This window comes from Glycine soja, chromosome 15, assembly GCF_004193775.1.
Source record: "Glycine soja cultivar W05 chromosome 15, ASM419377v2, whole genome shotgun sequence".
In the NCBI taxonomy this organism is placed as follows: Eukaryota; Viridiplantae; Streptophyta; class Magnoliopsida; order Fabales; family Fabaceae; genus Glycine; species Glycine soja.
The window spans coordinates 1,993,575-2,210,764 of NC_041016.1; the positions used below are offsets into that span (position 1 = coordinate 1,993,575).

Genomic DNA, 217,190 nt, shown 5'->3' on the forward strand with positions numbered 1-217,190 from the left:
ATAATTATCACAATGTGTGAAATGAAGTTCTAGAACCAGTTGATAACAGTTGGCCTGGCCTTATAAACCATTTCAGTTCTATTATTTGTTACCTTTCTAGGTAGGTTTTTTTACATATATTCTATATAGCAGGCTGTACATAAGGTTTTATAGGTTTGATAAAAGGTAACATATATGTTAATTTTTTACTTAAAAGTAACTTTGGACAAATATGCACGTAAGGTGTGGAGTACTTATTTATCGTTCCCATCCATATATAATTGTGAAGTCCATTGATTGAACTCGACACAAATAATTGATTATTTATAGAAGAGAGTGACAAATTATGCAAAGTTGTTTTTGTATTTCTGTGTTAATTGTAAATACTTCAAACAAAATGAATCTTTGGCAAACAATAAATAGATGGAAACATATGCATTGTATATTTCTGTGTTAATTTGACTGGTCAACTATGCAAACGGAAAATTCCGTTGAAAAATTCCAACGGACAGTCAAAAAATCTCTTGGTTAAAGTTTCTTATGACCATTTTTCCAACAAATTTTGGTCAATCAGAAATTTTGAATGATGGATTTTTGAGGTTTTCGAAGGATTTTTGTTGTCAGAAATATGTTTTTTTATGTAGTGAAATGATTAATTTAATTCTCATTTCTATAAATGTACCAATAATTTAATTCTATAGTTAAATTTTTTTTTGGTGATGTGGCACATGAAAGATGATATGACAAATCCTTGTGGTGAAAGTGAAAGTCAAACATTAGGTCAAGTATGTGTGGACCAACTTGTTAGTTGTAGTATGTTCATTTATCCTCTTCGTGCCTTTGTATCGCTAATGGTTGTGACAAGATGACGGTGGACGATGACGTTTTACTTGTGGTTGTTGTCATTTTCATTCGATTTCCCCCTATGCATTGGAGATTGACCTACTAAATGTTTGGATTGTCCATGACCTGTATAAGACTTGCAATTGATAAAGTCAATTTTGAAAGATGTTTTATTTGGTACTAGAAAGAGAGTTTGAGGATGATTTAACTCTATTTGATAATGATGAGAATGTGTTAGTTATGTGTATTGAACAAATATTACAATTTAATGGTACATGCAAGTTTTTATATTAAGAGTATTATCATTAATCATTTTATTGTTAAGTTATACTTGTTGAAGGTCATTTTGTCGTCGTTTCAGAAGAAAATATTATCATGAAATTAGGAAGAAAAGTCTTCTCAAAATAGTTGTTAACTTTTGCAAATTTTAAAATCAAAATTAAAAAAAAAAATCAGTAACATTTTAAACCAAAACATGATTGACTGAATTCTTTGTATACCTAAATTTGTTATGTCATCAAAGACATGTTACGGTGACCCTTAATGTTAAGATGAAATTGAATTTATAATATAAGACGAAATTGTTATGAATATGTATAAGATGAAATTAATCATTTTCATAAGACGAAATTGTCAAATATAAAATACAAGAACGAAATTCATCATTTATCCAATATTTTTTTAAGTAAAAAGGTGATGATTCACAGTTTTGGCATGAAAACGTGAAAAGTGAAAAGGTTGTTAACTTGCTATTGGGTTCACCGTGCAGTGATTAACGATCGAAGATATGTTTTAGTGTTTGTACTTTGTACTTTGTAACTTGTAAGTTGGATTCCGAAACACGTGCTTGCTCCTTCTGCCTTGCTTGTCATGCAGTCTAATTGAAAATCCTAGGATTAACTTTCTATCTTAGTTTCTTTATCCTATCTGACAATTTTATGGAATATTCATTTTTTTATCAGCAAAAAAATGTATTACAGGCACAAAGAGCACAGTCACAAGCCCACCATCTACTTTGGTGTAATAGCTACAGACCGTGTCCCTTGCCACCAAGTAATTCCTTGCACCAATTGTTTGGAACCCCTCCCTTATATAACAGTTTTGAATCCCAGGCACATGTAAAATAATATCTAAGTTTCTTCATAAAGCCAACATACTCTATGACATTGTATTACCCGACAAGAGCAAAAACAGCGGCCCCAACCAAAATGCCTCGATAATCCACTCCTACATTACAGACAATTTATGCAGTATAAGGGTTGGAATACATAGATCACGCTTTTTACTGTTCATTTTAATTAGTCAAGTACCTAGATCACATGAATGTCTTAAAGAATCACAATATGCAGCTTGACATTGAGCTATTATATTACCCATTTTAATTAACTCAACAAATAAAAGTGCAAAAATCTGTGGCTCTATATAGTTGGTGCATTGAGTGATATGATGGGGCACCAGAGTAAAAACATACATTGTCGACCTATTGGCCATTCAAATTTAATTTGAGGGGCCGAAATGATACAGTGAAACCAAAATTATTCAATGGAAGTAAATGAATGACTTGTCTCATGACTTACGGTTGCTATTTTGTAATCCAAAAAATTGATCAACTTTCCCTAATAATCAATTTTTCAACGTTTATGTAATTCCATAAAACTACAAATTAATGATGTTGGTTCCATAAACATTTGGCACGATAAACGACGTTAACAGGATAGCACTGTTATTGGACACTCATTGTAGTATAAAGGCAGTACAAAAAGAAGTTGCCGTAAATGTACGTTAAAAACAGTGCAGTCTTTAAAATATTGATTGAAAATATGTACACATATTCAATGAAAAAAAGTATTTATATCCCTCCCATTTCCTTCACTCTTAGATTAACAAATTATAATTCTGAAAAATAACTTTGTATTTATGCATGCATATCCTTCACACTTAATCTAACAAATATACACATATACCCATTGTTCCATTCACTCTTATTTTAATAAATTACAATTACGAAATATATGTTTGTATTAATTTATGCATATTATTTATTTATTTTTCATCCAAACAAAAATATTTAATTAACTAAGTAAGTAATAGTGTATGGTGCATCCAAGTCCTTCAATCATGCATTCACCGCTTGCCTATATTTCAATTTTCAAATCTCGATTCTCAATTAAGATTTCCTATAGCTTCAATACAAACCCTTTTCCCCTTGTATGCAGACAATAGATTTAAGTATACAATAGATTTAAGTATGGTCCACTCCACTCTATCGTGGTCACATAGTAGTCTTTTTAATATGTATATTTTTTTGCTTTTCTTTCTAATTATTCCAAAATAATTGCAGTTAAATATTTATACCATATATTGGCAATAATTAGGTTGGGCAAGGTCTAGCACCAACCAATAATAATATAATAATTACAGTCATGCCAAAAAGATGAAGTGGGAAAAGTCACGATTGATATATCGCCAAAATAAATAAATTAACGGAACAGTTAATCATGGAGATTAATGCTGACTATTACTTGACGTGGCATATGCTCATATATCCTAATTGTTTCCTTTCCTTGGATGTAGTATGCATAGTGCGTGGATACTCTGCAAGTATGCTAGCGCTAGCTGTTCCTGTAGCAGTGATTTTGACCATTAGATTTAAATCTAATGACTATTAAAAATAGAAATATAAATATAAATGTGTATGTTTAATCATGAAAGGTTAATATATTGATAGATGTAGGAGCTTTACGTGTATTCGTAATCTTACATATTGATATTCCATTGTTAAATTATTCTTTATTATTTTCAGACTTTTTTAAAATAAAATTTTTGTTGTGCATTTTTGCATACAAGAAATTCATATTAGATTATTAGCTATGAAATAATTTCTCAAATACGTGGCATCAACCTTAACACTCACGATGACGATTCACGAGTGACATTGTAATCATGTAACAACATATTGTGAGAGCAGAAGATTGAGAGGATGCAGATCAAAACCACAATCATGAGTGATTGAAGTGGGATCCACCCAATTGTGAAAGAGAAAGACGATTCATACGATGATGACCACGTGTACGGATCCGATCGATGTGGTTGTTTCATACACTCATTCCATTCTATTGCATTATTATTATTCCAGCCTTTCACACGTTGGCTCCCACGTGGCAAAAGGTGATTCATCACGACAACATCACAATGCAGTAGAAGAATTTATTTTAAGGACAAAATCTTGTATATTTTGGTAAAAAAGAAAAAAAGTAATGGAAGGAAGACATACTCCAATATTATTAATGATATGGTACGGTACGATTATCAGCAAGACTTGTCTAAATGATTGTTATTATTTTTTGCTAGAACGTTTGCATGGCTTTTTATACAAAAGACTTTACTATCTCTTCTATCAACAAAATCTTTAGGACAAAGTTTCCTGGTGAATTGGACCTGCAAGATCCATCTATGCTGATCAGTCAGTCTCAGCCACACTCCTTCATGGAGGCAGTTATTTTATACATATTATTGTGCAACTAAAAGAGATAAATACTAGGAAGAATTTTTTCACTAATAAATTTATGAAGAATCCTATAAGTAAATTTAATATTATATTTTAATTTAAAATCTTAAGACTTAGATTTATAAATATTTTTCTCACTTATTAGATATTCAACCTATTTAATGTGGAATTTTACTATACACTTAAATTTTAACATTATATAACCTGGTCAAGTTCAAAACTTAGCCAGCCTAGCCCAAAAAAAGAAATCTTAGGGAATGGGTTATAGGTCACGGGAAAAATCCAAGGTTGCTGCTTGCTACACCAGTTTTAGTTTCTGGATTGGTAAGATTACATTCCGGATTTATGACACCTTTGTAAAAGTTTTGGCTTCCGAATTAGAAGTTAAAAAAACATTTCAAAAGGTTGTAAGAAGCAGTTTTCAATTTTCGGGATGCAGAAAGCAATTAAGATTGGCAATTACGTAGAGACCATAAGAGCTTGGCTAGGCAACTTTTACAGAAGACTTGGTTAATTGGACTTTAGGAGAAGGCCCATTTGGTGTTGACACATCGAAGTAATTTGTGTCCTTCCCATTATAAAAGCAGAGAAGGAGGTCAATAATTTTAATCCTATAAGTTTTATAAGATTCGGGTAAACCCAGTAAACTGGCCCATCAAAATCCTCGATCGAGGGAGGTGAACTGCTTCAGTTGAGTAGTCAGTTATCCCAGTAAGTCTTGTTGTGCATGCATTAAGCACTTTTTTTTTTTATCTGTAGTTCATTAGGCACGTTTACCCACGTACACATTCACGTCTAATATTTTAAAAAACGTAAAAAGTAAATATTACTTATTCTTGCTTCAAGGAAAAACAAATTTGAACTTCTGCAGGCACGAGTTTTAACTTCACACGTTGTTTGAAAGAAAAAATAGAAAGAAAAAAGTGAATTTTATGTAGTTTTTAATTTAATTGAAGGTCAAGAGAAAGAAAAGTAGTAAACCTTCATTTTTGGTAGATAAAAAAGGGAAGAAAAAAATGATATTTGTGAATATAACTACTATCTTTTAATTTATTTATAGGGTAGGTGGATAAAAATAATGAAAGAAAGAAAATGAAGAGTATTTTTAGATATTTTAATATAAACATATTTCTTAAGAGTATAATTTCTTATGAGAATATGTTTTTTTAACAAGATAAGATAATTATTTTATTGTAATTCGTTCTTTATTATGCTTAATATAAAGATAACAAATTTATAATATAAATTCATTTTCATTATTTAATTTCATTTAATAAATATATTTTGAAATAAAAAATAATATACTAAATTAATGTCTACAATTACAAACATCAATCAATTTAAACTGTAAATATTATATAGAGAAGCAAATTTAGTATGCGAGTTAAATTGAGCTTAAATATCTTAAAGTAAAGTAAGGTCTTAAATTTAAATATTATGAATAAAATATATTATTAAAAGGAGAACCTTTACTGATTAAGGTAATGACCAAATTCTTTTATCAAAATGATTAGTTGTTAATAAAACTTGTAAATATTACATTAATAACACGATAAACAAATTATCCATTATATTTTCTATTTGAGCTTTTGAATTTATGAACTATTGAATTAAAGTATTTCATTTAGTAATTAATTGAATTTAAATATAAACAAATATAAAATAGATATGCATGTATAAAAAAATAGTCCTTAAATTTCCCAAGTATCATATCTAGTCCTTAAATCTAGCACCATCAATCTAGTTGGTCCCTATTCCATAACATTACAAAATTAATTATTTAACCAAAACTTCTGACTATTATTATCGATTTGATCCCTAAAATTGACAATCATAACTCAATTTAATTGGTCCTTCGTATAGAAACTAAGTTAATTAATTGATGTGCAGTAAAATTATGAATTAAATTTATTGATGCACGCGCCAAAGTCAAGGCCTAAAATAATTGATAGGTGACAAAATTAGAGATCAAATTGTCTAATTTCAACGTTTAAGACTAAATCATTGATAGTTACTAATTTCAAAATTGATTTTTTATTATAATTTCAGAAACCAAAATATATTATTATTATTTAAGGAGAACTTAAAGGTTTACCGTAATTTTTTAAAATAAATTGAAATATGAAATGTAATAATTATTTAAACACACAAACATATAATTATTAAATTTTAAGTTATTTCATATTCACCAATTAATTAAACTATTGGTTTTATCAAAAACTTTAACTTAACTAAAAAGGAAAATAAAAGTGAACCAAGTTTGTACATTTGTAGCTGTTTAAATTTTTTTTTTTGTACCAAATAGTATTTGTAGTGTGAAAAAAATATATACGAAAGACATCCAAGTATAAGAGAGATTTTTTTTTTTCGTAATAGGAAATTTTGAGTTTTAGAATGTAAAAACTTAGCTGCTTCTTGACCAAGTTTTAGTGAATTATGAATCCTTTTTATTGAAAAATAGGAGATGAAAATGTGGAAAACGCTGTAAAAGAAAATTTGTAATTTTGTCCTGAAAATTTACATAATAAGGGAATTGATAAAAATAGTTATGTTGAGTTTCACAATAACATAATGCTTAATAACATAATGCTTATATAACTGGATAGGTGACTTACTTTTTTTTTTAAAAGACTTTTCGGAGGATGCATTGAGTGCACTTTAACAAATGAGAGCGAGGTTATAATTGTAGTAAAAGGTGGTTTACATTGAAAAAGTTATAAATCATTGGCCCACCAGAGAAGTAAACAAGGAAAATTAACTCGCGTGGAGAACACTTCATTCACGTGGTTTGTGAAAATCAAACTAACCATTCTTAATTTCCAAATGAAAGAAATTAAAATTGCATAAAACATGTTTATGAAACATTTTTCGTAGCACAAACTTTTTTTTCTCCTTCAAATGAATACAGGCATACACGCGACCCTTCTTCGGGCTACCGGTCTGTCAGATAAACAATTCAGAACATTATTGTCTTTCATGCTTTAATATTATTATTAGAAAAATGTTACACAAATCGCTCAACACTATGCTACCTCCATCAGTCACCCGTGATTCCGTGAGCTTGATTATAAAAACATTATTTTATTATATAATAATTTTATTTTCTTTTTTATTAAATATTAAAATATTATATAAAACATCACATCAACAGATGTCACAAGGGTGTGTTACTGTTGCTGGACTGTGTATCACTGCTCTTATTATTAAGTGAGTATGAAACGGGTAAGATGAGGGCAGAAAAGGAGAAATTCTCTAACTCAAACCTGTCCCTAAATTCATTTCTATATTTTTTTTAGAGTGAATAACAAATTTAATATTTAAAGTTGTAATTTTTTGTTAAATTAGTTTCTAAAATTAATAAAATGATCTTTGAAATTGTATATTATTAATCAATTTAGTTATTCAAATGATAATAATAGCCAAATTAATTGTTGAAATAAATAAAATGAAATGATCAATGAAATTAAAATTATGAATCGACTTAGTATTTGAAATTGTAATGGTCTGTCAAATTTATCATTACAATTAAAAATACTTAATTATATTTTCTCTCTCTTAATTTTCAAAATTTTGCAAATTATCTCCTTAAAAAAATTTCTCATGCATTTTGACTATATTTTTCATACTTAATTATAATATATTCCTTTCTTAGTTTACTACCTATTTTTTTATTTTATTTTACTATCTAATCTTTTTTAATTTTTATTGTTGATACTCGTTTAAATCAATGAAGTGTGTTAGCTTATCGTATTATTACTTAATCGGTGATGCGATACTCTATTGACTTATCGCGTTATTATTGGACGGATCAATACTAAAAATATTTAAATTTTTAACAAATCTTGTCCTAATTGACATTGTCGTTTCGTGATGACATATATTAAAGAAAAAAAAACTTAATTGTACTGTTACACCTTGGGATATTATGTTATAGTCACAATGTCCAAGGCTAATATGAAAATCCATTAAAAATGAATTTGTCAATTCTTTTTTTTAATTTCTTAATTTAGTTTTAGGTATTTATTTTAGGTATTTATAAAAAATTGAATTTTATTTATTTTCTATAAATTTTCTATATCTTTTCTATATATAGAATATAGAATTCCTATATATAGAATATAGAATTCTTTTATTCTTTAACCTTTTTTAGTTAATAAGGTTAAAGAAACCACTTCACTAGCTCGCTGTATGTAACCTTGAATAAAGTTCACGGAAGGTTTTACTTTTGAATAAATTTGCATGCACTCACGAGAAAATTTCAACCCTTTTTTATCCCCTTTAAATGGATAAACATCGATTGAACTGATGGTAGAAGAAAAACTTATGGTCCAAACAAAAAGTAGGCACACCAAATCAGCATATCTATGAGGAATATATATGTTGTAGATAAGCACAGGATATATTCTGAGTTAGACATGGCGAATTCACCAGCAGAGCTGTAGGAAATTTCTAAAAGTGATTAAGCACGAGCAGTTGTTGAAAAATATTGAAGTCCTTTCATTTTAATGCAACCCAGTTGCATGTGTTCATATCCTTTTAATCCTGTATATGTTAACCATGTTTTCTGGATAAGTTCAATTCGGTGGTTTCCTTTGTTTCTTGGTCAGCAATCGCACACGATATCAATCACACTAGTTGCTAGCTAGGTTAGAATTAAATATCACAAAAATAAAAGGTTAAAAATATATATATTACAAAACTTTCCTTTTAGGTTTTTCGTTTGTCAATCACATTTTTGTTTCATTCAAATTTGGACCAATCAGTTACCATCACACCACACTTATTTTGGTCAAATAGCTCATAAGTTAGCAAATTTAAAAGTTTCCAAAAGTCTTACCAATTATTTATTGTGTTTACATTTTTATGTCATGATGCATTATAAATTTATAATATATGTACGTAGTTTTAATGTTTGATTTAACTGCTCTTACAAGGCAGAAGAAAAAAAACTCCTTGTTGGAATGTATGATTTAAGATATTTTCTTATACATCGATGGCAATAAAATTCGAACTTGTAATTTCGTGAAAAGTGCTCAAGTTTTTCACCACAAATTTTAGTGACTTTGATTTGTGATCAATGATTATTTAACTTTCATATATATATATATATATATATATATATATATATATATATATATATATATATATAAAGTGATCTTTTAATTAAAATACTCAAATGTGGTGAGCAAGTTGCAAACCAACACGGAAGTCACGACACGAGTAAGAAAAATAATAATATATTTGTATTTTATTGACTGATCTCTGAATCTAAGGACACAGAAATCATACTCTTCAATGGAAATGGATAAGCTGCAGTTATATTTTCAAAACTGCACCTCCTTATAGTTGACTTTACATTATTTATACTTGTAAGAAAACTAAGTATAATTATTTTCTTAGATATGCTTCTCTGACATATCTTTGAAATTTCTTTCTAATTTGTTAATCAATTGGACTAAACTAATCATTTCTTACTTTGATATCTGTCATATCCCATTTGCGAATTTCAACAATAGCCAGCAGTATTTTCCACGCAAATAGGAACTAGGATAGTTTACGCTTCAAAAATTTGCATGACACATGTTTACAATTTTTTTAGTTGAGTTTATACATTATTTTGTACAACTTTCAAGATTTTGTTTGAAAACAAGACATGTTTAAATGTCAACATTGCACACACTGTTTACCAATTTGTTGAAATCCGAATCTATAAATAGCCATCAGAGCACAAGTTCCCCACACCTCACCTCATTCCATTAAAAGCCACCATGGCCGTATCTCCAATTTTGTTGTTGTTGGCTATCTTCTCTCTCATTTATGGCAATGGTATTCTTCCCATTGAAGCTACCCACCATGTTTACAGAAATCTTCAGACTCTATCTTCTGATTCCTCTGATCAACCTTATAGAACCGCTTACCATTTCCAACCTCCCAAAAATTGGATAAATGGTATATTCCTGCAAAATAGTCTTAATTAAATTTTCTTTCTCATGTCCTCCTTTCCTTACTTTAATTTTCTTTGGGAAATATTTTATATCTCTAACTATTTTTTACTTTGTTTCTTTTTTTTCATTTGATGTTATGCTGTGGACATCGTGCAGACCCTAATGGTTAGTTCTATATTCTCTGTCACACTTTTGCTCTATACTTCTCAAAATGAATGAAATACTGAAATCCAAAATCCCAATTCTTTGTAGTAGGAACAAAATGAGTATTTGATTAAGAAATTCATTTTTTTTCTATAGTTAAATTTAACTGTTGAAAAGTTCCTGCTCCATGGTCCCCCATTATATATTTAAAACATGCATAATTAGAGACAAATAGATTAAGGTCTATGTACATGTTTTGGCTGAAGATACGCATGCTTGTATGTGCAGGACCAATGAGGTACAAAGGACTTTATCATCTCTTCTACCAATACAATCCAAAAGGTGCTGTTTGGGGTAATATTGTGTGGGCCCACTCAGTATCAAAGGATCTTGTGAATTGGACCCCTCTAGATCATGCCATCTACCCTTCTCAACCGTCTGATATCAACGGTTGTTGGTCAGGCTCAGCCACAATACTTCCTGGGGGCAAACCAGCCATTTTATACACAGGAATTGACCCTAATAATCACCAAGTTCAAAACTTAGCCCTACCCAAAAACATGTCTGACCCATTACTTAGGGAATGGGTTAAGTCACCCAAAAATCCACTAATGGCACCAACTAGTGCTAACATGATCAATTCAAGCTCATTTAGGGATCCTACCACTGCTTGGCTAGGCAAAGATGGGTACTGGAGGGTGCTGATTGGAAGCAAAATACACACTAGGGGTATGGCAATTTTGTACAAGAGCAAAAACTTTGTTAATTGGGTTCAAGCCAAACAACCCCTACATTCAGCTGAAGGCACTGGAATGTGGGAGTGCCCTGATTTCTATCCAGTGCTGAATAATAAACCATCATCAACTATTGGTCTTGACACATCTGTGAATGGTGATAATGTTAGGCATGTGCTTAAGGTTAGTTTGGATGATAAAAAACATGATCATTATTTGATTGGGACTTATGACATTGCCAAGGATATCTTCACTCCGGATAATGGATTTGAGGATAGTCAAACTGTCCTAAGATATGACTATGGAAAATATTATGCCTCAAAAACCATTTTTGAGGATGGAAAGAACAGAAGGGTCTTATTGGGTTGGGTTAATGAATCCTCAAGTGTTTCGGATGATATCAAGAAAGGATGGGCTGGAATCCATGTAAGTTTGACTCATCAATTTCTTAATTTGTTATTTTATTCATTTTTTGTGAATGCAATATACAACTCTTGATTGAACATATATAGAGGCCTTGAACTTATTCTAATTTTATTATTATTATTATTATAGTTTATTGAGCATGGTTTATGATACGTGGTTTAATATTACACGAGCCTGCTCATGGCATGCAATGAAATTATTGAGACTGTACGAGCTAGACTAAACACAAATTTATGTTGACCTATGCATTCTTTTTAATAAATTCAATGGACTAACCTTTTATTCAATAATATAATGTAAATATATTTGCAGACTATTCCAAGGGCCATCTGGCTTCATAAATCTGGAAAACAGTTGGTGCAATGGCCGGTGGTGGAACTTGAAAGCTTACGTGTGAATCCTGTCCACTGGCCCACCAAAGTGGTCAAAGGTGGTGAAATGCTTCAAGTTACTGGTGTTACTGCGGCACAGGTATTATTCACTTTGTTACATTTAATTTGCATATATTACTCTTAAAAAGATTGTAACAAAGTGAATGTATATGTTTACTATATCTGCAATATTTGAAATTAATATTGCATTTATGTTGGTTCACAACCATATGGCAGGTTGCTTGAACTAATATATGAATACAACTGCACAAGAGTAATATGTTAATGGCATTATATATGTATATAAGCTCAATAATGAGTTACTGTATATAACATATAAGTTGTAATTATCCTAAATAAAATGAAATATGACTAACAGAATAAAGGGAAATTAATTAATAATATAGATGAATAGTTAACAATATCCTTATATGAAAATGGGCATATTAATTATTTGTTATTTTATTTGTTGGCAGGCTGACGTTGAAATTTCATTTGACGTGAATGAGTTTGGAAAGGGCGAAGTATTGGACCAATGGGTGGATCCCCAAATTCTGTGTAGTAGAAAGGGTGCAGCCGTAAAGGGTGGTTTGGGACCCTTTGGCTTGCTAGTTTTTGCTTCTCGTGGCTTGCAAGAGTACACGGCAGTATTCTTTAGAATATTCAGATACCAAAATAAAAATTTGGTTCTCATGTGTAGCGACCAAAGCAGGTTTGTCCTTGTCTTCTGTACCTTTCGCTATACTTTTTTTTTAATCAAATTAAACTTTGGTTACTTGTCAAACTTGAGATATATATATCCAAGCCTTTTTCTCACTTGCTGATATATGCAAATTAAATGTAATACTTTGACAGATCCTCTTTGAATAAAGATAACGATATGACCACCTATGGGACTTTTGTGGACATGGACCCTCTTCATGAGAAGCTGTCACTAAGAACTTTGGTAAGTTGATGATGTAATTCATGTGAAACCATACAAACAAATGTTTAACAGATGAAAAGTACTTTTGTGGATTGTAGTAACCATAAATTGCTTAATATAATTTTTTTTTCATCCTTTAAAATTAAAAATAATATTATGAAATTTATAATAAGTGACGCATCTGACTCAATCAATTAAGTTAAATTTCTTAATTGCTTAATATAATTTATATAAAAAATTCAATTTAATATAAGAAAAAGAATCGGGTAATACTTATTAAAATTTAAAACCATAAGCTAATTCATAGTTTATTTTTCTCATTCACAGATTGATCACTCAGTAGTGGAGAGTTTTGGAGGAGAGGGAAGGGCTTGCATCACAGCCAGAGTATATCCCACAATAGCAATTAATGAAAAGGCACAACTATATGCTTTCAATAATGGAACTGCCGCCGTCAAGATTACAAGATTGAGTGCTTGGAGCATGGAGAAGGCAAAAATAAACTGATACCAACAATTAAAGAGGAACCCAATATAGGATTAATGATAACCAATATTTGTGTTCTTTTATTAGTGCCAACAAATTTTATTATTACTGTACTACTATAACCATAGTGCTTGTTATTCAGGTTAAAAGCAATAATTTGATAAGAAAATAAGAACAAAAATATGTTTTGTAAACATGTTATAGTCTTCTAGGTTACCTGTCAATTTATTTTATCATTTTGTATTAACTTTTATTTACATGATGACACGTACATGTAATTGGCAGGAACAATTTTAACTCAGTATCTTTGATTCATAAGCATATCTATTCTACAAATAAGGGTTTCCCCTGATAAATAATTAAAATATATTTATTGATAAATCGTTCTTTCCTTCAAATGGCAATTACGATCCCTTCTTCATTTATTATATGATGCAGTTACGTACAGTCATGTACTGCTTACCAATCAAATTAAGCAAGCGACATCGTTAACACTTAACAGAAGCAGACCATACAAACGTAATTGGAATAATATGAAGCTCCGAACATTTTCTTGCCATCTATTTCATTTCGATAATAGAAAGTAAGTTCAATCCCAACAGAACTTAAGCAACATATACTTATTCTAATCCTTCATTAAATGCAAAACATAAATATTCTTCATATGATTCTAAAAATCCACTTATGACGCCAACAATTGCTAACAAGATATAAAGCGTAGTCTACCCCACCACTCCGTAGCTAAGCAAGGATGGGAGTGTTCATGGGGCTCAAGAAAGATTAGGTGTTAGATTAATTATCTAACTATTTTATTATCTGGATTTATGTTAATTAACTTATTATTAAAAATTACTCTTTATTATTAATATATTAACAATTATCAATAGTTATTATTGCAAAGCTTAATTAAATCATGAACGTATTAGGCAAGTGTTCTGAATAATTTGAGTTGAGTTGAGTTATTCAAATTGAGGCCTAATCGATTGAAATTGAAAGGAAATAATTAATCTATTTTTCTGCCTCTTTGTTAATAAATCCGTAGTATCATGAAAAATAGTAGGATGTGTAAAATGACAATAATCTATAGATATGATTTGATTAAATATTGATAATCTGACATCCTTCTTTCTTTTTTATCAAACCATTGAAACCAAATAATTTATGTCTTACTTTTTATTACTTGCTAAAAGGTTACAAAAAGAGAGGTCTTTGTCTTCATACAATTAGTTACTGATAATTGTTATGCATACGTTATTTGTATACTAAAATCACATAGTAATTATCTCATTTTTTTCTCTTTTATTGCTTATTTTGTGTTAAAACAATAAAAATTTAGTTTCTCCTAAATTTTTATCCAGAAAATGCTAAAGTTAATGATTTTTTGAGTAATTCTTGTTATATTTTGTGTAAAGTTGTGGCAAAGGCCAAGAAGAAGATTCATGAATTGAAGTGTCACACTCAACACGATCTCCTCGCTGAACGAGTCAAAATCGTTCTGCCCAAGCAAGTCGCTTAGTGCAAGAAGTCACATTAAAAGACAACTGTCACGAGCAAGCGCGCTAAACACGCATCCTGCGCTTAGAGCGCGACCATTTGATCCAATTGTACAAGCGCGCTCAACGCAAGTGTCACATTAAGCACACAAGAGAATTCTAATTGGTCAATCAGTTGGTGAAACATATAAAAAGGAAAGGAAACATTTGTTTCCTTAACCACAAAGAAACTTAGAAGCAGAGGAAAGCAAAGAAGTCAGTGCAAGGAAAATCCGTTTCTGGAGCTCTAGCCGATCCGTTTCAATCCATTTCATCCCATTTTTATATTTGTAAGTCTCTCGTGACAATGAAATGCTAAAACCACATGTTGTTGGGAGCTCTGCAAACTAAACTCTCTTTGATGTAATGATTCTAAACTATCTTTTAATATAATGTTGTTATTATTATTCATCCTTGTGCTTATTTACATACTTATGGTTTGATTATTCATTTTACGTACTATTTTAGGATATAAATAATGAGAAACGTTTGTATGCTAAGAACTTGAAAAGAATATATGAAGTGAGTCATATCTAGGGATAAAGTGATCTTCTTTAACTTGTTCATGCATATATGTTCTTAATGCAAATCATTTAGTAATCAATCACCAAGGGATCGAAAACGATATTAAGTGATTTAGGTTCTTTCACTCAAGAGATCTTGATTAGAATAGACTAGTAGATGCGGATAATAATTATATTAACGTTAAAAGAGAAAAAAAATCTATTAAAATTACGTCAAGAGTAATTTTGACAAGCGAAACCCCCAACACTTTCCATAACTCATCACAACACCATCTCACAACTTTGAGTGTTTATTTTCTTAACTTTCATCTTCCTTGCTTTGTAGTTAATTCATTTTGGTTTATACTTGTAATTAATCAATGAACAAAATTCGATTCAAGTCACTAATTGCTTAATCGTTTATATATATATATATATATAACTTTAAGTACAAACATAATCCCTGTGAAATTTAATACTCAATTTTACTGTTTTATACTATTTGTGTAACTTGATATTCTTGTCAAGGAAACAAACAATTACTTAATTGTTGTTCCATTAAATAGTTAATAAATAGTTTTTGGCAAAGTCAATTTTACGCTTGAGGGGTACTTTATTCTCATTTTAGTCATTAACCAAGTCATTCATTCATATCTAGTGAAGAACATAATGACTAAATGCTTGGAACCAAGTACATAACCCTTATTTAGTCAAAAAATTATTAAAAAAGTAACTATTAGTTGAAAGTTGTATAGTTAACTTATTAAAAAAATAAGTTATCATAAAATTATCTATTAAAATCATTTAATAAAGTAAAATCATATAAATTAATGTTTATATGATATTTTTATATAAATTTTAATTATTTTATGAGTAACAAATGCTTTTGAGTAATTGTAATTTTTTACTTTTAATTAATTTGGAATTCTTAACATTTTTATAAAAATTAATTATTTTAATTAGATTTTATTAGTTTCAATTATTTTTTATAACGTGCATTATACTATTATTCTTATATCTTAAAATGTTTCCACCTAAGTTTAAATTAAAATAAAAAATAACATAAGCAAACATGAAAGCTCTATATAAAAAATTACACAAATCTCTCCTAAAATTTGAGGAAATTACACAAGAATTTCCTCTATTTCTTAACATTACTTTTATTCCTCTTTTACAAACAGAGTCAAGTCTCGATTAAAGATATATTCTAAAAAAATGAAATACTTTCTTTTAAGGTAAATCCATCTTATCCTTTTTCTTGTTCATTTTCTGTTACATATCTAAATGAGAACAAGATCACTTCCAACTGCTCTTGCCGCCACCCTCCTCATCAATCTTCTGTCGTCCTCCATGTCAACAAATCATCAACACAAGAATAAAGTGAGAATAATATATTATTCTTTTACATTAAAAATGTTGAAAAATAATATATTTAAATTAATTGAATTCAAAAAAATGCCCAGCTTATTTTACCATTTGCTCTCAACTTTTAGGATTCGTTCGTTTGTAGAAAAGATAACAAAAAAGAAATGGAATAAACAAGTTAAATTAAATAAAATTCACATTTTTACATTCTATTTTAATTCAAAATTTGTATTGCATTTTTTCTCATGGATCCTTTGCTACAGTTTTGAGGATGATCATGACTTTGTCATGATGAATTATTCAACCCGGATTATCTTTGATCCATATGCATTTCTAGCAGACCTTCCCATGAAAAATATAGAACGTGCATACCAATTATGTTCCAACACAAATTTCAACGACTGACACGTGTCTTCATTTAGTCAATCAAATTATACTACAATCAAATTAGTTAAATCTGTACAGCGCTTTCTTATACATGAAAATTGATGTGCAATTGTTTTAAAAAAATAATGTTTCAGCATATTTTTATTGGTTTTAATTTTTTTACAATATTGTTCAGAATGTATCAACACCTCACTTGAAATTTGACCTTGTCAGCTATTTAAATTATCTAACTCCTTAATGTATCAACGCATCTTCAAATGAGGATGTTGAAAACCAAAGCAATCCAATTAAAAATGAAAATCTATATATATATATATATATAAACGAGTTGCTCGCTCATATCGTTTCTAGCAAAGCAGCTCTAATCAATTTTCAGTCTCTTAACACCATCATTCATTTTTTTTTTTCTTACCCGAGAAGACTTAACACAATTTTTGAATATTTTCGTAGAACAAGCAGCAGAAAAGTATAAGTTGCACAGTTTCATATAATTCACAATAAATATGGACAACGACACACATACTTGTAACTTTTCTTTCTTTTAGAAATTGTAGGCTCTCTGTACAGTTTCATATACTAATACACAGAATAAAACGAGATAGAAATAAAATCCATATCACACTGGCACAGGACACAGGTCAACTAACCCAATCAGAAGCAGCAAATCTGTACAGTTTCATATAACGGTATAATACACAATAAATATGGACAACGTCATGAATATACTTATCACTTTACTTTTTTCTTTTTCAGAAAAAAACTAAAAGCAGAGAGAAATAAAATCCATATCACAGGCCAACTCAAAAAATTACCACCACCAACCCCCAGCCCAATAAAAAAGAGCAGACAATAATAATAATCATAATAATAATAATAATTAAATTGCAAATTATGACTGAAATAACCCAGACTCTACAGTGATTACTTCTCTGAAACTAAATATACCCAGGTCTGTTTGTACACAGCCAAACACTACTGCTGCTTGCATTCAGGAGGACGCTCCATCGGCTGATCTTTACCAGGTATGGCCCTGCCACCACTCTGCAGTTTAGACTGACAAAACATTGTATGTAGTAAGAATACCAGTACCAAACAATTAAGCAGATGGTTAACAAAAAAATACATAAATCAATAAATGTAATCTGATCCAAGAATAAAAAAGAATGTGCCAAATTACGGACTCTATCCATACCTTACTCTTGCTCTTCCCTTTCTTTTCCTCCTCATCCTCACCATCCTCATCCTCATCCTCATCATCATCATCATCACCTTCTTCATCTTCATAATCATCTTCATCTATATCCTCAAAATCACTCTGTGCAGCCTCCCCCGTGAACCATGACACGGCATGAGGAATAATTTTGTCCCGGATTGTAGAACTGCAGTTGCACGTCAATAAAAAATACATCTAAAAAATAGTAGTGAACAGCACCATAAACAGTCATTTGGTGTCATCCATAAATGTCAACATTTTCTTCCAAAGGTTAATATCTGTTCATTCTGATCTTTTTCTGGTACAAGAATGGCACAAAAGTAATTACAGTTTTAAGGACATGAATTCATAATGTTGGGCGTGTACCATAAACAACTTTATACTCAACATGCCAAACTACATTTCAAGTTCAACAAATATTTTTCAGTGGAAACTAACTAAATAAAGATGTAAAACCAGAGAACAAATAATTAAAAAAAAAAGCCTTTTCCAACTAGGGACCATCAGATAATAAATACACTAAGCTTTAATATCAATGAAAAGTATTATTGATAGACCAAAAGTCTTCATCACTCAGATAAAAAGGAATAAGAAATATCGCTCAAGTATTCACTACTGACTTACCCAATGTCATAATCATGTTCCATCAAATTCTCGAGCTCTTCAACCTATCCTTGCAAGCATCAAAGACAATCAGCGGTCAGCAGCAATCATTTGACAAGTTTCCAATAGATATTGGATACTAGATAGATATAAATCAGAGACGTACAGCATCGTCATCAATATCATCATCATCCTCAGGGACCTGGGGAGGATTGAAAAAGTTGAAGAAACTTTCACATTTTTCTGTTTTTGTGATGGGTTTAGCATTCTTTGATCCTTTACTTGGCTTCTTCTTAAGAATCTTTTGTGTCAAACACTTTCCTGGATGCCACTCAATCTCCGTCCTAGAATTTTTAAATATTAAAAATTAAAAATAATATGTGCAGAAAATGAAAACACAAATATAAAGACTTGAAAATTAACAGATATTACTTACCCTATTGCTTTCTCTAATATAGGGTCATCATCTTCAATCATGTGATATGTTTTTGTTAGCACGGAATTCTTGAAATAAGGATTAGAATCAAAATAAAACTCCAGCTTGAAGCCCTTAGGATCGTCAATTCTACACCATTTGATATCTTTAAGATATTTTAGGGACCCCTCATCACGTTCAGTAATCTAATAAAGGGGAAAAGAAAAGTAGATAATTATCCTACAATCATTTCAACAGATGGAAACTAAACACACACAAATTCCACTACCTCTTCAGCCAGTGCTTCATTAGTCTTCATTGCAGTTAGCCAGAACTCAGGTACTCCTTTGTCTGAATTAAAAGGCCAGTTCAGATAGTATCAAAAGATAATGTACAAGGCTACAACGCAAAACAAGAGTAAAGTAACTTACCTTCTGCAGCTTTGTTGGCTTCTTCTGGTACTGCAACATTTGTAACTCCTTCAACCTCTACCACACCATTAACAATCTCATACCTCTATAACCACCAAAAACAATTCAAAGACAAAAGATATTTTGTTACCATTGTGAGGCAAAAAGTAATTCAGTCTAAAGTTCTATATAAGATCAAATCCCATGAAAGAAATCTCATAAATCAAACAAGATATCTGACAAATAAAAAGGTTCATTGCTCATTATCAATGAACAACATGCACACTTTTGTGTAAAGCGGTTCATAGAGCTTCTGGTATTTAGCCTCCAGCTTTGATCGCTCCTCTAAAAATTTAGCCTCCACCTCATCATGTTGACTCTGCAAATTCAAAACCAAATCAGAGTCTCATTTTTCGTCCCTCTTTAATATAAAGATGATCATTATAATGAGAAGTTAGAGAGAAGAGAGTAGAATTTCTGTTACAAATAGTAATTAACCACAGGTGTCACTGAGTATAGAACACAAGGAAACAAGTATATTATCTTGAATGAGCAGCACAGTTCTATGACATATTTTAGACAGTTGAGAATATTATTCAAACAAATACTCTCCCTACACCTCAGCACTCTCCCCTGCTTCTTCATGATAAGTGATAACAGCACAAAACATAGACCAAGCAAGTGCCTCCCATTTCTTGTGGGGTTCAAGTAGATAGGGGTTCAAGTAGATAGACAATTCCACCATTTTAATATTTGACACGAGAATCAAAATAAAAAATATGAAGGGAAGGAGAGCAATTTAAGCTAAACATTTAGTGGATTAAATTCCAAGATTTATTATAATTAAATAACCTGAGTATCCCTATCACTGTGAATAAATAATTACAATTAGCACAGAGTCCGACACACAAAAATACATGACAACAATAAGAACCCAAGAGATGGAAGTAGCATCAAACCTGCAGATCTCTGAGAATTTCCACGCGTTGCCTGACTTTGGGTGGCAGTGTCTCCAGGATGTCCACATGTTGCCCAGCGAGGAGCTGGAGCTTGTCCTGCATACACAGTACAACACAAAATAAATATGGCAAACCCATGAAATTAACACATCTGAGATATAGTAAGACTATGGTTTTGTAATCATTGTATTCATTGAGAAATGATGGATTCCTTTTGGCATTTGAAAACAGGTTCACAGCCCCATATGAAGAAAAAGATATAAAAAAACCATTGTAATCGAATAATTTTTGCACCAAAAAGGCAATTACACAGAGTAATCTCTTTGGAGGCATAAATACCACCAAATTGAGTTTTGAATCTCTCAAGTCAACAAAGCCTTTCTCATAATCAAATCAGATCAACATGCTTAACAAATTTAGCTATCTAATACAGAAGGAGAAAAGGCCATTAAACGTAATTCAGCGTAAAGTTTTTATGACAATTAGGCAAAGAAAAAACACGATAAGCGTTATAAACTAACCTTGAGTGCATTCACGAGACCAGCACGATCCTCAGCACTAAGAGCTGCACACAAAACCAAACACACTCGAATTTAGACCTAGTTTTTTCAATCAAGCAATAACAATTCTGAAGTATATCTATTCACTAGTCCACAAAGTCACTAATTCCGAAAAAAGAGTAGAATAATCAGACGACTATAAGTACGAGAGAGAGGAGTGGCAACAGTTTGAAGAGTGAAAAACGATAAAAAAAAATTCCTGGATAATTTGAAAAGCGTGATTTAGGAATTGCGATTTAAATTACCGGCGGCGGCAGCAGGAAGATCGGAGCCGAGATCGGACATGGCGAAGGAATGGAGAGAATGGAGAACGAAAACTGCTAACGAGGAGGGAAAAGAAAAGAAAACGAATGAATAGATACAGAACAGAAGCTCCGAAATATAACTGTATATATCTTTTGTTTGTTTACACGCGCGGGAGACGCGAGTATGGAGCACGCGCTTTTTGGCGGATCATAGGACGTGTTGGTGTCATGTCAGTTGGACTCGGACCAGGTAATGCTACTATATCCTGTAGGATGTTCATACGTGCAAGACGCATGCAGCATTAAAAAGAAATTTTGAAAATACTTTTAAATATTTTTTTTAAGTAAATTTGTTTATATAACTTATATTAATACGGATTAATTAATTCGTAAGAGTTATATGAATTTTTAATTTTTTTAATTAAAAGAAATATTAAATTTTTATTTTTTTAAAATTATAAATATGTTAATATAATTGTTAAAAAAAGAAACAATAATTATTTAAAAATAAAAAAAAATTAATATATTTACAATTAAAAAAATAATAATTATTTAAAAATATGATTCTAAATAATCTTTTTTTATTTAAAAATTAAATAATAACTATTTACAAACAAAAAATAAAATAATATATTTATGTTTGATAAAAAATAAAAATTTAAAAACAAAAATCAAAATAATATTTTTATAAATAAAAATTATTTACTATTAAAAAATTAATTTATTAATAAATTTTTTTAAAAAAACATTCAGATTAGTTAATCCGTATGAGTTATATGGATTAATTAATCCATATGAGTGATACGAATTACGTAATTCGTATTTGTTACAAGGTATCAAATGTGATCCTAAATCACAAAAAAAAAGACGATAGTGTAGATGACCTGAATGAAGCCAGTGGAGGCTGACAACAGTGACAAAGGAGATGAGAGGGAGAGGATTTTTAAAATTTAAGTGAAAAACATTTTTGTCACTTTACTTAAATTGCTTGGTGCACCTAGCAACAACCTATTCTGTCAGGATATTTTCTAATGATTTGAATATTTCAGAAAAAGGCTGCACTCCATAAACATTTCTATTAATTTTACATTTTGGATTATTCTTTTTTAGAAAGTGAAACTGTTAGTTGCTATTCATAAGTTAGTTTGGTATTGAAAATTTGCAAGGAAATAACAATGTGTCTCCAATTTATGGTTCTTTTTGTAGAAATTATATATATTTCTTTTATTGTGTGATTTTATAGAGTAAAAACTTTATTTTTGTGAACTAATGTGGAATCCAACTTAGTTTCAGATCAAAGAAGAAAAGGTAAAAGTTGTTGGTGACTCGCTTAACGAGGCAGATTGGCTAAGCGAGACTCATCCACTTAGGGAGGCATCCAACTCGCTTAGCGGATGAGAAACCCTAGAAGAGGATAAGCTAGAGATTTGCACACCCAGCGCGCAATCAGCCCGCCCAGCGAGGATGTTGTCTCTTCTCACGCTTAGCGCGTCCAAGCTCGCTTAGTAGATTTTCACTTACTCTCGCTCAGCGAGACATGCTTGTTGAGCGAGCCTTCAGAAGCTGAGAAATCCAAGAGCTTTTAAAACATTGAAGTTGGAGGAAATGAAGAGTGCGATCTAGAGCAACAAAGAGAGCCTAGCTTCGTGAAAAATAGAGAAATTTAGGGTTGAGAAGCTGGAGAAGACATTCTCCATCATTTTTCTTCCATTTTTCTTTCACCAAAAATAGTTTCCTTCTTGTATTTTTTGAAGTTTTGCTTGTAATGGAAGGCTAGAGTCTCTTTATTGGGGAGTTACTACTGAAACTCTTGGATATAATACTCTTACTATCTATTTAATGTTATTTTTTCGTGTTCTTTGCTTCTATTTATGCTTATTTTACATGTTTGTGGCTTGATAACCCATTTATGTGTGTTGTTAGGCTTATTAGTAAGTGAGAAATCTGTATGTCTAAGAATAGAGTGCAGTGATCTAGTATATTTTACACTATAGGCTTAGTGCAACTCTTTTAGAACGAGTTTGTTGAGGAATCAAGAACGAAGACTAAGTGAGTTAGACTCCTTCATGTGAAGAATTATGGTCTGAGTATTTTATCGGTGTAAGAACACTAGGATAACGTTAAATAGAGAAAAATATTTTATACGTTAAGAGAAAATTCAGTAGGACACTCCTCAATGCTTTTAACTTGACAGTTGTCACATTTTAATAACTTTGAATGTTCTGCTTTTGTTCAAATAGTTTAATAGTGCAAAACTCAACATTTGTTTTATTTCAAGTTTTATAAGTGTTTACATACTGAATATACATAGTCTAGGTGAAACAAATTTTCTATGAATACCATATTCGGTCTTACCGTTTTATATACTACCTGTGCGAATTGGTACATTTGTCGACCACCGAACAGAAACACCCTTGAGCAAAAACCAATTTAGTTTAAAAAAATTGTAACATTAATTGTTGAAACTAAAAAAAACTTCAAATAAGTTTTTGAACTATATTAAGCTTCATTCAAGCCCCTAAAATTGATTTTTTTTCATTTTAATCTCTAAACATATGTTATTATTATTACTTAAGTTTTTTTTTAAAAAAAAATGATTAATTTTAGAGACTTAAATGAAACACTAAAAAGTCCAAGACTTATTTGAGTTTTCTTTAATTTCAGGATTATTGTGATAGGAAAATACGATTTATAAGAATAAATTGATCCTTTTACTGGGAAAATTCGAGGGGAGTAAATACTGGATAGATTTTGAAACTAAAAAAAACTTCAAATAAGTTTTTGAACTGTATTAAGCTTCATTCAGGCCCCTAAAATTGATTTTTTTTTTCATTCTAATCTCTAAACATATGTTATTATTATCACTTAGACTTATTTGAGTTTTCTTTAATTTCAGGATTATTGTGACAGGGAAATACGATTTATAAGAATAAATTCATCATTTTGTTAGGAAAATTCAAAATTTAAAAAAAAAACTTCAAATAATTTTTTGAACTGTACTAAATATATGTTATTATTATCACTTGGGTTTTTTTAAAAATGATTAAATATAAAGACTTAAATGAAACGCTAAAAAGTCTAAGACTTATTCCGGCCACCACATAAAAAATTAACACATTTAACTCAAAACCTTAAAATTTAAGTTTATAAGTTTTTTTCTCACTTATATGATATTCAACTTTTTCACTTTTACCCAATGTGAGACTTCACCTTACACCTGTAACCCAACTTATTTGTCCATTTATTTACTCATTTATACTCAGTAATAGAACTTATTTGATTAAAATATATTTGTATTTATGTCTTTTTAAAAAGTCCAAATTTGTTTAAAAGATTCGTTGTTATTTTATCGTTTAAACGTGTTGCAGATTTATTATGATGGGTCCTATTTTTCTATTCTATTCTATCTCTGTATAGAACTATAGATACGTAGATAAACATTAATTCCCCAATTTTTTACTCTGGATCATACTTCTCTAAAAAAAAACAACTCTGGATCATACAGTAGATAACAACACGTGCAAGTATAGTTGTTGTTTTTTTGTTTTGACCAAGCATAAATAGTTGTTAGAACACCATAACTATAGCATATTTTATAGTAGTTCATATAAACCAAGTCTCAAATCTCTTAATTAGCAACCAACGTACGCCCTTGTCAAATTTGGATCATATTCAATTTGAAAATGAAGTACATCATTCAACACTTGTTGGTCACAGGAACAGTATATCTTTCAACCCTTGTGTTGCATTCTTCCAAGTTCCAATTTGATGGGGTGGAAAGATCAGTTTCTTAGATTCCTGTTTTGGAGATAGTGTTGCTTCCTTACTTGACATTTTAGTTGCCATGGATTGCAATGTGATTTCCAACTCCAATTCCATCTGTTTAAAGAAATTGTCACATTCTGTGTCATATATTGGACACACTCCGCACCCTTTAATTATAATATCGCTCCGCTTTTCCCAAATACTTCCAGTTTTAGCAAAGAATTCAAATGAAATCTTTGGATTATAACTTGCCATAAGTTCTTCCATGCTTTCACTTTCACATTCTTGGTTTTTCAGACAGCATTTTTCATCATACCACAGACACACATGGTCGGAGAAAAATTCACAGGCATGTATGCTAGACCAATTATCCATGTGCCCACGTGTGACCCTTTCACCAACACCGGTTTCCATGTAACAGTCACATCCAATATAGTTCTTGTCGTTTGAAGTGAACTGATCAACAATAACACAAAAGATGAAACCCATGATCTTGGAACATGGAACAGAAGAAGAGAGATCAACAGTTACTGAAGCCTGTGTAGTCCTATACACGAACCACTCTGGAACCTCACTTCCAGGGTAGATAAAATCAACTGGACCACCAAGAAACTTGATTGAGTTGGTTCCAATTGTTGAAAATTGATCATATGCCACTTTCTTTATGTTCACATAAGCATTTACTCCAATAGCACTGAGTGAATGTTGATCCAATTTTACACAATTTTGGAATGTCGTGTGTAACTTGTATGCATGTAGCATTTCAACAGCACTCAAAGTGAACATTACAGTCTCCAAGGATGAACAGTTAATGGCATATAGCTCTTTTATGGACTGTGGAAGCTCTGGCAGAGAATAAAGCCTTCTGCAATCACTCAAGTCAAGCTTTTCCAGCTTTGAAAGATGCTTGATGCTTGCAGAAACACTCTCAATATCTGTTCCTTTTAGTAACAACTCACGCAATGATGATAGGAGGTTGATGTTGTCTGGAATTTCAAACAAGTTACGGCATTCTTCCAACTTCAATGTTTCCAAAGACTTTAAACCATTAACTAGGATATGAAGATTTGATGCATCAAGTTGTGTGCAGCCATAAATATGAAGACGTCGAAGTGATCTTAGGTTGGCAACCTTGTTTGGAAGATTGCTTAGGCTTTTGCAGTGATCAAGGGTCAGTGTTTCTAGTTTTCTTAGACTCCCAATCGATGAGGGCAACTCGTTGATAGCAGTTGAAGTTAAAATTAAGTCTTTCATATTCTCTGAAGTCACTGAAAACTCCTTGAGTCTTGAGCAACCACCCAGGAAGAGGTCACGTAGAGATCTTAAATGGGAATCACTTCTAAGACTGGTAAGCGCTTTGCAGTAGAAGAGATTCAACCGTACAAGCTTTTTGAGAGATAAAATAGATGGATGAACATTACGCAAGTTTTTGCAACTATAGAGTTCCACCTCTTCAAGATTTGAGGCCTTTGAAAAATCTGGGAGCTCTAGCAGATTTTTGGAATAACTCAGGTCAATTTTCTTTAAATGTTCAAGATTCTGTGACAAATAAAAGAGTGTCATTAATAACATATGCTAAAATACTACAAATACTTGATCTAAGTCTCTCTTAAGTTACAAGTCTAGAATTTTAATCAAAAACAAATAAAAGAGTTACATTAATCAACATATGCTAAAATACTACAAATACTTTATCTAAGTCTTTCATAAATCTAGAATTTTAATAAAAACAAAAAAAAACTATATATGTGATGTATTTCCATACCTGGATTCCATCCCAAAGTTTTTCCACTCGGCTCCAAGGCAATTTGAGCTCAACGAGATTTTCAGCACAAAATGATAGAGGCAAGGATTTCAAAGGATAACTAACCCAATGAAAAAGTCTTAGGTCATTAGGCAAAGATTCAAGGCCTTTGGGAAGATACAGGATTTGCTCATCGCCATAATGTTGGGTAAAATTAAGAAATTTTAACTGTTGCATCCTTTCAAAGATTTGAGGACTTAAGCACACCTCATCAAATTTTGAGACGTTAAAAGTTATGCTTTTGATGGCTTTAGTTCCCTGGCAAGAAAAAAGTAAAGTACAATGTTAAATAATATTCAAAACCAGAGTTTGTAGGAGAGAAACTCAAATAGTTAATAATTGTAACAGATATTTCATACAATCATGACTCTTACCGTGTTATTTTTCAACACTAGATGAATGTCATTAGGATCCCATAACCTAGTTCGTTTTCCAGGGTCTTCGATGCATTCTTCTCGAACAATCTCCCAGCCCATTTCTTGTATCAAGTCATGCATTGATACAATTGAGATTCCAGAGCCCTTGGCTTCAATTATGAGGGCCTTGTCTTTAAGGACTCTTAACCCAATAATTGTAGAGAAACCACAAGCATCAAGCAGATATATTATTCGGCGTACTTCATATCCTTTAAAAAAACATGCAATATATAGAAATATGTTCTTCTCTTCTCGATCAAGTCTATCATAAGTCAATCTCAATACATTCTGAATTTTTACATGAGGCATTTTCTTAAGTTTCTGTAATTGGCTTTCCCATTCTATTTGGCTCTTGCCATAAAGAAAAGAACCCAACACTTTTAAGGCCAATGGGTTTCCATTAGCATACTGAATCACCCTTCTCGAAAGCTCAATCCACTCCATCTCAAGACAACTTTGTTTGAAGGCATTCAACATGAAAAGTTTAATAGCTTCATCAGAGTTTAATGCCTTAGCCTCATATACAATATCAGCCTTTTTCCCAAGCACACCCTTATCTCTAGTTGTTACAATGATTCTACTACCAGATCCAAACCAATCAAGTGCTCCAACTAAATTTTCTAGTTGTTCTGAATCATTGATATCATCAAGAACAACGAGAACCTTTTTACGAATCAACCTTCTCTTAACATATGGGGGAACTCCATTAGGTGTGCCAATCTGTAGATCATTTTCCTTTAGTAGTATAGAGATAATTTTGTTCTTCACATAAATCATTCCATGCTTCTCTGATTCTTCTGTTATGTTTGCCATAAAGCAACACCCTTCATATTCAAAATAAAGGCGGTTATATACTGCAGCTGCAATAGTTGTCTTTCCAATACCACCCATGCCCCAAATCCCAATGACACGAACACCTACTATTGTCGATCCTAGGCACAATAGTGACTCCAAATCTGCAATCCGTTCTTCAATTCCAACAAGCTCTGTTAACTCACTTTGGTACATAAGATTCAACTTGGATGACAAACATTTGGCAATTTCTTCTATAAGCTCAACTTCATCCCTATTCACCAAGAAAAAGAAATCGATGGTGTATCAAGTTTAGTGCCATTACTATTAACAGATGTTGGATGTATAACAAAAAGCAAACTTTTGCCACACATAAAAAGACAAGTTTTAATTAGAAACCAAAATTATGACCATCATATTTTATATATTTTTCTTGGCATCACACTGGATTGCTAGTGATGATAATCAATAATCTATCTAGCTTAAAAATAATAATTTAAGTCCCTGCAAGTTGCATAACCTGCCAAAGTATGCATAATATAAAATCAACAAATAAATAAACAATAGAAAAATATTAAACATGCATGGAGAAAACCAAAAGAACTTACACAAATTTTGATGAATGAAATCCAGAAAGATTGGCAGCTATATTTAGAGCACATCTCCAATTTGGCACCTTTGCAAGGTTTCTTTTATTTTTTTCGTGCTTAGCAAATGCATCTCCATAAGTCCCTTTTTGGTGCCGTACGTCTGATGGATCTACGTTGTAGAAAACAGGAATCACAATCTGTTTATTACTGTGCATGCACTCAATTATTTTCACAACCTCTTCCAAGCACCACTTTGAAGAAGCATAGTCTTTGGAGAATATGACCAAAGAAATAAGTGATCCTTCAATGGCTTTGTCAAGTGAGTGTGATATCTCATCCCCTCCTTCAAGCCTGTCATCAACAAAGGCATCAACTTGCTTCTGGCGCAGTTCCTTCTTCAAATGGCTAAGAAAACCACACCGTACGTCTGTGCCTCTAAAGCTGATGAAGACATCATATTTGATTCGAGGATCTTGGGAACTAGAAGAAGTTTCCATTTGATATATAAAAGCACAACACAAGTGTCTCTCTTTAGATCTACTTCTTCAACAAAAGTATATATCACCACCAAACATGATGATATGTTAAATTGCTGCAATCTACATAAAACAAAGAGATATGCCACTCAGAGAAAAGAAAATTAAAGGGGAAATGAATAATAATAGCTTCAACTAAACTATGACAATATAAATGAAAAAATAACTGAAAAAGTGAAGAAATGTTATCTGTTGTTGTAGTAAACAAAACAGATTTCCCTCACACAATTATCAAATTCGTAGAAGGATGGAGATCATATCTCAAGGCCTTCCGGTTGGGGAAGAAATACTTAACAAAATGGAAAAGTATTAAAATACATGATAATTTGGTGTGACACTTTGATACAACTTTTAGTTTATGACCAACAAAAATGAGTTGAGTTATAGAAAATGAATGTAAAACCGAACAGGTGTTCGTTTCTGAGAAGTGAGAATTGAAATGCAAATATGCAATCAACGCAACTTCTGGGAAGTTTAGATCAGTAAAGAAAGAAAGATTCGTCTTGGAATGAACAGAAGCAACCCCACCAGCGTGGACTTTGCAGTTGCACTGTTGAGTTTGTGAGACTAGTCTTCTCTGCTGTCTATTCGACCGACGTAAGGTTTTACTCAGGCTCAACTATTATAAAAATATAGTTAGGTGCATTTTTTTTGGTGAATTATAGTTGAGTGCATTTAATTACTACACCAAAAAAAATGTCTACTTGATTATTATATCATAGTTAATGAATGACATTAATTGAAGAATGGTACTAAAAGCATAGTACTATTAAATAGTAGGTGTTTAATTTTTATCTGTATAAAAATATTTAGGCACAATTGCGTATTACGAAATATATGCATTTATTATATATTTGGATCCTCTCCTTTTTACTTTCAACAGGAGATGTCCTGTTAAATAATCCCAGCCATTCATCGCCTAATAAATTTAAATCAACGACTAAAAAAAGAATCCATTGAAGATGTGTGTTTCCTTTTCTTCAAATATTGTCCTTTCTTCTTCACTTACATTCGTACTCTGATGTCGCACTGCACTGCCTCCACCACCACGTTATGTAGCGCAGGCTACTGAAGCGAAACCACTGCTTGCTGAGGCACCATAGATGGTATATTTCAAAATTTATTTTCTAAAATTCAAGAGCTTTAAAAATATTTGAGTAAGAACTAGAATCTTATTTTTTGGAGTGAAAAACAAACTAATTTATTATTATATCTAAGAATTCATTTAAATATCTGATGTAAAATATAATATTAATATAAATTTTATATAAAAATAATTTAAACTTTAAATTTTACTTTTTAAAAAATTTATTATATTTTTATAGTCTTATATAACATCTTTTAAAATATAATATATAAGATTAAATTTTATTTTTTATAAATTAAAATATATATACTTATATAAGTTTTATTTTTATTTTATATATTATATTTTTATCATATTATTTAAAACTTATTTTATACTGTCACAAACATTATTTTAAAAAATAAATATAATATATAAAATAAAAATAAATTTATATAACTATAGATATTTTAATTTATATGAAAATAAAATTTAATTTTTATATGATATTTTAAAAAATAATATATTAGATTATAAAAATAATAAATTAAAAAATTGAATATGAAATTATTTTCATATAAAATTTATATTAATACTAAAAAGTTATAGAACTCATATAATAATTTTTAAAATATATAAAAACTCAGATAATAAATTAAAAAATAAAAAAATAATTTGATAAAATAGATAAAATAAGAGAATAGATTTTACAATTAAACTTATTAAATATTTCATCAACTAACTTAAAGGTTTTTTTTATTACATAGCATAATTTTGTTTTGTCACAACAACATCAAGGCGGGCCGAAGCGTTGTTTCGAAGGACCAGGACATTGAATTCATGACCAAAAGAGACCCAAAAATAATATAAAAAAAACTTAGAGTAAATTATTATGTTTTTAGTCTTTAAATTTTATGATTTTTATTCATTAATTTTTTAAAAAAATTGATCCTTATTTTTATAATTTTTACGGCATTTGATCCTTTTCGTCTAAATCCTTGACTACCCACGTGACATTGTTTATATTATTATTTTATATGATTAAAAATTATCATAAGTTACTAACAAACCACATCAAAACACACGTATACAAATCAAATAAAAAAATCACCTTAACCGTTGAATAACAAGTTAACTTCAAAAGTTCCAAAATCTAACAAGGAGATACACTTCTAATTTTGGCAAATTGATCTAATCCGGTTGTTTTATAAAATATTTTCTAAAACGGGTCTCTTTTGGAACTAATTACACAATGGTCTTTTTTTCAAGCATTCCGTCACTACGAATGATGACATATGTGAACAGTAGCTAATGTGGCACGGGTTTTGTCATTTGACATTGGCAAAACACGTGCAGAGGTACAGCTAGCTAGGTGCAGGTGTAACAGTGCAGGATAGGCAGTGTGCATTGCAGTTCCGTCATTTTGAGTGACAAAACATGTGCAAACCGGGCCTTTAAATAGCAAGCTTCTTTCATGCTTTGATGTGTCTTAAAATTTCTACTTAACTTTTTTGTAAGTTGAAATAAATTAAAATAAATACATACAAAGACAAATTTAAATTAAATACATGCACTTTTTTTCAAAAGGGGTCAGCAGCATGCACTTTTTGTTGTGCCTTAAAATTTTCACAAATAAATTAAAATATATGTAAAAGACAAATTTAAATAAATAACAGAATATATATATTTAAATAATAAAATATATTATACAAATAACAAAAATTAAATTAAATATATTCTACAAATAAATAAAAATACAAGACAAATTTAAATAAATTCAAATAAATTCTGTTATTTGTAGAATATATGTATTTAATGAAAATAAACATTAACTATTTTTTCTTTAAATCATTTAATGAAAATAATTTCTCGGACATAAGTTTTACAGTAAATATGAATAGCATTATTTAATATATGATTAAGACTTATTTTTTAAACCAAGATTTTTTTTAGGAACACCAAGATTTTTTTAAAAAATTTATTTAAACACAATTTGATTCCAAGATAGTAAGATAGACTACTAATGCTTTTCTTAGATGTTTTTGGGTCATATTTAGATGATTTAAATATTTTATACCTTGATTTTTTTGACAAAGAAAGGAAACTCTTTTAAAATATTAAAAATATTACTTAAAAAAATGAGATTTTATCAGTAATATATTTGTTGAAATTTCTACTTCAAATTTTATATGATAAGATATCTCTTGCGTATTTGTAGGTGCCTAAGCCTCTTCCAAACTTGTGCAGTATATAAGAGGCCGGGAAGTGCCATTTCAAAGACTAAACTCTGTTGTATACATGAAACTATAAAGAATTGTATGCTTTTTCATTTAACGGTTCTTCTTCCTGATTGCAAGTTTTATGTATATGTACCTCAAACAAGTTGATGCATTAAATGTGCCACTGCTAATAATTAATAAGAATGCTGGAAAATGTGAAGGACAATGTTCCTGATTTTTGCACAGGAATGGGAATGCTTGCGATAAGCAAGGAAGAGTTTCCTTTCTTGAATGATTTCTACAAGAACAACATAAACTTGAATGATTTCTACAAGCCTGAACAATCTACTAGCTTGAAGAGAAGGAAGGTGGGAAATCTGAAGCTCCAAACCACATTCTCATTCAAACATCTAACATGTGTGAATGGAGAAACTTAAAATTTTGAGAAATTTTAAATTTTAAGAATTTTAAATATTTTAATTGAAATTCTTTTATTTTTAAAATTTTATGTTTAGATAAAAAAATTAAAATTACGAGGATGAAAAAAGTAAATGAAAAAAAAAGATATAGTTGATGTGCTAGTTTAGAATGTGTTTCTTGAAAAATCATATAAGAAGAGAATTTCAATTTTTCACCTTTTTAAAAAGAAATTGAAATTTCAAATTTTTAATTGTTTAAAATTTTGTTTTAAAATTTCAAAATTTTAAATTTTTCATAAAAAACATCCAAACAATGAATTCTAAATTACATAAATTTAAATTCTCTGATAAATTAACCAGTTAAAATTTTCAATCCAAACGCACTCATTATAATTAATTAAAAAAAACTGTCACAAAATTGTCTATACTAATTTAAAGAAAAAATTGTCACAAAACGTGCAAAGAAAAATTGTGAAGTTTTATAAATTGGAAGACAAAATTTGCACAAAAAAAATTTGGCAATATTGTAAAATGTTAAAGACAAAAGGTACATTTAAGCTTTTTATTTATTTAGTTTTTCTTTTAATTTTGATTTTATTCGGTCTTTCTTTTATCTTCTCCCACGTTCCTTACACCCCTAAATGAAATATATGTTATCCATTTTTCTTAATTATTAGTGAGAAAGAAAAGCATGACTATCATGTCATGTGATTTTGTTTCCAAAAGTTATTTTCTATTTTTTAAAAGAATTTTTTTTAATAAAAATAATAATTAAAAAATATTTTCCAAATATATATTTCTTTCTTTAGTTTTTAAAATCATAAAACATCTTTAGATTGGTTTTATTTATATTTTTCTTACACGTTTGTATATTATTTTTATTTCTGTTCTCTAAAATATAATATTTTAACTCATGCATAACAGAAGATAAATATTATTTAGTATAAAAATATATTATAATTAAATTCAAAATAAATAATATATTTTGAATATATCAATTATATTGTAAATTCTTAATAAAAAATTTAAAAATAAACATTTTCTTATGCATTCCATGATTTAAAATATTACTGCAATAAAAATAATAAATAATCAAATTTTTGTATAAAAATATAAAAAAAACTGATTTAAAAATAAAAAATTTAAATTTAATTTTCAAACGTGCAAACAGTATAAATAACTTGATGATAAATTAATCTTTAAATTTTATAATTTAATATTAAGTTTAAATTATTTTTTAAATATTATAACTTAAAGAAAAAACAATCTTATAAATTTAACAATAAATTTTGTATATTTTTTATACATTTAAAAAGTTAAATTTATCTTCGGATGACTGGATGAACTTATCTATTTAGCCATAAAGTATTTAACTAGCGGAATATTAAGGAATGAGGGGTAAAAATGGAATTTTGAATAATGGAGGCTGCTAGATGTTGGGTGTTTAGATTTTTCCACCAATTTAGAAGCTTTTCTGGGTTGCGGAAAATCAAAGCATGGAGGTGGAAGTTCATGGTGAAGATGGTTCCAAATTCGCACTGGGAAGGGATCAGAAAACAGTGTTTGGACGAGGCTGCGGATTCAGCACCCACGACCGCACAGTGTCTCGTCGCCACGTGTCCTTCGAACTCGACCATTCACACTCAGAGGATGCTAATGCTAGGGTTTCTTTCCAAGTCATGGGGAAGAACCCCTTTTGGGTGTACGACGGAGAAGCGCTTCGGCTCTTCAGAAAGTTCGACAAGGGTCACCTGCAACTCGGACACCGTTTCTGCTTCTCTCCCAACACACCCCTCTGGTTCACTCTTACTAATATTCAGCCTCTGCCTCAACTTAACCTTGATGAAATTCACGTTTCGGAAATCGATCCCGTTAAAGGTATTATTGCCTCTCTCTTTCCTCTTTTAATTTGTTGCTTTCGGGGCTTCATTTCCCTTGTGAATTTGGTTGCTTGCTTGTGCTGTAAGTGACGGTACAACACTATGTAATGTACTATATGATTTGAAATTAATATTGTGTTTTTGCTATTTTGTGAATATTATATGTAGTTGTGAGTGCTTGTGTTACCTTCCAATGGTAGTGTAATTTAAATATGGTTTGAAATTAAAGAGTTTTTTACAATGCCATCTAATTACAAATTTACGTTATAGTAAGTGTGTTGACTTTTACTATTTTACAATTATTACCTTGAAAACTCATGCTTGTTGGGATTTTTGATTGGTTGATTAGGTTAAAAAAAAAGTAGGCTAATAGTGCATAGAAATTAAATTCTTATGATGCTGTGATTTGAAAATGCAGAGTTTGGTTTTCTTGTGATGGGGCATGAGTTTGACCACTATCCCAAGGGGATGATCCGGAATGCAAAGAATTGGGACTGGTTCCTTGAGGAACGTAGGAAGGATAGTGAGGATGAGGAAGATGTTGAGAAGCAGAGGAGGAAAATGAGGGGAAAGCGAAAAATGGGCAAGGTTAATGAAGATGATGAGTGGACCGGTGAAAGTGAAGATGATAAGGGCCTTGTTGCCAATATGCGGAAAGGTAAGCTGCCCAGGTACTCCACAAGGTCAAAAGACAGTAAAGGAGGTATCAAAGATACCAAAGCTAGTAAAAATTCTAAACAAAAGAAAGCGACTAGTGGTGATGAAACTGGTGAAGAAGAAGATGATGATGATGATGATGAGACACTGGGAGGCTTCATTGTTGCTGATGAAGGTGATGATAAGGAAGAGGAAAATGATGATGAAGAAGAGGAAGAGTTTGAAGATGATGATGATGAATTGGATGATTAATGCCAAGGTTAGCAACATAAATGTTGATCAAGTTGGTTTACTTATCTAAATAAGCATGTTCAAATTGCAGTAAAAAAAATGCAAACTTGGAGTTAGGATTACATATTTAAATAAGTTCCTCTGATTTTATAGGATTGATGCTAATAATTTACAAATAACTCACACTCACTTTTTTTATATTTTAAATAAGTGACTATAAAAACTTCTTTATAAAAACAGAATAATTCCAACTTGTTAAACAAGTATCTGTGTAAGAAAAAACAATTTATGAATTTGGTCTTAAAATGTTTAATTGGATTTTGTTATTATTGTATTTATGTGTTTATGTCAGTCTCAATGGAGCAAATCCACACCGTAACATGTAACCCTTCTCTGTCTCTGACATCATCAAACCAGGAGCTATGACAGTAAAACATCCCTGAAGGACGACAATTTGAGCTTCCAAGAAGCCATTCGATTGTGGCCAAATCCACAACAACACCAAAGCTGCCCTGAAGAGAGTTTACTTCAGTAAGTGTATTCGTGCAGTCATGCAGGTGCATCTTCACAAGCATTTCTTGGCATGTTAGGTTCAGCCAAGCTTGAGATTTTGATAGCACAAGTGGAAGAGGGTATCAAAAGCAAGAGGAACGTGACTGCGTTCATGTACCTCCAAATGTACAAACAAATCCAAACACTGTAAGAAGGAGAAGAACATAGGGTTTTCTATTTTTCTATTTTAATATATTGAAATTGCAGGGGTATGGGTCAATATGTAATGACAGGTAAAAAAAAAAGCTGCACCCTTTTGAGTTTAGTGCATTGTAGAATTGTTGCTTGTTCAGGTAAAAAATAAATTCACTTAAGAACTTAAAATGAGTTTCACATATTAAACAGAAATTAAAATAACATTAGAAATAAATCATCTAAACATATATTTATATTAAAAATAAATAATAATATGTTTATAATAAAAATAATTAGAATAATTTACTTTATACAAGATATGGTGCGTGATTGGCGTTAGCTCTTTAGATTACCTTAAATTGAGATAATAATATCTTTCTTTAAAATTGTCATAAGTTTTTTTTTTAGATTACCTTAAATTGAGATAATAATATCTTTCTTTAAAATTGTCATAATTTTTTTTTATTGTCATCATTATTTGTGATTTATTAAAATTCATTCATATGAAGTCACAATATGTAAAATATGTTCATAACTTTTTTTATGGATAATATGTGGGATAACTGCTACTATAATTATTCAAAAGTACTTTTTTATATCTACTTTTTTATTAACAATGTAATGACTAACGAGACATAAAAAAAATTGCTTCTAAGCTGGAGCCATTTTTTTTAACAGAAGTATTTTTATTAATCTTTCTTAAACAAAAATAGTTTCACTTTTAATGAGATACACGTCTTGTCTTAATCTCATATGTTAAATATTTAATTTATTTTTTAATTATTTTAATTTCATTCCTTCAATTATAATTTTAAATTTAATTCGATTGACATTTGTTCCGAAAAAAAAATCTCAATTGTTTCAAACCACTATTTTTTTTTTATCTTTGATTTGTTTAATCTTTTGTCTATTTCAATCTATTTTTCTTCTTCTTTTTTTTAAATAAATTTGAATATTTTTTTTATAAATTTTTTTATCAATAATTAAAATATAATTTATATATTAAAAAATATTTATCTACTATGAATTTTATTTAAAACATAATTTATATATTTAAAAATATTTATTTATTATAAATTTTAATTATAAAATAATAATTTCTTATGCATTTGGAAGACTAAAATAATTATTTAAATATGCTGCAGTGCAAATTGACCCAAAATTTTCGTGGCGAAGAGATTTTGCTGCTGATTGTTTTATGGTGAATAATTTTTTTACTACTTTCAATTAGCCCTACTTGGTTGAAGCTGAATATGGCCCTGGCCTCTTATTTATCTTGGTTGTCAAATATATCTTGAAGTTTATTATCTGGTGCAAAAAATGTTATTAAGCATAAATGCAAATCAAGGACAGTTTCTTTGATATCTGTTATTATGTTAATTCATTAATTTTCTGTTGTTTACTTGTGTGTGTCCTAACCAAAGTGAAAGATACAATTCGAATATAGTGGAAGATGAAACCCATGTTGTTGCTTTTTCTATATAATTTTCTCATCCTATAATTTTTTTTGTCAAGAGTCATTTTTTAATTACTTCAGCAAATATGGAGAAGTAACAGATTCTGTGATAATGACAAATAAACTTTATGGAAGGCCACGGGGGTTTGGCTGACTAATGCACCTTATGGCAATGTTATTGAGTGCCAAATCATGCTAGATCACAATACTGGGCGATCTAGAGGCTTTGGATTTGTCACTTTTGACGATGAAGATTCAGTTGAAAAGGTTTTTTCAGGGGGAAAAGTTCATGAAATTGGAGGCAAGCAGGTTAGTGAAACTGTTGAAACTAAAATAAAATATTCTTATTGTGCACAGAAGCTGATGTTATTTACTTGCTTATTGCTTATTATTTTGGATACCCGTGTCTGACTATAAATAATTTATGTTGAGATTAAAAGAGCTGAGCCCAACAAGATCTGGGGTTGATTACTGCAACACCTCAAGAAAAGTCATATGATGGTTTTGGCAATGGAATGGATGGATATGGTGGGAATAGTTCCAGAAATCGTAATCATGGAAAAAGAGGTGGACAGTATACAGATTCTGAAATGAGCGGAGCATTTGGTCATTTTGATGGGAACTTTGAGGGAAGTGCTGCCACTGTTTATGGTGGCTATGGATTTGGATATGGTGGGCCAATGTATTGCTTTGGTGGTTATGGACTCAATTCTTATGGTAATCCTGGGGGTTATGGTGGCGGCATTTCTTCCTATGAAGATAGTGGTGGCTATGACAGCGGCAAAGTGGCTAAGAAGGATGATGGTCCTACGTACAACCATCCTTACTGGAAGTGATTTGCTATTGAAAGTCAGCAGAAAAGATATGGCTGCAAAGCAGTCTTCTGTACCACCCCTCAGGTTTGCTATATCATCATTCATTCAGATCAGAAGTAGGGGAACAAAAAGTATATATGTTGTATCTAATGGGTTTTGCAAAACTTTCTTGGAACTTCTTTGATAAGGACTGGCTAATTTCTAGAAGCGTCATATATTGAAAGATCCCTGGACACTGGTAAATTAGCTACCAAAAGTCCAAAATCACACAAATTTATATATATGTGTCCTGTAACTGTTGATGATTGATTACAGTCGTTTGAATTGTTTCTAATAGCGAAACTTCAACTTTTTATTTCTCCACTCATCTCGATGTCTCTTCTAAATCAGTTCATTTTGGTAGTTGCTACGTCTCAAGTTAACTTCTGTTTGAAACTTCAATTTTCATCGTTGAATGAATACAATGAAAGAGTGATAGTTGTCAAAAGCTAGTGATATTAATTAGGAAAAATTGACTAGAGCTTAATTAGATAGACTCATATTGAACACTGTTTTTAATTAAGCGGCTCACTAATTGAACAAGTTTTATACACGCCAAAGCTGCATCACGAATTATGAAGATATTCAACGGTCATCTAATCACAAATTAATAACTTGGTTGATCTTTTTACAATCGATTGATGAGAGTTACGTCCATGCGGTGCCAGTGCCACCAAGCATGGCAAAAGAAGAAGAGGAAAATGACCCGTGTTAGTAAGCTTGTGAATCGCGTTTTGGACAAGTACGAGAAACTTCCGGCGAGTCTTAAAGACCACATAAATTTAGAGGAAATGTTGGGAATGAAAATGAAGAGAAGTGTTGAAACACAAAACACCACTTCCCGTGGTCCTCAGCATCCTATTAATGAGAAGCTTGAGCGCTTCAAGGTTCGACCTGTTTTTCCCTATGAAGAGGACAACAAGAACTGAGACTTTGTTCAACTTATTTCATTACTTTTGGAATGTAATTTTTTTTTCAATTCAATTATGTTTACCGTGTAAGACACCAATTGTCTAATTTACTCTCAAATAAAAATAGGATTAAACAATTTCAACTAAATTATTAGTGCAATCAATCCCTTTAAACCACATGAGAATTGCAGGCATTGGTATGATCCAAATGTAAGTAAAGTGACCTCCAACCCCGAGACAGGAACAACTTAGTGATGCAAATACAAATCGGAGCTGATAAAAATTCAAGTCATATTAAAGTTTTTTTTTAAAAAAAAAAAGTTAAAGGAAAATATTATAATGATGATTATCAAATTTATACTAATTTACAATAATCACCTTCACACAACGCAGGGGAAATTAAAGACAGACATGTTAGATAATTCTCGTGTATAGCAATATTTATTTAGTTTACGTGGTAAAGGGAATAGTTTTCTTTAAGATCTTGAGTTAGTTTTTTAATTGAAAAATAGATAGTAAGAAAATTTTATTCTATTAACTCAGATTAGTTAAAATCTAAATAATTATCAGATATCAGGGGTCTTAAACCAAAAAGATATTCCACGCATTTGATGATAATAAACTATATAACATAAGAGGAACTGATGTTTGATTCAACTGTTAAAGTTAACCGTACAATGTAAAGTTGAAGTTCAATTTTTGTTGGTTATTTTTATAAGTAATTCATTTTAAATCTTATATAAATTTTCTTTGAGAGTTATTATACAATATTTAGATCTAAATGTAATTAGTAGCCTCATTGAGTCATTGTCCTTAAATTTTTTGTGTAAAAAAATCTAGCAAGCACTAGTATTATATATATATTGCTTGGATATTTGTTCTGCTACATTGAAACCACCCTTGGTCATGAAATGGGCAGTGAAGACTAGGCAAGTGGAATCCGTATGAAATGGATGGAAAACAATTGTTTGAGTTAATAAGACAACACTAGTTATTGTGGAGTCTATGTAGAGGTGCCAGAGTTGAGAAAGATTTATATATATATGTTGCTTAAATGCATTCTACCTGGATTAATTATTGCGTTGGCACTCTCCGCACTAGATAAGACCTGAGGAAGATTTAGGTGAAATTAGTGCACCTAGATTATTCCGTTGGCACTCTCCACTAGTTCTTGTGGTGGTAGGTACCGAGCAAATCTTTGTTGAGAGATGACTGAGAGATTTTATTATTTTTGACGGTGACAATTATAATGATGTGAATTTTGAAAACATCATATATTGGGCACGTACTGGCATTAAAAATATATCCAGGATATAATTATTTGGGAGCAATGAAACTCAGTAGAAAAAATAATGACGCCAATTTTTTTTATGACCAATTATAAAGTGTTACTTGCCATTTGTCAAGTTAACGGGTTATATAAAAATTTATCAATGCCCAAAAAATATTAACCTCTAATGATATTTCATTAAGTGTCATCATATACTCATAACATTTTTTTTATAAGGGGAAAAAGAGACATCAAGGTAGAGAGGAGCATCTCAAGCATGTTGACACCCTCTTCTTTACCAATCTCTCACTCCTGAAATTTATTGATAAAAAAGGAACTACAAAACCATTATGAGAGGATTAGGCCAAGGCAGCCCACAAACATCAAGGACAAAAAACTCATTACAAAAAGGGACATGTAGTGTCCCACTAAAAGGATTGATTATTACCCACAACAAAATTTGCAATCCTATTTGTACAGTGATTGTCTTCTCTAAATATGTGAGAAACTCTAAAATTGAAATGAGAAACGCTATGCATGCTAGTGGTTCACCTGTTTCTACTGCAAGCAGAATTGTCAATTTACGGCTTGAACAACTAAAGTAGAATCACACTCCAATAAAAAAAAAAATTTGTCAATTTCTACTGCAAGCAGCTTCGATGGCAGTGATAGCTGCTCCAATCAATTTGGCTTCAAAAGCTGCATAACATACATTAAAAACAATATAGTATGCATGACGATTTAATGAATTTATTAAACTTTAAAAGACCTATGCTAGTCAAATAAATTGCAGCATATCCAATATGTGTAATCAAGAGTTTTTTGTTGGTAGAGAAGAAAAAATAATAAGTGATATGAGATCATTATATATTCAATTAATCTTTGTGTAACATGTAATAAGATGTTATTAATTTTTTTATAAGTTAAAAAACTGAATGTTACATAGATTACCCCCGGGACCCTAAGCGATCTGAGATTATTATAAATCCAATTAATCTTTGTGTAACATAGAAAAAGTAAGAAGTGATATGAAATCATTTTATAAATATAAGATGTCATTACTTTTTTTTTTGGAAGTTAAAAAACTGAATGTTACATAAATTACCCCTGAGACCCTAAATAATAAGTGAACCGAGATCATTATAAATTCAATTAATCTATGTGTAACATGCAATAAGATGTTATTAATTTTTTTTGTAAGTTAAAAAACTAAATGTTGCATAGATTATCTTTGAAATTACTTAATACAGTAATTTCTAAGCAGAGAAAAAGGTTAGCTTGATTGACTGAATTCATAAACACACACTAGTTTGAAACTACTTAAGAATTTCTCCACCGAAAACAGGACAGCTAACCATGTTGAACCCTTCTTCTTGGCCTCACCAATGAATGTTGAAGCAAAGTGTTGGAGACAAGTCACGCAACCAATGTGCGAATGTTCCAACTTACAAAGTCCTAACCGAGTTTTAACCTAAATTAAGACCAAGTCGAACTAAATTAAGTTCTAACCAAGTTTTGACCTAAATTAAGACCAATGTGCGAATGTTCCAACTTACGTCTAGAGCATATTTTTGATTGTCAAATATACGTTATATATAGCTTGGCATCCTTCAGGCCAAAACATGCATCATAATCATACTCTCCAATCTATTCTCCAACATTGAATATTATATTTCCATCTGCATCATTTTTATTTAATTGCAAGGGAATCAATCACTAGTCACGACCGAATTTTGGTGCAAAACTAACTACTTGTTTCGAATTTTCAATCTGAGAACATGCAAAACAATGACAGAGCCTCTGAATCACATGCGGCACACACTGGTGAATATGCAGCATCAACTTCAACTAATTGGTACAATTTCAGCTCCAATATTCCCTACTTGCTTATACAGAGCAAGGGCAACCAATATAATTCTTCTCATAATTGCACGCCATATCCAACCACAAAGAAGCGTTTAATTCTAAGCAAAAGGGTTTATTCAACTAGAACTCGTGGTCGTTCTGGTCCCCTACAGTCACTGGCTCTAAAACTTGGTCGATTCAAGGTCCGAGCAGTAATTGTAGACGACATTGCAAGCGAGGAAAGCAATCGAAAAAGATGATTTTTTATTTATTTTTTATCCATCCATGAATATGTAACCTGATGTTACATATATCAGAAATCAACTTTTCCACATATCAAAAGTAATAGTTTGCTATAAGCAAGATATGATTGTACTACTACTAAAGATCTAATAATCACATTCTCAAATTAATGACGTGATTGTATATATAAATCATTAGGATAAACTATGAACAAACAATTCTTATATTACAAATTTGACTTTTCATTTTCCAGAGTGAGATAGTTTAATTCTATTTATAATCGTATAGTCATGTGTCTTTTTTCTTTATACTTGTGCTGAGAGTTTGGCAGAGAAACAGAATAATTGATGTTTTAGGTGAAAGAAACAAAACACCATTGCAAGGTCTTTTGCAGCAGCTGAATATCAAGGATACCAACCTTCACAACTAAGTTGCGTTGGTTAAAACAATAATTAAGTGCCTATGAAGTTTCTCCCAACTCAAATATGCTGTTTTGTGATAGAAAATCAGCTATTCAAATGGCCAATAGCCCCAATTGCTGCTTTATCCGCAACCATGTTTATTGTGGATTTATTTTTTGATTTAGATCACATATTTTTTCATGTAGAAACCTGATATCTCTAATTGAGTTTGAACAATCTCACACGCACTTGATGGTCTCTATTTTTCATTTATAAACATTATTCACAATCTATCCAAATATCTAGCAAACTTCCTTCCGAAAGCTCTGCTAAAGGTCTCATTCTAGTCTTTAATATCCAAGTTAAGCCTCCATCACATATTCCATCCTAAATTAAAAGAGTAGTAATTAAAGTAGTCGAACTAATTAAATTTTTATTTTATTATGTTCAATTTGACTGTAGATTGCAGATGTAAATAGTTGTAAACATTTTGAGATCCTTCTGAATCCACTTTTTAGTTTTCAATGAGAATTTGATTTTATGAATTCTGGATCTCAATATGTCCGGAATAAGCAGAGCCTTCATGTACGATAAAGCCATGCCTTTATATATATATATGCCGAAAAAAGTAATTACAGAAAACATATAATTGCTTTCCATTATATTACTTAAGTCAACTTTACGTCACATTTTTTTATCTCAAAAAGAAAAGGAGAAAGTAAATTGGCGTGATGATAATTAACAGAAGAAAAAGGAATTAAAAAAAAAAACGATGTTGCAGTTAGTGATACCGTTGCATTTATATTTTTTATCTTATTCTTAATCACAAGTAAAACTTTACAAGGTACATGCGAGTAAAGAATTTTTAAAAAGCTTTCATTTGTTTTTAATTAATATTTTGTTTTAAAAGTGAACTGATTCAAGTGTTAATTAGTGCCTTTTTTCTTGTCAAATGGCATAAAGTTTTATTTAATTTTAATGTGTCTAGTTAAAGGGGTTGCAATTTTCTGATATGAGGGTTAAGGATTTATTTCATTATCAAACAAAAGGGATCTAGTTTTTCTTTTCTTTTCTTTTTTTTCTTATCCAGGGACAGATTAGCTAAACATAATCAAGCATTTATCACGGTCTTTATAAATGGGCATACGTGGCTTAACTCTTTGAAGGCCATAAGCATACATTTTCTTTTAACCATGCTTATTACCTAATGATCACACCTCTTGATTGCGACCATAAGCATACATTTTCTTTTCGACGCGCACCGTAAAAATTTTCTGATAACATCATCCCTTAACATAATTTTAACTACCAACAAATTAAGATTAGTCTATTTGACAAGAATTGAACTTATATTCCACATAAATATATATTTGAATTTCACTGTAAAAAAAATTATTAATAGATAATATATAAGTATTTTTTAAATGTTTTTTAGCCTTCAGGTTAATGAATTCTTAAGATCCCAATCACCTAAACTTTTAGGTCTTACCAACTAAAAAAACCTTGATTTTAGTAAAGTATTTTATTAAAAACCAAAAACATATATTTCATCAAAAAAGATATACTAAATTATTTTTTATAAAATATTTTTACTTATACTCATCTAAATTGATTATTAAAATCAATATTAATAATATCTTAAAATAGCATAATTAATTAATTCATAAAAAATAATTAATTACTCTATCTTTTTATTTGTTTGTTTAAAAAATATTTTTATTTATTTATTCGTTTAAAAATTAAAAAAAATATTATATCTTTATAAAACCTAGTATTTCCCAAATTATTAATGAATTAGGACAGATCTAGAAACTAAAGAAGGCAGCTGTATAAAATGAAATAAACTTTAAAATACATTACCTAGTTCTTTTTGTAAACTGTATAGGAAACTATAAAATTTAGATAGAATTCAAAAATATAAACTAAGAGAAAAAATAGTATATCTTCATTATCAAAACCTTAAGAATGATATATAATACGAAATGTTTTCACTGTCAACAATGAATATTTTATTTCATTATGTAAGAATAAATTAAAGAGATAAAAAAAAACTGAAGAGTATATTTAAAAATAAATAAATTATTAATAAAAATGATATATCAAAATTGTAATTTATAAAAAAAAATCATAGATATTAAAAATTTTGGTTTTAACAATTAGAAAAATTAGAATTATAAAAAAAATATTAACTAAAATAATAAAAAATGATAAAATTTAAAATGCTTAATATACTTTTTTGACAGCTAAAATACTTAATATTATGGACGGCAAAATGGACTATTCAGTCCGATTAAGGTTGCAAACTGTAGCTGGTTGGGTAAAAAAAAAAAACCCAAATTTAATTGAAAATTTTAAAATGAGGCCAAGCCTTGTAAAATCTTTTTTTTTTTAGGTTTTACTAGTTTTTGCAAGTTAAGATTTGGTTGAAATATAATTGGATCTAATTATAATTAAACAAACTTTGAGTTAATTCATATCCAAAATTTAAAGCTCAAATCTTATATTTTATTGAACAATTTTTGGTTTATCTCTAGTTGACCTATCCATTTTATCAATTTTAACTTTTTCATAGGAATTCAACTTAAGAATAAGAGATTTATAATTACTCACTAGCATTATTCAATCAACTAAGTTGAATTCCTTGTATTCATTTTTGTCAACTTTAGCTAATTAATTATTTAATATTTTAATCTATGTGAAAACACTTTTTACATTAATATCAACATAATCACCCGATTTAAAATCTTTTACTTTCTACGTCAGTTTCATTTACATCAATTTACAATCGATAAAGTATGCCCAAAATAATTGATATAGAATCCCTCCTCCCATTAGTGTAATATGTTGGAAGTTATTTCATATTGAAGATAAGACCTATTTTAGGTTAAGAGACATTAATTTGTTTGAGAATTAATCTTCCTTTCAAAATCCAACTAGATGGATGATAAAAGTGTTGTGATAAACCTGCGGTCTGTCGAGATTTAAGCTAAAAATGAGAGTGGGGTTTATGAGCACATACATGAGACAAGGGTGCTAGAGAAGGCAAGTGAGGGAGGTATCAAAATAGAGGTTGTTACTTAAGATGATATAGTGCAATACGATGCTAGAAGACCTACATTAAATGATGAGCTAGGAATCACTGGGTCAAGCTTTTTAAATTTCCTTAATTCGGGGCGCTTGAAAGACATGCACAAACATATAGTCAAACATTTTTAATATGTACGTATGGCATTACACGCATGCATGACTTGAGAGACCCGTAGCCATCAAGGGAAGGTAAAAGTGTCACTGTCACTAAAATATGCTCAATGTATATGTTTTTGACGTTGATCAATACAACGATTTATATTATTTTTATAAATAATTTTTTGTAATATTTATTTAATAGTAACATTTTTTACATTATCATTCTTTATTTTACACCTTTTTTTTATATCTTAATCATAATTTTTATATGTATATATATAATAAAAATAAAATGGCTCCTTTTAAAAACTCCTATTTTCTTGAGAATGATACGTCAACAAAGGGTAATTAAGGTGGACCACATGCTTGAGTTCGAAACAACCTCCAATAAGCTAGAGTTTGCCTACAATATTATTCTTGAAATCTCAATAGAATAGTAAGTTGAAACATGATTAGGATACAGCACCCATTAATTCTATGAAGTAATAATCAATTCTGAATTATTAAGCATTCCCACCACTTGCCCCCTTTTCTTTACCAAACTAGGATAGTTTTCTCATTTCCTGATCATTCTTATTCTAATTAATCAAATTAAAGTCCCAAGGAGAGAGAATGAAGGTAACGAAACATTAAAGCCGAACCATTAATAGAAACTCGAGTTTCTTTTCTCTTTCAACCTGAGCTGAGTGATTCTAAATTGGTGCACAGAATGTCTTCAAACTAGTTTCTGACAAGTTAGATAGGAATCTTTAGCTATATGAAAATTATAAAATCAAGGGAGGGATGTGTGAACCAAATTACCGTAGAATTAGGTTTTAAGAGTTGATTAATTAGAATTCTATTTCAATTAAGTGAAAGAGTTGACATTCAATTATGGTTTTTGCAAAGAAACCTAAAATAAAATGGCCGGTGCCATGTGATCATTGTCTCCAAGTTAAGCAGCATTTGTTTAATTTACAAGAAAGAACACCTGCAAATCTATTAGCTGAGAATTAAGATAACATATATATAAACAACCAAAAAAAGATTATTTAAAATTAACAACTTAAATAGACATTACATACATATTTGAGGTGCAACATACAGCAGCAAACCTCACTATAGCTAGAAGGTAGTACTGTACACAAGGTGAAAAAAAACCAAATGAAAAGAAAGATGCACTTTCCACACACACACTATACCTTTCCTGGTGTCTAAGCAAAGTCTGGATGTAAGAGTTCTCCCATAATTTATTATTACAACTTACTTACCTTTCCTTATTAAGATTTTTGCATTAGTAATATAAAAAGTTTTTTTTTTATCATCCCATGGGTAGTAACTAGTAATTAGGAAACCCCCAGAGGTTAGGATCTTCATCCATGTATTCATAGTCGGTAGCAGCAAAATTATCAAAACGAGGAGGACTCAGTAGCATTCCTTCAGCCATATTGACCAGAATATTCGGCATGTCAAAGATCAAGTCCTCATCCACAAAGTGGTTCAAATTTCCCCCTGAAAACTCTTCCGTCAATGAAACCGAAGCATTCCCTCCTCGGCTTCCTTCAAGTGCATCATTCGCAGCTCCGACAGCGGCTGCGGCGCTAGCCGCAGCCATCTGAATGTCGCGAGCAGCGGATGATGCGGGGACGGGGAGGGAGGAAGCCGAGTTAGGGAAGTTGAGTTCAGCATCCTTACCCTTAAGAGCAAGCGCTGCCACGTCATAGGCAATAGCAGCCATTTCAGGGGTGGCAAATGTCCCTAACCAAATCCTGTTAGGTTTTTTGGGTTCTCGGATTTCAGAAACCCATTTGCCACTACTCCTACGCCTCACTCCACGGTACACAGGGTGGCGCCCTGTGTTAGCATTGGAGGCTCTGCTGCTTGATGCACCGTTGCTGGAACGCATGGTTATGATGTGAAGAACGATAGGTTTCAGTATCAGTATCTCGAGGGATTAGTCTCTTACTCTCGGTCAAGTGAACCCGAAAGAAGATAGATATTTGCAGTTGGCAGTTGAAGGTGAAGGTGAGGAACTTCGGTGATGGCAATTGGAAGTTGAAGGGAGCCATTTATTAGGGTAAGAATTGTGATGACTGGAGAAGGAGTTCTGAGAAGGAAGTGCAAACCAGTTGTTGCTGAACTACGGTGTGTGAAGGATTAGGGTGTAAGACAGCTTGGTGGTGTGTGTTGGATATATAACTGGGTTGGAATTGGAGAGCGTTTTGCTGTATAATAACAAAATTTATAAAATTTTAAAAAAATATTGAAAAGGGAATTATATTTGCTGCTTTCTGCTCCCCTTTAAACGACGTCAAAATTATCAACAGTGATAATGCACTTTGTCTATCAATCGATATGCACATCACTAACCACCATTCTTGGTTTTTTTTTTTTCAACAGGGATTTTGATATCTTGGAGATTAACATGATTTTCATCTTATTATTATTGTGGCACACAATATAAGACTTCCGACGCGGAAATTTTCCAATGGTTGAATTTTATCAGACGAGGTTTTTATAATTTCTTTTGTTATTAACCTTCAGTTCGTCCCACCAATTAGGTAGGGTTTGAGCTGCTAGCTGCTGCTGTTGCTGCAATATTTATATGACTATATGAGAAATGAGAAGGTCGAACGTAGTTTTTCTTTGTCAGGACATGTTTGCTAACAAATCTTACCTTTTTACTATGTGCTATATATATGCTGCAAGTCCTTTTGTTGTATAAAGCCTTCAAACATATCAATGCATGAGACTAGACTATACATCTACTATTATCTTAATTCTAAAATTAGAGTGGAAGAAGCGCGCTAGCTTTGGGTTTTAACTAGTTCCAATAGCCAAAGGGACCGTTAATTAAGTATAAATCACCCCACCCTTGATCAGGCTTAATTTAAGGGGTGTAAATAGGTATGAATAATAAGTTTGTACTTTGAACTAAGTAGGTTGAAGGGGGCTTTTGTGGTGTCTGGAGTTTATAGACACATAAAATAAGTACGTACTAGTAGACAAAGTCAGACTGATTAAAGCGCTAAGAATTGAAGGAGTGTTGATGCTCTCCGATTTTTTTAGAAATACACACAAAAGATTAAATCATAAAAGAAATTAATACATTTATCAATTATTTTTTGTATGCATCTTTTTCCTATTAGAAATTTTCAATACTAAACAAAATACACTCAAGAAGAAAGGATGCTCAGATAAGAAATAAAAATAAGCTACATTATATAAAGAGTTTAATCTATCTTTATGTATTGAATGTGTAAAATAATTTTATATGATTATTCAATTATAAATTATTATTTGAATTACTTTAAGATAATTATTTTAAAAATTAACAAAACTGTTATATATGGTGAATTGTAATTAGATGATTGTATAAAAAAATTTACTCTATAAGTGTATTTTTTTTCTCTTATATAAATCCACATTTTTATCACCAATTAATTTTTTAAAGTTAAAACCTTGGTTAAAGCGCAGAAACGTACAATATTGAGCAAAATATTATATAAAATGAGAAATTCATAATAACTATCTTAAAACTTAAATAAAATCTCATTTAATGATTGAAGTACTGTAAAAATATTTACATAGGAGATGCTGGTTAATTAAATCCATAGTTTCATCAATAAATATTCTTTAAACTTTGGCGTGTATAAAACTTGTTCAATTAGTGAGCCGCTTAATTAAAAACAGTGTTCAATATGAGTCTATCTAATTAAGCTCTAGTCAATTTTTCCTAATTAATATCACTAACTATCACTCTTTCATTGTATTCATTCAACGATGAAAATTGAAGTTTCAAACAGAAGTTAACTTGAGACGTAGCAACTACCAAAATGAACTGATTGAGAAGAGACATCGAGATGAGTGGAGAAATAAAAAGTTGAAGTTTCGCTATTAGAAACAATTCAAACGACTGTAATCAATCATCAACAGTTACAGGACACATATATATAAAAGGCTGCAACTATGTTAAGTGTCAGGTTTATTTAAAATCCTTTCTGGTGTACATTGGTATACTAGAGCCAAGACGAGCTGAACATCACTCGTTCTAACTACTAGGCTTAATGGGAATTTGTTTGATATAATCTAATTCAGGAATAAACTTATATTTCTGTATATATTATAATACTTTTTCTAATTGTGTTTTTATACTATTCTGGTTGAAATATTGGTATATTTTTACATTACTTTACTCATAGGTCGTTAATTTGAATATTATTTATGATATATTGACACCACAATAAAGTGCTGATAATTAAAAATGTTTAATATTATATAATTATATAATATATTAAATTAAACTAACACGATAAGAAATGAATTCATTTGATAAGAGCTAAACAATAATAAGTAAATTTTATACATTGGAGTTTAGTTTGTATAAAATAAACATTTATACAAACATTTGATAAGATTCACAAATTGAGTTATAAGGAATTTTAATTCTAATGCAATTTGAGGTGGATCAGATTTGCTTGGCTGACATAATGGATAATCCGTCAGGAGTTGTAAATACGTATTAAGTATATATATTTGAGTGAAATCATGTGGTTCGCTGTTCATCATCATGCTCGGGGTTACAATCATTGCACCACACTTCTATACACACTCTACTATCTATATCTATGACTCTGATATGTTTCAATTCATTCAAGTTTGGTCCTTCAAAGTTTCCTTCAAAGTTTACTGGGTCGGTCCCATCTAAGGCGCTTACTGGGATAATTCTATGGGTCCCCGAATGAAATATGACTCCCTATATTGGTCACTACAAGTTGTAAAAGTTATTACACATCAAAAGATCAAAAGGTTGGAAGATTATCTTAGATTTAAAGACATTGGTAAATTGAAGATGTTTATTGTTGAAGGCTCTATATGTTTTTTTTTCTATCTAGATGATGATTCTTTTGTTTAATATATGATATTGATTATGTTTATGCAAATATAACCTTAAACATAGGCTTAAATATTTTTTCATGTAATTTAGTATTTTTTTTTACTTTTATCCTTATAATTTTTTTTATTTTAATTCTTATAAGATATGTTTGTTTTATTTTTTTCATCCTTAATTAAAACCTTTAGATAGTGGTTTGAACAACAAAAAATTATTGTAACAGCTAAAAAATATTATCCAAAACACTTTAAGGAAAAAAATAAAACAAACACTATTTTTTTAGGAATACAAAGAAAAAAAATGATAAATTACAATTTAAAAAAATATTTAAGCCTTCTCATTCAAATAATGGCTAGTCATTACATAGTGACTTTATGAAAAGTTATAGTAACCTTTTTTTTTCCTTTTTTAAGCGGGTGAATGTGGAATAGATTCAAAAATTATTTTCAACATTACAATTGGAGACTATTACAGGAGGTTGTCACAAAATTTTGATGTTGAGATGGAAGATAGACCATGCATTCTATAATTTTATAATCATGCAATTTATGGTTGTAATATTTTTTCAATAATAAATTTTAAATATGTTCATTATTTACAAATAAATTATAGAATAAATAATTATAATTTTGGTGTTCGTTCTAATATATAATTTTCATTAATAAAAAGTTTATATTCTTATTATTTTAAATTAAATGCACAAAATGTTTTATGAATTTCATTTTGAAAATTGATTGAACCAAAAGCATTTTTAATGTTTTCATTTTCAGAAAAAAGAAGTCAAAACTAGCATTTTTAAAATTTTGAAAATGTGAAAATGAAAATTGTTTTCAACAAATGAAAACAAGGAAACAATTTTTCAAACTAAACGTCCTCCTATGTTCTCACTTTTATTTTCAGCATGCACAGTCATCGTTCAAGATATTCATATTCTCAAAGGGTCATTGTAAGGGTTCAATCAAGTGTTTAATATTTACCAACAAGCTAATCATTGTGGTGAGTTATTGGCCAAAATGGGTGTCAATGAGCAATGCATTGTGAGATTTTGGAGAGACCCTTCTTCAGACTTCCCACCAACTCGACTTTCCAATGCTTTGGCCTTTGGGCACTTTTGTAATATGTCAGTTTGCTGTGTGTTTCGTTATTAACTTTTTCACTCTTGTTTAAGGCAAAATATAAAATGTATATGTTTACCAACTTTTTAACTTTTCATCTTTTGGCTCAATTATATTTTAGTTTCTCGCATAATTTTGGTTTTTAATCCTCGACTTTTTTTAAAAATAAAAAATAAAAAATTGCTACAATCAAATTCTTCTGGTGTGTGGCTAGGGCCCGACGTCGTGTAACCCCTATCTCCGAGTTAGATTGTATAACTGTTTGATTTAATCTTTTCAACTTAGGAAACATAAATTTATTGTAATTGTTAATTATAAAATACATAATATGATTGTGAATAATTTATCTGTTTGAGTATTTTTTTTTGGGGGGGGGGTTGAAATTTGAGTGTCCTATTTAATGAGGGGAATATAAGCAAATTGCGAACAGGATTAAATGGAAAGAAGTAAAATTAAACAAGGGTCTCTCCAAAATATTTAGGATAAAATATTAGACAATAGTGAAAGAGACAAAACAGAAAGAGTGTTGCATTAAATGAATAAAAAATCAGCGTTGAATATGATATGAAATTCATATCGCGGTATCTCACCAGTCACAACAAATGAGAAGATAAAACATTAAAACAACTGTCTAGATAATAAAAAAACTCTAGAATATAACGAAGCTCCTGTGCACGCAGACACCATTTAGAAGGGTTCTTGTCAAATGTTCCCTAGCTGTAGCCCAGGCTTGAGTCAGTGTCTGCAATATTATTTAGAAATTTAGTATCAGATTGATGATCATAGCAATATGTTGATCTTATCAAAAAATTAGTCCATAAAGTATCAAAATTGATTTTTTGACAATAAAAGTAACCTAACGAAAATGTGTTACATAGCAGTAACTGTTTAGGGCCCTCAAAAGTAAGTTTAGTATGAGGAACAAATGTAGAAACCTCAGGTCAACGCTATGTGTTTCTGTAATGTAAACTGAAACACTAAGCATACGTTAGTGAAAGAGACAAAACAGAAAGAGTGTTGCATTTCCTGCTCAGACAGGGGGGAGTCAGCATCCATGCTATGGGAAGTCGCTTTTTCAGCAATAAGTGGTCCATTTGTTTCAAGTATCATCCTTCAAGGGAGGAAATATTTAGAAAATAGATTAAAACTTTTATGCAATGCAAATAACAAACTCTGATGCTTACCCTCCAACAATCTCATCAAGGCATAAAAGAATGAGGTCCAAGTTTTCCAGTGCCTCTCTTTTGTCAACATTGTTCCTGTAAAAGGCACAAAAAGATAATATACGTGGCAGAAGAAGCATGGTGAGGAAAAGTGCATCTAAATTTCAAATCCAGATAGCAAAATTCGACCTAAAATACCTCAAGAGAAGCGTGACTGCATCAAAAAACCCTCAAGAACTGAAAAGCTAAAATGATTTCATTTGCATCATCGCCGCCAGTGACAAAGAAATGGAGATCTTGCACAAATTTGTAAACAATGATATTGTTGTCCAGTAATGTGATCTCAGCTGTAGATAATGCGAAACAATACACCAGTTACGAAAGAAACAGGATAAAGAGGACTATCTATATGATATTGTTGGATGCATGTTGATATATTGACCAAAAAGGAAAAAGGGGAAAAATGTGTTAGAACTGTTTCCATCATATTAGAACTCAATTGCAGACAAATGATACCTTCTGACTTCTGTAAATAATATATACCAAAGGGTTCAAGCAAAAGATTATATTTGATGACTGAAATATGCATCATAGGACCCCAATAAAATTATGACTTGATACTATGGTAAGTGGCTGTCAAACTGTGAGGCTTACCTTCTGTTCGAGCATTTGTCTTAACAGTCTTACTTACTGAACACAAACTTTTCAAAAGCTATCTTTGAGCTGTTGGTTGGCCAGTCGTCTGAAAAATCCTTGACTGGCACACGCTTTCCCTCTTGAGTCCAAAAGAAGAATATTCTTTATCGATGGACATGCGCCCTACAGATGAAATGCACCACAATTCATTAAAGAAGTGTACCACTACCACATGATACACGCAGCAGCCTATACCTTACACAAATATCATTAAAAGTTCAATTTATTATACAGAATTCCAATAAAATTTAATCATTTTACCCCATTTTCTCATTCATTAAGGAAGGTGCAACACATTTTTTTTTTCAGTCTGATATTTGTTCTCCTTTATGGCCACATAACAATAAATTTTATAATACATGTTAGCACATGGTTATGGCATTGGACATTGCACAAACCGTGCGAAATCATCCCAAGCTGAATCGAAGAACTTCACTGCAGGGTAACATAGTGTATAAACAGAGTTTTCTCTTAATAAACAAGAAAAAAATGAATCAATTTCTCTTGTTGTCAATTATCTAAGCACGGAATCAATTATAGCAATGCTTTCACAAACGCAGACATAGAATAACCAATTGATGTTGGTAATGTATATGAGCAAATACTGAGAACTTTATTTCCCCCTTATATTAGTAGTTTTATTAGTACGATAAGTAGTTGAATTGCTTCGTTTTTTGGTGAACAAAACAAACCCTCTTAGTTTTTTGGTGAATAACATAGCATATCGTAAATCGTTGGAGGGGTGTCAATTCCACCAGCTGAACCATGTTGGCCCACTTTGTTGTGGGTTTTATTAAGTACAAACTAAATCATAATGGGTTTACAGTTTTCTTTTTGGTAAAAGAAAGGGGCCGAAAGAGCAACATTAAGCAAGAATTCTTAGAACATCGCACAAAATCTTATTTTATTTTTAAAAATTGATAGTTTAAATTTATTTTATTGAAATGAATTTAAAAAAATAATAATAATGATGATTAATTACAATATTTGTAAACTTCCAAAGTTGACCCTCTCTATGTAGTTAGTCTTAAAGATCAGGATAAATTGAATCGAGTTATAATTACAACGCAGTAATTTCATTGGTGGGTGGAGTCCGGAGAGAGTGAAGAAGATAGGAACTGAAATGCAAAGGCTGGGTGGCTCCACCCCCAAGAAACAAAGATAAACCAGTAGATGATATGGACTAGACTAGACCTTGTACATGCATGACATGTAACTTCGATTTTTGCACCAAATATGCTTGCTCGTGCCTGATGGTATGTACTTTTTCCGTCTTATGCACTTTTCAAAAAATCTGATGGCAGAAATAATTTAAAATTTTAGAAAGAATTATAATTGGTCAAAAATCAAAAATCAAGAGAAAAAAAAAAGTAATTGAATTTGTTTGAATTTAATATAGTGCATCACTTAACCAAGGGGCATGATTACTTCGTATTTTGTTTTATTTTAGTGAAGCATGATGTTTATAAATAAGTTGGCATTCGAATTGTAGTCACAAGTATGACATAATAGAATAAAATCCTTTGAATTGAGGTTTGTACGAGGGAACCATAAATATGAAGGTGAGACACATAGGAGATCATTGATTATATATAAACTAATATTAAATGGGGTATATATGAACAAGTCAAGAACAACATAGTAGTGCTAATTCACGGGCTGTAGAGGGAAGGACCACACTTGCATTTCCAACTTTCGGGCTCATAATTTGTGTACTGCAATCCCAAATGACTGCGCCTGCTGCTGGTGCTCGGCACTTGAATCGCTTCACATGGAGTGCAACCATAACACTTGTGCTCACAACTTGGTGGACTTGACCCTATTTTGCTTACTCCTCTATAGTAGTATGCTTCTTCCATTAAACCCTTTAAAAAAGGGAATTAAGAAAATAAACACGTTAATTAGGCTAACTCTCTGCATGGAGAGAAATTACTAGGTAGTAAATTAAAAAACTTGAATACGAATCACACACAAGACCATAGACACGTGTTAACTAGAATATGCTCCACTAGAAGGAAGACACACCTTTTCTGGCTCTACAGTATTAGATGGTGAAGACACTGGCCCTGGTCCTGGTGCCGCTTTGGGGCCTGATGGAGCATAGACAACAAAGGGCAAAAGGAATAAAATAGTTAGTTGTCAAAGAGCAATGTTCACTTGAGTTGAAAGGCAAAAAGGGGAAGACATGCTCAAACAATTTTATTTTTATGTATGTTTGAAGGGGTTTTCTAACTTACGTCAAATAAAAAAAATGAAGTTAAAATAATTTCATCTTAAATGATTAGTGCAATTAAGGAAAAATGTACTTCATGAATCATCTTAAAATACATTAAAAAAATTACACCAATCATTTAAGATGGGATTGTTTAACTCCATAGTATTTAGTTTGTATAAGTTAGACAATCCCATGTTTTGAAAATATATTTAAGGAAATGGACTGACAGAAACTTTGAAGCTGAGGAGGTATGAATGTATACTATATATATATGATGAACACATAATTGCAAGGAAAAGTAATGTTAAGAAGTCAATCATCAAAATTAGTGGGGTGCAGTTTATAACTAACCTGGATGGGACATTCCATCAGTTGGAGGAAAGGGCCTCCTTGCTACTACTACTACTACGGATTCCCAACTAACTATTAGTAGAGCTAGCATAAAACAACAGAATGTTGCTTTCATTTTTTTTTTTTTGTTTTTCAAAACCTAAAATGATGAATGTGATGATGATGAGAATCTTCTTTCTCCCTTCACAACAAGAGGCAATTAGGCATGATGATTGATTGTTGAATTGTGGAATATATATAAGAAGGGCGAGAAAGGCTAGCTACTAACTAAACCAGCTTAGCTTGCAATTCCCAAAAACAAGGTCAGAGCCTACAAACTTAACTTGCAAGAGATTTTGTGAGCTTCTTCACAAGCAAGTGATTTTGCTTCACTTAGAGCAAGTTTCACCTTCACTAGGGAGTTCCTAAGACTAGTCTGTTATTCCACTCTCTTTCGGCCTCTAACCTTCAATTGCTTACCTTTCAATACAAGCCAAAGAGCCTTTCTCTCTCTCAAATCAATCTAAGGGTAAGACACTATATACGGTGATCCACAAGTGCAGAATAACAGCACCCATTTTGGGCCTCAAACACCTGCAAGACCCACCCTCATAATTTTTCTGATATTTGATATTAAAATAATGATATTGATATCTAGACTGCAGAGCCTTGCCTTTGTCTTTTAGTGATGCTTTGATTTCGTTGCCATATACGGAAGAAAGAAATCAATGGCAGGGTGGCAGTTACATCTATAAAGTGGGAGAAGAAAAAAAAATCATCAGTATCTGCAGCAACAAATATAATATTTATTGATTTTGTGCGAAAGGACATGAATTTAATTTTCGTAAAATATACTCAAATCGACTAAAACTTGCAAGATACCTGGGAATCATTGTGAAAAACTTAAGGCTATAGTTAAGTGGTACTAAAAAAATCATAAATAGATTAACGTGTGGATACTAGGGTCAACTTTTCTTTGTTGGTTGTTGGGAAACAGACAAAATCTCTTCACCTATATCCAAAATCTGGACCATCCGTTTACATGGCATTAAATTTGAGCGTCGTCCCTCATCTTCTGCTGCTTATTTTACCACATACTAACAGATTCTAGTTACTCAAGACTCAAATATTTACTATATGGTCCAAGCTATACATGTTTATGAGCTCGATTTAATTTAACTTGAGATTAATATTCTGATATTTTGGCTAGCTAATTTCATAGACTTGAACTTGGTTGGAATGTCTTGAATAATGATATGGTTGAATTAAGATTTTGACAAAATACATAGAAATTTAAAATATTTCAACTTAAGTTATAATTTAAAAAAATTAAAATTAAATTATATTTTGCATTATGGATTTTAAAACAGATAGATTAATTTAAGTTTAAAATACTATTACTTATCATTAATTATTTGATCATTATATTCTGAAATATTGCTTGGCATTAATTAGTCAAAGTTTAAACAATTCAAAATGTACCTTATTGTATCCAAAGATAAACCATATGTTATTTTCTAAATCCCAAACTTATCCCAATAAAATAATAATATATTATAATATAAGCGTGGGATTTTAATTTTGAAAACCAAATTAATACTATTACTTATTATTAAGGTTTTTAAAATTAAAATTTTAAATTACTTGTTATTTTATATTTTTAATTACTAATAAAATAATATTCCCTTCTCCTTTTAAATCTTTTACATATATGATAGTTGTAATTAATTCCAAGTCTGGCCAAATTATGAAGACGCCTTCAACACCCTAATACGAGGGTCACTAACACCATTGAGGAAGCCCGAGGGAGGAAAGAACTGGCACTTGGTGGAGGTTAATAACCGTAGAGGGTTCAGTTTACTAATTTTTATCACAATTCCTAATAAATTATTACAAGTACACTTTATCCCATAAAGTGCACTTTTCCCCTCTTAGGAGAGCCATACCTAAGAATTTATAATGTTTATAGAATTTTTTTCTCTCTCGTACACTCAAAACAAAATGTAATTTAAAATTAAAAATCATGTTCTAATACCAATGAATGGAATTTAATTTGATTTGAGATGTACAACCTATAGTTATCTAAGCCTACTCTAAACATATTCGCACAAGGATTATGTGATTTTTTATTTTGACAAATAAACTATGATCACTTCCCTAGTTTTGGGAATGTTCATTTCTCCGAGTCCAAAGTAGCTTTGGCGACTTTGAGTGCATAACCTCACCGATAGGAACGCTAACACATGATCGGTGGAGCACTAATCGTATTATAAGTGGCGTTTAATTTAAAAAATACTCAAGAAAATATTAGAACCAATTCATATTTTACTAAATTGACCAAAGATATCTATCAGGTTACCTTCATTAAATTATATTTGATTTTTTTTCACTGATCTTTTCATTTATTTGATTTTAAGTGGAAATTAACTAGTCATGAGCAGCCTAAAACTATTTTAGAAATCGATCAATTTAAAATTAAAATAAAATAAAATTGAAAACAATAATATGCTCTAGATTTCCTTTTCCATCAATCTGTTATATACTTATATTCAGCAATTGGTCTAAAACTCCCGCAAATCAGTGGCTCCCACTTGGCAATGCAAGAATGAAAACAATGTTTTCATACAATATATTTTTGATAATAAGTTTTACAACATGATCCTTTTCATAACTCTCCATCATGCATGGTTATTCCATATTTTATTAAAAATAAATATAAAAATGTGCATTACCCCAATTTATAGCAGAGCTGAAGGCAATGCACGCTAGCCATATAATCCATATATATTTTTAAACTAGTGACATCAATTGGCAGGGGTTAACCTCCACCTATCATTTGTGCATTGCGTGTTGCAGTTAATCACAAATATTCCAACACACCTCACCTATTGGCTATTATTGATGTCAGCTCTGGCTGTGGCCACTTTTAATAGCCATTTTTGGTTTCATCTGGTGGAATATTTTAGTATAACAAATTAACTAATATTATTCCATCTACCATGCATGCGTCACTATGATGACCAGTTGTAAAATGAAGAGCCATTTCGGTCAACTTGTTGTCGCGTTTAATTAAACTCAATCAAACAAAATGAAAAAGATGGACTAATTAAGTAACCCTAATTAAAATTAAAACTTGTCATGCAAGATAAACACATCTACTGTGTCTTTGTGTGCTATAAATCTAAGTATCTAAGATACTCTCAGCCACGGCCAGAGTGCTTCATTTGGTGACATTCATAGAATCAGTTACCAGTGTATCCTCTGTGCTGTCATTCGTTACAGCTAGCTGCTTCTACTTTCTCTTAGGTCTGCTAGGAATTGCATTAGCTATAGTATAGTTATTAAACATTTTATTCAAATAATTGATTAGCATTCAAATAAACAATTATGTGAACAATTAATAATCAAAGTTTAAATGGACAAAACAGTTTTAATGTCTTATTTCACATGTCATTCATGACTTCCAGATTTTTCTTTGGATGAATTGCCTCACTTTCGGCCTCATTCTTCTGTTTACCCAGTCACTGTCACCCGCTCATTGCCCGCTTGAAGGCTATTAAGGTAAATCCAAACTCTCACTTTTTGTCTCTTTTTTTTTTGTCAGGTCTTCTCCTTCTAGATGCAATCGGACACTAAACTCACTTTTTGTCTTTGGTTTCATGGAAGAGGTACTTTTTTTTTATTGTGTGTCCTAATTATTTTTAAATTGTCTAATTATCTTAAATTTAATTGGCACATTTTTAATTAAATAATTACTTTTCTTTTAAGAAACACGCATAAGCTGTCTTTTAGTTTTCAAGAAAAATTATAAGAATCTTAAAAAAAAATATTGAGTTTCGTTTTTATAATGTTTTCACGAGAGTCGCATTTCATAATCAATTTTGTTATAGCCAAATTCATCTCTTAGTCATTTTCATTAGAATTGATATTTTATAGCATGATCAATTTTAACAATATCAAGAAAACAACTATAATGACCGTGAAAAATTATTTTAAAAAATTGTTAACAATTTAATAAGTGTACCAAATGTTCAAATAGTAAAACTCAAAAGTCTAAGTGTCGAATTTCACATGAATTTTGTGTTGTACTTTTTATTGTATACTTTTTAATTTATAAGAGAAGAAATAATTACAGAGAGGGGTAGAGCAAAAGAGTTAACTAGGGAATTCAATGGAATACGAATGTTAGGACCTAACATGTCTTGTTTGTCTAAGATATATGATTTTTGGGATTTTCCTTTATCAATTCAAGTGAATTTATTCTGCCCACTATTCATTTACTTGACCTTTGAAAAAATTCAACAAATAAAATGCATGAAGCTTCACTTCTAGATGTGTGCTTAAATGCATGGGCATAAAATTATTATCCTATGTCTAGCAATGATTTCCTTATGATATTTTTTCTTTTGTTCTATTAGAAGTTATCCTCTATCGAGAGTTTAACCCCTAAAATTAATGTATACATATATTCTTTGTATTTTTATTAGAAGTTATCCTCTGTGGAACACCTAACCCCTAAAAGAATGTAAAGATGAATAATGCATAGGAGATAAATAGAAAAGACAATAGGATAGGAAACACTTGCTGCATTGATAAATAGTGAGAAGTACATCATACATGACTTTGACTTTTTAGGCCTGTCAGGTCCTAACTAGGGGTTTAACCTCTTATGACCATTGAGGGCCTTACAATAGAATGGGGTTATAAGAACTGATGGAAGAAAATGGGTGAAAGAGAAAGAAATGGAGAAAATGGTGAAAAGTGGACTGGGCCTTCTCGCTCAGTGTGTGTGCTCTGATCTCGCGCTTAATGTGTGTTGTGCGCTTAACGCTGGTAACTGTTTGTGCGCTTAGCGCGTGTTGCTCGCTGAGCGCACTGTTGGACTGAGCTTGGATGTTGTAATCTTCAATTTTTTTTTCTTAATTTGTTGTACTTTTTGCTCTTAGTCCCTTCAATTGTTATATTTGTAACCAACATTTAGAAAAACATCAATTCTTAACAATTTAGACCAAATAGCTGCTAAATAATTATTTTTTAAAGATAATTTTACTTTATTTTTCGTTATTAACAATACAATTATTTAGCAGTTATCAAAGATTAAGATAGCACTTGATATGATTTGAGTATTTATTTTCTATTTTTATTTTCTAAAATCATTTTCAATTTTAGAAAACACTCAAATTAGTCACCTAAAATTCCGAAACAAACATGTAACTAATCTTATGAAAGGTCATATCTCTGCAGTTTGTTTCATTGATGAAAATCTAATTTTAAGAAATTTCAAATGGACTTGCTACTGGGATTTGAGACAGTGTTTGATTCGATCTTGAGGCCTGGAAAATTATACAGGGGGGCCTTCCTACGCCTTCTCCGCATTTCAGGAGCCCAAAAAGGATATGGACCGGTAACCAGGGTTACTATGCTAAATCTTTTGTTTTAAATTTGAAGACAGTTTTACTATTATTAGTTCCCTTAAACATTTTTATTCAAAAGTATAATGTTTTCTTTTGTCACCATACACGTTTAAAGCATCCACCAATTTTTTCGATAATTAATTCCGGCATGGAAAAGTATAATGTTTAATATTATCAATAAAATCATTTTTAATGTTTAATATTCCGGCATGGAAAATTATATTTACTAATTCTTTAACTAATCTCCTTAACAAAATCATTTTTAATATAAGGGTTTCTATTTTGTACAAGAACAATCTTGTGGAAAGAAGGAAAAGAACTTTCCGAAGGAAGATTCCATATTTAGGGAGCAAATATTAATGTAGTACTTTTTGGGAGAAAAAATGTACCCAAAAAAACAAAAGCAGAACAAAGTCCACGTAACTCGTAATGGAATGAAAGTTAGCTTGGTCCCTCTCCCTTAATTCCCTCATTTCTCTTTTCATGTCTAAATCTAAAATTATCAAAAGCGTGCACACATTTTTCTATATCTAAATCAACAGCTTAATTTTGCTCAAAAAAATCAACATCTTCATTTCTTCCATCATGACCGATTCTTGTTTTTGAAATATAATGCCTAAACTTTGTAGCTTTGGACTGATTCTCTTTCTTTCCCAATTTCCGCGTGTAGCCAAACCATTTCTCAATTCACATCATTCTCTTTCTGCTTCCAAAAATGTTACAAAAACATGTACTATATGTGGTATATACACATTCAAGGTAACGCATACGTATAATGTGTGAACATTCAAACCCGTCGTGGGCTCAGCAAGTCGCAACATCGTTTTTATTTGTTTATTTTTACTATTCAAAACAACTCAATTTTATGGAACTAGAAAGTCACACAACGTTTCCTCTTAATTAATTTTCAATTCAAACCGAACCAATTTGATGGCAACCAAATTCCAAAGGTCTCCATTTTTCTATAGTAGACGTCTCTTGCGTATTTGTAGGTGCCTAAGCCTCTTCCAAACTTGTGCAGTATATAAGAGGCCGGGAAGTGCCATTTCAAAGACTAAACTCTGTTGTATACATGAAACTATAAAGAACCTGACATTTTTACTACCAGGTGACCCCTTTCTCACCCTTTTAATTAAAACTCTCTAGCTATTAGTTACTTTGTGTATATGTTTTGGCTATGTATATTTATAGCTATCCCATGCACTCTCAATATCCAGTTTCGAAATGCTTGATATGATTCTTCTTTATTTCCTTCGTATGAGGTCATATGTATCTTCTAGAGAATTTTGCTCGAGTTGGGTATGACGAATACAGTCAAATTGTGAATTGCTATCAATTTGAATATTGGTTGAATGTTATTTTAGTCTTTGATCTTTACTATTACATATCTCGAGGTAATGAAAGATATATGTGTGTCTGCTTTTTTTGTTAGAATTGTATGCTTTTCATTTAACGGTTCTTCTTCCTGATTGCAAGTTTTATGTATATGTACCTCAAACAAGTTGATGCATTAAATGTGCCACTGCTAATAATTAATAAGAATGCTGGAAAATGTGAAGGACAATGTTCCTGATTTTTGCACAGGAATGGGAATGCTTGCGATTAGCAAGGAAGGAGAGGTCACAGTGAGCTTCAAGAACAACATAAACTTGAATGATTTCTACAAGCCTGAACAATCTACTAGCTTGAAGAGAAGGAAGGTGGGAAATCTGAAGCTCCAAACCACATTCTCATTCAAACATCTACTTTCAGCGAACTGTGGTTCACAAGAGGAAGTTGAGGACTTGTTCAACAAACGAAGCCCCATGGTTTTGTCAAAAAAACCAAAACAAATGTTTTCTCCAACTTCCTCTGACCAGCTTGATTTAGCTGCATTAATGATTCAGAAAGTTTACAAGAGTTATAGGATTAGAAGAAATCTGGCTGATTGTGCAGTTGTTTGCGAGGAGCTATGGTTTGCTCAATATCTAACTCTACTGCTGTCTTTTCCTTTCTTTTCCTTTTTTTAAATTAAATGTGCATTTGGTACTTGAAAATACTACTTTTTTAAATTAATTCCGAGTTAAATTTTATATATCTGTGGTTCTTAAAATTATGTAATTTAAAGCCTTTATAAAAGATTAGAAGCACATTTTTGTTAAATATATAGAGATGAAAATGAATAAAACTTAAATAGTGATTTAAAAAAGGTATAATTATAGGAATAAAGATAATATATTTAAGCATTTTTTTTAAGTTTATGAGCTATCCATATTCAATTATAAGTGCTTAGTGCACTTTCAAAAAACAAGTGTCTTATGTTTTTTTCTCTGGTCCAGGTGGAAAGATTCAATGATTACTGCTTTTAACAGGTGCTCCATATCTAGTTTTGACTCTGATAAATCAGAAAAAGCTATTTCAAAATGGACACTAGCTAGGAAGATGGCTGCTAAGGTATTCTTTAATATTAGAAGCCAAAAACTTTAATCGACTTTGACTAAGAATATCTTTTTATGTACTTTGCTTCAGGGTCCATATTAGTCTTCTTTGAACCATTTTCATTGCCGGAAAGATAATCTACTTAACATAGTTTGATTAGGACCACAGAGACGTATTCAATGTTTACAATGGTTTTTCTCAAAAAAAAAAAAGTATACGATGTCTTTCTCAAAAAAAAAAAAATATATTTTGGGATCTTGTTGAATGCCAACCCCTGCACTTTTTGTTTTCTCTGTTGTTAGGTGGGGAAAGATTTGTCCAAAGATGATAAGGCACAAAAATTGGCACTAAGGCACTGGCTTGAAGCTGTAAGCTCATACGTCTACACCTAGACTATTAATTTCATTTTTCTATAGATAATAATTTTTCTTGAGTTTTGTCATATGTTATCTTAGAATCCAAGGAAGTCAATTAAATGGAGGCTATGGTTTCCTTATATATTGCAGATTGATCCTCGTCATCGTTATGGCCACAACCTTCATTTCTATTACTTGGTTTGGTTTCATAGCCAGAGTTGTCAGCCTTTTTTCTACTGGTAAATTTTTAATGGGGCAAGGGCTAGTATGGATTCCTGTAGATGCTAAATTCTTAGGCCTGAGAGAAATTTTGATCTTTATTTTCTAACTTCTTAAATGTATCTTGGTAACATGAAGGTTGGATGTTGGAGGTGGCAAGGAATTAAATCTTGAAGAATGCCCTACAGAGCAACTGCAGAGACAGCGCATAAAATACCTTGGACCAGTAAGTTATTTCACCACACATAACGTCAAAGATGAGTAATGATAAAGGAATAACTTTTCATTCCAAACACCTCATCAACATCTCTTATTTTTCTTTATCTCTCTTTTTCTATCACATCATAAATCCTATTATATATATATTTTTTCTCTTTTTTCTTTCTTTTTCTAGGTGTAAGATAATATATAAGGTGTCTTTCAAACATTTTTCTTCACTAAAATTAATAATACTTGTAATAATTTTGTAGTGCAATGGTTGCATCAATGACAACATGTCTTATTTGACATTGGTATTAGTGAATTTGAGGCACAATAGACTTCACTTGTAATGACTTTATTTTATGTTTTATAAAAGTTTTGCTATGTCAACAAAGTTTTCCTTGTATTAAAAGTTTCAACGGTGTTGCTTGAAATTTGCAGGAAGAGAGGGAAGCATACGAAGTGATTGTGGAGGGAGGAAGGCTTGTTTATAGACAAAGCAGGGACCTTGTACATACTACGGAGGATTCCAAGTGGATTTTTGTCCTGAGCACATCTAGAATTTTGTACGTTGGGCAGAAGAAGAAAGGTCAATTTCAGCACTCCAGTTTTCTAGCCGGTGGTGCTACCATTGCATCCGGAAGATTGGTTGCTCAAAATGGAGTTCTTCATGTATGCTAAATGTTTTATACGTATACGCCATTGATAATTTCTATTATAATTCTGTTATTTTGTCACAAAATGAAAAATTCAAAAGAAAGAAATTGAAAAACATATATATCTTGTAAGAACAAATTTCATCTTAAGAACGTGAAAACTAAAAATTAAGTTATCAAAATTAAAAGGTTAGTATTCACAAGATTGCTTAAAAAAAATTGTGCATATTGCTTTTAATTTTGACTATTTAAATTGATCTAATAGTCTATATTTGTTGTTCTCATTTTTTTATCACAATAAATAGTTCTCAATTTACATGCTTCTGCATTTCATTTCCTTTATAACTGAATTGATCTTCATTTGCATTTTATGCAGGCTATATGGCCCTATAGTGGTCACTACCGTCCAACGGAGAAGAACTTTAAGGAATTCATTAGCTTCTTGGAGGAACACAAAGTGGACATGACAAATGTAAAGGTAAATCACTTTAAAAAGCAATCTTTCCCCTATAGATTTGCCAAATTGGCCTTCAATTTAAAATCAATTTGCTGAACATATCTTTAACCTTTAAGTAATTTCACGGATGTTGTCTGCTGCAGAGAGATCCAATTGATGAAGATGTCCCACCTTCTAATCCTGTGAATGAGGAGCCACTATTTGAGTACATGGAAGGCAATGTGGGTGCCAGTGACAGTGCCAATAATTGTGGTAAAGATGTTGAAGAGAACAAGCCAATGTCAAGCAAATGGACTACTGGAGTAGGTCCTAGAATTGGTTGTCTGAGAGTATCCAGCAAATTTCCAAGTTCAGGCATTTGAACAACTCAATCTTTCACCTAGAGTCAACGATGAAACATTTGCTGGCAAAGCACCTATTCCCTCTCCCAGGCCTAGAACAAAACATCTGTCGCCTAGGCTTGTCAACATGGGACTTCCTAGCCCAATGGTACATGTTTCTCCTCTTTAGGTTCTTTGGACATTCTAGTGCGTGAGCACTGCTTTAGTTTTAGCATATGAATTTGCACCATAGGTACATAATACAGTATGATAAAGGGTCACAAAGGAGCTAACCCAATAGTTATTGTTTCATTTGGGTTTTTATTTGCCAATTATTTGGGACAGATAGTTTCTATTGAATTATTCTTTTCCCTGCCCCTTAAATGCTCAGTTGCTTATCCAATAGTCTTAAGGGGTTGGGTTAATCATCACATTCTTGTAAGTCGAATCACATTTGCAAATATAGCTTTTTTTTTTAATCTACCTCTCTTCCCTCGCTCTTTATGTGGTTTGGAGATAAGATGGACATATTGAGAGCAAGTCGTGCTCTTTGTCTGTAAAATAAGGGATTGGCATGTAATGCTTTCATTGGTAACAATGGTGTGCGTATGCACTTTGATTCATTGAAGCTTTTTTAAGTCCAGATTTGGCTTGTGTTGCCGAAAAAAAAGAAGCTCGATAATCGATTTGGATTAGGAATGTTAATGTTTAGCCATGAGCAAAGTTGACCACATTATCATCATTCATCAACGAACTATTTTTTTTTTTTTTTTTACTTTTAAGATTGGAAAATCTCTTCCACGCAACGCAATATGGCCAAGTGATGTGATTTATTTCGGCCTTTAGCTCAGTACCACCCCGCTACATTCAAGATTAGGGAATTGAAACCAAGAAGCTAAAATGAAATTCATCATAACACACTCTATTTTTCCAGCAAAGAATGATATTACATAAAATTATAAGCCAAATGAATCTTGACCTATTAAAATTAAACCTTTTATACTTGTTTTTATTATAAACATGTAGTATTATTTTCTTTTTGGTATTTTGAAAATTTGCTCTCACTTCCACGTAATTAATATTAATGACATATTTGGAGTCATTAAAACTGATTTTACGATAATCAACTATATGAAAAATAATAATCAGCTATATATGGATTCTTGGGGGAATGGGCATGTTCAACTTTGGGCTTTATTCTATTGGGCTTTGTTCTAATGGGCTATGTAGGAGTGAGGCTATGCAGAGAATCCGCGGATAGCTAGTGATAGGGTCAAATCGGAGCGTGCGTGGGAAATAAAGAAAGAAAATGTGTGAGTTTTGATTTTGATTTTTGAGTATCAGGTTACCGTTATGATTTGACTTTGATGGTCTTTTTCTTCCACCAACACAAATTCAAATTTCAAAACTTGCTTCTCTCTCAACCTTGCCTTAATTAACCCCAACACATCACAAACCACGATCCATACTCTCTCTTACACTAAACTAAAACGCCCCCCCCCCCAAAAAAAAACTCTCTCTTTCTCTCTTTCACAGTGCTTCACAGCAGAAGCTGCTGCCTCTCTAACCCAAAACGGTATCTTTTCTCCGATGGGTGCTTCGGGAAGGTGGTTTAAGTCACTTCTTCCTTTTAGAAAGACCTCAACTTCAACAACCGATCAAGTAAGTGAAGAAGTGGTTTAAGTTACTATTTTTGTTTTATCTATCCGTTTCGTTTTGGTTCTTTTATGCTATTCACTGTTTACACAATCAGGATAAGGGTGGTGACAACAAGAGTAAGAAGAAGTGGAAGCTATGGAGGGCTTCTTCAGAAGGGTCCATGAAGAAAGTTGGTGGTGGTGGTGGTGGTGCTGCTGCTGCATCTGATTCTTCCCTTACTTATGCGGTGGCCGTGATGGTTCCCAAAGATTTCAAGCTCATCAAGCAGGAATGGGCTGCCATTCGCATTCAGGCTGTGTTTCGAGCCTTCTTGGTAACCTCATGCTTTAATTTTAGCTTCTTAGTTATGCTATGAGTTTATGCTTTCTCATAGCTTGACTTTGCAATTCCAATTTCCAAGTTCAATTTTTAGGATCAAGAGGTAGGACTTAGAGTTAGGACCTCCCTATGAAATTTAATTTTGTTCAACAACATCTAGTAGATCCAAATTCAGAAAGTGGAGAGCCTGTGATTTTGTGAAATAAAAAATCAGCTAGCAGCAGACCTTAACCCAATAGAAGTAAAAAATATTGATTGGCAAATGTTAATTGTTAGAAAGTTAGTTTTTGTTAGAGAGGATCGAACCGGTGACCTTCCCCAGTTCCCCTCCTCCCCTTCTCCCTTAACCCGAAGTGAAATGAAATTTAATTTTCATGTTCCTAGTGCTCTAGAAGACAGAGTCTGTGATGACTCTTATGTTTAAGGTATTAGGCATGCGTGTCTTGTGCTTGCATCTTTCTATCCTAATGTTCTTTCTTTTATTTTTCATATTGACCTTAGTTCTGTTGATACACTTTGCAGGCTAGACGAGCTTTGAGGGCTTTAAGGGCAGTGGTAAGGCTACAAGCTATTTTTAGAGGCCGGCTAGTCAGGAAGCAAGCAGCTGTTACTCTAAGATGCATGCAGGCTCTTGTTCGAGTTCAGGCGCGAGTGAGGGCAAGGAATGTGAGGAATTCTCCAGAAGGGAAAGCTGTGCAGAAATTACTTGATGAGCATCGCAACCAAGCTGATCCTTTTAATCAAATTGAGGTGGTATCATAATTTGACTCAAGATAATCTGACATTCTGTATTGATCATTCTGAGTTAACATATTAGGAGATGCTAACATGTTGCATATTTTGCCATGTTGCTATCAGCAAGGATGGTGTGATATTCCTGGAACTGTGGATGAAGTTAAAGCAAAGCTACAAATGAGGCAAGAAGGAGCCATCAAGAGGGATAGAGCAATGGCATACTCTCTCTCCACACAGGTAAGGAAGTTGAGAACATACTATGTGGTATACTTTTTCGTTTATTTGGTAAGATTTATTTGTTAAAATTATTATTGCCAAATTCATATGGTTCAAATATCTTTGTTTGCTTAAAGCAGTCAAGACTGTGTGCTAGTCCAAACCCAAAAGCCACTAAGGCAATGACTCCTCTCAAGAATAACAACCTAAGCAATAAGAGCTTAGGATATAGCTTGTTGGAACGCTGGATGGAAGCCAAGCCATGGGAGAGTCCAATCTCAAGGAAGAGTGAAGGCCTTGTTCCTGCTTTTCAATCAAGAAGGAATGGTATGACAACTAGGGTTTCTGTTAAGCCTATTATAACCAGTCAATCCACTTCATCATCTTCGGCCATAAGCTCTGAGTACATGTGTGATGATAATAGCCCTGTGTCAACATCTTATACATCTGGATCTCCATCTTTGCCATCCACCCACACTGCTTTGGTGGAAGCAACAGAGGAAAGAGATGCTCATCAACCAAGCTACATGAGTCTGACAGAATCAACTAAGGCTAAACTGAGAGCTTGCAGGAGTTCTTCACAGAATTCAAAGAGACTTGTTATGGAGGACAGTGTGTCTCACAGCACAACAACAGGCCTTATGAATGGAGATACTAGAAGCTGTTCTGATTCTGATCCTTCAGTTAACTTGTGGAAGGATTCTTGTGCAACAACTCTAAGGGCAAGTTATCAAAAACGACAAATTAGGATATGAGTTTCTGTAACAGTGGCAGATGTTGTTTACTTTCAATGAGTTCAACAGCTTGTTGTCCGTTGTCACCTTCACAAATTAGGGATGAGTTTTCTGTAACAGTGGCAGATGTGCAAGTTAGGATAGAGGGGCTAATTGACAGTGTAGATAATATAAGTGGTTTTGTTTTGTTTTGTGTGAAGAATGAAATAGCAAAATAAGTACACTACTTCAATCTGTATGGTGCTTTGTGCACTAATATATGCTTTATGTATGAATTATCTAAACTCTTGAGTAGAAATCGAGCTTAAGATGAGATAATATTATTCACTTATTTTGGAAGCTATCGATGCATTGTTTTTGTTCCCTCATTGTAGTTATGGTGCTCTTTCACTCAATAAGCTAGACTTTTGGGTTACACACTTCTTATGGGCTTTACTCATGAGTGTTGTGTGATCTACACTTGAGTCTTGTCCACGAAAAATCCATTGAACTAATGCATCTGTGCATGTGCCAGCATCTGCCACATCCATGATTGCATTATCTAACTAAAGATTATTTTTCCGTGATATGTACAATTAACCTTGAAAAGCCTCTGTTCACTCTCCGGTTGTTCAATAACAGAAAATAATGCTAATAAAATTCAACTATTCTTCTAATTCCCCTTCGTGGAATTGACTGTTTTTGTCCAAATAAATAAGGACTACATGTTGCAACCTGTAACATTGTGTCAGTAACAAGTTTGGTTGCTGGGCTTCAATTGGGAACCAATGCACATTATAACATACTATCATGCTTTGGCTGCTGGGCTTCAATTGGGAACCTTTTTTAAGATATTTTTTTCAAAAGTTTTCATAAGAATTTTTAAAAAAAAAAATCTTATTTCAAAATAAGCTAATTTAAACCCACACCTGTTATCTTGAGTCCAAGTGTCATAAATAGTAGTATCTTTGTTAGTCTGGCTTATTAATATTTTCAATTCAATCTATCATAAAAATCATGTTCTTTTATTAGTTGTGGACCAAAATAAAAATCATGTTTGTTTTTTATGCCTGAGTGGCTCCATCACCCAACTTTTGTTGTCCATTATGTAAGTTGAACCCAAAACTTCTGAGCAGTAAGAAGGATGCAAAAAACATCAATTCAAGATTAGAGATGTGTAAGCTTTATTTGAAAAAGTTTATCTCCACTTAAGCAACAAGAATAATTTAATAGCTAGTTTAAATCACGTGGTCCAATTTATAATAATATGTAATGTTGCAACATTTAGTATGGTCCAGTTCCAGTCAATCATGCTTTTGCCTTAAGGACCACAGTTATCACCTCACAATTGAAGTATTTGTGCATTATTTAACCGGTATGCATCAAACTAAAAAAAAATTGATAGACACATAATACTAATGAAACATTTTGAGTTCCAAATGGACCAAACGATGAAATGGTTCAAAGGTCAATTTCAGAAGCATGGAGGTATACTGATAAGGCCATAGAGAGTATCTCCAATCCAAACCATATTAGTTTTACTTGTCTATACTGCATGGCCTACGTGAGAATATGCGCTAACAAAGGCAAAAAATCAGGATGCCACCAAAAGTTGTAAAAAAAATTGAATGTCATTTGATAGGATTCTCAAGTGAGGGATGCTTTCTTCAATTTGGAGTAAGTGTGCAAACTTCCTTTCATGGGGGATTGCCATGAATAGAAGGAAGACGAAGTGGGGGCAGTGGGGCCCTATAGGTTGCCTATTTTCTTGGATATCCCTTTTTCTGTAGGGCATTTCTAGTCTTGTTTCCTTGCTTTATAAAGAATATAACGTCTCTTCTCTTTTTTCTTTCTTTTTTTTTCCTATTATTTACTCTGACCATACCGATAAATACTAATGTGGCCCTTTAGCTGTATGCATCAGTTCCAATTATTGATTGACTCATGAAATTTCAAATTTAAGCCTATTCATTGTTTAAGCATTGCGCTTTGTGAAGCACTGCAGTATTTCCCCTCAAGACTTTCTTGCAAGCATATAAGAGTTAATTAATACGCTCATTCGTGAGTTCAATATCGGTTTAACTCTTAATCATTTATAGAAGTACACTTACAGTTTATACAAGAATTATAGTTTTGCTGTCTGAAATATATGTGGTTATTTACCATGGTGGCAAAGGAGGTTTGAAGATAACTTTAGGTGAGGCATATGCTACTTTTCTTTATTTAGATTCTCATTGTATTTCAAGGGACAAGGCATCTTGATTTCTTTCCTTGTATCACGAAAATTCCCCACACTCTCGAGAGGGGGAAAAGCAAAGAATAAGAGGAGGAAACCAGCATTTGACTGAAAATGACCCATACCAAAACCAATCTGAAATCAATAGAGGACAAAGAATTACATGGCATTCTTTCATGTACTTGTTTTGATATCTCTGTGAGTCAGGATAACAAAAACAAAAGACTCTGACAACAAGAGTCCCTTGATGACTCAACAGTAAAGCAAAAGAGCCCAGTAGTATTAAATGTTGCATGTGCAGCAATTAATTAGGAATCTTGTTTTAACTAGCTGTTTCTTCCATCATAAGCTTGGCATGCTCCTACCTTTTTCTCTCAGAAGCAACAAATTATAGCAACTCCATGAAGCCTGTTTCACAGCAAGAAAGATATTTGTTCTTAGCTTTTAGTTTTACTAGATATGGCATACTTCAAAGGGCTACGTGCCAACTGTAATTAAGATGACCCTAAAGCCAAATTGATTGTGTTTTCTGTTGAAAGTTCAAAAAGATTACTTTATCTAGCATACTTCTGCATAACTAATTAATTACATCAACTTATAATTAATTAGAAATTGCTGAAGGGTTACATTTTATGAAGTTAATATGCAGATGAGAATAATTAAAACCTGGGAAGGACATGGAATGGTCAAACAGAATGAGTATGCAACAATAATAGCCAAACATTCACATGAAAATAAGGTTGCTTTTCTGCTTCACATTTTTCCCACCCTCATTCCAATTGTAAAATACTCTTGCTTTAGCATAGGTCTTTCAAGTATGTATTTAACAAGTATATATCACCCAATAACATATACGAGAAAACAAACCTCAAAAAAGAAAAATGAGACGTGTAAATTTAACAATATATTATCACAAGCTGGTCCAGTTAATCAATAATTCATTTAGGTGATCCCATCCAGAAAAGATCAATTAGATGACCCAATTATATATTTATAGTACTACTTTACACGGAATCCAGAAACAGGATGTAAAAGCATACTTTTGCCCAGCTGCTTTTAGTCCATCGATCGAAATGAAATGCGTACACAAAGTGGCCGGCAATTATATTCTTCACGTTGTCCCCATTGGCCTCTTTCCAGTGCCTAGCATTTTCTGGATACAAATCAGAGAAACATGTTCTTTGACATTTTTTACCATTCTTTATTCATAATCAGGCAACCATTATTTATTCATAATTAGAAAATTTTCATCTAAAACTCGTTAAATCATTCGGAAATCAAACCATTAGAGTTGGCCTAGGAGGTGGGGTTGCAGGGATCTGGATAGTATGTAAGAGGTCACAAATTCAGACTTAAATATGTTTTTACTTTTTTGGAAGTTAGATTTTTGGTTCTTATAAATTTATTTTTCTAATTCTAGTCTATTTAAGCTTGTGTTTTTTTAATTTTAATTTTAGTATAATATTTTATTCAATTTTAGTTTCTGATTTTTTTAAAAAAATTGTTCATGTAAGTATGAACTTATGAGAATTATAAATAAAAAAAAATTATAATCTTATAGAGATTAAAATTGAATAAATATAAACTTGTATATAAGGATTAAAAATAAGGAAAATATCTTACTAGATAAAAATTAAAAAAAATAATTAACTTACAAGAACTAAAATTAAAAAAAAAACATACGGGACTAAAAATATAAAAAATACTATCTTACAAAAACCAAAACATATTTGAGCCCAAATTCTAATTTCAATGTCATCATTGGGGAAAAAAATGAAATAAGCTCAGAAATCATATATAATTTTTTCTAGATCTCTAAAATAATTGTGATATTTTTATACAAAAGATAAGGAAGTTATTGAATGTTCTCTAAAAAAAAATTTAAAGAAAAAGGGGACATACTATCCCATATCTTAAATTAAGATATTTGATATATCACATTAAATATTAGTATTGCAATTTTGTTTATATTTAATATAATAAATACTTTTTTCTTTTTTAATAAAAACTTATTACTTTTGTTTCTTTAACAAGTATCTTAAGGAAATTTATTAGAATTATTGAACACATGAATCAATTAGTGCCGAATATTTCAGAATAACCATGACTTGATTTTGAGTTTTATGTAAGCAACGGCGTGAAATACTCAGAAAAAAAATTTATTACATAAAGCCTTGATTTAGCCAAGGAAAAAAAAACTTATTAGCATTTAACTTAAAAATGTCTTTTTTTGCCGAAGAAAAATGTCTTGTAATAAGTAGTATTTTAAGATTATTAAATAAGTAGCATTATATACACCTGAGGATTAGTAATGATACAATCTTTAACATATTCTTTATTTATTAATTAAATTTTTATAAAATAAAAAAAATCATGAATATAACTCATTAAAAAAAATACAACTCGTAAGTTTTTTGAAATTTCTAATGAATTTTAATCAAGAATTAAAAATTGTCTTTGAAAATATATTAGATAATGTGTTACCAATATTTTCCTTATACACTTTATTGCAAAATTCTAATTACTTAAAGAAAATAAGTAATAAATGAAAGCATTGGCTAATGAATTCTCTCTTAACTTCTTAAGATATTTGTTAAAGATTTAAAAATAAAAAATATTGAATAGAAACAAATGCTAAACAATGCATTGGGATGCGAAGGGGGCAAAAGATCCGGACAAAATCTCCATCAAATAGATCAAGTAAGGACAACATAATCGAATTAGATATTATAGAGTATAATTCAAAGCTTTAAGATATAAGTTATAGATCACTCTTCATCTACGACTATTTGAATGTAACACTACTCATACTGTCATTATCTACACATAAATTTTTTTTAAAAAAATTGTCATTATCTGTAACAAAAAAAAAAAACTTATACCGTCATTATGTTATCATTAATGAAAATGAATGAGACATGTCACCAAACCTTTACTTCGTTAACATAGATACTACCGTTGGGACATGGGGGAAGTCAAATAAGTGATTTATCTCCATTAATAGGTTAAGTAAGAATCATATTATCCCCTCTAATCTAAATTGATATTTAAGATTTTTTATACAAATTTTAAAAAATTTCTATGAGACAACTTTTTAGGGGGAAAATTTTATGGAAATATATTTACTCTCTTTCTTAATTTATATAGATATGTTAATAAATATTCTAACATAATATAAGAGATGAAATTGAAATAAAAACTTTAATATTTCAATTCTTTAATGCTAAAACATTAATTAATTTATGTAAACATCAAAATAACTATTGTTTTCGGTGAAGTGTAGGAACAAATTTAGAGTGGGTAGGAAAGTATTTTCTTGAAACTTCTCATTCACATTTATATACATATATATTTTTAATTTAATTAATGTATATATTTTCTAAGTTAATTAATGTAAAACTAATTATGTATGTTGTTATATAAAACTAAAATATGTTTCCCATTTATAATTTTAATAATTTTTTCATATTTATTTTCTAATATTTTAAAAAATTTATTTTAAGTCTCTATCTATTAAATCATAACATAATATAAAATTATGTAAAACTAGTAGTGTTTGATGTTATGACTACTATGGTTAAGCTTATTATCATAATAGTTGAGGATATTGTTATTTAAAATAAAAAATTAATTTCAATTTTATGTGTATAAATAATACATATTTTTTAATTTTATTATTTATTAAAATTTAGATATTTAAACAATTACAAAAGAACGAAAAAAAATCCATCCACTTTAATAAAAATTTTGGATTTGTCCCACAGCAATAAAAATAGGGTGAAAAAATTTTGGATTTGTCCCACTGCAATGAAAATAGGGTGAAATCATTCTTAAAAACGATATTATCGCATCACTTTTCACCTATTTTCACTCACCTACTTATATTTTTTATATTTCTTCTTATTTTTCTTCAATTGAACATTTTTAATTTCTTACATATTTTCATTCATTTTTTTTTCATTCCCCGTGTTTCTTTTCACTCTTTCAGACTGATCCTTAATGCTATATACTACTTCATTTGGAACAAAATTCCAATTTGAGTAGGATAATTTTTTTTTTGTTGAATTAAAAATTTACACTATGGAAAACTTAAATTTAGGATAAATTACTTCCTCTAAAAATCAACTTTAACCAGTCAATTTTGTAAATGCTTGTTCGGACACACTAATTATGTAATTATGTTATCTTTTTGTTGCATTGATATTTTTTCATTTTACTTAATAAAAAAATGATAATAATGAGTGTCTTTTAAATATTTAAAGAATTTTAAAAATAAAATTTAATATTAAATATAAACACGACATTTTAAGTTCTCGTCATATTTAAAAAAGAATATTGATAGTGACATAATATTTTTTTAAAATAAAATATATAAAATTTACTAAATAATACATGTGTCATTATTTATTACATAGACATAAATTTATCTAAACCGCAAAATATATTAAAACTGTGTGCTATTTACATACATTAATTTTTTTAACATAAATGCAAATATTGTATATGAGAACAAGAGGGGCTTCATAAATTCAAATATTTTAAGTATACTATTGTTTTAAGAAAAAACAACTTTATACTTTATGGTAAGCCCAAATCCCGATAAGCAAAAAGAGAAGAATATCATCGGATCGTTGTAGCTGTAGACTTGTAGTAAAAAAAGCACAGGTGGTGAAATTCCTTATTCAACATTTCATTCCCTCTCCCATAATATTTGTTTTTTATATTTTAAATATTTTGTAATATTAAAAAATTATTTTTTAATACATCACAATTTATGAATATTTAATTAAACACTATAATGAATTGACAGCTACATTTATTTTTAAATAAGACTTTTAAAAAATATAATGATGATTTACATAATTAATAATTTCCTTAAGAAATATATGTTAATTAAAGAATAAATTATATGAGAATGAGACAAGACTAATAAATTATATTTTTCTTTAGAATATTTTATTATTAAAATAAATTTTAAGGACTAACATACTTATTCTCATAAAACAAAAAGGTGTTCATAAAATTATTAACTCAATTGCATTCTAAACATTGACATCAAAGATCAACAAATTTCAGCTAATCATTGGTCTCCAAAGCTCTAATCATTAGAATTAGCGTGCAGAGCTAGAGTAATATAGGGTGTACAAATATGAATTTTATTAATAGGGAGATCAACTTTAATTAACATTTTCTTTAAGGATATTGTTAAAGAAAAAGCAATGATAACGTATACTTTTTTTTTTCGGAAGGCCAAAAATAAAATATACTAATAAACGTACGCTTTATATATTGGGTACATGAACGTAAAGAAGAGAGAAAAAAATGGCTGATATATATGATAAATGATTTGATAAGAAATGAAGAGAGCTAAAAAAAATAGTTAAAAATAAAATGAAAGAGAAAGTGATTATATATTAAATAAAAATAGTATTGATTCTAGAAAAAAAGTATTGATTATTTAAAATGTCTTAAAGACTTTCAATAAAAAAAAACAAATTAATAAATGAAAAATTATAAAAGCTTTTTCCTTTAATTTTAATATTATTATTAATATCTTTAAAATAATATTAATTAATAATATTGTTTCTTTTAACAAAAGGGCTGAATCATAAAGAGTTTATGCTATGATTAGCTTGGTGATCTAGTTAAAGTTGGACTTAAATATAATGTTGGTTTTTTTATTTTACTTAATCAGTAATTTTATTTTATTTTAAATTGTAAATATTTAATCTCCTATTTTAGGACATTTATATTATTTTATTAAATCTTCAATTTTGTCTTCTATAATTGAAACATAAACCTAATATGTTGATATGAAGGGCAGGGAGCAGTTTTAAATAATCATGAAGTGGAGAATAAGAATTGAAAGAAGGTTATATCCCGGATGTACTTGCTCATTGTAAGGGGACTATTGGATGCTTGGAGGATGGGATAGTTTGGATTTATTTTCAGCCTCTTTGTAATCTGGGTTATTAGCTATTTTTATTACGAGGATGGTAAAATTAGTATCTAACCTGGTGACCAAAATAGTAACATTTTTTTTACTTTCTCTTGTCTCATCATAAAAAAGTAAATTATGTGTGTAGAAAATATTGATCAAATGTATTCGTTGAGGTTTTCAATAAATAGAATTGGGCCCTTTACAAATATCTCATTAAAATAAATAAAATCCTTTTTTGAAAAACAATACAATATACTTTTTCAATTATTAGAAAGTTTAAACTTTAATGTTCTAAAAATAAAAAGCTCATTACGAAGGAATCTAGCTCTTTAAGGACAAATAATGAAATAATAGTCATGCAAATTATGGTAATGGTTGTGGTCAACAAGCAAAAGGGTTGCGTTGTGGATTAGAAAAAGTTATTGTTTGGACAAGCTAATTAATTATAGCTACGCTGTGCATCAAATTTATAATTAAAAAGAAACTTCAAATTGTTGATTATGATCATGTTTGGATAAATTTGTTATAAATACTTATAAGAGAAAGAAAATTTAAAAAAATTATAAACTAAAATTAACTTATACATAATTAATTTGTAAAAATTCTCTCATATTAACTTTATCAAAAGCTAATTTTTAAATCATGAGAAAAATTATTTTATTTTTCTTTATAATTTTCTTCTCTTGTATTATTTGCTTACTATTATTGTATATATCTGAAACTCCATTGAATGGCCTTTATATATATATATATATATATATAGATGATTTTTCTTAATTACAACCACCTCATTGTTATTCCCCTTTCAAATGCTAATTAATATTTTGAATCATATAAATTGTTTTGCTGTTCGAAAAAAAAAATTCTTGATTCATATACTTTCAAGGTTTCGTAACACTGTACACTTCTATGTATCTTCTTCTTAAAGATATGACCCTGGAAACCTTATCACAAATTTGGAACTATCGTACATTATCACGTCACATGTCAAGTAAACTTGGTTAGTCTCAATAAGAATAAGAATGATTAATCATCATTACTTAAGCATTTATTCACCTAAGTAGTCAAGCATGTCTTATATGGGTTTGAATGCGTACACCGAGCCATCAGTTAAGAAAACACGATTTGAAGCATCATAAAAAAATGAGAAAAATTCATTTCATATAGAGATACACAATTAGACATATGTCATATTTTAATGGACAAAAATATTAATTAGTCATTAAAATTACTTTTATGTATTAGTATATATACGCTTTATCTATCCAAAATTATTTTCTTAGTATCGAAATTATATGAATTCACATCAATAATGCAATGCATTGATGATGTTAAGATAGGAAATTTTACGGTAATAGTTCATAAATTCTTTAGATGCTTTCAAGATTTAAAAATAATAGTATTCATTGTTACATACTAAGTTGAAAATCATTTTCTGTCCAAAAAAAAGAGAGTTCAAAATCATTGATTATCTATGATCTTTTTATTTTATTTAATTAGTTCTTTAGATTTTTAGCTTTGACGGGTTCATCATCACAATAGGACCACTTAATTAATTTGTACTAGGAGATGTAACTTCTCTATCAATTCAGCAAATAATTAAATTAGCTAGATTGCTTTGTTATATTTTTTTCTTTCTTTTCTACTGCTCCAAAAGAAAAAAATCTTACCCTATTTTATAAGATTTACTATTTTATTAGATTTGGGTATATGCTATAGAAACTAATATTTCACTAAAAAGGAACACGCGATAATTAAGTAATCCAACAAATAAGCACTAACTTTGACCGCGTTTGGTGGCAGTTTTCCAAAGTTCTTACGTACCACTCTTTTGGACAGATCCCCCAAACATTTACTTAAAAAAAATAAAAACTCTTTTAAATTAGTACTAGTTTATTACATAAATTAATAAAAAAATGTTACTAACACAAATTTCAAGCATTTACACCGAACCTTGAAGAAATATCTGTTCACCATAATATATAGAAATGCACTACTATAACTTATGTAGAAAAATGCGTTGAATTAAGCTAATACAAACCCCTCCAAAATATGTAGGAATGCTCTACAAATTATGCTCATCTGCTAAGAGATACTAGCTCTGGAAACCCGAATTAATTAACCTCGTAATGCATAGATAATTAAATTAATTTCCAAATACATTAAAACAGAAAGGTAAAAACGTTTATACAACCGAAATACACATATTACGATCTGAATGCGTAAAAAACTCTATATTTTGATTCCTTAAACTCATATAATACTAGAAAAAAAATCTAACAAAATAGCATTTTGGATCTAAAACCAATTTACAAACTTTAAACCTGCTGTGGGCTTCTAATTAGACAACTAACTAGTTCATCAAATTTATTTCTTAGCTGCTTCTACTTTTTTGTTTTTGAACGTAATTTTTTTTTATCATACTGATTGTCGGGCTTAATCATTTCTATTGTTAATTAGCTAGCTAGTCTGATGATAAGGAAAGTCCCAAAATACATTGTGCTGGAAAATAAGACTTTTTATGAACTAATTAAGAGTGAAATAATTATACATAGCTTATGGATATATATATATATATAATTTGTAAATGTATTGTGGAGGGCCAAGTTGCTGGAAGTGCACAAACTTTTGCATTGAGATTAAAAAATAATTTGATCATAAATATATATCATAGAAGGCCTTGGCCACCTTTGTCTTCCAGGCCCTTAACTCTACCTTTAATTTGGATGCTTTTCATTCAAAATCTTTTAGAAAATTATACATGCATGCATGCAATGTATTCAATAATAAAACTGACATTTTCTAGTAGTTCGAGCTCATCAAATATTCACTTAATAAAAAAAGAAGGGGGAACAAGTTACTTTTAATCATGTCTTTCAAAACCGTTATTATTTTCTTACACAATTAATTACCAGATAGAGTTTTTACTTTTTCTTTTGCTATTGAATTCCAATGATTGAAAAAGTGATCCATATGAAGTGATTAACACTTGCAATTATACATAGTTACGGCTGTCAAAGGGACAAAATTGGAGAGGTAATTAAATTGTTAAAGCAATTAAGATCAAGTGTCACCAACCAACCCCGTTGAAAAACTTTCTTCATCTGCGTATATCAAACGTGCATCTGTTAACAGGGTGGGACCCACGACCCTGCATGTGTGACACGTGTCCAACCGACCCCATCCCAGAGTGAGCTAAGAAGGATCCATTATAAGGCCTACAATTGTGCAGGGTGACACTGCACATTTTAGCCCTTTGCTATCTACAAACCCTAACTGGGCCACAATGGTACAGCTCCCCACATTAAATTCACTACCTCAGTGTACTCACACCTTCACCATATCATCCATTTTCTGTTCAGTCCTCCCTCACTCTCAGCATTCTTTTCACATTTTCATATAACCTCTTGTAACCTAGGGCTAAAGCTACACCCTACAACTTCCCTTCTATGTGCTCTCTCCTAAGTCCTAAGCCTTATATAATTCACCTTTTATAATTTTATTCAAATTCAAATATAATACCAAAACTGATCTTTGTTTGGCCATTGGCTCTCTATGTACTAGTGGTTTGAAACATTTGAGACTCTAGAGTAAGATAGAGAAGAAACTGGAGACATGGGGCATCACTCTTGCTGCAACAAGCAGAAGGTCAAAAGAGGGCTATGGTCACCTGAAGAAGATGAAAAGCTCATAAACTATATCACAACTTATGGACATGGTTGCTGGAGCTCAGTCCCAAAACTTGCAGGTAATTATATATATCACTACTCTTTCTGTATATAATTTAATTATATAATTCCCTCTTTATATTTATATATATATATTAAACTCATTTAATTTTCTTCATTCAGTAGTTCTAGAAAAATAACCTGTGAACTTCGTTAATTATATGGTTAATTATTTTCACAAAGTGCAGGCCTGCAGAGGTGTGGAAAGAGTTGCAGATTAAGATGGATAAACTATCTAAGACCTGATTTGAAACGGGGAAGCTTCTCTCCTCAAGAAGCAGCACTCATTATAGAACTTCATAGTATTCTAGGAAACAGGTTTTTCTTTTTCTTAATAAATTTCCTTTTTAATTTTTTTTCTTACATTTCCCCGTGAATTGCTCTTTTTGATCATGATCAAAGTCAACTTTATTATCAAAAGGTTGGTTTGTTAACTTTTTCTTAACAACACAGGTGGGCTCAGATAGCCAAGCACCTACCTGGAAGAACAGATAATGAGGTGAAGAACTTTTGGAATTCAAACATAAAGAAGAAACTGCTTTCTCATGATGTTGTTCCTTCTTTAGCCACATTTTCTGATATTCACGGTCCTCCCAATAGTTCCATGGAAAGTTTCTTCCCTTTAACTGACAACCCTATCCTTAACTCCCATCATCACTTAGACCAGCTATTCCTTCCCATCATCCCATCCCCAATCCTACAAGCCTTTGATCATCATCACCATAATAATGATATCAAACATATTGACATTAACAATTTTAATAATAATAATGCCAATTTCCTACATTTTCAGAATCCAATGCCAGAAACAGTGCCTCCAATATCCAACAATATTCCATCTTTGTATCAAGAAGATACATGGTCTTCATTGGGGTGTGTACCTATTCATCTTAATCCAAATCAAGAAAATCAAATCATGATCACCAAAAGTGATCATACTACCCCACACTTGATTGTTGACAAATTCGTCAATCCAAGTACATGGCAGCAGCAGCACTCTGTGGAAGTGGAACCCCCCATTGTACCAAAAGTGTGTGAGAGCATTGAGGATTATGTCTGTAGCATTCCATATTCTTCTTCTGCTAATTCACATGAGGAAGCTGTTGCGTGTTACACACCTGCAGTTATTTGTCCACAAGATCAAACTGCAGCACCGAATCAAGTGGAGTACATTGATGCTCTCATCATGTCATCGTTGCCATCCACAACAACATCGTCTTCATCAGTATCATTCTTCCAAGCAAACAAATAGTCACAAAACCTATCATTCCTTCAGGTTAATTGGTTGTCATCATCATGAGCATTGGTTACTATATCATATAATAGGTTAATTTTATGTAAATATAATTGAGTAGTGGGAGAATCTATTTATATTTGTGATGAGCACGATTAATTCCATGCATTTTAGGGGGGGGGGGGGGGGGGGGACATATGCATTTAATTTTTCTCTTGAATTTTGGAATAAAAGGGTGAGTAGATGCTCCTATTGGCAAACCCCTGAGCCTTGCTAGTTCTGGCTCTCTTTCATTAAACGATGTTTGCTGAAGTTCCATAAATATGTCTAGCTAGGTTCTTTCACATGTTTGTCGACTAAAAGTACGTATCCGTGTATGATTATTGTTTCTTGTGAAGTGCTGTATGTTGTATAACAATCATATGATGCATAGTTGTGCACTTTAAGTTTGACTCGTTGCTCCTTTGCTTTTCCTCTCTCTCTCTGACATTTGTGGATGAGAACGTCGAACAAAGACAAAAAACCGTACACACACCATAGTCAACTTGTTGGCACTTGAGGCCAAAGTGCCCTTACATGTGACCTAGCTAGGCTAGGGTGTTCTGGCTGTTATATGACATACCATGTTAAGATGTGATCGATTAAAACAAGCACCAACCAATATGAACTAATAACTTGGTATCATAACATTACCAACTATTTGTGATTGAAGAGAACAATTTTATAAATTTAGATCTATCTCAGCACAGGTGGGTATCATATCAAGTTATCAACATATACTTCTTTGGCATCTTCCACTAAGTTTCTTTTATCTCAGAAACAAAGTCATTTATCCTCAAAAAAGAAAAAGTCCATTTACTTTTGCATCGTACCATATATATTTTTTAAGGGATCATCCTATATCGTGAGTCTTGACATTAGCATTACCTGGAGAAAATTTGATCTTGCTTATAATTAGGTTAAAGTTTTAGAAAATAGAGAACAAAACGCCACTTCCAGTCTTTTGAAAACGAAAGAAAAGAGCGACAAGAAAAATAGAAGATTGATTAATTGAACGTTTTAGTGGAATCTATCCATCTATATATATACAGAGAAGGCATATCAGGTAAGAATTAAACTCTTGATTATCCTAAGAATTAAAAATTGTAAAATTAAACTATATAAACAAGGCTTAGGTAAGGGTTTTGCCATTAAAAGATCGATCTTATCATCCCATGTATGTTTTATAACTCAAAAGAGTTCTTAATTATATGCCCGCTTTTTATATTTACATATGGACTATTCAATTTTATTTAAATGATGAAAATTAAAAATCATTTAAAGATTACGTAATCACTTTAAAGGATTGCATGATTTAGTGTGTTTTTAACTTTATAATATATAAATTATTTACAACACATTATTTAGACCTAAAAGTCCATTAGAAGATTTTCATATCATGTCCTATTTCCATCCACGTTTTATAAAATATGCATGATACCTGTTTATTAAGTGATAAGATCTTTGAATATTTTAGGATCAATAGCTTGTAATATAAAACTAAAATACAGGAAACTGCCTAGCCCTAGGCGGTTAATTTCAGAATTTATTTGCAAATTGCAGCTCATAAGCAAAGCAACATTGTGTACAAATTGTTATGTGTGTAAAATATGTATGACTTAATAAGATTGTATGCTTAGTTCCTCCAATTAAGGACAACATATCTCTCCTTCTTTCTTGTTGGTTCATTTTGTTCTATTTTTTCACCCTTCGATCTTTCAAGCAGATTAGTTTCTAGCACATAAGTTTCTCTGTTCTTATAGTTATCGTTAAAACTCAAGATAGATGGTATGGATTGATATTTTTTAGCATGTATCTATCTCTTTTCTCGTTTCTCCAGTTTAATGCTGATTTTTTTTTTTGGACGGCCAGTATAATGCTGATAATTTTTTTGTTGATATAATAAGTCAACTAAAGAAAAGCTATTGCCAATTAAGAAGAAGATGCATTCTTTTATTGAATTATCAAATTTTGGGAGAAACAAAGAAGATTTAATCTAGGTTCGATCGATCGATTTTCAATTAATATTATTTGAATTGAGATTGCTCATAATATTAAAAAACGAAAAATAATTTTGAGTTTTGGAAATATAAACCTTGAAAATAACCCAACGGAAGTGTAGTGTTACTATTACTTACATCTAAACACCATTACATGAATCAGCATATTGCCCTAATACCTGTTCTCTCTCTCATTTTTTTTTGTCACGTTCCTTAACATTCGCTTTCTTCACTTAAAATATTAAGCCAATCATATTAGACGCAGACTAAAGTATACGAGGCAGGCACTGTAGCGAGAAAGAGGGTTTTGACTTATATATAACTTGCATAATTAACTTAGAAGTTATGTTTTAAGTCATCTAGCATAAAAACAAAGCCATAAAAAAATGTGAATGACACCAATCACAATATCTATAGTTTGAGTCACCTAATTTCTGTGATTTTTCAGTTTGGACTTTGGAGTTCAACCTAAACAATCAAACAATGTTCACCCATTAATTGTATATGTGTGGAAACAATATTGACAAAAGACAAAAGACAATGCAGAAACAAATTTATGAAGAGAAATTTTAGGTTCTCATTCTCAACCTCACATTATAAAAGAAGTAGATTTAAAGCAGTTGGGAGAAAGAAATGATAAAGCTCCAAACTGAGAATAGTTGTAAAGATTCCAGTGGTCGTCTTAATGTGAATTTAGCCATTTTCTGTCTTTTTCTTACATGTTGTCCCCAGTTTTGTTTCTACTTCCTTTCCTTGTGTTTGCCGTTACCTAATAAGCACAGTGAAGATAGTAACACGGTTTTACTGTGACCATGCCAATAAGCCAATAACCTAACACGATTTGGTTTTCCTTGTCTTTGCCATTACCTTTAGAAAAGAAAAAATAGATACTGATAAATTCAATCCAATCACATATTATCATGATGTAAGTTTTTGTTTTTATTTTTATAATAATTATTTTGAAAGTTATACTCATGTATATCTATTAATTATACTTTTAAAAAACAATTTTTCACTCTTAAGTATAAAAAATATATATGGTTAGTTAATCAGAAATTATTTATGATAAATAATTATTATAAAAATTAATAAATTTTTTATGATAAATTACCAATGATAATATAAAAGATTTATACATTCTTAGTGCGTGTATTGTTCGTTCTTAAAAAGATTTATGCAATACGCTGTCAATAATATCAGAAAGCAGAAAATGACTAAAAAAGAATGAATAACGTGTTAACTGAAAAGAGGTGAAAAAAGATTAATTACATTATTTTCACAATGCTTTGCCAAACTATAATTGTGGTAACATATGGAATCTTCTGAAAGAATCTAAGTTAGGGGGGACAAAGGCCCTTTCAATCATGGAATGATTGTAGCATATACCTACCCGTTTTCCTTTTTTTCCTTCTTCCCTGGCTTGATAATTATCATTGGGATCAGCATGAATTTCTATCCCTTATTTGTAAATTGCAATAAAAAAGAAGATATATATATAGAAAGTTGGGCAAAGTTCTTATGCTGACAGTCGGCACCGCGTGAGTTCAATAATTTGAAGGGCCCATAACAATGGAAGTGGACTCATTGCTCTATTTTGGCATTAAGGGTGGGCCTTATTTTCATGGCTCAGAATCTTAGAAAGTGTTCTTTTCTTATGGGCCAACCGTCTTCTATCAGAATCGTTTCATTTTATTATATTAATCTTGGAGGCTTTTCTTCGCAGGGAATTGAGCAAGAAAGCAAGGTGAGAAAAATTATAAAAATAAAGGCTGTGTTTTCACTCTAACCCTTTCTGCCACATCAATCTTTCTTGATACCCTGCTTCCCCCTTTATTTGATTTCCTTGTGTTATTATGTTTCATTTCCCCCCCCTTTCCAGAGAGCATAGGCCTCGGTGACAAGACTATTAAAGGAACCAAGGTCGATCGGTCTTATATATAAAAAACTAATCACTCATTCTTATACCTCTATGAATTGACATAACATATTGCAACAAGCTTCAAACAAAAACTAGTATACTACCTCTTAAGTGGAATGTACTTGAATTCAATTCAAGTATTATCTCCCATAGTCTAAATGTATTATTTAAGCTAAACTTCATTATTTTTACCTCATTCTCGTGTATCATAACATGTTATTGCACCTAATTAAAAGAACACCAATTAACAAAACTTTTGGGGGGGAAAAAATAAAATCATAGGCAATAGTTAGGGCATCTCCAACTCACTATCTTAAGTTGCTTTTACTATTAACCAATGGTATAGCTTGAGTGAGTTGCATCATTGCAGCAGTGTTATGTGACTGCAATATAAGAAAGGGAATCTTGAATAACCAATCTCTGCTTAGAAATAAAGGGCTCAGCTTGCGTGGTAACTTGTGATATAAAAATAAAGGTCGATGAATGAATTATAAAAACAGATAACTTACGAGACCTATTTGATGAAATTTTTAGAGTTGAGCGGTTAAAAAGGAAAATTGCTTAAACTACATAAAATAAAATGATAAGTCATAATCAAGTTCACGTAAAAATTATAATAGAGTTACGTAACTATAAATATAATAAATCATACCACTAAAGATGCTCTTACAGTGCAACTAGCGAGCATAGTAGGATGAGAGCCAGTGGATTGAAACCTTGACAGACACATTGGCTATTCTTGGCTGCCTTTCTGATCACATTGTCCTCTGTGCAGTTTAGTTCTGTACCTGTTGTGAATTTTCACATCAGCCATGCACATGAAGTAAGCAGTATCTGTGTCCCATTCGCATTTTGCAACAAAGTTTCCCAACTATTCATCTATGCATTCGTTGTCAATCAAGAGATATAAAATTGAATTGACCATTCTCCACAAAATTTGGTAATCAGTGAAAGTTTGGATTTGTCGTGTGAAAGAAATGGAATCAGATTTTCACACAATAAATGAAGACAAAACATCCATTTCCTTTTGTTGGGGGAATAATATCTATATTTCAAATATTCCATCAACATATTGTTTTTCTCTCTGTATCTCCTTTTCTATCACATTATCTCACCTGTTATATTTATACTCTTTTTTCTCTATTTTCCATTTGGTCAACATCAGCCTCATGAAAATCTTATATTCCCCAATGTTTTATCAATCTTATATTCCCTAATGTTCTATAGCGTATTATCTAATCCGGAATGTAAAATTGAAGGTGCGGAAAGCAACTGCCTCATAGATAGCTATCCTTGGGCATGGAGTAGATCCAAAAAAAAAAAAACCAGCCTATCAAACTACTAGTCTACAACTTGATGGACCGGGTCGGCCCAAAAACTTTCTTATCTTAATAAAATAATCTTTTCAACAAGCATTCAATTGTTCTAAAAAAAAATCAATTTAATCTAATAATTTATAAAATAATTAAATTAGGGTAGAAATAATTCAGTAACTATTGTAATGATTGGATCAAAAGTTCAGATCCTGTTCTCAAAGCTGTGTGGGAGGGTGAGTTGGATAGCTAGTTTGGCTTCAATGTGGTGTTTTGAGTGTACGTGTAAAAACCCAAACATAGAGAGGTACGAAGAACCTTCAATCATTCCATGCACTCTGCCGACATCAATTTCCATCACGCCTATGTCGGTGCTACACTTGTGTTTAGGGAGCCCAGTCTGCCACCAAACGTGACTGTAATTTCACCTTTCAGTTATTATCTACACCTCCAATCATTTTTTTTTTAACAATAGCATCCCCAAAATCAACGCCATAAATAAAGCTTACTTATAACAAATTAAGTTTTTTTTTTCAAATACCCTTACATATCGTTTAAACGTGATTATATCTTGGGCCTTTGGCCCTCCGTAGAATAAAAACGATTTATATTTTCTAATTATCCATACAAAATCCAATTTTAAAACTAACTCTTTTATGTACAAAAATAAAAATTACTCTTTCAACGTAAATTTTTCACAATAACACCCAAACGCAATAGTGCAACTAACTTGTAACCAATGTATTTTAGTCAGAGGATAAGAAAACATCAATCCAAAGTTTAACTATCTTCAAACAAACAAACAAAAAAACCCGGAAAATTACAGCTGCTCCCGTGTTTTTGGTAGTAATCAATAATATGCCCAAGTATACAAACAGACGAAATGGCATTTTTCTAAAATATGCCCAAGAAATTACAAGAAGCATTTGCTTCAAATCAGAAATAACTAAGTGACCAAAGGGACTGAAACAATGAAAAAGGGAACAAAATAATGTAGAAAAAGAAAAATAGTACAAGTGGAAATCCACTATTGAATTGGTGTGACTACCGCTTCTGCTCCATTTTTGCTTTAAGGTAGAAAAAAAGAGAAAAAAGAATCATCATAAATCTCAAATGTACACAATCATACTAAATTTATTGTTCACCAGGAAGCACAGCAGAAATCCAATCAGAAGCTGCCATTTGAATATCAGTCTCAATATGAGGAGAAAGAGACAGCGGAGTCACTGCAACCTGTTTCACCAGATCACATGCAAGAATCGATCAGAACGAGGGAAAATTGCTAGCCCCGGAAGATACCAGCATAGTAGCATGCACCAATAAGGAAAATAAATATGTTAATTGAAAGGACACTAATATATTATTCCAACTTACATATCCACTTTCAAGTGCTCTGTAATCCAGATCTTCGTCTATTTCTTCCTCCTGCTGATTGTCCGAAAACTGAAGATACAAGAAGAGTGTAGCTAAGTTCACTTCTACAAACAATTTAAAAATATTTAATTGGTATACAAACATAAACAAGTGCAAAAAGGGAAATTAGCAAATAGCAACCCAAATCATATCTACATATTGCAGGGAGGTGTTACAATTAATATGTAGAACAGCAGATGAACCCATGATTAGAATAAATATATTAAGGTTACAGGCAACATATGAAAACAAAAATTTATGATAATCTCCTCCAAATATTGGTACCTTCGTAATCGTAATTATCATGTAAAAGCAGATTAACTAAAATATTAACATGATTTTTGCATCATGATAGCAAACTGTAACAAAGTTTTTGTTTTTTTCCACCTATTTACCTCTAGTCTAAAGTACTTCTTCACCCTGTTGGGATCAGATTTCCCTGCAGATCCCATTGATTCAATAATCTCCAAATTCTTTTTCTGTGTAGCCAATCGACGAGCTGCACCCTGAAGTAGATAAATATGAGCAAGATTTGAGTACCATCATTATAATATATTAGAAACATTAAAACCCCTTCAGATTACAGATAACATAAAGACGTGATATGTAAGTATGTGGACACCTACAGCAGCAGAAGCATCTCGGCCAAGCTGTGCAAACTGAAGACCAAGGCCACCTTGATTGGCTAAGAAATGACCAGTTGGATAGCGGCTGGAGGAAATAGCTAGCCAGTTTGGAGTGGATCTCCATATACTTTGTTTGGTCAATTTGAAACCCTATCAAAAAAAAAAATTATTACATTACATACATGTAAACAATAATACCAACAAGAAAGATGTAACTATGAAATATTTAAAAACATTAGAATCTAATCAGCCAAGAATATTATCATGCACACTAAATTTTGTTCAACATATGGCCCAAGGCCTAGAACATTTTGCATAGTACAGCAAAACATAAGAAAAATTTATCCAATGTATAATAAAATTTGCAAACCTTGCTATTCAAAGGAGATGTGGGAATTTCTATATTTAAAAAACAGCTTTTGGGAAAAGTTCCCTTTTCAACATCCCTAATAGCTGCATTTATTAACGGTAAACAGACTGACACTGCATCCTTGAAATCATTTTCTTGACTTTCATCCTTCTTCCTACAACAGGACACGATGTCAATTCATAATCCCCAGCACCAAAGCACAGTTAAAACCAAAATGTATAGAATCATTAATTTACCAATTTAATGACATCGATAAAGCTGGTACACCAGATAACAACGCCTCCCTGGCTCCGGCAACAACCCCTGAGTAGAACCTGTGTATTTTTTGAAAAGAATGAGATAAACACGGGTCATAAAGACAGCAAATTCCGGATAACATGAGACTGAAAGTTGTTCCTAGATCGCGTACTAACTTAGATCTACATGTTCATCTCCAACCATAGATGAACAACTTACATGTGATGACCACAGTTTGATCCGCGGTTAATCCCACTAATAACCTGAAATTCAAAACCACGTCATCATCCATAAATCTTCATTCCTTTCTCACGAGAACAATCAATCACCCGCATAATTTCCAGTGGCACGAAATAAACACTAACCAGCATAGGCTTAGACCACGAAAACAACGCTCCAGATAACGCTAGCGAAACACAATCCACGGGAGTTCCTGAATTACAAACAACAATTTAAGTTCATATGACCGAATCAATCAATAGTATTACAAGCAATGAACCTAAAATTATATAATACCTGAAATCTCAAAGGCGGTGGCGCCATTAATTTTGGCAGAAGCAGCTTCTATAGTTTCTCGAAGCGTTACGGAGTGCCCGGAAACCGATTTGTCCCTAACCAAAAATTTCACGAACTAACAAATTACAAAGACAGAACGAGAAGAAGAGAAAAAATGTTACAATGTTGCATTTTTATATATTATAGAAGACTCACGATTGAGGAACGCAGACGTGGACATTGTAGAGGCCTTGTTGAACGAGAGCTTCAACGAGGTGCGTGAGGCCAGGGGAATCGACGCCATCGCCGTTCGTCACCAACACAATTGGCTTCGACGCGTCGAATTCAACAGGCTCAGAGTTCTCGCTGCTGGATTGTTCTTGCTCCGCATTTGAATTCGAATTCGAATCGCCTTTTCGGTTGAGAAGCACTTCTTGGAGATTGGAAACGAATCCAGGGGGCATCATCTTGAAACGACGTCGTTACGGGTTGAAAACGACGATGGAAATGGAAAACCCTAATTAACGAAAGAGAAAGGAGGGGGCAATAAAGCGCTGAAAATGAAGAAAGAAAGAAAAGGAGTAGAGTGACTCAAATATAGATAGTATTAGAATTAGACCGCTTCTAACGCCGTTTACGTGGAAACACGAATTTAAGGGGAAAACGGGATTTTAGATTTGAAATAATAAAGAGTAATGACACAAGACTTCGCCATTGATTAGTCTCTAAGATTTCAATTATAATTAGTTATTTATGTCTTTTGTTTTTTTGCCTTCTTATAATCTAGCTATCACGGAAAAATACAAAACAGGAATAATTACACTCATCAAAATTCAATTTGATGACGTCAATCTTCTACTTTAATAATGCAAAAATGTTTTATGTAGATTTCAGATGAGACTCAATCAACAAGTTGAAAAAGGCTCGGCTAAGTTTAAAATTTCGATCGAATTTAAACTATTTCGCTCAAAAATAAATTAAAAAATTACAAAGAATAAGTATAAATACTGTATTATTAAGAAATAAAATAGTGAGATTAAAGGAAATTGATAGAATGTAGATAAAGGCGTTTTTTTTTTTTATGTAAGGATGAGAAAAGAAGAATGAAAAGATAAAAGTGAGAAATAATGTATTTCTCCTGTGAGCTCCACTTCAAATGAAAGAAACTTCTCCTCGTAGCCTCCTCTTTTTTATATTATCTATTTTCGTTTAACTTTTATCATTTCCGAGACAATAAAAACATTCGCCATTTCTTTTTTCTTTTTTTTTAAAGAAATATTGCCTCTCTATTCACACCAAAACAAATAAGCATTCGTGAATATTTGATATTTTTTTGGCATTTCTTGTATCTTAGTATTTGAATATTTCATTGTCATGATGTTTATATGTTGCATCTCTTTACAATTGATTGTTTTCTTCACCGGGTGCACCTCGAATGCAAGTTATTCGTTTTTTTAGTTTGTATTTTTGTTTCTTTTACAAAATCAAATACAGACGATCGTGATCTATTAGAGGAAATTCGTAATCTAAAAATTATAATGCATTATTTAATGCATTAAAAGCTTGCCTAATTAATGCATTATTATAGATTTCAAACTAACAAAAGCTTGCCTAATTTATTTATTCTTTTAAAACCTTTTTTTTTTGTACACTAAAAGCTTTGTTTTTAAAAGAGTCTCAATCTAGATTGGACTTATCAAATTAATTTGACAAAGTTCACAACTACAAGATAATGCCCGAGGTAACAGCCTTTACAAACTTTCAATGCCTCACACTTTTTCTTTGAAATGATCCCTAATGCCACTTTGAAGTTTTGAATGGTGGGTCCATTAGGCAAAAAGTGAGTGTTAAAACTATATTAAAAAATCACTTTTATATATAAATTTAACATTTGTTACATTATTTATGCCGGTATATTTGTTACATTTTAAATATTACTATGTTTACAAAAATTTAAATAATAAAACTATTTTAAATACAAAAAAGAAATTAATTAATTCGCACACTTGTTATGATGCATGTCATTTAAATGCAAAAATCATGTCCTGTCCTTGAAAATGAGATTAAAATGTTATAAAAAGAAAAGGAAAAAAATGTAATTAAAAAAAGAATCAAAGGTTGCAAAGGACAGCGTCATGAAAGACAGGTCAACAGGGTGTAAGGCATTTCAAAAGAGATGCATGTCGTGTAGCCAACTGTGAGCATAATGATAGGAGGATGCAACCAAAAAAATTAATTAGTGCTTATCCGATCTGAATCTGAAATATCTGATACCCTTATTTAATGGTGTTTAAAACTTTGTTTACCAACTAATGGCTTAAAAAGTATGACATGATTAGATCCAATTGCTCAGAGAATAATAAATATTCTTCATGGAATGGTTCGGATTTGCCTTTTAGTTTGGACGTGCATGTAGATCATGTCAGGCAGGTTCAACAATTTTAGCATGCAGAAACTATTTTCAACATCCCATTTTAAATACAACGTATTATTTTATTATTAAATCACATTTCACACTTAATAATAATAAAAAAATTAAAAAAATCCTAAACATGGACAGATAATAAGAAATAGGTTTAGAAAATATACTCGGAGAATACATTGATAATATTTCTTCATTTATAATTGCATCACTCTACTTAATACTTATGCTTGCTTTACCAAACCTTCACAATATCATTAATGTCAAAGCGTGACCGTAACAATTTTTTTTCTGATGTTTAATGCAGACAGATAGCGAAATCACGTATCAGTACCCATCGGCCATCATCAATTTATCAAACATTGTTTTAAAGAGCGTGATATTGGTTGGTAACTCTTGTGTCATGTATTTCAAAATGGGGATATTGCAATTTCAAGTTGCAACGAAGACCGATTGATATATTAAAGGCAAGTTCACTTTTAGCCTTGAATATTCTGATTATTTGCGCCGATATTCTAAGTCCCTCTAAGAAGCTTAGTGACACAAATTTGAGCTCATGCTATTGGAGGCAAAGCTATGTTGCATTGAACCAAGAAAGTTAAATAATATACTTACATAAAGGACAAGTAAACATGCTACGGAGGTAATATAATCATTGTCACATGGTGTTGTCTGCAGTGCCCCCATCTATGAATTACCCTTACCCTTTCGTTTCCTAGCTCTACTTCTCAAAGCAGACACACGGGCCCTGTTCTCAGTCTCCTGAATCGAAAAAACCACCTCAATTCCCCAAAGGAGACATATGAGAACCAACAACAACAACGTCATGAATCATAACTCACCCTTGTTACAATCATATGTTTCAGGCCATTAACTAGCTCAAACAAATACTCATAAGCAGTCTAGTGTGGCTCCTGCAAAAAGAACCATATGGACAAATATGTTGATTAATCATAAATGACACTCATTACCTGTATGTTTGGAGGCAGAGGCAATCCTTCCGCCAATGGTGCCCTTGGAACCTCCACAACTTGAGTACCACCTGAACCATCACGAAGTTCTACATTCCAACATGGGGCATTATATATGCCTAATGCCCCAAAGTCAAACTCAGGTCTCATCCCATCTGGATAAAATCTTTGAGGGGCAGAAAGGGTAGAGATTGAGGCCTGTGTGTGCATACCAACAGAAGTAAGCTGATTTCAGTGTTTCCATCTTTAGCAAGAAATACAACACAATGATTATGCGAAAAATGCTCTGGCTCTGGGAATCTCAAGTCTTAACACATTATAATTGCAGCTCTAAGTGGTAAAACATGGTCAAGGGCTGCACATATGTTATATCATAGGCATGGTCAAGGGCTTTTGAATTTTACTTCCTGTATCATATGTGTTTTATTTGGTTTTGACTCATTTTTCGTCATGTTACGAGTGACAAAAACTGTCAAATTTATTTGCATTCTGTCGTCAGATTGCTACCAATCCAATGACACAAGAGCTTTTTAATCCAAGCTGATAAGGACGCAAACACAAAAAATTAACATTCAAATTCAATCTCACCCTTCAAACATATCAAACTACTTTAGAAATTATAGGTCCAAAAGATAAGGCAAGCATTCTAACTCATACATGTGGGAAGAATCCATTTTATCCAATACCACATATAAAAAAATACAATGCCCTAGCAATAGTACCACTTCAAATGTCAACAAACGAGTGAGACTAAATTTATGTTGCTAACACAATTGAAATTTTAAATGTAAAGCTTGGCAATAACAGCCTAATGGTTTATATGATATAAAATACATGCATCACAACATTGTCTACTATTAGAATTTCCATTGCCTTACATGCAATTATACTCATTCATCCTATAGTTATCACATGAAAAGGAAAGCTGAAGAGCACTTCTTGGAAGAGCAATTTGCTAACATATACTTTGAGATGAGTCTAGTTTATTCGATTCCATATTATTGGCATCAAAATCAACGTAAGGATCCACCTGGAAAGCAAGCAATACAAAATTCAGACACTTGATAAAAGACAAATAAAAATTACTTCAATAACTTATTGATTTATAATCAGCATGTAAATGCATATTCTTCTAAGCAACAAAACTTTTTACAAAGACAATTCTCACATATATAAAATTATTTTACTATATAAATTCTCATTATGTCCACAATTTTCCAAATTAATTACTTGATTTTATTTTTCAAATCTTCAAATTCAATACACAAGTACACAACTCATTTTCTTCCAACTGAAAGTTAACGCCAGCTTGAATTTGATTCTGTAAAAGGAACAGAAAACAAGTCATTCAGATGTTGTACGTTAACTAGATAAAAGAAAAGATTACCATTGGTCTTTCTGCCGCCTTGAATGAGTGAAAGGAAAGACTGGCAAAATCAGGCGACTTCAATACTGCATATGCCCCCTTATTGTTATATCTCCTTTTACCAAACTGCAACGGAAAAATAAAAGACCTTTAAGGAGATATACTATTTCAGATGCTGCAGATCTCAAAGTTATACTTCTTTGTAATAACCTCAATTTATCGCTCAAACACAAGTGTTGTAACTGTTTTCTTTGTAGGGATATGTCTATATAACAATTCCCATGCGCAGAGTTACTAGTGAAATCAGAAATGTATATCACATGTAGATTATGTATGAACTTTCCATCATTTCAAGGACAAGTTATTTGAAAAAAATCATTCCAACATACTAGATTCCTAAAGTCTAAATATTAGATGCTACTTGCAGGGAAAATTGTAACCATCTTAGTTGGCAATGGCATAAACTGGATGCCATTAATTAGCAATGGCCACAGGTAAGATACTATAATGACTAACTCCTTTTTCACATTTTAAAAAAATACCTGTCCACAAACCCATAACTGCAGGTAGCAACTTTAGTGTCTATCCCTCCCCATCGTAGGAATTCTGCAACCCAATAGCACTATGAAGCCACTTTAGCGCTTATTTAACAACAGAGACGAGCTCCAACTCATTTAGCAGGTAAGTTCCCTCCCCATCGTAGATATTTTCTGTGGAGATTCACTGGATCTTAATCCAATTGTCATTGTTACCAATAATGCATATATGCTAGCATATATGGCTATGACTATGCGTATGTCTTTCATGCTTCAAAAAATCATTCAGTGAAGCAAAGAATTATGACATTGTCAGGGGAAATGCTACAGGTGTAATAAATGCAAAACAATTGAATAAATGAATATTAATAATAAAAAAATGCTACATGGATGCAGATTTGAACCTGTGGATAGTCTGGTGCACTAAAAAGTGTATATAGTTTTCCCGATTCTCCATCATGATCTATGCTGTATCCACTTAGCATATCCCCAAATTCATCTCTACCAGCCCTTGCATCTGGTCCTTCCTGTGATCTGATAATCAGCTATGCAGAAAGAATAATATTTACTAAGAGTAAGAACATTATTTAGTAATTTGTCAACTAACATTTATTAACTTACACTGGTTCTTTTATACACATCTAAACATGCAATCCATCTTGTACAATTAATGACAGGCATTATTGATGACAATTTGTGATAATAGTTCCAAACATCTGACAACAACCTCAAGCATGGGATTTTAGTGATTGCATTCTTTATAATTAGAGTGAAACAAATCAAGAATATAAACAGGAGGATTATTCCAAAGTAAAGGGGTAAAAAATGAAATAGAAAATAGGGAACTACCACACCAAGTGTGTACAAATTCAAAAACGTGAATAATTCATTTTACTTGCTGGAAAGAATAATTATAATGTTTATATTTTCAGTTAACAATAAATTTCCTGATCCTAGGAATATAAAAAGATTTTTTTTTTTAAAAAAAAAAAAAGGAATCAGACTACGCTTAAACAAAGTAAGCAAAAAAGGGCAATATGGTCAGAGAGACATCCAGGTTTGAAGCTTTTCATGTTGGGGTGAGGTCAATTGAGATCAATGGTTTTGGGTCAGCAAAAGCTCAAGTTTCCCCCTAAAAAGTCAGGTGCCGTAAAGGCAACTAGTGAGATAAACCACTAGTGCAAGTGAAAGAAGTTATCATGGACCAGCATCAAAGGCATCTAACATCATGCCCTATACATAAAGATGAGCAAGAGAGACAGTTGAATCCTGTGAAGATAGAAGTGCATACTTCTGAGGAGACTGGAAGCCTATAAATAATAGAAATGGCAAATTGAAACCTCTATAGATCAATTCCTAATTTCATAATATTATCTTCCTGATAAAAACACTCTATGGGTGTTTTTCAGCTATCCTTTTCCCTCAACCTCTAGTCTGACACTCTCACCATGATAAACAAGGAGGAACCCAATAAAATAATGGAATAGACCTGATTCATTCTCCAAAACAATAGGAAGACAGCCTATTAAATTCTTTGACAAGAGGATACTGAAAAGTTAAAATATCATGGCTACAGTATGCTAAAAAAATACTGATTGTGTTTGTGTGACATCAAATATAACTTATGTAATTAGAAAATCAAGAAATCTTAATCAAATTACTTCATTCAATAAATAAAAGATAGTATTACTTCATTCAATAAAAAAAATAGTATTACTTCATACAATAAAATAAATAGTCAAATTAAAATTTTGAATGTCATTACCTTTAAATTGTGCTGCTTTAAGAATGCCTCAGTGCAATCAAGACCCCACCGTAAACCTAACTCTTCACCTGTATTATCCCTCAGACCATCCCTATTAGACGGTCTAGACCAGAGAATATCACTCAATAATATGTTAGGACCTTCATAAGGGAAATCTACAAAAGATCTTTTAACTTCGGATAATTCAGCTTAAGAGCCAAGATCCACCCTGTGTGCTTTATTCCGTTTGGGTTTCTGTGAAGGGGCTGCATGTACACTACGGAAAAGTCCTCCGTGTAGTATAAACACAGTCAACAATAACTGAAGCTAATGGAAGCTCCTTGAAACACACTAGGAATTCATTGTAGACATCTTCACCTTGATCACCATATTTGGCCCACACTTCCTTCTTAAAACCATATCCTGCTGTGCAATATCTTGATTCATGATTTCCACGAAGTAGATATACTCTGTGAGCCATCAAGACCTGAATATGCAATAGCAAACTTTACATGCTAATAAATATTCAGTGTCATATATATGTAATAAAGATGTAAGTATTCTATTTGGTCACCATAACAGTTATTACAACATACAAATCTTTCTAAACAGTAGTCTTCTGTGATTTTTTTTTCTCCTCCTGGTGAATATACACCAACAAGGTAACTACCACCAACAAAATCATGAAGGATCTCAACATTTATTAAGTTTTGCAGCCATCATCTTACCTTCCAAGCCAGCAAGACCAAAAATACTTCAATTCCCCACGCTCCCTTATCTACATAATTTCCATTAAAAACATAAATCTGGTTCTCAGAAGGAACTCCTTCATGCTTGAAAATAAACATTAAATCGTGAAACTGCCCATGTATATCGCCTAATACAATTACTTTTGAATCTTCTCCTTGACAATTAATCTCCACACAGTTTGATTCTTTACATAAAATACTGCAAGCAGCATCTACAAATTTGTCCACCAAAAATGGTCGGCACACCAAAATTTGTCCAATTATCAAATGCTGCTAGTATCTGTCGAATGATTTTGACATGTGTCATACTTTTGTAACTAAAATATCTTGTTGAGATTATTTTTACCACGTTAAGGAACATCACCTACTAATCACTTAAGTGAAAAGTAATATGCATGGAGTAAAGTAAATCACATGCATTAGTACTCATCCACTTGCATAAAAATGTCTGCAATTGCTTATCTGTTACTTCTTCTTGTAGTTATTATAAGATATTTTGGACATCAATCCCATACATTAATAAAAATAATTAATTCAATTGACTTTCTTGATCTTTTTTTAAATTTAGTAAGAACATTTTCAATAAAAATTCTTATATGAATTGTTTAATTTTAGTAATTTTTTTAAAACTAGAACATATGACATGAAATTACTAATATAAGCATTACTGTTTATATAAATAATTGTTGCTTAAAGCATTTACACCATAAATAACATATGTTTTCAAGTATTTTAGGAGCAAAATTAATTTAAGTACTTATTTTAATAACCTTAAGAATGAAGTGAATTTTTGTGTAAAATTTTTAGTTTATGTGAAATTGTAAGACCCACAAAAATAAGATAAATAACTCATCTATATAACTATATGCATTGTAGAAGTTCTAATGTATTAATTATACTCTTGTTAATAATCATTAATATGTAATGTGTAATATAAAAACATTAAATTCTAAGAGTATTAAGCATTATTATCAATAAAATAACACTAACTACTTAAAATATTTAATAAAGATAACTAATAAAAAAATATTAAATACTTTATAAAATGTCTTACGAAAAATATCATCAATTTTTTCTAAACTATGTCTTACAATAATAACAAGAGGGAGGGAGTAATATATACCCGCCCCCAAAGGAAAAATACCTAAAATATGTTATAACATGAACATAAACTAGCTATTAGGTTTATTTATAGTTTTATTTATATCTAGCTCTGAAGCACGGATATTCTATTTTGGGCAACATACTAGTATCAGATACGTATTCAATACGGATATACCCTGGATACATATCCTGCACGTATCCAATTCCAAACCAATTTAAAAAGGAAAAAAAAAAGTTTTGATACAATATGAACACAACAATATGGGAATGACATGATAGTCAAATTTAAAATAAAATAAACAAGTAACAGCAAAATAAAGATAGAACCAGATTTTTTATATATTTGATAAGATTAACATATAATCTTTCCTTAAAAAATTCTATTAAAAAAATCCTTCCTTAAAAAAAGGAAAAGATTGAGATAACAAACCCCATCAAGTGGTAATTTATTTATATAAATCAACAGAGAGTAGGAGAGAAAGAAAGAAGAAAATTCATATTTATTGAAATTCTAAAGATATTACATCTTCTTTAATTGGGTACGTGCTTAATAACTTTTTTTAATATTGTTTTTCTTTACATTCTTTTTCTTCTTATTTACATATGATGGTTAAGGAGGGGATGAAATTGATATTGTTCCTATTTCTAGCTAGACAATAAGAAGTTATTTATAATTTTTATTTATTGTTAGTAATATTATTCCAGTATTTTGAATTTTTGGATCATAGTTATTTGTAATTTCTATCTTATGTTTATTAATGTTTAATAAATATATTATTGGTTTTAAATTTTTAATACGTATTCTAAACATATCGTATCCTACATTTTTAAAAAATAATGTTTAGTCATATCGTATTCGTATCATATTCAATTGTCGAAGCTCAACAGGCACAGTAGCATAAATGACCATTGTTGAGGTGCCTCCAGCTAAATTAACCTTCCCCTGTCTTACACTGTTGGCTCCCAACTGGCTCAATGCATCCTTCTGGGAACAAAATACCACGATTACCAGCCTCCACCACCATTTCTTACACAAATTCCAAAGAATCAATAGGTTAATCACTTCTATATTTACTACCACACATTCAACTATTTTGGGCAATATAGCCTTCAAGAAAATCAACACATTAAAATGAAAACTTTTTAATGCTTCTATCATCTTTCATTAGTTATTAGTATACTTACGAAGTGCATAAAGTATTATTTTTTCATGCTATTGAATATACTTTGTTTTTTTATTTGTAAATTTTACGAATCAATAGAAAAATATGTTACGTAAGATTACTCTATTAAAAATAGACGTACGAGAAGCTAAGACAACAACAAAGAAGAAGCACAGCCCAACAAGTGATTTCCTCTCCATCGTTGATCCTGTTGTTTTTTGTCTCCTCAAAATGTTTAAGGGATGTTCTTTAGAGAAAGGAGCATAAACCGCTCCAACTAAAAACCTCCATAGAAAACTACGTTAGAAGAATCGGCTAAAAAAGAAAATGATAGAAACCAAGAGGGAAACTCAAAAATGCGATCCTCAAATTCTAATAAAAAAAATTTAAAAACTAATAGTTAACACTTTAATTAGTTGGGAAATTTAAAATGAAGAAAATTTATAAAAGAGCGAGACATTATTTAAGGTTATCAATGTATTCTTTCTGAAATTTTTAACAATCATTTTTTATGTTTTTATTTTTTAATTAATATTCAGAATGCATTCGTTAAGACGTAACAGGATTAGAAGTTTTTTTTTTTTTGACAGAACAGGACTAGAAGTTAATAATGTGCCAAGATGTGATTATTGCATATACTTTTTTTTAATATAACTTCTGCCGGTTTTTATTTAAATTTTTAATTTAGCTGCTTCAATTAAATATTTATTATGGCACCGTCCTCGCAAATTTTCTCTAGTTAAGCTCTTATGTATTTATTCTTTATTATCTTAACGCCCTTAAGATGACTTATGAGTATATAAAATTAATACAAAATATCTTTTGGATAGGATGAGTCGTAAATAATATAGAGTGATGACTTATGAGTATATAAAATTAATACAAAATATCTTTTTGATAGAATGAGTCGTAAATAATATAGAGTTTTTGTTTTTTTTTACTGAAGTAAATAATATAGAGAGTAAGACAAATAGAATAAGTGAAATCGTCGATACAAACACCGATAGAACGTTGTTACCTTAGTATAATAAAACTTGATCGACTACAGAAGGTATTTTTAAGTTTTGACCTTTGGAAGATTGGAAGAGCTGAAAATCGAGTTAAAAATCCTCTTCATGATGCAAAACTGTGTTTTTTTTATGTAACTAGATTAGTGACACGGATATAGTTTATAATTTATAAATTTTATAGATCATAACTTTTTAATGTATTTATCTATTATATTTTAATTAATAAAAAATATAATATATATATATATATAGACATATAATAGTTAACGATATTAACAATTAATAAAATATTAAATGATATAAAAATCACACCAAAATTTTATATGATGTATGCTATATTGTACGTGACAGTTTGTTAAATGATATAAAAATCACACCAAAATATTATTTTTTATGTATCACTGGGAAAGAGTTATTAATTTTGTTTGAATTATGAAAAATTATAAATTTAAAAAATATTTAATATTTTTTTAATTTTATTTTATATATATTTTGATTTTGAATAATTTACATATTTTTATTTTTATTTTTATTTTACCAATTTATAATTAAATTTCATAAATTAATATATAATTTATTTATATAAATTAATAAAATCAAGCAATTTATGTTAACTATGAAAAATTATTTATTAAATAAATTTTTTAATACCAATTATATAAATCAAGCAAATTACATAAATTAATATATAAAATATTTATATACATAAATTTATGTAATTTATCAAAATTATGTAAATTTATTATTATAAGAAAAATACAAATTTTTATTTTACACATTAAAAGTAATAAATTTTTATTTTTATTTTTTTAGATTATTTAAATATTATTTTAAACTTATGCACGTAAAGTATTTTTTTTAAAATAATCTATATGTTAGCTTATGTATTTTTTTAAAATTATAATAAAATAAGAAAAATAAATTATATATAATAATTTATTAATTTATATTAAAATAAATTTTTTTTATAAAAATAAACACATGTAAAATTAAACATTTAAATATATTTAAATATTATTTTTTTATTTATAAATTTTTATAATTAAAAAGAATTAATAACTTTTCACCAATAATATGTGTAAAATAATTTTTATAAAATTAATTAAATAAAACTAATATTTTAATAATTTATTATTTTGTTATTAAATTAAAATTCATGAGTTTCATTATGAATAAAATCATTTTATTTAGTTCATTGTAACATAAATATCAAATATATATATATATATATATATATATATATTAATATGTTATATTTAAATCAATTTTTTGACTATGGATTATTAACCGGCAAAAACATCAAAATTAGTACTTGTAAAAATGAGAGGAATTAAAATTAAATTTAGGCTAATTATTTTTTAGTTTGACTAACAAGGGACTTGAGGCTTTCTTAACTACCGATACATTGATGCATCAATGTAGAAATTTGTAGTAGCCCTACCTACTTTTATACAAAGCCAAACGCTTCTGTCCACGTGGCAGATGGTGGTCCCACTAATAGAAGCCCCAAAATCCTAGACTTGGTCTTCTCTGGCAAATTGATTTAAATGAGTCACTTTTATAAACTAATTATTAAATAGGGTTTTTTCTTAAACGATTTACACACGAAGTCTAATTTTACATACATTCCGTTACTGGTATTAGGAATGCAGGGAAGTTCCTCAAATAAATAATTTCTAAATGCATTCTAACAAAAAATTATAACTTCAAATAAATAATTTATAAATATATTGTAACAAATAAATTATTACCTTAGATAAATAATTTCTAAATGAACTTTAAAACTCAAAGAATTGAAGGCTTTTTAACATATAAATTTTGAAGGTACCATCAAGGTTTTGCTATTTAAAAGGCAACTCATGCATTCAAATAAATAATTTCTAAATGCATTCTAACAAAAAATTATAACTTCAAATAAATAATTTATAAATGTATTATAACAAATAAATTATTACCTCAAATAAATAATTTCTAGATTTTGAAATGTAAAGAATTGAAGAACTAAAGCTTTTTAACGTATGAAGGCACCACCAAGTTTTGCTATTTAAAGGCAATGCACATGGATTTAGCTAGCCAGGCTAGTGATACTCTCTGCGCGCTGCTCCCTAGATTCCCTCACCTGCACCTCACAAACCAATAACTGTTTTGTCAAAGTTGCTGGCTAAATCCTATCTTTATGTGTTTGGCCAATGTCAATAACGAAACACCTTCCACGTCAACAGCATGTCGTCAATGTCAATAGTGGGACTTTCATATATCACCAATGCTAATAGCAAGATGCATGTAAATAGACCCCTCCCTAAATAATTTAGGAAGAAATCCTATTTAGTAATTAGTTTCTAAAAGTGATCCATTTAGGTCAATTTGCCCCAACTCTACTGTTAACCGCCAGATTGGAAAATGGGGTCCACGCTGCATTTTCTTAAATTCATACTAATGCCTAATATTTTAGTTTAATGTGAATGAAGAAAACGGATATATAATTTGATTAGGCCATTTGGCATTTCACTGAAAAGAAGAAATGAAACCCATATTCCAGGTCAAGAAACCGTGTTTTTCTTTTCTTTTTTTTAGTGGATGGTATTGATATAGAGTTATTTTTTAAAAAAATAATAATAAATTATTGTGATATATGATAAATCGTGTATAAGATAATATCTTTCTTCTAATATCATTTACTCCTTATTTAAAGATTAATCAATATTTAAAATTTAAATCATTTAATTAAGAGAAACAAACAATATTATTATTTATTAAGCAACCGTGTTGGATACTCCTAAAAAAAAAAAGAAAAAGCTGGAATTATGAAAAAAATAATGGAAAATTGGTTCGGACTTGTGAGGAGGGAACGGAAAGGGACACAGTGAGGCCTTACTCTCTTTCCGGTTTTTCTCTCTCCAAACTTTTGTCTTTGTCTTCTCTCAGAAAAGACTGAGTACAGTAATATACTAATTTCTTTATTTATTTATTTTATCCTAAACTTGTTTTCATTAAATGGTGAAATTAATGCACTCAGAATTACAACAACACTTGTTTCTCTTGTTCTGAGAACCTTCAATTGCTTCTGTCATTGTTTTCGTTTTGTTTCAGTGCCTGCCTGCCGTCCTCCTGTGCATGGAGACGACGTGTTTTTTTGTGCACAATGCAGTTTCGTTTCTTCGAAATCTTCGTCTCTTTGTTTTAATTGTCAATTCATTTTTCGATTTCGAGGTTTTTGTTCCTACCTTATCTTTCTCTATATCTCCGTTTTTTTAGCTCAGTCTCTTCCCCTTTTGAATTCACAAAGGAAAGGATAAATTACAAATAATTATCCTGGTAAGACTTTCGTTTCATTCATTCCTTTAAGCTGTTGTGAATTTTTTAGATGGACGCGCCTGCATTATCTTCTCAATTTGATTTCAACGATTTTCTCAGACCTTATTAAACGTTCCCAACATCTCTCTTCAGCTTTGCTTTCTTCTTGTTTTCTCTTAATTTCTGATTTTTTTTTTAAAATTTCTGATGTACGGGCACGCTAAGAATTTGAATGATTTCTCATGTTTTTACGTTTTCACGCATGAATTTAGGTTTCTTGGATTGTTTTGTTCAATTGGAGGTATTATTTAGGTTCCATGGTATGCATCAAATGATCATCTCGTTTATGTGCTGTGGTTAATAGTTTTGTTTGTGTATATTTTTTCAGGTTGAAGAAAAGCAAAATTGGGGATAAAGAGGCAAATTTAGGTTTTGTTGTTGGTGGTTATGTGTCAGCTGCAAACTACCCTTGAGCTGAAATCCGGGTAGAATGGCACGGGGGAGGATCAGAGCAAGGATCCGAAGGAGCCATCTTTACACATTTGGTGGTTGCCTGAGGCCAACTACCACTGAGGAGGTGCCTCATCCCCTTCAAGGTCCGGGATACTCGCGAACAGTATACTGCAACCAGCCTCAACTCCTTGAAAAGAATTCTCTATTTTACTGCAAGAATGATGTATCAACCACCAAATACAATGTCATCACGTTTTTCCCTAAGGCACTGTTTGAGCAATTTCGAAGGGTTGCCAATATATACTTCCTTTTGGCTGCTTGCCTTTCGGCGTCTCCAATTTCACCTTTCAGCCCACTAAGCATGATTGCTCCTTTGGCGTTTGTTGTGGGGCTGAGTATGGCAAAGGAGGCATTGGAGGATTCGCGCAGGTTCTTTCAGGATGTCAAAGTTAATCGCCGGAAAGCTAGTCTCCATAAAGGCAATGGCATTTTTGGTCTCAGGTCGTGGCAGAAGATTATGGTTGGGGATGTGGTAAAAGTAGAAAAGGACCAATTTTTTCCAGCTGACTTGCTTCTCTTGGCGTCAAGTTATGAAGATGGGATATGCTATGTGGAGACAATGAATTTAGATGGGGAGACAAACTTGAAGGTGAAGAGATCTTTGGAGGCTACCTTGTCTCTGGATAATGATGGGGCTTTTAAGGATTTCTCTGGAACAATACGTTGTGAAGATCCCAATCCTGATCTTTACACTTTTGTTGGGAACTTTGAGTATGAACATCAAGTTTATCCTCTTGATCCTGGCCAAATTCTTCTCCGTGATTCAAAGCTTAGGAACACTGATCATGTCTATGGAGTGGTCATTTTCACTGGACATGACAGCAAAGTCATGCAGAATTCTACCAAATCCCCTTCAAAAAGAAGCACAATAGAAAAAAAGATGGATTATATCATATACACTCTTTTCACTGTCCTTATATCGATATCTTTTATTAGTTCAATAGGATTTGTTGCAAAGACCAAATACCAAACCCCAAAGTGGTGGTATTTACGGCCTGACAATATTGAATACCAGTTTGATCCTGGTAAACTTGGATTGGCTGGGATGAGCCATCTGATCACTGCACTCATTCTTTATGGATATTTGATACCCATCTCGCTTTATGTTTCAATTGAGTTTGTGAAGGTATTACAGGCAACCTTCATTAACCATGACATTCAAATGTATGATGATGAATCTGGGACTCCAGCTGAAGCACGAACATCAAATTTGAATGAAGAGTTGGGTCAGGTAGACACTATCCTATCTGATAAAACTGGCACTTTAACCTGCAACCAGATGGACTTTTTGAAGTGCTCCATTGCTGGTACTGCATATGGTGTTTGTTCCAGTGAAGTTGAACTTGCTGCAGCAAAGCAGATGGCTTCTGATCTTGAGGAGCAGGAATTGGATCTCTCTAATTTCCCCATGCGTAAGGAGAGTAACGTGCAATGGGAAAATATCACAGAAGATGAAGAAACTGAACTGGGGACTGTTGTTACTTCCAGGGATGATGGAGCTCGTAGGCCTGCCATAAAGGGATTTGGTTTTGAAGATGACCGCCTTATGAATGGTAATTGGTTGAAAGAACCCAATGCCGATGTCCTTTTGCTGTTTTTCCGGATATTAGCAGTTTGCCATACAGCCATTCCTGAATTGAATGAGGAGACTGACAGTTGTACATATGAAGCCGAATCACCTGATGAAGGGGCTTTTCTAGTAGCAGCAAGAGAATTTGGTTTTGAATTTTATAGGAGAACTCAATCAAGTGTTGTCCTTCGTGAAAGATTTTTTGCTTTGGGTCAAGTGGTTCAAAGGTGAGGTGGACATTCACAAACTCCATTATGCTTATCCTTTTCCTATTTTTTGGGGAGGTGTTCTGACATTTGCTTTTGAATTCTTTTATTTGTGATGTCATATTTCTTAGCTTTTATTTGTATATTTTTTTATTTATTTTTGTGTTTCGGTTGAGTTATACAGAGAATATAAAATTTTGAATCTGCTGGACTTTACTAGCAAAAGAAAGCGCATGTCAGTCATTGTGCGTGATGAGGAGGGAAACATCATTCTTTTCTGCAAAGGAGCTGACAGGTTAGCATATTAATGTGATTTCTGTCTATAATATTGTCAGCTCAGCTGAACAGATGGTGTTAATGATCAAGTAGGACACTGGGACCTTCTATTGGTTTCTACAATGGAATCATTAAAATCCTATTCATGCTTGTGGAGTTTATATTCTACTTACTACTACCATACTATACAATCACAGCAACTCCCTGCTTCCAGAGGATGCCTGTGAAAATACACATGTATGCTGTCATAGAGAGGCTTTGATGTCCCTCTCTAAACTTTGACGTCCATTATTTTCTTGTTTGGTTGTGCAGTATCATATTTGATCGACTGTCTAAGAATGGAAAAATGTGTTTGGAGGCTACTACTAGACATTTGAATGAATATGGAGAAGCTGGTTTGAGAACGCTAGCCCTGGCTTACAGAAAGCTTGATGACCAAGAGTACTCTGATTGGAACAACGAGTTTCAGAAGGCCAAGACAGCTGTTGGGTCTGAGAGAGAGGCAATGCTTGAGCAGGTTTCAGATATTATGGAAAGAGAGTTGATTCTTGTTGGGGCTACTGCAGTGGAAGATAAACTACAGAAAGGGGTCTGTTGTATCATTATTTATATAGTCAAAATATGTTGTTTCTTTTCTCCGCCTCTACCATTTCTCATCTTTTTATTCTCTTCAGGTGCCTCAATGCATTGATAAACTTGCTCAAGCTGGTCTAAAGATCTGGGTATTGACTGGGGATAAGATGGAAACAGCAATCAACATTGGGTCTGTCTACTGCAAATTATTTAACCACATAACACCATTTCATTTCTGTTTCAAGTTACTCAAAAGTGCCTCTGCAATCGAGTTTGCTGAAACTTTTGTTTCTGTGGTGCAGATTCGCTTGTAGTTTACTTCGACAGGGCATGAAGCAAATCTGTATCACAATGAATTCAGATTCTGTAACTAATGATGGGAAAGAGGTATTTTTTTTTCATTGAGATAGAGTAGAAAAATTTGCTAATAGACATGACTTTCAAGTTTCATCTGATATTAGACTTAGCTCTTGTAACCCCTCAGGTCATCAAAGGCAACATCTTGAGTCAAATCACCAATGCTTCACAAATGATAAAGCTGGAAAAGGATCCACATGCTGCATTTGCATTAATTATTGATGGGAAAACTCTAACATATGCTTTAGAAGATGATGTCAAGCACCAATTTTTGGGATTGGCTGTTGGTTGTGCATCTGTTATTTGCTGTCGTGTGTCTCCAAAGCAAAAAGCATTGGTAGGACCTTTTTTCCTTTTTCATTTGTACCTTTGTGAGCTCTACTCTAATATTTTAAACTGCATTTCAATAAATGATAACTATAAACGATGCTACTCACAATTATTGGACTGAAAAACATACACAACTGCATGCATGGCTCTATGCTGATGTTATATGGGAAATATTAGGTATGGATCCAAGAGTTCTGTTGTGAACAGTCATTGTTTAAATGCTTCTGTAGGTAGAATTTATCTAATCTCTATTTCTATGAATCCATATCAAGTGTATGAGTGTATATAAAATGTGTACTTCTTTGTTGTGTCTTAATCCCTTATTCCTTTGGAGTCAGGTAACAAGGTTAGTGAAAGAAGGAACTGGGAAAACCACTTTAGCCATAGGTGATGGTGCAAATGATGTTGGCATGATTCAAGAAGCTGACATTGGTGTTGGAATCAGTGGGGTTGAAGGTATGCAGGTCAGTGTCCAGCTCTTTATGCGTAGTTATGTCATGCAAAATTATATCTGCATGTGTTATTTTAGAAAAATGACTGGGGCTAGGGATAAGGGGAACCTGTCATTTTTGTTTGTATTTTGACTTTGTTGTTCTAGTTGGACTCTGGAGCAGATTTCTTGTCAAGTCTTTTTGGCGACTTTGTTGTTGCCAGTGCTGACCTAGGGCGAAGCTTCTTGCTTTTACTGGAACTTATCTAGCTTCCTTGTATTTTCTTGAATTCTTTAACTGATAATAGACATGACCAGATGAGAAACATCCTGTCTGAATTTACTTTTATTGAAAAGCTAAAATTTTCATTGTCCGCCACACTGTTTTCCAATCTATCAGCTGTTCATCATTCCCTGTACAAAAAAGTGCATGGTAGTTAATGTTATTAATTTTTGACAGTGAATTTTTTTTGTTTAATAAAATGTCTACTAAGTACTAACGTCTGACTTTTAGTATTTGCTATGAATATGGGTTATATAAAAATTGTCAGCTGATCAATATTTATGCTTCCGTTCATGTGAAATAGTGTGAAATGACTGACTTACTGATTCCAGTTCATATTTACATCACCAATTGTGAAGAATAATTTAGTTAAAATCTACAATTCGCCTAAAACACTTGTTAGTTGTTACTATAATCTTTAAGATCAAGAAAACACAGATGTGTGTGTGTGCGCTTTTCTGTTTGGAAGCATGTAACATTTGTGGAAGTTGTGGAACTCAAGCTTGCAAATTCTTTTCAGGCAGTAATGGCTAGTGACTTTGCTATTGCCCAATTCCGGTTTTTGGAGCGGCTTCTGGTTGTCCATGGACACTGGTGCTACAAGAGAATTGCACAAATGGTAATTGATATATTCATCTTCAATCTTGATCTTTATTCTCATATCTTGAATGTCTTTTTGCTGTTGTCCTGTCCATGGATAGAAATGAATGTAATATTTTTTGCATTTTGTTTCTGTTATGAAATTGATTAGGATATTTCCCTTCTAAAGTGATCTGTTATGCATGCCAGATCTGTTATTTCTTCTACAAAAATATAGCATTTGGCCTCACAATATTATATTTTGAGGCCTTTGCGGGCTTCTCTGGACAATCGGTTTATGATGACTGGTACATGATATTGTTCAATGTTTTTCTTACATCATTTCCTGTCATTTCTCTTGGAGTTTTTGAACAAGATGTTCCATCAGAAGTTTGCTTACAGGTTTGTTTGTTCTCTTGTAATGCCTTCAATGAATTCTGTATTTTCATCTATGTTTGGATAATCTAACCTTTGATGTGTCATTGCCTCGTTGCAGTTTCCTGCATTGTATCAGCAAGGACCCAAAAATTTGTTCTTTGACTGGTATAGAATCTTGGGATGGATGGGGAATGGTCTTTATTCCTCCCTTGTCATCTTCTTCCTTGTGATAATAATCTTCTATGACCAAGCATTCCGTGTGAATGGCCAGATCGCAGACATGGCTGCTGTTGGTACCATGATGTTCACCTGCATAATCTGGGCTGTCAATTGCCAGATTGCACTGACAATGAGCCATTTCACATGGATTCAACACCTCGTTGTGTGGGGCAGCATAACCACTTGGTACATCTTTCTGTTGTTGTATGGCATGCTTCCACCACAATATTCCAAGTCTGCCTACCAACTATTGATTGAGGTTCTTGCTCCTGCTCCTATTTATTGGACAGCAACCCTATTAGTAACAATCGCATGCGTTCTTCCTTATCTTGCCCACATATCCTTCCAAAGATGTTTTAATCCCATGGATCATCACATTATCCAAGAAATCAAGTACTACAAGAAGGACATTGAAGATCAACACATGTGGACCAGGGAGCGGTCTAAAGCAAGGCAGGTAACTAAGATTGGATTCACGGCAAGAGTGGAAGCAAAGATTAGGCATTTTAAAGGCAAGCTGCAGAAGAAGCAACAGTCTTCACTGGGGGCTTTGTCCCCATCATGAACATTACAAAATAATTTTAGTTTTCAATCCTTTTAGGGTTTGCATTTTTTTAATTTTTTTTTGGCTCTAGCCTCATTTAAATTCTTTTCATGCTTATGTTGTTTGCTTATGGGGGTGAATTAAAATCCCCTTTCCTTAAGAGAAAAAGCATGGGAGCCGTTGTATGTAACATATTTAAGTAGAAGAGCTCACCAAAATAGTAAATTCTGAATGATCAAAGTGTAATTCTCACTTAGCAGATTGTTACAATTCAAGTGATGTTGAAGAGATGAAAGCAGCCAAGTAGTGTTAAAAATATAATTATTGCATTTTTTTTAATGAAAAACATATGTTAATGCAAATATGTGGTTCAGATTAATTAATTACTTATCTCAAGATTCAAAATCAATATTATCAAACATAAACATAAGAGGGAAAAGGGGATGAAAAAAAGTTACTCAACTCAAACCCTTTTCTAAGTTGAGGTATTAAAAGAAAGAACCACGAGGAAGTGTATTTTTCTTAGATAGTGCTCTTGGCATTTTAAGGGTTGTTTAATTTATATTTAATTTTTCTTATGACAACATATGTTTTAATACAAAATCTATAATTAAATTAATTTTGGCTAATATTTAAATTATATTCAGTAGTTCAAAATCATTTATATTCAATTTTAAAAGAAATGAGTATTCATAATGTTGGAACCTTTCTTAAAATATCTTGGAATGATTAATAACCTATTTGAAAGTATGATTCAATTTTAATGCGATTTAGTATATGTTTAGGAATAATGTTTTGGAAGAAAAAGAAAAGGAGGGGACACCTTTTTATTTTTAAATTAAGAAAATATGTAATTTTTATAAAAATAAACAAAAGACTATGTTATTAGAAGTTGTATTTCTGAAAAAGATTCAGAACTTTAAAATAAATAAAAAAATCTTAAAAAAAGAAAAAGAAAAGAGAAAACCAAAGTTAAATAGAGTGCAGGTGCAAGTAACTGAGCTAAGCCAAGAGGATGGAAAGGGAATCGTGGGATGGGATGAAACAAGTAAATACGACAAAATGCTTATAATTCTCTTGCCATGCCAAAACAAATCCTCGTATTATTCTCCTTTTAATATCTGTGACCTGTCAGAACTATTTTGGATATATGGCAGCAGTTATCCCTAGTTGGCAAGCATAGCTGATAGGCGATAGCTATAGATTAAAGATCTCCCACTTACAAAAAACTGAAAAAGTAGATTAAAAAATATCTCCCACTAAAAACATCCCTACTCCCTCTTCTTTTGGTTGATAGAAAAATTTCAACTTGCCTAATAAATTTTCTATTGTGCTGCTGACATTAGAATATAGTTTAATTTCTATTTATTGTGATTATAAAAAAATTTACTATTTTCTTTTTTCAATAATGACATTAAGGTTAAAAGATACTTCTTTCGTTTCAAAAATTAGTATCATCTTATACAATGTTACACATATTAAAAAAAAAATTAATAAAAAAAATTATAAAATTAATCTTGTCAAATAGATAAAAAAAAAATTAATATTAAACTCACAAACTAAAGTGATATTTATTAAGAATATTGATAAAAAAATAATTAATATTACATTGAAAAACTAAATATGACACCTATAAATATGAAACTTATTTTGAGATGGATGAAGTATAATTTCATGTATATTATTCAAACACCCTATTATAATTTGATTTAAGTCGATCTTAGTGGTATAATTTTTTATATTATTAGAGAAAATAATGCTTTAAAAAATTCTTAAATTTTTGTGTGCAGAATAATAGGAATTATCACAAATTATTATTTTTTAAATTAAGTTGAATTCATTAAGAATTAATATGACTTTTGAAATTTTTTGAATATTTATAAAAAATGACTTTTGAACATTTTTTATTCATAAATAAAATTGAAATTTATATAAAAAATGATATAAAGATTTTTATTTGTGTCATTTTACATCTACTAATTATTTTAACAATAATTTTATTAAATATTTTTAATTCAATAAGTTCACTTAACACTTTCAATTATCAATAAATTTTTAATTTAGAGTTTAAATGAATATTTCCTTAATTTAAATAAAAAAATATTTATTATATTTTTTTGTTACCAACTAATATTTATTAAAAGTTTAATGCATATATACGAACACTTTACAGACTAACAAATTTATCATATACCGTAGATTTGTTTAGATAAAGAAAATAAAAAACAAAATAACAAAGTAATTAGACATGGTACGTATTCGATACCCAACAAACTAAAATTTATTATTTCATCCCGTCCATTGGGTATTCCTAACCTTATCTCATACTCGATTCAAATTAAAAAAATTATTTTTTAAAGAAAATATTAAAAATTTGATTTTAGGAAAAATAAATTGATTGTTAAACATTTATTTTTAATTACTTATATGTCAATTTATTTTTAACTACTTATATGTCAATAAATTTATCATAATATACATGTTTACAAAAATCATTAAAAAAAGAATATTAAATTATATAAAAATTTTAAAATAAAATTAATAAGTAATAAAAATTCTAGGTCTTTTGATTATATTATGCAAAAAATTTAAGTGGCGAGATAAGTTCAAAATTGGATTCAAGATAAGGGCAGATGTAATAATCCCGCATATCTAACTTTTGGTTATTAAAAACAAGAATCCTATCCATACCCAATTAACTCAAATATTATCTATCAAAATCAGAACGGATTCAGAATACCCACTTATATGAGTTATTTTTGTCTAAACTATGGTTCAATTGCAGGCTTGCTTGCTGCACGCTACTGAAAAAGAAAGAAAGAAAATCCGTTTGGATGAATGCGCGAGAGGAATCAACCCAATCAAGAGAAACTCTCTCTCCCTTCTACACTTTTAAGAAGAAAAAGTGTGTCTGATTTCCAATTTTGCCCTCACCTTTTCGTGATTTCTCATTTATATCCTGCTCCTTTTCGTTTCCATTTCTTTGCTGCTACTTCCAACTCCTTCCATTCTGAACTTTGAATCTCTAGGGTTTAATTCCCCACTCATCGAATGGAACCTCGGGTTGCCAACAAGTTCCGTCTTGGCCGCAAGATTGGTAGCGGATCCTTCGGCGAGATCTATCTCGGTTTGCTCTGTTTCTTCCACGCTTTTTAATTTATGCTTTTTTACTCTGAATTTCTTAATAATTCAATCTTATTTTCAGGTACGAATACCCAGACAAATGAAGAGGTTGCAATTAAGCTCGTGAGTACTATGACTTACTCTAATTCGGAATTTGTTCACCTCTACTTTTCCTGTTTGCATGAATTGGTCGAAGTTATTCTAGTTCTTTTTAGGCGCGATTTGTTGTTATATCATCTTTTGTTGGTAAATTGTAAATGAGTGCATGTATACAGTACAGTATAGGGTGTAGAGTTGTGTTGTTCAATTCTAAAGAATGTGCAAAATTGAAGCAGTGAAGGTGTGAATCATGGAATGTGTGATAGACAGTTCAGTGTAGAACACTTTTTTTTTAAAAAGAAAAAAACTTGTAGAGGAATTAATGCGGCCAGAAGTGCCAAAAGGTGTGTCTAAGGCTGATTCGTGACTAATTCGTCCCTTGTGCCTCAGTTTCACAACTCCAAAGGGTGTTTGGCAGTATCTACTGCAGCTTATCCTCTGTAATTAATGGCATTGATGATAGTTGACTTTTGAAGAACTGTGTTGACTACCGAGGCTTAGAGATATGTTTAATGAAATGTTGTTTGTTTACTATTTCTCTTTGCCTTTTGATTCAGGAAAATGTCAAAACCAAGCATCCTCAATTGTTGTACGAATCAAAGTTGTATAAAATACTGCAAGGAGGAAGTAATTTCTATCTTTCTGATCTCGTTGCTTACTATGTAGTATCTGTATTACATTACTCAGCTTAAATGTTTTTGGTTGGCTATATTTATTTGGCAGCTGGGATCCCAAATGTGAGATGGTTTGGCATTGAAGGAGATTACAATGTCCTTGTGATGGATTTACTGGGACCTAGTCTTGAGGATTTATTCAATTTCTGTACCCGGAAATTGTCTCTCAAAACTGTTCTCATGCTTGCTGATCAGATGGTGGGATGTCCTGCATTATGTAGATACTCTTCTAATTTACATTTACTGATTTTGTTTTAAATGGGGCAATCTCAAACCGTTTGCAGATAAATCGAGTTGAGTTTATTCATTCCAAATCATTTTTACATAGGGACATCAAGCCAGACAACTTCCTAATGGGTTTGGGGAGGCGTGCAAATCAAGTATTAGTTTAATGCTTGTCTTTTTAATTCTTTTTTTTTTGTCCCTTTCTGTCATCTCTTAGATCCATCCTTTTAAGTTTTACCTCTTTTGTAGGTTTATGCCATTGACTTTGGTCTTGCTAAGAAGTACAGAGACACCTCTACCCATCAACATATTCCTTACAGGTATTTTGTTTCACTTTTTATTTTCCTGATTTTATTTGTGATGGTTGCAAAGTTAACACATGTTTTAAATTTTAATAATTAAACTGAATATGGCAAATCCAATTTCTGAAGTTATATTATTGTAAAGTGTTATATAGTTGTTTAGTTATTTGTGTGACACTGACTTTTTAGTGGGAGAGTTCCCTAATAAAAGAGCTGTAGCTTTTTATTAGGCCACACACGAATTATGTGGTGGGAGAAGTAGGTGGTGCCTCTGGTTTGGTACCTTATACAGCTGTGAAGTTTATTCTATTTGTGGCAAGATATGAGACTAATTTATCTTCGCTGGAACTTTGAGTTGTAGAATATTATTGATGAATCTATTAACTACCAAATGTGGATGTGTGATATGGAATTGCTGGAAAATTTTAATGTCCCTGCTGTTCAAAGTTCTATATGATTATCTGAACAAGCTAACTGATAGGTACTGTATTGTAAGTTATATGAAAATTAATAGGTGCAAGTGAAGTGCTAATAGTATAGAGTTTACATGGACAGTCAATCCGATTTAAATTCTTTCATTTCCAATTGTTGGTTATATTTTCTATTTTTTTTTATTTGTGAGAATATGTTTTTCTAATCAGTGCATAAAATTGCTGTTGTTACTTACAAAATATCTTTAAGTAGTTTCTCTGGGATGATTTTGTATTATTCTTTGTTTTATTTTTATTTTTTATATATATGAATGACTTTAAAATACTTCCAAGTTATTAATTTAAAATAATACTTGAATATTGTGGAGTTTCTCTAAATTTCACCTGCTTGTAATTTGTTTCAGAGAGAATAAGAATTTGACTGGAACTGCTAGATATGCTAGTATGAATACTCATCTTGGAATTGGTATGCTCTCAATGTATCTCTTCATCAAATTCCCTTGTCATTGTATTTATTTTTAATTGATTCTGAAGTTTGGTATTACCTTTTTATTCTTTAATAGAGCAAAGCCGTAGGGACGACTTAGAATCACTTGGATTTGTTCTTATGTATTTTTTGAGAGGAAGGTAGTTATCCTTGCTCCTTTGTTGTTTTGTCTTTCTTTATCACCTACTTTTAATTTAATTTTTTACTTAGTATTTCTACAGTCTCCCGTGGCAGGGATTGAAAGCAGGTACTAAGAAGCAGAAGTATGAGAAAATCAGTGAGAAGAAAGTTTCTACTTCTATCGAGGTGAGAAAAACTGTGCATAAAATATTGTTTTGGACTTCTGGTACATATTATCTATTTCTCCCCCTTGGTCATGACAAAATGGCTTGCTTCTTTGTTAGTCTCTGTGCCGTGGCTACCCCTCAGAGTTCGCTTCATACTTCCATTACTGTCGGTCACTGCGATTTGATGATAAACCAGATTATGCTTATCTGAAAAGGCTTTTCCGTGACCTTTTCATTCGTGAAGGTTTGAACCATTCTGTTTTGCTAGTGATATTTCACTTTTGAATGTGATGTAGTCTTTGATAGCTAGATGGTAAAGTTTTACATTTAATGTCATTTATGTGTTTTGGTTGGTGTTCTCTTCTTGTTCCAGGATTCCAGTTTGATTATGTCTTTGATTGGACCATTTTGAAATATCAGCAATCTCAAATTGCCACACCTGTTCGTGTTATTGTAAGTGATGGTGTTCCAAACAGTGGCATTAGATTTGATGTTTGCTTGTTGATATCTGATTATCTTAAAGTAACATTTTCAGGTTCCTGCTGCTGGACAAAGTTCTGGGCTGCCACCAGCTGTTGTAAATGCTGATAGACAGACAGGTACAATTTTCTTTCCTTTTTACTTTGAATTCCCTGATCTATTATTTTATTAGTAATATGTGGTTTTTTTTACTTAGCTCAAAAATCTTAGTTGTTCTATGTAGATATTTCTATTTTTCCTTTTTATTTTGTCTACCTTGGTTTTTCCATGTTTTTATGGTTTGTTACTTTTGTGTTTTTGGCTTTTAATGCGGGAAATTTCTGTGTAGGTGGGGTGAACAGTAGGCATACTGGTTGGTCTTCATCTGATCCTGCTCGAAGAAGAAACTCTGGACCTATTGCAAATGATGGAATGTCGTCAAGACAAAAAGCCCCAGTTCCAAGTGATTCAACTGGATCTAAAGATGTTATGGTGAGTATATATATTTATTTATGGGATGGCTTATGACTGTGAGCTCAGCATATTTCTTGCAGAAAGCTGAAGGGTGATGCTGTATTTATGCATTAATATTCAATTTTCTTCCTCATTATTTTGTTTTAAAAAATAATAAATGTTCATTCAGAGTGTTTATCATTTATCTAGAATGTAAATGTAAGTACGAGGCTATGCTTGGTTGCATTGTTTCTTTTGGTTATAACTAGAATTATAAAATATTGTTCGCATTGTTTGTGTTTATGTGCTCAATCAAAATACAAGTAAGCAATTGATGTAAACATTCTGCAGAAGTCAGCTTTGTGTTAGACAAGTTATATATCATTATTTTGACGTCTCTTCTTCAGACCTGCTGCATTTAAGAGTTCTGTGCTGTGAATGTACTCTTGTGGTTTTTGTTTTCTGGCAAAAGAAAATGAATATAGGTCCTGTTTAGATAAAGTTCTCCATAAATACTTCTAAAAGAAGAAAATAAAAAGGTAAAATGAATTAAACTTTGATATGCATTTCAACTTTTATAGAAGCTTTTCTTTTTTATATCTAACTTCTCACAAAAGTTGAAGTGTATAATTTGATTTTTACTTAGAGGAGAAGTTTAATTCATTTTACTTTCGTTTTTTATTTTATAAGTATTTATGAAAAAAAAATTTCAAACAAGGCAATAGTCTATACATTGTGTGTTCCACATATACTACGAGTGATTGTGTTACCAGGTTTGTTAGTTTGTGGCTTTTATTATATTTGAAATTGCTTGTTGGTTACAGTTACACCAATCTCATTATACCATGGTTATTTTTCATGGTATTTTTAATTTGCTTGTGATACATGCAGTTGTCTAGTTCTAATTTCCGGTCAAGTGGATCCACAAGGCGAGGTGCTGTATCGAGCAGTCGTGATGCAGCTGTTGGCAATGAGACTGAGCCCTCTCATCCTCTCACCATGGATGCTAGTCCAGGAGCACTCCGTAAAATCTCCAATGCTCAAAGAAGTTCACCTATCATGTCATTTGAGCACAACAGAACATCCTCTGGAAGAAACACATCAAACATGAAGAATTACGAGTCAACTCTCCGGGGTATTGAGACCCTAAATTTCAATGACGAGAGGTTACAGTATTAGCAGCTTCCATTCTCGACCATATCTATCTTAGTGTGTTGTGTTGTCTGTGCATTTTGTTGGAGGAAAGCTGCAACAAGATGGTAATTGTCACTATAAAGTATACAAGAAAGATATGCTCAAGTGGTCTCCTGACAAATCTGGCCTTGAAAAGGCTTTTGTTAATACAGTTGACCGTGTTGGTTCTACATCTACCATCGTTCCCTCTTTTATATTATTTAGTGAAGTCTCATGCTTTCTTGGCTCTTTCTTTTATGGATATATATATATATATATATATATATCATATATCATGTTTGTTGAAATTTCATCAGCCACCAACTGGTAAAACGACCACTGCTACAATACTACAAATTTCAGGGGCTCTTTCACGTGAAAAGAAGGAACTACAAATTCGTAAGCAAGATGTGAACTGCGTTGGTTTTTATAAATTATAAACATTTTAAGTGTCAAGTGTCTTGTATGGCAGTGGAATTCCGAGTTTTATTTGAAAAAGAACTGGTTGTCATATCCGTTATTAACATGAAAGGATAAAAATGTCTTACAATAACACAAGTGCTCAAAAGGTGAAAATGGAAGTCCGTATGACCGTATCAATATATATGGCGTGTTTGAAGGATGGAATTGAAAAGTCAACATTAGTGAATTAAGTCATTAACACTTCAAATATATATATATATATATATATATATATATATATATATATATATATATATATATATATATATATATATATATATATATATATATATATATTTGTTAAATCTCTCGAGCATCTCTCAAGTCTTTTAACAAATATTTTAACATCAATATAATGATGAATCTATCAATAATTTTAAATGGATTTTGGGTCCAATCAGACAGCACGTCCCCATGATAGTAAAGGGGTCATAAAATATTAGTCATAAAACATTTGTAATTCTTTTTAAATTAAATTATCCTGACTGAAATAACAATATATTTATCCTTAGAGCATTTACGGTATATGTTTACTTAAATGAGTTATATATACTTAAATTTATGGACTTACAATGTCACATAAATACAGGAATTTTACATAAAAATTTATTCAAATACTAAGATTGTTGTTGTTTAACTCTTTTTTTTTTGTTATACTACTGATTATTGACTCAGAAAATAACTTATTATAATATTGATAAAAAAAATATAGTTAAACAACGATGTATAAGAAATGTCACGTCAAAAATGTTCTAACGGTAATTTTAGTTAAGTGTCATATTTTAAAGTAATTTGCTCAAGCAATTGCATTATAGATGCTCTTAAATTTTAATAAATTAATAACATTATATTATAAATTAAATATACCATAAAAGAAGTTCACTTTTAAAAGATCCTTTTGCCAAATTTCACGGAACAATCAACAATGTCTTATATATTCTCTCTCTAATAATACAGCTGATACATCATATATTATGTGGTGAAAAGCAGGGCTGTGAAGTGTGACCAAACACAATTTCCGGGACATTATACTCTTTATTATTCGTTTTATCATCATTATTTTTTTTGGCCATACCATCTTTTGTTTAAGTGTGCAGCACCGTATGATCAACCGTAAGCTATTTTATTTGTATCTTGCGCTTCCAGTGAGGGAATTTCACTTGTTTAGAATAACAAACCTGATTTAATTTGGTTAAAAAACAGAATGAGTTTTAACCTCTATCAAGAAATAAGATGTAAAATCGTTATGTTTTATTACCGAATGACTGAATTCATTTTGGAACGTTTTTTTGACATTTTCCAAACTAGAATTCAACCCACAAGGCCACTGAGGTTTGCAGGATTCTCAATGCACTTTGAAAAGTTCAGTGACATCTGAATATTTCATCACTATTAACAGTGACAAAGGAGAAGACTTCCTTTTCCGCCACCATTTTCTTCATTACCCTCTTTTGGTTGGTTTGAATCCAGCTATGATACATATATTGCTAAAAGAATGCTGAATTATTCCATAACATAAGGAACCCAAATCATTATCAATATAACTGGCTGAAACAGAACAGAAACAGGGCGATTCTCCCATCACGCATTTATTTATTTTCCTTTTGACATTTATAATTAAAATGAAAATAAACCAATCAAATTCTAATTCAAACCCAGTAATATTCATCTTAAATTTGAAGTGATAATTAAGAAACTCAGCAGTAGTAACCAAACTACACACCCATAAGCCATGGAATCTCATACAAAAAGGAATTGAACTTTTGAAAGGATGTGGGACTTTTGGTAAAAGACTCAATGGAGACAATCCTGCTCCAACCAGATATGACTACTACGGCAGATGGAGGATTTAATTTAAACACTTACTGAGAAACAAACAAATAAGTAACTCTCATTACAGAAAAAGAAAAAAAAAATATGAAGAAAAAGAGAATAAGACATGATTCACCACCATCCATAGAGAGCTTGCGTGTATGCATTCTTGATCCACCTGAAACTCTTTCTTAGAGAGCCTTTCATTTTGCCCTCAGCAGCATATATTTTATAGCCAGCAACTCTCTTCTTCCTCTGCAACTCAGGGTCACTGAAGCTCCAACTTTTTGATGGTTTAGTTACTGTGCTTTTCCCTTTCTTCTCCTTCACCTCCTTACTACCTATCTGGTGTGCATAAGCAGCATTATTAGCACTGTAACACCTCAGATCTTGCATGCTTGTTGGGGCCACCTTGCCTCCACAGTACCTTTCAATCTGCAGCCTTTCATCTCTGCATGACTTGGATCTGAATTCCATAATGAAAGAGTAGTGTGTGTGTGTCTTAAGGTTACCAAGAAGGAATAAGTTCAAAGAAAAGGGTTGATGGGTTTGCTTTTTTGTAGTTGTATGTTAACAGCATTGTTTATTGCTTCTTTTACTAAATTTATAATAATGTTGGTCTTTAATTTTTTGAAAATTACACTTCACATTAACTTTTGTTTCTTTTAGAGAAAAAAAAATGTGATACCACCTCTTGTCGTTTTTATAAAAAAAGTTATATGACTTAATTTTTTTAAAAAGGATTGGATATTATAATTTGTTTCTTATAAAAAAGACTAGAAATAATCATAAATAATTTTTAAAAAAAAATAGTGACATTGAGATAAATCTTCCGTTAATGTATATAATAAATATTTTTGAGTTGGAGGCAGTTGAAGATGACGATGATACGTTGTTTTCTTTGATGAAAGACAGTGGGGTAGCAACAGATGCAACTTTCTTCACACAGCAGACTTGCATGAGGCTTTTGGGTTGACTAGCTTTCACACGTGGAAGTGTTAAATAAAATTAACAGTGGAAAGGAGCAAAGAAAAGAGTAACTGTAATGGTTACCTCTTTCTATATATACATATATTTTGGTACAGTGGAAAGAGTAAAAGAGGGCAAGAAACAAAAACAAAACTAGATTAAACAGCCCTAAAGTATGAATTAGATTTCAATAAAATGAATGGCATCGAGAAGAATGATAGAGGTGCGTCCCCGCTTCTCTTGTGTTAAAATTTTTACAAAAATCTAAGACCAATCTCTCTGTTCATAAAAAGGCAAAACGTTCTGATTTTCAATTGACTATTGTGGTCCACCTCTTGAATGGTACCCCGATGGTTCCCCACATGTTAGTGATCAATTAGTTTCTGCAAGCCAGAACGTGAAAACCTTGACTCCTTTTCCCTTAAAAATACTCACAAATATGGCTAAAACAACAGTGAATATTTTCAGCTTAATGCAGGTTAAGAAAAATAATTCAACATGAAATTATTATATCTACCCAACGAAATTATTACAGACCTCCCAAGATGTTGTTCTCTTTCATAGCAACAAGCATTTGGAAAGTTGCTCTCAGAATTTTCTACAAACTTTGCTTTCAAGTTTTGGCCGAAAGTGCAAAGCCTAAATTCATTATTATTAGCAAGATAAGTGTTAGTACCATTAAAGTAATCCTGTTCAATCCAATTGCAACCGTCCCACCAAAAGAACTACTTGATAAGGAAGTTAGCATGTGTCTTCCACTCTCAACCTCACTTTAATGATGCATCATTGAAAATGATTTTTACACTGTTATCTTTGAATAATGCATTCTAATGTAGCAAGAGCTTAATCTTTTTACGGTGGGTACTCCAACGAAATTACGTTCATAGCACTCTATAAATGTGCTTGTGTCTCTAATTTCCCCCTAGTTTTTGTTGTGGGGGAGGGGGAACATATGATATTATACATGCAGCACTTTGCGTGTAATTTAAACTTTAAATTAACAGGCAAGTGCGATGAAAAAGTGCGGTGCCGTTTCATTTGGTTGGACTTAATAATTCTAGACAACACGTTTAACTTTAACTAATATATAAATATCACTCATGCCTTGGATGGTCAAATTAAATTGAAAAAATAAAACATATAAACATGTTAATTTCTTTTTAAAAAATTAAAAAATATAATAAAACAAAATAGAAGTATTTGTCGTAATAAAAACAATTTATTTATATCATCTTTAACATTTATAACTTGATCTTCAAACTCTGTTGTAAATAAAATTCAAGTGATTTTTTTTCTATTGTAGATAAAATATTTATTAACAAAGTTTTATCTTATATATCAAGTGATATCAATAAAAACATAATTAGGTTAGGTAAATAAAAAAACATTTTTTATTGTATTTAAGTTAGTAGAATTTTTGCATGAAATCCTTTATAGATAATCTATGCGTCAAGATAATCTTTAAAGATATACTTAATGTTATATATAAATTTTTCTTAAAAAAACTGTTATCTATAAATTTATTATCTATCATCCATGTAACAATATATTGGTTTGGTTAGGGTGAAATATAATATATTACCATTAGTAGAATTTCTTAATTCATCGAGATCCTTAATTGGGTGTGCCGGATATGACAGGCAGTCGTAGATTCAAGAGTGACTGAGGCGTTGTTCAAATATAAAATACGTGACACAAAATTACAAACAAAAAGGCTTTGAGCAACATGCTAATTAAGCAAATAAACAAATTTTATAGAATCCATTATAAATAAAGTCAGGTGTCTCAGAACTCTAATGGTAAAATTTGAAAATGAAAATAAAGAGCACAAAATAATAATTGTCAAAAAGTAATAGCCCTGATGACTTAACAAAGAATGAAAATTAACCCATCAGAGCAGATCAGCCACATTTGATGGCAACTCCTCTACAGTCACATTGTAGAACTTCTGAATATCAGACAGCATTCTTGCATCATCCAAAGTCACAAAGTTTATGGCAACACCTTTTCTTCCAAAACGCCCACTTCGTCCTATGCGATGAAGATAATTTTCAGGTTGGGTAGGAAGATCATAGTTTATAACCAAAGACACTTGCTGTACATCTATACCACGAGCCAAGAGGTCAGTGGTAATTAGAACTCGAGAAGAGCCAGAGCGAAATTCACGCATGATGATATCGCGAGTGTTTTGGTCCATGTCTCCATGGGTGGCTGAGACTGTATGGTCATTGCTTCGCATCTTGTCAGTGAGCCAGTCCACCTTGCGCCTGGTGTTCACAAAGATGACACTCTGAGTGATAGCCAAAGTCTCATAAAGGTCGCATAATGTCTCCAGTTTCCAATCTTCCTTATCAACATTCACATAAAACTGCTTGATACCCTCAAGCGTCAATTCATCACGCTTTACCAGGATTCTCACTGGCTTATTCATGAACTTCCTTGTAATCTCCAGGGCCTCAGGTGGCATTGTAGCAGAGAACACTCCAACCTGAATTTGACCTGGCAGTAGCTGGAAGATGTCATAGATCTGCATTTCATGCACGAAAAATATAAACTGTTAGCTATCTATCTAACACAAGATGACTTCATCTAGCACACAGGTTTTAAATAGAGAATTATTTCAACATGCATGAAAGAATGTTTAGATGACACTCAAGGAAAAGAAAAACAATTCAAAGTTTTAGACAAAACATGGAAAACCATCAAACCTGGTCCTTGAAACCACGTGAAAGCATTTCATCAGCCTCATCCAAAACAAACATTTTTATGTGATCTGAGCGAAGAGATTGTCTTCGTAGCATGTCAAACACACGTCCAGGAGTGCCAACAACAGTATGGACACCAGCTTGGAGAATGCGCTGATCCTCACGAACACTGGTCCCACCAACACAAGCATGAACCTTGACACCAAGGTAATCACCTAGAGCTCGCATAACCTTCTCAATCTGTTGTGCAAGCTCCCTTGTTGGTGCCAAAACCAAAGCCTGACACTGTACCAATCCATAGTCAAGCTGTTGCAAAATCCCCGAACAGAATGTTGCTGTCTTTCCAGTTCCAGACTGAGCCTGCTGAATCACATCCAGACCCTTGCAGAAAGGAACAATTCCCCTTTGCTGTATTGCAGAAGGCCTCTCAAAACCTATAGAACAAGAATAAAAAAATCACACATTGTCTTGTGGTAGAGTTAACTTTATATAACATTTGTTTTCTTCTTCTAAAATCTGAAGCTCCTCATCAAAGATAGATTCAAAATAATAAAAACAGTTAGAAACCATATTGGTTGTTACCCCACGGATCCACTATGTAATCTTCTAGAAATTAATTTGAAATGGAAATCAATGTAAATTCAGAAAACAATAATTCCAGACATATGTGATTAAAAGAAAGAAAGAAAAAAAATGTGATTAAAAGAAAGAAAGAAAAAAAAGTCAATGCCCTTTTAATAGTACATTACTTGATGATATAAATTTTCCACCATCAAGGGGTCCATGCAGCTAGTAGGCAGTCTTACTTTGCAAAAGTCATTTTCATAACTTGGTCTATGACTCCAGGTTAATGGTGACAACCCCAATTGTTGCACCAAGGCTTCCCTTTTTAAAATAATTCTTAATGATTTTTAAACTTCAAAGAAAAACTTCAGTACATTCAGTTATCCCAGCATTAAATAATAATTTAAAATTGCTGGAACTATCATTAAAATTGCAAAAAGAGCCTGATATGGTGATTGCACAGATAAAAAATGGAATAATATAACTCCAACAGGGTAAACATTAAAAGGAAAATGTCTAAATGCATTAATCAAATTTTCAAAGCAGGGAGTCCACAAAATTACTGAATAATTGACACTGCCACACTGACATAAGTATGAAGAGAATGCTGGGAACACACTCTTTTAAACATACACTTGATTGTTGTTTATTCTCTAAAAGGTCAATTCAGTTGCCTTGAAACTTGAAAGCAAATGCCTTTTAAGAATGTGTCGATTCTTTAGATGGTGAACCCGTTGTCAAGAGTGTGCTTAAAAGAGCATATTCCAAGTATTCCTCAATAATTAAATAAGCAACTGAAGAAACAAAGGAAACATCACTTGTCATACCATAAGCATATATGCCTCTGAGAAGATTTTCTTGAAGGCCCATTGCATCAAAACTATCATAGACTTCATCATATGAAGTGAAAAATTCTTGTCCATCAGCGGAAAGCCTGTTTTTCAATTTCAAGGCATTATAATAACAAAAAAATATAATATAGAATTCAAGCATCACACAAAGTGGATAATGCGTAGTATAAGAATAAGAGCTTACAATTCATTCATCTTAGAGTCATATTGCCGAGCATCAAACTGCGATCCTTCTGGAGCCAAACCTGCCATCACTGCAGAACAAAACTTCGTTAAAATTAAACAGACAAGTGTACTTCGAAAAGCCTAACAAAAGAAAGTCCAAAAAATATCGTGAGACATCGCAAGTAAAAGAAGGAAAAGGGGCTCTTGCTTTCATAAGTCCTTTTCCTTTTCACAATATGTCAGAAAAGAAAAATAAAGCTTAAGAACAATCCAGGAACACCAACAAATCAAAACAAAAAAAATAAAAAAATCGAACTGATCGAAATTCGGAACATCACTCTAATCTGTGTCAAATACAAAAAATAAAAAAAGAACACCAAATATTTAAAAAAAAAAAATAAATTCCTCCACGGGACCTATGCAACAGGATAGCAAAAAATTCAGTGCGCTGAGTGAATAAATGGCTTCCAAAAGGCGTAAAATTCGAGGGGTAACGAAACAAAAAATGATTCATAATCTGAAAAAAAAAACAGAACACCAAATATCCAATGAAAAGCTTTGCGAAAAAAAGCCATTAGATCAAGCGCATAATCAAAAACATAGAGGCATCGATATACAATTAAAACAGAATGAAAAACGGCGGATTTATTATTATACAATATAAGTAAATTATGAAGTTGGGGAGTAACGAGCGAACAGAGAGAAAGAGAGAGGGGGGGGGGGGGGGGGGGGGGGGTTACCTGGTGTTAGGGTAATAGAGATAGAAGCAAAGAGGAATGAATTAGGGTTTCCCAAACTCCTCGGATCTGCGCCGTGGAGTCGAAGGGAAGGGAGGCGGAAGAGAATCGTAGGAGTGAATGAGTGAATGAGTGAATGAGTGAATTTAGGTTTTTGTTATGTTTGTTTTATGTTGTTGTCGTATTGTATTGTAGTTCGTTACGCACCCAAAACAAGAATAAATGCAATAAACTAGTAGATTAGATTAGATTAGATTACATCTGAAAAGTATATTATTTTTATCATTAAGTAATCTTTTTTTAAACAGGATAAAAAGTATATAATTTTTTGAGAGGGATAAAATTATATATAATTTGCATTTAAATTAATTGATTGTTTAGAATTAAATGAAGAACACAAATTTAGTGAAAAGCAAAATAAGTTGTTAATTTTTAATTATAATCTTTAAAATTTGATTTATTGTACATATCCTATTGCTTTTATTAAGATTAAGATTACAAAGATGATTTGGTTGTCTTAATAAAATAAGATAAGATATGGCATGATATGATATAACGGTTGAATAAATATAAGATGAGATAAAATTATAATAAAACCTTATTTAATTCAAGGTTTAATATGCACTAAATTATATTTTAAATAATATATAAGTCGTCCTATTTTCTGGCTTGCAAGTTATGGCCGTGATTTGCCCATAGGTGCATTTGATTCAATAACCTTTTAACTAATATAACACGCTTAACGCTCAGTGCATACTTGAATTAAGTTTGACTAAAATTTACAAAATTTAACTTGTTAAATACTCTAAGCCTTACATATTTAAAATTGAGTTTTTAATTAAATTTTGCTCTCAAACATACCGATAACCAAACATATCATAAATTAACTTTACTATCTAACATACTACTAATCCATTGGAGCACTCCCATCAAAAATTCAAATATAATATTTAGTGTGATTTCATGGGAAATTGCTTTCCCTCGTTCTTTTGGTCTCTTAAATAATTTTATTTATAGCATGTTACTCCAAAAATAATATTTTTTATAGTTGTTTTAGATGAATACGTTATGAAAATTTACTTAAAGGAACATTTTATAATTTGTAATAAACAAAGGGACCATCTTATAACTTTAAAAAAATGAAAAACTAAATTGTAATTTAAAATTAAGATAAAGAAGTATGTGAACAATTTAGCAAATATATTAACATATATCAGTTTATCAATTTAATTCTTCCCAGATTTGGATCTCATGCAATTAGAAAAAAGTTATTGGGAGTGCAGTTTAACATGACACCACAATTTTTTTTATTTTTTTATTAATATTTTATTTAATTAATAATGAAAATTATGTGATGAAATTTTAAATTGCAATTTTTTTCAACTCCAGGGAATCCAAGTCCGGTTATGCCCCAACAATTTATATGTATTCGGGTGCTAAATTTTTTAGGGTCTTGTTATTGTCCCTACAATAATTGTAAAATTACCTTCCTACCCTTCTCACTTTCCAACACCCACAACCCCTCCCCTTTCTCTCTCAAGATACCGTGAACCCACAACGAAATTATGATATTATATAAGTGACGTAACGAAATCATAATTTCCCCATGTCAATGACACAATAAAATCATATTTCATTTTTTTTGGGGTTTTTTTGTAAACAACAATAAATTTTTAATTAATTATTATTTGATTTGCAGCATATAAATAAATCATGATTATGTTATTATTTGGATTTTGATACATAATGAAATCATATTTTCATTATTATATTTGATAAAAAAATCCTTATTTTGGCATGAGACTTGGAAAGTTCAAAGTTAATTTTTTTAGAAGAAAAGGTTTTTTGACAAAAATGTTGGAGCAAGTTATCACACATTCCTCTCAAAAAATTATATGAAATTGACATATTATATGTGACCGAAATCAGATATATAAGTCAAAAGTTGTCATTTTAAAGTGGTAGGATTCAAAACTTTAAAATTCAACACAAATATTCAATAAAATCATATTTTCATTATATTATTTTTTTCGCTTCATTTATTGCAACAGAAATATGATTTCGTTGTATATTATTCAATGAACTCATACTTTTGTGGGAAAGAATATTTTTAAAAAATCTAAAAATTTTACACATGTTGTAGGGACTAATAACAATAGTGTAGGGGTCAATAACAATGCTAAAATTTATATGAATGTTGTTTTGTCAACCCCCCAACTCTATAAAGTAATTGATCCAAACTAGAAATGAAAATGGATAGAGACTACTCGCTATCCGCCTATTGGATAAAACACGTGGTCATTGCCCGTTGATTACCCGTTTAAAAAATATTTGCAAGTATTCATGGATACTAATCCATGCATGCATATTCAGGGATACTTCAAATTTTTTTAAAAATGAATATTTTTTAAAAGGTAATTTTTAACATTGAGTAAATTATAAATCAAAAGTAAAAAAGAAACAATACAATAGAATTAAACATAAAATAAGTATCTTATTTAAGGATAAACATAAATCTAAAATACAAATAAAATTACAATATATCAAAAGCATAAGTTGAAAGAAAAACATAAGTTCAAATAAATTAAAAATGTATAATTCAATAAATTCACAAGTTTAAATTGTGGAAGTCTTTAATTGTTAATGGTTCTCTCATCAATAACTTTCACTATTGCCACTTGTTTCCTAAAATAATGGCTCTCACCTTAATAATACACACATATATATGAGGGTATTTTTGTAACTTTAGACATAGCGAGTATATGCAGGTATGAATATTATAGTACATGTATCCTATTTATTTAGGAGCGGGTAAAAAATTACTTGCAATCGTAGATAAGAAATATTTATTTAAAGTATTCATTATCTATCTAGATGAATTTTATCTAGGAAAATATCTATGGATACAATTTATTTTTTTCATCCCTAACTCAAACCAGAGACGGGGAAAAAGTAGGGTGGTTCCTTTTGCGTTTTTTTCCTTCTTGCATCCTCTGATATTTTTTTCCTTTGCAAAGTATTATTCTAAAACATTCTTCATTCCATCCATCTCCCACCAAAAGTTCTCAGTCATCGCATTCCCTTTCTATCTCTATTTGCATCCCCTCACTCTCAGTCATCGCACTTCCTTTCTAGTTTTGCAGGTTTGTTGAGAACTAGTTTTTGAAGTACACCTTTACAGAAATTATATATTTAAAAAAAAACAATTTTCAGAATATATAACAACACTCCAATGTATTCCTAAAAGTTTTAACACATAATACATCAATCTAACTTTCTTTTTCTTGCACACATAAAAACTGAACAACAAAATAAAAAGATTTAATTAATTTAACATTTAAAATAACAATGAAATAAATAAATAATGGATGATAGACTTGGAGGGATGTCCCGTACAGTCCAGACTCTAGAGAGAGTGAACATCTCCGATACGTTAAAATAAGTAACATGTTTGATTTCGATTTTTCCTATATCTTAATTCTTACATGCGTCCACTCAGGATTTTGATTCTTATGCACGCACCTCAAACGTGAGCCAAAAAGAAACTATTAATTTCTTTTGGTATATTTTTAACGTCAAAATTTGATAAAACATAGATCACCAGTGAGAATCCAGACTCACTAGCTTCTGGGTATTTATTTCAAAGTGACTAAACTTTTATATTAATTTTTTTCATCCACAAATTACTCAAACTTATTGATTTTTACATTATAAGTATGTGTTGGACATGTGCCCAAATATGCAATAACTAGTAACTATTAATTGTTGTATAGTGAGAAACAGTAAAGAAAAGAAGAAATTAAAAAAAAAACGTTGATAATTTCCAGAATATTTTTAATATAATTCAGAAACTAAATTTTAAATTTTTTATAAATATTAAAATATGTTTAAAAAATTAGTTAATGAAAAGAGGTACGAAAAGGAAAAAAAAGGGAATGCAAAAATTCTTCCTATTAACTATCGAAGTATGATGAATAAAATAAAATTGGTTCAGTAGTTCGTGTAAGTCCAACTAGTTAGTAGTATTTAGGCCTAGCATGGACTTATTCGTATTTTTCACAATTAGACAAAAAAAAAAAAAAAAAAGCGAGGGGAAGTGTTAAAAAAATGAGCGTTGTAAGGACAAAAAATATAAAGAAAAAGCTAGATGTAAAAGAATATCATAAAATTAGAATAATTCAATATTAAATACATATTATTTTATTTTCCAGACAAGCTAATCCCCCAAAAAAAGTTAAAAACCGACCCCGTTCAACAATTGTAGACATTAACATGAGTAAGCAAGTGTAAAGATGACTTCCTTTAAAGAGGAAATACTTTTTATTTTTATTATTATCGTTTTATTCATAAAAATTAAAAATAAACATTTAAGAGTTTATAATAACTCACCCATTCTTATTAAAGCAATTGATCTAGACCTAGTTAGTTTTGTAACCATCATCAGTAATCAAATAATTAATAATTAATAGCTATAATATCAAACAATTAACAATAGCTATATAGTAGTATTATATAGAGCAGTTTTTTTTTATTTAATTTTAGTTCACAGTTCACATGACTACACGAGGAAGAAAATTAAACTCCATATATCCAATAGCATATGATGTACCACCGTATTATTTTATAAAATGACTGGTTAAACCCACTATTTTCATAAGCTGTCTACACAAATTAAATGATAATACAAAAGCTTTATGCTAATAATAATCAAATTCAAATTCAAAATTACTCTCTTCTTTTTTCCAGTGCAATAAAGAGCTGTTCAATTGACATCAACACATGTGATTTAATTTCCAACTAATAATTAGGGAATAGATGCAATAGTAAGCGTGTTGTATTTTGTGAAAGTCCAACTGTCTTATTTTACACCTGAAAAATTAGTTTCATATATTTAAATGAAATAAATATTCTTCAAAGCCAATATCTAAAGTGATACTATAAGTACTCTTGGTAAAAAAAGATACTCTTGGTCAACACCAGTCACAGGACGTGCAGATAGAAAACACCCATCTTAACCCGCTAAACATGATAGTAATGGTATTGAAAAAATAATAAATAAATGGAGTATATCCGACGCATTAATTTAACATTTAATTATACTATCAAATTTCACAGTTACTAATAGTACTTCATTTTTTTTATACAATTTGTCATTAAGAAAGAGGTCTTGAATAGAGTTCCTTTCTCATAAGATAATAGGTATATATTGTCACGATGTGAAATTAATGTATATGTCGGTATGCATGCAGTGTTAGTATATGGCACTTTGCACATGGCATGGTGTCTTTGTTGCATGGAGTGCGTTAGACACCTCACCCACCCTCACTCAGATTGATAGAGATAAATTTATTTATTTTATTGGGAATGTTATACACTCGTTCTCCACGCAGATGGATGGATATTTACATATTCTTCTATAATGTCACTTTAGTATATATAGCTAGGCAGCTCGATCTCATGGATCATCATTCTTTTTTTTTTTAATTAAAGATATTTGGGATTTTTTTATTTTACATTCAATTAATTATTTTTTAATCATTATAAGATAATTGATTAAGTATCAAATAAGAGATCCCAAATATCTACAATAAAATCAAACAAAAAATGATTATCCACGAGATCGACCTAGCTATACTAAAGTGGACAACCTTTCTTAATTAAACTATTGAAATACCAACAGTCTATGAGAAAATGTTATGATTTGTTAAGTCAATTAATAATTAATTTGCATGCATAAGTTTTTGTTTTCGGCAATGTGTGTGATGAGTGACGACTCCACCGCGCTTTGAATCATAAGGTGGCGCCCGCCATATGTACTTTCAGGAATCTTAAAAGAAATTGGCAGAAAGTTTGTCCCTAGCTGGAAGATAATCAAACTATTGTACAATCACAAGCTCATGCCCTCAATTTTTAATTTAAATTTGTCCTATATGCATACATGTGCTTAGAGGTCATTCGTATAGGTAACAGATCAATTTTTTTAAATAATTCATGGTAATATAGTATTTTTGAGCCCATCCCGCTTAACTCGTATGAGTTTTGCCCGTGAGGTCCGTGGATTGTCCATAAGTCCACTTAATTCATGGTTTGAGAAACTCACTAACTATAGCACCTTAAGAATTCCGCTTAATCCAAATCTTTTATTATTGACATGTGATATTTTTAACATCTAAATTACAACTATGATTTTCAAATCAACATTTAGTATTGGTTCACTGTGCTTAAAAATATCGAACTAGGTTGGCTTCTTGGTGACAATGTACAAGCCTTGATATGCACTAAAAATTGGTTACTAGGATTTGATGAATAAGGTAAATAATGTGTAATAATTGTTGTCTTTTAATCATTTAACTTTAATTGATTCTACTATTTATTATCGTTTTGAGTTTTAAGAAAAAAATATGAAGATGTGGAGATAGAGAAGGCTCAAACTACTTCAAATATGAAATCATTTGTTGTTGAAGATATTTAAGTTTCATATTTTAAAATTATTACTTGGATTTTCTTTTGTTAAGACATTATTTATTTTATTGATATAATTGACTAATTGTTAATATTTTATTTATATTTGTGTTGAATTTAATTTGATTGTGTTTCATTCTTATTGAAATTGAAATTATTTTAAAACTAGGCCCGCATATCAGTCCGTTTGACCCGCGAGGTCCGCAGGACAGGATCAAACCAATTCATTAGATCCGTGTAAGAATACGGAATGAGTTGGTCCGGTCTGCTGCTAATGTAAACTTATGCAGACGGACCTTACATGGGATGGACTGACCCACTTATCCACTCCTACATGTGTTGTAGATATTTGGATAAGGCTATTTTAAATGAGATTTTCTAAAGAGTATAGTAAGTAGTAATTAGTATGTGAATTATATATAATAAATGTTTATTTTTATATAATTAACATTCCTATAATTAATAATTGTTTTTAATATATAAATTATATTATAATTAAATTTTATAATGAATAATTTTTTATATATTAAAATTTTAACAATCTATTTAAATTGTGATACTTAAAAAATAAATTATTGAAATTCAATTTATAGACAGTGATAAAAGAATATATTAGAATGATCTGTTAATAGAATATCAATTATATAGATAAAATATAAAAATTGAAATAATTGAAATATATTTTTGATTTATTGTGAAAATAACGTGCAAAATATGAGTCCACCTTTAGATAAGAGAGCTGAAATATTGCAATGTATAACTATAATCGAGATAGTGAGAAACGATAGGAGTCTTATTCTCTAAATTATAATAATTATGTATTTTATGAGAAGATAAATAAAAATATGTTTATGTTAAATTTTAATGAATTAAAATTACAATTGTTTGAAATTAAATAAAAATTTACCCATGCTTATCAGTTATCATTGACTCAAAAATAGAGTTTTAATAAATAAGTATCAATTTAATTTGAAAAATATCAGACTAATTATATATTTTTATTTGAAAAATACATGAAAATAAATGTTTCATTATTTTCTATATATTCTTAAAAGCATGTCCAAAATAAAAGTTATAATTATTTATGAAGGTACGGATGCATGGACACTCCATTTGGACACCTTGAAATAGAAAAGAAAAAATATAGATATAATAGTTAATATGAATTTTATAGGATAAGAGAAATAAAAAAATAAGTATTTAAAATATGATATGATTGTATGAGTGTCTATATATATAATTACTAATTGATATGCAAGAGAAATAAAGTAGTGTTTGAGATGTTGGTCTTGAGTCTTGACGTGACATGTGTTGAGTGCTTTGGCCAAGTGGCTCTAAATGAGTATCCGCCTATCCAGACGTGTCATCAGAAAACTCGTCTAGAATGCATGCACCTTAAACCTTAAACTTGTTTCACATTCCATCATAATTATATTTACTTCTTTCCTTATTCGGTTATACTTTAAAAGCCATTATGATAAATTCAATTTTTATATATTTTTAATTTGTGAATAATATAAAAAGCTTACGCTATCAAACATTTGTAGTGTTTGGTAGGGGTGGAATTTTTTATATTTTGAAATCATATTTGAATGCTTTCGTAATAAAAATTAACTTAGAGTAAAATGCATTACACAATTACACAATTTTACATCAGGCAAAAATTATTTAAAATTACTTCAATTTATAATTATTTATGGACTCAAAATCTAGGTATGATTGTATGAATTCATTTCTAATGTAAAATTAAATATCTAAAAATATATCTAAAATCAATTATGAATTGAGAATTAACTTTTTAACGTTAAACCAAACATGCACTCAAAGTTATTTCAACTTATAATTCATTTTAAAATTTTCTATAAGATAAAATCAAACATGTAAGAATATATTTAAAATAGATCCAAAATCAATTTTTTAACATCAAAGCAAACAGACACTTATCCAAATACTTATTACTCAGATTATCAATACAAAGTTCCAATTTTGATCGAAAAAAAAATACCAAAAGTACCTATGTATGAAACAACTTATAAGTTTTATTTATTTTCAATTAGTTTTATAAGAAATTAATTAGTGAATAAAAATATTTATTACATTAAAAAGTAAACAAATTACTGTATTTTTAGTCGTAAAAAAGCTCAATAAAACTTATAAAAATAATGTTGTATCTTCCTATAAATCCTCTTCTCGCTTTTAAAAAAAGTACTATTAAATAAAAAAAAATATTAATGTCTTGAGTATATGAATCATGTTAAAATATTTATTATAAAAAGAGAGTAAGAAAATGTTGTGGGGAAGATTTAAAATTATCCAATTCACAAATGTACTCAATAGTAACTACTAACTAGTAAGAAGGAAATGTTGAATATAATAATTATTGATTTTTATCTGGTTTGGTTCTTTGCATGCACGTATATGACAGTTTGGTTTGCACATTGGAGTCTGAGTCCGCTACAAGACATTTATGTATCATCATCTTCGTTTCTTAGTCTTCCTCCTTAATTATAAATACCACCAGGGGCTGTGCTTGGCATCCTCACCCAAAAAAAAAGATCATACATAGTAGTGTTGGTGGGTTGCAAAGATGCTTGGGGGTCTTCTCCATAGGGGTCATAAGATAAAAGGGACAGTGGTGTTGATGCGCAAGAATGTGTTGGACGTGAATAGCGTAACCAGCGTTGGGGGAATTATTGGTCAAGGTCTCGACTTAGTTGGCTCAACACTCGATACTCTTACTGCCTTCTTGGGCCGATCCGTGTCTCTCCAGCTTATTAGTGCTACCAAAGCTGATGGTTCCTTTTCTTCTTTCTTATTTTTCCTAATTACTTCATCCATGCATGCATGCCTTCAATTCTCACCTATGTTGCTCATCAACTGATGCCAACATCTATTAGTGTTTTCGTTTAACGGTGTTTCATTTCAATCTATCCTCTCACATACTTCTCCGTTCAACGGAGTTTGAATTCGTGTAAAACATAAACCATACACACGCTAGATGTTTATAATCATGACGCGTGTCCTCCTTGTGTGTCTTCATTATTTGTTATATGAGATTTGAATATGTTATTAATTATTAGTATAGCATGTGCAGCATTCTCACTCTCTTACCAAGCTAGCTACGTTTGCACGCACGTCTATAAATGTTTAATTTTTTGTTTATGTGAAATGTGAAACTAAGTCATGGTAGAACGGCTTCATATTGGTTTTTACTTTTGTTTTCACTCTTTCTTTTCTTTGGGTAGCCAACGGAAAAGGGAAACTTGGAAAGGCTACCTTTTTGGAAGGTATCATTACTTCATTGCCAACTTTGGGAGCAGGCCAATCTGCATTCAAAATTAATTTTGAATGGGATGATGGGAGTGGAATTCCTGGAGCATTTTATATCAAGAATTTTATGCAAACTGAGTTTTTCCTTGTGAGTTTGACTCTTGAAGACATTCCAAACCATGGAAGCATCCACTTTGTTTGCAATTCGTGGATTTACAATGCCAAACTCTTCAAAAGTGACCGCATTTTCTTTGCCAACCAGGTCAAGTATAATTAATGAAACTTAAATATAACTTTTAAATCTTCAATAACTTTGTTTGTTTTCTCTAGTTATTTCATTTTTCCAAAAAAAAGTTTTTGTCAATACCCGAGTGTCAATTAATGTGGTTTATTTTGAAGTTGTTGAACTTTAAGGCATCAATGAAAAAATAAAGTTAACAAAACATATTGCAGACATATCTTCCAAGTGAGACACCAGCTCCACTAGTCAAATATAGAGAAGAAGAGTTGCATAATTTAAGAGGAGATGGAACTGGAGAACGCAAAGAGTGGGAAAGGATCTATGATTATGATGTCTACAATGATTTAGGTGATCCGGATAAAGGTGAAAATCATGCCCGTCCTGTTCTTGGAGGAAATGACACCTTTCCTTATCCTCGTAGGGGGAGAACTGGTAGAAAACCAACAAGGAAAGGTTAGGCTTCTATTTCTATTTTTAAATTACTCTATCACAGACTCAAATCTGTTCTTCAATTCTATAATATTTATGAGGTCTTAGCATAAATGTACTTTTAATATGTCAAGAGTCATATAACTTTGAATTGGTATATTGTTTTAGCTAGAAGAGTTCTACATGTACATGTTAACATAAAGGTTGACTGTTTCTAATCAAGTAATCCTAAATTATCAAGGAGTACTTAGAAACAACCATTTCATTGAACTTTAACTGTTTTTCAATTATGAGTTTGAAAATTTCTGTTTTTGTTGCTAATAAGTTCTGCTATTTTCATTAAACAGATCCTAATAGTGAGAGTAGGAGCAATGATGTTTATCTTCCAAGAGATGAGGCTTTTGGACACTTGAAGTCATCTGACTTTCTTACTTATGGACTAAAATCCGTATCTCAAAATGTTCTTCCATTATTGCAATCTGCTTTTGATTTGAATTTCACACCCCGTGAGTTTGATAGCTTTGATGAAGTTCATGGACTCTATTCAGGCGGAATTAAGCTGCCAACAGATATAATCAGCAAGATTAGTCCACTACCCGTGCTTAAGGAAATCTTCCGAACTGATGGTGAACAGGCCCTTAAGTTTCCTCCTCCTAAAGTAATTCAAGGTATCTCATAATATTAAGTACCTGTATCTAAAATGGCGTTACAATTAACAACATTGGAGTGCTAATAATGGATATCTGAATTAATCCTATTTCACTAAGGATATTTGTTATTATTTGAGCAGTGAGTAAGTCTGCATGGATGACTGATGAAGAATTTGCAAGAGAAATGCTTGCTGGTGTAAATCCAAACTTGATTCGTTGTCTTAAGGTTGAGTTTTCTTTGCATGTCAAGTTTGTGATTGATATCCTTGATTGGCAGGATGACCCAATGGAGGAGGATCATATATATTTCCTTATAATTTATTATTGCAGGATTTCCCTCCACGAAGCAAGCTAGATAGCCAAGTCTATGGTGATCATACTAGTCAAATAACCAAAGAACACCTAGAGCCCAACTTAGAAGGGCTCACTGTAGATGAGGTATATAATATGATAAACTTGTGTTTCGAAATAAAATTTTATTTGATGAATTCTGTTATTTTATGTGTCTAGTTTTTATTTTAGATGATGTTTCTATGAATAATAAGAGTAAATTGTATTTGGTTGGAAAGGCAATTCAAAACAAGAGATTGTTCCTACTAGATCATCATGACCCAATCATGCCATATTTGAGGCGAATAAATGCAACCTCCACAAAGGCTTATGCTACCAGAACCATCCTTTTCCTGAAAAATGACGGAACTTTAAGGCCACTTGCCATAGAGTTGAGTTTGCCACATCCTCAGGGAGATCAATCTGGTGCTTTTAGTCAAGTTTTTCTGCCTGCAGATGAAGGTGTTGAAAGTTCTATTTGGCTGCTAGCAAAGGCTTATGTAGTTGTGAATGACTCGTGCTATCATCAACTTGTCAGCCATTGGTATACATTTTCTCAACGAAATAATATAAAAATAAATAAACTTATATATATATATATATATCTATAAAATGATTATTAATATCTTTTGATGGATAATAGGTTAAACACTCATGCAGTTGTTGAGCCATTCATCATAGCAACAAACAGGCATCTCAGTGTTGTTCACCCTATTTATAAACTCCTTCACCCTCACTATCGTGACACCATGAACATAAATGGCCTTGCTCGGTTATCACTGGTCAACGACGGTGGCGTTATAGAACAAACATTTTTGTGGGGAAGGTATTCTGTGGAAATGTCTGCTGTAGTTTACAAGGATTGGGTTTTTACAGATCAAGCATTGCCTGCTGATCTTATAAAAAGGTAAATCATATATCTTACAATAGGAAACATGAAACTCAATTTAATTTATAGTTAACAAAAAATTGAAGACACTTTTGATGTTATATAATTAATGTCATGTGATATAGAGGAATGGCAATTGAGGATCCATCGTGCCCTCATGGCATTCGCCTTGTGATAGAGGACTACCCTTATGCTGTTGATGGACTTGAGATATGGGATGCTATCAAGACATGGGTCCATGAATACGTTTTCTTGTACTACAAATCAGATGACACACTTAGAGAAGATCCTGAACTCCAAGCCTGCTGGAAAGAACTCGTAGAGGTGGGTCATGGAGACAAGAAAAATGAGCCATGGTGGCCTAAGATGCAAACTCGTGAAGAGCTAGTTGAATCTTGCGCTATCATCATATGGACTGCTTCAGCACTTCATGCAGCTGTTAATTTTGGACAGTATCCCTATGGAGGTTTAATCTTAAACCGTCCAACTCTTAGTAGGCGATTCATGCCTGAGAAAGGTTCTGCTGAGTATGAGGAGCTGAGGAAGAATCCCCAGAAGGCTTACTTGAAGACTATTACACCAAAGTTTCAGACCCTTATTGACCTTTCTGTTATAGAAATCTTGTCAAGGCATGCATCTGATGAGGTGTACCTTGGGGAGAGGGACAATCCAAATTGGACATCTGATACAAGAGCATTAGAGGCTTTTAAAAGGTTTGGAAATAAACTGGCACAAATTGAGAATAAACTCTCAGAGAGAAACAACGATGAGAAACTGAGAAACCGTTGTGGACCAGTTCAAATGCCTTATACTCTGCTTTTGCCTTCTAGTAAGGAAGGATTAACTTTCAGAGGAATTCCCAACAGTATCTCTATCTGAAGAGGTTTGTGGTTCCTTAAGTTTTGTGGCTTTGAATAAAAGATAGAAGAGAAGGAATCTGAATTTCTTCATCCAACCTGCACATGGTAATCTAGTGTGTTTGAGTGCTTTCATGTTTGGCTTTAATAAAATAAAAGCAGTTGTTTTGTAAAATGTTCAGAATCAATAAAAGCATTTACTGCTTTGCTTTGTGCACTAACGTTAGCCATCTAACTTGAATAGAAATAAATAATGAGTTGGACAAAAGCTACAACGGCTTGATAACCCATTGTTCAAATATAATCCGTAATCTTTGTTTTATTTTTTGTTACAAGAGATATAAGAAACAAAATATATAATGCAAACTTTATTATTAAAATTATATTGGGTAAGAGGTTGGTGTCTGACCACGAATTTGATTTTGACAATCAAAACGGTCAACCTATATTGATAACATCACAGGACGCAACTAACTACCCAAATATCGTTATTATAACATATAAATGAAAGTTTACAAATTGAAGAGAACCTTGTGCACGAGGATAACTTTTTTATCATTCCATGCTTTTCCCGTTCATTCTGCATGATATATCTTGCAAATTCAAACTCTGTTTCATCGTTGTCGGATTCAGTCTATTAACAATGTACATGACATAAAATTAGTAAATATAAAAAAGAATAATCCTTGAAGGCGTTAAACTCGAACAAACCTGGTCAATTAGAAGATTTTGAAGTTTGGGACAATGCTTGAATTTGCAATACATCTTGAATAGTCGAATTCAATGCTGGTTAAATTCGGAAATTCGGGAATCAAGCCATCAATGATTTCCACTTCGTCATATTCCATACGTAAGAGGTACATCCCAACAACAAAATATCATAGATTCCCATCTTCCTTACAAATAGAAAGAAATGACAAACAAATAAAGTATTCATGCGCAGGAACTCAACGTTATAAACAACTTCAATGGAATTATATGTTTACAAATAAGAGCTCTGACTAATTTCGGCAATTTTTTAAATTTTGCTTCAATTTCATAGCTATCAAATCTTAAATTTTGCTTTAATTTCATGACTATTTAATTACAAAAATCTCATTATTTTTATAAAATTTTATTTATTTTTAAATAAAATCTTTTTAATTTATTTTACGAAAAATAAAATATTACATGAGACATTTGATCCTTACATTTTAAAAAAATTCAAAATTTTAGTCTTTTTATTATAAAATACAAACATTTAATTTTTATATTTTAGAAATTTCCTAATACTTGTTCCCGTATTTTAAATAATTCATAATTTTGGTTTAATATTTAATTTTTTATTTTATAATTAATTAAATCATTTCTTCATCACATCTTAAATAAATATGTTAATTTAGGATTCAACTAACCAAAAGAAAAAAAAATCATAACTAAAATTGAGAATTTAATCGGTGTTACAATTTTTTAAAAATAGGAGGATTAAATATTTTTTATTCTAAAATAAAATGACTATAATTATGAATTTTTTAAAATAAGAAGACTAAAAATATCTTAATCTTAAAGATGGAAGAACCAAAATTAGAGATCAAATAAAATAGGGGATCATAATTACATTAAAAAAAAGGGCTTGACATATTTTCGAAATTTACTCCTTGGCTCGTAAGTTTCTCGTCACAAAAGAAAAAAATTATATTGTCCAGCTTCAACACCAAAAATAAGTTCAGGTATATAATATATAATTGTGATTAAAGTGGAATGAAATATGATAAAGAAAATTAGAATGCTATTATTTAAATATCCTAAATGGAATGGGAAAAAAAGTAGTCTCACCCTAAATCAAGGCAAAAACTATTATGAGTGAAATTCTTAGAAGACAGAAACGTGAATTAAAACCCACACTAAATGTAAAAATAGGAAGGAATTAGCTAAATCAAGAACATGAAACACAAATAAGAGCATTGCTTATATGATAACTTATTATTAAATGATAATATAAAATTTGAATTGAAAATGGATGAAGTTCAAACTGATAAATTATAACCAATAATAACGAGAGCTAAGTAATATCATCTGATACATCTAAAATAGATGAAGTTTGCAGTGGATTTCATGCATCTAAAATAGCCAACTTTGTGATGACTTACGGAGTATATGGAGGTGGAGAAATGAGAAGCTATGGAAAGGAAAGGGTGTTCTGGTTTCAAATGTGCTCGAAAGATCTCAAGGTCTTTTCTGCACATTAGTGCTCCAAAGATCTCAATTCTAACCTAACAGTTGCGGTGTATGACACAGAAAATAGCTCTTGCAGGTCTTTTCTGCAGGACTTATAACTTGCAACATTGATGCAACTTTTTTCAAGAATAATAATCAGTAAGCAAACAGGATTTAGAATGTGCATCCGAGATGATAAGGGGAACACTTCTGTTGGCTGAAACTGGATGGATAAATTCGGTGCTGCAAGTCAATGAAGGCGAGGCACTTGGTTTACTGCAATTCATGCACAGGATCTAGGAAATGGGACTGCAGAATGTGATTTTTGAAATGGGCAAATTGGTTGTAGATGAAATTCTGCATCCTAAGGATGATGTATCTGAATTTGGGGCTATCATTGAGGATTCTAAGCAGTTGTTCTTAATAGTATCTTAAAATGAATATGTTAGTCCTAGGTACCTTATAATGTAAAGTACTGTTGTTTCCAAATGGACCAAATCTGTTTCCCTTTTACCATCATTTCTTTAAGAAAATAGATACTAAGGTGAGGAAGTGGTAACTTTGAGGCAATGCAAAAATATGAATACACGGGCAATGAAATTTTAAGGACAACCCTTGCTGTAATGGAAATCGTTTACATAAGATGATGATTTATTCTAGTTTGCACTTTGCCATGCCAGCTATCATTGTTGAAACATGCGCGAGAACACTTAACAGCAATTTATACAAACAGAATTTCTTCATTAACACTTAACAGCAAACACGAGAACATTCAATCACCCCAAATACATAACTTAACCATACATAGGTAGATGAAGGAATCATATTCCTTCTATTCACTTTTATTGAAAACCAAGGAAAGTACTGCAACAACCATAGAGCCCCTAGATGGAGATACTGTTGGGAATTCCTCTGAAAGTCAATCCCTCCTCACTAGAAGGATAGAGCAAAGTGTAAGGCATTTTAGCCGGCCCACTGCGGTTTCTCAACGTCTCGTCCTTGTTCTTCTGTATAAGCTTTTGTTCAATCTCTTGAAGCTTCTTTCCAAACCTCTTGAAGGCCTCTAGTGGACCAGCATCAGAAGTCCAATAGTCACCACCATCTCTCTCCCCAAGGTAGAACTCATCAGATGTGTGCCTTGACAAGATTTCTATAATTGTAAGGTCAATGAGGGTCTCCTTCTTGCCAGTAATAGTCTTCAAAAACTCCTTCTCAGGGTTCTTAGCCAAAGCTGCATACTCAGCAGACCCTTTCTCAGGCATGAATCTCCTGCTAATGGTTGGCCTGTTTAGGATTAAACCTCCATATGGATACTGTCCAAAGTTAACAGCTGCATGAAGGGCTGAAGCGATCCATACGAGGGTAGCCGAGGCTTCAATCAACTCTTCACGAGTTTGCATCTTTTGCCACCATGGCTTATCTTTCAAATCACCATGACCCACTTGGACAAGTTCTTTCCACCAAGCTTGGAGCTCGGGATCTTGTTGAATTGCTGCATCTGACTTGTAGTAGAATGAGACATATTCATGCACCCAGGACTTGATGGCATCCCATATCTCTAGCCCATCAGAAGCATAAGGATAGTCCTCAATCAAAAGCCGAACTCCATGGGGAGCAGATGGATCCTTAACCGCAACTCCTCTGAATTAAAAGCACCCAAATAACATTGATTAGCACAAGAGTTATATCAAGCCTGAAGCCTCTTTTTCTTCTTATGTCATTGATGACTTAAATAGATTTAGATTCTTTATTTTTTCAGCAATATATATTTCTAATTTGTTAATAAACTTTACAAGATTACATACCTCTTGACAAGATCATTAGGCAATGCTTGATCAGTGAAAACCCAGTCCTTGTAAATAACAGCAGACATTTCCAAAGAGTACCTACCCCACAAGAATGTTTTCTCTATAATACCGTCTGCATTGACCAAGGATTTGCGGGCAAGTGAATTAATGTTCATGGTGTCACGATAGTGAGGAAACAAAAGTTTGTAAATAGGGTGAACCACGCTCAGATGCCTGTTTGTTGCTATGACGAATGGCTCAACAACCGCATGAGTGTTTAGCCTGCCATCCACGTTAATATGTTAATCATCTATTTATAAATATATTGGCAAATTTAATTGTATGCATCTCATTGCCAATTGACAATATCATACCAGTGGCTGACGAGTTGATGGTAGCACGAATCATTCACAACAACATAAGCCTTTGCCAGTAACCAAATGTAAGCTTCAACTCCCTCGCTCGAAGGCACGTAGACTTCGCTAACAGGACCATATCCTTCACCCTGAGGATGCGGCTTACTTAACTCAATGGCCAATGGCGTCAAGGTTCCATCACTTTTCAAGAAAAATATGGTTCTTGTAGCGTAAGTCTTTGTGGTAGTTGCATTTATTTTCCTCAAATATGGAATGAGATAGTCATGGTGATCTAAGATGAACAACTTCTTGCTCTGGATAGCCTGTTCAACCAAGTATAATTAATTAATTAATTAATTGGTTGATTGTTGTTCATTGGAATCACAATAAAAAAATAAAAAAACAAAAATAGTTACAAAGCAGTAGCAGAAACATTATAGTGAAATAACTTTAATGTGAAACTAAATACTAATATCATTACCTGCTCAACGGTGAGCCCACCCAAGTTAGGCTCCAAGTGTTGTTTTGTTATTATAGAGGTATGATCACCGTAGGCTTGAGAATCTAGCTTGCTACGTGGTGGGAACTCCTGGAATATATTTAGCACACAATGACGTCAGGTTAGCAATCTCAAATTTGACAACCAAAGTGCATCCAAGCTTTTGGTTGCGTGTAGTTTGTTACCTCAAGAATCTTAATGACATTTGGATTAACACCAGCAATCGTTTCTCTAGCAAATTCTTCATCAGTCATCCATGCAGACTTATCCACTTCACCAAATAATAACAGTTCAAAAATTCATCCATGTGATTAAATATGTTGAATAAAAACAGGAGTATATTGATAATATTCTACATATTCAAAATATGTAGCATACCCTGCATCACTTTAGGTGGTGGATACTTGAGGAACTGTTCGCCATCAGTTCGAAAAATTTCCTTGACCACTGGTATAGGGGCGATCTTGCTAAGAAAGTTTGTAGGTAGTGTAACTCCACCTTCATAGAGTTTGCGCACTTCAGCAAAGTTATCAAACTCAAGGCTCAAAAGATTGCCATCAAACGCATCAGTCAACACGGGCAAGACGTCTTGAGCCACTGATTTGATTCCATAAACGAGAAAATCTGATGACTTCAAGTGACCAAATGCTTCATCTCTCGGAAGGTAAACAAAATCACTGGGCTTCTCACTGTTGGGATCTGTTAAGATAAAGACGACAACTCAAAGACCTTATACTTAGTACTTTTCTAACTTCTAAGGAACACAACACACTTTACTAATTCAGTTATGCTAAAACAAAAAAACATCAAAAGTATACATTTCATCAGAAAAGATGCCTAAAAACAAACATTAAAAAGTAATAAATTAGTGACTAGTGAGAAACCTTTTCTAGTTTTTCCTCTTCCGGTTCTTCCTCTGCGAGGGTAAGGTAAGGCAGAACCTCCAAGAACGGGGCGTGCATACTTTTCACCCTTATCTGGATCGCCCAAGTCATTGTAGACATCATAATCATAGATCCTATCCCATTCCTTGCGCTCACCAGTTCCATCCCCTCTTACATTCTTCAATTCTTCTTCTCTGTACTTGACAAGTGGAGCCGGTGTCTCGCTTGGAAGATATGTCTGCATTATAATTTATGTGTATAACAACTTTTGCATCCATGCCATGTGGTAAAGTTCAACAACAACAATAAACGGTACACATCATGCAAGACTCTAACAAGATGTTAGACAATGTATAACAGTATTTAAGTAGCTTACATTGTTGGCAAAGAAAATGCGATCAGAATGGTAGGATTTTGAGTTGTAAACCCAGGAGTTGCATACGAAGTGAATGGTTCCGTGGTTTGGAATGTCTTCGAGAGTTAGAGACTTGAGATAGAACTCAACTTGCATGAAGTTCTTAATGTAAAATGCACCGGGAATTCCGAAGTCACTGTCCCATTCAAAATGAACATCGTATGCATCTTCGCCAGCTCCCAAGGTTGGTAACGACACTTGTCCTCTTAAATTTGTAGCCTTTCCAACTTTTCCTTTCCCATGTCCTATCAAACAAAATTTCACACATTTTAATCTCATACGAAACTTATCCCTTAAAATATATATATATAGTTTATTTCCTAACAGCAAAGCAAATGTATCTAGGAGAAGGTAATTATACCATCAGCCTTGGTGGCACTAATGAGCTGGATGGAGATGTGGGACGCCAAAGCAGTAACGGTGTCGACGACTCCTCCAATGATGTTAATGCCGGTTCCGATGACACCCTTAACACTGGTAATGCTGTTGATATCCAACACATTCTTTCGCATAATCACCAAGTTCCCCTTTATCTTGTGACCCTTGTTTCCTCCGATGATTCCAAACATCTTTGCTACTTGTTAATTTCAAATAAACAAAACTCACTCTTAGATTGTTGTGGAGAACACAAGCATAGGAAGCTCCCTTTTATAGAGACTAGAAAAACTAGCATGAACGTATAAGATATTCAAAAATCTAACGGATAAGCTTCTGTTTTATTTTATTATTATTATTATTATTATCTGTTGAGGTACTTACACGCGCGTGGCACAGTCCAAGATGGGAAATGAAAGACAAAGACATTCCTCTCTGGAACATGACATTGAATGGATTAAAGACAAAATAGTGATCGAGTTTCCACTTCCATTATTGATTTTTTGTCGTTGTTTCATTCTTCATTTAACTGTCAATCACCACCGCTAAATTCCTCTTACGCGATTACATATAACTGTAGTGTTGGATATTTAATTTAATAGTTTAACAAGTATATTTATATTCTTAATATAATATTTTTTTAATTTATTTTTCTTAACCCAACACCTTTTCACATACTAGTTAATACTCACTCCTCAGTTAAGTAAAGAAAAAAAATACAGTTGACTTAAATGTAAACAAATTTTATTATTTTCATACTATTTAATGATATTGTCATAAAAATATTCATAAATCAATCGAGATTTTATTTCTAATATTTTTTTCTTAGGTTCGCCAAAGTTAGTTACAAAGTGGATCAAAATAAAAAAAATTAGCTTATTAAATTATAAATAAGCAATAAAATTATCATTTATTTAAAAAGAATAATCAGAAAATTAAATAAATATACTAAGAATAAAAATATAAAAAAATAAAAGTTAGAAATTAACCTAAAAAAATACTTCAAGTAGGTTTAAACAAAAACTAGAAACTAATAAAAAAATTATTTATTAAGATTTAAATAAATCTTTCAACTAATAAAAAAATTAAAAATAAACTAAAATACTTTTTTGAACATAACTTTAATATTAAGTTTAGAAAGAGTACTTTAAAGAAAAAAAATTAAATAATATTAACTAATTTTCTTAATTTTTACATAAATTAATAAATTTTATTTATATTTAATTGCGGAATGAACATAAGAACATGTGCTTTGTCCTGTTTTCATATTTGCCTTTAGCGCTTTACACACTACACAACGACGTGCGTGAGTAAAGTGGTGCTCACAATTTCCTTACACACTACTGGCTGGACGACAAATGTGAAGTAATACATTTTTTTTGCTTTCATAAAAGATAAATAGTCCTTTAAAAAGAATAAGATAAATAGTAGAAAATGGCAAACACGAATAAGGACAAATTCGAGTGATATTTAATTGGAAACAATTTTTTTACCACATTTCCTGCTTATCCAATCATAATGTCACATGTTTTTCGTACCACTTTTTTCCTACTAAACAACATCTCTCTCTTATATAATTGGTTGAAAGTTCTAAAATCATGAGAGATATTTGTTAACGAATAAGTAGGATTCGTAATTTTTTTAATTTTTAAACTAATAATAATAAAGTTTATTTATTTTCTCATTAATTTTGAATACAAACCCGAATAAAGGTGATTCAGCGTAAAATTAAAAGATTTTTTCAAGGTAAAAAAATTAGAAGAATTTTTTTACAACTTATTTAGATCTATCTTATAATATAAGCATTGTTAGTGAATAAAGTGAAGAAGTACTTGCAAGTTTTCACACTCTTGCAAGGGTGGCATACTAGTGCTTTTCTTTATCATATGATATCATATAAGTTGGTTTCTGGAAAGAAAGAAAAAAAATACTAGCAAGTTTCGATATAATATTAAGTAAAATTTATAAATATAATTTAAAATATATAAAAATCATTATCAAATAATAATGAAATAATTGTCTTTAAAAATAAAAGAGAAAACAGGATGTGTTATCATTATAAAATCAATCTTTCTACATTAACATTCAATAAAACTTAACTATTCAACCAAATCAAATTAATCGTTAAGAAATTATTTTAAATTAATAAAGTTTTAAAAAAGCAGTATAGTATATATTGTTCGTCAAGACAAAGCATTATGTTTTATTATATAAGAACAAAATAAATAAAAACCAAACTTTTTAAAAGTATCACATAAAAATAAATTGAAAAGATGATATCATTAAATTTGATAAATGAATTGCGTGGATTAATTATTAATTTGATTTTGATTATTAAATTTTAAATTGTGAAATTAAAATTTAATGGTATGAAATGTTTCAGTATCATAACCAAATATTTTGGAATTGGTCAAATTTTAATAATAACCAGTATTTTAATTTGTGCATAAATAAATATTGATTTCGCATAACTATAATGTTATAGTAATTAATTTTTTAGAATAGATATATTACATGGTTAATTAGGATTTTAGTTCTAGATTCTAATTTTTACTTTTCGAATTTTTTTTAACAATTCTTAATCTTTCATTAATTTTTGTCAGTATTTTTAGTCTCTTTAAAATTATCCGTTTTTTATTTTTCATTTATTTTTATTACTCAAAAACCTAAAATATAAATAGCGATGAAAATTCTATTTCACCCTGTATATATGATCGAATGCATAAGTAGTTTATGGATTCTTAGAATATAATATTTCTGGTACAAAAATTATATAAGAATTTGTTTGTGCAAGCCAACTGCTTCTGATTTATATAATTGATAGAAATATTAACAACACACTTTTTAATATTTTATTATTATCATATTCTCTCTAATTTGTTAAAAATTTGAAAATTTAAATTGTATAATATTTAACAAACTAGAAAAAATATATTTAAAAAAAATGTGTTAGAGAATATAGTTGTGATTATCTGGATAATTGAATATAATATAATAACGTGTTTGTTTCTATAAAATAAAATAATAAATAAAGGAGGGAACGTGCAGCACGAGGTAGAATTTAATAATATAAATATGCTTGGTAGACGCAGTGCAAGAGACACGAATCTCACGAGTCTGGGCAGCAATATGAAAATAATATAATGTGACATGATGGGTCCTTTTCGGAACAGAAAATGGCGCCCATTCATAACCCGACACGCTTTAAGTTTATTATTATTAGTTGCTGACCAATCAAACCAATTCAATATTCACTATGATTTTTATTCTTCCTACCTTCATAGCTTGGACTCACTTATTCATTAACGTATAAAGATTCTGAATTATTAATGTATGGATAGGGTAGCTGTATGGTCATTAGTTAATTCTTTTCATGTCCAAAGAAATCACGCCTCGTAATATCGTATGGACGGACGACTGTGCCAGTTACTCATTGGTTTCCATTTTTTGCTTTTACGTGACTCTCATGATAAATCTAATCAATTGACATGAACTATTTCAATTTAATGTCTTAGATTCGAATTTTGGATTTTTTTTTTAAAGAAAATAACTCCAACTACAACTGTAAGACTGGTATCTACTTAAAATTGGATAATATGTAGTAGCCATGATTTTCATGCACGCGAAACTAAATGATCCTTGGACGTAGACTTGTGAGCGAGAATATAGGTTAGGATTGGGGCATATGGCCACCCATTTCTCACTATTGCGTGGCGTCAATGATGGGCAGAAGAAATAAGATTATTAAAGGATGAGTTTGTATTCACCTTTAATTTGTCTGCTTAGTTGAAGCTTTTAAGTGAATTCTTTATAAGTGTAGAATATATATATATATCAAAGTACTCCTTCAAAAAGTTGGTTCTAATTTTATAAAAAATAAACTTTATTGTTTTTCAAATTCAAGTTTCCAACTTTAAAGACCACGTGTATTTTTTATGTGTAAACAATATTATTACAATATAATATATGTTTTTTTTTTATATTTACTCAAGTGTCGTAGGTACCTCTTTTTTCTACGGCTCTTACTAACAACAACTATCCCAATAACAATAATTGGCTGATCTACAAGATTGTTCATGTCCAGTTTATTGCTGCCCATTATAATATAAGATAATAGAAATCCTTTAAAAAAAATATAATAGAAATATTTTAGTACACTATTTAATATATGTTTCTCAATTTAAAAAGAAATAGATAAATTGTGTACCACACCCACCAACAAAAGAATCTACTCTCTCCATTCTAAAATAACTTTTGTACATCAAGAAAAAATAATAAATAGATGAAAAAAATAACAATTTTATATCAACATTATTTTATTTCTAAATACTATAGTTTATTATTAATATACAAAAAATATAAATAAAAAGAATAATTAATGTTATATTAAAAAATTAAAATAATAATTATTTTAATTTAGACATTTTTTACACGACAATTATAGGAGGATATAATGGTTTTTTAGTAGATGTCTAAATTAAAGTTAGGAGAAATTAAAAGTATTTTTACTTTAAAAAGTAATACATTTTTCTTTGTTTATTTGATGCATTGAAATTCGCAAAAACATTTTCAAATTCTAATCCAAATATAATCTTATTCTCTATTTTTATTTATCTTGACCTGCAGAATGGTTTCACCTTATTTTCTGAAATAAACTACCAGTTGTTGTTTAGAAAGCATAAAAATAGTTTTTAAAATAAAATGTGAACACCATGTGATCAGATATTTAGAATAATAATAATAATAATAAATGAAACCTCGTTATAAATACTAATTATTTTATTAAAACAAGTAAAATTATTATAGTGCACAGCTCTTCCAACTCCATGAGAATCCAATAGTCAAAGAAGGACAGTGTTTAAAGTAGAGTAGATAATTTTATATCCTCTTCTCTTATGGTGTATTTGGTATGAAAGAGAAGAATAATGAAAATAGAAATGAAAAAAATGAAAAATTTGAAAAATAAAATGATAAATTAAGTTATTTGATTGAAAAAAAATAAAAAAATATACTATTTCCAAACTTATTTTTATTTTTTTTATTTTACCGTACACTCAAATATTATATTCATCTATCAAGCCAAGCCTTATTTTTTGTGAGCCCCCAATCAATAATAATATACTTTTGCAGGTACAGGCATTCAGTGACGGTGAGCCACGTAAAATTAATGTGACGCGATACCCAAACCCTGTCCTTGGCCTTTGTTGAGGTGGGTCCATGCTCACATTATGTGCCGGAAAAGACAAAGTGCTAAAGCCCACGTTTCAGCCTCGGTTCCATAATGGCATCAAAAACTAAAAAAGTTACTTAAGTTTAATCAAGGCTTAATTATTCATTTTATCATCATTTTATTTTAAATAATTTAGTTTTTCTCTATACTTTTAAAAAATTTAATTTAATTCTTATGTTCTTAAAAATAAATTAATTTGATCTTTATTTTTTTAAAAAAATTAATTTGATTTTCAAATTCTTAAAATAAATTATTTTAATTCTTAAATTTTTAAGAAATTGAGGAGTAAATTGGTTCATTTCTAAAAATTTGAGAATCTGAACATTTTAAATTTGAGATCAAATGAATTCAAGAACTTTATGATTAAATTTAATATTTTAAAAATTAAGGAATTAAATCATTTAAAATAATTGGGGGATTCAATTCATAATTAAGGCTTGAATCTAATGTAAAGATAGTACTACTATGTAATATTAATTCAAATCAAATTAATTTTTTTTCTTTTAATTTAGTTGGAACTAGCTATTTATATTTTAATTTGTTTTCTTATGATTTTAAAATTACTTTTCATTTAATAATTAAAAAAAATAGCACAAAATAAAATTTAATAATCACTTGAGTTCTAATCAAATCTTAAACAAAATATCTTTTAAAACATAAGTAGTAAAATAATAAAAATATCACTAAATAATATTGATATATATATATATATATAATAAATATTTTTGCTCAAACAGTTTGGTTATAAACAAAAAAAGTTTCTCTATGTGGATATAACAGAAATGTTCAATTGTGGTTTGATTAATTTTTAACTATGTAATAAGATTTAAATATATTTTTAATTTCATAAATATAATTTTTTTCACTTTTAGTTCTTAAGAAATTTTTTTTCCTTTAATCTCGCAAGTATAAAAATAGACAGCAAAGTGAATATTATCTTATTTACAAATATTAAAAACAAATTTTTTCTTTTAATAAAATATATAATCTTAAAAAAATGTAAGAGTTCAAAGTAAAATAAAAATAAAAAATTGTGTCCACAAAATGAATGTGTGTGTCTCTTTGTTTTGATTTATACAATTTACTAACCAAATCAATCACTGATTATTATTTTTTGGTTTTGAAATCCACTAATTATTTTATTAAAAACTTTTAATTCTGTAAATTATTTTTAAAATATTTTTTCAATTAATTTGTTAGTTATATTATTCAAATGTAACATAATGAATGAAAAATAATAAGATTAAATTGTAATTTTAGTCTTCAATTTTTTTTTACAATTTTGATATAATTCTTAATTTTACATATAAATTATTTTTAGTTGATAAATATTAATTTCTATTTTATCTTAAAAAAAAAATTCTATCTCTTTACAATACTGACACATTATTGGTCAATTATTAACTTAAATGATCAGTGTATGAAAAATTGAAGATAAAATTAAAACCGTTATTTTTAAAATATCCGAGGACTAAAAAATCATAAAAAATAAGAAAATAAAAATTATACATCATAAATTAAAAGGGATAAAAGAATTATAAATCAAATCCTTTTCATACCTGATAAAATTTCGTTAGCTCCTCAAAACTACCTACTGTCTTCTTCCCAGGCCAAATGTCTACCATATATGATGCATGCCATATGGCATATGGTCGTTCTTATCTTATTATATATATATATATATATATATATATATGTTTTATTTTATTTTATTTTATTTTTTGCCTCCTTCCCTTATCAACATAGCCATGCAACCACGCACAAGGGTATGTTTAATTTCCGGTAAAAGTATTTCAAAAATATATTCGAGAATAAAATTAATAATTTAAGGTCATATTTGATTGTCTTTTAAATTAAAAGTATATCTAAAAGTAAAATTTTGCCTAAAAACATAATTTTGGAAATATAAGACTTAAAAGTACTTTTATAAATTCAGTTTGTATACTAAAATTTGCAAATTTTATTTTAAATATGCAATAAACTTGCGGGTGTCGCCTAGTCAAAGACTCAACCCGAGATTGACATTTGTTTTTCTCTTGTCATTTTTAGTGAAAAAATATATATGTAAAAGTCATGTTTAGCATAATTACTTAATTAATGAATAAGGATCACAACTAGTCGAAACGGTAATTATCCGCTTTTTTTAATGAAAAATTCATCTATACGTGTGTTATTATTTGTTAGGTATCCGTTTATAAAACTACTTGCGATTAATAAAAAAACTTGTGGGTATTCCCCGATATATATCTCCTAAAAATCTTTGAAATTAGAAGGCCTTCGGATTGTTATACGAAGTAAATTTTGATAAAAAGAAAAATTGACATTTGAATAATATTAATGTTCACGTGAAAATTACACGAGATATGAGTTTGGGTGACGTTTCACTTGAAGAAAATATTTTAAAATTATCAAAAGATGAGTAATAATACTCCACTCGAGAATATTAATATTGTTGAATTTGTTTCTTCCTCCTTGTTTGGTACCCCTAACTAGGACCGCGAAGGCTTAAGGGTTGTTTTAATGCTGAAGAGAATAAAAATTAATAAGCATTTTTATTTTTTAACCACCGGGGGATTACATAATGCAAGTTGGAAAATTAAACCCTAGCTAAGCACATAAGCAAAAAAAAAGAAGAAAAGTGATCCGTTGGAAAATAGAATATTTGATAGTTGGATTTTGTTATCTATAAATAGGGGGCATGTGATGTTTGTGTTACTCAGAATCTGAGAGTAGTGTGTGGTTGAAAGTTAAGAAGTAGCAAAGATGTTTCCATTCGGGCACAAGGGTCAAAAGATAAAGGGGACTATGGTGGTTATGCAGAAGAATGTGTTGGATATCAACAGCATCACCAGTGTTGACGGGATCGTCGGCACCGGCTTAGACTTCTTAGGCAGTGCACTCGATACAGTTACTTTTTTAGCCTCCTCCATCTCCATCCAACTTATTAGTGCTACCAAGGCTGATGGTAATTATTCACTTCACTTCTTTCTCCACCTACTCATGCATACTATCTCCATCTTCTCTTCTTCACTTCTATTTCTTTTTCTAAAGTCAAGCACACATGGCGGGATAAAACTTTTATACTGTTTTTCAATCAGAATTAAAGTTTTATCTTCATTTTTCATAAAAGGACTTCACTGATTACTTAAATGAAATTTTAGTTTTGATTGAAAAATAGCAAAAACAGCATCTAAGATACTGTACATAGGTTTTTTTGACAGAAGAAAATTAGTCATATATTAACGAAAACAAAACTGGTGTTAAAATTAATGTTTGAATTAAATCGCCAAGCCCACAGATCAATGGTCATGGAAATATTTCAGTTTAATAATTAGTTTGAAGATCAGTTAGACTCTTGAATATATTTCAGTTACCTTAAATGTTTGGGAAGAAAACTTTATATACAGCTTATAATATTAACAATTCGTTTTAAATCATATTGTTTCTCATAAAAAAAAAATATGTGCCCAAGTAAAAAGTATGTAAAATATCAATCTAATTTAAATTAGACTGAATTGGATCAATTTTTTATTTCAATCTTCATTTTGTTTTTCCTTAAAGTGTTAAATAAATTATAAGATATACAATAAACATAAGAAGAAATAATTTAAAATATTAAATATCTCAATAGTACTATAAATATAAAATTATATATCATTAAAACTAAATTATATATCATTAAAATTATATTTAGGGTCTTGATAACCTTTGCTAAATGAATTAATAATTAGGAAATTTTTATTGACATAATATACGGCTACATTTTTCAATAAAAATATTTTATTTTTCATTCTTTAACCAGTGTCTTTTGTTGGTTAGCATTTTCTTTAAATTTATGTATCTTTATTCAAATAATAACTAAAAATTTAATTAATTAATTATATTTTTATAAATAAGTAAAAATATGTGATAATTTTATATAAAAAAATAAGAAATATAAATATAAGCATGAATGATATATATAATTTAATGATAAAAAATTGTATATAATTTAATGATAAAAAATTGTATATATAAGTTTTGTTTTGATTGAATTGATCGGTCATCAGTTTTTAAAATGGTATTCGAAATATGATTCAATCCAATACAAATATTTGTTTGAGTTTCAGTTTATTCAATTTTGTTTTGGACTTTTATTGCCTTGATGGTTTATGAACACCCTAGGGTAAGTTTCGTTTGTTTGTTATTCCAAAAAAATAAAGGTAAATTTCGTTTGAGATTTGATTCAATTTTGTGTGAAATTTGATAGGTGGGAAAGGAAAAGTTGGAAAGGCTACAAATTTGAGAGGAAAGATAACATTACCAACCATAGGAGCTAAGGAAGAAGCATACGATGCTCAATTTGATTGGGACAGTGACTTCGGAATTCCCGGTGCATTTTATATTAAGAACTTCATGCAAAACGAGTTCTACCTCAAGTCTTTAATTCTCGAAGACATTCCAAACCATGGAACCATTCACTTCATATGTAACTCCTGGGTTTACAATTCAAAACACTACAAGACTGATCGCATTTTCTTTGCCAACAATGTAAGCTACTTAGTGCCTACCATGAGAACCAAATAAGACACCACTTGTATCAAAAATTGAAGTTATTAATTATGTAATGCAGACATATCTTCCAAGCGAGACACCGGCTCCACTTGTCAAGTACAGAGAAGAAGAATTGAAGAATGTAAGAGGGGATGGAACTGGTGAGCGCAAGGAATGGGATAGGATCTATGATTATGATGTCTACAATGACTTGGGCGATCCAGATAAGGGTGAAAAGTATGCACGCCCCGTTCTTGGAGGTTCTGCCTTACCTTACCCTCGCAGAGGAAGAACCGGAAGAGGAAAAACTAGAAAAGGTTTCTCACTAGTCACTAATTTATTACTTTTTAATGTTTGTTTTTAGGCATCTTTTCTGATGAAATGTATACTTTTGATGTTTTTTTGTTTTAGCATAACTGAATTAGTAAAGTGTGTTGTGTTCCTTAGAAGTTAGAAAAGTACTAAGTATAAGGTCTTTGAGTTGTCGTCTTTATCTTAACAGATCCCAACAGTGAGAAGCCCAGTGATTTTGTTTACCTTCCGAGAGATGAAGCATTTGGTCACTTGAAGTCATCAGATTTTCTAGCTTATGGAATCAAATCTGTGGCCCAAGATGTCTTGCCTGTGTTGACTGATGCATTCGATGGAAATCTTTTGAGCCTTGAGTTCGATAATTTTGCTGAAGTGCGCAAACTCTATGAAGGTGGAGTTACATTGCCTACAAACTTTCTTAGCAAGATCACTCCTATACCAATAATTAAGGAACTTTTTCGAACTGATGGCGAACAGTTCCTCAAGTATCCACCACCTAAAGTGATGCAGGGTATGCTACGTATTTTGATTATTTAGAAAAGTTAACATCTATTAGCATTGTACTCCTGTTTTTTACTCAACATTCAATCACGTGGTTGGATTTTCGAACTTTTCTTATTTGCTGCAGTCGACAAGTCTGCATGGATGACTGATGAAGAATTTGCAAGAGAAACAATTGCTGGTTTGAATCCAAATGTCATCAAGATTATTGAGGTAAGCTTAATATAAAAGTTCATTGGTAACAAACTACAAGCAACCAAAAGCTTGGTCGCACTTTGCTTGTCAAATTTGGGATTGCTATACTCATTCATTGCGTGATAAATTTATTCCAGGAGTTCCCACTAAGTAGCAAGCTAGATACTCAAGCCTATGGTGATCATACCTGTATAATAACAAAAGAGCATTTGGAGCCTAACTTAGGTGGTCTCACTGTTGAGCAGGTAACGATATGAGTATTTAGTTTCACATTAAAATTGTTTCCCTGTAATGTTTCTGCTATTGCTTTGTAACTATTTGTTTTTTTTTTCTTTAATGTGATTCCAATGAATATCAATTAATTAATTATACTTGGTTGAACAGGCTATCCAAAACAAGAAGTTGTTCATCTTAGATCACCATGACTATCTCATTCCATATTTGAGGAAAATAAATGCAAATACCACAAAGACTTATGCTACAAGAACCATATTTTTCTTGAAAAATGATGGAACTTTGACGCCATTGGCCATTGAGTTAAGTAAGCCACATCCTCAGGGTGAAGCATATGGTCCTGTTAGTGAAGTCTACGTGCCTTCGAGTGAAGGAGTTGAAGCTTACATTTGGTTACTGGCAAAGGCTTACGTTGTTGTGAATGATGCTTGCTACCATCAAATCATTAGCCATTGGTATGATATTGTCATTTGGCAATGAGATCCAGCAACTAAATTTGATAATGTATTTATGAATAAATGATTAACGTATTAACATGGATGGATGGCAGGCTAAACACTCATGCGGTTGTGGAGCCATTCGTCATAGCGACAAACAGGCATCTGAGCGTGGTTCACCCTATTTACAAACTTCTGTTTCCTCACTATCGTGACACCATGAACATTAATTCACTTGCCCGCAAATCCTTGGTCAATGCCGACGGTATTATAGAGAAAACATTCTTGTGGGGTAGGTACTCTTTGGAAATGTCTGCTGTTATTTACAAGGATTGGGTTTTCACCGATCAAGCATTGCCTAATGATCTTGTCAAGAGGTAAGTAATCTTGTAAAGTTTATTAACAAATTAGAAATATATATTGCTTAAAAAATAAAGAATCTAAATCTATTTAAGTCATCAATGACATAAGAAGAAAAAAGGCTTCAGGCTTGATATAACTCTTGTGCTAATCAATGTTATTTGGGTGCTTTTAATTCAGAGGAGTTGCTGTTAAGGATCCATCTGCTCCCCATGGAGTTCGACTTTTGATCGAGGACTATCCTTATGCTTCTGATGGGCTAGAGATATGGGATGCTATCAAGTCTTGGGTGGAAGAATATGTCTCATTCTACTACAAGTCAGATGAGGAACTTCAAAAAGACCCCGAGCTCCAAGCTTGGTGGAAAGAACTTGTAGAGGTGGGTCATGGGGATTTGAAGGATAAGCCATGGTGGCAAAAGATGCAAACTCGTGAAGAGTTGGTTGAAGCTTCCGCTACCCTCATATGGATTGCTTCAGCTCTTCATGCTGCTGTTAACTTTGGACAGTATCCATATGGAGGTTTAATCCTGAATAGGCCAACTATTAGCAGGAGATTCATGCCTGAGAAAGGGTCTCCTGAATATGATGCGTTAGCTAAGAACCCTGAGAAGGAGTTTTTGAAGACTATTACTGGCAAGAAAGAGACCCTCATTGACCTTACAATTATAGAAATTTTATCAAGGCACGCATCTGATGAGTTCTACCTTGGGCAGAGAGATGGCGGTGACTACTGGACTTCTGATGCCGGGCCATTAGAGGCCTTTAAGAGGTTTGGAAAGAATCTTGAAGAGATTGAAAAGAAGCTTATAGAGAAGAACAATAATGAGACATTGAGAAACCGCTATGGGCCGGCTAAAATGCCTTACACTTTGCTCTATCCTTCTAGTGAGGAGGGATTGACTTTCAGAGGAATTCCCAACAGTATCTCTATCTAAGGGCTCTATGGTTGCTGAAGTACTGTCCCTGGCTTTAAATAAATGTGAAATAGAAGGAATCTGATTCCTTCATCAGTTGTGTATGTTTAAGTTATGTATTTGGAGTGGCTGAATGTACTTGTATTTGTCATTAATAAACCATGTTTGTGTAATGGAAACCAAAATAATAAATGCAATCATGCAGGTTTGAACTTTTTAACAATGCTGCTGTGAAGTGCAAACTAGAAGAAAATATCATCTTATTTGAGTCACGATTTCAATTGCAGCAAGCGTTAGTTGTTGAAATTGATTTGTCCATGTATTCAAGATATCATTTTTCCTGCCAAGTCAGGGCAGTGTAGGACATTTATATAACCACAACATATGTCACTTTTTCTAGTCGTTGGTAGTTTAGCTCTGAGCCTTGTAGGACTTTACTTATTGGATACATTAGTCATATTCTTTATTGGTGTGCTCATATTTTTATTGATAGATTTTTACCGTGTGTTAATTTTGCAGCGCCATGTGAATTGAGTTGTGACTTATACGTAATTTGCAAAGCAGATTAGATTAGACAGTGATGATGAAAAAAATGGAGAAACAAATATAACAAGATGCAACAACTAATGAGAACTACAAAGAATTAATACAATTTTTTTTATTAATACTAATAATTTTTATTTCTTATATACTTATAATTCAAAATATCCGTGTAATACATTTTTTCTTTACTAAAAACATAATTTTGTGTGTTACGTAATCTGCGGGATGTATATTTCTAAACTATATCATGACAAGTGCTAAACACAAACTAATAGTGCTCACTCCTCCTATTATTTGCAAACCACACAACCAAATTGTGGGCTCAATTACAATATTAAAACACACAAGATGATTGAAACATTAGATAAGATGCAAGATTTATTGGATCTCTAGCCTTGCGTCTTTTTTATTGGAAGGTACGTACGTACTATATAGTAATTAAAGTAAACCACCTGTGATGGTTAATTTGACGCATATTCTTGGACCCATGTCTTAATTGCAGCCCATATCTCTAGCTAGCCCATCAACAGCATAAGGGTAGTCCTCTATCAGAAGACGAAGTCCATGTGGGGCAGATTGATCCTTAATTGCGACTCCTCTTAATCAAACAAAAAATATAGATATATCTCATCATTAACAAAGAATAATGAATGTGCATGTGATGGTTAATTTGACGCTGATAACTACTAAATAATTGTACTCTGATAATAGAAAATGAAGTAAAATTATTTTAAAAATAATTATTTAATAGTTATTTGTGCTTAAATATTAAAAAATTGATGTTTCGTTGAATTTTGACTGCAAATATAAAAACTGGAGGTGTTATAAGCAAACAATGAAAAATAACAAAGAAGAAATCAGAAATGGTCCAATCCAACATCTCGCTTAGCGTGCAATTTGCGTTAAGCAAGACAGGAGACACAGGCACTAAGCGAGGCGTTAAACACAAGAGTCAGAACTCGCGCTTAGCGCGTAACACACGCTAAGCGTGCGCAACAAAAACAGAACCCGCTATGCGCACAGCATGCGCTAAGCGCGCGATCCAACAGAACAGAGTACACTAAGCGAGAGGAGCTCGCTAAGCGCACGATCTAAATGCGCTAAGCGAGGAGAATCACGCTAAGCGAGTCTACGAAGGCCCAAAGCCCACTTCAGCAGCTATAAATAACGAGTCTGGCCAAGGGAAAACGACACACCGAGTTTCAGAGCACTCTTACTACCACCTAAAGCCTAAGAACTCCTACTCTCTTCTCTCTTTTGTATCCATTCTTTTTTTCATCTCTCTCATTGTAAAGCCCTCATGGCCATGAGTGGCTAATCCCTTAGTTAGGGCTTGACAGGCCTAGAAAACCAAGCGATGTATGATGTACTTCAGATTTATCAATGAAAAAGGATTCCTTCTCAGGTTTTTCTATTCTATGATCTTTTCTATTTTATCTTGCATTTTCATCTTTACATTCTTTTGGGGGTTAGATGCTCGAGAGAGGGTAACTTCTAATAAGATTTAAAGAAAAGATGCAGACATTAGTTTTAGAAGTTAGATGCTCGGGAGATGGTAATTTCTAATAGAACAATAAAGAAAAGATATCATAAGGAAATCATTGCTAGGCATAGAATGGTAACTTTATGCCCATGCATTTAGCAAACATCTAGAATTTATTCTTTGTACATTTTATTTATCGAGTCTTTTCAAAAGAATTTGAGAGATAGGTAAATAAAATATGCTTGTCATCGTAAGACATCAAGGACAAGTAAATGAATAGATGTGGATAGAATAGATCCAATTAAATTGATAAAGAAAAACCATAAATTCATACATCATAGGCAAACAAGGCATGCTAGGTCTTAATATTCACATTTCATTGAATTTCCTTCTCTAATTATTCTGCTTTAATTCTCTTGCTTTTTATTACTCCCTTTAATCGTTTCCTATTCTTTCTTCTATCCCTTTCTCTATTAATTTTTCACTTATAAATTGAAAAGTATCTAAGATAAATACAACATAAAATTCTTGTAGAATTCAACACTCGGACTTCCAAGATTTTATTACTTAGACATTTGGTACACATTTGGTACACTTGCTAAACACATAACAGACGCCAAGTGCAACTGTCATTAGGATCGCATGCAAAGATTAGGATCGCATGCAAAGATGACACATCCCATATCAAGGCAATATAATAAGATTATTATTATTTTGTTTAGTTTGATATTTAATATAAAAAACGACGTATAAATATGCTTACTTTATTATTTATCTTTTACAATGTTCTCGTCTTTACATAACTTGCTAGTTTTTTTATTCTTGTAAGAGTATTGATAAATTGATTACTATATACAGTTAATTGTAAATTCCTAAACATAATTTTAGACACATGATTAAATTAATCTCAATTGTTAATTTTTATTAAATGTTTGTCACGGTAAATTAATCTCAATACTTTCTTTTATTGAAAGATTAATTTAATATCAAAAGGTTCACATATATGTTTGTGTACAAGAAGCAAATCATAAAAATAGGAAGGAACGTTAGCAAAAAAAAAAAAAAATAGGAAGGAAAAAATATGCTTGTGTACAATTTCAAGAACTTAGGCAACTCTTTCTTTTAATATAATTTGCACAAATATTAAGATAAGCTTAATGCCATTCTAGAAGAATATATACCACTATTTATGAATCTCTTTACTCTTTTTTATTAAATGCACAAATAAGAGAATGTTCATTCAAACTTCTTTTTAATCTCTATGATTTAAAAAAAACTCTACCCGAACCCCATCAGAATAAATATTTTGAAAAAGAAAAAAATACACATTGTTAGTATGTATAATGATAAAAATACAAAATTAAAGTGAATTGTCATGTTAGCACCTTGTAATATTTATTAGTCACGTAAGCATAATCTCTATCGGCGTATGAATATAAAGAGCAAAATAATTTTTTTCCAAATTATAGGACTAAAAAACTAATTTTAAATTTAATAGATTAAAAATATATTCAAATTTTAAAAAATCAACATTTAATTAAAATAATGAAAAGTATATTAGATTCAACTATAAAAAAGATTCAACCATAAAAGTATGTTTAACAGTCATGACCAAATTCAAAAGAGTATTTGATTACACGTTGTTGGAAAAGGTGGGACACATAACAAAAGTAAGAAAAAAATATTATATGAATAAATTAATCTTTTTTTCTTTTGAAAGTATTTATGAGTAACATAATAAACAATTACAATAAAACATTTAAGTAATCCAAAATTTTTTAAAAAAGTAACTGTTTAAAAGATACTAAATTTTTTTATTACAATAAATTTTGTCTATAGACACAACAATAACGTGTTTCTATCAAGAGTATTTTGAGGGGGGGAAAAAAGTTGAGAGGTGAACCTAACAATATATTATTAATAATAACAGTCCCTGAATTCAGAAGTGATTTTGAAAGTCCTAAATCCATGGTGTGGTAGTGATATGATCGCCTCCATGAGACCATGACAATTCTTTTCCAGTGATATTAAGGCGAGGGATGAGAATCGTTGACGTGCGTATATCTTATATGAGTTGATTGTAACTCTAGCCAATTATTTTATTTCTCTATCCTCTGAAGGCAAAATTTGTATTGCATTTTTCAATAAGCAGTGGTGATTTGAGGAATTTAATACACTGAAGTGTGCTTCTTACAAGTTACAGGAACGACAATATCGTGCGTATTTTAAATTTTCTTGGGAGATGTGACTGACTGAAAGCAATTTTATTTATTTATTTATTTATTCTTGCGTATTCTCGCATCTCGTATGTAATCTATGTTAAGGTTTAGAGTTCTTCCAGGAAGATCGGTAAATTTTGACAATATATTGCTCTGTTATCAACATATTAAGTATGGATCAATATAAACAAAATAAACACTGGAGCTTTTCACCATAAATTAAGAAAGTAAAACTACAGTAACGAACGTGGTTTATAGCTTTAGTATAAATAAATACTATGTGATAGGACCAACACTAACAGTTATCAAAGACGGGCTTATCTTTCGGTATATAAAAAGTATAAGCCAAGATTGTAATTGCTTTAATTCTGATTTAAAATGTGGAACTTGCGTTTAAGAAAAAACTTGGTAACAGGGAGAGAAGAACGCCAAGATCGAGAGCAAATTGAGTGAGCCGACTTGATTGCAAGTCTTCACTGTTACGGGTGCTTGTCCAACAAAAAATATTCAATGAAATTTGAGATCTTACATTAAGACAATCCACACACGTTTAACTATCGTAGGTGGTGGCCGATTCAGTTTAGTTCCATGGACAATAATATCAAGCAAATATAGTTCAAAATGAAATCTTGTCAACATCACATCAGTGGCTGAGTTGCATTTAATTTTCTACTTTTTCTCTGTTTTTCACACCGGTTTCCAACAGTCCCACTAGAAATCGAGGCATCCTTTTTTCTAAGAAAGGGTTGACATTAAAATATTTTGAATGCATCTATAGACAACAGAAACAAAACTACATCCCCGTTATGAGCACTAGAGCAGGACGTCACTATTAGCAAAATGCAAGCTATAAACAACCATCAAAGCCTTTTCCCACTGAGTAGGACTCGCTACACCTATTAAACTGTAAAAATCAACCACAGATGAGCTAAATATATAAACAAAACGGAACAAGACCTATAACCACCCTCCACATTGTTTTTTCATTCACTGAGAAGAACAAGTCCAATCCCAAAGGTATCCCCCAAGTTAACAGGAAGTTGCTATACAAAAGTAGTAAAATTAACTTCAGTATCAAATCGAAGTTCAGAATAAATCCAAGTGAATAACAATACAGACTTTCCTTTACTATATTTTTGGGAGCTCAAATCATTACAGTCAATGTTTTCTGGTGTATAAATAGCAAAAATAGGGTTTAAACTTATTTTTTTGGGTGAACCTAGAATAACCCTCAGCCAGGAGCCAAGGACAAATCCCTTGAGACCCTTAAGGAGCTAACTTTTTCAACAAATATTTTTTCATATGCACAGATATGGAATTGAACACCTATCAATTTGCTTAAGGAACAAGATTATTTGTCAACCATGTTGGTGGTTTGAACTTAGAACACACAATCCCAAGCTAACTACCTACCCCCCCCCCAAAAAAAAAATAAAAATAAAAATAAAAATAAAACTAGTCCAACCCTAGTAGGTTTCCATGTCAACTTTTATTACGTTGTAGAAACCAAATATCATAATCTAGCAGAAGGATACACAGGCAAAATGAGTTGCATAGATGAGACGAAAGAACATAAAAGAAAAACAAGAAGACAAAAAGTCCCTCAGTGCTAAATGGGCAATATATAACATAGATACTGCAGATATCCATCCCTTATATAGAATACCAACCAACACAATCAATGACTCAGAATTCTTTCTTCAGTCAACAATGGCCCTAGACAACACCTAGCAAGACAAGCAAGAAGCCATAATCGGTAATTGTACACAGAAAAGCTCAATGAATACTTCTTTTGCTTTGGTTTGAGCAAAAGAATCTACAATAATAGCATCAGTTGGAGCGCATGAGTTTAATCCACATTACCAGAAGTCCATACATGACAAGATTAGAAATTCACAATAGTTATCTATGAAAGCTAAACTACAAGGATCAAGGATGGAAAGAGCAAATCTATAATGGTAACTAAGTTGAAGCATGATATGTCAACTGAATTCTGTCAAAACACTTATTACTTGTGCAAACATTCTTTTATCAGGAAAACTGCTCCTTGCAGTAAGTTAAGGTTTTATCAATGAAGCAAAATATATCAGTCGATAGCCTCATAAGATAATCTGTAGTCAAACCAGAGAAATACAACATACATTTTGCTATCTCATTCATATAGAGAACAAACTACTTCTTTCAACTAGATAAAAATTAGCAGAGCAAATGACATACCAGTCATTGTCATTACACTATAAGCTATCACAAAATCATTTAAATAAAGATTTAACACAACATTCTCGCTGCTCCACCCAAGATATAAAGGTATAAATAAGGGCACAAAAACATGGTTGAATGATGCAAAGCTCATTCACAACACAAGCATATCCAATGTTGCAAAATAAAAACTCTCCAAAGATATTCTACCAGAAATCACCAAATGATACGTACTTTATACAGAACCTTGGAACCCAGTGCATTGGCCTAATATCAGAGATCCTATTAGGGGTCTAAAATGCAAATCCCTTGAATTCATTAATCATAGGAACACAAGCATAATACGGGCTTCTTTCATCACAAAAACTAATCCTAACAACTCTACTTCTATCAAATCATGTACCACAACATCTGTTGTGACACCGTTTACACAATCTTCCATTTGCATCCACCGAAAGAGGAACAATATTCTTGATACTATATATCCAGCATTAAAGCCGTCCCGATTATTGATGCAAGATGTTTCGACAAATTACATTAGAAAAGGTTAGCATCAAGCTGAAAAAAAATATGCATAATAATAAAACCAATTGTTTGCAACAGCAACACTGCCACATTCTGGTATAATAATGCTTATACCCCAACAATCGCTCAAAATTGATAGTAACCCCAAAAAAAAGGAAGAAAAAAATTAAGTGCTCACACAAAGTGTCGTTCTCATATAGGCACGTAGCGTTTCAAAGCCTGCTTCGCCGTGACAGCGACTCCAACCACGACGCCGCCGACGGCTCCCGCCACCGCCGCCGAACGCACCCCTCTCGCGGCGCGATACAGCGCGCCAGTGCCGAGTCCGGCCGCGACGCTGTTCCAGACGTCGTCGGTGTCCCTCGCCGCCACGATCCCGCTCTCGATGCCGGCGTAGAGGAGGCCGATGACGCCGAGGCGGTTGCCCCAGGCGCGGCCGGCGTGGCCGGAGGAGTTGAGGACGCGGTTGACTCGGAGCTTGGCGGTGTCGCCGGACTCGAAGGATTTAACACCGTCGATGAGACCAGAGGCGGCGCCCCCGACAGCGCCGGCAAGGTAGCCGCAGCCGGTGTAGAAGGTGAGGTTCTCGCCCCAGGATCGGCGCTTGCGGCGGGCCTCCTCAACGAATAGGTACTCGGGAGTGGTTGGGAGCTGGTAGAGGTTGCGAATGGGGACTTCGAGGTCCTTGTATGGGTTGTAGAGGCGAGTTGGGGTCTTCGGATCGGAGCTTGAATCTTGATCGGGTGTCTGGTACGCCATTGGAGAGGCTTCCAGACTCGGGGGTTAGGGTTAGGGTTTTGAGAGAGAAAGGAACGAATCAGAGAATTACAGAAGAACGTTGCTGTGTGGAAAGTTATGATTTGGAGTATGGCGGCGCGTTAAGGGTCCGGTCGGTTAGATTTTTTATTTCCGGTTCGAACCGGAACGAGAAACTCCTTGCTCGCCAAGCCAAGTCTTTTCTCTTTTCTTGATGTCGTGTTTGGGGGGAACTTTTTATGCTTTTCTATTCGTTGATGAAAAATAAGATAGAAATTAAATTTAAATTTGAAAAAAGTGAAAGTAGGATATTCTCAAGTTTTCTTTCTATATTTTTTTTCTTTTTCTTTAACCAAATAGAAAAGGAAATATTATTTGTGTTTTTCTTTATATTCAACTAAACATATATAATTTGAAATAATTATTATAAAAGTTAATGATGATTTTTCATTTCATGACAAATTATAATTGAAATGCACCCCCCTCAATTCCTTTGAGTTTCATTCTTGCGAACGTACTTTCCAGGTGTGATACTTAACGCGTTAGCTACAGCATTGCACGGGTCGATACGCACCGCGCCTAGTATTCATCATTTACGGCTAGGACTACTGGGGTATGTAATCCCATTCGCTCCCCTAGCTTTCGTCTTTCAGTGTCAGTATCGGCCCAGCAGAGTGCTTTCGTCGTTGGTGTTCTTTTCGATCTCTATGCATTTCACCGCTCCACCGGAAATTCCCTCTGCCCCTACCGTACTCCAGCTTGGTAGTTTCCACCGCCTGTCCAGGGTTGAGCCCTGGGATTTGACGGCGAACTTAAAAAGCCACTTACAGACCTTTACGCCCAATCATTCCGGATAATGCTTGCATCCTTTGTCTTACCGCGCTTGCTGGCACAGAGTTAACCGATGCTTATTCCCCAGATACCGTCATTGCTTCTTCTTCGGGAACTTCATCTGAGTTCGAGTATTCAAAATTGGAATTAAGCACACTATTTGGAATCTTTGAACAAAACATACACGCGCCATCTATGAGAGAGATGAGAAAGGTCATACATAGTTTGAAACAAAGAATGAGAGTAAGATTTAAAAATAATGAAGTTAAAATCACGGAGAGAAAACATTACCTTGTGAAGGAATAAATAAGATGCATGTATATAGAATACAAGTCCTGAGACTAGGGTATGGAAAATTTACACGCTAACGTTAAAGAACATCTAGAAAATGAAAACAACAACAAGATGTATAAAGAGAAAATGAAGATAGAAGTCATATTTATATAAGAGGAAGTTGAATTTCACCGAAGATATATCAATTTTGAAATATTTTCCTCTAGACATCTTGGACTCATCAAACTAGAGAATCAAAGTTTAAAAGTTGCAGTAAGAACGAAAATGGGAGCACGTTATTGAAATCAGAAAACTTATATAAAATTTTCTACATTGACTATATTAAGAAATCGATGTACAAAATTATCTTTCTTTCTAAATTAATTCTTAGTATAACTAATTACACTAATTAAGAAACCAATGTAGAAAGTTTTATCAAATTTTTTAAAAAGTCACAGCATAAAAAGTAGAGAAAATTACACTAATTACCATGATGTTTTGATAACGAATATGTATTTTGATCCTCAGTGAGATATATTATTAACAATTTTAATATCATATAGATTATTTAAAGTGATAAATTATTCCTGTGACACATACGACTTTGATGCAAAATTTAAAAAGACAACAGGGTACAGAGTGGAGCGTTGAGCACGGCACTCTTGAACAGCGGGCTGAGCTGCGGAGCGTGCTTTGAGATCAAATGCGCAAACGACAAGCAGTGGTGTGGTGTCACTCCGGCAAGCCTTCCATCTTCATCACCGCCAACAACTTCGGTCCCCCTAACTACGCTCTTCCAAACGACAATGGCGGCTGGTGCAACCCTCCTCGCCCTCACTTCGACCTCGCCATGCCCATGTTCCTTAAAATCGCCGAATACCGCGCCGGCATCGTACCTGTCGGCTTCCGCGGGGTGACATGTAGGAAGCATGGTGGGATCAGGTTCATAATAAACGGTTTCCGTTACTTTAACCTGGTTTTGATCAGCAACGTAGCGGGTGCAGGGGATATCGTGCACGCCTACGTTAAGGGATCACGAACGGGGTGGATGGCAATGAGCAGAACTGGCAGTCAAACGCCGTTTTGGTGGGTCAGGCTTTGTCCTTCAGAGTCACCGCCAGTGACCTCTTGGAACATTGTTCCATCAAATTGGCAATTTGGTCAAACTTTCACTAGAAAGAACTTCCGTGTCTGAACACTCGCTTCACCCCCTTTACTTTCTTTTATTTTCTTTTTGTTTGGGTTCCCACCATTTATCTATTTCCTTTTTGGCTTCCTTAGATCCTGATCTTTTTTACTGCAGAGGAAGAAAAAAAAAAAATAGTCAGTGACAAGTTTTTTGACTTTTGTTTCTCATTGGTGGGTTTCATATTTTTTTTAATTAATGTATAATTGATGGTTCGCACGGGAAGTTTTACGGTCCAACTAGTGTAGGAAATGCTGAAGCGGCTAAGCAAAAAGGGTAGCCCAGGCCTAAAATTTTCAATTCAGGCTAAAGACTTGTCATCTACCTTTGCTTAGTGGATAAATACATGTTACATAGATATATTACTAATAATAAAAATTAGATTTAAACAGTAGAAAATTATTTGTACAAGTAAAATAAAGACTATTTTTTACCTTTTAAACATAGAGACTAATTTATAAAAAGAGTCAAAAATTAGGAATCAAAATGTCTATTTACTCTTACAATAACCTCTATTTAGAAAAATTCAGTATAATATTTTTTAAACAACTAAAAAAGATCAGCATAATATATAAACGGATGTGAATGTATATTTTTCACAAATTAAGAAAATTAGTATCGGAATAAAAAAAACAAAATGTGCTTATGTAATTTCACAAAATCTTAAGTGTAGTTAGTGTAACTTTGAAAAGTATTTTCTACATTATTTCTTTGTGCAATGAAATAAAATCTTTAAAAATTGTGATTTTTTTAATATTAAAATAAATATTTTAAAATGATTATTCTAGAATTGGTATAAAAGTAGTTTTTAGATGGTCTGCGCAACAATCTAAAAAATTAGTCTTAAAAGTCTTACACAACTTTCAAAAATCTTAATAAGACTTTTGCATTGAGAGTAATTTTTGTGATTATTGCATTGTACAAATAATCTAAAAAAATATTCTCGAAAGCAATCATAGTAGAATGTTTATTTCAATATTAAAAAATTGTTACTTTCTCATACACTATATTGATTTTTCAAAAATTGATGTAAAATTCTTATGTTAAAAACATATTTTTTCTCCTATTCACTAATTTGTCTTATCAAACGTATTCTAATTTGTAAGTTAGTTTCATTAAGCATTCTAACTTTATTAATAACTTGTTTATCAACTTTTTAACTAACTTGTCTATTGACCTTGTAAAACACTATTTATTAAATTAAAACTTTTAAGTTAGTAATTTTTTCTTCAAAATAATTCCTTAACTAAGCATGTCTAAACTTCTTACTAATACAAATATTACGAATATAATTAATAAATGTGGTCAATTGATCTTAATTCATATTTATACAAATATATAATGACAAAATGTTATAGGCGCATACCACTATGGAATTGAAGATTATAAGTAGATGTACTGTACAAAGTGACCAAGGGAAAGAGAGTGCTAGGTGATAACAATTCTCCTTGTCTCTTACTTCGATTAATTAGAACTCCCCATGTAAGAAAAAAATTAACAGGAAAATGGGTCATCTATTGATGTTCCTTGCTACAATTTCCACTAATAAGAAAGAAGACATTAATTATAGGAACTCATGACTTCTGATAAAGATGTTTAAAATGGCAGTAAGACTTTGTTGGGACAACGCCATCTGCAAATGACCAGCAGCTTTGATAAGCATCATTCATGTTCATTTTCCCTACATGTTTTCCAATTGATGGTAAGAGGCCTGGTTTCCACGAATGACGTACCATGTTCCACATGTTGGCTTTGGACTTGGGGAGTTTATACCTTCTTACATGGATCTTCGTTGAATTTTCTATTTCCATATTAGGATTGTTATTCATTTTGTTCCTGGTTGTACATGATAGAAAATTATAATTTGAAGGAACTTCTAGGAAATTTACATGTTATGATAAGTTTTATGTCATAGTTTTATCTAGCTTAATCTTTGGCAAATGCCACAAATTTTGAGAAAGGGACTTCTAGAAATGGCTTGTACTATATATTGTGCATCTTGTTAAAAAAAAATTGTTTTCTATACTTATGATGTTGAAGTTTTGCAAACTAATTAGTTTTTATCAACTTGGGTTTTGATCAAAGCATAAGTAGGTGTAAATAAATTCAACAAGTTAGTCACTAACCTGTTTGGCGGGTACAATATCAGTGTAAATGGCTACTTCTCCGAGATTTCGGAGTCGATTCAGCTCTGGCAAAATGACAGAACTAAGGTCTGGTCTATCCCGTTTTCTCATCTCACAACACTTTAAAGCCAACCTAGCATATGATAAAGTCTCTTCAAGTGGCCAATCTTTGACATTTGGATCAAGCACCTCTAGGAGTTTACCCTTGTCTATAGCCTCCTCAACAAGGTGTGCGACACCCATGGGAGGTTTTCCGGTGATAATTTGTAGCAGCATTACACCTAATGAATATATGTCTGATTTTACACCCAATAGTCCTGTTTGTTGATATTCTGGGTCAATGTAGCAAAATGTACCAGCTGCAGTTGTCTTGTGGTATTGAGTGGTTTTGTTGGCTACACTAGGGGGAACTAGCCTTGCCAAACCCACATCAGTGATCTTGCTCACATAGTTGCGGTCCAACAAAATGTTTGCTGGCTTGAGATCACGATGCACAACCGGCTCAGGCTTTGTCTGGTGAAGGAAAAGAAGGCCAGTGGCAATTTCTGATGCTATTTTGAATCGAACTTTCCATGGAATTGTTGGAGTGTTATCTTTTTGGAAGAGGCGATCTTCTAAGCTACCATTTTCAATGTACTCATATACAAGGCATCCGTACTCTGGACAGGCACCTAGAAGTTGAACCATGTTTGGATGCTTTATAGTGCTCAAAACATTAACCTGTCATGTACCAATTTGAAAAATAATAAATGAAAATGCTAACCTATTCCAAATAAAAAAATTTATAAAGTGACTAGTATGGTTACCTCTTGTTGAAACTGCCTTTCCCCTTGGGATATGTCTGGTTTGAGGGCCTTGATTGCAACATCAGTGTGATCAAGCACTCCTTTAAAAACAGGCCCATAACCACCTTCACCGATTTTGAGGGCATTGTCAAAGTAATTAGTTGCAACTTCAATTTCTTTAATGTTGTATCTTTTAAATAAAATTTTGTTATGTGCACTTGCATTTAATGCTTTATTTCTGTCTTCTTCCTCATGCATGGCTCTTATTTCAGTTTGTTTTCCTTTATGGCTCTTCATTTCTGCTAGGCATTTTGACATTTCAGCTGACTCCATTGCTGCCTTGGTTTTCTTCCTTTTTACCTCTGCCAAACTCAATGTAGCCTCTTCAGCAAGCCAAGCTTTAACTACATCTTCTTGCGTAAACTTTTCATGCTTCATTGCCTAAATGACAATACCAATCTTTTTTAAATTCTCCATTTTGGTGTATTACTCTGAAAGCCATAGGGTGAAGTTAAATTTATTACATAATACTACCTTCTGTGTTGTTGTTGCAGTCTCCCTATGGTTCGAATTACACTTCTTTGTCTTTCTCTCCTGTTCTAGTTTTAGGTTCCTTTTTTCTATTTCCAAGCTCTGCTGTAAGATAACCAAGCTTTAATAATCCACTTATGAATGAAAAATGTGCAAAAAATCCCAAGGCCAATGCAACATTTAATATTGGAACTAAAAGCAAAACAAAACAACCAAACTGTTCAATGCAATTTTCAAAGTAGGTGTTAGAGGAAAGCTAAAAATGTCATATTAAACCACTCAGTTGACTAGAGAGCAATTTGTTGTGTGATTAATCACTTTTAGGTTTCAACAATTGCAGTCTAGTGAGTTCAGCCAATAAATTGAAAGAAATGAGTATGCATAACAAGGCCAATTACTTTATGCTTATCTGTATATTTTATGATAGCCAAATAGGAGGTATGTATCTAACCCTCATGCCCCATTCTATTTTTAATATGCAGGACAAGATTACAAAATATATATGCCAAATTATTGTTTTGTAAGGTGTAAAATTATGCTAAAAGTAAGTGGCCTTGTCATATAAAAGTTGTATAAAATGCAATATTACTTGGGATATTTTACAAGATTTGCTCCTATAAGTGTAACTGCCTGAATTTTCGACTACATCTTGGTTTTCATGTGACGTCTCAATCAATTGATAACCAAGCAGCTTTGAAGTGTCACCCGTGACGGAACTTCGGTTGGATGAATTTTGTGAGGAGCAACTTTCATTTGATAGTTTTGGAGAAGTAGTCTCTCCATTGGTCATACGTGATGTCACCGAAGATACCCCATCATTGTTTGAGCCTTGCCTATGTCCATACTTGACCGATTTTCTGTACACATAATAGTATCAAAAATGCAACAGCATCTTGTAAGAACCAAAGCAGGATCAGCAAAGCAAAAAATTTATGAAAATGGGAAACCTATTAACTCTCACTCGTCACTATTCTCCTTTGTCTCTATTAATCTGATAATAGTAATCGATTCACTTGCGTAGAATCTAAGAGTTTAACTATCAATAATGTGTAATAAAAATATAGTAAACTTATTTTCAATTTATAGAGATATTTCAAAATAATTACAGTTTTATAAGTTATAAATAAGAAACATTTTTAAGAAAAATAGTGAAATTTATATAATAAATTCTACCAAAACACAAGTAGATAATTTATATTTGACTTTTAATAATTCAATATATTTATGTTAAGCTAATGGAATTGTAGTAAACAATTAAGGCTTGCAGATAAGTTGGAAAAGTATTGTTACGAATTTTAATGCACAAGTCCAGGATAACAACTAGATAATTCATCAACATTTTCTTTTCCAGCATCAAATTGTAAAATATTTTGAACACAATAGCTGAAAGGAATGTGGAAGTTCTAAGTGTAAAACTTGTGCACGCACCTGTTTAAATCTTCATCAGACCGAAAACTTCCCCTGATACCTTTCAAAGATTTTGATAGTGCGTTACTAATATTTTGAGAATGATCTGCACGTCGAATATTCTGAACTTTTCCTTTTGATATAACATGCACTGTGCAAGACTCTGGCACAGACCTGACTAAGCTTGTTGGCACATCTACGTCTTTAAATTTCCTGCAGTCGACATTTAGAAAGACTATTTGTTCAGAGACAGAAAAAGTCTTTTCCTCCAAGCTTATAAAAATAATAACCCAATTTTTCCAGAAGCAGGAAAAATAGGATAAAATTTGATAGTTGTTTATTAAATTACAGGTGCAATATTCTATTAAGAAGTGATGAAAATAAGAAGCTAGATAATTGTTTCTTGCAATTTTTGAATCAAGCAAAGGGTGTTATATGAGTGTCTTTCTTGTTAACTATGGGCTATGGCAAAGGAAAAGACATGTAATTGTAAATGGTCAAAGGCTTCAATTTATATAATCTTGCCAAAATATGGAAATGACATTTTGTATACAGAGCATATATAGTGTCTTGGGTATATTTTTGGAAGTTTATTAAAAAAAGTCATTGTTATTGCTAAATGTTTTGTGCAATCCATATAAACACTTATGACACATCTGATCAAGTCTTATAATCATACTAGTGTGACCTTATAAATTCCACTATAAATATTCATGGAGGTTTGGTAGTCTTCCCGATCTTATAAGGGAGGGTGTCTTTTCTTATCTAAACTTTACTTATATATATATAAAAAAATCTTTTGTGCAATCCTTAATGATTTCTAGTGAAGTTTTTAATTTGTATCGCTTTAGCACTACTGAGAAGAATGTGTGTCCAAATTGCATGTGGTAGTATATATATTGAGAGAAAAAGAAGGACCTTATAAAAGCATTCCAGCGGGAAGCGCCAACAACGATATTGTTGATAGAGTTGTCAATGATGTAATCAGTTAGCGCATTTGAAACGTCAATGCCATGCAGGACTAACTCCTTAGCTACGATCTGAAATATTCAAAGTTCATAATCATCAACTATGATAATTACATAGGTCCTTTTTAATTAAAAGTGACGATTCAGGAGTTTAAACTTGTGAAGTTCAGCAATAAAACTAAATTAATTTTAGCACATAGAGGAGACTTCAAAGGTGCTTAATTTATAGTTAAGCAATTATATCATGGCTATTACGCACCCCTTTTCGTGCACAAAATCCTCGAAAGGGAAGAAAAAAATGGTGCAATTCTTCTTCTGTCGGCGGACGACCTTGTTTAGGGATAACCTCAAAATCATCTGCATAAATATAATAAAAAAAGAATTGATCCATACATCCTAAAAAATGAAGCTAATTAATTGTCCATATAGAAATTAAGCTCATGTATGCAAAAGTTTAAATTGTGACCGCGATTTCAACTTTCTTGTAATTCTTAATATTGTATAAAACTGTTAACAAATACGACCAATTCAGTTACATTACACTTTCAAAGCAATCCTAAAGATTCAAAAAAATGAGGTTGCAGTCACAATTGAAGTTGTAGTTCATCTTCTAAAACCTTGCCTAAATATAATATATTATCTATATGAATGATTATGGAAGCAATTAATTAAAAACATAATGTACGTATTACGTTTTATTCACAGGGTAAATATATTGTTACAAGTTTGAGGCAAATATAATAAGAGGAGGTGAGGAGAAGAATACCTACGTGAATACAAGGTCTTGGTTCTAACGTGAATGAGGGTGCAAGAAGCGTTCTTCTTCAAAAGATGTTCCACAGCCCACTTGACGGCGTGTGGGCTGTTCCGGTCGCTATCAATGGCGATCACGGTAGATTCTTCTCCTGCATTTGAACCCATAATTAAGAGCGTTGGTTGTTTGAGAAAAAAATCTAAGAACAATAACCAATATGGTTATCTTACCATTAATTCACGTGTATGGAGTTTTCAACCCTTTTACTATTTTTGGCGGGAATACATCTGAAGACAGTTGTATATTAACTTGTTTGAAACATGTTCTCCTTGCCCAAACAATTCAATAGTTGGCCTCTTCTCTACATGCATATCTTAGTTGGATCTAACGGCAAACCCAACTTTAGCGTATTGAAACTGCAGTCATATAACCCATAAATGGAATTGGGACTTGGAGTGATGTTTGGAATGACAACAATGAGGTTAACGTTAACAAGACAAAGAGGGGAGTCACGATATTACAGTGTGCCTCACAGTTGATGGTTTCAAAATAGACGTAATTAGCAGAACCTACTTATATATGTTAACCTCAGGGGAACATAACAAGATGCATGCCTTACAGTTGGTATAAGTACGAATGTCTATAATCACTTTTTAACCCTCCAAAAATATGTTGTTAATTCAAATTATCTAGTGAACAAAAAAAATACAATTTTTATTGGAACTTCTGATTGCATTAATATAGGATAGAGAATCCCTCAAACAAAATACGAAATAATAATTTTTTTATTTGAGAAATACTAACTAAAGCCCATAAAATAATAGAGCTCACAATTGTTCAAACAAAACAAATAATTTTGCTATTCCTTAGAATAATTAACGAAAACTATTTTAAAGTTATAGTAAAGACAAGATTTTGAATTTTTTTTAACAAGAATAATTTTCAAGTGAAGATTGAAAACACACAAAATCATAATTTGATTGATCTTTTGAATTTGTCTTGTTAGTTATTGACATCCTTTGATATAAAAATAACTAATTTTTTTTACCAATTTAATTAGCCAAAAATTAAAATGAGGAAAAAGGTTATGGACTTATGGTTCATTGGATCTAAATAATAATTTGATTAATTTCTAAATTCTAATACTAATCGATGGATGTAATAAAATTCAAGTATATATACACAACTATGTCTATGGCATGTTCTTATATCACACAAATTAATCGAAGAAGATTTAGAATGTGTATAGTATACCTTGGAAGAACTATCCATGTTCACAATCTTAATGTAAGCATTAGAGAGAATCTTGATTAGTTATTGTCTCAATCCAAAACTCTAAGCAAATAAATGAATAAAAAAGATCTTCTCGATTTATATCTAGCAGCTTGAGTTTGCGTGTATCTCACGATTGTCTAATATTAAAGTAAAATAGAAATTCAAGCGTGTATCTCACGATTGTCTAATATTAAAGTAAAATAGAAATTCAAGTGTGGACTCTACATAGATTTGTTTATACTTAGATTGATTTATCTCATATTTTCAAGTAACTAATTAAAAAAAAAGATGGAAAATTAAAAGCAAAATAAAATTATTGAAAACAGGAATAAATTGCAAATAAGAGAGACAAAAAACAAACACTTTTAATGCTAAGGTTAATCTAGCCTACAAATATGTTGGGCCTAGCATATCAAACTACTTGTGATGAAATTGTTAATAATTTTTTTCTATGTAATATTATTTCAGTTTTTACTCACACATACTTTAATACTCTAAGTTTGATTCCTCAAGTAAAAAAATTTAATTTATCTATTTTCTCTCCTAATTTTTTTTGCAAAGATAAAACATTAAATTGCATTAAGAATAGAGAGACATGAATAGGCTAAACAAAATCATTCGATTCCTAGACATTCATTTAGATGCCTTTTTCAAGTTCTTTAGAAAATAAATACTTTCTAATGTCTAAATTCTAATCAGATGCATGAGTATGGATAATCAGACCACAATTAATAACAATAGTCATGACGATAATCACACGCTTAGCGAGATATTTAAAGTACCTCCAAAGTACTTATAATTTCTCTTCTTTTGAATCCTGCTTATCAAGAAGTGAAATGATGTTAAAATCCTCATTATTCTCCTAATAATAAACACTAAAATAAAAAAAATTAATCATTCTTATTTGATTTGATTATAAATTTAACCTAAATTTCACAGTACCAACAACAAATAAGTTTATATCATGGTGGAAGTAAAGACCTTTCAACTAATCATATACTTTTACACCAAAAAAACTCATCATATACTTCATTTACATCACAAGTCCAAATAACTAATATTTATCAATCAAAATACCACATTTTTTACATTTGATCGTAACAAGAATCCAATAATTATTAATCCACCAAAATTACAAAATTGTGAATTATATACCATATTTATCCAATATGATTTTAATTTTATAATTCTACAATTTTAATCCACAAAATTATAATATTTTATACATAGACAATCACATGTAGACATGACAACGGGGCGAGGCAAGGATGGGTATTGACTCCCCAATCCCCAATCTCGAATTCCCAACATATACCCATATTCGTATCCTATACTTGACAAGTTAAAATTTGTTACCCCATTTTCGTACCCGTCGGGTATTCGGTATTCCCGTCCCCGGTTCAAATTTGTAAAAAAGTTTTTTTTAAATTTATATTGAAAATATTATTTAAAAAAAAATTGATTGTTACATATTTATTTTTAACTACTTTTATTTGCTGCGCATTTGTTTACAAAAATCATCAAGAAAAATAAATTAAAATTATATAAAAATTATAAAAAAAATTAACAAGTAATTAATAAAATTTTAATAATTTTATCATCTAGCAGGTATGAGACGAGTAGTGATATTCCCTCCCCGACCCCGATTAAAAAAGTCAAATAATTTCTTAACCCAAACTCATATCCGGTCAATTCAGATATTTCTCATCAAAATCAAAACGGATTTAATCAGATACCCATGAATATAAGTTTCATTGCCATACCTGATCAGATACACTTTATTACAATTGTAATTATTAGTTTTCTAATCAATGATTTATTATATTTTATCCTCTAAAATATACTAAGCAGACAACTACTTCTTCATAAAGTGTTAGTTCTATATTCGAAGTCAATTTTAACTTTCTATTTCAATGATTCCTTCTTATATGCATATTTCCTTTTTCTTGGGAAAGAAGTTTAACCTGTCTTTGTATCGGGAAAAGAAAAAAAAAAGTTTTAACCTGTCCAGATTTCATTCCTCACGACACTATAGGCTTCACTTTAATAATTTTGAATATTGAATTTCACTATTGATTTTGATATTCAAAATAAGAAAAATAAAATTGGTGAATATTTAGTTACAATTAATCCATTGCCTCAACATTGAGTGTAGTCGACTCAAGAACTTGAGAAATCTAAAATAAATTTAAAAATAAAATATTTTATTTACTCATAAAATAATTTATTAAAATTATCATTGTTTTATTTAAAATTTATTTTTAAATATAATTTTATAATAATTTTTTTAAGTATATTAATAATATTAATAAATTATATTCTTTTCTTTTTGAGACTAAAGTTCTTATTTGTACTGTCTGAATCTTAAGTCGATCCTGTACTATAAAATAAATAAAAAATTAGGAAGAGGTATATTGTTGAGATTCAAATTAGCCATGCATGCTGTCTCTTTTAATTCAAAGTTCAAACCCAGTGAAATACACAAACGTGACTTAATGCATAAAATTTCATTATACTACTCAATTTTTAAATATAAAGGAAAATTCCAATGAGTGTTCCTTGTATATAGGGTCATAGCTAGCACGGCCAACCGGTTAAACAAAAAGACGTCAAACAATAATCTGTCTAGATACAGAAAACATGGCCTACACAAACTGAATGCTTGCGGCGAAAGAATTGAACAGCCTTCCATCTATTAGACGCTGGTTTGTTTTAGCATAAATCACAAGCTGTCCATGATCACATAAAACAAACATTATATAACACGTTTTCCCTAAACATCTATACAAGTAATATAATTTTTAACATTTGTTTTATTATCGAGTAATAGAGGATAAACCTGTTTTCTGAATGATAAAAAAAAAGATAAACCCACATTATTTAGTGAGAGATATATAAAATTTACTTAATAGCAAACAAATATTAATAGGTATAAAAAAGTATATCGGTAATAAAAAAAAGTATCCTTTAAAAAAAAGGTAAAAAAAGTATATTGGTAATATATCTCCTTTTTTACCCTTTTTCATTACACTTTTATTGTTAGCTAAATCATTTTTTTATCTGAGAATCAAATAAATATTATTTAATTATAAAAAATGTTATTAACATTTCTTATTATAGCCCTATTCATCTTTTTCTTTACTTGTCATTGTCTTTCCATGTTAATGCAATTACGTCACTCAAAATTTGTTTAGATCCTACAGTAATATTTTTATGGTCTCACGCGGAAAGCACGGCCACGACCGCATATCATCCTAGTGTCTGCTATAAGCTATAAAATAATATTTTTTTTAAAGTAATATATCGAATTAGTCTTGCAAACTACAATTATAAAATAATAATTAGTCCTCTAAAATTATGAAAAAGAAATTTCAGTTTCTAATTTTTTTTATATACCAAATGTATTTCCAATAAAAACAAAAGAATTACTATAAATGATAAAATTCTTTTTTCACATATTTAACACAATTACATAAATCTAAATTCGAAATTAAATCGGAATAACCTCTTCATTTAAATCCTAATTTTATGGTGCATAAGTGAGTTTGGCTCCTAACATGTTGATTATTTTTGTAATGTTATAAACCAAATTTAGTATATTATCAATTTTAAGAACTAAATTGAACTATAACTTATAATGATAAAACTAATAAAAACTTATAATTTGATGGACTACTTTAGTGTATTATTACTCTTTTTTAAAATACCAGCTAAACATATAGTTTAATGTCTTCATGCAAGTCATGTTCACAAGTAAGACCAAGAAGTACAGTATTAATCGCAAAATCCAGGGCGTGATGGAAAAAAAAAACAGCTGTAGCTAATTCGCAATGATATTATTATAAACTTCTTTTTTTTTATCAAGAATGATGATATTATTATAAACTTAATGGATAAGTAACGTGATTACGTGATAAGTGATATGGTATGAATTGAGTTAGTCAAATGATTGGTCCTTTGTAATAGTTTGCAAGAATCAAATAAAAGTAATGTTATTCACATCCCTTATTTTTTTTGTCTCAATTTGACAATTTCAAAATGCACATGAACAATATTGTTTACACCATTTTCTATTCGGCTATCATTTCCGCGATACAGCCAACAACACTGAGTTGCCAACGGTTTCTTAGTTATATATATATATATATATATATATATATATATATATATATATATATATAATTTTAATTTCAAACAATTGATAGGAAAAAATGGTAGTCCAAAATTAATTTAATTAGATAGAATAAAATAAATTAAGAAACATATAACATATACATGACAACTTTATATATTAAAAAATAATAATGACGTCTATATAAGCAAGCAAAGAGCACAAAAGGAAGAATCAAACCAAAGCAATCGTGCTCGAGAATTAAATTAAAAGACCATTTTCGTCCGCACCAACTCTCAGAACATCAATCACTTGATCACGTCACGCGAAAACCGAATGGAAGAAGAAGAAGAAGAAGACACGTCGCCACCGTTCTGGACGGAAAGCGGCGGTCGCCGCCGTCTCCGCCGCTCGTACTCGCTGTTCCTCAGCTCCAGTGCACCTCTAATATGCCTTCTGGTGATTGCACTCGCATTCATGCTGGTCATAATTCCCACGCTGCACTCTTTCACCACCCAAATTTTCAAACCCAATTCGGTGAAGAAGAGCTGGGACTCCCTCAACTTTGTGCTTATCCTCTTCGCCATTCTCTGTGGCTTCCTCAGCAGGAACAACTCCAACACCAACGAAAGCTTCTCCGACACGCCACTTGAGTACGACAAACCAAACCCTCCATTACCGCGACCGTGGTACGAGGAATCAGATCGAACGCCGTACAAATCGTATAACAGGCTGAGGAGTTTCAGCTCCCACCCGAATCTCCGGCAAGAGTCGCAGTGGCTCGCCGCCGATGAACGGTGGCGATTCTATGACGATACGCACGTTAACGGTTACCGTGGATTTGACTTGGAGGAACACCGGCAGCATAGAACGGAGGCCGGAGAAGAAGAGAGCGTTGAGAACATAGAAGTGGTAGCGAAGGAGGTTCCACCACCGCCAGCTCCGGCGGAGAGGAGGAGTGGGGGAAATAAGAATAAGAGAACAAGTGCAACTAAAGAGTTGTTGACATCTTCGAAGGGAAAGAAGAAGAAACAAAGACAAGGAAACGTTGAAAGTGTTAAGAGCATTCCTTCACAACCTTCCTCAGTTTTTCATAATATGTTTTCTTCTAAGGAAAGCAAGCTCAAGAAAGTTAACTCTGCTTCATCGTCGCATGTTTCATTTTCCAAAACCGAACCGGTTCGTGGGGATGTGGTGGCTACTTCCAGTAGATCAAACAAGAGAGAGGATTTCTATGCTTCAGAAGAAAATGTGGTTGTTACTGGCAACGACTCACCTTTGATCTCGATACCTCCACCGCCGCCACCACCGCCGTTCAAAATGCCGGCATGGAAGTTCTGGGTGCAGGGTGACTTTGTTAGAATAGATGGCATTAGTAGCTGGAGTAGTGATTTGGAAGATGAAATTGTGGAATCACCGAGCAGTGAAGATGGTGGAGCACCTGAAATCTTATTGTTCTATCCTAGTCCTGATGTTGATACCAAAGCTGATACTTTTATTGAAAGGTTCAGAGCTGGTTTAAGGGAGGAGAAGAAGGGAATTCGTACGTCCAATCTACGCCCTTCACCAAAGCCAGAAGCTGGACGGACCAAGTAGAATTTAAGGTGCAAAATTGATAAATTAATTCTTTGTTTTGTGTGTTTTTGTATTATTTTGAGACTTGTTCTGAATGAAGTAAATTCTTTTCCTCTCAAGTTATACATTTGAGTCCAGAGTCATACAGAGGAATAGAAGGATTAGTTTTCCTTTTGCAAAATTAATGTTTGCGCATAAATAGCCACATCTCTCGTTTTTTGTTTTTTAATGTATAAACGCTTGAAATGTTCAGTTTTGGATATTGGACCTTATGACCGTTACTCTGTTAGATTGATAGATTCTGCACAATGCACATCATATGTTTAACGCTTCCTTTGATACCGCTTCTGCAGTCAATGCATCACCCAGTTCTGATTGGTTTGCTTAAACAAGGTTAGCCCAAAGAATTAAAGGCAATCGTCCCTCCACAGAGCAATGTCTCGAGTAGAAATATTACTGTAAAATGCTCGATTCTCCCTGGTATATTCTTGATTTTTCACCATCCTTAGAACTTTAAGAAACTCTGCCCAGCTCATCCCTTAAAGGTGAAGCCATAAATACAGCTATGCCTGCCTTTCCTGTTTAATAACGTGTTTTACTCCATATTTAACGAAAAAATCTATCTAATTTCCTCTTGAAAAAAATTATAGAATCCCCAATGGCTTTTTGTATTTGTTATTTAGTTTTTATGAATTTGATTTATGTTATAAAATATGGCCGGGAATACAGGTGAAATTATTTTTAAAGGGAACTATATTAACTATTGCAAGAGAAATTTCCAACGATGGGCGAAAAAAAAATTGCTACTGTACTGTTTGGTGGCCAGATTAATCTCTACTTTTATTATCTTTTGTGAAACCTTCCATGTACAAATAACTTCAACTACAGAAAGGGTGAGGAATGGATGAACTATGAAGTATCTTCCAAGACTAACTGATTTACCAAATGGGTTACTTGCCCAGAATTTCAAGTATGCTTGTCATAAACAGAATTTGAACGTCTAGATTAGTTGAAGGAAGCTACTAGCAATACAATAGTTTGCCAGTAATTATATAGTATTGGTGTTCACAACTCATGCAAATTGAACTAAGAAATGTAATTCCAATTTGTTAATACCACGAATGAATACTTTCCACACAAAAATTCCACCTCTCCCTCGCTGCAAACACTGGCTTCAATCCAAATCAACAATTCAGTAGTCCCAGGGCCTTTATTGAAATCACAATTGCAAGGGCCAATCTTCTTTCAATTGTGATATCGGTGGGAGTGGGACATAACTAAACTAACGCAAACAAAAGCAGAGGAAAAGAAGATATTCAGCACACTATATTTCATTCAACTCCATTCGTGTATATAACCCGATACAGTTGATGGCCTGTTTATACGCAAGTTCCATAGAATAAAATATTATACTTAATGGCTAAGAAAAATTCATTTTTGTAGAAAGTACAAGATGGAGTGTCTAAATTGACTACTACTTCAATGTGTGCGGTGTGGCTTCAGTTAATCGCTGCATATTGCTGTGCATGCTGCCTTCCCGTAATTCAACGAAATATGACGACATAGCAATGAAGTGATGTGACTCAGTCCAACAATGCAGCTCCTTTGCTGTCAATTTTTTTTTCTCTTGATTTCGAGTTGCTTGGTAATACCCACACTGAGCTTAATGCCAACAGCATAACAAGGACGAAATTTGTTCTAATTATATTTTTTGGAATTATTTTCTTTTGGGGTGGTCTGGAATCCAGTAATAACAAGCCAATGATATGCATTCCTCATAGTACCCAATTCATTTTCCTACTTGAGCTATTATATCAAATGCTCAGCAAAGAAAATCTACAACAAATACTAAGGATGCCCCAATATGGAACACTAGACGGCATACATAATGCAGCAAGCAAATTATTACAACACTCAAACCTAGCTCATAGAAAAGACAATACAGCAGTAGTGCCTAAAAGTAAGTAAATAATGAGCAAACTCAGGAGGAGCAAAACTTGCAATGCTAACCTAATGAGCCTTACTCTGCAAATACGTCTTCAAAACATCCATAACCGAGCCAAAGTCTGCCTTCACTTGCATGGGCGGGTTAGCATAGCGGCAAGCCATGTCCTTGATGTCCTTAGAATGGTAATCAATCTTGGACTGAGTGAACTTCAAGCCATGAGCAGTGCTAACCACCACAGTCCTATCAGTGGCCTTAATAACCCCGCTGTTCCTGAGCTTAAACAATGCAGTTAAAGCAACCCCGGTGTGGGGGCAAATAAACATCCCAGTAGAATCCGCCTGCGCTGTAGCATCCATCAACTCCTCCTCCGTGGCCTCCTCCACAATCCCATCGCAACTCTTTAGCGCGTGAACCGCCCTGTCAATGGAAACAGGATCACCAATTTGAATGGCAGAGGCAAATGTAGTGCTCGACTTCACAGGCTTAAACTCCTTCCACCCGGATTTAAAGTACAAATACAAAGGATCAGCATTGGCAGCCTGAGCACAAACAAGCCTTGGAATCTTATCCACAAGCCCAAGCTCTTGACACATCTTAAACCCTTTGTAAAAGGCATAAATGTTGCCAAGGTTGCCTCCAGGCACAATGACCCAATCAGGAACCTGCCAATCAAACTGCTGCAGAATCTCAATAGCAGCAGTCTTCTGCCCTTCCAACCTCAAACTGTTGAGAGAGTTAGCCAAATAAATAGGCAACTCAGCAGTGACCTCTCTGATCAACTGCATGCAACCATCAAAATCAGTGTCGATACTCAACACAAAGGCTCCATTGGCAATAGGCTGAACAAGTTGGGCAAGAGAGATTTTATTAGCAGGCAAAAACACAATGGAAGGAATGGCAGCGGAAGCGCAATAGGCGGATAAAGCGGCCGATGTGTCACCGGTGGAGGCGCAACCAACACCGACGACGGGGCGGTTCATTTTTCTCAAGCGATTGACCTGGCTGACGAGGACGGTCATGCCGAGATCCTTGAAGCTGCCCGTGTGGCTGATTCCGCAGTGTTTGACCCACAAATCGTTCATGCCGAGGAACTGTTTGCCGAAACGCTCGGCCCAGAAGAGGTTGGAGTTACCCTCGAAGGCGGAGACGATATCGTCGTCGTGGATCTCGGGGAGGACCCATTCTTTTTTGCTCCAGACGCCGGAGCCGTAAGGCCAGGTGGTTTTGCCCACGCGCGAGTCGAAGAGGTTGCGCCAGTACTCGCCGTCGAAACGCTTGAGGGCATCCATGTCGTGCTGGACGTCCAGGAGGCCGCCGGATTGGGAGCGGTAGACGATCTCGTCGAGCGAGTAGGACTCCGTGGAGGAGGAGGAGGAGGAGTCGGCGTTGAAGGGGACGTACTTGGCCGAGAAGAGGTGGTGGTCGTGGGGCGCATTGATGCGGCGGGCCTCGTCGCGGATGTTCTCGTCGGCGGGGCGGCGATGCTTGGAGGAGGAGTTGTTGTTCTGAGTGAGGGGGGATTGGGCGCGGACAACGAAGTGGGCGGCGGGTTTGGGAGGCGCGTAGGGTTTAGAGGTTTGGAGAGAGAAAGGGAGAGACTGAAACAGAGAAGAGGAAGCCATGGAGGATTGGTGAATGAATGGTTAATGGAGTAATGATTTTCTCAATTTGAACCAAACTCAACCAACGCCAATTATCCCATCAACTTTTTTAATACTACTACTTGCAAGCCGCCGCCGCGACTCACTCCAGATCTACTATGTGGAAAACCGAAAGCCTACGCTTTTATTAACAAATCCTAATTGTTTTTTTATGGATACTCGCTTTGTAATTAATTACAAATCTTTTATTTGGATTTTATAGTTTTTGATAAATTTTTCTAAGTTTAGTTCATGTATGTATGTTGTTGATGTTTTTTCAATTTTAATCTTAATAAGATATTTTATCATTTTATATCTTCTATAAGTTGGTGTGTTTATAGGGATCAAAATTTAAAAAAAAAACACACATATATTAACTTAAAAATGAACAAAATATCTCATAAAGATTAAAATTTAAAAGGCACAAACTTCCATAACAAATTTAAAAAAAAAACTTACAAAGTCGAAAAAACAAAACTAACTTAAGGTTAAAAACATATTTAAATCTAAACAATAATAGCAGATGGTACCAACACATTTTGTTTTTAACTCTCACTAGGGTTCCTTTCATGTGCTAAAATATAGCTTCCTGCATATGGGACAAATATTTTTATTCTATATTTGCTTTGCATCCTTCGTGAGTTACAGGCTGTGCAGAAAATCCAATAAACGTTTGTCTGCATAAAAAAAAAATGCGTTTCAGTATTTTACTCTCCGCATGGGTGCTTGAGACTGCATTTCAGAATGATAGAGGATGTCATGTGGGCTTCTTGCCATAAGAGATGGGGCAGAACCAGGCATTCAGTAAAGGATTGTTTCTTTAAGTAAGCACTGGTAGCTGCTGAAATTGTTTTATTTTTTTATTAACTAGCCCTTCTCAGGTTGCAACTTTAATATTTTTCTTACTTTTCTTCTGGCTATGAGATTATCCAGCCTTCTGTTTCTCTCCAAAATTAAACAGTTTTATCCACTTGATAGGCAAGTTTCCAACTTGGGGGCAACTTCATAGATAGAACAAAAAATGTAGAGCAAAAGGTGGTTAAGACTTGAGTGAATTATAAATCCAAGTGATACTCTGCGATCATGCATAGAATTTGTCCTTTTAAACCATTCAAATAGATTAGAAATTAGCTCTGGTGATACTATGCTTGTTGATATAAACACAGCCCACATGACCTCAGTTTGGTTTTGAATCTTGAAATAAATAATTAGGAAATATTTTTTGAACCCTTTACCTATGGACCTTATAGCAATGCATGTTTTGCAAATTAGTTAGAGGCACAAACATAGAAATAAATGAATTTGAGAATCTCGAAGATGTGGTGGTATATGAAACACCAAACCAAAAAAGAAGACCCTCTCCACCATAGGTTATACACATAAATTACCTTAGGGTTCTTATATTCATATATTCACTTTCTCTTCCATTCCACTTCCCCTCCATTTTTTTCTATCTCTCACTTCACTTTCCATCACATCATCTATCATTTTTTCTCTCTCTCTCTCCACCCATACACCTCAAAAATGGGATGTATGTTTATATTTTTCCATTACCTTAACCTCATCTACATCCACATTCAGAAAGAGAACATCTTGCAGAAATGAACTGGAACCTGGAAATTTTTTGTGAGCAGAATATGAGAGCTTTGAGTAGACCTATGCTGCTCATGACCACATTCATTCTTAATTCCATTTGAAACTGAGTTCTTACTCAAACAATTGTGTGACTATAAATGAAAGCTGATTTGTAACTAAATGAATCTCCTGAAAACAGTTGAGACTCACAGGGAAGCCTTTATTGGTAGCATCATTGTTGTGGTGTTCCCATGATTTTGGAGTTAGTTTTCACAACCTTGGGAATTTTTGAGCTGCTGTTGGCCTTCCATTTGTTTTAAAATTACTCTGGAGCCTGGTAGATCTATTTAGAAACCGTAAAATCATTTATCAATAAATTTATCTTCTTACACAGTAGATGCAGATGCCATATCAATCTTATTGTGGGTAAGCTAATTTGGAAGGCACAGCTTCTGTCATACACGTCTATAAACTACGTTTACCCTCACAAAATACAAGTATATCAATCATCTGATCTAAGAGTTACAGGAGTATGCCTACAATTTTTCAGAAAAAAAAAATGATGGGTACATTTTTTGTTCGAAACTTTCCACAGTTTGAACAACTTGCAGATGTTCGGAATTTTTTGTTCAGACCTATGAAGCACGAACACTCCAGCCCTTTGTCATGTTCAATGTCCAACACGTGTCTGTGTGAGTGTCCGATACCGACACGACACTCCTACTACGATCTATATTTTGGACATTATAAGTGTCCATGTGTCCGTGTCCGTGTCATGTCCGGTGTCCATGTCAGTGTCGATGTTTCATAGGTTCAGACTTATGAAGCACGAACACTCCAGCCCTTTGTCATGTTCGATGTCCGACACGTGTCTGTGTGAGTGTCTGATACCGACACGACACTCCTACTACGATCTATATTTTGGACATTATAAGTGTCCACGTGTCCGTGTCCGTGTTATGTTCGGTGTCCGTGTCAGTATCGATGTTTCATAGATTCTGACGTATAGTTTTCTTTTGAAGCAGATTTGTTTTGGTGGGCAAAACAAATACTTTTACGCTGCAATGAACTCCAATCCACGCCTTGTCTTACTTAATTAATGACTTAAATGTAATTTTAGTTAGCTTATTAAAATTCATGATCTTTTTATTTGAAAATAAAAACATTTTATTTTTATATTTGTTAAAAATTTATAATTTTAATCTTTTTTATTTTAAAATAAAAACATTTAGTTTTTTAATTTTGTAAAAATTTGTAATTTTTATCATTCCATCAAATTTAAAAAATGTAATCTAACGTGACCTAAATTTTGTGACGTGATAAAAAATTATGTGTTTAGTCTTCGTCATAATTAACAAGTGTTAATACTTTCAGTTTGACGAAAAGATCCAAATGTCTTTTTATAAGAGTGAATAATTAAATGTTTCTATTTTAAAATAAGATATTAAAGTTATGAATTTTAAAAAAATTAAATGTCTTTATTTTAAAATAAAAAATTATAAATTTCAAAAAATAAGATGAGAATTGCATTTAAGCTTTAATTAATTTGAAGCTTTGTTTTAACTGACTCCTTTACTCGTGCATAAGAATTGTATTGGCAAAGCAGTATAAGTAGGAAGGATATATAAATATTTTAATTCAATGCAAAAGTTGCTTCAAGTTGTCTCAATTGTAATAGTAAATGGAAGTTTTCACTGCCTTATGAATCAATAAAAAAAGCCACAAAAGAGAGAAATCATATTGAAGACTACTACATTGATAAACACACCCGAGATGATCACTCATCAAGCCAGAGAACATGTTCATATAGAGCCAGAAAAACTATAAATCTTCACTCCAGCCCCTTGGAAAATCTTGATTGCTAACATACAAAATGAATGGTACCACATGCTTACAGTTACACAAGCAAGTTGGATTATGTTATCATATAACTAACAGAAGGGACAAGTTTCGTGCCAACATGTTGGGAAGAAATTATGTTATCATATAACTAATAGAAGGGACAAGTTATTTTTTAACAAAAAAAAAAAGTGAGCAGATATATGACAACCTCAGATGATTCTTGAGACAATGTTACTAGTATTTATCTCCCCAAAGGATGCTTCTACCTACAACTGCAATTCCCTGGAATTAAACAGAAATTCATAGACTGGAATGGAGTTAAATGTCTTCAATCAGAACTGAAAACAGTGCAGTGACAAAGTTTTCTGACAAATTGTGATTGAAATGGAACACAACACACTTAAAGTCCACTTTCAAGAAGAATGGAACATCTGAATGCATCCTTTTTACACAATTTTTAGTGTTTACATCTCTTTTTTTTTAATATTGTATTGCACAGCGAGTAACATGTGAGACAGTAAGCAAAGCAAAGGCAAAACTGGCACGAGTACGGATAAACGCTGGAGTTTCTAATTCTGTTAAGGTTTCTTATTTTTAATTTTTAAAAATTTATGCAAGTTCATTAAAGCAACCTCCAATCCAATAGGTTAAGCATGTTATTTCATAGTTTATGATGCTATCGTGCTTATCCAATACTTCAAGCAACATAGTGATCTTCACGATAACCGATAACACACTTGCAGCTAAGGAGTTTACATCTTTAAACTCAGTTTTCCACAAAATAACAACACTGCCACTCGATCTATCGTGCGTCAACACCGAACCCACTTTCGTTTGATAATAAAGCACCGAATTCGGAAATTCAAAAGCCATTCAATCGATAGATGACTTCACCAGCGACGGCCATCCTCCTCGCCGCAACCCTAATCGGCGTCGTTTCAGCCGCAACAAGACCACCAGACCCACCGGAATGCGTGCCGGAACCGAATCAGAACCCGCAGATCCTCCGCCGCGACAAACTCACGGTCCTCATGAACGGCTTCTCGGAGTCCCGAATCCCGCTCCTCCAATCCCTGGCCGCTACGTACTCCCTCTCCCCCATCGTGTCCTCCGTGCTCGTCCTCTGGGGCGACCCCGCCACATCGCCACGTGTCCTTCACCGATTGGCCCACAACCTCACCCTCTCTTCTTCCTCCTCAGCACCAATCTCACTTCTCCTCCAACCCTCCACCAGCCTCAACAACCGCTTCCTCCCGCGCCCCAACGACATCTCCACCGACGCCGTTTTGGTCTGCGACGACGACGTGGAGGTGGACCCCACAACCTTGGAATTTGCGTTTCGCGTTTGGACGCAAAACCCGCACCGGTTAGTTGGGCTCTTCGCGCGGTCGCATGATTTCGACCTGGACCGGAGGGAGTGGGCCTACACGGTCCACCCCGACCGGTTCTCCATCGTGCTAACGAAGTTCATGTTGTTAAAGACACGCTACCTGTTCCTCTACACGTGCCCGGGTGGGCCCCGCATGGCGCGCGTGCGGGGGGTCGTGGACGAGGTGCGGAACTGCGAGGATATACTGATGAACTTTGTTGTGGCGGAGGAGGCGGAGGTGGGGCCAGTTTTGGTCGGGGCGAAGAGAGTAAGGGATTACGGTGATGCCAGAAATGAAGAAAAAGGAGTGAGTGTGGTGGGGTTGAGTAGCAGGAAAGGGGAGCATAGGAAGAGGAGAGGGTGGTGCATAAGGGAGTTTCATAGGCTCTTGGGGACAATGCCTTTGAGGTATAGCTATGGGAAGGTGGTGGATTCTGTTGGGGAACAAGCCTTGTGTTTCAAAGGTCGCAAGTTGGTGTATTGTGATCAGTGATATTCAGCAAATCTGTAATTATTTGTAATTTTTACGGAAGAGAAAATTAATTTATCTTAAAATTATTTTTTATTTATATTTCTTATAATATTAATCACCAATAACAAAATTTATAAATAATATAAGATTAATTTTATAAAATTATTGTTTTTTATTTAAATAAAATAATTTAAAACAACTATTATTTTGAGATGAAAAGAATACTAAGGATGATGATATTTTTAGAACTAGTGCAATAACATGTGACATGCAAGGGTGGTAATTTATAAATGTAAAAAATAAATAAATTTTATATTATTATAATGTTAATATTTGTTAAAAAAAAATTCAAGTATATCTTTGAAAATAATTGTGAATATTTTAAAGAATATATTAAAATTTTAAATATTAAATATATCAAATAATTTTATCATTTATATATATTTTACATCATAATTTTCTACATACATATTATTATTATTTTTATTTATTTTTAAAAGTCTTTCGAGGATAAAACTTTTAATGTATATTTTGATTTTAAAAAATGTTAATGTATATTTTAATAGTAGATAAGACATTTTAGCAAATTGTTGGTGAATCACAACATCATTCATAATTTGTGTCTGTCCAATTTATTTATTGCAAACTATCTTTCTATCTTTTTGCTATAAAAAAAATTCCATTGTTTTTTAGATTTTTTAATTGATTATTCAAATAAAACATTATAATTTGCTTTGGCAGGATTTTATTGGTGTAGTTCTTCAAAGAGCAATTTAAATGTAATGGCTTATCTCCTTTTATAAATCAAAAATAAAATAAAAATGACGGAGACTATCAATAAGAATGCAAAATAATATAATGAGAAATTTGAATTGATTATAAATATGCTAAAAAATATCCTTTTTTAAAATTGTTTTAAATATTTTTAAAACTTATAATTAACATTATATATATATATATATATATATATATATTCAAATCATAATCAATTCTGTTATCATTCAATTATAAGAAACTGATTATTTAATTGACTAATTATCTAAATAAAATAAATTAATTATTTAATCTATTAAAATTATTTTTATATATTTATTTATAATTTCGTTATCAATAAGCTATTTTTTGACAGAATAAGCTAAAATTTTAAATGCTCTTAAACCTATACTTTTCATATTTTATATGTATTTGCAAATACAAAAAAAAAAAAAAAAGCCTAATACATGACAATTCACCTATTATTTCAGCTCAAGATTCTGCAATTAAACAAATAAAAATTAAGTCATGCCCTTGCAAGTCACAAGTAAATACATTTTAACTATTCTGAATTGGCAGAGATTGTATCAGTAGGAAGGACATTTTGTCTCTGGATAATAATAATTGGTAGTGTTCTTAAATTGATTTTGTAGCTTGAGTGCATGTTTAGATGGCTACTAGAATTGTTTCTAGGACCCAAACCAGGGTGAAAAATTGAAAAATAGAAGCAACTGTCTATTGCTTTGACTCTCAACATGGTTTAGAAATTAATTAATTACGAGAAAATTGAATCTAAGTCCCACTTAGCTGAATAGAGATGTTTTGAAAACCTTTATAATAGTTCAAGTTCTATTAATCAGTTTGGTCATGAAGCTATGTGAGTGGGTCTATGCTTATTCTTGGGTCAGGAAAGATCCCGGGCCAATAACACAGTCATTAACAAAAGAAAGCTTTGCAGGAGGAGGACATGTGCATCGAAAACAGAACCTATTTATAGAAAACAGCAATGAAATATTATAGAGAGCTGGAGCATTTTTTGGAGCAATGAAATACACACTGACGCATCGTCTGAACTAAGAAATTAATTAATTTACAATAGAAAAAAAATATTAACGGAAATATCTCTCAATTTTTAACGATTTTTTTTGTTCGTTAATAAATGACAGTTGTTTTATTCTAGCTAAACCAACCTAGATATTTTGCCAATTTGATTAATTATTTGTTGTACAATTTGTATTATAAAGACTCAATATTTTATTCATAAAAAATTATAGACTCAACCTTTTACTCCACAATCCATCTTGCGTCTTATAGAACAAGGCCACCACTAGCTTTGGGCTGGACCCGTGGACCATATGCACATTTAACGCCTACAGGCCACAACCTTTTTTCCCTTGTCCAGACTATTGAGGAAAGGACCACAGATTCTCTATATCTTCAGTGAGGAATTATACAACATTTATTTTTTCTTCTGGTACTGAGACTTTCTCTATACTTTATCTTTACCTAATTTTCTTCACAAACTATTTTCTGTTCAAGTTTTTTTAATTAAATAAATCAGTAGTGCTATCATAAAAGTATATATATTGTATAGGACATGGTTATTGCAGGACATGATAAACATATAAAGAAGGGGTTAAGAATTTTGTGGTTATCCTTTAAACATTGATTGCCGGAAGAGTAGAGAAGTTGATAAACATGATATACATATTTAAATCAAGTTTTAAAAATAATAACACAGCCATTGGAAGAGTAGAGAAGTTGTTAGAAGTTTCAATTTTTAGATTTTTCTCCATTCGCCTAGAAATAAACATATAGAAACTACTAGTAGCTAATTGGATTGCACCGCCATTTGCTTGTCTATAAAAGGCCACCATCATGTAACATTTAGAGTATGAGTGAAAATAATTTTAGTTTGTGAAATTCAAGTCTCTTCCTTCCTTGTGTGTGAGTGAGTTATGTAAAATTTATTTGCTGTCATTTTAAATTCTGCTAGGTAAGTAAGTATGTGTTTATGAGTTTAATTTTGTGTCCAATTGTCAACCATTGATATCAGAGCTAGAAAGTTCTAGTAGTGAAAGAGGAAAATAGTGAGTGCACGAGGAATAAGAGTGTTCTCATTGTGTGTTAAAAAAGATGACTACCGATTACAACATTGTTTGGTTTGGTACAAAACTAGATGAGAAATTAGATTTTACTATTAAAGGCTTTGATGAGAACACATTTGAGAGTTCACAATCTTTGGAGTTTTGTTGAGATGAGACTAGCTGAAGGAGCTGATGATACCACTGAGAGGAGAGATTAGTTGGCATATCGCAAGTTCAACAAGGGGTAGATTTTTCAATTTTTGAAAAAATCGTAAATGCCAAAACAACAAAAAAGAATAGGATATCTTGAAGTTGTCTTACAAGAGATTACATCCTAGATAACAAGGTGGTAGATAAAATTCTATGCACCATGCCAATGAAATACGACCATGTACTGACTACGATGATCGAGAGTCCCACGACACAAATACCATGACTGTAGCAGAGTTGTAGGGTAGTATCTAAAGTCACATGAGTATAATTTTGGAGAAAATGGGAAAAGTAAGTGAAGAAGCATCAAAGAGTTAAGTGAATGTAGTTGAATCCAGTCAAGGAATGGAGTTCGAGGAAATTATAGAAGTAGAGGATGTGGAAATTTCAATCATGGAAGAGACAATAATTTTGGAGCTTCAACGAAGGAAGATGTGCAGATAATTTTGTTGTTGCAAACCTAGGACGAGGTCAAGGTAACAATTACCAAGGTTAGACAAATTTTAATTGCTTCAACTGCGAAAATTTAGAACCTATAGTTGTGAACTGTAGAATCAAACAACAGGCGAACGTCGCAAAAATTCAAAATCTGGGTGATAATTCTAATGCCCAACAAAGTTTATTTTTAGCCAGTAATAATTTTAAGGAGGATGAAAATATCTAGTATTTAGATACTGATCGTAGTAATCATATGTGTGGGAAAAAAGAGTTGTTTTCTTCTTTAGAGGAAACGATAAAATCTACTATCAAATTTGGAAACAACGCAAATATTCCTATTGTGAGAAAAGGCCAAATTCCGATCAGGTTGGAGGATGGTTCACAAAATTTCATCTCTAATGTTTTCTATGCTCTGAGTTTTCACCACAACTTATTAAGTATAGGACAACTATTAGAGATTTTAACATGAAGATTCATTAGGGATACTGCACGTTGATGGACAAAAATGGAAGATTCGTCGCCAAGGTAAAGGTGACTCCTAACCGCTTTTTCCATTTAAAAATTCATCATGGAAAGCTTTCTTGCTTAAGTTCAGTTATTCCAAATGACGACAGGTTATGACATATGTGCTTTGGCTAATTTCACTTTTCGGGGTTAAATTATCTATCAAGAAAAAACTTGTTTTTGGTTTACCTATTGTGAATGTTCCTAATGTAGTGTGTGAGACATTTGAAATTGGAAAGAAACACAAAAATTCATTTCCAACCAGAAAATCTTGAAGGGCAAGAAAGTTGCTTGAGATAGTCCACTCAGATTTGTGCTATGTTGAGATTCCAACACCTAGAGGTAGCATGTACTTTATCACTTTCACCTATGATTTTAGTAGAAAAAGGTTAGTATATTTCTTGACGCATAAATCAAAAGCTTGTGAAGCTTTCAAGATGTTAAGGCGAGAAGCAAAGTGGGTGCAAAATAAAAGTACTCCAAACAGACAGGACATGAATATCTCGCATTCAAAACTTTCTTTGAGCAACATGAAATTCAACATCAATTGACAACAAGATACACGCCTCAGCAAAATGGAGTAGTCGAAAGGAAGATGTGACAATAAGTCGGCGATTGCATTGAACAAAAATCCAATCTTCCACAACAGATCTAAGCACATCAATATTCGGTTTAACAAGACACGAGAACTGATCACAGATAAAGAAGTTGAGATTAATTATTGCTCGACTGAGGAACAAGTAGCAAATATTTTTACGAAGCCATACAAGCTTGATTTAAGTGAGGCAATGTCGGTTAAGAAAATATATTTAAATCAATGTTTGAAACTAATATCACCACTATTGGAAGAATGAAGAAGTTGCTTGAAATTTCACTTTCTAGATTTTTCTCCACCCGCCTAGAAAGAAACATGTAGAATCTACTAGTAGTTAATTGGATCACACTACGTTTGCTTGCCTATAAAAGACCACCATCATGTGACATTTAATGTTTGAGTGAAATCAATTTTAAATTGTGAAATTTAAGTCTTTTCCTTCCTTGTGTGTAAGTTTATGTAAAATTTATTTACTTTCTCTTTTTATCATCCATTGTGTGAATAAGTGTGTGTTTGTGAGTTTAATTTTGTGTTCAATTGTCAACATTGATTGATATGATTTTAAAAGCTTGCATAAGTTTATCGCCTCATGCATTCCTTACATTTTTTTACGAAACAACTCCTTAATTAAATCTAACAAATAATGTAGATTGCTTTATCTTTCATTTAAACCTTTCTTTAAAAATTTGTATGCAACATTTTCACTCCTGATTCTATCTTTTTATTTTGGTCCACTTGTGATCAATCTAGTTGACTAATTCTCTATATTCTTTCAAGAATCTTATTTATATTTTTTAGATGAATTATTATTCATTACTCCCACCTTGATATATTCCTACTCCCACCAATTTCATAGATGTTTTGTTATAAAAGTGATGTTTTATTCTTTTTTCCTAATTAATATCACTGAAAGATTGACAAAGTGTACTTAAAACTATTAAAGAGGAAGAACATGATTTGGTTTCTGAAGAATTTTTTTTACCTACTACTAGTACGAACGGCTGTAGATTCCTAGTGCAGTGATGGATTAGAGTTACCACGTAACTAACTTAATCTAACTGACACGTGTCAGTTCACCAAAGTTGCTCCACTTTTGCTGAATAAAATGAAAAAATAATAATAATTAAAATATTTAAATTATAAAGTTTTTATATTATCATTTAATGATTTAATTCTAAATTATCTAAAACATTAATTAATTTTGATGATAAAGTTATTCAGTTAGTATCGATTGTTTTTACATTACTAGTAATACACAATAATTACACTCTAAATTGAAATAAGAGACAATTTTTTTATTCCATTATTCGTATTGATTTCACATTTGGTAAACGTCATATTTTCACTATCTACACAAACTTAAAAATATTAAAGCAAGATTTAGTATGAAAATTTTACAAATAAATAAAGATCTAAATAGAGTTCAAACCCCCTCCACCGCTTTATGTTCTCTCTTTCTATAACACCAACAACTAACAACCAACTTTGTCACCTCTCTCGTTCTCCCTGCTTAGATAACACTCTCTCGCGAGTCGCGATGCTCTTAGCTCTCTCTTATTTCCATCGATGGATGCAGAAACGGTAGATCTACTCAATCTCTATCCAACAGGACAAGACCCACTTTCCCTTATTCCTCCATCTCTTTCAATTTCCCTGCACGTGCGAATCTATTCGCAAATTGCACACTAACCTTTTCCCTTTCCCTTTTCCTTTTGCTTTTCGTATTTGTAGAGTTGGGGTTGTAGATAATGGGAGGGGCAGGAATTTGAGGGGAAGCGAAAACAAAATCAGATTTTGATTAGTGTGGGGTTCGAGAAAGTGGCGAAAATGAACTTGGGTGCAGCCGAGGAAGAAGAATCGGCTGCACAAGTTCGTGTTCCTGCGGAAATCGATTGGCACAAACTCGATAAATCCAAGTTTTTCTGCCTCGGTGCAGCCCTTTTCTCTGGGGTTTCCGCGACCCTTTACCCTGTTGTTGTGTTGAAAACGCGTCAACAAGTTTTTCCGTCTCAAATTTCTTGCATCAAAACCGCGTTTTCATTGATTAGACTTGAGGGTTTAAGGGCACTGTATAGAGGGTTTGGTACTTCTTTGATGGGTACAATCCCTGCTAGGGCTTTGTACATGGCTGCACTTGAGATCACCAAGAGTAGCGTAGGCACTGCTACCCTTAAGTTTGGGGTAGCTGAACCTACTGCTGCCACTGTTGCCAATGGTGCTGCTGGGTTAAGTGCAGCCATGGCAGCTCAGCTTGTGTGGACCCCAGTTGATGTTGTGAGTCAGAGGTTGATGGTTCAAGGTGTCTCTAATTCTTCTAAGTCATCAAATCAATATATGAATGGGATTGATGCCTTTAGGAAAATTCTTAAGAAAGATGGTGCTAAGGGGTTGTATAGGGGTTTTGGGATATCAATTTTGACCTATGCACCTTCCAATGCTGTTTGGTGGGCTTCATATTCTGTGGCACAGAGAATGGTTTGGGGTGGGGTTGGGTGGTGCTTGTGCAAGAAAGGTTGTGGTGGTGAGGGTGAATTGAGGCCAGATTCTAAGACAGTGATGGCTGTTCAGGGAGTGAGTGCAGCAATGGCTGGTGGCATGTCTGCTTTGATTACTATGCCATTGGATACCATCAAGACAAGGCTGCAGGTGTTGGATGGGGATGAGAACGGGCGTCGTGGACCTACAGTTATGCAGACAGTGAGGAAGTTGGTTAGGGAGGGTGGTTGGATGGCTTGTTATAGAGGGTTGGGACCTAGATGGGCTTCAATGTCAATGTCTGCGACAACTATGATCACTACATATGAGTTCCTTAAACGACTTTCCATGAAAAATCAAGAGGTTTTGACTTGATGAAGGATAGAATTTAATAACAACAAAAAACAGAGAAAGGAGAAGGGGTTTTCTCCTTTCTTTTGTATAAATCATGTCCTTACTTTCTTTCCAATTGTCCCTTTTTTTTTCTGGCTTCTTTCACTTTTCCTGAATGGGATGACTGCTTGATCAATGTAAAGCTATTGTAACTTGTAAGTCACCTTATGTGTATATTTTGAAAATAAATAAAAATTCATTCTAACACAGTTATATTTCTTTCTGTCACCATTGATATTATGTATATATGCTTTCACTTACATGTGGAAGTTTGGGTATATTATTATCACGAGCTGATGTGGTTTCAAATCCTACAAGGGTAACCAACTACTGAAATGATAACTATGAAGCTTGTAGCTTGCTTTCTAATCAAGTCCTGTCTACTATTTTCAATGATGTATATAGCCTGTACCTTTCTCATTGAATCTTGCCTTATACCAGACAACCTACCGAGATATTTCCACCAACAACGCTGTGAATTGGGTATAGTAGCAGCCATTGATTACCCATTCGGAATCTTATTTTTTCAACTCCACGTTTTTCAATTATTAGTCCAATGCTGGTTAGTGAAGAGGGATCCCGATTCACTAGAGATTTTAATTTTATACTTTCGCAAAGATTGGGTAGTGCATATTTTAAATTGGTAAATTAAATTAAATTTACAATATGTATTCAAAAATTGAATCTTTTGATCTTCATCTAACAGTTTCGATTCACTAGATACGCGAGTACTTAAATCCCTGTAGGGAATCTCAGTGGAAATTAGCCAACTACTTTTAAGATATTTAGTTTTCAGAAAATGTATATCTTCATCTAACACATTCTATATTTGTCATGAACTTTGAAAAACCATTTTTAGATATTTAATTTTGAGAAAATATAATACCTTACTTTTTTTTTTTTGCTCTCGTTTTGAGATATGAAAAAGATATATTTTCATGAAAACATAAAAATGTTATTTAACTTAATTATAACTCTTAATTTTACTCTTACTTTTTAAATTATTTGAATTTTAAAAAGATGCTTAAAAATATTAAAATCTAACTGAACATATTTTAGAATTTATTTAAGAACAATGCTCGCAATTATAGTATTTCTAAAAATATAATTCCTACAAATAAAATATTTTATCTTCAAACACACGTTATCTAATTCAATGGTGGGGCTTTGGCGCTACCAACATGTTGGGTGGGTGGACGTGAGAGTGGGAGTAGAGTCTCTTGCAGTGCTTTTTTCTGGGTGTCCTAATCTTGAGGACATGGAAGCCACTGGTTTATGTTTTAAAAGCTATGTAGTTGAAGCAAAGTTAAAAAAATTGCCCTAATTAGTCAGAACTCTTGTGGAAAAAGATAAACATATAATTCCATTGGAAGTTGTTTGTAATGTTCAGTTCCTGAGCATAAAATGGGAACTAAATACTTTATTTGTTTGTCATTTCTTTCTATTGCGAAAGAAAATGAGAATTTATGATATTTTTTTTGTTGGGATATGCACCTTACATATGGACAACCAGGAAGTGGAAATCATTGAAGACTTTCTCGAATTTCACAATTTAACCCACATTGAATTCAGCTATGTGGAATGTACTAGAGACTGACTGGAAGTGTTGAAAGTGCTCAAGCATTGTTCCAAACTTCAAAATCTTGTCAATGACCCAGGTTTGCTCGAGTTTAACTCCATCAATGATTTTTTTTTTTTTTTTGTATTTTACTAATTTTACGTCATACCTATTGTTTAACTACTGGATCGCGGCTGTAGTTAGTTAGGGTACGGTAGAAATATTCACGGCGTGTTCCTAAATACATCTCATCGCACCTTAAAACATGTCGTATTAATAGATACTATGGCTATGAAACAGAGTTTTGAATTTGCAAGATATATCACGTAGAATGCAATTTGCTTTTACTTCAAGGCAAATGAAATGATAAAAAAACTTATCCTTGTTCACATGGTTCTCTTCAATTTGTAAACTTTCATTTAGTTGTTTAGATTATAACTTTAGTTGGGTAGTTAGCTGCGTTATGTGAAGTTTCCTGTGATGTTTCCAATATAGGTTATTGTCATGTATATGTGTCTCTAAGACACCAACTTCTTACTGAATATATAATTTTAATAATAAAGTTTGCATTATATATTGATCTCTATCAGTTACCTCAGAGAATGTTTGCAAATTCACGTGCTACGGTGCTACTATTACTTCTTTGCAAATTCATTGAATCCAAATTCAAAAATACCTAGCATGCGTTGTGTTCATAATCTGAAAAGCTCTTTTTTGTATTTTTCCTTTATTTTGGTTTATCGGTTTGCAATTGACTTTGACAGTAGGACAAGTTTTTCTTTCTTCTTTTTGAGAATCGGGAGACCAACTTGAAGGTGAAGTGATCTTTGGAGGCTACCTAGTCTGCGGATAATGATGGAGCTTTTGAGTATGAACATCAGGTTTATCCTCTTGATCCTGGTCAAATTCTCCTCCAAGATTCAAAGCTTAGGAACACTGATCATGTCTATGGAGTGGTCATTTTCACTGGACATGACAGCAAAGTCATGCAGAATTCTACCAAATCCCCTTCAAAAAGAAGCACAATAGAAAAAAAAGATGGATTATATCATGTACTGTCCTTATATTGATATCTTTTATTAGTTCGAAAGCCTGCTCTAAAGGGATTTGGTTTTTCCCTTAGGAATGGTAACTGGTTGAATCAGCTAACTGACGAAAGGGCTTTTCTAGTAGCAGCAAGAGAATTTGGTTTCGAATTTTATTGGAGAACTCAATCAAGTGTTGTCATTCGTGAAAGATTTTCTGCTTCGTAGGTGAGGTGGACATTCACAAACTCCATCCATTTCCTATTAACTATGAAACATTAAGATCCTTTGTTAGTTAGATTTTATAAAGCTTGTAGCTTTCTAATTAAGTTTTGTCCTATTTTTTGTTACAGTTGCTTTTGAATTTTTTATTACTTTAAGAATGGAATGAACGGAAGGTGTTTATGATCAAGTAGCACCTTGTAAGTCATCTTATGTGTATATTTTGAAAATAAAAATTCTTCTAACACGGTTATATTTCTTTTGAGTGTATTTGCTTTCATTTAGATTTTGAAGTTTGACTATATTAGTATTCACGAGCTGATGTGGTTTCAAAATCATCATGGCAAATTCTTAACTTGATAACTATGAAACATTAAGATCCTTTGTTAGTTAGATTTTATAAAGCTTGTAGCTTTCTAATTAAGTTTTGTCTACCATTTTCAATGATGTATATAGCCTGTTTCCTTCTCATTGAATCTTGTCTACCATACAACGCTGTGAATTGGGTATAGTAGCAGCCTTTGATCACCCATTCGATTATTGGAGAGAGATTACGATTCACTAGAGATTTTTTACATGCGCAAAGTCAGTTAATCGAAACCATTAGATGAAAATCGGATAATTCATCTTTTAACTTGGTAAACTAAATTGAAAATGTTTGTCGTGGATAGCCCGCACCGTGTATATTTTCAAGATTTATAAATTTATTCTTGACAATGAGAATGTGATATTCCATATTTATCACGAACTTCCCAAATTTATTTTTGAGAAAATACAATACCTTATTTTATTTATTTTTTATTCTCATTTTGAGATATGAAAAAATACATTTTCATGAAAACATAAAAAGTTATTTAACTTAATTATAACTCTTATTTTTACACTTACATTTTTAATTATTTGAATTTCAAAAAAATTATTAAAAATATTTTAAAATTCATTTAAGAATAATGTTCTTAATTATGTTATTTCTAAAAATCTTTCCTAAATAACATGAGAAAAATGATTATATAATATAAAAAAATTTATATAATTTCCATCACAACTTATTATGTATTATAAATTTATACATTTTTAAAATAATTTATGTAAATTAATTCAAATGATAATTTATAATTGAATACCAGTAAAATTATGTATGTGAGAGTGGGAGTAGAGTCCCATTAATTTAAGAACATGAGTTATCTATCGTTTAGCAGTGATTATTAGCTTCCATCTAAACGCCAAAAAAAAAAAAAACATAAAACAGTGATATATAACATGCTATATACACCTTGCACGTTACATTTGCAGATATCATGTCTTGTTCAGGCAAGCCTCCATCGGTTAGTGTTTTGTTTAGACACGAGTATTCTGTGCTCTAGGCTCCTATTATCTCATTAGTCTGGCTTGATGTGTTGGAGGTTAGAGTTCCTCTTGGACTCGGTTATTAATAAAATTCTGGCTTGATGTGATGAAAAACCCTAAACTTCTAAACATTGTTTCCCCTCGAACACTCGAAAGGGACTTTAAAAATTAAGATATGCTAAAATGTCATCCCATTCATTTGGTGCAAATGTCGAAGTACTTTCATTTCCATAGTATTAAGGTGGCCAGGAGATTATGGTTTCAACCCCATTCATATGAAGCTTATGCCGATGTGGATCCATAGCTAGGACAAGGCTTGGAAAAAGAATGAACTTCCCCCAGACAACCAACACAGCATAAATCCCACAGAAAGACAAGAAATCTACATGTGTCAAACATAAAAACTATCCATCAGCTACATCTAGAAAAAAAAAATATTAATCAGATTCGTTAAGACTCAAATGGTTTATTGTCCCTGATGGAAATTTGCTTAGCGAGCTCTCTTGTTACTGCATGATGGGCACTTGTATTGCTTGATAAGCTCTGCTCTAGCAGGGGTGATCTTCACACATTTGCCATGGAACCACTTCTCACAGATGTCACAGCAAATCCAGAATTCATCAGTACCATAATTCTCACCACATGCCCCACACAAGGTATCTCCATGTTCATCGTTATCTTGCTCTTCTAGTTCTTCATCCTCATCTTTTGTTTGTAATGCCTTTGACTGTCTGCCCTGGGTTTCGGAAGCCTGCTGCTCCACCAGCCAACAATTTGATAAGAACACAAATTATCCGAGTAAAAGGGAACCACAAACAAGATAACACTACCTATATAAGTCAGTTATTCTTAACCTCCCACACATATTTGCAAGTACATCTACAGAACCTAGTGACTGCTCAATTAACAGCCAGACTTCGTTCATGAACTTTAAAACAGGAATGAGATGCCGCTATCGATGAATATCCACATTCTCATGTTCTATTACTTCTAATCAGTGAATTAAAAATAACAATGGAAACAACATGATATAACATATTAGGATCCTTTACTCTCTTTATTTCACCATCTAGAATGAGGAAGAACTCTTTTCCTTCTTGATCTAAAATATTCTAAATAGTTGTTTCACTTTGGTCTTGCTCAAAGCAACCAATTAAACTAGTTGCTCCTTTCCTTTTTCTTTTCCTTCTTCCTTTCTTTTCCAATTCAGTGTCAGCCAGTTTAAATCATCACGGTAAATAATAAATTTTTGCACCTTCCTTGTCATACTCATGGGTTATATATTAGATATATCATGATACTAAACTCCCAAGACTTGTGATAATACTTTCCAAGCTGCTAATAGATCTATCTGATAACTGTTAAATATGAGTTATTTTTTATAATAAGGGAGTCAAGCCAAGGAGAAAAGACACCATCTCGGAGACTCAGAGCTCTCTAATGAATACATCTTACGCCTGAGTATCTCTAGTAGGGAAAATCTTTTTTTTTTTTATGTCCTTTTTCCATCCTTCTCTTTTATCAGTTTCTAAACCCCTTTACAATTGTAAGACCCCTTATGGCTATGAGAGACTAAACCCTTAGTTAGGATCTAGCAAGTCTAAAAAGCCAAAAGATGTATTGTACACTTCATATTTATCAATGCAAATAGGTGTTTTTTTTCCTATTATCCTTTCTTATTTTAATTTCATGTATCATTCATCCTTGCATCATCTTTATGGGTTAGGTGCTCGACAGAGGATAATCCTTAATAAAAATACAAGGAAGGTCTTATATGCATCAATTTTAGGGATTAGCCACTCGACAGAGGATAATTTCTAATACAACTAAAAGGAAGGGGTACCTTAATAAAATCATTGCTAGACATAGAGTGATTGCATTATGCCCATGCATCAAAGCAAACATCTAGAATTAAAACTTCATGCATTTTATCTACCGAGTCTTTGCAAAGACATTTGGGAGATAGATAGACTTGTCATCGTGAGACATCAGGGATAAGTATTCTAACAGGTAGGAAAAAAGTTACCTAATTGATAGAAAAATCTCAAATAATACATCTTAGGCAAATAAAATATGTTAGGTCCTAACATTCTCATCTCATTGAATTTCCTATTATTTTTTTTTGTTTTCTTATTAATAGTTATTATTTTATACCTTGTTCTTTTAAATTTATCTTTTATACCTCATCTTATCTTTTTTTCTTATAAATTGAAAATTATCCAACACAAGTACAAAACAAAGTCCTTGTGAAAATCAACACTCGGACTTTCGAGTACATTACTACTTGAAACAAATTGGTATACTTACCAAACTGTTAACACTATCTCATGTAGATGGTTATAAAGATTTAATGCACATGCAATACATTCTTTAACCCTTTACCAAGGGGAATTAAATTCAGCGATGGTTTTCTTAATTCTATCTTTGTAAACAGCCTACACCGTGAAAAACATCTTGATGTTTTTCACTGCAGCTCAGATAGATAAGTATTTATGAACAACTGTATTTATTTGTCATGTATGAGCGTGGGGGGGAAAATATTGTTTACCGCTTTAGAGTTAGACTTAGATTTGCTGCCACTGTTGTTTGAAACCGAAGACTTCTCTTTAACTTGTTTCTTTGCTTCACCAGTAACAACTTCAAATATTGTTGGTAGTTCATTGATCATACCGAATAGTCGTTTCCTGCATTACAAATGCCAAAACATGAGTAGATTGATGCACGAGAAAACATACAACATTACCAATTATCAAGAACATACACAGACTACTAAATGATGTCAAGAAGAACATTGATTGTGGTTGCTAAACAAAAAAACCAATGGGGATATTCCATTCACATGAGATCAGAAGTCCTACTTTTCCTCCTTGCACTATCTTAAGATAAGTCAGTACAAAGTAGACATGAAACTGCTATGCCTGTTCTTTCTTTCTTCTTCCTCTCTATTCCTCTTCAACATTTTTTTCTCAGAAAGAAGAAAAAGAAAAAGAAAAAGAATGTTATTCTATTCTTTAACATCTTTGCCCCTCTCCATGGTGGACAACTGCTTCAGCAATAATTTATCAGCAAACAATATTACAAATCAACTGAGATATAGCAGTGATGCAGCAAAATAACTATTGAAAGGAGAAAATTGCTCATACTAAGCAATAAGAAAACTTGTACTCAACATGGAGGGTGGTGAAAGGAAAAACAAAAGTTAAAAAATCCTACACAAACTTGACTGAACCAATGTGATAAATCAGGTAGTTTGACCCAAACTGCATCCTTAGTTCCTTATTTTCAATCTCATCTTGAATCAGCTTCATTACAAGTTGACTTGAGATATAAGAGTTAAGCTCAGTAAGATATATACCTGTCAGTTTTATCAAATCCAAATCTGGCTCCAAAATAAAAGGCAAGGGCAAGTAACCATGTATCACTATGAACAGCAACTAATGATAACCAGTCTTTTTCCAGCATGCCATCCCTAGCAAAGTTAATGCCTAGGACAGGCTCAGGAAGCTCTGGAGGAACTTCTTCAACGGGTAAATTTACCTCCCATTGCTCATTAGGAAATCCATATAAGCACAAATTCTCCTTCTCTGAAAGAATAAAACAACAGATATATAAAGCTCATATAAGGATAAGATAGCTACAAAGAAAATAAATTTAATATGGATAAAATGATTTGTAATTCTACCTTTACACTGTATACTTTTATCTGCAGCTAGAATAACTCCATAATATCTTTACACCCAAGAGGTTTTTAAGAAGTATCAAGCAGTTCATGTCATCCTAGTTCTGCTGCTAGGGTAACAATACAAGAATATCTCTATGGTAGAATGACGCTAGGGATGGCAAAGCAAATGCATTTCCCTCAGTCAGGAACAAGATTTGATGATTACATGTTTTACAACTATGTGACCAATCAAAAACCTTATACCAACCCTAAAGGCCTACAGTCATTCTCCAAGTGCCTATCATAAATCCAAAGTCTACCACAATGTATTTAATAATAGAAGGGAAATAAGTACTGTGACAAATTATTTACAGCCACATTGATTGATGATTACAAGGAAGGCAGTTAAACAAAAAACAAATTGTCATTGTCAATTGGAATACATGACCAAGTTACCAAAGATAAGAGATCACTGAGAACTTAGTTTGAACATCATCATCATCATCATCATCATAATAATAATAATAATAATAATAATAATAATAAAAGATAAAGGCATGACAATAAACAAGCTAAGTTGACATCCCTTGATGCAAGAGCCTAACCTAATTGCAGTACATGTACTAGAAAAGGAAAGTAAAAGCAAGAACATCCTAAATACTCAAGGCGAGGCAGTAACTGCAAACCACTGAAAGACATAATTCAAACCTAAAATCAAGGTAACTAACCAGGATCACATTGGCTGTAGAAATCTTCAACATCTGCAACAGCACGAACAAGCCAAACAAGTTAATTAAACGAGACAGAAAAAATTCCAAAACCTGCACATGTATATGTGTGTGTGTGCATAGAAATTTAAAAACAAAATAGAAAAAGAATATAAAAATTTCTCAGGTAGAAATTGCTCCCAGGTGGAGAAAGGCGAAACAAAGGATTCGATACATTCAATAATGTTTCCCGAATGCCGCAACTGAATAGTAATTGGTGGCAGGTTAAGATGTCATTTGATAACGAAAATGACAGAAAGAAAGAAACCGCTAACGCGTGTCATGATTTTAGATTTATAATAATTTATTGTTCTGGTTTCATAATTTGTTAACCCATCATCAATTATGGAAAAGAAAAGAAAGAATAGCCATAGGTATTTGCGAAGAAAAGCATTTTTATTTGATTTGATGGTGCATGGAAATTGAAAAGCACATTAGTTACGTTATGCTACGTTACCGGTGGTAAGGGCTTTGATGATGCCGGCTCTTCGGCCCTGGAAATCCTCGAATATTTCTTCCACGGAGCGACTTAGTGCCTCCATTCTCAGAGACAGTGAAAACGGTGTCGTTTAGCGCAACGCAGGTTTATATCACAACCGAATTCAGGTTTGAGAGAGAGAAGAGAGAACTAAACGAAAGCAGACGCAGGGGTATGTTTGAGTATAGTGGAATGAAATTTATTTCATTTGCATTTGCATTTGCATTTGCATGATGAATGAATGAATCAACTTGGTTCCATCCTTCGGTCAAAGAAAAAAAAAAATACTTGGTTCCTTTCTATGTGCTCGCGTCCACTGCAATAAAGTTACGACCTGCCTAATTGAACGGATATCAATTGTCGATTTAAATTTTGATTTACTTTATGTCTATTTTATTTCGTCTTTAATTATTTTTTCTTATAATTTAGCATTTTTTTACTTACAATTTTTTTGATATTTATAAATTATTTTTATTTAATTTTTAGTTCTTACACTTTAAATAAAATTTTAAAAAATGAAAAAAATATTTTTTTTAAAACACTATAAAGATAAAAAATAAAATAAACAATTTTTAATGACGAAAAATAAAATAATAATAAAAAATTAAGTCTTCCATTTCATATATAATACTTATAAATTGGTGTGGGAGACCCAGTCAGTCTCACAAGTTGCAACGATGTCTTTTTTTTTCCCTACTATTGTCTATCATATACTCAAAATACTCTTTAGGTGAATCATCTTTTTGTTCTATGCAAGTATTAAGCATTGTCAAATGAGTTCTAAAAATTAAGAAATTTTTAAATAAATTCTTCAAACTATTAGTATCTGTTGTTTTATTTGAGCTGTTCCAAAATTTAATTTAGTCTGGACAATTTGATTAACATGAGTGACGAATTGATTTGTCACAGTGCTTACTTAATATTTTAAGGATCAAAATGATTATTCTCTCTATATTTTACCTTGTTCGAGTTGTCGCTAATAAATAATAAATAGGTTAAATTAAATAATAAATAGGATCAAAACTACAAGTACTACTACTACATATGGGAGGTGGAACGCAGCAGTTGCAAGGAAAGGAGAATGATTGGCTTAGAGAAAATATCGGATGTCAATAGTTAAAAGAATTGATTTTAGCAAAGGTGTCAAGAAAACATGGGTGTATGAGGGGGTCATATTAGAGACCAAACATTGGAAACCACATAATCGCATTTCAATTAGACATGTTGCAGATATGGTATTAACATAGAAAAACATTGTTTTTGACAAGTCAGTGTCAAACAATTTTAGGGTATACAATACGTCCATGTCAATGTCGACGAAAATCAAAATTAGCAATAATCGTAACTACATAATAAAAGATGAGCCAAGGATGACTTCCCAATGGAACACAACACAAGCAAAGTGATGTGCCCAACAACAAGCCAGTTTAGTCACATGTAGACAAATAGAGGGTGCTGAGTGGTGCCACCACCCTTATCAGCTGCATCATTCTGCATGTTTCTTGCATCACTGTTAAATGCATATGAGACATCAGCACCATCTCTATAGTTTTCAATGTGATGCATTTTTGATTCTGCAATATTCCCAGGTGTATGATTTGATTGTAATTGTTTTTTTGTATTGAGAAAGCGTCCACCAGCGCCTCTAGCTCTCTTCAGTGCATGTTGATGGCGAGACTCGTGAAGATACGGCTGCAGAACTATATTATCAGTGTGTGGTTTAACAGAATTTGTTCTTAGAGAAAAGAGAGAAAACATGATAAACACGCTTACTTTCCGATCCTTGATGGGTTTGTTAAGCGCTTCGAGTTTTGCTCGATACTGTCTTCGCCTCAGAATAGCATGGTACTGCTTTGAATTCACGTATATAGGTTCTTCTGCAAAATCCAATTGAAGAGGAATTCGAACAGGAGCAGTTTCCACTGGCTGGACATGAGGTATCTCATCAGATTATTTCAGAATTCTTCTTGATGCCAAACACTAGTAACTAGCTACAAGTGTCATGGTTTTATTGTGCAAGGTAATTAATTAATTTAGAGAACTGAAACGGTTAAGAAACATGGCTCATGAGAGAGGATGAAGAGAAAATTGTAAGAGTAAAATTATTATTGTTAGTGAGTAAAGTTGATTACATTGACACATTTACATCACTTACACTCAGAATCGGAAAGTAACTAGCTAACTAATTTATATCTCTTAACAAAAATTCATATAAGAAATTCAAAGAATTGATGCTTGGTTAGTACAATACGACCCTACTATAGATAGAGAGCCTGCTTTCTTATAATGTCAACTATGGAAAAGGCCAAGAAGAATATTCTTGTAAAGATTGCATCTCCAATAGTTAAAAATTTATAATCAAGAAAACATTGTGCCAGAGATAAGAAATTCCCCACCATAAGAAAAGGAATGAAAACATAAGAACAAATGAGATGTAAAGGAGAACACTAGAAACATTTTTAAATAGACAGATACTCCACAGACCAACTTTAGGGATAATGAGCATCTGCACACTGGTAAATTACAGGTAACACAACAAACCTTAAAAATTAATTAAAAAATGGATTACTGCTGAAAATATTCTGAAGGATGTAAAAAACTAAAAAACATCGAAGAGCATTGAACTCGAATGATCCATTTAAAAGAAGCACAAGAAGTTATAAACAGGATTTGTCAACTGCAACTTCAAACATATATTTGAAAGTTTCTCAAAGAATTTGGTCAAAATTCAGTCCAAATTAAGAGGAACATATATTCAAAGTTAATACAACGTTTTTTCTAGAAAGGCCCTTCCCACCCTATTTCTAAGAATAACACCAAAGCCATTCTCAATATAAGTCAGAAAAAAAATAGCATCCTATCAAACTCACTAATAATAACAATGGATGAAGGGATAGCCTCATTGATATCTATAAGTAAAATATTTTGACCAAATCATAATGTGATGCTATGAAATGTTAGTCAATAATCAAAACTGAAGAATGTTTTTGACTTCTTACTATTAGGTGAATCTCATTATAATGGAATGGAGATGAGGTGACAAATAATAGTAATGAAAATACATGAATAATTTCTACTTAAGCACTAATTACCTTAGACTGTGGACTATATGCAGCAGCCACTAGACCACTATAGCATGGATCAGCATAGTGACATGCAATATGCGCCTGAAACCCAAATTTTAAGAAAACGTATGCATATGCCTTCCATCCACAAGAACTTGAGGATATATCTACTTACAAGTATTGGTCTGTGATCCAGTAGTGGAGGAGGGAAAGGGAAATCCTGACTCCCCATAAATGACCTGATGACACATCCCATACTCTTCCCCTCATTTCTGATAAGTGTTGAATCAGTAGAACTATGCTGGACAGAAATTTGACCTAGTATCCAAACAAAGCAGAGAAAATACTCATCAATATGGTTTATGAAGTAACATGGCAGGGAATTTGACAAGAATTTTCTGATACTGATTTAGCCATCTAAGACAACTTCCAACTTTCAGAAGAAAAATTTATAATTTTTTATCCAATAGCCAATGCTAAGTGAGGAGATAGTGCAACATAGGATCACGACCTTATCTACCTGTAGCACTCCATTTCATTTATATTACCATTGAGACTACTACTACAGTTTTACGGTAGGAAATATATACACCAATAGCAGAAAGAAGTGATCAAACACCAGTTGATATGCACAAACATTCAGATTTATACAAAAAGGCAGGGTTTCAATCCAAATACCGGATTGTACCGTACCAACTTCTGGATAAGATTGATCAGTGGATTTGGTTGAAGATGCATCCTGTTCTTGGAATTGAAAATTAAATGTCTTGCTATTGTGGCATTGTTGTGGAAGAACATCCACTTTTGAGCTCAAACTTCTGGACATAGATGATCGTTGGACTTCAAATTCAGAAGTCGCCCATGATGGGCATCCAAGAACATAGGGAGCTGTTGAATGAGAAGAAAATAGACCAGAGTCTTTCTCACATAAGCAATTCATTGTTTTCCACTCTGGCTCAAGGCCTACCTCTTAGAACAATAATCCACCTACCTTCAAAAAAGGAAAAGGATAAATAGATATGAGAAACCTGGATCTGGCTAAATATTTTTGGGTATATAAACAAAAGAGAAAAGACAATTTGAATCAACACAATAGAATACGAGTAGAATACATGTAAAACGTTCCTCTTTGAAGTCTAATGCTGGAAAGCTTTCTATAAATGTTTAATTCCCACTTTCCACAATATACACGGTCAAAAAAGAAAATCCTTGCTAAAAAAGAAATAAAGCATCAACGATGAGTTCCATCATCTTAAGCTCCAATTGCTACCCTTTTATATATTCACTGGCATGCCATTAAATTACAAGGGAAGAAAAAAAGGTAAAGATAAATGAAAAAAGAAAGCAAGGAAGAACAAAAGGTCCAAAGAAGAGAGACACCTTGGAAGTTGAATGAATTGGAGAGGAATCAGAAGCTGTGCATGTCTTCTGCCCTGAAACTTCGTAAGCTTAGAAAAGACTCTCACTCAAACATAACACTTGAATGACTCCATCATTGTTTTAGTCTTTTTGGTCTCTTGGCTTTAGTGCTAAGTCTTGACCCATAAAGTGACTTCTACTTGGTCTTAAAAACAATGACTCTGTTGCATTAACACACCAACTACACTCATCTGCCACCCTCCCAACTTATGTTAAAATAGAAAAATCATTTTTAAAATTAAGAATCTAATTTTAAAATATATTTGAATTAAAAATAATTTATCCTTATGCATTCTATCTTTTTCGTTTTGTTGTCCCTATTGTTATTCTTTCTTGGCTGGTTTAAAAAAAAAATACAGTAATGGAGCATCGCATCGCATCGCACTCTTTCATCATCATGCTTCCTGCTCATACCATATGCTTTTCTTATTAATAACTATTCAGAAGTGGACTATTATCTCTGCATTACATTGTACAACAAATGTTATAATTAAGAGAGAGAAAGAAATATAATTTATAATAAAAAAAACCTGATATTTATACAGCAATTCATATAATAATTTATCCTACTATTGCTACTATTTAATTATTTTGGAGAGACTAAAAGTGAACATTACCTTACCTTATTTACATGAACTAAAATATATATTTAGTATATTATGACACCTCAAAAATAATTTTAAAATTTTATAAGTAAGAATGATATTTTTAAGTAAATTAGTATTTTAACTTATGCATTGTTGATGGTAAATATTTATTTTAATACAATTAAAATTCATAATAAATAGAATTTTTGAATATATAAATTTTATTTTGGTTTACAATTAATAATTTAAATTGTAATATAATTTTTCAAAAATAATATTAAAACTTAATTTAAAGATGGAGACAATAAAGGATAGATCGAAACTCGAAAGAGATATACAATTAGAAAGATCAAATCTATAGGACAGTGGTCCAACTCAACCCCATCACAAGTAGATTAGTAGCAACTTCTCGTCTTTAGCAAAAGAAATTCGGCTGCAGAAAAGTTTCAAAATCAGAACTCATGCAATAAGTGAGCATGAACTCATCAATTATTATCAAACAAGATCAGGAAGCCTGGTGATTGACTCAAGAAAGGAGAACACAAAATTCAAACATCAACAAATGAACATAGAACTTCACATTGAATTATCTCTCACTTATTTCTTTATTTTTTTTATATACATTTTTCTTGTAGGTAAAAAACATTGTATTAATCAAAGGTACCGGTGGTACCCAACAATTACATCAAGGTAGAGAGAACAAAGTTACAAGAAGAAAAATTACTGCTATTGGATTGTTACTTCCATCTTCCCCATCCTATGTTCCAAATTGTGTTCTATTATATTGCTTCCTTCCTCTTTCTTATCTCAAAATAATTTAGACATCCCAACATATTATTCTATGCGATTTACAAGACCACTTTTTGCGCCAAACCATTAGAAGGAAATAAGTTAAAAAAGCACAATATGTTGAAAACAATATCTATTTAACCACTATTCTTTATCCTCTCAAACTTAAGAATTAAGAGGAAAAATAAAATTAAGGAAGATAAGTCCACCATATATAGTAACATATAACTGCTAGTCGGCAACCTTATACTGGAAAAAAAAAAAAAAAAAACTACAGCCATGAACAAAATAGTGGAGAACAATCAGGAGGAAAAACACCCTTTCTATTTTGATATTTATCATCCCTCGCCTGCTTTCTAATTTCATCCTCATCTCTTGCTGTTTGATCCTTTATACGTAATCATTGACATTAAATGGTGACATTCAGAAGCAATATATCAGATGTAGTTAAGGCTCAAACTAAACAGTGACGAAGCAATTAGATTTTGGTCAACCACTTTTTTTTTATTCTACAAAAAAAACTTTTGAAGAGGTAGAAAAAGACGGAAAAGAAGGAACAAGTGGCTGCCAAAAGATTCTTTTTCAATCTGAAATTACACACACGATACGAATGCAGACTCTATGCTAGCAATTCTAGCATGATCAGCAGAACAGGTGCCTGTTAAGACACATTACCAATCATAATTCAATAAACAGTAAACTAATAATTGAAGACACATCAAAGCCCTTGCTAGAATTGCTAATGCTCATCTCTTGTTATTAGCCCTTAGCCATGAATTCTTCCACATTCAGTACCGTGGATCATCAATACTCATTAAAATTTTATCAGGCTAAACTCTAATCACTTTTCAAGGGTACCACCCACTACTATACAATCTGATCAACTTTCGGATTGTATATTAGTGGTACATTTATATAATTGTGATAAAATTGTGTTGTAATCAGTGAAAAATCCGGTCCCTGACACCTAGCTGCACACTCTATGAGAAGGAATAACAGCATAACTTGTGAATCAGGAATTTCAGTTGGAATTGAATCATATCCCTGTAATATTGAGACAAATAGT

General features: G+C 31.9%; 25 protein-coding genes, 1 long non-coding RNA gene and 4 pseudogenes across 37 annotated transcripts; 15 read left to right on the top strand and 15 right to left on the bottom strand.

Moving 5' to 3' along the window:
- The first annotated feature begins 10,058 nt into the window (after window positions 1–10,058).
- On the top strand, window positions 10,059–13,682 carry LOC114386859 (beta-fructofuranosidase, cell wall isozyme-like). Its single transcript, XM_028346912.1, has 7 exons — window positions 10,059–10,279; window positions 10,432–10,440; window positions 10,708–11,579; window positions 11,892–12,050; window positions 12,427–12,662; window positions 12,806–12,896; window positions 13,203–13,682. The coding sequence occupies exons 1-7, from the start codon at window positions 10,099–10,101 to the stop codon at window positions 13,380–13,382; spliced, it is 1,728 nt and encodes a 575-aa protein (XP_028202713.1). The 5' UTR covers window positions 10,059–10,098; the 3' UTR covers window positions 13,383–13,682.
- Window positions 13,683–17,791: 4,109 nt separating this feature from the next.
- LOC114386369 (nucleosome assembly protein 1;4-like) lies at window positions 17,792–21,711 on the bottom strand. The gene is made up of 11 exons (XM_028346370.1): window positions 21,554–21,711; window positions 21,270–21,313; window positions 20,749–20,844; window positions 20,076–20,168; window positions 19,811–19,895; window positions 19,669–19,730; window positions 19,401–19,585; window positions 19,131–19,308; window positions 18,986–19,029; window positions 18,341–18,527; window positions 17,792–18,201 (listed from the first exon to the last, which is right to left on the bottom strand). The coding sequence occupies exons 1-11, from the start codon at window positions 21,591–21,593 to the stop codon at window positions 18,121–18,123; spliced, it is 1,095 nt and encodes a 364-aa protein (XP_028202171.1). The 5' UTR covers window positions 21,594–21,711; the 3' UTR covers window positions 17,792–18,120.
- Window positions 21,712–25,114: 3,403 nt separating this feature from the next.
- Window positions 25,115–30,051, bottom strand: LOC114388133 (disease resistance-like protein DSC1). Of its 2 annotated transcripts, XM_028348464.1 has the most exons (5): window positions 29,681–30,051; window positions 28,939–29,519; window positions 27,497–28,604; window positions 27,084–27,380; window positions 25,265–26,857 (listed from the first exon to the last, which is right to left on the bottom strand). In XM_028348464.1, exons 2-5 carry the CDS (start codon window positions 29,415–29,417, stop codon window positions 25,265–25,267), a joined length of 3,477 nt encoding a protein of 1,158 aa, XP_028204265.1. In that variant the 5' UTR covers window positions 29,418–29,519; window positions 29,681–30,051. The 2 variants fall into 2 exon arrangements, with proteins under 2 accessions (XP_028204264.1, XP_028204265.1); XM_028348463.1 differs by having other exon boundaries at window positions 25,115–26,857; window positions 28,939–30,051.
- A 4,510-nt stretch (window positions 30,052–34,561) lies between these two features.
- Window positions 34,562–36,755, top strand: LOC114388134 (uncharacterized protein F23B12.7). Of its 2 annotated transcripts, none has more exons than XM_028348466.1 (3): window positions 34,562–35,038; window positions 35,459–35,956; window positions 36,281–36,755. In XM_028348466.1, the coding sequence occupies exons 1-2, from the start codon at window positions 34,657–34,659 to the stop codon at window positions 35,947–35,949; spliced, it is 873 nt and encodes a 290-aa protein (XP_028204267.1). In that variant the 5' UTR covers window positions 34,562–34,656; the 3' UTR covers window positions 35,950–35,956; window positions 36,281–36,755. The 2 variants fall into 2 exon arrangements, with proteins under 2 accessions (XP_028204267.1, XP_028204266.1); XM_028348465.1 differs by having other exon boundaries at window positions 36,346–36,755.
- A 981-nt stretch (window positions 36,756–37,736) lies between these two features.
- On the top strand, window positions 37,737–39,249 carry LOC114385786 (heterogeneous nuclear ribonucleoprotein A3-like). The gene is made up of 2 exons (XM_028345855.1): window positions 37,737–38,380; window positions 38,512–39,249. Exon 2 carries the CDS (start codon window positions 38,587–38,589, stop codon window positions 38,905–38,907), a length of 321 nt encoding a protein of 106 aa, XP_028201656.1. The 5' UTR covers window positions 37,737–38,380; window positions 38,512–38,586; the 3' UTR covers window positions 38,908–39,249.
- An 8,539-nt stretch (window positions 39,250–47,788) lies between these two features.
- On the bottom strand, window positions 47,789–48,922 carry LOC114386432 (ethylene-responsive transcription factor ERF024-like). The gene has a single exon (XM_028346436.1). The coding sequence runs from the start codon at window positions 48,664–48,666 to the stop codon at window positions 48,100–48,102; it is 567 nt and encodes a 188-aa protein (XP_028202237.1). The 5' UTR covers window positions 48,667–48,922; the 3' UTR covers window positions 47,789–48,099.
- A 4,312-nt stretch (window positions 48,923–53,234) lies between these two features.
- Window positions 53,235–55,395, bottom strand: LOC114388043 (annotated as a pseudogene).
- Window positions 55,396–56,098: 703 nt separating this feature from the next.
- On the bottom strand, window positions 56,099–58,437 carry LOC114386415 (EPIDERMAL PATTERNING FACTOR-like protein 1). 2 transcript variants are annotated; one of them, XM_028346425.1, is made up of 4 exons: window positions 58,186–58,437; window positions 57,195–57,922; window positions 56,654–56,718; window positions 56,099–56,493 (listed from the first exon to the last, which is right to left on the bottom strand). In XM_028346425.1, the coding sequence occupies exons 2-4, from the start codon at window positions 57,307–57,309 to the stop codon at window positions 56,281–56,283; spliced, it is 393 nt and encodes a 130-aa protein (XP_028202226.1). In that variant the 5' UTR covers window positions 57,310–57,922; window positions 58,186–58,437; the 3' UTR covers window positions 56,099–56,280. The 2 variants fall into 2 exon arrangements, with proteins under 2 accessions (XP_028202226.1, XP_028202225.1); XM_028346424.1 differs by having other exon boundaries at window positions 58,056–58,437.
- A 1,866-nt stretch (window positions 58,438–60,303) lies between these two features.
- Window positions 60,304–67,693, top strand: LOC114386299 (annotated as a pseudogene).
- Window positions 67,694–68,516: 823 nt separating this feature from the next.
- Window positions 68,517–71,219, top strand: LOC114386300 (protein IQ-DOMAIN 1-like). 2 transcript variants are annotated; one of them, XM_028346264.1, is made up of 5 exons: window positions 68,517–68,876; window positions 68,968–69,186; window positions 69,714–69,941; window positions 70,050–70,163; window positions 70,280–71,219. In XM_028346264.1, the coding sequence occupies exons 1-5, from the start codon at window positions 68,805–68,807 to the stop codon at window positions 70,895–70,897; spliced, it is 1,251 nt and encodes a 416-aa protein (XP_028202065.1). In that variant the 5' UTR covers window positions 68,517–68,804; the 3' UTR covers window positions 70,898–71,219. The 2 variants fall into 2 exon arrangements, with proteins under 2 accessions (XP_028202065.1, XP_028202066.1); XM_028346265.1 differs by having other exon boundaries at window positions 68,519–68,876; window positions 70,283–71,219.
- Window positions 71,220–82,291: 11,072 nt separating this feature from the next.
- Window positions 82,292–84,162, top strand: LOC114387633 (transcription factor MYB26-like). Its single transcript, XM_028347839.1, has 3 exons — window positions 82,292–82,780; window positions 82,949–83,078; window positions 83,214–84,162. Exons 1-3 carry the CDS (start codon window positions 82,648–82,650, stop codon window positions 84,010–84,012), a joined length of 1,062 nt encoding a protein of 353 aa, XP_028203640.1. The 5' UTR covers window positions 82,292–82,647; the 3' UTR covers window positions 84,013–84,162.
- A 5,822-nt stretch (window positions 84,163–89,984) lies between these two features.
- On the bottom strand, window positions 89,985–93,041 carry LOC114386357 (5'-nucleotidase SurE-like). Of its 2 annotated transcripts, none has more exons than XR_003661059.1 (10): window positions 92,622–93,041; window positions 92,427–92,521; window positions 92,276–92,343; window positions 92,130–92,173; window positions 91,910–91,987; window positions 91,674–91,827; window positions 91,304–91,453; window positions 91,073–91,183; window positions 90,639–90,742; window positions 89,985–90,497 (listed from the first exon to the last, which is right to left on the bottom strand). XR_003661059.1 is itself a non-coding variant. In XM_028346357.1 (10 exons), the coding sequence occupies exons 1-10, from the start codon at window positions 92,870–92,872 to the stop codon at window positions 90,399–90,401; spliced, it is 1,119 nt and encodes a 372-aa protein (XP_028202158.1). In that variant the 5' UTR covers window positions 92,873–93,040; the 3' UTR covers window positions 89,985–90,398. The 2 variants fall into 2 exon arrangements, 1 of the variants encoding a protein (XP_028202158.1); XM_028346357.1 differs by having other exon boundaries at window positions 90,639–90,707; window positions 92,622–93,040.
- A 2,325-nt stretch (window positions 93,042–95,366) lies between these two features.
- LOC114388044 lies at window positions 95,367–102,322 on the bottom strand (annotated as a pseudogene).
- Window positions 102,323–106,475: 4,153 nt separating this feature from the next.
- LOC114385649 (probable phospholipid-transporting ATPase 4) lies at window positions 106,476–113,340 on the top strand. Of its 3 annotated transcripts, XM_028345650.1 has the most exons (12): window positions 106,477–106,617; window positions 106,726–106,785; window positions 107,153–109,074; window positions 109,238–109,348; window positions 109,642–109,918; window positions 110,004–110,092; window positions 110,205–110,289; window positions 110,387–110,596; window positions 110,928–111,053; window positions 111,823–111,921; window positions 112,092–112,283; window positions 112,378–113,340. In XM_028345650.1, exons 3-12 carry the CDS (start codon window positions 107,255–107,257, stop codon window positions 113,041–113,043), a joined length of 3,675 nt encoding a protein of 1,224 aa, XP_028201451.1. In that variant the 5' UTR covers window positions 106,477–106,617; window positions 106,726–106,785; window positions 107,153–107,254; the 3' UTR covers window positions 113,044–113,340. The 3 variants fall into 3 exon arrangements, with proteins under 3 accessions (XP_028201450.1, XP_028201451.1, XP_028201452.1); XM_028345649.1 differs by having other exon boundaries at window positions 106,476–106,785; XM_028345651.1 differs by lacking the exons at window positions 106,477–106,617; window positions 106,726–106,785 and adding an exon at window positions 106,863–107,065.
- Window positions 113,341–115,724: 2,384 nt separating this feature from the next.
- LOC114388339 (casein kinase 1-like protein 2) lies at window positions 115,725–121,012 on the top strand. Its single transcript, XM_028348763.1, has 15 exons — window positions 115,725–115,927; window positions 116,052–116,149; window positions 116,228–116,268; window positions 116,802–116,871; window positions 116,968–117,116; window positions 117,203–117,298; window positions 117,393–117,463; window positions 118,281–118,342; window positions 118,440–118,503; window positions 118,585–118,669; window positions 118,768–118,894; window positions 119,024–119,103; window positions 119,186–119,249; window positions 119,459–119,601; window positions 120,454–121,012. The coding sequence occupies exons 2-15, from the start codon at window positions 116,074–116,076 to the stop codon at window positions 120,739–120,741; spliced, it is 1,416 nt and encodes a 471-aa protein (XP_028204564.1). The 5' UTR covers window positions 115,725–115,927; window positions 116,052–116,073; the 3' UTR covers window positions 120,742–121,012.
- Window positions 121,013–122,839: 1,827 nt separating this feature from the next.
- On the bottom strand, window positions 122,840–123,588 carry LOC114387259. Its single transcript, XM_028347412.1, has one exon. It carries the CDS (start codon window positions 123,484–123,486, stop codon window positions 123,142–123,144), a length of 345 nt encoding a protein of 114 aa, XP_028203213.1. The 5' UTR covers window positions 123,487–123,588; the 3' UTR covers window positions 122,840–123,141.
- A 2,123-nt stretch (window positions 123,589–125,711) lies between these two features.
- LOC114388199 (eukaryotic initiation factor 4A-10-like) lies at window positions 125,712–129,186 on the bottom strand. The gene is made up of 5 exons (XM_028348551.1): window positions 129,004–129,186; window positions 128,283–128,352; window positions 128,075–128,181; window positions 126,687–127,117; window positions 125,712–126,505 (listed from the first exon to the last, which is right to left on the bottom strand). The coding sequence occupies exons 2-5, from the start codon at window positions 128,348–128,350 to the stop codon at window positions 125,870–125,872; spliced, it is 1,242 nt and encodes a 413-aa protein (XP_028204352.1). The 5' UTR covers window positions 128,351–128,352; window positions 129,004–129,186; the 3' UTR covers window positions 125,712–125,869.
- Window positions 129,187–137,988: 8,802 nt separating this feature from the next.
- On the top strand, window positions 137,989–142,349 carry LOC114386328 (seed linoleate 9S-lipoxygenase-3). The gene is made up of 9 exons (XM_028346307.1): window positions 137,989–138,257; window positions 138,708–138,994; window positions 139,186–139,426; window positions 139,750–140,070; window positions 140,193–140,278; window positions 140,383–140,490; window positions 140,622–140,926; window positions 141,026–141,289; window positions 141,397–142,349. The coding sequence occupies exons 1-9, from the start codon at window positions 138,050–138,052 to the stop codon at window positions 142,148–142,150; spliced, it is 2,574 nt and encodes an 857-aa protein (XP_028202108.1). The 5' UTR covers window positions 137,989–138,049; the 3' UTR covers window positions 142,151–142,349.
- A 2,570-nt stretch (window positions 142,350–144,919) lies between these two features.
- LOC114388668 (linoleate 9S-lipoxygenase-like) lies at window positions 144,920–148,896 on the bottom strand. Its single transcript, XM_028349278.1, has 9 exons — window positions 148,627–148,896; window positions 148,227–148,510; window positions 147,851–148,088; window positions 147,345–147,665; window positions 147,152–147,237; window positions 146,949–147,056; window positions 146,486–146,790; window positions 146,130–146,393; window positions 144,920–145,965 (listed from the first exon to the last, which is right to left on the bottom strand). The coding sequence occupies exons 1-9, from the start codon at window positions 148,832–148,834 to the stop codon at window positions 145,209–145,211; spliced, it is 2,571 nt and encodes an 856-aa protein (XP_028205079.1). The 5' UTR covers window positions 148,835–148,896; the 3' UTR covers window positions 144,920–145,208.
- A 7,582-nt stretch (window positions 148,897–156,478) lies between these two features.
- LOC114388361 (linoleate 9S-lipoxygenase-4-like) lies at window positions 156,479–161,581 on the top strand. The gene is made up of 9 exons (XM_028348794.1): window positions 156,479–156,835; window positions 158,120–158,400; window positions 158,483–158,720; window positions 158,906–159,226; window positions 159,344–159,429; window positions 159,549–159,656; window positions 159,796–160,100; window positions 160,196–160,459; window positions 160,623–161,581. The coding sequence occupies exons 1-9, from the start codon at window positions 156,634–156,636 to the stop codon at window positions 161,377–161,379; spliced, it is 2,562 nt and encodes an 853-aa protein (XP_028204595.1). The 5' UTR covers window positions 156,479–156,633; the 3' UTR covers window positions 161,380–161,581.
- Window positions 161,582–168,009: 6,428 nt separating this feature from the next.
- LOC114385736 (mitochondrial import inner membrane translocase subunit TIM23-2-like) lies at window positions 168,010–169,271 on the bottom strand. The gene has a single exon (XM_028345787.1). It carries the CDS (start codon window positions 169,084–169,086, stop codon window positions 168,520–168,522), a length of 567 nt encoding a protein of 188 aa, XP_028201588.1. The 5' UTR covers window positions 169,087–169,271; the 3' UTR covers window positions 168,010–168,519.
- Window positions 169,272–170,821: 1,550 nt separating this feature from the next.
- On the top strand, window positions 170,822–171,493 carry LOC114385754 (annotated as a pseudogene).
- A 1,994-nt stretch (window positions 171,494–173,487) lies between these two features.
- On the bottom strand, window positions 173,488–178,111 carry LOC114388046 (U-box domain-containing protein 35-like). Its single transcript, XM_028348379.1, has 7 exons — window positions 177,961–178,111; window positions 177,450–177,547; window positions 177,141–177,262; window positions 176,244–176,435; window positions 175,627–175,672; window positions 174,306–174,725; window positions 173,488–174,219 (listed from the first exon to the last, which is right to left on the bottom strand). Exons 1-7 carry the CDS (start codon window positions 178,109–178,111, stop codon window positions 173,488–173,490), a joined length of 1,761 nt encoding a protein of 586 aa, XP_028204180.1.
- Window positions 178,112–183,556: 5,445 nt separating this feature from the next.
- Window positions 183,557–185,576, top strand: LOC114385712. Its single transcript, XM_028345752.1, has 2 exons — window positions 183,557–184,934; window positions 185,259–185,576. The coding sequence occupies exon 1, from the start codon at window positions 183,667–183,669 to the stop codon at window positions 184,924–184,926; it is 1,260 nt and encodes a 419-aa protein (XP_028201553.1). The 5' UTR covers window positions 183,557–183,666; the 3' UTR covers window positions 184,927–184,934; window positions 185,259–185,576.
- Window positions 185,577–186,220: 644 nt separating this feature from the next.
- On the bottom strand, window positions 186,221–188,627 carry LOC114385711 (threonine synthase, chloroplastic-like). The gene has a single exon (XM_028345751.1). It carries the CDS (start codon window positions 188,473–188,475, stop codon window positions 186,916–186,918), a length of 1,560 nt encoding a protein of 519 aa, XP_028201552.1. The 5' UTR covers window positions 188,476–188,627; the 3' UTR covers window positions 186,221–186,915.
- Window positions 188,628–192,616: 3,989 nt separating this feature from the next.
- LOC114387271 (glycosyltransferase family protein 64 C3-like) lies at window positions 192,617–193,848 on the top strand. Its single transcript, XM_028347425.1, has one exon. The coding sequence runs from the start codon at window positions 192,795–192,797 to the stop codon at window positions 193,770–193,772; it is 978 nt and encodes a 325-aa protein (XP_028203226.1). The 5' UTR covers window positions 192,617–192,794; the 3' UTR covers window positions 193,773–193,848.
- Window positions 193,849–199,675: 5,827 nt separating this feature from the next.
- LOC114387263 (solute carrier family 25 member 44-like) lies at window positions 199,676–201,423 on the top strand. Its single transcript, XM_028347413.1, has one exon. It carries the CDS (start codon window positions 200,166–200,168, stop codon window positions 201,186–201,188), a length of 1,023 nt encoding a protein of 340 aa, XP_028203214.1. The 5' UTR covers window positions 199,676–200,165; the 3' UTR covers window positions 201,189–201,423.
- Window positions 201,424–202,419: 996 nt separating this feature from the next.
- Window positions 202,420–204,270, top strand: LOC114387265. Its single transcript, XR_003661281.1, has 2 exons — window positions 202,420–202,864; window positions 203,529–204,270. It is a non-coding gene; the product is annotated as an uncharacterized LOC114387265 (long non-coding RNA).
- Window positions 204,271–205,532: 1,262 nt separating this feature from the next.
- LOC114387264 (PHD finger protein ALFIN-LIKE 4-like) lies at window positions 205,533–210,542 on the bottom strand. Of its 2 annotated transcripts, none has more exons than XM_028347415.1 (5): window positions 210,244–210,542; window positions 209,748–209,780; window positions 208,714–208,942; window positions 207,907–208,042; window positions 205,533–206,109 (listed from the first exon to the last, which is right to left on the bottom strand). In XM_028347415.1, exons 1-5 carry the CDS (start codon window positions 210,326–210,328, stop codon window positions 205,849–205,851), a joined length of 744 nt encoding a protein of 247 aa, XP_028203216.1. In that variant the 5' UTR covers window positions 210,329–210,542; the 3' UTR covers window positions 205,533–205,848. The 2 variants fall into 2 exon arrangements, with proteins under 2 accessions (XP_028203216.1, XP_028203215.1); XM_028347414.1 differs by having other exon boundaries at window positions 205,533–206,112.
- Window positions 210,543–211,453: 911 nt separating this feature from the next.
- LOC114386761 (nuclear transcription factor Y subunit A-3-like) lies at window positions 211,454–214,909 on the bottom strand. 4 transcript variants are annotated; one of them, XM_028346801.1, is made up of 6 exons: window positions 214,710–214,909; window positions 214,008–214,316; window positions 213,505–213,647; window positions 213,357–213,431; window positions 212,038–212,190; window positions 211,454–211,956 (listed from the first exon to the last, which is right to left on the bottom strand). In XM_028346801.1, the coding sequence occupies exons 2-6, from the start codon at window positions 214,267–214,269 to the stop codon at window positions 211,696–211,698; spliced, it is 894 nt and encodes a 297-aa protein (XP_028202602.1). In that variant the 5' UTR covers window positions 214,270–214,316; window positions 214,710–214,909; the 3' UTR covers window positions 211,454–211,695. The 4 variants fall into 4 exon arrangements, with proteins under 4 accessions (XP_028202602.1, XP_028202601.1, XP_028202603.1 ...); XM_028346800.1 differs by having other exon boundaries at window positions 214,008–214,320; window positions 214,710–214,908; XM_028346802.1 differs by having other exon boundaries at window positions 214,023–214,320; window positions 214,710–214,907.
- Between the last annotated feature and the right edge of the window lie 2,281 nt (window positions 214,910–217,190).

Excerpts from the sequence above, each read along its gene's own strand:
- LOC114386859 (XM_028346912.1), top strand. The coding sequence starts at position 10,099 with ATGGCCGTATCTCCAATTTTGTTGTTGTTGGCTATCTTCTCTCTCATT. Across the intron at positions 11,580-11,891 it reads AAGGATGGGCTGGAATCCAT|ACTATTCCAAGGGCCATCTG; the intron begins GTAAGTTTGACT and ends ATATATTTGCAG. Across the intron at positions 12,051-12,426 it reads CTGGTGTTACTGCGGCACAG|GCTGACGTTGAAATTTCATT; the intron begins GTATTATTCACT and ends ATTTGTTGGCAG.
- LOC114386369 (XM_028346370.1), bottom strand. The coding sequence starts at position 21,593 with ATGTCCGATCTCGGCTCCGATCTTCCTGCTGCCGCCGCCG. Across the intron at positions 20,169-20,748 it reads AAATTCTCAGAGATCTGCAG|AGTCAACATGATGAGGTGGA; the intron begins GTTTGATGCTAC and ends TTGAATTTGCAG. Across the intron at positions 19,731-19,810 it reads AGCCAACAAAGCTGCAGAAG|ACAAAGGAGTACCTGAGTTC; the intron begins GTAAGTTACTTT and ends CTTTTAATTCAG.
- LOC114388133 (XM_028348463.1), bottom strand. The coding sequence starts at position 29,417 with ATGGAAACTTCTTCTAGTTCCCAAGATCCTCGAATCAAATATGATGTC. Across the intron at positions 28,605-28,938 it reads TTTCATTCATCAAAATTTGT|GGATGAAGTTGAGCTTATAG; the intron begins GTAAGTTCTTTT and ends CTTGGTGAATAG. Across the intron at positions 27,381-27,496 it reads TAGTGTTGAAAAATAACACG|GGAACTAAAGCCATCAAAAG; the intron begins GTAAGAGTCATG and ends TTTTCTTGCCAG.
- LOC114388134 (XM_028348466.1), top strand. The coding sequence starts at position 34,657 with ATGGAGGTGGAAGTTCATGGTGAAGATGGTTCCAAATTCGCACTGGGA. Across the intron at positions 35,039-35,458 it reads GGAAATCGATCCCGTTAAAG|AGTTTGGTTTTCTTGTGATG; the intron begins GTATTATTGCCT and ends TTGAAAATGCAG.
- LOC114385786 (XM_028345855.1), top strand. The coding sequence starts at position 38,587 with ATGGATGGATATGGTGGGAATAGTTCCAGAAATCGTAATCATGGAAAA.
- LOC114386432 (XM_028346436.1), bottom strand. The coding sequence starts at position 48,666 with ATGCGTTCCAGCAACGGTGCATCAAGCAGCAGAGCCTCCAATGCTAAC.
- LOC114386415 (XM_028346425.1), bottom strand. The coding sequence starts at position 57,309 with ATGAAAGCAACATTCTGTTGTTTTATGCTAGCTCTACTAATAGTTAGT. Across the intron at positions 56,719-57,194 it reads TGATGGAATGTCCCATCCAG|GCCCCAAAGCGGCACCAGGA; the intron begins GTTAGTTATAAA and ends ATGCTCCATCAG. Across the intron at positions 56,494-56,653 it reads ATACTGTAGAGCCAGAAAAG|GGTTTAATGGAAGAAGCATA; the intron begins GTGTGTCTTCCT and ends CCTTTTTTAAAG.
- LOC114386300 (XM_028346264.1), top strand. The coding sequence starts at position 68,805 with ATGGGTGCTTCGGGAAGGTGGTTTAAGTCACTTCTTCCTTTTAGAAAG. Across the intron at positions 68,877-68,967 it reads CAACTTCAACAACCGATCAA|GATAAGGGTGGTGACAACAA; the intron begins GTAAGTGAAGAA and ends TTACACAATCAG. Across the intron at positions 69,187-69,713 it reads CTGTGTTTCGAGCCTTCTTG|GCTAGACGAGCTTTGAGGGC; the intron begins GTAACCTCATGC and ends TACACTTTGCAG.
- LOC114387633 (XM_028347839.1), top strand. The coding sequence starts at position 82,648 with ATGGGGCATCACTCTTGCTGCAACAAGCAGAAGGTCAAAAGAGGGCTA. Across the intron at positions 82,781-82,948 it reads CTCAGTCCCAAAACTTGCAG|GCCTGCAGAGGTGTGGAAAG; the intron begins GTAATTATATAT and ends CACAAAGTGCAG. Across the intron at positions 83,079-83,213 it reads CATAGTATTCTAGGAAACAG|GTGGGCTCAGATAGCCAAGC; the intron begins GTTTTTCTTTTT and ends TTAACAACACAG.
- LOC114386357 (XM_028346357.1), bottom strand. The coding sequence starts at position 92,872 with ATGATGCCCCCTGGATTCGTTTCCAATCTCCAAGAAGTGCTTCTCAAC. Across the intron at positions 92,344-92,426 it reads CACCGCCTTTGAGATTTCAG|GAACTCCCGTGGATTGTGTT; the intron begins GTATTATATAAT and ends TTTGTAATTCAG. Across the intron at positions 91,988-92,129 it reads TCAAACTGTGGTCATCACAT|GTTCTACTCAGGGGTTGTTG; the intron begins GTAAGTTGTTCA and ends AAAAATACACAG.
- LOC114385649 (XM_028345649.1), top strand. The coding sequence starts at position 107,255 with ATGGCACGGGGGAGGATCAGAGCAAGGATCCGAAGGAGCCATCTTTAC. Across the intron at positions 109,349-109,641 it reads TTCTGCAAAGGAGCTGACAG|TATCATATTTGATCGACTGT; the intron begins GTTAGCATATTA and ends TTGGTTGTGCAG. Across the intron at positions 110,093-110,204 it reads GAAACAGCAATCAACATTGG|ATTCGCTTGTAGTTTACTTC; the intron begins GTCTGTCTACTG and ends TCTGTGGTGCAG.
- LOC114388339 (XM_028348763.1), top strand. The coding sequence starts at position 116,074 with ATGGAACCTCGGGTTGCCAACAAGTTCCGTCTTGGCCGCAAGATTGGT. Across the intron at positions 116,269-116,801 it reads AAGAGGTTGCAATTAAGCTC|GAAAATGTCAAAACCAAGCA; the intron begins GTGAGTACTATG and ends CTTTTGATTCAG. Across the intron at positions 116,872-116,967 it reads TAAAATACTGCAAGGAGGAA|CTGGGATCCCAAATGTGAGA; the intron begins GTAATTTCTATC and ends TTTATTTGGCAG.
- LOC114387259 (XM_028347412.1), bottom strand. The coding sequence starts at position 123,486 with ATGGAATTCAGATCCAAGTCATGCAGAGATGAAAGGCTGCAGATTGAA.
- LOC114388199 (XM_028348551.1), bottom strand. The coding sequence starts at position 128,350 with ATGGCAGGTTTGGCTCCAGAAGGATCGCAGTTTGATGCTCGGCAATAT. Across the intron at positions 128,182-128,282 it reads GACTCTAAGATGAATGAATT|GCTTTCCGCTGATGGACAAG; the intron begins GTAAGCTCTTAT and ends ATTGAAAAACAG. Across the intron at positions 126,506-126,686 it reads CACGTGGTTTCAAGGACCAG|ATCTATGACATCTTCCAGCT; the intron begins GTTTGATGGTTT and ends CATGAAATGCAG.
- LOC114386328 (XM_028346307.1), top strand. The coding sequence starts at position 138,050 with ATGCTTGGGGGTCTTCTCCATAGGGGTCATAAGATAAAAGGGACAGTG. Across the intron at positions 138,995-139,185 it reads GCATTTTCTTTGCCAACCAG|ACATATCTTCCAAGTGAGAC; the intron begins GTCAAGTATAAT and ends AACATATTGCAG. Across the intron at positions 141,290-141,396 it reads CCTGCTGATCTTATAAAAAG|AGGAATGGCAATTGAGGATC; the intron begins GTAAATCATATA and ends CATGTGATATAG.
- LOC114388668 (XM_028349278.1), bottom strand. The coding sequence starts at position 148,834 with ATGTTTGGAATCATCGGAGGAAACAAGGGTCACAAGATAAAGGGGAAC. Across the intron at positions 148,089-148,226 it reads GCATTTTCTTTGCCAACAAT|ACATATCTTCCAAGCGAGAC; the intron begins GTAAGCTACTTA and ends ATTATAATGCAG. Across the intron at positions 145,966-146,129 it reads CCTAATGATCTTGTCAAGAG|AGGAGTTGCGGTTAAGGATC; the intron begins GTATGTAATCTT and ends CTTTTAATTCAG.
- LOC114388361 (XM_028348794.1), top strand. The coding sequence starts at position 156,634 with ATGTTTCCATTCGGGCACAAGGGTCAAAAGATAAAGGGGACTATGGTG. Across the intron at positions 159,227-159,343 it reads ACCACCTAAAGTGATGCAGG|TCGACAAGTCTGCATGGATG; the intron begins GTATGCTACGTA and ends TATTTGCTGCAG. Across the intron at positions 160,101-160,195 it reads CATCAAATCATTAGCCATTG|GCTAAACACTCATGCGGTTG; the intron begins GTATGATATTGT and ends GATGGATGGCAG.
- LOC114385736 (XM_028345787.1), bottom strand. The coding sequence starts at position 169,086 with ATGGCGTACCAGACACCCGATCAAGATTCAAGCTCCGATCCGAAGACC.
- LOC114388046 (XM_028348379.1), bottom strand. The coding sequence starts at position 178,111 with ATGGGTTCAAATGCAGGAGAAGAATCTACCGTGATCGCCATTGATAGC. Across the intron at positions 176,436-177,140 it reads CGCTGGAATGCTTTTATAAG|GAAATTTAAAGACGTAGATG; the intron begins GTCCTTCTTTTT and ends TGTCGACTGCAG. Across the intron at positions 174,220-174,305 it reads AAAGGCAGTTTCAACAAGAG|GTTAATGTTTTGAGCACTAT; the intron begins GTAACCATACTA and ends GGTACATGACAG.
- LOC114385712 (XM_028345752.1), top strand. The coding sequence starts at position 183,667 with ATGGAAGAAGAAGAAGAAGAAGACACGTCGCCACCGTTCTGGACGGAA.
- LOC114385711 (XM_028345751.1), bottom strand. The coding sequence starts at position 188,475 with ATGGCTTCCTCTTCTCTGTTTCAGTCTCTCCCTTTCTCTCTCCAAACC.
- LOC114387271 (XM_028347425.1), top strand. The coding sequence starts at position 192,795 with ATGACTTCACCAGCGACGGCCATCCTCCTCGCCGCAACCCTAATCGGC.
- LOC114387263 (XM_028347413.1), top strand. The coding sequence starts at position 200,166 with ATGAACTTGGGTGCAGCCGAGGAAGAAGAATCGGCTGCACAAGTTCGT.
- LOC114387264 (XM_028347414.1), bottom strand. The coding sequence starts at position 210,328 with ATGGAGGCACTAAGTCGCTCCGTGGAAGAAATATTCGAGGATTTCCAG. Across the intron at positions 208,043-208,713 it reads GGATTTGATAAAACTGACAG|GAAACGACTATTCGGTATGA; the intron begins GTATATATCTTA and ends TTTGTAATGCAG. Across the intron at positions 206,113-207,906 it reads CTAAGTCTAACTCTAAAGCG|CAGGCTTCCGAAACCCAGGG; the intron begins GTAAACAATATT and ends CTGGTGGAGCAG.
- LOC114386761 (XM_028346801.1), bottom strand. The coding sequence starts at position 214,269 with ATGAATTGCTTATGTGAGAAAGACTCTGGTCTATTTTCTTCTCATTCA. Across the intron at positions 212,191-213,356 it reads CATATAGTCCACAGTCTAAG|CCAGTGGAAACTGCTCCTGT; the intron begins GTAATTAGTGCT and ends CCTCATGTCCAG. Across the intron at positions 211,957-212,037 it reads AACCCATCAAGGATCGGAAA|CCGTATCTTCACGAGTCTCG; the intron begins GTAAGCGTGTTT and ends ATAGTTCTGCAG.